A 256,051-nucleotide genomic window follows, 5' to 3' on the forward strand; every position below is an offset into this window, starting at 1 on the left:
CCATGGTGTAGAAGAAAACTCAGCCTATTGCTGACAGAGAGCTCTCAATGTCCACACTCTTTAAAAAAAATTTTTTTTTATTGATTTTAGAGAGAAAGGGGGAGGGAGAGAGAGAAACATCAATGATAAAGATTGTTGATTGCCTGTGTCCTGCATGTCCCCTACTGGGGATCGAGCCCGCAACCTGGGCATATGCCCTTGACCAGAATTGAACCCACGACCCCTCAGTCCACAGGCTGAAGCTCTAGCCACTGAGCCAAACCAGCTAGGGCTGGAGGCTCTCCACTTTCATCTGCCTCCACTGGTGATTTTAATTTTGATCATCTGGTGAAGTTATTGTATGACATTACAATACAAAAATGGCAATTTCATGATTCCTAACATATCACCTTTATTAACGTTTTATGTGTGTAACCTGACCCCCCTGACACTATGTTTCTTCCATTAATTAAGTGTAGATCTTAATCATTTCTCTCTCATGACTATCATTGGGAGAGTTAAATAAGGTAATGTATGTAACATCTGGTCCATGAAAAGCAGTCCATAAACATAAGCTATTATTATTGTAACCAGGCAGTAGTAAAGGAACCTTGGTTTTGATCTTCCTCTCAGACCCTCCCAATTACAAGCAAAACCAGGACGGAGACAAAGTGGTCGGAGTGCAGGCAAATGGAAAATGGGAAACGCCTCCCACCCCACAGGTGTGCTATGAAGTTTAATGGCATGATGTAAAAGTGCCGGGCCAGCCTGGCCAGGGTGGCTCTGTGGTTGAGCGTGGACCTATGAACCAGGAGGTCACGGGTTGGACTCCCAGTCAGGACACATGCCTAGGCACATGCAGGAGGCCGCCCAACAATGCTTCTCTCTCTCATCATTGATGCTTTTCTCTTTCTCCCCCTCTCCTTTCCTCTCTGAAATCAATAAAAAATAAAATAAAGTGCCTGGACATAGATAGGTTCTCAAAAACTCATGACTGATTCATAACCTGTTGTATGAGGAAAACAGAAATACCTGCCAGACTTAAAAATCTAACATAATGTGGGCTCATTCTCAGGCAGTAGCGAGGTATGGGAAAATAGAGTTAGAGCCAGGACTTGAGAATCGTCACCCTTTAGCAGTTGTGTGATTCTGGGCAGACTAGAGAAACCCTCGGAGCTTCCATTTTATCGTTTTGGGGACAAAAATCACACCCCTTGGGATTTTCCTGTTAATTAATCATGCGTAGCAGTACTGGGCTTCTCCATGGACACCTCCTGAACGAAGGACGAGTGGCTAAAGCCTTCCGCTGTAAGGCTGCCAGGCACCAAGTGCTTCCCAGCCTAGCGCAACACTGTAGCGCCCACGCCCAGGCCGGCCGCACCCCGCAGGCGCCGCCCCAGCAGCTGTCCCCCCTCCTCCCTCCCCCGTCCCCGCCCCCGTCCCCCACTCCCACCCGTCCGGGCCGCAAGCTCCTCCCCCCGGCGGCCGCGTCTACCCGGGAGACGGCCCGGGAGACGGCCCGGCACCTGGCAGACGCGCGGCGGCGGGGGAGGCAGGAGGCGACCCTCGGGCGTGGCGGGAAGGGGCGTGGGCGCACAGATGGGAGCAACTGAGAAGGGCGGCAAGAAGAGCCGGAGGCTGTTTTCCTCTCTGCGGCCGTGGAAGGCTACCCGGCGGCTGTGGAGGACGCGCTCGGCTCCCAAGGCGGCGCAGGGTGAGTGTGGGCGCGGCCGGGGAACCTGTTACTGTGCGCGGCCGGCGCCGGCCACCCAGCGCCGCAACTCGGGCCGAGTTCTCCGACCCCGGACCTGCGGGCGGGGGCGGCGCGGCCAGGAGGTCCGGCCGGGCGATCCTGCACCTCGACCCTCGGCCGCGGGAACGAGACCAGTCCCCGAGCTCACCCGGGGCCGGTCGACCAAGCGCAGGGTCCAGTCTCGCACTGTCCCCGCTCCCTCTGCACCTCTCGGCCCCATAGGCGTCTCTCGTAGGCCCCGGTGTTTGCAGTATATTGCCCGCAAAAGTCGCGGGCTGTGTATTTGGCGCTGGATCGAAGGAATCAGGGTGCTTCGGGGACACAATCTTAGGTTTGCATCCGCCGCCCCGCCTCCTCCCGCAGGCACCTGCATTGCAGTGCCCGTTGGGGGTATGAATCTGGACCCAATGCTACCTTCAAGGTCCTTCCCCATCAGACCCTCCCGTTCCCAACCTGTCTGGTGTGACTCCTTGTTATCTCCTAAGCTCTAGCCATGATAAACTATTTCCCAGACACATTCCACCCTGTTCTCATGAGGGCCTTAACTCTCATTTATTCAGTCACTGATTCACTCCATTCATTCATTCCACAATTTTTATCCTGCCCCCGCTGTGTGCCAGGGCCTGAGTGAACCAGAGAGGCAAGGCCCCAGCTCATGGAACTACTTTTAGAGGGGGAAAGGGACATTGCACATATAAAACAGGTAAAAATCTCCCCGTCAGCTGGGAGAGGAGGAAAGGAAATGGCAGGTGGATAGGGAAGAGCTCTCTCTCTGAGGCAATGGAAGTCGAGACCTGAAGTCTTATTAGGAGCTACTCCAGCTTGAAGCCCGCGAGAGCAGTCCAGCCAGAGGGAATAACTGGTGGAAAGGTCCCTGTGTGCCCAGGGAAAGTGAGGGAACAGGGCCTGGATCAGGGTCTAGGGAGGCCATGATGAGGCGTTTGGAAGATATTAATGTATTCTCTGCAGGGACATGACATGAGCTGCTGGTTCACTGCCTCCTTTCTATCTGCAATGGCCCATTCCTACCCATCTGTCAAGACTAACCCGGGAAGCCTTTCCTGGGGTTCTTGCCACCTGTAACCCCTCTTTTATCATCTCATCACCCATCGGACATGTGTTGCTGTTCATCTGGTGTTATAGATTACACGTGACAGGTTCCCCTCGGTTTCATCTCTGCATTCCGCTCTAGGCTAGCTGAGGGTTTGGAACTTTGTAGATACCTGTTTGCGTGTGTGTTTACGTATGTGTCCTATCTTGTCCTTTTCATCTGTTTCCATCATCTCAGGATTCTTTTTCTGAGACACCCACATGCCTTGATTTCTAAAATGGCCGATCTGAACCAGGGCAGAGGCTAGATTGCACCAGAGCCCTGTCGGTGCTGTAGTTGTCACCCTCTCACCCCTCGGGTTGTTTTGAGGATGAAATCAATTAATGAGTTAATAAATGTAAAGTGCTGACATAGTAAGCATTCTACAAATAAATTTGACAAAGAGCAGAAATGATTATCTTTCGGATATTTATTGCATTAGAAACAAGCTTTTCTGTTGTTGGTAGTTGGGGTGGGGGAGGGGCTTGGCACTGTCCTCTTGTGGCTTTCAAAGGATTGTGATTACTTTCGTTAATACAGCAATTAAGCTCCTTGCCCACTGGCATCCAGAACTGTTGCTGAAAATTAGTAGGGCTGAAGGCTAACCACGTGTTTCTTTAGCTTGCCTGAGTAGTTGAATGAATTGGGAATTGCAGCAAGTATTCCTTGAGTGATAATCACATTCCTAGTGTTATTCCAGGTGTGTGTGAATATTTTCAGAAGAGGAATAAATGGATATCGCCGCTGTGCTAAATTAAGTTACAATAAGTTTCCTAGTTTTATAATTAAAAAAATATTTTTCATTGATTTCAGAGAGGAAGGGAAAGGGAGAGAGAAAGAGAAACATCAATGATGCGAGAGAATCATTGATCGGCTGCCTCCTGTACGCCTCCTACTGGGGATGGAGCCCGAAACCTAGGCATGTGCCCTAGACCGAAATCAAACCCGGGACCCTTCAGTCCACAAGCTGATGCTCTATCCACTGAGCCAAACCAGCTAGAGCAGTTTCATAATTTTTTAAGGAGAAAATGGACAAGTTTCCATTTATTTTATTTTTTAAAATATACTTTTTTATTGATTTCAGAGAGGAAGGGAGAGGGAGAGATAGAAACATCAATGATGAGAGAGAATCACTGATGGGCCGCCTCCTGCACATCCCCTACTGGGGATCAAGTCCGCAACTCAGGCATGTGCCCTTGACTGGAATTGAATCCGGGACCCTTCAGTCCGCAGGCAGGTGCTCTATCCACTGAGCCAAACCAGCCAGGACCTAGATTTATAATTTTTAAAACTAGTTCTGTACTGTATATGCAGCCAACCTCTCCTCTCTTCCTGTGTTCCTCTCCTAGAGTTTGCCCATTGCCATGCTTTACCTCCCTTTCCTGCATTAGGATCTTGGCTGCTCACTACATTTCTCTACGTCCCCATCTCCTGTACAGCCTGGAGATGAGGTCATTATAATGTCTATGTGTTTAGATGTTGATAACACCCCTGGAAGGAGGGAGGGAAGATGATTTATTTTCCCATTTACAGATGAGAACGATGAAACAAAAGATAGAATGACATGCAGGAGGTTATGTGACTGGTGAGTGGCAGACTCAAGCATGGGTACCCATACAGCATCCTTTCTGCCGCATCTCCAACATCTATACTCATGGAAGGGAGAAGTAAAATTAATAAATATCACCCAGCTGGTGTCATTCAGCGGTTGAGTGTTGACCTATGAATCAGGAGGTCACAGTTCAATTCCCAGTCAGGGCACATGCCCGGGTTGTGGACTCAGTCCCTAGTGTGGTGCGTGCGGGAGGCAGCCAATCAACGATTCTCTCTTATCATTGATGTTTCTATCTTCCTATCCCTTTCCCTTCCTCTCTGAAATCAGTAAAAATATATTTTTAAAAAATTAATAAATATCATGCAATGAAGGAAATCCACATTCCAATTTCATTTGATTTTCTTAAAAGGTAGCCTGAATTTATCATGAGGATGTCACCATCACTTTGGGCATCTAGAATCACATGCTTTAGCATCAGACAGACTATGCTTTGAATCTGCCACTAATAAGTGACATATTAATAAGGTGTGTGATCTTGGGCAGGGTGCTAAATCTTTCTAAATCTAAAACTCCTTTATGTATCATATGTAAACGAAGGGTGCTAATGCCTATGTCATGTTACTGTGATGATTAAATGAGTTTATGTATATAAAATGCCCTGTTCATAGTGGCTCACAAGGTGGTGGTTATTTTTATTAATATTACTTCAGATCTTCCCCCATATGATCATATCCCAAATATGTTCAGCTGTTGGGCTGGAAAGTTCAATGGGCTATGGGAAAAAACCATGGCTAGAAGTTCCACTGGGGCAGCTATCCCTTCTGGACTAACGAGAAGGCCTTCCATACCACCATTCCTCTTTCCCACTTTTTTTTTTTTTCCCCCCAGAAGGCTGCAGTTCTGTGAGAAGTAACATACCTTTTGGGGACTCTTGACATCTTTTCAGCCTAACGCTGTCCTGAACCAGAGCAGACATTCAATTCATAAGTTTGTAATGAATGAATCCTCTAGGGCAGTGGTTCTCAACCTTTCTAATGCCGCGACCCTTTATACAGTTCCTCATGTTGTGGTGACCCCCAATCATAAAATTATTTTCGTTGCTACTTCATAACTGTAATTTTGCTACTGTTATGAATCGTAGTGTAAATATCTGTGTTTTCCGGTGGTCTTAGGCGACCCTGCTAGCGGTTCTCAACCTGTGGGTCGCGACCCACAGGTTGAGAACCGCTGCTGTCTCCTGCACACCTCCCAATGGGGATGTGCCCTCAACCAAGGTACATGCCCTTGCCTGGAATCGAACCTGGGACACTTCAGTCCACAGGCCGACGCTCTATCCACTGAGCAAAACTGGCCAGGGCTATTTGAACTAATTTACTTCCCTCCAGTAGTGTATAAGAGTCCTGATTCCCTGCTTCCTTGTTAATACTGAGTACTTTCCAACTTCTCAGTGCTTGCCAATTTGATGGGTGTGAAATGGTACTGCATGGTTTTATATTGAATTTCCTTGATGAATAATGAAGCTGAAGATTTTTCACATCGGCCTTGTGTGATCCTCTCTGAAATGCCTGCTCATATCTTTTCGTATTTTTTTTCCCCCTTTGGTAGTTTGTCTTTTCCTTACCCACTTATAGGAATTCTTTCAATAGTCTGGATACTAATCATTTACTGGCTTATATTAAAAACTTAAAAATACATCTAACAATGCAAGTGGTTCTAAATGGGAATGTGAGCAAACTGTGCCCAGTAGAAATTTACTCCCCATATGCTTCCATCCTTTCCAGAAAAACGTATTTTAGTCAAATATCGAAGCTTTTAGGTAATAGAAAAGGGAGCAAGCAGCTGGTGGAAGAATTTTGTGAGCAGGAGATTTGCCCAGCCCTCGAAGCCATGGTGTAAAATGGGTCCTGAGATCCTTCAGTTAGAAATTACCTCCTCCAAACCCTGCTGGGGGAAGAGCCCTTTCCTGAGCTGTGATATTCTCTGGGAAGAAACAGATTGGAACTGGAGTCAGTCTCTGTCAGCAATAATGCTTTCCAGGACAAGTTAGTTGGAGATGACAGACTACTTGCCAGGTGATCTGTGGTTTGGTCCCTCACTGCCATTTTTCTGACCATATGTCTCTAAAAACAGATCACATTGAATGGAAATAATGGTCACTACCTAGTGATATTGGAAAGATCAAATGAGATCATAAATGTGAAAGGCTATGTAAATACGTGGTATATTTTCTAGGCTCTTGAAGTAACTGGCACTGCCAGAGTGGGAAAACCTTGTTGAACTATATAATCTTTAGGCCCCATCCCTTCTCCTAGCACCTGTTCACCATTCTGGTGCATGACCATAGAGCAGTAGTTTTCCCAGTGTGGTCTCTGAGCCAGCCTCATCTACATCACCAGGAATTGGTTAGAAATGCAAATTATTGGCCCCACCCTAAGAGCTACTGAATCAGAAACGTTGCCAGTGGGGCCCAGCAATCTGTTCCAAGGAGCCCTGCAGTAATTCTGACCTGTGCTGAAGTTGGAGAACCACTGGCCTGGTGGGATGTGCCACGGCTTTAAAGTCACCAGGTGTGGGTTTTAAATCTTAACTCTCCCATTTGCCGCTTGTGACCTGAGCAAGTCACTAGACCCCTGTTGAGCTTCCCAGCTCTCATCAATAAAAGGAAGTGGTATCACCCTCCTGGGATTGCGGTGAGAAAGAAACGACAGGAAGAATCCCAGATCTGCTACTTGTTAGCTGTATGTCCTTTGGCAAGTTTCCTTGCCTCTTTTTTCTCATCTAAAAAGATGGAATGGCAAGAGTTAACATTTATGCACCGCCTACTATGTAACAGCCATTGCTGGCTTATATGTCCAAACAATTTAAAAAATATATCTAACTGTGCACTGTCCTAAACCAGTGCATATTTTTAATTTTATTTAATTTTTGCAATAACCCTGTTTTACAATCTCTCTTTTACAAATGAGAAAACCAAAGCACAGGGAGGTTAAGTAATGTTTTCTTTTCTCTTTTTAATGTACTTTTATTGATTTTAGAGAGAAAGGGAGAGAGGAGAGGGAGAGAGAGATGAAATCTAATTGATGAGAGAAAATCATCGATTGGCTGCCTCCTGCAGTGCCCACCCTGGGGATCAAGCCCACAGCCCAGACATGTGCCCTGACCGGGAATCGAACCATGACCTCCTGGTTCATAGGTCAATGCTCAACCATTGAGCCACGCTTGCGGGCTAAGTAACATTTTCAGAGTTACACAAAAGTTACACAACTAGTGAGCTGGAATTCAAACCCAGGCAGTGTGCTGTGAAAGTCCTTGCCTTAAAGATAATAGTTGGAAATAATCAGTTCTCAGTTCATGTGTGATGATGGCGATAAGAAGATTGCCTGAAGCACAGTAGGCACTTCATAGATTAACTCCCTTCCCCTTGCCTTGTGGCCTGGCTTCACGATAGCTTGCTGAGCTTTCCTGGTAGTTGTGCAGCCCTCTTCTGCCCTGACTCTGCTTACAAACCGCCACCCACCAGTGGGCCATTTTTCTCTCCCGCCTCTTTCATGGTCACTTGGATGCTCCGAGCAAACCAAACAGGGGCTTGGCTTGATGGAAGACGACCGAATAAGGTGGTTCAGGTGAAGCTACCCTCCTGTCACCCCACCCTATGTGTTCTGGGAATGAATGACCAAGCTAGGAGAGGCTCCAGGCAAGTGGAAGCTCATTAGGTCTGTCTAATTTGGGACGCAACCTCCAAATTTCTTTTGCTCTCAAATATGTAAAAGCTTTTTTTTTTCTTTTTGCTCAGTTTTTCTTCAAATTAAAATGTACAACTGGAAAGTTTAACTCACAATATTACAGCAGTGTTTTGTTTTTTTTCTTTCAAAAAAATTTTTTGGGGGGGCTGGGACAATAAAAAGCTTGTTCTCTTTCAATTCAGGCCCCACTGATTGTTCTTAAAAATTCCCTTTGGTTTTGCTCTCAAGATGGCCTCCCCTGCTGGGCATGACTCACCAGCCTAGTGACTCAGAAGTGGCATCTAACAAGACCAGGACTGTGCAGAGCGGTGAGGGGACTTGGTGGCCAGTGGAACGCACCTGGAGCTTCCCCTAAACCCGGTCCATGAGATGGAGCACCATTTTCATTAATGCATGTTTATAATGGCCATTGGCACCTGTTTATTTGAAGTATGAGGTCTGCCAGAGACATTGCTTTGTTCTGGAAAGCTCCAATGCTCTAGTCCATCCTTGTCCCTCAGCTGGATGTGGCCTGAGGGTTACTGTGGGGGCATGACAAAGCTTTTGAGAATTTACCTGACCTGGCTTGGAATGGCCACAGAATCAGGAGGTCTGTAAATATTGGGTCAGGAGGAAAAGTAAAGGTTCTTTTTATTTGAAGAGATCTTCAAACCTCTTTCAACTTAATTTTTAAAATAAACTATCAATTAAGGATGGATAGAGAGATGGACAGATATGCAATAAAGAAAATATAGCAAAATGTACTTGAAGATGCAGTTCACGGTGCAATTCTTCCAACTCCACCCGCCACCCCCCACCCCCACCCCCGCCTCCCCAATCCTCACCCAAGGATATGCTTATAGATAGGGAGAAGAGGGAGGGAGGGAGGGAGAGAGAGAAACAGAAACACTGATCAGTTGCCTTCATACACTCTCTGACTGGGGATCAAACCCATAACCCAGGAATGTGCCCTGAACCAGGAATTGAACCAGCAGCCTTTCCGTGCATGGGATGGGAGCCACTCCGACTGGGATCTTCCAACCTTTTTATGTTTGAAACTTTTCAAAATGCAATGTTGTGTAAAATGCGCCACACTCAAAAAAAAAAAAAAATTACTTCCTCTTTAATATAAATAGCCACCCTTCTCACACTTTCTGACTCCCCAGCCTTAGTCTTTTTCCCTGGGAAACCTGCTTGAGGCTGGGGTGAGGCTGGCAGCGGGGGAGCTACTCCTTTATGTCAAAGACTTTATATTATTCCTGATTTGTAATTCTCACAATAGCACCGGCTAGTTATTATTTTCTGCATTTTATGAGGAAACTGAGATGCAGAGGGGTAAACTTGATCCAGGTCACAAGGTCCTAATATTAGTCTTAGAGCATTTATGGAGCCCTTACTTTATGTGTCAGGCTGTGTGTTATGTACTTTACTTGCATTAACTCGTTTGAGCCTCACTCAAGCCTAGGAGGTAGGTACCGTTATTACTTCATCAGAAAATAGAGACTTAGAGAGGTGCAAGAACATGTCTCAGCTTACTCTGGGGGCCAGTAAGTGGCAGAACCCATGTTTGAATCAAGTCTCTTCTGCTTTAGAGCCCCTGCCTCCCTGCTCAGGCCCAGGCCTTGGCATTCCTCTTCCTCGTTCCGTAAATCAGCATACCTTCTGGAACCCTCTTGCCCTGAGACCACAGCTCTTTGAGGACAGAGAATGTTTTGTTCAGCACTGTGTTGTTCCCAGTGTTCAGAGCAGTGCCTGGCACAGTGAATATTTATTGTGTGAGAGGGTGAATGAATGGTGGCTTCTCACCACCTACTTCTTCCCTAACCCTCTCAGCCTCTAAGGGTGGTCCTGCTAGGCATGTTTAGGCTGTGCTGGACTTGGTCCTTGGAGATAGAGATGCCTGTTCCTTTGACGTGATTTATGGGCCAACATGGCTCATTTGGTAGCAACAAGGAATTTTAATGAAGGTAGATTTTCTTCATTGGTCTTAGGTTGTCAGAGGTGCAGAAAGGTATTACCCACTGCGAAGTAGAGAGGGGAGCAAAAATTAAATACTTATAATTTCCCCCAAATTTCAGGGAGTCCTTAAATTGTGGCAGCTAGAAACCAACTCCAAAAACCAGTGCCCATGATAGTTTTCATTCTATAGCTATATTTAATATAGTAATGAACTAGTGAACACTAGCAATTAGTTCTTATAAGTGTGCCCAAGCATGTTGATAATTGTATATTATATTTATATAGTGCTTAGTTACAAAGTATCACATCTGTTTTCCCTTTTGATCTTCTGAACAGCCTGGTACATACAGAGGCAGGCATGATTAGCCCCACATTGCAGATGAGGAAGTTAGTGCCAGAGAGGCTAAGCCACCTGCCCTACCCCAGTTAATAGTGGTAGAGATAGGCCTTCAACATTCTTGCCTTAACTCCTACTCCAGCAAGTTTTCCATGTCAGTATTGTATTTAACCCAGCAATTTCTGGGGGGTGAGAGCAATAGGTAGGTATATTTCTTTTTGTTGCCCATCATCCAACTTAGTGAGGCCCTCAATTGGGTCAGTTAATCTTTTTGGATATCAGTTTACCAATCTGTATAATGGGGAATAAACAGCACCCATCAGTGAGTACACTGGGAGCAGAGGAGTTTATGAGGATTCCAAACTCAAAAAACAATTTCAGAGTGAAGATGTTTGGAAGGGACCATAATGATCCTAACCAGTTTTTAATAAAAGAAGTTAAATATCAACTCCACTGGCCACTTTATAAAAAATGCCACCTCTGCTCCCTCATAACCATGCTTCATTTTTCTCCATATTATTAATTGACATTCATTGTATGTTTAAATTGGCTTGTTCATTGTCTGTTTGAGTCCTCCCACCAGGGTATAATAGCCATGAGAGCAAGGACTTGGTCTGTTTTTTTGTATTCCTGGGTTCCTAACCAGTAGACTAGTGCCTGCGCAAATACCATTTGGTAGGAAGGTAGAGAGGGGAAAAGGGAGGGAAGGAAGGAGGGAAGGAAGGAAGGAAGGAAGGAAGGAAGGAAGGAAGGAAGGAAGGAAGGAAGGAATCTTAGCTGTGTAATGATTGAAAGTAAGCTTGAATTGGATGATTGAAAGATTCACTCAAAACTTCCTTGTCCTCTAACAGAGGGGACACATGATCTGGTTTCCTCATGTCTGGCTCAGTGACTCAGTGGCTTAAAACCAATCACTAAAGCCTCCTTGAGTATCAACTTACCTCAGGGTGAAGTGGGTTCAGTAACCCGTGTCCATGCAGCATTCACAGGTCACTGTATTGTACTGTATGCTTCTATTGTAATATCTGTGAGCAGCTTGAGGACAGAGCCTGGTCCACAGAGAGGTAAAAGAAATGTTTATTGAATGAATGATTATGTAAGAGGAAACATGGTACAGGGGTCTTAATCCCCCTCCAGAGTTAAGATCTCTATTTGAAAATAAGCCCAGTGCATGGCACAGACCTTCCCCCTTGAACTTGAACCACATCTCTCCAGAGACAAGGAGGTGCTAAACAGCTGGTTCCCTAACCTCAGGGAAGGAAGGCATGCCTAGGCTCCAGATCCAATTCCATGCCATGTTTTGGAAGTTGTGTTTACGTCTGCCTTCATCTCTATCCTTTCCGCTCCAGCATAAGCAAAATTATAACCCTGCACACTGACTTGCATGCAGTTATCAGAGCCCCGTACTCCCCGTTGAGGGACTTCGCCCCTGAGACCGCTGACTGTCTGTGAATGACAAATCGAAAGTCAGGGTTGGAGAATCAGCCGGACTTTCCTGCCCATTTGCAGCAGAGGGAGGAAGGAGAGGATGAAAGATTCTGAAAATAAAGGTAAGGGCCCAACTGCAGAGGGGAGTCAAAAAGATGCTAGAGATGCGATTGCCCTCCACGGACCTGTTTAGTGTGTATTAAGGACTAGTTTAGCATTACTGTGCATATATCATTTTAACAGTCCTAGTTACATAATAAACATGACTTTTTAAAAAGACTGGCTTCAAAAAAATATACAAAAATTAAAGTGACTGGCTTTTGGTTTCTAAATAGTGTGTCATTTAATTTTCCATTTTTGTGCGACTAAAAACCATATTTTTGCATTCTTCATTTCATCCTAGCCGAGGAACACATTTCCATTTCACAGATTTCCTTATGTCAGCTATCAGGGTTTTGGTAATTTTATATTGGGAGTGTTCCCAATAGTTAATGGGTAGGTTTTCAATGCATTATTGGAGTTGGAATATCTGATATACTTTGAACTTACATAGTTTGGGTTCTCAAGAAAAGCGATGACTGAGGATCCCTTATTGAACATTAATCTTTTTAGGAGCACCCAATGGGGCGCTTTCCCTGACCTTCAGAACTGTTTACCTTGAAGAGAGAAATTCGGATGCAAACTCCCCCCATTCCGCCAGCCTCCACCCCCTAGATCCTCGGTATGTTAACACCCCCCCCCCCCACCCTCTGTCACTTTAATTCCCAGGGAGGTTTGATGGAGGAGAGAAACGGTTTTAAATTCTGAGGCTGCTTAAAATTTCTGCCGCAGTTGGGGGAGGAGCGATAGACCCCAAGGTCTCAGGAGGCTCCCGTGCTTTCTGATCCTGTTTCCAGGACGGACCCCCCCCCCCCTCCCTGCCGCGCCCCCCTTTCTGCTGCTCTTTGGTCCAGCTCCTGGTGCGGGTGCCAGAGGCAGGCGCAGGGGCCACGGGCTCCCGGTAGCTCTGGGGTGGCCGCTGGGCAGAGGACGCCATCTCTGCGAGTCGGTGCCCTGCCGCTGCTTCCTGAGCGCTAATTTTAGGGTTTGCCTGCTTCTCCACCCCCCCTCCCTACTTCCCCCCTCCCGCCGCCCTCGCACGCTTTCGCGATTTTGCGATTCTCTCCCCGGAGCCACTGCGCATCCATTTGCACCAGACTGTGCCTTCTGCGTTAGGAGACCGGGCACTTTGCCCTTGGGGACCAGGCTTGGGTGGCAGGTGGAGGCTGGCACGCGGCTACTGGCGGCCAAGCCAAGTGAAGTTATTTGGGTGATCCGTGCAGCGCCTCCTTCCTGTGCGCAGGGCCTCGGGCTTGGCCTCGGCCTCTGGCCTCCTGACCAGTCCCCAGCCACTGTCTATGGCTAGTTATAAGATTTCAAATTAAAAATAAGGAAAACAAACACACAAACACACACCATGAACAGTCTGATGTCAGTGGGGAGTCTGGTATTTTAAGCTACCAAGCTGTTTGTAATGCAGGCTCTTAGCCACCCCACTGTCAGTCCTCGAGGCTGGGGTAGCTGCTGTTGGTAGTAGTAACATCTAGTAGTCTCTGGATCATTCATATCCACGTATTGATCCATGTGGTTGAGATGTTAAAATTTTAATGAAGCAGCCCTAGCAGAGAAGAAAACAGCTATGCATGGGCCTGGTAAAGAAGGCCTACCCACTGCTGTTTTAAGCCAGCCTCTGACAGACAAAACCTGTGTGTAAGAAGTATTTTTAATGAACTCAAGAAGAACGTCGGCTTTTCCTGTGTTGTTTTCAGTGGCTGGAGAAAGGGTTACTAGAAAGAAAAAAATTGTTTATATGCCATGTCACGCTAGGCCAGTGGCATGGTTTCGAAAAAATTAAGGCTGTGTGCATTGGAGGCTGAGGTTGTGGTTAATAGTCACCATGGTTTGGAATTGAAACACTCCCCGTTTCCCAGTGTAACAGCATGTTTTCAGTTTCCAATTCCAGCTGCTTTTTTGAAGCGAGTTGGTATTTAGAACTTTTGTTTCACTTTGTTTGGAAAAGAGCCTTTGGTTGGGAGTCAGAATAGTTAGGTTTCTGGCTTGTTCGGCCGCAGAGTCATTCATGACCTAGGACTTTGTTTTTTTGTATCTCAGTTTCCTTATTTCAAAAATGGAGAAATGTTAGACCAGATCACTGTTCTTCAGATTGTGGGCAGTCAGAAAGCCATTTAGTGAGCCTCAAGCAACATTTAAAAAGATGAATTGGATAGAAAATGGTAAAAACCATTGCACATGGTAAGGGTAAATACTGTTTCTGGAAACTTCTGTTTTAGATATTTACGTTTGTTTTGGTATGTAAGTATGGGCTATATTGATGTCAGGTTCTATTTCCCACTCTGAATCCTCACTGAGTCAAAAGGAGAAACACTGAAATAAACCATAGCTTCTTTAATTTGGTTTGCAAGGAAGTCTGTGAAATGCAATTGTATATGCATGTCCTTTATTGCTTATATATGAGAATATTTATAGTTTTCTTCAGATTTTCAAAGGGTGCATAAGCCCTCAAACAAGTTATAAATTATTATATTTTTTCCAAACCTCTTCCTAGCTAATTTCTTAGAGATGAAAGAATCCTTTCATGCTGGGAGGTGGTTAAGTGTTGACAGAGACCAGCTGAGAGTGTGATGTGGTGTGTGTGTGTATGTATGTGTGTGTGCATGTTGAAGAGAGGGTGTGATCATGCTAACCATACCATGAGAACTCTGTAGGTTTGCAAAGAATCAGTTGGAGATCTGAATATGAAACACAAATATACTAAAAATTAGAGTCTTTGTGCTGAAAAGTACTACAGAAAAACTATTAAAATGTTGTGAATTTTTCAGAAGTTAACTCTCCTTGCAAAGACCAAAAAAGAAAGAGAGGTAACATTTAAAGGGTTGACAGAGGCAAAAAAATTCTCAGGATGTTGGTAGGAGAAACTGAATTTTTATAAGCTACCATCACATGACTAGTGTTCAGTAAATGTTAAATTGTATTTTAATAAATGTCATTCTGTCCTATTTTTGGTATATGTTGTCTTAAGACAGTTTGGTGAGGCTGTCTTTTTTATTTTTTTAAAGAAGAATTTTCTTTTTTTAAATACATTTTTATTGATTTCAGAGAGGAAGGGAGAGGGAGAGAGGGATAAAAATATCAGTGATGAGAGAGAATCATTGATTGGCTGCCTCCTGCATGCGCTCTACTGGGGATTGAGCCTGCAACCCTGGGCATATGCCCTAACTGGTAATCGAACCATGACCTCCTGGTTCATAGGTCAATGCTCAACTACTGAGCCACACTGACTGGGCTGAGGCTGTCTTATACAAGAGACATTGTGTAACATTTACCCAGCATATCTCAAAATGCTTTTTAAGCCAGAAAAAAAAAATGTATAAGGCAACTAAGAAGAAAATAGTTGAATGAGTTACTAAGCAGGTATTGGCAAACATTACAGCTAGTTATAATAACCATAGCTCCTCTTTAATTAACAACTAGTACATGAAAAGCTGTCTGCAAAAAGCTTTACATATTGTCACAACATTGATAGGTAGGGGGTATTTTATATGTAAAAAAAAAATGGATTAAGAATTTTGTACAGGGATACAGCTAGTAAGTAGCAGAGTCAGAATTCAAACCCAGGTCATTTTATCTCCCAAACCATTCATTCACATGGTAGACAAGGCTTGAGAATAAGTAGCATGGCGACTTGCAGAACTTTTAATAAAATTTTCAACATCATTTATTATTAGAATTAATTTACTTATTATAAAAGGGAAATGTGAACCTTAGAGAATGATAGCTTTTGACTAATTTTCTAAATTGTGTTTATTTGCAAAGACATCTTAAGTCCAGCTCCAAATTTTTCTTTTATTTAGTAAGTTTTCTGAGTATTTTATACAACAAGGTTTTAGAAACAGATATGAAAAGATAGGAGTGGAGAATTTGAAAATTTGGGTGGAATTTTTTTTTTTCTACAATATTTCAGGACAAATAGTTCTTTCAATTTTTCTGTTGTTTTTCTATATTTTATCTCAAAATAACAAATGACATTTTGTAAGCAAATGAAATTATGTATAGGATATTTTAATGTGGTAAAACTAGGGTTAGAGCATTAGTCTATGCTAGTGATTCCTGAAATAATCTGATTTTTTTAAATTGAACTTTATTAGAGTCTGTTTGAAAGTTTGAATATGGTCAGATCCAGACTTTTAGGCCCTAAATATTAAAAAAATTCTGGTGTTCATACCCAAGTCTTTAATTCAAAATAAAATAAGTATAAGGAAGTCCAAAAACATTGTGTGTGTTTTTAACCATCACATCTACTTTGACACTTTTAGAGAACTCAGATTCTTTCCAGGATTTTTTTGTTATTGCTTCTTATGACTGTGTGGGTTGAGGAAGTGATATTTTGGCTGGGATGATCTGTGAAATGGCTGTGTGATTTTCTTTTGGTTTCACAGCTAGTATGTGATAAAGTTGGTTTTACAGCCTGGGTAAGTCTGGTGGTTCTCAAATGGGCATGGTACTACTTCCCGTGGGAAACTGGAAATATGCATTCACTGGGCAGACACCAGAAATGTTTGATGTACTGGAATGTTCCAGATTATTCTGTCTCATGACAAATTATTTAATGTTTGTGCAACTTTCAAGTGTTTTGCTGAAGAGGTAAGTGAAAGCCTTCTATAATTTTCTGAGCTTAGAATGTCAGTTGGTTTTACATACATTGAAATTACCAGGATTAAAAATGCTGTGTAAATCGAGGAAAGATGATACTTAATTTTGTTCAGAACATCACTTACCCAAAGTGACACCACTTGCATTTGACACTACATTACAACACACCTGTCTCATTCAATGTACATACAAGTGCATATATGTGACTCCTTTATTATGTTCCCTGATATAATCCTGCTTGATTATTTACATATTGAAATGCATATTGTTTTATTATAAACTAGTGGCCCGGTGCACAGATTAGTGCACATTGAAAGGAAATTAATTAGAAGAAATATTTTAATATCGCTATTCTCCCTTTCTCCATAACAGAAGTGTCAACCAAATTCACAATCAACAATGACAGATCAAAACACATGCGTGCAATTGGCACCAGCTAGAACTTTCTATGTATTGTGCATGCGCGAGTCAATGTTTATTTTTAAATTGCCAGTGCACGTCACATGTACTGGCTGGTCGGTCGGTTGGACTGTCAGATGGATGTATGGTTGGTCACTTACTTTTATAGAAATAGATAACTTGTCTTTCACTTCTCTTTTATATTATAGTTGGTACATTATATACCTTATTTTTTCAAATTTTGTGTTAGGTAGATTATTTTATCTTTTTTTTTTTTTTAAATATATTTTATTGATTTTTTACAGAGAGGAAGAGAGGAAGGGAGAGGGATAGAGAGTTAGAAACATCGATGAGAGAGAAACATCGATCAGCTGCCTCTTGCACGCCCCCTACTGGGGATGTGCCCGCAACCAAGGTACATGCCCTTGACCGGAATCGAACCTGGGACCCTTGAGTCCGCAGGCCGACGCTCTATCCACTGAGCCAAACCGGTTTTGGCAGATTATTTTATCTTTGAGTTTCATTTTGAGATACTAAACAGGGAACTACAAAATATGTATTATATTTATGTATATTTGTGTTACTTGGAGTTTATAAAATGACTTTATTTTGGCCTCCTTAACACATTGCGGACCAGTAGTTTTATTGCTAGCTTCACCCAGTGTCCAGATAAGTTTCTATTGAATGAGTACAAAAAACATTTTACATAAATGTTAAAGGCACACTTTAAAATTAAATACTCATTGCATTTTGAAGTTGTTTATTACATGTTCTTACAAGCTAATATCTTTTTAAAGTATGATACTTTGTAAAACACTGTGTAATATGAAGTGAGAATTCCGTGATCCGTCTGCAATGTGTTAATGTTAAAAAAAATTTGACCCAACATTAAAACTTTTTGAGATTATATACTCAATTATATATTTAACTAGAGGCCCAGTACATAAAATTTGTGCATGGGTGGGTGGCGTGGGGGGGTGGGGTGGTGTGTGTCCCTCAGGGCAGCCTGCACCCTCTCCAATCTGGGACACCTCGAGGGATGTCTCTCTCACAGTTCAGGACTGCTGCCTCCCAACCGCTCACCTGCCTGCCTGCCTGATTGCCCCTAACCACTTCTGCCTGCCAGCCTGATCACCCTCTCACCACTCCCCTGCCAGCCTGATCGACGCCTAACTGCTTCCCTGCTGGCCTGATTGCCTCTAACAGCCCTCCCCTGCCGCCTGGTCACCCCTAACTTCCCTCCCCTGCAGGCCTGGTGGCCCCTAACTTCCCTCCCCTGCAGGCCTGGTCACCCCCAACTACCCTCCCCTGGTGGCCCAGTAACCCCTAACTGCCGTCCCTTGCCGGCCTGGTCACCCCCAACTGCCCTCCCCTGCAGGCCTGGTCGCCCCTAACTGTCCTCCCCTGCAGGCCTGGTCCCCCCCAACTGCCCTCCCCCACAGGCCTGGTGCCCCCCAACTTCCCTCCCCTGCAGGCCTGGTGCCCCCACTCTGCCCTCCCCTGCAGGCCTGGTTGCCCCCAACTGCCCTCCCCTGCTGGCCCGGTCACCCCTAACTGCCCTCCTCTGCCGACCTGGTTGCCCCTAACTGCTCTCCCCTGCTGGCCTGGTCCCCCCCAACTGCCCTCCCCTGCAGGCCTGGGTCCCCCCAACTGCCCTTCCCTGCCAGCCTGGTTGCCCCCAACTGCCCTCCCCTGCAGGCCTGGTCACCCCTAACTGCCCTTCTCTCTTGGCCCGGTCACCCCTAACTGCCCTCCCCTGCTGGCCTGATTACCCACAACTGCCTTCCCCTGCTGGCCATCTTGTGGTGGCCATCTTGTGTCCACATGGGGGCAGCCATCTTTGACCACATGGGGGTGGCCATCTTGTATTGGAGTGACAGTCAATTTGCATATTACTCTTTTATTAGATAGGATAGAGGCCCAGTGCATGAAATTCGTGCATGAGTAGGGTCCCTAGACCTGGCTGGTGATCAGGGCCGATCGGGGCCTTCCGGCTGCCGGCCAGGGCCTCCCTTCCCTGGCTGCCAGCTGGGGCCTTCCTTCATTCCGCACCACCCCTTGGTGGTCAGTGCACGTCATAGCGAGTTGTCAAATTCCCATTCTCCTGGTCGAACTCCTGAGGGGACAATTTGCATATTAGGGTTTTATATATATAGATAGTTCATTTAAAAATATTTAGACTTTTTTATAGCAATGAGATTGAGCTGAGCACCATCTACCCTCTTTTAAAAAAATATTTATTGTAGAAGGCATTACATATGTCTCCCCTTTCCCCGCATTGATCCCTTCTAGCCCCCGCTACCCTGTCCCAGGCTTTCACCACTCTATTGTCTGTCCATGGGCTATGCTTATATGCATACAAGTTCTTTGGTTGATCTCCTCCCACCCACCCACCCCTGCCTTCCCTCTGAGATTCAACAGTCTGTTCCATGTTTCTATGTCTCTGGATCTATTTTGTTCATCAGTTTATTTTGTTCATTAGATTCCACATAAGAGTGAGATCATGCTATACTTGTCTTTCTCTGACTGGCTTAATTCGCTTAGCATAATACTCTGCAGGTCCCTCCATGCTGTCTCAAAGGGTAAGAGATCCTTCTTTTTTACTTCTGCATAGTATGCCATGGTGTAAATGTACCACAGCTTTTAAAAAATATATATATTTTTATTGATTTCAGAGAGGAAGGGAGAGGGAGAGAGAGATAGAAACATCAATGATGAGAGAGAGACTCATTGATTGGCTGCCTCCTGCACGTCCCACACCAGAGATCGAGCCCAAAACCTGGGCATGTGTCCTGACGGGGAATCGAACAGTGACCTGCTGGTTCATAGGTCGACACTCAACCACTGTCCTACTCCAGCCAGGTTGTACCACAGCATTTTATCCACTCATCTACTGATGGGCACTTGGGCTGTTTTCAGATCTTAGCTATTGTAAATTGCACTGCTATGAACATAGGGGTGCATACATTCTTTCTGATTGGCATTTTGGATCTCTTAGGATATATTCCTAGAAGTGGGATCATGGGATCAAATGACAGTTCCATATTTAATTTTTTTGAGGAAACTCCATACTGTTTTCTATAATGGCTGCACCAATCTGCATTCCCACCAGCAGTATACTCAGGTTCCCTTTTCTCCACATCCTCGCCAGCACTTGTCATTTGTTGACTTGTTGATGGTAACCATTCTGACAAGTATGAGGTGATACCTAATTGTCTTTTTCATTTTCATCTCTCTGATGATCAGTGACTTTGAGCATTTTTTTTTCATATGTCTTTTGGCCATCTGTATGTCCATTTTGGAGAAGTGTCTATTTAGGTCCTTTGCCCATTTTTTGATTGTATTGTTTATCTTCCTTTTGTTAAGTTGTATGAGTTCCTTATATATTTTGGATATTAATCTTTTATCAGATGTATCATTGCCGAATATCTTCTCCCATACAGTGGGATCTCTTTTCATGTTGTTAATGGTTTCTTTTGCTGTGCAGAAGCTTTTTATTTTTATGTAGTCCCATTTGTTTATTTTCTCCTTAGTTTCCTTTGCCCTAGGACAGTGGTCGGCAAACTGCGGCTCGCGAGCCACATACGGCTCGCAAGCCGCAGTTTGCCGCTCTGTTGGCTAATGAGTTTGCCAACCACTGGGATAGGGGCTTAATCACAAGGAACAACAACAGCCTGTAATTATTGGAATCGAGAGTCTAGGTCAGTGGTCGGCAAACTCAGTCAACAGAGCCGCAGTTTGCCGACCACTGCCCTAGGAGATGTATCCGTAAACTTGTGGCTATGAGAGATGTCTGAGATTTTGCTGCCTATGGCTTCTGCTAGGATTTTTATGGTTTCACAACTTATATTTAAGTCCTTTATCAATATTAAGTTTATTCTCATGTATGGTATAGTTTCATTTTTTTGCACATATCTGTCCACTTTTCCTAGCATCATTTATTGAAGAGACTGTCTTGACTCCATTGTATGCTCTTGCCTCCTTTGTCAAATATTAGTTGAGTATAATGTCTTGGGTAGATTTCTGGGGTCTCTGTTCTGTTCCATTGGTCTATATGTCTGTTCTTGTGCCAGTACCAGGCAGTTTTGAGAACAGTGGCTTTGTAGTATAGCTTGATATCTGGTATTGTGATTTCTCCAACTTTGTTCTTCTTCCTCAAAATTGCTGCAGCTATTCAGGGTCTTTTTGATTCCATGTAAATTTTTGGAGTATTTGTTCTATATCTGTGAAATATGCCATTAGTGTTTTCATAGGGATTGCATTGCCTTGGGTAGTGTGGACATTTTAATGATGTTAATTCTACCAACCCACAAGCAGAGTATATTCTTCCACTTGTTTATATTTTCCTCTATCTCTTTTTTCAACATCCTGTAGTTTTCTTAATACAAGTCTTTTACCTCCTTGGTTAAGTTTATTCTAAGTATCTTAATTTTTTGTTGCAATGGTAAATGGGATTGTTTGTTTAGTTTATCTTTCTGAGAATTCATTATTGGTGTATAAAGATTTCTGGGTGTTAATTTTGTATCCTGCTACATTGCCAAATTCAGTTACTAAATCTAGTAGTTTTTGGTGGAGTCTTTAGGGTTTTCTATGTACAATATCATGCCATCTGTGAGTAATGAGAGTTTTACTTCCTCCTTTCCAATTTGGATGCCTTTTATGTTTTCTTCTTGTCTGATCGCTGTGGCTAGGACTTCCAGTACTATGTCGAGTAAGAGTGGTGAAAGCACAACCCTGTCTTGTTCCTGTTCTTAGGGGAAATGGTTTTAGTTTTTGCCCATAGGGTATGATGTTCGCTGTACGTTTGTCATATATGGCCTTTATCATGTTGAGATAGGCTCCCTCTATTCCCACTTTGCTGAGTGTTTTTATCAAAAATGGGTGTTGGATTTTGTCGAATGCTTTTTCTGCATCTATTGATATGATCATGTGATTTTTTAAAAATACATTTTTATTGATTTCTGAGAGGAAGGGAAAGGGAGAGAGAGATAGAAACATCAATGATGAGAGAGAATCATTGATCGGCTGCCTCTTGCATGCCCCTCACTGGGGATTGAGCCCACAACCCAGGCATAGGCCCTTGACTGGAATCCAACCCAGGACCCTTCAATCAGCAGACTGACGCTCTATCCACTGAGCAAAACCAGCTAGGGTTGATCATGTGATTTTTGTCTTTCACTTTGTAAATGTGATGTATCACATTTATTGATCTGTGAATATTGTACCAGCCTTGCATCCCTGGAATAAACCCCACTTGGTCATGGTGTATGATCTTTTTAATATATTGCTGAGTCTGATTTGCTCAAATTTTGTTGAGGATTTTAGCATCTATGTTTATCAGTAATATTGGCTTGTAACTCTCTTTTCTTTTCTTTTTTTTTTTAGTTCTCTTTCTTTGCAATGTTTTTATCTAGTTTTGGAATTAGAATAATGCTGACCTCATAAAAAGAGCTTAGAAGTGTTTCTTCCTCTTAGATTTTTTGGAATAGTTTGAGGAGGATAGGCGTTAGTTGTCCTTTGAGGTAAAACTCCCCTGTGTACCTCTGTAGACCAGTGCTTTTGTTTTCTGGGGGTTATTTGATTACTGCTTCTATTTCATAATTTGTTATTGGCCTATGCAGGTTTTCTGATTCAGTTTTGGAAGATTGTATTTTTTTAGGAATTGTCTATTTCATCCACATTGTCCAGCTTATTGGCATATAGTTGTTCATAGTATTGTTTTACAATCCTTTGTATTTCTGTTGAATTCTCACATCGATGTTTCTCTCTCTCTCCCTCTCCCTTCCCGTCTCTCTAAAAATCAATTTAAAATATTAAAAATTAAATTAATTAAAAATGTGGACTATATTAAAAAATAATATCAGCAGAGCAAAACACCAAGATACCAATGACATTTTCAACATATTATAAATAATAAAGGGTATGTACAGTTGATTTCTAGTTACTGTTTCTTGCTTAGTCAAAGCTTGTCTGTATCTTCTTTTCCCATATTTTCTCTGAAATGATTACACATTTTTGTTGCTTTGTTCCAGAAAATATGGACTTTTTCATTTTCGTGAGTCTGACCCTACATTCAAATGTTTAATACTTTTGTTTTTTTAATAATTTGGAATTGTCAACTCTCACCTTCCAAGTTTAATGCAATTCTAAAATTTATAAAATAACTTGAATGATTAAGTTACAAAACATTCCATAAAATTTGTTACCATAGCTTTCACCCAGCCTTTTACCATAGCTGTGTAGGTATTTTTTCAACATCCTTCCCAGGATCTAGGGTTATGTATAGGTGCTGCTGGTCTCACTCATGGGCTTCATGTCACACTGCCCATATCCTTAGTCTCTCGAATCCAAGGTCAGTTAATTCACTCATTCATCTCATTTTTTTTTTGCACAGCAGACTCTCCTTCCTTCTCAAATATACACTAAGATAGTTGTAGGAGTTAGGTTAGGGCAATAAATAGCTCTATTCAAATGTGACCTAAAACTGAAGGGTGACCAGGTGATTGGTGCCTTACCCATATGTGGGAATGTTTTCCATGTTACCCCAAATTTTGTATTAGAATTAATACAAACAAAAAGCACTTACTTTTCAGTCTTTTCAGATGTGTCTCTCTACTCCAATGCTGGTTTTTTAGGCACATTCAGTTTGTGAAAATTCATTGAGCTGAACACATGATTTGATCTACACTTTGTATGTCTATTACACTTCTGTAGACATTTTTAAAAGAACTAACATGCTATTGTTAAAAAAAAAAAATGAAAAAGTGCCAAGGACAAAAAAGCTTGGGAACCACTGATCAGGTTCAGCTTCCAATCCCAGAATGATTAGGGATGAGGAAACTGAAGCTTGGAATGGGAAAACTTACTTGAGAGTTGGAGGAGCGTCTCATATAATAGGGACTGACACTCAGGCCCCTGACTCTAGTTCTGTCTTACTTTTCTTACCTTTCAGAAAGGGGATGAGGAAAAATCCAGCGCGCGCTAACAGTGGAGCTGGGTAACATTCGCAGAACCCCAGATGCATCCTTCATGAGTCATCACTTAACTTTCCTATTCTTTTTTGCCATCTTCAACCTCTTCTCTGGTCATTTAAAAACAGACACTTTTGTCTCATGAGAACTTGGGGATGGTTATTTTATGACCTAAGAATTATTTGACTACATATGCTTAGGAAAAAAAGGTAATTAATGCCTGTGAAATCTAACAGGAGCCCCGCACAAAGTAGTTTGTTTCCCTTTCTAAGCCATTTTTAGTTTGGTGCTGTGTGGTTTAAATTTAGAATACTTTTTCCAAACTGGGGGTGGGGGTGTTGGTGCAGAGAATGAACTCAGCTGTGACTCCCGCTGCTGCGAGTTAAGTGGTAAAATCTGGAAACCAGTGTTAAAGGAGAGGACTCTCAAGAGAAGGGGGATGCAGGAGAGCAGACTTACCTTAATTGGAGTGGTGGGGGCAGTAAGGAGAAAGAAACAGTGGGAGATATCTCCTCTTTTCCTCCTGCTTCTATGGGGCTTGGCCTATTGAGGATGTGATGAGGGTATTTTGTACACACACACACACACACACACACACACACACACACACACAGAGAGAGAGAGAGAGAGAGAGAGAGAGAGAGAGAGAGAGAGAGACACGCACACACACACAATTACACACACATATAACTTGGCTTGGAATTGATAGTGCATCATTCTTGTCATCCTGGATTTTTTTTACTTCCTCAAAGGCTGGATTTTGAGTTCTCAACATTCTGTTCCTTCCACCTGAGTATATTTCCCCTCCTCTTTGACTCAGTTCTACTCTTTCAAATAGCAGCTTCTTCTTGAAGGCTTTCTCTGACTCCAGTTCCCCTCCCTGTGTTCTGCTTTATAACACCTAGCATAGTGCTTGACACGTACTAGGTACTCAATATATTGTAATTTAAAAGTACATGTTTCCCAAAAGGAAATTATGAAAATTCAAAAAGCACAAGAAAAACTGTAAGAACCTTCTATCATTCCATCCCTTAGAGATAACTGCTGTTAAAGCGTGAGTGTATCCCCTTTCTCTGTTATCTTTATATATTCATATATGTGCTTTACTTTGTTGAGATCATATTTTTCAGTTAACATGACTGCCAACTTTCTACATTTTTAGTGTCTGAAAAATACTACAAAATTTATAATATTTTATAACAATAACATGGCCTTCAGTTATTAAAAGGAGATTTAGATACTGGCACTTTTAACAACTCAAACTCTACTTAACAGGAAAATATGTTATTTATTTAGGAGGCTAATTCAAGTTTCAGAGTAAGTCAATGATATAGTGGATAGAGCACACATTGATCTTCCTTCCTTCCCTCCTTCCTTCTTTCCTAAGCTTCCTTGTTTATTTTGGTGGATTGGAGATTTATTTTAGATTTTTAAAGAAAATGAGGCATCCCGGTAGAATGAAAAATCCATTGTTCTAAAAGTTAAGACATCTGAAATTTTCCTACTTGCAACCCAGACGTTGAATCACCTTGAGTCAATCATTTCCCACTGCACTATGCCTATCACAAAGTCGATGCCCAGGATATTTTTATGGAATCATTTAATGCACCCTGTATCCCCAGCAACTTGGGGGATCAGTGAACGTGTGCTACATGAAACTGACTTACTGTGTGTGTATTATTCTCTCACAGAACCAGAACATGATTTTCATTTGTTAGTTAGTATTCTGCATTTGTCATTTGAATAGCAAAATTCCAAGTTATATAGAAGAGTGGTCATCTGGTTTTGTTTGCTTTTTGTGACCATCTGTAGATCACTTCTTAAGGTTGAAAAGCTCATAGACCATCTTTTTCATCTTGTTTGATAAATGTCAAAAACTACAGCAGAACGGATTAGAGGAATGTGTTGGGCTTGATGTAACTCTGGTGAGGTGATGCATATAAATTTAAAATAGATATAGAAAGTAGGTTATTAATACATTTAAGAAACAAGCTGCAGGGACTTCCAGTCAAGATGGCGATGTAGGTAAATGCAGTACTCACATCCATCTTTCTTGAATAGAAAACCAACACTACTATGCTCCACTCTTGCCGGCAAAGATTTAAAGGTTATAGAAAAGCTCTAACATTATCTGAATAGTGAGGAGCTTAAAACATACTTACCACACTTGGGCAGTTTGTTCCTGTAATTTGTGATCTAACACTTTCTTTTGAGAACTTCCCCATCTAATTTTTCACCAACACGTGGTTCCCTATACTCTGTACCACATGGGCATGGTGATTTCAGAGCCAAAGGTGAAAGTGTCATGTTCTGTTATTCATAAACACTATTTGGCCCAAAGGAAATAATCTTTAAAATGATGATCCATAATTCTTTCAGAAAAATGACTTGCAGTGTATAAATTGTCTACTAAGATAAAAAAGTGAACATTTTCAAACTAAAATGATTTCAAAAGGTTGTAAGTCTGTGTGTTTTCCTTAACCCAGTAGAAGTGGTTTTATTTGCATAGGAAAATAGTTACTGCTATTTATAGTTACTGACAACTTTATTGGCTGGATTCATATTAAACAGTGTGATGGAATACTAAGAGCTCTGATATGGACTGGTCAGTCCTTTGTATATAGTTGTAGCTCTGTGGCCTTATGCAGTTACAAATGCAATGGTTAACCTTCGTTGGGTGCTAAACAGTATACAGAGCAGTTTCCCATATGTCTTTCATGGACTCTTCCAAGTGGCAGTAGTCATTCATTTAATAAGTATTTATCAGGCATGGAGTTAGGTACCAAACATGGCCCACAATCTGATGTGGGAAGTCATACATGTAACGGGAAATTTCAGTGTAATGCGTTGTAAGTTTATGTTCAAATATGTACAACGTTCTATGGGACCACATGAAATCATATCTAACTTGGTTTTGAGAACTTTGATGGTTTCTTGGGGAAGTGCTATCTATGCAGGGATCTGAAGGGCAAGCAGGAATTGGCCAGGCAGGAGATCACAAAGAAGCCCTATAGACTTTAAGGCAGCATGGGGAAAGGGGAAAAGTGGAGAGGGCTGAGTAGAGGGATACATCTGGTCTTAGAATGTAAAAGGTCCATTACGTCAAGTACCTCAGACTGAGGGTGAAGGAAACCCTCGAATGGTTTTAAGCTGCTGAGTCACGTAATTGGATCTGCAGTTTTGAAAGCTCAAATGTGAATCAGTTTGCTCACTTCTCTGTCTTAATTTTCTTATTTCTAAATTGAAAGGGTTAGTCTACCCTTTACAATTCCTTCCAACTTTTTTTTTTTTTTTAAATATATTTTATTGATATTTTACAGAGAGGAAGGGAGAGGGATAGAGAGCTAGAAACATCGATGAGAGAGAAACATCGATCAGCTGCCTCCTGCACACCTCCCACTGGGGATGTGCCCGCAACCAAGGTACATGCCCTTGACCGGAATCGAACCCGGGACCCTTCAGTCCACAGGCCGACGCTCTATCCACTGAGCCAAACCGGTTTCGGCTCCTTCCAACTTTAATATTCCAGAAATTTCTTGTATTTTGGAAAAACTCAATTCCAGATTGATTTCTAGATTTCCTGGGTAGCAAGGCCTAAGATCACAACTAGTGCTTGAAGAGGTGAGTTTGTGGGGCTGGGGAGGGGTTTGCTGAGTGTGGGGACAGGAAGTTGAATGGACTGATACGTCATTTCCACTGGGAAATAAGAAAACTGACAGTCTCATCAAAGGCCCCTGGTGGATAGCTTTAGCTTCTCAGCAGACAGATTAATGTCACCTTGTCCTGCTTCTAGTATAGAGAAAATACAGTAGGCATTTTACAAACATTAAAGTGCTATATACTGAGATATTTACTGATGAAATGATACAAAATCTAGAATTTGCTTAAAAGTAGTTAGGTGTCTATATATGTAAAACATGATTGGCCATGACATGGTAATTGTTGATACTGAATGATGGGTACAAAGGATCCATTATATGATTTTCTGTATTCTGTATATGTTTGAAAATTTCCACAATAGAAAGTAAAAGGAAAAACAACAACAACACAACAACACACAGTACAATAAGATGCCCAACCTATCACTCACACTTCCTCATTTACTTTCAGCACAAAAGACAAGTCATACTCTCTCATTTGGCCATATTGAAGTAAATAGACTCAGAATCACTATGGCATAAGTGTTGACACTTTGCTTTAAGTTCTGGATCAACTTTGATGGCTTAAAATGTCCCAGACTGCACTGAGATTATTTGGGCAGACCAAAAAAGGTACACTCCAAGGAAAGGGCAACTCTTCTAGCGAGTTCACTGACGACATGGTCAGGGTTCTGCAGCTCTGGGTGGCTCTGGCCAGGAGGGCAGTATCTCGGTAGCAGAGTGAGGTGAAGAGATCACTGGATTTGGATTTATGCACAGTAGACTCAGCTACGTATCAAAGGACAATGACAAGACAACAAAGGTCAAGTTCACTGAACATTATGTGGCAGGCACTGTGCTAAACTCTTTATGTGTTTTATATCATGCAATTCTAACAGCTGCCCACAGATGCTACTATTTTACAGATGAGGAAACTGAGGCATAGAGAAGTTAACTAATTTGTCCATGAACACATAGACTTTATGTTGTTCCCAGCAAATGTTGTGGTAAATAAATAAAATCCATGGGTTAGCTTGTAGTTTGTATCCTAGTTAGGTTAGGTTTGGGTGCACATAACAACAACAACAACAACAAAGCAAAATAAAAATCACCTAAAACAAAATAGTTTGCTTCTCTCTCACCTTTAAGAAGTCTAGAAATAATCAGTATAGAGCTGCCATAGTTCTCTAGGGATCAGGGGTCTTCTATCCTATTGCTTCATTGTCAAAAGTCCTCCATTTCAAGGTCATCTCATGGTCCAAGACACCTGTTGGAGCTCCATGTTTTACCAGAAGGAAGAGAAAAGGAATGGAAGAAGTGCACACCAGCCGTCCTCCCTTTTGAGGATGCACACTTATCATTTCTACTTATACTAGTAGTCTAGTGACCACAACGTAGTCCCATGCGCATACCTAGCAGATTATAGAAAACTTGTATGTGACAGGTCCAAGACATGAAAGAAGACAGAGAAATATACTCTTTATACTGTATGACCTTGTGCCCAGCTAAAGATCAGGGGTTCTATTAGCATTGAAGACGGAAAGGGACATTGGGGATCACTGACAATCACTGCTTAGCCCATGCTTAGCTGTATTTCAGAGCCCCGGTCTCCATAGGTATGACATGGCCATGGTAATCCTTCTCAAAAGACCTTTCACATTTAGATGAGAAACCTAGGCTCTTAATTTAGTGGTCAGGAAATTTTGGTTCTTTCTCTGCTGTTAGATGTAGTCAAGTGGGCAGCCGTGGGTTGGTGTCTTAGAAACTGCCTGAAGATTCAGCACCCCAAGAATTGGCTCTGTATGCATTTGGGGTTGACCACTGCCTTCCTCATCATCATTGTAGAGGATTTGCCACATACTCCAGGGTTCAGAACCTTTAGGCACAAAAGAATTACATTTTAAGGATCTTGAGCGTAAAATCTTACATAATGAGCTCAGGGCCAAACATGGGAGTAGCTAGGATTTAGGAAAACATTCACGTCAGTGTAGATTTGCTTCTGACTTTGGAAAACTGTTCACCGTGCAAAAATTTTGAGTCTTGTTTTCCCCAGGATTGATTGCACTTGAGCACAGAGCTAGCTTAGTCCGTTGGTGTCTGTCTATTTGAGAAACTGAAGTTTCCCTGCTTATAAGATGACATATGAAAGGGACAGGCGCTTCCATGAGTTACTCTTGAAATGGTAATGTAGGTGTAACGTTGTTATACCACGAGCCTGTCCTTGAAACGTCAGGCTCTTGATCCCAGTAGGGGTCATGCAGGGGGCAGCCAATCAATGTTTCACTCTCAAGTCGATGTTTCTCTCACCCTTCCCCTCTCTCTAAAAATCAGTAAAAATATTTTTTAAAAAATAAGATGAAATGGATGATTTCTTAGATGTGATGAAATACAGTATTTGAGTAGGGCTTTAGCGTTTATCATATGCTTTCATGTACCTTATTTCATTTGATTCTTCCTATGAGGGAGGCAAAGTAGTCTCCCCAACTTTATATAGAGAAAATGAGGCTGATAAACAGATTATAGAAAACTTACATGTGGCAGGTCCAGAACTTAAACATAGTTGTACTTTCCCCCGCAAAGCTAGTGGTTTTCCACAATGCCTCGATGTCTTCTTAATTTGCATACACACATATTTATACACATACATGTGCAAACACAGAGGCCAAGCTTATTTTTTTAAAGCTAGAAACTTGCTTTTAATGAAAATAAAGATTTTTTTTCCTACTAGAGATTTAAAATGAGGCCAAAGAGTAGCAAAGTATCAATTTTCAGGAGCACAACATACAAATTCCTCTAGCCCAGATGGTTACAAATGAGCCTGCCTATTGGGAAGCCATATTAATTGAAAACTTCCACGTTTCACTGAGCAGAACCCATAGCAAAGCAAGGGTAGTTCCCACAAGGTGTCCAAACCATTTTTCACTGGCCACACTTAGGACACATACCAGGGATGACCGAGGCATCCCCGACTTTCACTTTGACCACCAGAACCACCTCTTCCGTCTGGTGCAGTGGCCAGAGCATGGACAGAAAGACTGGAGTTTGAATCCTAAGTGATTGGTATCTGTGTGAGCTTGGGCAAGTTACTCAGCCTCTCCATTTTGCCTCAAAATAAGGATAATATCTGTGCAGAGTTGTTGGGAAGGTGATAGTTAAAGTAGTTAAGGTACCTGGCAAATGGTAAGTAACCAATAGCAGTTGTTTTTATTATTATTAGAGCTTCAAGGAAGCACAGGTTTGGGGGAATTGTCCCCCCAACCCCAGGGAATTATCTTAAAAAATATATCCTGCCTGGAAAAATGTGTCCTATTTTTCTGGGAAACTTAGCACTCCCATCAGGCACTCAGAACAGACAACCTCATTCCTCAGGAATATTGTAGGAATAATTGGGATTTTCTTCTATCAAGCATCAGCTCACTCAGTTTTTCCTAGCATACTTCCTTGTCTCTCATTGTACTGCTCGATGTCAGCAATTTTCAACGTTCTTCATCTCCTGGCACATATAAGCGAATTACTGAAATTCTGTAGCACACCAAACAATTTATGTTTTGCCGATCTGACAAAAAAAAAGGTATAATTTTGATTGATTTACAAAAATAATAATAATTACCTACCTTTTTGCTCCAAAGTAACCTTTTTAAAAAAATCATGTGCCTCTACGAGTAGATCAGGATTTCTGGTACCAAGAATTAACCAATCAGACACAATTTTGTATGCAATGTGACCAATAAGATGCAGTTCTATTATAGGACCTATCTATTTATGGTTCAAGACAGGGCATTCACACCAGACAGGTATTGTTGTTTTGGCGGTTGTCACTTTTTTATTTGACAGTCTAAGGGAAAAGAGGTCAGTGCCCCTGACTAAGCAGTCAGGTATTGCTTGTTGTAAAAATTCTGGCGGCACACTGGTTGGAAATCACTGCTCTATGTGTAACTCTTGTCAGCTGTCACTGTGTATGTGTGTGTTCTATAGAAAAACTTGGATTAACTGGGACTTAGCTACTGGAACAGTTAAAATGGTCATGTTTTTCCCTCTGGGCTCCATTTGAAGGAGAAAGAGTAAAATGACAAGTAAAGTTTTAAGAAGGATAGGAAAATCGTGTGATTTAACACCTTCCATTTCATTGCTAAGAGGAAGAGAGTAATTATTAAGGCCACTCTGCTGATTAATCATAGAGGCAGGAGAGGATTCCCAGCCTATTGCTCTTTCATTTGGACTGTGGCCTAGAGATGTGGCTTTTGGCACTTGTCTTGGTGGTGTTACTCCTCTGGCTGTGGCCACTACACTATGCAAGGGCTGACTGATGATGGGAATGAGCAGGACAGACTGGGTATCATACATTGGGAAGTGGTGATGAAATGTGGACTCAAACTGAAGCCTATCTACCTTCCGGGAAGGCATCTAAATTAAAAAAAAATTTTTTTAAAAAGTACAGGACAAACAAAACATGTCTGAGGGCCAGTTGGAGTACCTTGCTTTTAGTTTCAGTACATTGTACCAACTATATCCACAGGCCTTATTCAATAAGGAGATCATCTGAATTATGGACCTGAGGCATGTTGCCAAAGAAAGTTTCAATGCTATTCATTGATTTATATGAGCTAAAGCAGAAAATTGAAGAAGTGCATTTTAGAAACCTAATCACAATACATTTTGCAGCAGAGAGAACACAGTACAAGCTCTGCCCGCATTTACTATCTGGTTAGTTAGAATTCTTTGTTGTCCAATTATCCAAGTGAATTCAGATGTCACAGTGGATAGGTCATTAAAAATTGTGAAAACTAGCCCTGGCTGGGGGGCTTAGTTGTTTGGAGCATCGTCCCATACATCAAAAGGTTGTGGGTTCTATTCCTTCTCAGGAATACCTAGGTTGTAGGTTTGATTCCCCCGTTGGAGCACATACAGAAGGCAACTGATCGATGTTTCTATATCTCTCTCTCTCTCTCCCCCTCCTCTCTCTCTAAAATCAATAAAAACATATCCTCAGGTGAGGATTAAAAAATTTGGGAAAACTAGGACCTCTCAGTACTGGAGGTTCTGTCATATATAGACATTCAAACATTTAATACTGGGACCCATAGTGAGAAATACATTTATGTCATTTTTGAGCAGAATCTCAATCTCTCTCTCCCTCTCTCTTTCCCTCTCTCTCTCTCTCTCTCTCTCTCTCTCTCACACACACCCCAGAAACCCAAAATAATATTTGAAGAAACAGTATCTTTTTTTTAAAATATTTTTTATTGATTTTTTACAGAGAGGAAGGAAGAGGGATAGAGAGTTAGAAACATCGATCAGCTGCCTCTTGCACACCCCCTACTGGGGATGTGCCCGCAACCAAGTTACATGCCCTTGACCGGAATCGAACCCGGGACCTTTCAGTCCGCAGGCCGACGCTCTATCCACTGAGCCAAACCGGTTTTGGCAAGAAACAGTATCTTTTACCATATGCCCAAACTGATGTTTTCCAACCTGTTCCATTTTTATTAAAATAATGGTCATGAATTGTCACGTTTATTTTATATCTACTAGTAGACCACAACATTTAGTTTTAAAAAAATCATGAGATGAGGTGATTGATGCTAATACATTTTTATTTGCTCATTAAATTTATTAATTCAAGAGATATTTACTCAATTTCTAATGAGTGTGAGGTGGACAGGGACAAAACATGGATTTTTGTCACCACGGAGTCCAAAATCTAATGGGAAAGACATGCATGAAAATGCCTAAAAACTCAAGGCAGAACAGTCACTTCACATTTTACATGACGCTTTTTTATTATTATACATCATAATGATAATAGGCAGGACAGAATTTAGCCTAATTTTACAGATAGGAAATTGTGTTTTTGAAAAAGTGACTTACCCATACAAAAATAATAGAACAACAGTGATAATAGCATTTGTTAAGCATTTACTATATTTAATTTTCACTACAACCTTACTTATGTGGTTCTTTTACACTCATTTTACAGAGGAGGAAAATGAGACAGGTTAAGTAACTTGCCCAAGGTCATAGAGTTAAGATTCTGGGGAACTAGGATTCAGTCCTAGGAAACATGGTTCCAGAACCTCAATCGTAACCAATGTATTATAGTTCCTGGAAATCAGAAAGCAAAGATCATAATCTCTAATAGGTTTTGTCATCTATTTGTTTTCTCCTACCCCCACCACAAAAGTAGTGTGACATCTGCTGTGATGAGAGCATTTTGGGGGTGCAGGAGATGGGGAGAAACAGAGCCCTGCCTTCTGAACATTCCTCAGTGTGGATAATCTTCACCACGTTAATGAAAGTGACTGAGTCAGCAATAAAAAGGCGGAGGGAAAGAACGCTCTCCCCCAAAGAGGGCATCTAATCCTTTGGCTCTGCCCCATTCGTGATGTGGTATTCTTGAGATAAGGTGAATTATGGAGCAATCTTGATATGGGAAAAACAAGAAAGTTTATCTCTAAATGTTCACCTTGGGTTTTACCAGTGCCATCTCCCTTCCTTAAGTGCAAGTTCCCATTCAGAATCACACAGAGAAGTTTCCATTAGTATCGTCCTGGAAACAGTAATATGTGCCTTTGTTGAGCTCCTCGCATTTGAGAAACTAGGGCTGTCAAACACTGAGGATAGAGCTGTGTCCAAGCCATATCAATAATAGTAATAATAGAGGATATTAATTACTTTATATGTGTTAGGTACTTTTATTACGCTCTGTTTTATAGTGTTGAGATTGGTATATATTCCAATGTCAACTAGTATACCCATACTAGTTTTCAGAATGTTGTAAATGAATCCACCTATTGTTTTTCCTGCCCTAATATGTTCTTTTAAAATTATCTATATTTTAAAAAATATGTTTTTTAATTGATTTTAGAGAGAGAGGAAGGGAGAGGGAAAGAGAGATACCCCATTGATGAGAGAGAAACATCTGTCATCTGCCTCCTGCATGCCCCGTACTGGGGATTGAGCCAGAAACCCGGGCATGTGCCCTGACCTGAGCATGGGACAATGCTAAGCCAACGAGCCAAACCAGCTGGTCTGATATGCTCATTATATCTCTAATTTTGTAGGGTTATTAAGAATTATTATAATTGACTTTGTTAATATTAAATTAAGAGTAAAGTTAAAAAAATAAAGTGGTCCTTGTAGCCCATTCATGTTTTTCCTTTAAATTTGCAAAGTGGGGAGATAGTTATTCAAAAATATGTTTCACCTAAATATATTCCAGCAATATGTCTGCAACTCTGAAAACAGTTCAGCAAAAATAACTGAGAGTGCTCTTTTTGAAAATAATAATTTTCACTTTTCAAAAATGATCTTCTCTAAATTCTCTTAATCCAGTGATTATAAATCCAGAATTTGTCAAGGCACATGATGAACTCTGGGTATTTATTCTCCCTGTGGATTAGTAATGAATTAAATGAGAAGGAAATGTGCAGAAAAAGATTATTTAATATATAATTGGAAAAGATTTATTTACCAGACTTTTCAGAGTATTCTGTCAAGTAACTAAAATAGCTCAATCTGACAGGCGTGAAAAATTGCAAGTATAAAATTTGTGTTTAAAATTTTATTACAATTTTAACCATCACCACTCAAGTTGTTTGATGTTGTCAATGAGCATTAACGGATTTGGGATTTAGGTCAGATCATACCTTCACCAGGTAATGCCATTAGGAAGGCAGCTGGTCAGGGGCTGGAGGATAAGACAGCATTTTAAAAAATTGAATTTATTTGGGTGACACTGATGAACAAAATTATACAGATTTTGGGTGCACAATTCTACTACACAATCTAGGCCTCTCTACTGATTCATCCTCTTCCTACAAGGATTTGTATTTGCGTGATCCTTGAACAGAAAACGTCTCCCAACCTGATTAATTTATTTTATGTAGACCTATGTAGAGCTCGAGCTTCCAGGAAACTCTTTGGATCCCAAGTGATTTGGACTGAAGTGTCTTGGAATGTATAGTTTGAGTTTGTGTCCTTAGGAGACCAAAATCATAATAGCCAGAGAAAGCCAGGAAAGGAGAGAAGGCAAACTAACTTTGTGTATGGATTTAAGAAAATTCTACACACATGTACCTTTTTTCTTGTTGTTTTGGTGATGAAACTCTGTCAGATGACTTTGGAAAAGCTTTTCACTTAGCATTCCAAATCCTAATAGGGAAAAGGTTCCTTTTTAATCAAGATTTTCACCTGGTCTTCTGAAATGACGAGAATGATGGATACTTCGGCAGTCTTATTAATTCAGGTGAAAGTGAACGTTTGGTAATTTCATTTTGAGAATTACAGTTATATCCAGGTTTTATAAGGCTCGAAACTTATACAATGTTGGGTTCCACTTGAAGAATAAAAATATGAAATTACAAATGTTAGATTAGGTACACAGTCTTGTAAGGGGCTTCGGCAAGAAAGGGGCCTTGTTGATCCTTAAGCTTCATTACCTTCATGATAAATTCTCCTCTAACAATGAGTGACTGCTTTCTCTGCCCAAAACTATGAAAGAAAAAAACGGGGAGGGGCTAGAAAATGGAAAGAAAATCCTTGTTTAGCTTGCTTCCCAGCTATCCCCTCAAGCCAGCTGAGTGGTTTGGTCCTTTCTCTAGGTCCCAAGATAAATGATGACAGATCTGAAATTGCACCGGATTCAACGGTGCGTCCCTTTCTTCTTCCCCAGTTTATTCCTTCAACAAATAGTTATTAAACAGTCACATACATTCACTAGGTGGAAGAGACCCCAGTTGCCTCCTAGCGTTAGCGTGAGAATGGCTAGCTCTTCCATCTCTCGCTTAGGGATCATTCCCATTATGTGAAATGTGCAAAAACATCGCTGTTTCTTTCTATCCTAGCAGACATATAGCCAGTTCATTTGAGTTACAAGTCAGCCCTCCAGGACGGTAACCCGTCCGGATGGCTTTGACTTGCCGAATCTTCCAGCAAATATAGGTTAAGTTATACGAAATGGGCGTGTCTGGATCTTACCAAGAAACCCCCTCATCCCCAAAGCTTACCAGTCAGAGGCACCCAGCCCCTTTCTTTAGCTCACACTCGAAAACACCCTCTACTCTGGTCGCAGTCGTCCCGCCCCCTCCCTGCCCGCCCCGTTTTCCGCCTTCAGCCCACCTCCCCGAGGATCTCCCCTCCCTTACTCCCTCTCTTGTCTTCCTTCCCGTGGGCCAGCCGCGCTTGCAGCTGCCCTACTGCGCGGGGCGACGCGGCGACACCTCTAGGGTTGCTTCCGGGCGGGCGCTCTCCAGCCAGAGGGTGGCTGGCCCGGAGCCTGGAGCTCGGCGGGGCCGGCGGCTCCGCGGTGGCGGCACCGAGGACGCGCGCGCCGCCCCCTCGCTCCCTCCCTCTCTCCTTCCCTCCCTCCCTTGCGCCGGGCGCCCAGAGCTGCGGTCTGCCCAGGGCGGTGGCTTCTTGCGCCCCGCACAGCTCCTCTACGGAGGCCGCTCCCTCTTTCCCTCCTCTTTGCGTCATGTCGGCCAGTTGATAATTTTTCTTTCTTTCTTCCTTAAAAAAAAAAATCTCTCCTTCAGTCCTTCCCACCTTCCACCTCTCCATTCGTCTCCCAGGTTGATTTCTTTCCTCTTCTCTGGGCTTGCCCATGAGCCTCCTCGGGAACTACCGGAAAAAGACCAGCAACGATGGTTATGAATCCTTGCAGCTGGTGGACAGTAACGGGGACTTAAGTGCCGGGAGCGGCGGGGGTGGCGCCAAGCAGAGAGTGAATGTCGGTGCAGCGGCGTGGAGTCCCACCCGGCAGCCTCTGGACCGCGCCAGCACCATGGACAGCTCAGGTAGCGCCGCGGGCGGGTGCGCTGCGGGGCTGAACTCCGCGGGCCCTCCAGACGCGGCCCAGTCCACTAGCCCGAGGCCCCCACCCCAGCCCTGGCCTGGGAGAGGCCCGGTGAAGGCCAAGGCATCTAATACCGCCGGGGTGTCGCGTCTCTAATTTCTCCAATCCAGGGAGCTAGGATATGTTAGATTGGCCTGGAGGCCCAGTGACCGTAGTGAGCGCCTCTTGATCTCGCTAGGCTGCTGAATTCACCTGCTGGGAGCGGGGAGAGGAAGGGTGAGCAGGGGAGGGGAAGGGGTGGCGCGAGGAGTGGCTGGGAAGGAGGGGGGAGAGGCAGCTTCCACTATCCTGCTAGGGGAGAGCGGGAGAGAGGAAGGAGCAAGCGCTTTGATTGTGTTCGCAGCCTGGGGACGGTATTTATTCCAGTTGTTCTGGTAGTGCTGATGTTATTTGCAATTGTGTAAAGCTCTAACCCCTCTCAATTCTGCTCTTTGCTAGGGTTGATGCTGTTTCTGGAGAAGTTTTTACCTGGGATCTAGAACCCTTTTACACAGCTTTCATGATTTGCACAATGAAAGTTTTTTTTTATGTTGTCTTTGAGCTTTTTTTTTTTTTTGGCGTTTGCATTGAGTGTATTGATATTTCATAAACCTTTACATGTAAGGAAAGTGGAAATGCTTCCAAACTTTGTATCTGGGCTTGCAACCATCTTCTATAAAGCAATTTAGCAAGTTGAATTTTGCTCTTGAAAATGCTCTTTTAGTGACTTCCATAGCAAAACAGTCCTTTAATATATCCATGTTGGACCAGTAGTAGTGTTCTAGTTGTTTTCTTACTTTTTCAAGGAACCAGGATACAAGGCGTGTTCACATAGAGATAATTTATAATTGAAGTGCTCAGTGGTTTCTTCTACATTGTTAACTTTAATACGGCACAACTGAGGACTCCAGAGGAAAGATTCATGTTGGGTTGTTTGGAAAGTAATGAAACTAAGCCGAGTTTAATTCCTGCACTTTGCAAACAAATGCTTACTTCTTTAATTGTGTACACTCGCTGGGCTACCATTTTCTTTCTCATCCCATAAATGGGATGAATATTGTTAAACACATGTTCAAGTGCCCTTGCCTGAAAATGAATTTTACCCATGCAAACTCTTACTGAAGTTAAGGTATTGGTGGGATGTTCTCTCAGGATCATTTTAAATTGAAGCTAAGATGGGACTGATGGTTTCAAGAGCTTTGGTATTGATGTTGTACATGGTTATTTGATTTATGTTTTTCCAAATCTGTGATATATCAAAATCCAAACCATCTTTAGACTAGATATTGTCTCATTTAAATCTTAAAGATTCATGTACTCCAAATGATACCACTGCAATCCTTTCTGGAACATAGTGGACATGTAAACAAATAACTGAAATGAAAATGAACAGTTTTCAAATGAGTATGGAGGAGCTGCACTTCAGGGAAATGAAAGAATTATGAAATTTTGTGTATTTAACTTTTATAAGGATTTTCATTTTTGGAATTGGAATTCTTTTTAAAGTATGTTACATTCTAGAATAAATTCAACATGTATTTCCTGAGCTTGTTATTTGCCAGGTACTGTACTAAGCACTTTGGGGAATTAGAGAGACACTTTTGGCCTCTAGGGGGCAGTAACTCAAACACACAGGCCCCTATGGTAAGTCCTGTTTCTTTGAAGATTATCTTTTTCAATAAATCAGAGTTTTTCAATAAGTTTAAAGAAGAATGAATTGCCTTGATAAGCTATTATAATGGGAAAGCATTTTATTAATAATATTGTTATCTCTAAAACACTATTATTTGGAATTGATTCTTCAGCTTAATCAAATTAGCACTATGTGAAGAAGTTGCAGGGATTCACACTCCCCCCCCCCCTCCCCCAGTTAGGGGAATGCTGTGGCTTTGTTGTGGCAGTACTCTGTATTTAATGACTATTTTGGTGCATATTTGCAATTGAGAATGTAATTTAGGCGGATGCTGTTTGGTTTGGATGAGGGATTGAGCCCAGAAAATGGGGTTTCTCTCAGTGGGTAGCATGTTTCATTTACTAGTGCAACTATATCTGTCTTGTCTAATCATAGTCCTTTCTTCTAAGATCCTCAATGAGTGGCTTTGTGCAGTGTAAATGTATCCATTTGTTTAAGATATTTAATTAAAGTCATAGATCATTTCTAAAGTAGCAGTACTCCGCCCATTCATTCAACTGATTGTGCTGTGACATGCTGCATAAGATAGGTGGTTCATAGGGCTTTTGCTCTAACAGAAATGTTTATGAATGGAGAAAATGTGTCGAGGTCCCTCTTTTCAGTTTATCACCTACTCATTCTTTAGAACTTGGCTTCAGTATCCTTAAACCCTATAGCAGCGGTCGCCAACCTTTCAGACCTCACTGACCACCTGTGGTCCGTGGACCACCAGTTGGTGAATGCTGCCCTATAGGTTGCATGAGAGGGCCATCCTCCATGCTCCTCCAGCAGCCTATACATCCCTATCACAGCTGTCATCACACTGAGTTGTCTGCCGGGCCTGTCTCTAAGTGAAGTACAGAGCCAAGCTGGGTTTTATTCACCTTTGCATTCTTGTTACTGCTTGGTATTTATTAGGAGCCTGATAAATACTGGTTGAGTGAATGAAAACATGAATAGATTTTGAATTTTTTAAAAGGGCATTTATAATGAAATATGTCCATCCAAACTAGAAATAATCTTACAGCTAGATTTGAACAGAAATGAGGCCAGACTTGAAATAAATTAAACTGTTGGCAAAAAGCTAGACCAAGTCAATAATGAGCATGTTTTATGTGCAAGGACACTAGAAGGGGGAGAAAGATGATGAATACATAGTCCCAGACCCCCAAGAGTTTTCTAATGTGGAAATGGTAAAGAAATTAGCTCTCCAAAAGACTGGGCTCTTTTGATGCTGTCTATTGTGTGATTCATCATCCAGATAATGTTTTTCAGCAGAAAAAAAGGAACACCAAAGATATACTTTTTTTTTATTTTTACAGACTAATAATAGGTGACTTTTATCTGTAGATCTGTATGTTTTTTCATCATTATCACGAAGTATGGCTCTTAGCTATTTTCAGGTTTAATAGTAAAACTTTTTTGTTTCATCTTTGGCTGTCTGTAGTTATATTGTAAGCTTTATGGTGACTTACTGCTTTTTATAACCTGTACACACCATCTTGAACCTCTTTAGGAAAAAATCTATAATTTCGAGGTGGATTGAAAAATACTGGAGTTTACATGGTACATTTTCTTGTTGGCAAACTTGTAATTCAGGAAAAAAACTAAATTGCAGTTGTTGCATATTAAACAACATCTCCTGAAATTTACTTGGAAGCTTTTGACAGAACACCTCAGTATCTGAGGAATAAGTCATCCATGGTCCAAAGAATTAGAAAATTTCATGGCATGTGTCAAGAATATGGCAATTTTTACTACCTTTAATTGCTTTACCTGACATGTATGGGCCATAGTCTAGATCAGGGGTGGGCAAACTTTTTGAGTCGAGGTCCACAATGGGTTCTTAAACTGGACCGGAGGGCCGGAACAAAAGCATGGATGGAGTGTTTGTGTGAACTAATATAAATTCAAAGTAAACATCATTACATAAAAGGGTACGGTCTTTTTTTTTTATTTCAATAGTTTTATTCATTTCAAACATTTTAACAAGAAGAATGTAAACACTAATTATTATAATTTGAAACTTCAAAAAATGGAGGAATCATAGCACAATAACATACCTTATATTGAAGATGGCAAAGGCAAAATAAAATTGCCTAACAAAGGAAAGGTACAAAAGCCTTTCAAATTAAACTTAAATATAATAAAATAATTTAAAACTAAAACAAATAGAAAAGAACAAAATGTGTAAACAGTAAATTAAACATTTTCTTTAGTGCAACTTCCAAATTATGCCCAGGACGTAGATGTAGATGGCAATGTAGACTGGGTTGAAAGGTTTTTGGTCTTTAAAACATCCACTTCAGTGGGAACAGTGTTGTTGGTCTCCTTTTTAGCTAATGCTCTGATACTGTGCTCTCCAGGGGCATGTCTCCCTACATCACCACGATAACGTGTCTACGCATTCCCAGGGTGATGTCGGGGGACGCGGGCATTACAAGGAGCCTCTGGAAGATTGAGAGGTTGTTCCTTCTACTGAATGGGCGGATATAAATCAGCCCACTTAGAAGAAGGAGCTGCGGCTTGTTTCCCGACGTTGCCATGTTAACACTGCTGCTGGTGAAGGAGCGGAGGGGAGAGCAAGAGAACCCTCCGCTCTTCGGGCCAGATCCGGCCCGCGGGCTGTAGTTTGCCCACGGCTGGTCTAGATCCAAAATATCATTTTATTTCAATAATGCATCAACACACAATTTTAAAAGGTACTAGGGATAGAAATTAAAATTCATCTGTGTGTAGTGTTAACAATGCAAATAACTGCACCCAGGAAGCAATCAGATGACTCATGGCCTTCTGTGCAGTGTTGGGATTGCATGAGCAGAAAATGACTGTTGGCGTGTTGCTCTATAGTCCTCTACCTGAGTTAGTTTGGCATATGTTATAAGCAACTTCCTGATGTTATGTTGTGAGAGAAATACCCATTAAAATTGGGTATATTTGGCAAACAATGGGGTGAATAAGTGGTGTAATAAGAGCCATATAAAATGCTATGGGGGTGCAGAAGAAGGAGCCATAGTTTCAACCAGGAGGACTAGGGAAGGCCACCATGGAATATGATGTTTAAGCCAGAAGTTAGTAGGTGTAGAAGGAAAGGAAGATTATTTCCGGCTGAGGGCTAAGGCACAGTGGCATCACATGTGTGATGTGGTGAGAGAAACTGCATTTAGGCCTAGAGGCTGGAGCTCATATAGATGGGAAGTTCTATGGTGGGTGGCACTGGGAAGAGAGATTGAATCCAGATCAGGGCGAGCCTGCTGAGGAGGTTGGCCTTCATTCTGTAGTCAGTGGGAGGGCACCGAAGATTTGGGAGCAGGCGTGAGGCAGGGCCAATGTATCCAACAGGCATAGTGTCACAATAATCTTAAGGCCCATGAAAATGTTTTAATTTTAATTTCTTTTAAATACTAGAATTTTATACATGCTGAGAACCACTGTGGTCTACACTCCCAGGCCCCCAAAGAAATTAGCTCACCAAATTGGCTCTTTTGATGCTCTCTATTGTGGGATTCGTCATCCAGATAAAGTTGCTCTTGACTACCATGTGGAATACTTTTCATTGAAAAGCAGTAAATGACAGTAAAGCCCTATCAAAACGTGCCCCGTGATGATGCTAACTAGAATACAAAGAGATTAGCTTTCAACCGCTGTTCTCAGAAGAGACAAGCTAAAGTTCTTATCATCTGCAGTAGGGAGAGGAAATGAGAGAATGAAATAAATATTTGATGCACGTTTATTTGTAATAATCTCTATATAGCTAATAGATGGAAAAAGTTTTTTTTTTCTTTTTCATTTTAATGTAGCAACAGAGGGCTGACTGAAAAATATTGGTTTTTGTTATTCTTGCAATAATGGGGCTCTTCATATTATGAAATTGACATCTTTTTACCTATTTATAGCATTATGGCAGGGTTTACTGTGCTTAATCTCCCTGGACCCTTTATTGGCCAAGACAGCAAACTATATTGTAGTTGGCTCGTCTCTAAAATTAAACTTGCATACATTAGGGATAACAATTATGAGACACAAATGCTTCCCCTCCCCTGGTGAAAAAAATAAATAAAAAACACCAGAATTTAAAAAATGAATATAACAGTTAGGAATTATTATTCTTTATACAAATGCAGTCAAAATATATAATTTTCTAATGAGAGAATGGGCACTCAAGGAAAAAGTGCCTAGGGCCCACAGAAGTCTTACTGCAGCTCCAGGAAGAAGAATGGAATGTGTGAATTCTGGAGACAATTTGCAGGTGTAAAAGTTGAATCCCATCTGTGGTTCCCAGCTGTGTCCCGTTTCCCTGGGAAGCTGGTGGAAAACACAGATTCCTGGGCCCAGGAATTTCTGATTTAGATAGGAGGAGGGACTGTCCTGCCTGGAGGACCGGGAGAACAACTGAGAAATAATGAGCGCCCACACCAGGGCAGTTCTCGTAGGGCTGTGGGAGAAAGAGGCAGCTCTGGAAAGCATTACACAGGAGAATGGACAGACTGACAACTGACAGGTCATGGGGTGGGAGGTATAGGGGAAGCTGGCGGCATCTAGCCTGGATGGCAAGAGAGGAGGGAATATTTCCAGTCTTGGCCAGAAAGGGAAAATGTGACCAACTGGTTTCCTACGCTGCAAAATGTACCAGGAGCCCCTTGTGGAGGAGCTGAATGCACACTGTCAGCTTGGCACGAGGTTTCAGCAGGCTTTCAGCCTTTGGTTGGCTGCCCATGAGGCTGTGCAGCTCTTGCGGGGAGTGCTGTGGAGAGGCAGGAGCAGGATCTGTGTTTGCCTGGAGGAGGGGTCAGGTAATCAGTGGAAATGCTAGAATGGAAGCTCTATGGTACTGGGCTGAGTCCAGGCCCAAGGCCGGAGGCTAGGATGGTGTAGGGTAGCCAGCCTGCCCTTACGTCCGTTCTTCCTGGGCGGGCCTCTGGTTCCTTGTCTGGTGACGGGGGCTCAGGAAGAAAGCTCAAACAGCAATGAAATTTGGAAGATGATTATTGATGCAGGAATTTTTGGTTTCTATGGAAACAAACAAATGCCTGGCAAAAACCCTGACCCCAGGATTGCCTTGAATTCGCATTTGGCCACTTGAGCATTGCAACAAAAATCTTAGCAGGTTAACAGTCCTCATTTTTCCCTGCCCCTTAATTCTTCTTTCACCGCCTCCCTCTTCCGTAGTCCCCCTTCCTTCTCTTTCTCCTTCCCCTTCATCTTGACTGTCTCGTCCCTCTCTCCTCTGTTCCTGCTGCTCTTCTGTTCTCTCTCCTCCTGCCCTTTCCTGTGTGGGTCTTCTCCCCTTCTCTCCTGCCAGTGAGTCAGCATATTTGGAAGACTTGGAGCCATAAGGTGTGTGGATGACTATAGTTTTGGGGGTTGTGTGTGGGTGTGTGTATGACTTAGATCCCAGCTTGCTGCATGTGGCCTGGGGTGTCACTTTCCAATTTAGGTAACTGTATCTGACCTACCTAAAATTTCACTTACTGTTTCAATTAGCAGAATGTTCCACACAGTAGCTTGGTGATGAGAGGTTTCATAAGCCTCCATCCCAGAGGCAGCTGCATTTCTTTCAGATGAAGGAAATAATATTGCTTGCGAATTCATAACAAGGCAATGCAAAATAATAGCTCGCCACTTTCCCCTCCCTGTCTCTCCAACCTCACCCCTGCAGGTCTTTGCCTTCCTCTCCCCTGTTGCTGAAGCCTAGATAAATCGCTCTATTCTCAACCCTTCCAAGTCCAATTTTTGGATGCTGCTGAGCAATGGGGTTATTAGGGAATCATGAGTCAGAAACCCAGATATAAGCTCTGGCTTTATCATTTACAAAATGAGACTTTGGGCAGGTAATTCAAGTGAGAAAAATCATACTGACCCTGCCTGTTTTGCGGGCAAGGTGAAATGTGAGAATGTAGATGAAAGCACTTTGCAGTGAATGACTCTACTCTTTCACTTCATAAATGTCTCCCGACTGCCTACTATGCGTTGGCTCTGTTCTAGGCACAGGGATACAGTGGAGGATGATACAGATGAGGCCTCAGCACTTGTGAGCTTATATTATCGTGTAGAAGATATACCATAAACCAGGAAACCAAGATAAAGGATATATGGAATGTTAAATGCTATGAGGGACTGGAGTGACGTGACAGTAACTCGGGGAGCTGGTGGGAGGAGAGGGGCCTATTCTACAGACCCTGATCAGGAAAGCTTTTCTGAGGAGGTCACATTTGAACTGACACCTAAAAAAAGTAAAAACAAAAAACAAAAAACAGAAACAGACAGGAAAAGAATAAAAAAAAACAAAATAATGAGAGGGAGAAAGCTTTGCAGAACGTAGTAGGTAAGTGGTGGGACTGACATTTAGTGAGCCAGGAGGGAATTACTGCAGAGGAAGTCCAAGTTGTGTTAACAGACCATTTAGGCTGCTTGCACCTCGAAAGAATCGGACGTGGCTTTCTAGGGATCCAGATTGGATTTATGTGGCACAGATGCGATCAGCAACTGGACTGCTCAACATTAATGGTCAGCCTTTATTTTCTTCTTTTCAAGATCAAGTGAACTAACATTTTCACAGCATCTTATTTTTGGCAACATGCTTTTTGATACTCTATAAATATAGAGTATCAACATGCTTTTTGATAATCTATATTTAGTTGTTACGATTATCCAGTGAAGTAGGGGGCATTCACAAAATGTTTTAGAGGTGAGAAGCTCTGTTAAGTTCAATGAGCTGATATACAGCCAAGCCAGCAGATGGCCCGGTCTTCTGACATATTGGAGAGTGACAGAGACAGCAAAGGAGGAGACTTGAGATCTTACACCCTGTGGCCAAGATGGATCAGGTCTTTTAGGAGGAGACTCGTGGGCGGGACAGAACAGGAAAAATTGGGTTTTAACTGCTGGGGAAATTAGCTTAGGTTGCCTCAAAAGGGAATAGCAGGATTTCACTTATTGGTCTTAATTCCCCTAACAGGGTAGGAGCTGGCTTTGTCTCCCAGTGAGTGCCAGGAAAGCGCTGTCTCCATTATGCCTCTTACTGGTACACAGAACCCGGGAGCCTTTCACACACTGTCTTGTTTTGTGAGCATTTGCAGTCGTAACAGAAAACCATTCTCTTTCACCCGCTGCTTTGTTTTCAAGCCCTTGCGTGAGACCTGGGCTTCTTGTATCTGAAGAACCAAAACCAAACCAAAACAAAACCCTGTTTTTGCTCATAGCAGTGATACATGTTTACGAAAAAAATTTTAAAACAGAACAAAATTCAGAGAGTGAAATAAAAATGAAAATAAAAATCCATTTCCTTTCCCCCCAGCTTTTAGTAAAAAAAAAAAAAAATACTTTCTAGCTATAATTAGCATTAATAGTTTCTTGGATACTTACAGAGTTTTCTATGCCTAGGCAAGCTTATACACAACCACATAGACATAAGCAGATTCCTGCACACCACACATGCATATAGATACACATTCATATACAATGCATACCTGTATGTCCTGGAATCCTGTACATACTGTTATTTCACTTGTTTTTTATTTAACTCTATGTCTTGGATAACTTTCTACAATTGCACTGTCCCAGTTCCTTTATTGATAGGCAGTAAATATCTTTGAGCATCTATTTTGGTAGGCTGTTTTTAGAAGTGGAATTGCTAGGAGAAAGAGCATATGTACTTCATATTATGATAGATCTTGCCAGATCGCTGTCTTAGACTCTGTACCAACTTAAGTTCCTACTCACAGTGTGTGAGACTACTTGTTTCTCACATCCTTGTCAAAGTTGAGTATTATCAAACTTACTTATTTTTGGAAGTCTCATAAGTGAGAATAGTGATAATGGTTCATTTAAAAGTGGTATCAAGTCCAGCAGGCATGGCTCAGGGGTTGAGCATCAACCTATGAACCAGGAGGTCACAGTTCAATTCCCGGTCTGGGCATGTGCCCAGGTTGCAGGCTTGATCCCCTGCTAGTAGTTGTTCTAAATTCAAGTTTTGATGTCACTGACCAGTTTTGTAACCTTGGGCAAGTCATTTTACCCCATGAGCCCCTAAGTAAGACAGATAATGCCTTCCTCATCATATTGTTAGGGAAATCAAAGGGGACAAAGTATAGAAAAGTGCCCAGTGCATTCCCTGACCTATAGTAGATGCTTGATAAACGTTGGCTGTATCAGGAGGTTGAAGCTAAGTGAGGACGTGTTGGGAATATTTTATTATCCTGAAGTTGTTTCTTCAAAGTGGATCATTTTGCTGCCTTCATTTTACCAGGTTCAGAGCATTTTCTTTGTTATATTCATTCTGGGATTGTTCATAAGCTTTAAGAACAATTTGTGGTCACCCTGTAGTCCTCATAACTATGTAGGCTATTTATCACCAGTCAGCAGGCTTGTTACATTATGGGGTGCTCAAGATAGTCCAGTTAAGGGGAATTTTGAGGGTGCAGGATGAAACCTAGGAACTTTCCAAGGATGAAGGAACCTAGAATTTATGTTCTAAGCATGATTAGGCATTGCTTGCTTTTTCTCTATCTTTATTTATCCCTCGCCCTCCCCCGCCGCACCCGCCAGTATTGCTGCAAAAGCTAGTCCATGTAAAGTAGTGGTTCTCAATGAGGGACTATTTTATGCTCCCCTCTCCAACATTTGGCAATGTCTGGAGACATATTTGGTTGTCACAATTGGATGTTACTGGCATCTAGTGGATAGAGGCCAGGGTGCTGCTAAAAAGCCTACAGTGCATCAGCTCTACACAATAAAGAATTATCTGGCTCAAAATGTCAACAGTGTGAAGGTTGAGAAATCCTGATATAAAAGGAATGAATGTATTGATTATGAGTTGAAGATAGCAAATATGGTGAAGTAGGGGTCCAGGCCCATCAAGCTGATGATACTGGCCAGTGCTACCAATTAAACCATATCTAAGAGAAATTTCTTCCTGGCTCCATGAAGGTCCTTTGTTTTTCAGGGAGATGGTGTGGAAAAGGACTAAGTTGTAAATTGATTCTGTTAGGTTGAGTTATTACCTGGAGGCAGCCAAAGTCCTAGGAAGTTCAAGTATATGTCTCAGTTTCCATGGAATCCAAGATAGACTTTCTCCCCCCCCCTCCCCCCAAGATAGACTTTCTTTGTTCATTCAAGCATTTATTCATTCAGCAAGCACCACTAAGTGACAACCAGGACCAGTGCAGTGCTATGAGATAAAAATAAAAAGAAACTAAAGCCATGGTCTCCACCCCAGAGGAACTTAGAAGACAGTATTATTGTGGTTAATGACTCAGATCTGGATCTGTGTTTCCTGGCCTCAAATCCTGCCTCTGCCACTTTCCTCATTTTAGGGTAAGGTAAAGAATATCTATCTCACATGATTATTGGGATGATTAAAACATTGACATAGCCCTGGCTGGTGTGGCTCAGTTGGTTGGAATGTCATCCAGTGCACTGAAAGAATATGGGTTCAATTTCCAATCAGGGCACTTACCTAGATTGTGGGTTCAATCCTCGGATGGAGCATGTACAGGACGCAGCCAATAGAGGTTTCTCTTTCACATCGATATTTCTCTCTCTTTCTCTTTCTCTTTCTCTTTCTCTTCCTCTTCCTCTTCCTCTTCCTCTTCCTCTTCCTCTTCCTCTTCCTCTCTCTGTTTTTCCATCCCTCCCTCTCCCTTTCTTTCTCTAAAATCAATAAGTTGCTTGGCTGATGAGGCTCCTTGGTTGAGCATTGACCCATGAACCAAGAGATCCCTGGTTTGATTCCTGGTCAGGGCACATGCCCGGGTTGTGGGCTTGATTCCTAGTAGGGATCATGTGAGAAGCAGCCAATCAATATTTTTCTCTCATCAATGTTTCTATCTTGCTCTCTCTCCATTCCTCTCTCAAAAATCAATAGAACATGTTTAAAAAAATAAAATCAGTAAGCATGCCCTTGGGTAAGGATTTAAAAAAGTGTTGACATGGAGTATTTAGAGGAGTGTCTAGCTCAATAAAACTTTAGTTGTCTTTGTTATTTTTATATCACTATTATTACTGGGATCGTGGAGCCTTATGAATTATCTGGTTTAGGGCTTTCAAATTTGATTAGTACTAGATTCCTTTTCTCAATAAACATTTATTCAGACTGACAATATGTGAAATACATGAAAACAGCAACTTTGGTTAAAATAAGATAGGAGGTCTTAGGACCACTCACCTCTCTAAGGTTTCTTGTGCATAGCTGCAGAACCTGGGGCTGTGTGGGATCCAGTTTGACAACCACTGATTTCATCCAGTCCTTTGCTCACAGATAATCAATACATAAGAGAGAGGACGTGATTTAAAGGGTGGATAAGGCAAGTACATGAATGGCTCTGATGTGCCTATGCCAAACACAGAAATGATTCTAAATGAGGGAGTTCAGAGAAAACAGAGACAAGCTCTTCTTTGGTTAAGTCATATTTAGGGCTGCTTGAAGGATGGGTAGGATTTGAGCATTTCAGATAAAGTTGGAAAGAGTATTTTTGGAGGAAGAAATAGAATGATAAAGGGGTGGAAGAAAAAACATTGGAGTCTTTATCTTTAGTCTTTATCTTAGTGAATTATCTTTGGTTGCAAGTCATAAAGGTCAACTTCAAAACATCTTAATTGAAAACCAAAGAGAGGGAGTTATAAAGTTACAGGGTACCAGGGTCAGAATGTGGAGCCTGGCCTTAGTGGGGCTGGAACTCCAGAGCTGAGAGCCTCCTGGCAGGCCACCCTCTGTAGTGCTCCATGGTTTTTGTTTTGCTCTCCTATGCATTTGCTCTATCCTTGAGTCTCTCTCTGTAAATCAGCTTTCTTGTCTTCTCTGTGTCTCTGGCTTCCCCGAAGTTCCCAGGCTTACATGTCACTAATTCAAGTGATCAGTCATCACCGTTCATCCATCTCTGAATACCAAACTCTAAATTCTAGAAGGAGAGAATTCCATTGTCTCAATAAATGTTATTGGGCACCTCTCATCCAGTGGCTATAGTCAGAGTAGGGGATGTGAGGGGCCTGTCTTGCCCTGTTAATGTGGTTGGTAAAGCGCAGTACAAAGTTGAAAAAGGAGCAGACTGACCCTCAAGTTGCTCGTTTACCATTAGTAGAGACAGGCATTTATGTTTCAGTAACAAAGTATGGGGCAGATAAAATGGGTGAGAAGTAAGTTAGTGGGTTGATGAAGGCGTCTCTGAAGAGGGACACTAGTGCTGGATTGTAAATGTAGGCAAGATTTCCTCAGGTGAGGAAGGCAATGAGGAAAGACATTCCTAACAGGAGCTGACTAGAAAGGTGGAAGAACATTGGATGTTTGAGTCACTGTGAGCAGCTGAGTACCTATACGTGCCAGAAACTTCAGTCATTCATCCAGATGACATATATTTATTGAGGATCTACTAGGAGAGGGGTATGTTTATGAATGAAGAAACAAAATTAAAATAGTTCAATTACTTCCCCAATGTCACAGAGGATGGAAATATGAACCATATCTAAAATGCTTCAGTCTTAAAACATTTTTTATCTATAGTTTCTCCATTTATGATTTTTCTACTTGATTCTTTATGGTCAAAAATGGCTTAGAGCAAGGTTGGTGGTGGTTTTTAATTAGCTAATGAAATGGTGCATTGTTCTTACTCCCCAAAGTGAGAATAGGCACACAGTTTCCATAATTATAAAATGATTTATATGTGGGTGTATGTTTTATGGGGATTGTTTGGTCAGATGATTTATAAGATCCTCTCTAACTTTAACATTTTAGAGGCCTGCTCTCTTTCATCTCAATAATGTCAGCAACTAATTTATTTTAAAATACATTTTTTATTGACTTCAGAGAGGAAGGGAGAGAAACATCAATGATGAGAGAGAATCATTGGTTGGCTGCCTCCTGCACGCCCCCCCCACAGTGGGGGTCGAGCCTGCAACCCAGGCCTGTGCCCTAACCAGGAATCAAACCGTGACCTCCTTATTCATAGATTGACACTCAACCACTGAGCCACACTGTCCAGGCAGCAACTAGTTTATTGTATAATTTACTTATTTTTTAAAAAAAATATGTTTTCATTGATTTGAGAGAGAGAGAGAGAGAGAGAGAGAGAGAGGAGAGGTTTTATGGTTCTCCTCAAACACAGCAGCAGCTGGAGCTCTCTCCCTACTCTTCATCGCCAACACCTCTGTCTCAGTAATTACTTTCTTTGGAAAACTTTTATCTGCCCTTTAAATCTGGGTCAGCCGCTGCTGCTTTGGGCTCTGATTATACTCTGTATTTTCTTCATTGTGCACTTTTCTCATCTTATCTTTGCTCACAGATAATCAATACATATTAGATGGGCAGATAAGCCCGATGAGTCCTTTTCCAGTTTCTGATGAGCCTCCAACTGCCAGCTCTTTTCCTTCTCCCTCTTTTTGAGTAGCACTTCACAGTGTTCATGTGGCCAGCCTAATTTATTTCGGCTGTTCCACTGCTTGCCTGGTCCCCAGATTCCAGCCCTCTACCTGCTGGTGCTGATGCCAGGATGACTGACTCTGATCTTCTGAGCTCTTCACAATTTTCTCTTTTCCTTCTCCATTTCTGAAGCTAATATGTTGATAATGACTACGGTTGGCGGCTACGAGCCTAGCACTGTGCTATGTACTTGACATATATTATCTCCTTTAATACAATATATCTCAAGTTATGTTTTACTATCCTGGTTTTTAAAATGAGGAAATGGAGACTCAAAAAAAGGTGAATGACATGTAGCCAAGTAAGTGACAGAACTGCCTTGAAATCCAGGACTGAATACTGACTGGTGTGTATGAAGGAGCTGAGTCTGTTTTAACTCCATGGTCCTCCCAAAACTCAGCACTTCCTCTAGGAACCTGTCTAGCTTCTGACTGAACGCTTCTAGTCAGGAACTCTGGACTTTGGAGGCAGATGTCCCAGTTATATTTTGGGACAAGAAACATCACAAGAAGTCGTCTTTGATGTTCAGTGGAAATCCTCCTTCACGCTCTCAGTGCTAGATCTAGCTGGGTTGTAGCTCTGTCCTGTGGTGCAACATACACTCCTCTGAATCTAGAGCTCCCTCATGCTATAGCTAGAAGGGATTTTAATGATTTTCTGGTCTGATCTATTACGGATGAGGAAACTAGAGTGCAGAGAGATGAGCCCTGTTCAACTTACTACCCTTGAGTTACTTGAAACCTAATCCTATTGCTCTGGCTTACCTTTCTCCTTCTAGCTCTTACAGTCTTTCCTCAGGAGATGGGTTTTTACGATCTTTCATTGCCTTCGTCGTTCTCCCATGGACACCCGCCAGCTGGCCACTGGCCCTCTTCTTTCTGAAGCTGATCTCAATATTCCAAATTTAGGTTGATTACCTGGAGTCCTAGAAAGGATATTTAATTCTGCAAGTAATTATGGTAACCTACTGTGTGCCAAGGTCTACCACATTCTGCCTTTCTTTTTCCTTTCTCCACATTGTCCACAATACTTATAAGGCTGTTAGTTTGGCTGCATGTTAACAAAGGCCATTAAAATTATGGCTTAAACAGATGACAACTTATTTCTTGCTTATATAAAAGCCTGATCTGAATGGCAGCTTTAATCTATAAAATGACTAGCTCCCAGGTTCCTTCTATCTTGTTGCTTTACACTCCTTAGGGCGTTACTCTCTTTTTTTGTTATCTAAGATGGCCAACCAACACATTTGTTTCCCAGCATACCTCTTTCCTCTAAGCAACACACTGGAATTTCCACTCTCACTTCCATTGGTCAGAACTTAATCACATGGTTAGAGCTTTGATGAAGGGAATCCTGGGAAATGTAGTCTTTTATTCTGGGAGACCACATGACCAGCTAGAAACTATTCCTAAGGAAGAAGGGCAGAATGGATATTGGTTTGAAAAATAGTAGTCTCTGCTGCACTCCTCCTTGTATTTCAGCTCTAGGAAAGCAGGCCCTGGGTTGGTGCTCTAGAGCCAGTGGCCTCCCAGGCTTATAAAGTTTCATTCCTAGGAAAGATGGCAAAACAGGACCTCCCTCTGAAGTCAAGAGAAATTCTCAGAACTTCATGCAAGACTGAAATTCAGAATCTTTGGTGAGGGGGTCAAAATGGTAAAAATAGCTGTCATGTATTTGGGACTTACTATTTATTTGCCATACATGTGTTAAATACTTAATATGCATTATCTTATTTAATTCTCAGAAGAATCCTAGGAGATAAGTACTATTATTAATCCCCAATTTTTCGGTTTTTAAATATATTTTATTGATTTCAGAGAGGATGGGAGAGGGAGAAAGATAGAAACATCAATGGTGATAAAGAATCACTGATTTACTGCCTCCTGCACGCCCCATACTGGGGCTCAAGCCCACAACCCAGGTATGTACCCTGACCGGGAATGGAACCATGACCTCCTGGTTCACGCTCAACTACTGAGCTATGCTGGCTGGGCATTAATCCCCAGTTTTACAGATCCGGTTTTCCAGAGAGATGAATAACTTGCACATGGTCACATGGCAAATACATGAGGACATTGCCACCCACTCATCCTGGTGCCCTGGGGGCTTGAGATCATTGCCCTCGTCACTCTGATGCCATACAAGTCAGAGTTGCTCATAAACCCTTCATAAAGTCCTCTCACGTCATGTAATAATCATAACTTGAGCAGGAAGTGTTGTTGTCAGTAGGTTACAAGCCCCACGTTGAAGGGCTGTAACTTACACCCTGTTTGCTAAGTTTGAGCTCAGGTCAGAAAAAAGATATGGTGACGAAGCTGGCAAAGGCTGTTGCCCCTGTGCTACCTCTTGCTGTCAGGGTGCTCCTTGAGATATTTCCTTTGCCATGAGGAAACTGAGGCACAGAGATGTCAAAGGACTTATTATATGTGGTGGAGTTGGAATTCGGCTCTACATCTGTGATGCCAAACTGGAAATCTTAATTTGCCCACTGCCTCATGTCCATTATTTTCCTGGGCCTGAACTCTGTCTCCTCATGCTCTGGAGTCTCCCAGGATATCCTGGTGCCAGACCCATGTTTGCCGGCCTTGCTGTGCCTGGTTAGGGATCACAGACCGTTCTCGGCCCCAATTTAATGAGTGCCTTGCTTTTTAACATTTGTTTTTCGTCTTCTAAGTGTGGTGAATGGGTCATTCATACAAATACTACCCATGAGGCATTCTATGAGGTAACCATGCCTCTATGGTCAAGTCTCTTTTCCAACTCCAAAGCAGGGTATGTTCATCACAGGAGGGGCACTCGAACCCTGGCTGTTTCAGAATAACAAGATATTTAGCAACTTGTGGAGTGGTGGTGGGGGCTGCTTTAGCGCTGGTGGGCGGGGACACCTTTCCGAATGGGTAGCAGCATTTAGAGCAGGATATTTGGGAGAATGTGAAGGAATCAATCATGCAGAGAGCCAGGAAGAGGTTCTTAATTTAACAAAAGCAAATGCCCTGAATGGGAAAAATGGAAGAGTCAGGAAATGAAATTAATATTGTTAGGTTGCCAAAGGAGGAACACACAAGGCCAGAGTAGTGAGGGATTACGAATTTATTTGATCGTGCGCACACCAGGTGGCTGAGCCTGGATGGCTCCAGCACCCAGTGATGAAAGTCTGAGGCTTTTAAAGGACTTTTGGCGGGCTTTTTTTCTGGGCGGAGACTTGTTTATGCATACCCGGAAGGGAGATTACGGAATGTGGTCACCACAAGTGAAATGTGGTCTCAGCGAAGGGAATATCCATAGTGAAATGACCTGAAAGCCAGTTCCTGGGGGAGGGGTATTGATTCAATTGTTCAATCAAACCTATAACATACCATGTTTGAGCTTTATATATGGTAGTTCGTTTGTTACCGGAGGGGAGACAGAGCTCATTGTGAGTGGTGCTCCCCTCCCCCACCTAATGGAGAATTAGTGGCCATTTTTTTGGACAAGCCTCAGTAATGCTGGGGTAATATCTTCCTGCTTGTCAATTCTCCCTTGCTAAGGTGTATTTGGAAGAATGAGCAACAAGTTCTTTGATGAATCATTGTTCTCTTTCACTTCACTAAACTCACCTTTGAAAATAGTCACATTGACAATGTTCCTTTCAGAATTCTTTTTAAAAAATATTTTTTATTGATTTTTAGAGAGGAAGGGAGAGGGAGAGAGATCTAGATCTTACTCAGGGGTGAGAGTGAAACATCGATTGATTGCTCTCCTGCACATCCCCTACTGGGGATCGAGCTGTAACCTGGGCATGTGTCCTAACCAGGAATCAACTATCATCAACCTTTTGGGGCATGGGACAATGCCTAACTAACTGAGCCACACTGGCCAGGGCCAGAATTCTTTTGAGATCTCCTAGGGGCTTTGAGGCTAAGAAAGGAACAATATTTTTGATATTAGCAGTTGTTTATAAGAATATTTAGCTTACCTTTTCCTCTTATATGCAGTCAAAGCACTTGAAGGGTTGGAAATCAGATGATTCTATTAGTCTCAAACCTGGAATCGATAGAAAATTGGAGGACACTCAAAGACTGTTCTCTTGGCAGAGAGGCTGAGATGCTCTGAAAACAATGGCAGATTCTTTTATTTATAGTCGCTGGAGCCCCACAGATGTGCATCAACTGGCAGCAGTCCATCAATCACCAGCAGATTTGCACATGGTTCCAGTTTGGGCACTGGGGTTCTCAATCTGATTTTAATTCAGCTCTTCATTTTAAGGCTTATAACATACATACCAAGATGTTACTATTTTTCTAAAGCAAGCACAAAGGACACAGTCCAGTAATTAATTGTGGTAATTTGATAGTACTAGTACATTCTGGGCTTATTTACTTGCCCAGGCTCACCAGAGGAACTTTTGATGTACTTCCAATAACAACAAAAACAACAGCTTGGTAAACTAAACGGTTCTTAGGTGAAGTTCTAGGAAGAGTTTTATCTTCAAATTGCATTGCTCTTCGGCATTGGCCGTAAGCACAAACCATCAGTGCCTCACTTTTAGTTTACATCACATCATTTTACTTCACCTTTATAGCTGCCTTAGGAGATGAGTTTAATTATCTTCATTTTATGGCTGCTGAGACCAAGGCTCAAGAGGGCTAAGTGACTTGCCCAGGGTTACAACATAGCTAGCAGGGGACAGAATCAGGACTCCAACCCAGCTGCTGTTGTACTTATACTTTTAACTCCTGAAAAAACAGAGTAGTTTTAAAATTTAAAAAGCGTCACTGCCATCTTTACAACAGTGTCTTAGGGAGATTTCCTCCATGAGTCTTGTTTAAACATTTTAAGGAGAGAATTGCAAATTCTGTTCCAGACTAACCCTAATAATCCTATCTAATAAAGATGGAATATGCTAATTGACCATCATGCCCTCACAAAGATGGCAGTGCCCACAGCCAATAAGGAGGGACTATGCTAGTTGACTGCCACACCCTCAAAGATGGCAGTTCCCACAGCCACAAGATGGTGGTGCCAAGTCCCCTCAGCCCTGCCGGGGTGGCAGGTGCACGGCACAGCTGTGCCCGCCCCAAGGCGGGTCCGGCCGCTCTACGCGCCTGCCTCCAGAGTCCCTCAGTCCCCTCAGCCCCTCAGCCACCCAGGGCTGGTCCGAGGCCCAGGCAAGCCTCGGATGGTGGCTGCCCAGCTGCCCAGGGCCGGCCTGAGGCACAGGCAAGCCTCAGGTGGCAGCTGCCCAGCCGCCCAGGGCTGCCTGATGCTCAGGTAATCAGGGCCGGCTGAGGCTTGGGCTACCGACAGTGGCAGCAGCAGAGGTGTGATGGGGGCGTTGCCTTCTCCTGATCACCAGGTCGCCTCCCACCCCTGAGGGCTCCCAGACTGTGAGAGAGGGCAGGCTGTGCTGAGGGACCCTCCCTTCCAGTGCATGAATTTTCATGCACTGGGCCTCTAGTGGTTTCTTTTCTTTTTTTTTTTTTTTTTTTTTACTAAAGGCTCTTCAAAGATATGTTTCTTTTTTTTCTTTTTTTTTCTTTTAATTTTTTTTTAATTGTTTGAAGTATTACAAATAGTAGTACATATGTCTCATTTTTTTTCCCCATTGACCTCCCCCCAGCCTCCCCTTCCCCCCAGTACATGCCTTTACCTGCGCCCCGCCCCCCAGTGTCTTTTATCCATTGGTTATGCTTATATGCATGCGCACAAGTCCTTCAGTTGATCTCTTACAGCCCCCCCCCCCCAAAAACTTCCTCTGCCTTCCCGCTGTAGCCCGACAGTCTGTTCAATGCTTCTTTGCTTCTGTATCTATTTTTCCCCCTTTTCTTTCCTTTAAAGAATCTTGCCTCTGCAGACTAGGAATAAACATATAATTACAAAAAATGTTTGAGTCCCAATTTCAATGTCTAACAGTTCTGAGTCCCCGTTTCAATGTCAAACAGTTCCTTATGTGTACATGTCAGCAATGATATCTGGATGGTGGGCACATGGTGGCAATGCAGGTCCGACCCTCTCTGGTTTGGTCCTAGGCAACCTGCTGCGTCGCACAGCTTCTGACTGCTAGTGTGGCAAGGCGTCGTCAGCGTCTCCCATCTCTGGACTGTTTCTCCTCTTGTCTTCCTGGTTGGAGCAAACCTGTCAATTCCTCTCTGTTGCAGGAATCCACATGGTCTTGGAGTTGTTTTCTGAAAATATACAAACATATTCTCGACCAAAAGTTAATAAAGGAATCTTTTCTATATAATTGATTTGGGATCCTTTTTATTTTTGCCCAAACGATTTTCCTTTGTCTTATTTAGACACCATGTGTGTTTTTCATGGGTGTTTTGCTGTTGTCATTACAAATAAAAATTAATCTTGTAAAGTAAAAATTTTCTAGATGTAATTTACTTATAGGATATTTTTCCTTACATGATATTACCCTACTATCCCCCCTTTTTTGATTAATGGAGGCTTTTGTAAATTTTATAATGCAGTCTTGATAACTTTAAATTTTAATTTTTTGCACAAAAATATGGCTGCTTTAGTTTCATTGCATGTTCAGGAATTTTACCATGAGATGAACTACCAATAGAAATTTTAGTTAACACTTTAGGAACAACTTTTTGTCCAGTACAATTAAATTTTCTTGAATATTCACTTATTTGAATTAGCCTATTTAATTTAATCTGAAAACTTGATTATTATTTTACTGTCAAATTTAATACTCTACCATCAATCTTAGTTTACCCTGTAAATATTAGTGGAAAGGATTATTTGCATTCTTGAGTAGGCCCTGAGCATTCCTGGTGCTAGGCTGGATTTAGATATAGGGCAGCTGCTGTCAGCCAAGTCTCTGTCTGTTACCTGGGTCCCAATCTGAGCTGGGCCAAGTCACTGTCTGTCACCTGTGTCCCGATCTGAGCTGGGCGTGGGAAGCAAAGCAGCCATGGGAGCAGGAGACCTCCCTCAGACTGGGCGAGGGTTCAGGCCCCTGTAAGGTTGGGAGGGTGGGGGTCTGTGCCCCACCTCTGATGATCCCCAAGTTGTCTCCTGATGGCCCCTCTGCGACTGTGCCTGTCTTAGGTTGTTCCTTCCCTGAGGAATCTTACCCGTCTCTGGCTAACCAGTCATCCTCCGGGGCCAAGCAGGGTGATGTGAGGTTCAGTTCTGTCTCCTTGGGAGCCTATGCCCCCGTGGCCTCCACGCCCAGCACCTGCCTTGGGATCCCCTGGCCTGCTGGTGGGGCCCCAGAACTGATCACATATCTCGGGGAACTCAGGTTTCTTCTCCAGGGAGGGCCCAGCTCACACAATTGGGCGAGAGACAGATCCATGGTACCAGCCACCACGAGGCTTCAAGCTCAACATGAAAAGAAAGCTCAGGCAACAGCTGAGGGCAATTGGATTGTGAGAAGAGGGTCCCTCTTGGCACAAAAGGCAAGAGGGGCCAATATAGAATGCTCAGGTGCCTTCCCAGCGCCTTAATTCCTTCTGAAAGGGATTAAGTCCTTTCATGTCCTCTTTATTTTATTTTATTTTATTTTATTTTATTTTATTTTATTTTATTTTATTTTATTTTATTATTTTTTTTAAATTGCTGTCAAACATTCCAAGAATTAGTTTGTAAGTTTGTTTGGGATAATTGTACAATATGCTGTTGTAAAATATCTAAAATTATAATGGCATTGTAGAATAATATCATGTAAGGATATTCTTTGCTCTAGGCCATGGCAATTCAATTTCAAACTGGCTGACAATTTCTTTTTGTAACTTTATATAAACTTTGTCAGGGAGGCAAAAACACAAATTATTCCCCCATAACCCCCACCCCCCACCCCCTTGTTGTCTGTGTCCATTGATTAGGCTCATATGCATGCACACAAGTCCCTTGGTTGATCTCTCCCCCTTACCCCCACCCTCCCCTACCTTCCCTGAGGTATGACGTGCTGTTCGACGTTTCTCAGTCTCTGGATCTGTTCTTGTTCATCAGTCTATGCCGTTCATTATATTCCACAAATGAGTGAGATCATGTGATATTTATCTTTCTCTGCCTGGCTTATTTCACTTAACATAATACTCTCCATCTCCATCCATGTTGTTGCAAATGCTAGGAACTCCTTCTTTTTTACCGCAGCATAGTATTCCATTGTGTAGATGTACCACAGTTTTTTAATCCACTCATCTGCTGATGGGCATTTAGGCTGTTTCCAAATCTTACCTATGGTGAATTGTGCTGCTATGAACATTGGGGTGCATATATCCTTTCTATTCGTGTTTCTAGTTTCTTGGGATGTATTCCTAGAAGTGGGATCACTGGGTCAAATGGGAGTTCCATTTTTAGTTTTTTGAGGAAACTCCATACTGTTCTCCACAGTGGCTGCACCAGTCTGCATTCCCACCAGCAGTGCACGAGGGTTCCTTTTTCTCCACATCCTCGCCAGCACTTGTCATTTGTTGATTTGTTGATAATAGCCATTCTGACAGGTGTGAGATGGTACTGCATTGTTGTTTTGATTTGCATCTCTCTGATGATTAGTGACTTTGAGCAGGTTTTCATATGTCTCTTGGCCTTCCTTCTGTCTTCTTTCGAAAAGTGTCTATTTAGATCAGATGCCCATTTTTTGATTGGGTTGTTTATCTTCTTTTTGTTAAGCTGCATGAGTTCCCTATAAATGTTGGAGATTAAACCCTTATCGTTGATATCATTGGCAAATATGTTCTCCCATGCAGTGGGCTTTCTTGTTGTTTTATTGATGGTTTCCTTCGCTGTGCAAAAGCTTTTTATTTTGATGTAGTCCCATTTGTTTATTTTCTCTTTAGTTTCCATTGCCCTAGGGGCAGTATCAGTGAAGAAGTTCCTTCGGCATATGTCTGAGATTTTTCTGCCTGTGGATTCCTCTAGTATTTTTATGGTTTCCCGTCTTATGTTTAAGTCCTTTATCCATTTTGAGTTTATTTTTGTGTATGGTGTAAGTTGGTGATCTAGCTTCATTTTTTTGCATGTATCTGTCCAATTTTCCCAACACCATTTGTTGAAGAGACTGTCTTGACTCCATTATATGTTCGTGCCTCCTTTGTCAAATATTAATTGAGCATAGTGATTTGGGTCAATTTCTGGGATCTCTATTCTATTCCATTGATCTATATGTCTGTTCTTGTGCCAGTACCAGGCTGTTTTAAGAACAGTGGCTTTGTAATACAGCTTGATGTCCGGTATTGAGATCCCACCTACTTTGTTCTTCTTTCTCAGGATTGCTGCAGCTATTCGGGGCCTTTTTTTATTCCAGAGAAATTTTTGGAAAGTTCGTTCTAGGTCTGTGAAATATGTCACTGGTATTTTAATGGGAAGTGCATTGAATTTATAGATTGCTTTGGGTAGTATGGACATTTTGATGATGTTGATTCTACCAATCCATGAACATGGTATGTTCTTCCATCTGTTTATGTCTTCCTCTATCTCTTTTTTCAGTGTCGTGTAGTTTTCCACGTATAGGTCTTTTACATCCTCGGTTAAGTTTATTCCTAGGTATCTTAATTTTTTTGGTGCGATGGTAAATGGGATTGCTTTTTTAGTCTCTCTTTCTGTAAGTTCACTATTGGTGTATAGAAATGCCATAGATTTCTTGGCATTAATTTTGTATCCTGCTACATTGCCAAATTCATTTATTAAGTCTAGTAATTTTTTGATGGAGTCTTTAGGGTTTTCTATGTACAGTATCATGTCATCTGCGAATAAGGACAGCTTTACTTCTTCTTTTCCAATTTGGATGCCTTTTATTTCTTCTTCTTGTCTGATCGCAATGGCTAGTACTTCCAGCACTATATTGAACAGGAGTGGTGAGAGTGGGCATCCCTGTCTTGTTCTGTTGTTAGGGGAAATGGTTTTAGTTTTTGCCCATTGAGTATGATGTTGGCTGTGGGTTTGTCATATATAGCTTTTATTATGTTCAGGTATGATCCTTCTATTCCCACCTTGCTGAGAGTTTTTATCAAGAAAGGGTGTTGGATTTTGTCAAATGCTTTTTCTGCATCAATTGATATGACTATGTGGTTTTTATCTCTCAATTTGTTTATGTGATGTATCACGTTTATTGATTTGCGAATATTGTACCATCCTTGCATCCCCGGGATAAATCCTACTTGGTCATGGTGTATGATCTTTCTGATGTACTGCTGGATTCGATTTGCAAGAATTTTGTTGAGGATTTTGGCATCTATATTCATGAGGGATATTGGCCTATAATTCTCTTTCATTGTGTTATCTTTATCTGGTTTTGGTATTAGGGTGATGCTGGCTTCATAGAAGGAGCTTGGAAGTGTTCCTTCCTCTTGAATTTTCTGGAATAGTCTAAGGAGGATAGGTTTTAGTTCTTCCTTGAATGTTTGGTAAAACTCCCCTGTGAAGCCATCTGGCCCCGGGCTTTTGTTTCCTGGAAGCTTTTTGATGACTGCTTCAATTTCTTCCATAGTTACTGGCATATTGAACTGTTTAGATTCTTCCTGATTGAGTTTTGGAAGGTTATATTTTCCTAGGAATATGTCCATTTCCTCCAGGTTGTCCAGTTTGTTGGAGTAGAGTTGTTCATAGTATTTTTTAACAATCCTTTGTATTTCGGTGGGGTCTGTTGTTATTTCTCCTCTTTCATTTCTGGTTTTGTTTATTTGGGTCCTGTCTCTTTGCTTCTTGGTGAGCCTGGCGAGAGGTTCATCAATCTTGTTTATCCTTTCAAAGAACCAGCTCTTGGTTTTGTTGATCTTTTGTATTGTTTTTTTTGGTCTCAATGTCATTTATCTCCGCTCTGATCTTTATTATGTCCTTCCTTCTGCTCACTGTGGGCTTTTCTTGTTGCTCTCTTTCTAATTCTTTGAGTTGTTGAGTTAGATCATTTATTAGCATTTTTTCTTGTTTTTTGAGGTAGGCTTGTAGAGCTATAAACTTCCCTCTCAGGACTGCTTTCATTGTGCCCCATAGCAATTGCATTGTTTTGTTTTTATTGTCATTAGTCTCCAGGATGTTTTTAATTTCTTCTTTAATCTCGTTGATCACCCAATCATTGTTTAATAGCATGCTATTCAGCTTCCAAGTGTTTGAATTTTTTGGAATGTTTTTATTATAGTTTATTTCTAATATTATGCCATTGTGGTCTGAGAAAATGCTTGATATGACTTCAATATTTTTGAATTTGGGGAGACTTTGCTTGTGACCCAGTATGTGGTGTATTTTTGAAAATGTCCCATGTGCACTTGAGAAGAACGTATATTCCGTGGCTTTGGGGTGAAATGCTCTGAAGATGTCAGTTAGGTCCATTTGATCTAGTGCGTCATTTAGAATTGCTGTTTCTTTGCTGATTTTTTGTCTAGATGATTTATCCAGTGACGTCAGTGGTGTATTAAAGTCTCCTACTATGATTGTATTGTTGTCGATCTCTCCCTTGATACCTTCTAGGAGTTCTTTTATGTATTTGGGTGCTCCTGCATTGGGTGCATATATGTTTACCAGAGTTATATCTTCTTATTGAATTGCTCCCTTTAGTATTATGTAGTGGCCTTCCTTATCTCTTGTTATGGCCTTTACTTTGAGGTCTATTTTATCAGAGATAAGTATCGCAACCCCAGCTTTTTTCTCATTTCCATTTGCCTGAAAAATGTTTTTCCATCCCTTCACTCTCAGTCTGTGTGAATCCTTTGCTTTGAGGTGGGTCTCTTGTATACAGCAAATATATGGGTCATGTTTTCTTATCCATTCAGCTACCCTATGTCTTTTGTTTGGTGCATTTAATCCATTTACGTTTAATGTTATTATTGACAAGTACATGTTTGTTGTCATATTTTTCCTTAGTGTTTGTATTTCTTTTTGCCTTTCTCTTTCTTCTTTTTACAGCAGTCCCTTTAGCATCTCCTGCATTGCTGGCTTGGTAGTGATAAACTCTCTTAGCCCTTTTTTGTCTGTGAAGCTCCTGATTCCACCTTCAATTTTGAATGATAGCCTTGCTGGGTATAGTATTCTTGGATTCAAACCCTTGCTTTGCATCACTTTGTATATTTCATTCCATTCCCTTCTGGCCTGGTGTGTTTCTGTTGAGAAATCAGTTGATATTCTAATAGGAGAGCCCTTGTAGGTAACTTTCTGTCTCTCTCTGGCAGCCTTTAAGATTCTTACTTTGTCGTTAGTGTTCGCCAGTTTAATTATGATGTGTCTTGGAGTCAGTCTTTTGGGGTTCAACCTGTTTGGGACTCTATGTACTTCTTGGACTTGCATAGTTTTTTTCTTGCCAATATCAGGGAAGTTTTCTGTCATTATTTCTTCAAACAAGTTTTCTATTCCTTGCTTCTCTTCCTCTCCTTCTGGTATCCCTATTATTCTAATGTTGTTTCGTTTTGTGTTGTCCCAAAGCTCCCTTAGGGTCTCCTCTTGCTTTTTAAGTCTTCTTTCCAGTTGCTGCTGTGTTTGTGTGTTTTTTCCTACCTTGTCTTCTAATTCACTGATGCGGTCCTCAGCCTCTTCTAGTCTACTGTTTAAGCCTTCCAATGTGTTTTTTATTGCAGCTATGTCATTCTTCATCTCTTCTTGGTTTCTTTTCATGTTGGTGACATTCTCATTCAGCTCCTTATAGTTCTCATTGAGTTGTGTGTATTTGTCATCCATCCGTTTAAACATCCTTATAACCATTACTCTGAATTCTTTCTCTGTTAAGCTACTAGCCTCAATTTCATTTAACTCCCTCTCTGGTGATTCCTCTTTTTCTTTCCTTTGGGAGTTGCTTTTTTGTCTCCCCATGTTTTCCTGTAATGTTTTAATTGTAGATCCAATTGCTTTGCTACCCAGGTTCTTTTGGTGATGGTGCTACTGGTGTAATCTCTCAGCTCTCCTGGGCTTGGTAATCTAGTGTAGCTCCCTACTTGAGCTATTTGTGTTCTCTTGATGTAGGCCTGCGAGCTTGAGAGGCACAACTGCGGTGTCTAGAAGTCAGCAGCCGTGAAGGGGAGTATCCCAATTTTTGCTGTCTTGCACCCTTAATTGAAATCACGTGTGCCCAGTGGGGACTCACAGTGGCACCAAGGAACTGTCTGTCGGGGTGATGTGGCTCAGGGAGCCTGCACTCTGGAAAGGTGTGACTGTGATGCCCAGAGTTCTGTAGTTATGGGGTGGGCAGACTCAGCTTTCACTGCTGCACCTGTGGTGGATAGGCCCTTACTCCCAGTGGCGGCTCACAGGAGCACCCACGGTTAAGTTTGCCAGTGAGGCACACTGAAGCACTCTCAAGGTGTCTGGCAGTGTAGCCGTGTAATTGAGGTGCTTAACTTCTACAGATTTCTCTTTTAGGGCAGATCCTATGGCCTCAGGGAGTATTGAGATTCCATGGTGTTAATCAGTGTGGGATCTGGGTGTGGCTATATTGGTTGCCTGGAGACTGGAGGGAGGGGCTATCTCTCAGGAGAAAGTGGCGACAGGGCCTAGATATGACTCAGCACCAGACTCGCTTCCACCTCTCCTGGACCATCCGCTGCCTATTCCACAATCCCACTCCCTCTTCTGCACCTCAACTACAGGTAAGCGACTGTATCCTAAGGGTCCTAGGAACCAGGTTCAGTGGAGAAAGGCGCAGGCCTCAGCGCAAGGAGGGACCGCGTCTCTGCAAGTTCCTTTCTGCCGGCACTGCGCTGTCGGGCAGCTCTTTAGGGCTGCCTTAGAGCTCAGATCCCAAATCCAGACTCCAAGGTCTAAAATCCCCTACCTCCCGCAGTCCTGTGGACCCTTTTTTTTTTTTTTTTTTTCAGTCAGACGCTTTGCCTGTCCTCAGGGACGCGGCTTGGCGCTGTGTAGTTTCACCTTGACCTGGGCTCAGAGGTACAGCAGATTCTACTGCCTAGATCTTTGACTTTACCTTTATCGGGGGGATCTCTGCCCTTCCCCGCTGCAAACTGTCTCACCAGCTGCGCCTCCTTCACTAATTCAGGCTGGATTCCACTCGTTTCAGCTGCTCCCTCTATCTGCTCCGGGACAAGGCTCAGGACATGTCCGTCTATTCTGCCTCCATTTTTCTCCTCCCTCTAGTGGTTTCTATAATGTCCCTGAGTCCAGAATTCCTCAAGACTATTTGATGTTCCTCCAAGCTTTACACTTTAATATTACCTTGTGTTTGGTTATATCATATTGAGCGCAGAGCCTAGAGAGTCATTATTAAGGATTTGTATGTTGTTTGCATGACCTTTTTAAAGATGAAGCATAGATAGTGCAGTAAGTATGAAAAACAGTATGGAGGTTCCTCAAAAGGTTAAAAATAGAGCTACCATATGACCCAGCAATTCTACTTCCAAAGCATTAATTCGAAAAGATATAAGTACCCCTGTGTTCACTGCAGTATTATCTACCTAATAAAAGAGTAACATGCTAATTGACGGTACCTTCATGGCACCCACCAGCCAATCAGGAGTGATTATGCAAATTAACCCAACAAAGATGGTGGGTTAATTTGCATACACAGGTGCCAAGCAGCCGGAGGTGCTCCGCACCACCCCAGCTGTTCCGGGCCTCTGGGCAGCGTGGGAAGGCAGAAAGTCGGCTCTGGGCCAGAGTGGAAAGGCAGCTCTGGCCAGAGCGAAGGCGGTGCTGGCATCCAGGGGAAGGAAGGCCCATTCTTGCACGAATTTTCGTGCATCGGTCCTCTAGTTTACAATAACCAAGATATGGAAGCAACCTAAATGTCCGTTGATAGATGAATGGATAAGATAATGTGGTACATACATACAATGGACTAGTACTCAGCCATAGAAAAGAATGAAATCTTACCATTTGCAACAACTGAGATAGACCTAGAGGGTATTATGTTAAGTGAAATAAATCAAGTCAGACAGAGTAAGACATACAATGTGACTTCACTTGTTTGTGGAATTTGAAAAACAAAACAAATGAACAGACAAAAAAGAAACAAACTCATAGACACTGAGAACATATTGATGGTTGCCAGATGGGAAGGGGCCAGATGGGTGAAAAAATTAGAAATACAAATTCCCAGTTACAGAAATAGTCACGGGAATGTAAAGGACAGCATAGGGAATATAATCAATAATGTTGTAATTATGTTATGGTGTCAGATGGGGTAGCAGACTTATGGGGTAATCACTTCATAAATTATATAGATGTGTAATCACTATATTGTACACCTGAAACTAATACATACTATGGAATATAAACTCTAATTGAAAAATAAAATTTAAAAAGAAGCATAGATATGAATAGAAATAAATTAAAAAAATCTCTTTCGCAAAGTAACCCCGTCTTCGGCCATGTCCATATCTGATCCACTCATTATAAGAAGTTTTCTTGAAGATATGTTTCTAATCTCTTGGACTAGATAACTGAGGACAAGATGGCAGTTTTGTTGTTAGGTTAATTTAACAATCCCTGCTTTGGGAGAGGGCCGTGGCAAAACTGCAGCAAAATAAACAGGAGACTCCCGAGTGAGATTGTATGTGAAAGATTTTCCGGGCAGACACAGACACTGCAAGTGTAAGATGTAATCATGTTTGACACAAGAACCAGGAGAACATAAACTACAAAAAACCCTTAAGCCTGACAGCCCCTGGCTAGGTGGTAAATAGTGTGAGGTCTTTTAGAATGGCCTTTCTTAAGACAAGGCACAGAATGCAGCACAATGGAACACTGGCAGAACTGCTGCTGCAGAAAAGACAACCAAAGTCCTGGAGGCAGCCTCAGAAACCTGGGAACCTAGGAAAGCACGTGCAAGGCTCCAGAAAAAAGCAAGAGCTTGGGCTGTAGGGAGACCACGTGGTTCCCTGGGACTGGAGCCAAGAGCTGAAGACAGGGAGGCACACAGGAGGTGAGAATGCAGAAGCAACTCCCAGGGAGTTCAAGGCTTTTTAAACCCTGTTACCTGGAGTCACTGAAAGTTTCTAAGGAGGGGAGAAATCAGATTAAATGTGCATTTTAACAACATCCCTTTGGGGAGGACTAGAAGGGCTCTAGGCTAGCAGTAAGGAGATGATCAATTTGCAGGGCAGTTAGGAGGCTGCAGATGCAAGTGGCCTGAACTAAGAGACCAGCCAGCCGTGGGTGTGTGGAAAGGGGGAGTGGATTTGGCATTTGCTTATAAAAATAGTGGGAGGAGACAAGGTTACGCTCACATTTTTTTGTATCACCCATTCCTACCCCATTATCTCCTGTGCCATAAAACCTTTGTTACTAGTAGGGCAACAGATTCTTTCCTAATAACCAATTCTTTCTTTCCTGCCAACGCAAGTTGCTAATGCCCTTGGGGCATTATTACTCAAAGAACCTTGAGGGCAAATGATTGCCTTTTTGTGTGTGTATGTTCATATCTCTTTATACAGGGACATTGTATTCCAACCCAGAAAGAAACAACTGTCTTAAGTGACTAATAAGAAAGATAGTGGTTCAGCTTCTTTAATTGGAAGGTGATAGATCTTCTAACATACATACCATATAAATACTAAAAACATCTGTTTCTTTTAATATGATAGTGAAAGTGGTAAGAATGGCTCAACCGGTGTGGCTCAGTAATTGTAGACCAGTGAACTAGGAGGTCACGATTGGATTCTTAGTCAGGGCTCATGCTTGGGTTGTGGGCTCAATCCCCAGTAGGGGTGGTGCAGGAGGCAGCCAACCAATAATTCTCACTCATCATTGATGTTTCTATCTCTGTCTCCCTCTCCCTTCCTCTCTCTGAAATCAAAACATATTTTTTAAAAAATGGTAAGAATGACTATAACTAAAATGTGCTGGCCTGTTCTATGTAGCTTGAGGCTCTCCATCACTTACAAGGTAGAATTTGAGTGTCTTAAAGAGGCATATAAGCATTCCATAATGTGGTTCCTATCTACCCCACCACTCTTTGCTCAATATTCTGTGAAGTATTGCTGATAAGTTTATGGTTCAGAATTTAAGGTCAAAATCAACAATATTTATTGAGCCAGAAACTTTGGGAAAAAAACAGTGCCCCAAACAAACAATATCTATTCTATCATGGAGCTCCTTTTCTAGTAAGTGGAGACAGAAAAAAAATTAGTTTTAAAAAAATACCATGAAGAAAAATAAACCAGAATAAGGAGGTTCAGGGGTGGGGGTGGGGGGTGGATACACTACTTTATATAGGGTGATCTGGAAAGCCTCTCTGAAAAGAAAACATTTAAGCAGACTTGCAGGAAGTCTGAAAGAAAGCAAGCCATGTGGCTATCTGGGGGAAGAGTGAGGTAGTAAGTGACAAGGTTTTGGGGCCGATATATATTGAATAGAGTTGTGATGAGGCTGCAGTCAGAGACAGGGAAGGAGAGGTGGGAGATAAGGCCAAAGAGGTATACAGAGCTCAATCAACCCTTGAAGAGCCTTGTAGGCTGTAATAAGAACTTGGATTTTTACTCTAAGTGGGATGGGAAGCCATTGGAAGATTTTAGGCAGAAGAGTAACATCATTTGCCTTATTTCTTAAAAGAATACCATTGTTGCTCTCTAACAGACTGCAGGGAGGCCAGGGTGGAGGTGAAGATACCAGTTACGAGGATACTGCAGTAATTCAGGTGAGAAATGATGGTGACTTAAATCTATGGTTGGAAGCACTGTAGGCAGTGAGAAAAGGTGGAGTGTATCTATATGTATGTGTATATATAAAATATATGCATTACTAAAGGCCCGATGCACGAAATTCATGCAAGGTTAGGCCCTCGCAGCCCTGGCTTTATCTGGAAGGTCGTCCGGAATGTCATCCAGATGGTCGTTCCGCTGTTCAGCTGTTTGGTCGATTTGCATATTACGCTTTTATTATCATAGATATACTAGAGGCCCAGTGCATGGGTTCATGCACCGGTGGGGTCCCTTGGCCTCGGGAATCAGTGGACCTCCGTGCCGCTGCAGCCTGGCCTTACCCACCAGCTCATGGAGCTCCAGCCCCCTGTCCGTGTCAATCCCGCACAGCACGAAGTAGTGTGGGGAGCAGCAGGCGGCTGGGGAGGAGCCCGAGCCTGGGCTGGGCACTGCGCCACTCCCACTCATCCCTGCCCTACTGTGCCTGCCACCACCACTGCTCGGCACGCAGGGGGAATGTCCGCGGGAGAGGCTTGCACTGCTGCAGCAGCTGCACTTGCCAGCCGTGAGCCCGGCATTTGGTGCCCGTCTATCAGCTGAGCAGCACTCCTGCTGTGGGAGCACACTGACCACCGGGGGGTAGCTCCTGAGTTGAGTGTCTGCCCCCTGGTGGTCAGTGTGTATCATAGCTACTGGCTGGTCGTCCAGTCGCTTAGGTTTTTATATATATAGATTATCTATACCAGTGGTTGGCAAACTGCGGCTCACGAGCCACATGCGGCTCGTGAGCCGCGGTTTGCCGCTCTGTTGACTAATGAGTTTGCCGACCACTGGGATAGGGGCTTAATCACAAGGAACAACAACAGCCTGTAATTATTGGAATCGAGGGTCCAGGTCAGTGGTCGGCAAACTCATTAGTCAACAGAGCGGCAAACCGTGGCTCGCGAGCCACATGTGTCTCGGGAGCCGCAGTTTGCCGACCACTGATCTACACTAACAAAAGAGAAAGATGCAAATTGACCATACCTCCGCTACGCCTACCAGCCAATCAGGAGTGAGTATGCAAATTAACCCAACAAAGATGGAGGGTTAATTTGCATACTTGGGCACCCAGCAGCCTGGGTCCTGAAAACATCCTCGGGACCTAGGTCGCTCTGAGCCTGTAGGCCCCTGCATAGGCCCTGAGCTGCCAGGGTCCCAGAATGCCCCCGGCCACTCCTGGCCTACGGGCCTTGGCGCTGATCTGCCGGGGGTGGGGCAGCAGAGGCTTGAGCAGGGCTGGAGTGGAGCCCGGGGGGCCCTGCCCAAGCTGTGGCACAGGCTTGATTGGATTTGGGGGGCCCTGCCCAAGCCATGGCAGAGGCTTGAGCAGGGCCTAAGTGGAGCTGGGGGGGCCCTGCCCAAGCTGCAGTGGAAGCTTGAGTGGGGTGGGCGGTGGGGGTCCTGCTGAAGCCTCTGCGTGTGAGCTGCAGAGGAAACACCTTTCCTGACCGCTCATTGGCTAAGCTCCCTGTACGCCACTGGTAATGTTCTTGGTAACTTGGGTAATAAGAATCCAAAAAGGTGATCTAGTATTTTTCCACCTCACTCCTGGAGAAAAAAAACGAAGGTTTGCTGCTGGAGGGGCTAAGAAATGTCATATCCTGCCCTAGCCGGTTTGGCTCAGTGGATAATGCCTCAGCCTGCCGACCACAGGGTCTGGGTTCGATTCTGATCAAGGGCATGTACCTAGGTTGCAGGCTTCTCCCTGGCCAGGGCCCAGGTCAGGGCTCATGCAAGAGGCAACCAATCAAAGTGTTCCTCTCACTTTGATGTTTCTCTCTGTCTTTCCCTCTCTCTCCCACATTCTCTAAAAATCAATGGAAACATATCCTCAGGTGAGGATAAAAAAAAAAAAAAAAAAGAAAGAAATGTCATATCCTATGAAAGAGACATCTTGAAAATGCCTAAAGAAAGTTGTCATTTTTTTTTTAATTTTTTTTTAAAAATATATTTTATTGATTTTTTACAGAGAGGAAGGGAGAGGGATAGAGAGTTAGAAACATCGATGAGAGAGAAACATCGATCAGCTGCCTCCTGCACACCCCCCACTGGGGATGTGCCCGCAACCAAGGTACATGCCCTTGACCGGAATCAAACCTGGGACCCTTCAGTCCGCAGGCCGACGCTCTGTCCATTGAGCCAAACCGGTTTCGGCAAGTTGTCATTTTTTTATGGTGAAGGGACTGGAGCCCCTGTTGATGAAAACACCTTGGTGGCTGCAGCGGCTGGCAGTGGCTGCAGCAGTGGGGTGATGGGGCTGGCGCCTTCCCCTGATCAGCCTGGTTGCCTCCCGCAGAGGGAGGCCAGACTGCGGCTTAGGACATCCCCTAAGGGCTCCCAGTCTGTGAGAGGGGGCAGGCTGGGCTGAGGGACCACCCCCCCCACCGCCCCAGTGCATGAATTTCGTGCACCGGGCCCCTAGTGGTATATATGTATATAACATGTAAATATATAATAGTTTTCTAATTTGAAATATATATGTAAAAATAGGAAGGGGGGACAGCACAAGTACAAAACAGAAACCTATGTCCCTGTCACCAAGATTTAATAGTTATCTACTCATGACCAATCACATTTCATCTATACCTGCCCTTGCCCCTCTGGATTATTGTGAGGTAATCCCAGCTATAATATAACTCCATTCTTAAATATTTTAATGTGTCTCTAAAATATAAAGGTTTCTTTTAAAAGCATTATCACAACATCCTCATCACATCTAGAATATAATAGTAATTCCTTAATATCATCCAATATCCACTCTATTCAAATTTTCCTAATTCTTTCACGTGGGCGTCTTAATTTTTCTTATTACAGTTTGTTTGAACAAGGATCCAAATAATGTTTTCATTCTCTTTATCTTCTAAAGTTTCCCTTTCATCTCTTTTTTGTCCCCTTGCAATATCTTTATTGGAAAATCAGATTATTTGCACCGTAAATTTCCCCCAACATCTGGATTTTGCTTTTCCCTGTGGTGGCACTGAGCCTATTTCTGTTAGATCTAGAGCCTTGATCAGGTTTAGTTTCAGATTAGATTTTTGTAAGACCACCTCATCAGTTGTGTTTTGCATTTCCATTGGGGATACATAATGCATGATTCTGCTTTTGTGATCACTGCCTAATTTCATTACTCTATTGGGAGTTGCAAGGGCAGGAAAAGACTTGGCTCTTTCTCTTTATCAGTTTTCAAAACAAGCACACAAGCAAACAAACACTGATTGCCTGCTCTTCTCCAAGGGTGGCTAATGAAGTTTTTCTCTGTTTTCCTCTTTCTCTTGTTATTATGACCTTACGTTTGTAAACATGTCGTTATGTTGCAGTCGTTATGTTACTGATGCTCCTCTGGACCTCTCTTTGGCCAGTGGGAGCCTCTTAGGTTAGCATCTGCATCCCTTGGACGCACCGCAGCAGTCATTGACTCTTTGCTTTCTGGTGCCACACACCAGGCTCATCTGGTACATGTTCTACCCCAACGTGAGAATCAGCGGGTTTCAGTGGTGTTTCAAGATCACAATCTTGGTGTGACGGGTACTCCCTGCTATGGTGTGGTCTTTGTGTCTAGCCCTTTTCAGTGGATAGAGTTAGAAACAAGTTTGTTGTTTTTTTTTAAGATGAAATACTTCATGGATTCATAATGATTATTCCACCTCATATTCAGGAACATGTGGGTTTTTTTTAAAACTTAACTTCTTCAGTTTAGGTTTCTCTTATGTCTTAACTCCTTTCTCCCATGCCAAGAATCCCGGTTCTCAATTGCACCAATATAATTACTGGTTTGCTTTATGCCATAATACACAGTCATAGAAGAATAACACCAACACTACCACCCTCCCATGTGCTGTTAACAGTTTAAGGTCGTAATAAGGTTGGTTGTTTCTTTGTGTGCGTTTTTGTTTTTGGACTGGATATATATCTCTTTAAGACAGTGACTTTGTGTCTTAAAGTCACTTGAGATAGTTTCTCTGTGTGACTACATCATCAATTTGATACGGAGTTGGTTTTGTTTGCCTCTCAGTTTGTAGGGGTTGCTTTTCAATTTGTGTTTGTTATTATGCAGAGTATTTACATAGTTCCACATTCAGATCTGTAAAATAAGTTGTATTCAAAGAAAGCCATCTTCTATCCCTGCCCCCTCGGCCTCATAGGTAGTTTTAGGAATACATGTGTATTTTATATACACATATACACACACTCATTATATATATGTTTTTATGTTTTCCCCCATGCCCCTCCACCTGTCTCAGATAAGCAGGAGTTCACACACATTTTGGATACTGGATAAAATTTGAAGGTAGTATAGTCAGTATTTTCCAAAACCGAATGTGAGATATGAGAATAGGGTCAAGGTCGATACCCTGGGGAATGGCTTAATCAGCAGATAGAATGGAATAACCTGGCCCTGAATGCCCTTCGCTCATCTGTCTTCATTAGCCTCACTTCTCCTTGCAGACTCTGTTCAGTTTTCCTTGCCCTCAGGTGCTCTTCGCGGGGTCCCAGTGCTATCCTATATGTGATAACATTGCCCTTCCCACATGGTTAAACTCTTTTTGTTTATGTTTGATCATTAGACTATGAGCGGCTTGAGGGCTGGGATTGTGCTTGCTTCTGATTTCCTACCACCTCGCACAAAGCCATTTACTGAGTAGCAATTCAACATGCCTGTGAATAAATTACTAGACCAGGCACAACAGTAGGTTCTTTTACAGGCATTTATCTCTGATCTTCAGCATAACCCCCACAAGGTAGATGTTGTTAGCCCATTTTACAGATAAAGAAACTGAGGCACAGGAAGGTTTAGGCAGCTTGTCTAAAGAAACAGCTAGTGAATTGCTGAGCTGGAGTTTGGACCCAGGTCTGTCTGATGTCAAAGGCACACAGCCCCAGCTGTTCTCTAGGTATATTCATTCAACAAGTCATGTGGGAAACTTTCCGAGTTGCCTTTGTTAACTGTGTGACCTCAGCAAGTAAGGTAGCCTCTCTCTCTCTGTTTCCCCATCTACAAAATATAAGATAGTGATAATGCGTACCTCACAGGGTTGTAAAGCATTTGGAACAATGCTTGGTACATAATAGGCACCCAAATGTTAGCTGATTTTAGTTAGTTTGCTATTATTACAGCAGAATACTAGGATACTCTAACCATCAGTGTGTCCACAAGTCTGTGCTCTGCACTGTGTATGTAGTCTTGTCTAACCCACCCAGCTTGCCTTCTCGAACTGTACTTTGAGTTAAAAAGGCAAGATGCACCCCAGTGTGGCTCAGTAGACAGAGCATCAGCCTACGGACTGAAGGGTCCTGGGTTCTATTCCGGTTAAGGGCATGTACCTCAGTTGCAGGCTCATTCCCTGGCATGTGTGGGAGGCAACCAATTGATGTGTCTCCTCACATCAATGTTTCTCTCTCTGTCTCTCCCCTCCCCTTCCTCTTTCTCTAAAAATCAATGGAAAAATAACCTCGAATGAGGATTATCATCATCAACAGCAAAAACTCAAAAAGGCAAGATGCAGATGTTTAAAAGTTATAAAAATGGGCAACCAGTGAATGGGGAGTGGTCATTCAGATGGAGAGTAAGGCCACGTTCAGTGAAAGAGGACAGAAGGAGTTTGCAGCTGACCAACCTGTTATATAACGCCCTCACCGGGGCTTCCCAGACAGAAACAGAAGCCTTGAGGTGACTGACTGTTTTTGCTCGACTGATACTGCCCTGAGTGGCCGTTAAAATGTCCTATCCAGCCCTAACTGGTTTGGCTCAGTAGATAGAGTGTCAGCCTGTGGACTAAAGGGTCCCAGGTTCGATTCCGGTCAAGGGCATGTACCTGGGTTGCGGGCACATCCCCAGTAGGGGGCGTGCAGGAGGCAGCTGATCGATGTCTCTCTCTCATCGATGTTTCTAACTTTCTATCCCTCTCTCTTCCTCTCTGTAAAAAATCAATAAAATATATTTTAAAAAAAAATGTCCTATCCAATTCGGTGGGGCTCCTCCCCACACCTTGCCCTGTAGCAAATGCATACATCACAGTGTAACTCACGTCTTATAGAGTCTGTGAACCATGAGTCACCCCCTGTTAAAGGACCTTGGAGAGTAGCTCATTCCACCTCCTCATTTTGCAGAAGAGATTTTGCCCAGAGAGGGAAAGCCATGTGCTTCAGGGCACACAGGGATTTGGAACATAAACTTCTTTGGTTAGATCATGCAAATTCCCAAATGCTAGGACTTAAACCTGGGAGGCAGTGGGTGCCAGAGTGGAAGTGCACGGGGAAGGGGGCTGATGGCTCCACCTACTGCTGTCCCCATTGTCCTTGGCAAATCCAGGCTCCCGCTCCTATGAAAAGCACAGTGACAGTGGCTGCTGAGGGAAGATTTGGGTGCCCCCAGGACATAGCCTTTTCTGCTGCCTGATTTATAGTGAGTGAAGTCTGTGAGAGGTCCACCCACCCATGCGCTGTTGGTGATCACACTGAGACCTCTGCTCTCCTTTAAACGGGAAATGGAGAACATGGTAGTGATGGATTTAGAGCCAGGCAGACCTGCTTTACGTTCTGACCTGCTATTTGTTGGATGTGTGACCTTTCTAGAATTAGTTAACTTTCATGGGCCTCAGTTTCCTCCTCTGTAAAATGGGCATAGTAATAGCCAATAGGTTGTTGTAAGGATTAAATAGGATAGCATACGTGAAGCCCGACAGATAAAAAGTGCTCAGTAAATGGTCCCTGCTCTCTCTCCCTCTCTCCCACCCCCGGACCACCTTCATTTAAGATCTCTTATTCTCAGTGAGGAAGTGCGACATAGGTTGTGTTGTTACACTTCCTTGTTTACCAGAAGCTCCTGAGGGGGGCGATGAAAGATGCAGACTTCGGGCCTCACCCTCAGGTATGCTAATTCAGAAAAACTTTGGAACTCTGCCTTTTTAAACAGCGCCCCCCCCCCCCCAAGCAATTTTGATCCAGTGGTCTGGCACCCCTGCCTTCTGGAGTCAGGCCTGGCATTTAATCCTGGAACCCCTTATTCCCACTGCTTGCCAGCCTTCTTCGTTGGGCAGTTACGGTACCTCTCTGGGACTCATTCTGGCACCTGTAAAGCGGAACCACCTTAGCCTTTGCTGCAGGGTCCGCGTAAGGATGAAACGGAGCCGTGTGTGCGAAGCATCTCGCTTGGGCCTGCCATGCAGGGAGCCCAGAGAAAATTATCTTCCCCTGGCGCTGCCACAATTGCTTGTCCAGTTATGCTACACACAGACCCCTTGCTCGAGGGGTCATGTGTGGCCTGAGGTCAGATACCAAAGGGCTGGATCTCCCTTTTCCATCTGCATAAGCCAACTGAGACCCCGTTTCCTCCTTTTAAAGAAGGAAACCAGACCTTTAAAATGCACTTGCCAAACGGCTCTGATACCATTCTTTGGGTTTTGCAGAGGACACATTACTCATGATGGAAGGCCACCTGCCTTCAGCCTCTCACGTTGGCCCTCCTTTACCAAGACCCTTTTTGTGGTTGTGTCCATCTTTGAAATTACAGAGCCTGTGAGCTCTGGTCATGTTATTTGGATCTAACAGGCAAGAAGGGAGCATGGACCGTGCTAATGATTTACTGGCTCTGTCAGCCGTGGCCTTCTCAAAGAAGGCTGTGATCCTCGGCTTGTCAGCACTAATGTGCTTTATCTCTTAAAGGGACCTGACAAAGGGCAGGTCTGCAAAGTCTGCAGAATGGTTTTCTGGGGAAAGATGGAGAGCATATCCACAGGTTGGTTCTTTGAGCTCTTGTCCCCTCTCCTCTCTTGTGTGTTGCCACCATCGCTGAAATGCTTATGCCCGTGGCTGGTGAGCATGAGAATCAAAGTCGGAGCAGCAGCTGCTGACCCTGATGTTCTGCTCGAGCCTGTAGGTGGGTGGGTGGCCCTGGGCAGCGAGAAGAGACGAATTTAAGAAAGAACACCTTTAAATATTTATGTATATACTGACATAACATTATGTAAATTTAACGTGTACAGCCTGTTGACTTGATACATTTATATATTGTGATACGATTGCCATGATAGCAGTAGCACCTCTAGCACATCACATAATTATAATTTCTTTTTTGTGTGTGATTTGAATAATAAAGATCTAGTTTCTCGGGAAGGTTTATTATATACAAGTGTGATTATTATCATTGTTGTTGTCTATAATCACTATGTTGTACATTAGATCTCTAGGACTTATTTACCACTCATTGCAGGTTTGTGGCCTTAAATATCTCTCCTATCCCCTGACCCTCCAGGTCCTGGTCATCACCATTTTACTCTCTGGTTTGTATGAGTTTGGCTTTTTTAGATTCCACATCTGAGTAAAGAGCACCTTAAGCTGCTGCTCCCTTTGTGTGACTAATTCCACACGAGGGACCATGAGCACAGCGCGGCCTTGGTTTTCCTTTGCTGCCTGTGGCAGTCTTAGAAGGTCGTTTTCTTTCATTTGTGCCTTCCCAGCAACTGATGGTGAGCAGTTTTTCTCTCCTTAGTGTCTGGCCTTAAAAGTGTACTTAGATCATATACAGAGCAGATACCAGACCAGGATCTGGCTTCTCTAGTCTCCAGCAGTGCTTTCTGATTTGACTGTTTCTCTTTATGATGGAGGCTTTTAATGTGTGTGTGTGTGTGTGTGTGTGTGTGTGTGTGTGTGTGTGTGTGTAGCAGCAAAATATCATGAGAAGAACATGGGCTTTGGTGTGAGACAGACCCGGGGGAGAGCCCTGGCCGTGTGGCCGTATTTGTGTCTTGGGTCCTCTGTTTGCTCATCTGAGGAAAGGGGATACTAGAACTTACTCGGCAACATAACTGTGAGGATTAAATGAGATAATGGGTATAAAGCTCCTTGTCTCAGTTCCCAATAATGAGAAGGTGATTAATATATGATAATGATAGCTACTGCCATTTCATCTTGCAGCATTTCAATGCAATTGTAATTGGGTTAAGGCTGAGATGGAACTTGTGCTTTTTGGACACATTTAATTCAGTTCAATTCAGTGTCCTGGGAGGTGTTCTGCTTGGTGCTTGGAACAGATATGGTGTAAACTGAGCGCTGTGTCTGTTCTCACTAAGCTCTTCTTGCTCATTCCCAATGAATTTTGTCTTGTTGCCGCTTCCAACAAAAGCATTGTGACACCCCTCCCCATAATCCTAAATAATTCTGTGTTCTCCTTTGAAGGTTAGTTTGACCTTCAAGCCTTTTGGGATTTGAGGACCACTGAGCCTAGTATCCTCCCCTCCCTCTGTAACACACAACACATGCTCTGCATCCTCCCAGCTCCCAGAGGAAACTGCATGCCCTCCCGGTTCCAGTACTCACTGTAGTCGGTGCCTTAGACACATTACTCACCAGCTCAGGGCTGGGAGAGGAGTCGTGCCTGTAAACGTTTGTCCTAAGAGAAGATGGACCCCCACAGACCAGACTGCAGGAAGCAGAAGAGATGTGGAATCTGTGCCTGCCAAGTGCCTAGCAGAGGCAGAAGCGGCCCTGAACTCAGGGAGGCCCTGGGTGGACAGTGATCGGTCTGTGCCCTATCTGGTGCCATTTCTGCAGCTTGCAGAAGAGAAGCCACACAGCTCTTTGCTGTTTGCCTTCCCCTCCAGGCTCCTTATAATAGTGGGTGTGGTGAAGAGGGAATAATGGTAAGGCTACTTTTTAAAATGAATCTGTTTCATTTTTAATAAACAGGCTACAAGTGTGTAATTTTTTACATCTGGCTAATGGGATGAGATTTTCCTCAAAACAGATCCTGGTATCTGCTCTTGCTGTTGCTGCAAAAGGTTCCCGTCCTTGTGCTGGTGGAAGGTTTAAGGTGATATGCTTTCATCCTTGAGTGTTTTTATTCTTTTTTTAAAAAAATCTTTATTGTTGAAAGTATTACATAGGTTTTCCTTTTTCCCTATTAACCTCTTCCAGCCCACTCCCATCCCCCCACCCAGGCCCTCACCAACCCATTGTCTGTGTCCACAGGTTTTGCATATATACATACAAGTTAATTGGCTGATCTCTTCCCCCCACCTTCCCCTGCCTTCCCTCTGAGTTTCAACAGTCTGTTCAAGGCTACTTGTTATTGAACATTTCATATATATATATATATATATATATATATACACACACATACACACACACACACACATATATATATACACATACATACACATATGTATATGTTTGTATAAATATATAATATTTTTGTTTTAGCATATTGTACATAGAAATATTATATATATATTTTAAAACTGAGGTTCAGAGAGGTTACCTAGAACCCTTGAGCATGTAGGAGACAGGGAAGATCTGAAATGGGGGTGATAGACTCTCCAAAGCATGACTTCAAACTCTTCTGATGGCTGGAAGTAGTATGCCAGGAAGTAGTAATCAATTATCTGACTCCTCAGCAACAGCTAATGTTGGCTTCATTGTCATTGGTGCATTTCAGTTTTTCCTGCAGGTGAAGAAACAGGCCTCAGAAAATGTAACCCAGCTGGCAGTGTTCTGCCCAGGATTCAATTAAGTCCATGATTTCCAATTAATGGGCCCTCATGCTCAGATTGAGTTCATAACATTAATCTTGCTTTATTTTAGGATTGCCACTGTCATGATTTATAGCCAGTCTTGTCAGAATTACTGGGGCATAATTAAGCCAGAGAGACAGCCAGAGCAGGCAGTTAACATGGGAGCCAAAGAGGGACTCCCTTTCTTTGCCTGCCTCAGGCAGCACTGTGAGGGCTTCCCTCTGAGACCATTTCCTGGATGTCTCATCTCTGTTCAGTTCCAGTCCCCATAGGACAGTGGTTGGCAAACCGTGGCTCGCGAGCCACGTGCGGCTCGAGAGCCGCGGTTTGCCACTCTGTTGACTAATGCGTTTGCCGACCACTGGGATAAAGCATATCCAGACAAGGAGAGGATTTGAGAGTCCCAGTTGGTGATCCATTGTGAGCAATGTTCTGGTTAATTCAGTGACACCACAGCCACCTCCGCCTCAAGTGACCACTTGCTAAGCTGTGACTGTAACAGACAGTATGCTCTCGCAGATGGTGCAGTGAATCTTTGTGATGAATCTATGAGGAAGTAGCAGAGGCTTGCTCTTTGCGTAAGGTTCTACAGCCGTGGGCAAACTACGGCCCGCAGGCCGGATCTGGCTGTTCTATCCGGTTCTCTTGCTCTCCCCTCTGCTCCTTTACTTTGAATTTATATTAGTTCACACAAACACTCCATCCATGCTTTTGTTCCGGCCCTCCGGTCCAGTTTAAGAACCCATTGTGGCCCTCGAGTCAAAAAGTTTGCCCACCCCTGTTCTAGACTGTGATGGGCTTTTCTCAGAATCAGTGGGAGGACGTGGCAGCTCCTAGGTGCAGTCCTTCCCTTCGTGTCTGTTTCTTTCCTTTTCTCATGGTTGTTTTTCCCGTAGACTCCCCTTCACTTTTCCATTTAGGAGGAAGAAGATGGGCATGCATAGGCAAATACTACTTATGATTGCCTGTCATTATCTCATTGAAACCTCTTCACAGACATGGAATGAAGATGTTATCTGCCCCCATTTTACAGTGGAGGAAGCTGAGGCTCAGAAAGATTACACTGTTACAAAGGTAGTAAGGAAGAAGGTCAGGGTCACAAATCCAGGTCTGCTTATTTGCAAAGCCTCTCTTCTTGCTGTTACCAAAAGCTCCTTCTCTTTTCCTGGTTCTCTAGGAGTGTTTATTGTTGAATTGAGACTCTTTGGCACAAGTAACACATGGAGAGTCATTTTCTGAGTGTGGGGGTTGCTGAATCAACCATTCTGCTCCCCAGCAGCTAAGGGTGTGCCCTTGAGATTTTGCGGAGGCTCCCATGTCTCGCCCACCCAACCCCCATCACTGACTTTGATTGAATTTTCTCAGTGTTTGGTTTTCCCACTGGAGAGGGTAGTGGTCAGACCTCTATGAGAATGTTTCCACCAGTCAGCCCACACCAGACTTTGTCCTTTTTGAGATCATTGGAACAGACAAGTTGCAGGTTCTCTCTGCATTCGGTAGCAGCTTTTCCTCCAAATGCTGAGGAGTTTTTCAGTGTTTTTTTTTTGTTTTGTTTGTTTTGCTTTTTTTTTTTGTTTGTTTGTTTGTTTGTCCCAGGATTCACCTTCAGAATGTTTCTGCATTCCCCATTTATTTAGCATTTACATGTGTCCTTGCTGAGTTTGCTTCGCCTCATTGAGCATTTTTATGCTTGGCACTGCGTATTCACAGACTGCCTGTCAGAGGTTCCTACGAATACATTTATCTGAGGCTGAAGGTACTGCCTTGAAATTTCCTTCAGGTGCCCTCTGATGGAACTCTGGCTTTTGAAATATGCCCTTAAGTGTGTGCTCTCCCTGGGAAATTCCACTTCTCTGAGGCATTATTAATAGGCTCTGAGAATAGCTTCCTGGAAATCTGTTGATGACCATTTTTTGTCATTTGTTATGTTAGTGTGACAACCAAACCCCACAGCAGTTATACTGAGAGCAGGCAAATGTTCTTACTCTTTAGCTTGACCCTCAATCATTCTGGGACCTGAGAACCACTCACCTTCCCAGTCTCACCTCCCTTTCTCTCTAACACACTCTCTACCTCCTCCCAGTACCCTGAGGAGAGAGCATGAAATCCAAGCTCCAGCACGGTGTCTTAGACAATTCCTGAGCCTCCTCCTTCCTCATCAGTTTATGAACAGTAATGGTCATCTCTCAGTACTCTAGCATAGTCCCTAGTACAGTTCTAACTGGTGCTCAGGCATGGTCCTTTTCCTTTCTATGCCTGTCCTTGACTTGGTGGTCTGGTCCCCCCACCACCACCCCCCAGCTTGAAATGCTCTGTAGCCCATTTCTACCCAAACTGCAATTCAAATGGCACCTCTTCCATAAAGCTTTTCTCTTTTCTACATCCAGCCATCTGCATCCCTCTTCTCAAGCTGGAAATAAGCTCCTCTGAATTGTCCACTTTATAGGCATGCATATATATATATATATAACACTTGGTGAGTCTGCACAAAGGAAATCAGTTAATAGTTATTTTGCAGCTCTATGAGAGAGAGATATATTAGAGGAAAAATATTAATGACTTGGAAAACACTTTTCAGTATTAAGTGGGAAAAATGGCAGGTACAAAACTGGATATAATATGATCTTATTCCTGTGTTTGTATTTGCAGAACACAGTGTATATCTGTGCACATTGTCAACCGATGGTCGCTGGCGCAATTCAACACCAACAGGAATCCCCAATTTGGTGTGTAGTGAAGAAGGAAACTTTATTCAGTCAAAACAGCTCAATTGTGATACCCAATGGCTGTGAAAACAGCACGTCTCTCTCGGGCTAGACAGCTGTGCTCTGCGCCATGCCTGTCTGCTCCACTCTGCTCCAGTGAGACATCTTCCATGTTTCAGCTCAGCCAGGGAAACACAGTCTTCAGTGGAAAGGGAAAGTGCTCTCTTAGAGTTGGAGGGGAGCTGGCTTATATAGACAGAAGTCCCTGCCCCTGATCCCTGATTGGTCTGTCCTCATGCAAATGAGAGCTCTAAATCCTTGCAATTTGATTGGCCCAAAAGGCCTTGTCCAGATTGGTCAGGATAGAGCTGTTTGGTTGGATGTAGAAAGCCTCGGTCCTACTGGTTGAAATAGGTTTCCAGGAACTCCATTATAAGGGCTGGCTCAGATGGTAGAAACACAGAGCAGGAATGCAGTTCAGTGCAGGCTTCTCCCTGAAATGCAGTTTGCATGAGAGGCTCCTGCTAGGCTCTTTTTTTTTTTTTTTTTTTTTTTTGAGCCCAACTAGCCACCAGAAGCCCTCCTTAGTATGTGTCTTCTTTCTCAGGGTTCTCAATGTACAGAAAAACACAGAACTAAAAATGCAAGGATATACAGTTCTCTAACATGTTAACAGTGGTTACCCTTGTTTGTTCTTGCTTTGTTTTCCTTTCTGTTTAAATCCCCTCTCCTTGGTTTTGGTGAATCTCAGGTGCAGAGAAGTGAGTTACTCATACTGCCTTGTGGTCTTTACACTGCACAAGGCCACTCTCTGGTTGGATTTTCTTTTTTTCTCCCTTCATTCCCAATCCCAACCTCTTTTCTAAGTCTTTTGCTTTTTTTCTAGAATGATCTTGACTTATATCCTTAGATGTGCCCAGATTTTTTCCATATTGAATATGAATATACTGTGTATATTACAACATATAACAAAATATGACATAACAAAAATAATGTTATATGTACATTGTAAGTCTAAATGAAAGCCTTTTTAAAAGAAGAAATCAGAATTCCTCTCTCTGTATGGTATCGCCTTTCATTCTCTTCCCCTCATCTCACAATCTCTCTCTCTCTCTCTCTCTTTCTCTCTCTCTCTCTCACACACACACACACACACACACACACACACACACACACACACGCAGACTTCTTGACCAATTGCACTTCCAGTTAAAAAAATCACAGTATTCTTTATTACATATTTGTTGATCCCTCCCTTGAGTTCTGTGATATATGGCTATGGATGGAGTTTTCACTCTGACTTGTCCCAAGTAAGCAAACACAGTTCCTACTTCTTAGCACAGTACAGAACTTTGCAGAGGATGGCCATGTCAAGGTAAATAGTCCTATAGCAGTGGTTGGCAAACTCATTAGTCAACAGAGCGGCAAACCGCGGGGCTCACGAGAGGCGGTTTGCCGACCACTGCCCTACAGGACAAAGGGTAGCATTTTGTGGTGGCTCATGTATTTGTCTTATCTTCTCCCAGTCTGGGCCCTATTCAAGGAAATGACAAGAGGAACACAGGCTGTAGAGTTTAAGAGGGCTGCGCGTACATGAGTGCGCGTGTGCGTGTGTGTGTGTGTGTGTGTGTGTGTGTGTGCGCGCGTGCATGTGAGTGTACCCATACACATATACACTGAGTGGCCAGATTATTATGATCTCTGAACGCATAATAATCTGGCCACTCAGTGTGTGTGTGTGTGTGTGTGTGTGTGTGTGTGTGTGTATATATATATATATATATATATATATATATATATATATATATATATATATATATTAGAGGCCTGGTGCATGAATTCGTGCATGGGTGGGGTCCGGCCAAACTGGCCAGAGGGAGGGGACATGGGCGGTTGGCCGGCCTGCCTGCTGGTGGAACTCCTGGTCAAGGGGACAATTTGCATAGTAGCCTTTTATTATATAGGATATACACTGAGTGGCCAGATTATTATGCATTAAGAGATCATAATAATCTGGCCACTCAGTGTATGTCAGAACTTATCAACTGTTTACATTTTAAATATGTGCCATTTAGTTTATGTCAATTTTATATATGTCAATAAAGCTGTTTTTAAAAAATGCATTAATCATAGCAATAGTTGGGGAAAATAATTTTATTTTCCTGATGTGTCCATTCGAGGCATGTATATTTCTAATACCTGTTGAGTGTTGAAATGTTACAGATGTGGGTTGCTTCCTTTCATGGCTCGAGCAGGACTTCCATTGCTGTGCCTGTGTGTACCTGACCGTGCCTGATGAAATGAAAAATGCGTGGGATCACACTTAGCTGTATCCTAGCTAAGTGATCCTGCAGGAATGAATCTGCCTCTGAGACACAGCTTCCTTATCTAAAAAGATAAGAGCAAAAGTATCTTTGAGTTTTATTGTGTGGAGTACTGTACATTCTTGCATAGTTCTTAGCATGTAGTAAGGCTCCTTTGGTGTATGTGTAGCATATGTGTGTGTTATGTGTAGTATATAGTACATGTACATTGACGCTGATCTTGTCAACAACAAAATCTGTCTACAACAGTTGTTTCTCCTTGGAGAGTAACGATTGGATCTTTCTCTAAGAAGTCTGCTTGCAGTGGCAGCTCCAGAATTTCTGTCTAGAAGGACTAAGAGAAGACAGTCTTGTTGGAAGGAGATGGGGTTGAGAAACATTTCTTAGAGCTTAATTGCATAACAGATAGTGTTTTTCTAGAATTCTGTGTGTACCTGAGGATTATTTGGGAGGACTCTTATTGTTCTCTTGACTACTCCTTGAGGCCTCTGTTCTCTCCCCTCTCCTTATAAAATGGAACTGAAATGTTGGAAAGAAGATTTTTGCTTGATTTTGTTTCTTTGTGGCCATGGAGCTGCTAAGCAGTTCTCAGATAGTACAAAATTAGACCCTCAACAACTAAGCATTGTGACATGTGGGAGTCCCACTGAGGAAACGGAAGCTTTGGTGAACTTGAGTAACAGTCATGGCAGAATGAGATTGGACCTGTGTGTGGCTGAACCTGAAGCCTCTGCCCTTAACCACCTCCCCATCCTGCCTTCTTTCACCAGGGACTTTGTTTCTCATGCCCCCATTCTCCCCACCTCACTTTGCACCTCCATCCTAGGATTCAGAAGAGTCTGACATATTGGAATAACATGTGAATGGGTCTGTCTGCCCCCCACCAGCCCCAGCGTCTCTGGGTCTTTAATAACAGGGACCATGTTTCATGCTTCTTCACACCCCTCTAAAGTCTTAACCTGGCACACAGTGAGCATTCAGTGTATGTGAAACTGGGCTGCTATAAAATGCAAGAATCAGAGAAGATGGCAGGGATGGCCAGGTAGACCAAGCAGGTCAACCTTGGCAGAGACCTGGTCTTTGCCTAATTGGCAAATATAACCAAATGCTTTCAATGTCTCCTCACATGTCTCAGAATTTCTCATTGCAGCCCTGTATCTTCTAGCACCCACGAGCATGCCTGCTTAAGAGATGGGGATTTCATGAAACTCAACAAGAGTTTTATTGTACAGAAGACTAATATTTGACAAGAAGACCAGAGGGAAATTTTTATTTTTGGACAGATAAGAAGAACTAATTAAGTAACTGTTACTAGCTTCTCTTCCCCCAAAGGATCTAAGATGTGAAAAAAAAAAAAAAAAGAAAGAAAGGAAGGAAGAACTAGAAATGCAATCAAACTGAAGACCTCATTGAGAATTTTAGAACTGAGGAGAGTTGGGGAATCATCTAATTCACTCCCTATTGTTTTATTCTTTGAGACCCTGAGTCTGTGATTCTTCCATAGCCACATAGTTGGGTTGCTCCTCCCATCCAAGTCATGAAAAGTGGATGTAGAAATATTGTACATACTGATTTGATGGTATCAGGAGTGATAATAAAATGTTTTATAACTGGTACAATAATGTAAATTAATATATAAATATATAATGTAAAGTACAGTCCCCTTTTATTCTCTGAACAATATACACACACACGTAACTGTTTACCAGGTGTTAATATTTATAGCACAATTTACTCTAATTTCCAATTTTTGGGACATTTAGCTAAGTGACTCCCATTTCCAAGACTTGGTTTGACATAGGGAATGGCATCGGATCCTTCAATTAACTTCCCCGTTAAATTGATGATCACTAATGCTCTGGCACCTCGTTCCAGCTGAAGAGCTGAGTGTGCTGTTGACCAGTCAGGGCTGTGGTGCACTGGATGCCAGTGCTTACTCCGTGGTTTGGACCCTCAACGCCTGAATCATTGGCACCGCCTGCTCTGGGGCCTGTGCCTGCCAGTGCCGAGCTCCTCTGGAGCTGTTGGTGGATGATTGGTGGATGATACATATACTCAGGTCTCTGCCCCCTGGGTCTGTTAGCAGCTGCCATACCTGTCCTGTTAGGACCGCAGCTGTGCAATGTCATCAAGTGGCTTGTAGTTTAACAGCTCACACGACACGACAAATAATCCAGAAATACACTGAGTGGCCAGATTATTATGATCTCTGAACACATAATAATCTGGCCACTCAGTGTGTGTGTGTGTGTGTGTGTGTGTGTGTGTGTGTGTGTGTGTGTATGTGTATTAGAGGCCCGGTGCATGAATTTGTGCATGGGTGTGGTCCGGCCAGCCTGGCCAAGGGGAGGGGACATGGGCGGTTGGCTGGCCTGCCTGCTGGTCGAACTCCTGGTCGAGGGGACAATTTGCATATTAGCCTTTTAGGATATACACTGAGTGGCCAGATTATTATGCGTTCAGAGGTCATAATAATCTGGCCACTCATTGTATTTCAGCATTTGAAAGTCTAGTTCCATGGAACTTGAATATTAGTCGTGCAAATAACACATACCATACCACTTCACTTCGAGATGGCAAGGGGCAACGCCAGAGCGATAAGAGGTTCCCCTCTGTTCAGTGTCTGTGATGCTGAACTATCAAAAGTGAAGAGTTCGTGAGAGCCGTATTGGAGGCTCCACAAGAGATTCTGTCCTTGTACACATCTCTAATTAGGCTTTGTCAACCCTGACATTTAACAGCATGGCCTTTCTTTTTTTTCTTTTGCTGAGGCTGCCTAGCTTTGCTGGAGACAGCATGTTTCATGGTTGTCTTCTTTCCATCCCCAGAGCCAGCCGCCTGGCAGCTATCATTCCCTAAGTGCTGACAGCACCCCAGGCACTGTGCTAAGGTTTTACCGAATCCTCACCACAGTCCTTCTATGAAGGCTTCCATTTTACAGCTAAGGATAAATCATAATTTGGATCAGTTAACTTGTCTAGGCCAGTGGTCGGCAAACCACGGCTCTCGAGCCACATGCGGCTCTTTGGCCCCTTGAGTATGGCTCTTCCACAAAATACCACGGCCTGAAGAAGTGGCATTAGAAGAAGTTTAAGTTTAAAAAATTTGGCTCTCAAAAGAAATTTCAATTGTTGTACTGTTGATATTTGGCTCTGTTGACTAATGAGTTTGCCGACCACTGGTCTAGGCTGTACATCCAGCTAGTAGCAAACGTTGAAGCCAAACCAGTTCTGGCTGATGGAACGCGCATCTTCCGACTGGGGCAGCTTTGTTTCATGACCTTTTGTTTGGCGTAGGGAGTGTTGATTTTTCTCACTTGCTTTTATTTTTTCCGTGAAATTGTTATTTCTAGTTGGATTCCTGGGTAGTCTGTGGTAGGCAGTCAATCGAATGACTCATTTGCATGTGAGCTGAATTTCTAAGAATTCAAATGAAAATTCCTGATTGTGTTAGAAAATCACACGACTTTAAAACCACATTCACATTCATGGTCTCATTTGATCCTTTTGATGCCCTGAGACATGTAGGGAAATTTTTGTTCTTAATTTGTTCCAATGTATGAAGGGAGAAGAGGCTTCAGAGGAGTAAAATACCATGCTTAAGGTCACAGTTTCTAGGTGGAAACTAAGTCTCCACTGTAAGATCCTCTACCCCCAAGTCCATCCTCTTTTCTCTAAGCTTCCCAGAAGTATGATGAATGGGGAATGAGGTTTAAACTGTCTTTGACTCCGGAAGCCGAGACATTGGGTTTTTCTACGGTATATCTCGTTGGGATCCCCAGGCGATCCATCTCTCTAATTGTGGGAAACCAGGAGATGACAAATCTCTTAGACACAAGGAGGATGAATCCTTCTGTGGTGATGACCCTGGTTCTTGCACCCTTGCTAAGTGTTGTGGAGAAGAAACAGCATTTTTCCAGGACAGGGACTAACGGTGCATCTCTGCAAGGTCCCCTTAGTTTTGGGAATTTCTGTCCTGCAATTGCCAACTTTGTAGAAGGCAGGAAGAAGGACACTTGTAACACTGTGTCACTTAAATAACCACAGAGGAAAATGCCCCATAGGTGAAAAGGAGCATGAACAGGAACCGATCATCGGATTTTCAGTCATCCCTTAAACAGGCTGATCCTGAACACTGTGGAATAATGATAATAACTTACAGGTACTAGAATTGGATGGCAGTGACTTTCCAGAAATGGGAAAGGTGATGCTCTGTGGAAGTGTCTCTGTGGAGGCCCAGAGAACCCACTGAGGAAGGTTGATGTCCTGAGAACCTTAATCATTGCCAAGAGTTCTTTTCCATCTCAAATATTTTTCTTTTATAAAAATGAGGTTATACTGTACATAGTTTATATTCTGCTTATTTTTACCTAGCCCTTTGTCACGAGTGTCTGTACCCTTCTAAATAGTGACTTGGTAGCTAATTATGTAGAAGAATACATCAGTTATAGTCTCTTGCCTCTATGACCAATACCTCAATAAACAACACCTCAATGGACATATTTTTTTTGCTAAATATTTGCATATGATCCTTTTCTTTTTTTGACAGTACTTTATGGAGGAGCATCTCTTCCTAGGGGTTACCAAGTAGAATAGTGTGCAGCCAAAGGTGTCCTGGGCACTTACTGTATGAGCAGTGGAGAGTATATGTGGGGAATCACCACTATGCATTATGGACTCTGCAGGGCAAGGCCTTTGTCAGCATTTTCCTGCTCTCTCAGTACTTCTCATGGGGTTTTACCTGCGACTGACAGTCATATGTTTATGAAAAGTAGGCCACACTTAACTTTTTCTATATTTTTAGTTACATTAACGAAATTAAGATCAGCCTTAACATTTGTGCCGGTCTTCTTAAAAATATACTTTGTTCTGGCCCAGCTGGGTGTGGCTCAGCGATTGAGCGTTGACCCAGGAACCAAGAGGTCACTGTTTTAATTCCTGGTCAGGGCATATGCCTGGGGTGTGGGGTGTGCAGGAGGCAGCTGATCAATGATTCTCTCTCATCATTGATGTTTCTATCTCTCCCTCTCCCTCCCTGAAATCAATATAAATATATATTTATATTGATTTCAGGGAGGAAGGGAGAGGGAGAGATGTGTGTGTGTGTGTGTGTGTGTGTGTGTGTGTATGTGCGTGTGTATATATATATATATATATACACACACATACACACACACACACACACACACTAGTATATATATATTCTGTTCCAAAGAACTATCAAATCACCTCAAGTCACTTTTGGAATGAAGCTTGATTTAAAGAAATGAGAAATGAGCAAACAGCTAGCTAATAGTCCAGGGAGAAGCAGATTCTCTCTCAGGAGAATCAGATTTTATGTCAGCGTACAAGTGAAAACTAATCAGGTTATACAGAGGTGAGCTCCCATGACTTGGGAGGGATTGGATGCTGCTTGTAGTCTCGTCACCATTAGGAATCCCGACAGCTTATTACACCCTTAGAAATGATGGGGAGGGCAGGACTGCACCCTCTGATGCTTCTCTTTGGATAGTGCCATCATGCTTTCACAATTCTGTCCTCGTCACTCCCACTGTCTGACGCCCTCAAATCCTGAGTCCCCTTTATTAAGCCCCAGGTGTGTGCCTCCCCCGGTGCCATTTTAGCCAAAGCATTTAGCAACATGGCAGAGGTGGCGAGCTCTGAACTCCCAAGAATGGAAGTCTTTTCAACCATCTAGTGCAGGGATTAGAAAATGTCTTCTGGCCTGGCTGATGTGGCTCAGTCATTGAATATCTGTGAGCCAGGAGGTCATGGTTCGATTCCCAGTCAGGGCACATGCCCAGGTGTGGGCTCAATTCCCAGTAGGGGGCATGCAGGAGGCAGCCAATCAGTGATTCTCTTTCATCATTGATGTGTCTATCTCTCTCTCCCTCTCCCTTCCTCTCTGAAATCAATAAAATATATTAAAAGATTTAAAAAAAGAAAAGAAAAAGAGAATGTCTTCTGTAAAGGCCCATAAATAGTAAATACTATAGGTTAGGGGGCCATACGGTCTCTGTCACAACTATGTCACTCTGCCATCGTAGCCGCAGACAATAAAAGGTGTGAGTTTGGCTCTGTTCTCAGAAAACTTTACTTACAGACACTACCATTTGACCTTCGTATTGTTTTCACTCTATCAAACCTATTCTTTGGACTTTTTTCACTCATTTAAAAGTGAAAAAGCCATTCTTATTTAAAAAGACAGTGGGCTGGATTTTGCCCAGGAGCTAGCTATAGTTTGTCAGCTCCTGATCTATCGTTATTGGGGGCTTTTTTTGCATCACTTTCTGACTGTACCATTTCCTCTGTGGTGTGTCGTTTTTGACACCTCTCTGCCCTTTATCTCAGTGAGCTGAGGCTCAGCTATCCTTTGCAGAATCTGTGCTTCTGGCCTTCATGTAGCTCAGCAGGGAGAGCCAGAATCCCTACCCAAAAGGACCGTGAGGACAAGATCAGATCATGCCCCTCTTCTCTTTTTTGTGTCCTGGCTAGTTTGACATATAATTTGGGAATATGAAAGTCACAGATGTACTCTGACCGGTAAGTCTGGTTTCTGCAGGATTCCAGTGAACAGAGCATGCTTCCTGAATGATGGTGAGAGTCAGATTTTATATAATTGAGGTTATTTATATCTTTTAATAGGTTGGTGCCATGGGGTTCTTTTCCAGCACGAAACTGAGAGTCAGAGAGAGGTCTGGATAATAAATTCAGCGTCATCTCTTAGAACAATAATATATCAGAAGGGTATCCAGGCTGGAGTGTTCGCTTGTGATGGAAACAGGGGAATTGTAAACATTTTATACTGCTCTATTCTTGCTAAATTTAAAATGAAAGTCTGATACAGATTTTTTTACGTGGAGTGTGTTTAAAGGGAGATAATGTGCCCTGTATTATTGGGGAACAGAACCCAGAACATTCTCAGCTTTGTAGCTTTGGCGGTGGTCTGTGGAGCCACCCAGCAAACCAGTTCCTGGCCTTTATTCATGGCCATGAAGCAGTGGGGGCGACAGAGGCTCAGGCACCTACAGAAAGAGCTGGTATAGTTGGTCTGACAGCTGCAGTGATTTATGAGAGTGCTTGTTAAGGACCATCTGCTGCTGAGAGCCACCAAAGGAAAGGCACGCAGGAGGAGATCAAGGAATGGGAGGTGGAGGGCTTGTATAAGGCAGGTAAGGATCATCTTAATTACAGCTGTTAGAATTGTGAGTTGATAGGGAACTGTAGAATAGTGCGAGATGGTACAAGCAGCACAGGCTTTGGATTTGCACACAGACCTGGCTCTACGTTAGGTGAGTTGTGTCCCTTCTTTTGAGCTTTCATTTGTTCATCTATAAAACTGGTATAGTAGCCCTAGATGGTTTGGCTCAGTGGATAGAGCATCGGCCTGCAGACTGAAGGGTCCCAGGTTCAATTCTGGTCAAGGGCACATGCTGAGTTGCGGGCTAGATCCCTCGTGGGGGTTGTGCAGGAGGCAGCCAAACAATGATTCTCTCTCATTGATGTTTCTATCTCTCCCTCTCCCTTCCTATCTGAAATAAATAAATAAAAATATTTTTAAAAAATGAAATGGGTATAATAAACACTCTCTCCCTCTCCTGTGTGAAACTGTACTAACATAAAAGTCCAAGTGGAGTTCCTGGTGCCTAGGGGAGCTCAGAAAGTGGTAGACATTATTAATGTTTGTCCATATGTTCGTTTAATTCGCTGATTCATCAGCATTAGTTGTCCTTTGTGATTTCAAATAGAGACTCCTTTTCAAATAGATGACTGAGGCAGCAGTAGCTCATGTGATCAGAATGGAAGTTTAAAACAGTCAACATGTATTTATAGGTATATGTATGAGCATCTAAATGGCACACAGGAGTGCAGTAGGTACCTCAAGTATGATTTAATATACAGCCACCTGGCCAATAAATACAATAAAATAGACATCACCTCACTCACTAGTAATTGGGGAAATAACAGAATAAGACTGAAATGAGATCTTGCTTCACACTCACCAGATTTGTGAAAATTTTAAAGTCTGACAATATCAAGTGTTAAGGAGAATATAAAGTGAGGGACCTCACCCTAACCAGTTTGGCTCAGTGGATAGAGTGTCGGCCTGTGGACTCAAGAGTCCCAGGTTTGATTCCAGTCAAGGGCATGTACCTTGGTTGTGGGCACATCCCCAGTAGGGGGTGTGCAGGAGGCAGCTGATTGATGTTTCTCTCTCATCGATGTTTCTAACTCTCTCTCCCTCTCCCTACCTTTCTGTAAAAAATCAATAAAATATATTTTTTAAAAAAGAATCACTTAAAAAAAAATAGAGTGAGGGACCTCATACACACTACTAGTAGGAGTTTAAACTGACATGACTACTTTGGAAAATGATGTGTCAATGTCTAGAAATTTGAAGATGTGCATATCCTATCTACTAACAAATTTTATTAGGTATAACCAAAAGAGAATCTCCCACATGTAGTTAAGTCGATGTGTTTATAACTGCATTGTTTTAGCAAACAACCTTGTTATCCATCTTAGTGGGAAACCTTGGTGTCCAACCTTAGTGGGTAATAGATGCATTCTTTAAGGAGCTAAAATTACATGTGGTACCAGCATAGGTGAATTTTATATAATGGTGGGTGAAAAACATGAAGTTGCACACAGAAAACCATTCATATATGGCTTGAAATTGTGGAGAAAAATATTAATATATTGCAAATGTTTACCTACATCTATAATAATAAAAGGGTAATATGCCAATTAGATTGGACGTCCTTCCGGACAACCTTCCAGACGAAGGTGGGGCTGTGAGGGAAATCTGGGTCCCAGGTGCCAGAGGGAAGCTGGTGCTGGCAGCCTGGGGAAGGAAGGCCTACTCTTGCACGAATTTCGTGCATTAGGCCTCTACTATATAATAAAAGTCTAAAGAAATTATTTGGCCCTAGCTGGTTTGGCTCAGTGGATAGAGCGTCAGTCTAAAGGGTCCCCAGTTCGATTATGGTCAAGGACACATGCCCGGGGTTATGGGCTTGATTCCCAGTGTGGGGCATGCAGGAGGCAGCCAATCAGTGATTCTCTCTCATCATTGATGTTTCTCTCCCTTCCTCTCCCTTCCTCTCTGAAATCAATTTTAAAAAATTTAAAAAAGAAATTATTTGGAATGATAAATATTAAATTCAGGGTAGTATTAAGAGAAAAATGAGGGATGTGGTTAGAAAGGTTGCCTGGGGCTCAAATCCCAACCTGCCATTGACTTACTAGCTGTATATCCTTAGACAAGTTTCTGATCTATAAAATGGAATAATATTACCTACCTGATAGGTATGCTATGGATTAAATGAATGAGTACAGGTAAAATACTTAGAATAATACCTAGTAGATAGTAAGTGCTACGTAAGTTTCAGTGCATAATAGTAGTATAGCTAAAGTCTATTACCCCTAGGTATATTAGGAACTATGCTAATAGTTTCTGTGCACTCATTGAACTGTCTCCTATGAAATAGGCATACCTGTGCTATCTAGTAGATAGGGGCTAGGGATGCTGCTAAACATCTTATAATGCACAGGACAGTCCCCCTCCCTGGCAAAGAAGTATTTGACTCCCAATGTCGATAGTGCCAAGGCTGAGAAACTCTAAGCTAACTCCAGGGAGCCAGCAAGTACAGTTTTAAGAAGCTGGAAGGGATGAGAACCCGAAATACTTGACAAATAACCCTAATGACCATCATCATCCTTGCAAGTGCCCTACGTTGGGCTGCCAGTTGAAAGTGTCCCCCCAACGTCCCGCGTGGTTCAAGGTTCAGGTTCAGGGTTCGGGCTCTGAAGGAGGCCTCACGCAAATGAAAGAGACTAGAAAATATTAATTTGGAAATATTGGGGGCCAGGTGGGAGCCCAACTCAAGGGGAAGGACTCCACCCTGCTCTGGCCTTGCTATCCCTTTTATTAAGACTATGGGATACATCCATAGCCTTTAGGCAGGCAATTCCAATAATAGCCAATCACCAAGAATTTACATAAAACTAAAAGGTGGAAGTTGCTTTAGCTATCATTGTCTCAACTAAACAGTGGGTGGTTGGCTCTGACCTTTCAGAGCTTCAAGGTTGACCAGCCTTCCGGGTTCCTTGTCCACACCTCTCTGCTAGTGAGGACAATGGGCAGCTTCTAACACATCCTCAGGCCTAAAAGCTGTCAGAAGGGCCCTTCAGAAGGTATTTTTCCATGATGGAGGTGAACTATTACTTTGAGGGATAGCCATGCGATGGCTCTTCTAACGCAGCCAACTCCATCAAAGGGCAGAGGAGACCCCCCGGACTCACTTATAAGCTGCCCGCTGCTCTTCCTTGGCCAGGTCTCTGAAGCAGCAATCTGTGAAAGACATATAATGCTGACCACATCTATAATTTCAAGTTTTCCAGTATCCACATTAAAAAAGTTAAAAGGAACAAATGAAATTAATTTACTAGTAGAACCTATTTAATTCCATGTATCCAAAATACTATCATTTCAACATGTAGTATTGAGATCTTTTACTCCCTCCCCCCTCACTGTCTTTGAAATTTGGTGTGTATTTTATGTTTGGACTAGCCACATTGCAAGTGCTCAGTTGGCACATGTGACTAGTGCTTCCAGTTCTGGTTGTGTTGCTCTGGAAGGTTCTGTTCCTGGGACTTAGTGAAGGACTTGCCTTGGTCCCTGAAGACCAGCAGCACTGCTGTAACCCAGAGTCATCAGTAAGCTGAGAGCAGGATGTGACTTCCAGGAATTCCTGCCCCAGACTGCTGAAGGTGGTCTGCATATGTTCCAGGATCAAAGAGGGGTTGGTTTTCTGTGTGGTCTGTGCCGTCATCTCCTTTTCTGTTTCTCATTGGCAGGTGCCTCGTCCCCAGACATGGAGCCCAGCTATGGGGGAGGCCTCTTTGACATGGTGAAAGGAGGTGCAGGCAGGCTCTTCAGTAACCTAAAGGATAACCTGAAAGACACCCTTAAAGACACATCTTCCAGAGTTATACAATCTGTTACCAGGTATGTGTGTTCTTCCTGGTTGAGTTAATGGACCTTTGTGGCCCCAAAGGATCTGTTTTCCTGCCAACTACTTGTCTGGCTCAAAGACTGGCAGTTTTGTGATGTCATTTTATGGGATCTGATTGACTGAGCAGTGTCACCAGAGCCATAAAGTGGAGTCCTTCAGAAGCTACAAGCACAGGCTGGGAGGCCTCAGCTCACTGGTACATGAGAGCACAGGGGGTTGTCATCCCTGGCCTTCGAACCCAACATCCTGAGTTCTAATGCATTATCTGCTCTTGTTAACCATGTGACCTAAGGCAACTTCATTAGCCTCTCTGAGCTTTACTTTTATACCCTGGTAGGATTTGTGCCCTTGGGTGTTTGAGAATTAAATGAGGTAATCATGTCTATGCAATCTGAATAAACAATAGTCATGTATTGCAATCAAAACAGAATTTTGTTTTTGTATCTTAATAGTCAGTTAGAATTTATTTACTGGGAGAAGTTTTCTATTCTTTCACTGTATGACAACTTCTACAAGCAAACCATATGAACTTTTTTTATTAGTCTTAGTTATTAGAAAGTTTTAGGGGCACTTTAAGTTACAGTGTGCAGTTTTAAATCGGAAATTCAAATGTCAAGGCCAGTCTTGGCCAGTTTGGCTCAGTGGATAGAGCATCATCCTGTGGACTGAAGGGTCCTGGGTTCGATTCCATACCCTGGTTGCAGGCTCGATCCCTAGCCCCGGGCACGTGTGGGGGGCAACCAAGCGATTGATATTACTCTCTCTCTGTCCCTCCCTCTCCTGTCCACACTCTCTAAAAGTCAATGGAAAAATATTATCAGATGAGGATTAACAGATTCAGATGTTAAGTCCAATTATTGATCAACATTTTAATCTTTGTTCAAAGGTAAAACTTCTCCTTTCCCTCCAGTCCTCAGCCAGGGCCTGGTAGGCAGAAAAAGGATGTCCTTTGTTATTTCTCCATCACTTCCTCCCCTGACACCTATGGGTGATACTTCCCTGTAGGCAGAGAGCCTGGAACAATGATTGTTAATACATAAGCATGTTTTTTAGTGGATTCTGTTCATAAATGGCATCAGTTTGTAAAGACTATGGGTGTGCACAGGTTGGAGCAGTACATTTAAGCTACTGAGGGTGTGGACTATCTTTTCTTAACAATGCTCCCTTGTTGGAGGGAAGGTTTGAGGGACGTCAGAATAGGCCGGTTAGCGGGAAGTGTCCCCGGTGTTAGCGGGAAGTGTCCCCGATGATGATGCGAAAGTGATTGAGAGAGAGCAATCATGGCATATGTAGATCATTTTAACGAGTGCCCTTCCTTGTCTTGCTTTTAGCTACACGAAGGGAGATTTAGACTTCACTTATGTTACCTCCAGAATTATTGGTAAGTTTCTCATGTGCATTTACTGCTCAGACTCAGCTTTCAGTTGCTGCTCATCACCACAACCGAGCGGTTTAACCCGTCTTCTTTCTGTGTGACCCTCCAGTGATGTCCTTTCCTCTGGACAACGTTGACATAGGATTCAGGAATCAGGTTGATGACATTCGGAGCTTTTTGGATTCCAGACATCTTGACCACTACACGGTGTACAATCTGTCGCCCAAGTCCTATCGAACTGCCAAGTTTCACAGCAGGGTAAGGAATTTTCGCTCTGGATCACATGGTTGAAGACATAACAGAGTATTTCTCCTCTTAAGAGCTATCCTCAAAGCCTTTGCCCTTGGCACATGAAGCTGAAAAACTATACACTGTGCACATTTCTAGCCACAAAATATTTATTAGGCTTTAATGATATATTCTGAAGATTTTTTTGGGGTGAAGATATTTGTTTATCTGTCGATGAAATACCATCTAAGTTGGGGCCTCACACCAGTTGTGGTTGGTTGCTCAATTGTTAGGCTGCATTGCTGTGAGGCTCAGTTGGAGCTTGAACTGCTATATATAGCATTTGGCTACCTTTACACTACAACACTCATCATGCCTGTACCTGTCCTTATAGCTACCTGGGCATCGCGATGAGGCAGTATAGCTAGACCAGTACAGACATACTAGTATTAATGGGAATAGCCTTCTGACATTCAGTAAAATTGTTTCTTTCAGAAGTGAAGCTAGCAGATAAATAGCCTACATTGTAGGTTTGGTAATCCTATTACTAATATTAATAGTAGTGAGTGCAGCAGCCAACACTTACAGAGTGTGTACACTGCTCTGGGGACTTGACATGCAGTATTTCATTAAATTCTCTCAGCAGCCCTCTGAAGTAGATGGAGAAACTGAGGCACAAAGAGGTAAGGTAACTTGCTGAAGACCACACCATTAGTACTGACACTGTTGCTTGGGAAAGCTGGATTGTCCTCTAAAGGAGCTTTTGCAAATAGACTGAGAAATATTCCTAGTTCAGGAGCTATGAGAGCTGGCTTGGGTTTGAATCTAATATCAAGCCTGGTATTCCTGGTTGCTGAATTCTTTTTGTTTTAAATTACATTTATTGGGATAACATCATAACTTTATATAAGTTTCAAGTGTACAGTCCTAGAATACATCATCTGTATATTGCATTGTGTGTGCAGCACCCAAAGTCTGGTCTCCTTCTGTCCCTGAATTCTTGATTAACCACCAAGATAAGGCTTTTTCTCTCTCAAGAACATCTTCAAATATTTTGACTTAGCCTTTAGATATGATTGTTTCTGTAACTACATTTGGGTCTCGTGATAAATAGGAAGGGTTTCTATACATTGGAACCTTTAAAAGTGAAACTTGATTTCTAATATTTAAGATGGCAGCTGATGGTCTATGCTGTGTATCTAGCACCTCAGCTTTGATGCCAGAACACACTGTGCTCCAAGTTTCAGTTGCCATCGATCGTGTCTGGGCCTCCGTTTCCAGAGCTGAGGTTGCTCTGCATGCTTCCTAAGATTCCTGCCCCCATGTTCAATATGAAAAGGGAGGGTTTTGTCTTCTCAGAGTGTTCCCCAAATAGCAAGCGGTAACCCAGCGGTTCTCAAACTTTAGTGTACATCAGAGTCACCTGGAGGGCTTGGTAAACACCCAGGCCCAGCACTGCCGATTCAGCAGGACAGGGGTGCAGGGAGAATCTGCATCGCTAACAACTTCCTGGTGCTACTCCTCTGGTGCCATGGGGACCACTCTGAGAAGCGCTAATGAAACCACTCTGAAGTGGTTTGTTCTAAACTGGCATTCTTTAATGGAGAGTTTAAGTGCAGCTCCTTCAAATTCTCTAAACTTAACTGCTCTTCCCACTCTTATTCCATCTATTACCTAATGCAGAGCAAGTGATGTCAAACAAGATGCGGGTAGATATTCTGTTTCTAACTCAGACGCAAATCTTTTGAATTGATTTTCTTTTTCTTGTTTGGAAACAAAGTCAGTGCCATCATTTTTAAAACCAAGGGACTGTGGAACATCCTGCACAATATTTCATAGAAATTTTATTTGACCTGAAAAGATTTGTGATAGTCTGGAACATTTTCCTTCTGAAAGTAAATAAAGACATAATATCATTATAGAAGCATTCGTGCATATGAAGATGTCTCTTTGGGTAGTATTTATAAAAGCAGTCACTATAAAGATATTTAAAGAAAGCTATCTATTAGCATAACTACATATTTTGTGACCAATCTTAATAGTCTTACCAAAGGAACCGGGAATTAATTACACATTGACTTAAAACTGCCATAGGTTGCTAGCTCTCACTTGCCTTAAAAGGGCAAGAAGCATGTTTATTTGATTTGATACCTAGAATAGTGCCTGGAATGGCTAAACATTTCTCAGACAAATGAATGTGTCAAGGACTGTTAAACACATAGATATAAAATAAATATTTGGTTCTTGTTCCCAAGGCATGTAAGCCTAGTTGGAGAGAGAACCCAAGACGTTCTAAAGACAACTGCAAATAATATGTACAGTACCTACTGAGGGATATTAGCGAAGGGAGACAGCAGTGAGAGCTGGACCTTGAAGCATGAGTAAGTCTTGTATAGGTGAAAGGTGTTGTGTTATTTCTATTTTTTAAAAAATATTTTTATTGACTTCAGAGAAGAAGAGAGAGATAGAAACATCAACAATCAGAGAGAATCATTGATCAGCTGCCTCCTGCACATCCCCTACTGGGGGTCAAGCCTGCAACCCAGGAATGTGCCTTTTACCAGAATCAAACCTGGGACCCTTCAGTTCGCAGGCCAACACTCTAGCCACTAAGCCAAACCAGCTAGGGCTGGTGTTATTTCTTTTCCATGCAAATTGTAGAATGTGTCTTACAAGGTTCTTCATGATCTGGCCTCTGCCTGACTCTCTGGCTTCATCTTTCACTGTTCTTATGCCCAGAAAACCCAGACTCCAACCAGGGAGCACACACACTGTCTCTGTATGAGCTGCTCTCTCTCCCTAAAAAGCCATCCATTGTCACACTGCCCCCACCCCTTCCTTGTTTACCTAACTTCACTAAGAGGAGGATTTCCACAAAGCTTTCCCAACTCTTTCTCCCTAAAACACAGGAATGCATGGCACCTTAGCTCTTTGCAGATAGTCCCAGAACTTTGCCGAATAGATCTAGACCCTCTGGCGAAGCTCCTGCAAGCTTCAGTTGCATATCAGGGAGACAGTCCCAAAACCTTGGTCTATTCATCTTAGCTCTGTTTCTAATGTGGCTTTTTTCAAGCTCCTAGTTCTTTCTCTTTTCAGTACTAACACTATGGATTAGTTTGCATCTCATTGTTGCATTACTTAGAAAAGTTCTCTTACTTCTCATCTTCTAATCCATGAAGACTGAAACCATTTCCTCCTCCTTTCAAGTCAGTGGAGGGCTAGGTCTTCAGTTAAATATTATTTTAATAAGTGCATATGGCAGAGTGTTCCATAAATAGCCAGTGTTGGAAAAGACAAAAAAGGAGACTGGTTTTGTTTATAGACTCACAGGAGTCCTGCTCTGTCTTTATTTCCTAACTCAGTTACTTTACATTTGTATTATGTGATACTAGAGGCCCGGTGCACAAAATTTGTGCACGGGGTGGTGGGGGAGGTTGTGTCCCTCAGCCCAGCCTGCACCCTCTCCAATCTGGGACCCCTCGAGGGATGTCCGACTGCCCGTTTAGGCCCGATCCTACCATAGGATTAGGCCCGATCCTACCAGAGGATCGGGCTTAAATGGATAGTTGGACATCCCTCTCACAATCCAGGACTGCTGGCTCCCAACTTTTTGCCTGCCTGCCTTCCTGATTGACCCCTAACTGCTTCTGCCTGCCAGCCTGATCACCCCCTAATCACTCCCCTGCCAGCCTGATTGATGCTTAACTGCTCCCCTGCCAGCCTGTTTGCCCCTAACTGCCCTCCCTGCAGGCCTAGTCACCCCTAACTGCCCTCCCCTGCAGGCATGGGTCCCCCCCAAATGCCCTTCCCTGCAGGCCCAGTTGCCCCCAACTTCCCTCCTCTGCCAGTCTGGTCACCCCTAACTGCCCTCCCCTGCAGACTTGATTGCCCTCAACTGCCCTTCCTTGCAGGCCTGGTCCCTCCCAACTGCTCTCCCCTGCTGGCCATCTTGTGGCAGCCATCTTGTGTCCACATGGGGGCAGCCATCTTGTGTGTTGGAGTGATGGTCAATTTGCATATTACTCTTTTATTAGATAGGATAGAGGCCTGGTGCATGGGTGGGGGCCGGCTGGTTTGCCCTGAGAAGTGTCCCGGATCAGGGTGGGGGTTTCCTTGGGGCGTGTGGCGGCCTGGGTGAGGGGCCTGTGGTGGTTTGCAGGCCGGCCATGCCTCCCAGCGACCCAAGCGGAGGCCCTGGTATCTGGGATTTATTTATCTTCTATAATTGAAACTTTGTAGCCTTGAGCGGCAGCCAGGGCTGGCCAGGAAGCTTGGTTTCCTCCATCGCCGGGGGCAACTCAAGCCTCCTGCACTCTCCAGCTCCATGGCTGCCACCATTTTTGTTGGGATTTATTTATTGTCTATAATTAAAACTTTGTAGCCTTGAGCGGAGGCCAGGGCTGGCCAGAGTGGGCAGGAAGCTTGGCTTCCTCCATTGCTGGGGAAACGCAATCCTCCTGCTCGCTCCGTGGCCACAGCCATCTTGATTGGGGTTTTTTTTGCATACTCGCTCTTGATTGGCTGGTGGGCGTGGCTTGTGGGCATAGTGGAGGTGCAGTCAATTTGCATGTTTCTCTTTTATTAGTGTAGATGTGCTTGGGGATACGGGTAGTAGTGGCAAAGACAAGCTGTTTCTAAGCTATTGTCAATAAATGGAAAATGGGATGAATGGCCACCAAATCTAGCCTGGCTTTAAAGTTCTAAAATCTAACTAATGCATTTCAATGCCTCTCTGAGCTTCTTTCTCCCTCTGCAGGAAGGAAGGTGTGCTGTTGGTAGCATAGAAACAAGAACCCCATTGGCTGGCCGGTGTGCTCAGCGGTTGAGCGTCAACCCATGAACCAGGATGGTTCGATTCCCCATCAGGGCACATGCCTGGTCATGGGCTTGATCCCTAGTAAAGTGGCGGTGGGGGGAGCGGTGTAGGAGGCAGCCAATCAGTGATTCTCTCTCCTTTCCTCTATGAAATCAATTTTTATATAAAAGAACCCCAGCTGGTTCTTTTAGACCAGGGGTGGGCAAACTTTTTGACTCGAGGGCCACAATGGGTTCTTAAACTGGACCGGAGGGCCGGAACAAAAGCATGGATGGAGTGTTTGTGTGAACTAACATAAATTCAAAGTAAAGGAGCGGAGGGGAGAGCAAGAGAACCGGATAGAACAGCCGGATCCGGCCCGCGGGCCGTAGTTTGCCCACGGCTGTTTTAGACTCTCCCTTCATGTTGACTTTCTCCAATTCTTGTAGGATTTCTTCCTTTTGGGGAATGACTTGATTTTTTGAAAATATATTATCAACTTGGGCTTCTTTAAGAGATCATGATTGTTTGCAGGTGAACCCCTTTTTCCTTTTTTCCTTCCAGAGTTCACCAAAGCTCCCCAGTGTTTCTGCTTTGGTTTGCTGGTTGGTGAGGGGGGTCAGCTATAGAGCAGTGACGCCTCATCTTTCCTGCTGCCACCATGCATCAGTGTAAGGACGGGGAGTAAAGGGATAGAAAGAAATCCCTGGCCTGGGAGCCAGAGGGCTGTGGATCCCCACTTCGTAGCTCTGTCAACTTCGGTGACTTGAATGTCTTAACCATAGTAAAATGTGGCCATTACATGAAACCCCACAAACGTACAATGGGATTGTAATAAATATCCGTTAGACAGTGTGGTATAATAGAAAGCTCCCAAATTTACTGCTTTTATAACATACACAAATTTAAACTTCAGAAATGTCCCTAGGTTCCTATCTCAGCTGTTCCTCTTCCTGGGCAAGTTACTTTACCGCACTTGAGACTCAGTGTTCTCCTCTGTAAAATGGGGATGACAATAAGAATACCTGTCTCACTAATACTTAGGGCATGTTCTCTAAGGTTTGCTTAAGAAGGAAGTCTGACAGCAGCACCTGCTGTAGAGTAAGCATTCAGTAAGTGGTAGCCATGATTAGCACAGGTAATAATAAAATGCCGCAAAAAACGATCGACTGAAATACCTCTGTCCTCCAAAAATGGTTTCAGATTCTCAAAACACTTGATATGGCTCTTCAGTCTGATTTTCCGTAGCACCTTGTGCTCTAAATGCTTAGCAAATTGGATGCTTGCGCCGTCTTATCTTGTGCTTGGGGCGACAGACAGATGAACATTGAATGGCATCCAGCCTGGGTTCTGTTTTGGCCTCTTTCCCCACTGGGTGACATCATGGCAGCCTTGTAATCCATATGGCGTGTTCTGGTGCCCTGCAGCTCCGGGAGGTGGTCAAAGGGACTGGAGACGGCACAGTGAAGTGTCACCTGCCCTAAGACAGTGGTGCTTACTGCATGAAACTGTGAACCTGAGAGAGAGAGAGGGAGGGAGAGAGGGAGGGAGAGAAAGAGAGAAAGGAAAAAATAGCTTATAGTGACTGAATTCCTTTTTAGAATGTTTAGGGTTTGTTTATGCCTTTATGTTTTTTCCCCTTTAGACAGAACACATGCTTTAAAAAATTCTAATTGTATGTTTGCCTAATGATGTACAATTATATATTAAGTAAATATGTAATTATAGAGCACTTTAAATTAATATTATTTACTTGATTGATTTAATTGTTCTGGAGCTGTTAGCCTATTGTGCTAAGAACAATTTGGCAACTTTTAGCTGAGACTCATTATAGATAGTAATAGTGTTTATATGGGTGACATATAGTTTCTAAAAGGTTTAAAAGTATTATTGGGGAGTCCTAGCTGGTTCTGCTCAGTGGATAGAGCATCGGCCTGCAGACTGAAGGGTCCTGGTGTTGATTCCGGTCAAGAGCACATGCCCAGGTTGTGGGCTCGATCTCCAGTGGAGGCCGTGCAGGAGGCAGCCAATCAATGATTCTCTCTCATCATTAATGTTTCTCTCTCTCTCTCCCTCTCCCTGCCTCTCTGAAATCAATAAAAAAATTGCCTACACTTTTATATAGTTATGATCTAAAAAAAAACAACCCACAAAATTGATTCACCTGTTTCTTCTCCCAAATATTTCACATGTAGACCAATCTTATAAGAAGAGATTGCCAAATGGGGTTCATTCTTTTACTCATTCATTCATTCAGTAAATACTTACTGAGCACCTGCCATTCAACTAGCACACCCACACTGGATTCTGGTTATAAAAATGAATTGGTGATGGTCTCTCTTCTTATGGAGCTTAGTGTCTGGAGGGGAGACAGACATAAACAATTTGAATACAGCTTGACAATAAGGTGGCATTTACTGTGTTTACCTCCTTGTGCTACAAAATTCTCACAACAATCTTGTAATGCCCATTTATACTTTGTACAGAAGAGAATGGAGGCTTGGAGAGGTTAGTAACTTGCTTAAGTTAATTAGGTAGTAAGTGGTAAGGACAAAGTGGAAAGCCAGCCTGTGGGCTTACCCATGTCGCTGTACTGATAAGAGCTGAAATAGATGAAAATGGACAAGGGCCTGGGTACAAAGCAGACTAAGTTGACTAAACATTTCTGCCTGTGGGTGTCTTATAGACACTGTCAGGGACAAGGGAGCACTTCAGCTTGGGTTTTGAAGGATGAATAGGGACTTAAGAGGGAAGAAGAATATTGCAGACAGGAAGCCGCTTGTACAAATGTACATTTTGTAATGCCTCTGATGGCAAAAATTTATCTTCCCCATTATTTTTTTAATCAGTATATCATCTCCACCCCCGAAAAGACATCAGTGGGGAATCGCTTTGGGGGATAAAAAAAAAATGGGCCAGAAACAGCCCTGAATAATGTTGAGTAAAAGGAACGTGTTGCGGAGTTTAAGCCAACAAAAGCCCAATACTGGGTGACCCTGCATTGTTTGGTAGCTATGTCAAGCATTTCAACCACTTTGTTTAATAAACCACATCTGTCATTCCTAAAGGTATAGAAAAGTGGTTAACGAGAAAGGTTCCTCATAATCATCTTGTAGAAAAAAGTTACAAATTAACCAAAAAGAACGGGCTTTCTTGGCAGCCCCCGAGAGCAAAACATCATGTGTGGTTATTATCTGGTTACCAAAAAAGGACAAACCAAACAGATTGCTCCTACGTCCCTTGCTCCACTGTTAAATATTACGAGTTTGAGACATTTGGCTTTTCTTAGGCCAGTGGTATTAGTGTTGTAGAGCACTTTCTGATGACAGCATCCACACAAAACCTGCTCTTTCTCCAGAATTCCCGACATCAGCAAATGGCACCTGCTCCCATTCTTTTATCCAGCCATTCACGCTGGAAGCCTGGAGTCATCCCTGACTCTCTCCCATCTCTCTTTTAAGTACACCCCTCCTCACTCATGCACTGCCACCATGGGATCCCTCAACTACTCTTGTGTATAGGTATTCCACTTCCTCTTTACTCCTTAATCCCTCAAGTTTTTTGTACCCTGCTACTACTCATCTAGGCCTAAACCCCCACCATCCCTTCCTTAGACTTCTCAGCAGCCTCCTCACTGATCTCTCTGACTACTCTCATGTAATTCATACCCATTACTAATACTGGATCCTGAGGGTTCTTTGGAAAATGCAGATCTGAGTGTCACTCTCTTACTTTACCCAGCTCCTAACAAGGCCTGACCCCCTTCAGTTTACACTCTCACCATACAGGGTTCATTCAATTTCCCCCCTCCCCACGCCCCCCCCCCAAAAAACATTTTTGGCTCTGTCTGACCTCAGGGCTTTGAACTGGCAGTTACCTGATACAATATCAGTAATAGCTACATTTATTGATCACGTTGTGTGTATCATATGCTGAGCTAAGCCCTTGAAATACATTCTCATGTAGTTCCCACAACCCTGTCAGGTAGGTAGGTAGGTATCCTTTACCACATTTCACAAAGAAAGGCTCAAAGAGGTCACAAAGGTTGCCCAAGTCTAAGCTTCTCTTTATTATTTATTAAATTAGTGAATACCTAATCAGTTGAGGGTGATGTCTAGTATTTTGAGGGAAACAATAATCTCAACTGCAGCAATACAATGATTTACAGTCAGAAAACCAAGTTGCAGTTCTGGCACTGACCAGCAGCATAATTTTAGACAAGACAACCTCTGAGAGTGAGTTTTCTCATCTGCAAAATGGGGATCATATCAATGCCTGTCTTAAATGATTGTTGATTAGATTAGAATAGAGCCAAGCAAAACACAGTCGGGGCTCTATGACTGTTTCAATTACAATTGACATGCAATGGGATGTGTTAAATCAGTGGTTCTCAACCTTTCTAATGCCGCAACCCTTTAACACAATTCCTCATGTTGTGGTGACCCCCAACCATAAAATTATTTTTGTTGGTACTTCATAACTGTAATTTTGCTAATCGTAATGTAAATATCTGTGTTTTCCGATGGTCTTAGGCGACCCTGCTAGCTGTTCTCAACCTGTGGGTCCGCTGCTGTAGAGCCTAAGACCATTGGAAAACACAGATATTTACATTACGATTCATAACAGTAGCAAAATTACAGTTATGAAGTAGCAACAAAAATAATTTTATGGTTGGGGTCACCACAACATGAGGAACTGTATTAAAGGGTCGTGGCATTAGAAAGGTTGAGAACCACTGTGTTAAATGAATATGTGTGTTAGATGAACACAAATGTTGGAGGTTGGCCCCATGGTGTTGTGAGTCCCTTCATTAAGAGAGGAAGAAATAAGAGCCCTGAACAAGGTTTGGCTCACTTTCATGTGCTCATGAGAGCTGGTATAAAATAGTCCAGGATTTATAAGATAAACCTATAATTAAACAGCTAGTAGTCAGGTAAAAACATTTTATACTTAACAGACATTAAATTTAGAGCTTTGTGCAGTGGGTAATATTATAGCCAATGAGGTATATCTGAGACATAATTATTGTTAATTGAAATAATAATTTGGGTAATCTTACAGAATACAAGTAAAATCCAAATATATAGTTTAAGTGATCTCGCTGAATTTAAAATGTATTTTAAAATGTGTTTTCATACCCTTACGGAAACAGAATTTTTTATGAAAAAATTGCTGGATTAAGTACCTCTTCTTCCATTCTCAGTTGTTCCTGAGGATAGAGTATCACTCCAGGAAGCAGTTGTTTGGCGTCCTACCTGTTGGAGAGGAAGTCACGAAGGGAATTCATTTCCTTTTACTGTGTTCCCTTAGGTTTCAGAATGCAGTTGGCCCATTAGGCAAGCCCCCAGTCTGCACAACCTCTTTGCTGTGTGTCGGAATATGTATAACTGGCTACTGCAGAATCCCAAAAACGTCTGTGTTGTCCACTGCTTGGTGAGTAACCTTTATTGTTGTCATTGTCTGTAGTTATTTGGTATAGTTTGGTCAAATACAGCTTGCCCTATGCAGACTGATGAGCAGGTAACATTTAAGTTGAATTATTATTTATTGAGATCCTACTTAGGAATTTGGTGATCTGAGGTATAATACAAAAATAAAGAACAACCTTACTATTCTTGCCTTAAAATTTGAGTATTAGTGGGAGAGGCAGACATGTACACAGTCCGCATCATTCAGAGCCTCTAGAATGTGCCAAGTATTACAAAAGAGGTAGAAGCAAGAGCTATGGTTGTACAGGTAAAAATGTCATTGACCTTGTGTGAGTAAAGTTGCCATAAGCACATTGGAATATTTATTTTTTCTTACTCTTTTAAAATAATTAAAAAAATTTTTCAATTAGAGTTGACATGCAATATTATATTAGTTTCAGATATGGGACATAGTGATTAGAGATTTATATAACTTACATAGTGATCACCCTGATAGGTCTAATACCCATCTGACACCATACATAGTCATTGCAATATTATTGACTGTATTCCTTGTGCTTTCCTTACTTTTTGTGTTTGAATAAAAATGAAATAAAATGACACCTATGCTCTTGTAAGTAGTCACAGAAAATATTGACTGTGTTTTATGGCTTTGCTGACCACTGACGTTATACAGTCCATTTTTCTAAACCTTTTTTTTTTCCAGAGGCCTCGTACCTATTGTTTAAAACTCAACTTCCAATAAAGTCTTTTTGAGTATTTTCACAATATGGACATTTCCACTATATATCTAAGTGCTTCTGTGGCATTTAATGCATTGCATCATCATATTGGTGAGCTCCCACTCAACCATGAGTACCTTACAGGAAAGAACTGTGTCTTTCTTTGCACCCCAGATCTGAAGGATTTTGAATAAATGGCTGACAATATAAGCAAATGAACACACAAATGGAATCTGAGCATAAATATTGGAAATATTCATTGCTTCTGTACTCTTCAGGGTCTATATATTTTTACTATGATCTTACTTAATGATTCTCCCTTTTATTCTTGAAAGCCAGTTGGCTAATAGGGAAAAAAGCAGAACACTTTTTCTTCTTTCCACTTCAAATACTTAACTTTTAATATAAAAACTAATAAAAATTTTTAAAAGACCAGCATGGCAAATAAAAGAAGGGACCCATATCTAAGCACCTAGAGCATATTAAAAGAGTGTCTGGAGGACTAAATCCTAAAAAGAATTAAGATTGAGAAAAGTGTATTTTTTAAAGAAAAATGTCCTTGGAATAAGGACAACAATAAATGCTTGAGGCACATGGTATAATCTTATCTTAACTCCTTTATGCTGTTCCTTTATCAGCAAACAAATGTCAAGCAAGAAAGGGTATAGCAGTAATTAAGACAAAGCTGATAGGTAGTGAGATAGTAAAAGAGCCTCACAATACTGAACAATATCCACTCTCTAGACTTAAATTATGGGACAGAATGCCGAAAGCACAGGGAAAGCAATTATGGATCCGTTATGTAATATGAGGAAACTAGAAGAGGTGCCAGGCAAGCAAGGAGAGATTGCTTCTAAAAGACAGAAGAGGTTAATCATGGAAAGTTAAATCTGGTGAGGCTGATGGCAATTCAGGCAACATTTTCATATAAATTTTTCACACATATTTTTGCACAGATGATTTTTACCTCTTAGAAAAACACCAAAAAGTTTTCCGGGGTCTTTCTCAGCATCTGCTAGGGTTCAGGAATCTGGGAAAGGGGCTGTGCCTAAATGAATGAAGAGGCTAGAGAAGAAATATGAATTTGGAAGACATGGGGGAAAGCCAGACGGAAACTTAGTTCTAGTTACCAAGTTCTCCAAATGTCCGGACCCCTAGCTTTTTATTAACACATTTTGCCCTAAAGCCGTGGTCCGCAACTGCGGCTCGCGAGCCACATACAGCTCTTTGGCCCCTTGAGTGTGGCTTTTCCACAAAATACCACGGCCTGGGTGAGTCTATTCTGAATAAGTGGCGTTAGAAGAAGTTTAAGTTTAAAAAATTTGGCTCTCAAAAGAAATTTCAATTGTTGTACTGCTGATATTTGGCTCTGTTGACTGAGTTTGCCGACCACTGCCCTAAAGCAAAGCAGATATACATATCAAAGGTAAGGTTTGGTAAACAGTAAAAGATTATCAAGTTGGGGGAACTGCCCTCAGCTGTCTGGAAGCAGGCAATAATAATAACACACAATAATGTGTGTTCAGACCTGCTGAAGCCCCAAGTTCCATCATCAACCTTTTGATGAACTTCTTGCATTTATGACCTGCTGGAATTAGCCTCCAGCAAGTTATTCATTATGAACACACATATCAAACCACCTGAACATTTTTCAAAAAGACTACTACATTTGTAGAGACAGTTTATTGGATTTCTGCAAGATATTTACCAGTTTCTTGTAATCAAGGTGGAGAAACTTGGACAAGGTTGTTATATATTTAGTGAAATCATGGTTGAATATCTGCTTCCAAAGGTAGATGGCTAATGGATCTGCAGCTTCCCAAGGTTGCATTCAGTTCCCCTTTTAATTAACTTTTATTGGTTTCAGAGAGGAAGGTTGAGGGCGAGAAAGATAGAAACATCAATGATGAGAGAGAATCATTGATCAGCTGCCTCCTGCACCCCCCTCACTGGGGATCAAGCCTGCAAACCAGGCATGTGTCCTGACCGGGAATTGAACTGGAGATCCCTAGATTCATAGATTGATGTTCAACCAATGAGTCACATCTGCCAGGCTTAATTAACATTTTTATGTCAATATAGAGTTCAACCTTATCAATTTTCTCAGAATGGGAGATTCACATAATGAATCTGGATTTAAAATGTTTTTGGAGATTGATCATTTAACAAACTATGTGAAGTTAAACACAGGATAAATGTAGTATTTTTAAAAAATATATACTTGTATTGATTTCAGAGAGGAAGGGAGAGGGAGAGAGAGATAGAAACATCAATGATGAGAGAGAATCATTGATTGGCTGCCTCCTGCATGCCCCCTACTGGGGATAGAGCCCGCAACCCATAGCCCTAGCCGGTTTGGCTCAGTGGATAGAACATGGGCCTGCGGACTGAAGGGTCCTGGGTTCAATTTTGGTCAAGGGCCAGGTTGCAGGTTCAATCCCAGTGGAGGCAGCCGATCAGTGTTTCTCTGTCATCATTGATGTTTCTCTCTTTCTCACTTTCTCTTCCTCTCAGAAATCAATAAAAATATATTTAAAAAAGAAAAAGAAGAAAAGTGCCAATTAAAAGGAAATGCCTTTAAAAAATAAAATATTAAACATATTTGTCTATTGAAACAAATTAAAAAGAACTAGGAGTTTTAGTAGATAGAAAGTTCAATCAGAGTTTATGATGTGACTTAGCCTGCATTTAAACTATCTTGGCCTGGGGTTATGTTAATAAAAGCATAGTATCCGAACTAAGGAAGATGATGTTTCCTCTCTAGTTTGCTTAGAACACATATCATAGTATGCATTTCACATCTGGGCAGCACACTTAAGGTTGTTTTAAATCATGAACAGAGACAATAGGATGGTGACGGCCTGGGGTGGAGAGGTAGGGGCTGGGAGGAAGGAGGTAAAGGGGGGTGGAATGAGGGACATATGTAATACTGTCAACAACAACAATATATATACACACACGTGCACTCTGGAGTCTTGTTCAGAGGAAGTACACCAAATAATGATGTCTCTTTAAATGGAATATCAGCCTGGCTGGTGTGGCTCAGGGGTTGAGCGTTGACCTATGAACCAAGAGGTCACAGTTTGATTCCCTGTCAGGGCACATGCCTGGATTGCATGCTCGATCTCTAATGTGGGGTGTGCAGGAGGAAGCCAATCTGATTCTTTCTCCATTGATGTTTCTATCTCTCTCTCCTCTTCCTTCCTCTCTGAAATCAATAAAAATATATGTTTAAACAGAATATCAAATAAGGAAGAATTGAAGAGATTGTGTATTAGGGTTCTCCAGGCAAACAGAACCAATGGGATGAATATATATGTATATGTATATGTATATGTATATGTATATGTATATGTATATATACACGTATATATGGAGAAAGAGAAATACATATATGAAATTTATTATAGGAATTGGCTCATGTGGTTATGAAGGACGAGAAGTCCCACAGTCTGCCCTCTGCAAGCTGGAGAAGCAGGAAGGCCAATAGTATAATTAGTCTGTGTCTGAAGGCCTCATAACTAAGGGGGCTGCTTGTGTGAGTCCAGGAGTCTGAAGGTCCCCAAACCAGAAGCTCCGATGCCTAAGGGCAGGGGAAGATGGAGGTCCCAACTCAAAAAGAGAGAGAGAATTTGCCCTTCCTTCACTTTTTGTTCTGTTGGGCCCTCAACAGATTGGATGATGACCCCTCCCTTTTGATGAGGGCAGATCTCTTTACTGAATCTATTGATTCAAATGCTGACCTCTTCCAGGAACACCCTCATAGACACACCCAGAAATAATGTTTTTCCAGCTTCCTGGGCTCCCTTAGTCTGGCCAAGTTGACACATAAAATGAACCATCACAGACTGGGTGTGATGGAAAATAGAAGCATGGATAGAAAGGGAGGGTATTTCAGATATGTGAAGGCTGTCATGGGGGAAAGAAGTCAGCTAACTTTGGATCTTCCCAGAAGGAAGAATGAGGATTATTGAGTGGCATAGACTTCAACTCAGCATATTCAGTATAAGGAAAACTTTGTAAACTGCACTGGCCTACTTCAAGTTGCAGGAAGCTACCTGTCACAGTGTTCTAGGTTGAAGATGTTGGCCACCATCTGTCAAGAGTATTAATATATGTAGGGTGTCCCCCCAAAAAAATTATACACACTTTGAATAATTATAAAGGCAGTATTTATTGAAATACATTTCATTTTCAAAATTGAGCAATCAGCTGTTACAGTGTATATATATTTTTGGGGGACACCGTGTACATTCCTCCATCGAATGAAGGTGAATCAGGTGAAGCTTCTTTTATATGATTTTATAGGAATCTAGGAATATATATTGTCCCCCAAAAATGTAAACACACTTAACAGCTGATAGTTCAATTGATGTTTCTTTCTTTTCAGATTTAACCCATTGGAATGAATAATTATTCAAAGTGTGTATGCATTTTTTTGGAGACCTTGTACATAGCATATTCCAAAATGCAGTATTACCTAATCTGTGAATGTACCTCCAGCCCTAAACCAAAAGACTTCAACTGTTAGTTCTAATGCCACAATTCCAAGGTTACTTTGAAGATCAGATTATTTTCCAGTAAATATATGCCAATCAAATTTATATTGCTAGCTTTCTCAGGTTAGTAGAGAGCCAATTTTATCCTGAGAATAAGTCTCTCCTTTTGGCTTTGTGATTTAAGTAGCTGGGACTGAGTTTGCTTTTCAAGTAAATAATTTTGAACTGACTGGCATGCCCAGTTAAAAGGGTTTCTCTCCTCTCTTCCTTCCCCACCTCCAACTCTTCTTTCTTTTAATTTTTAAAAAATATGTTTTTATTGATTTTTTAGAGAGGAAGGGAGAAGGGAGAGAGAGAGAGAAACATCAATGTGAGAGAAACATCGATCAACTGCCTCCTACACGTCCCCCACCAGGGATCAAGCCCCCAACCCTGGCATGTGTCCTGACCTGTAATTGAACCAGCGACCTCTTGGTCACTGAGCCACACTGGCCTGGCCCAACTCCTTTCTTTTAATGGCAAGTACAGCCAGTCTCAGTGGTGAGTGGCTGATTGGACCACGTTTATGACAAGTTTATGCATTTTCTTTGTCAGGATGGACGGGCAGCATCGTCAATTCTGGTTGGTGCTATGTTCATTTTCTGTAATCTCTACTCAACTCCTGGCCCAGCTGTTCGATTGTTATATGCAAAGCGACCTGGAATCGGACTCTCGCCATCCCACAGGAGGTAAAGTAAGCTTAGATGTAGGGTAGGCGCAGACATACTCAAATTGGTGCCATGTACTTTAAAAACACACACACACACACAAACCTGTTTAGATAATTGACTTATCTTCTCTTTAGTCACAGTTTCATCCTTTCTCTTATTTAAATTGCACCTCCTTGCCTTTCTTTTGGATCAAAAGTGCTTCTGATGATAAAATTCTACAAATTTTTCAATGCCAGCCTTTAACTGATCAATCTAATCTGCTAGGTCAAATAGGAATAGATGTTCAAATATTGAGCCAGTATCAAGCTCCCATAACCTTTTGCATTTAATAAATACCCCTTCATCAGTTCTCTGGGGAAAGTACAGCAGTGTCACTAGATAAAAGCCTTCCTGCCTTATTGGTTGCATTCTCTTTAGCTAGTTATGTTAAAGAAATGAGCATAGTAAATTTTTATTATAAGTTAGTAATTTGCAAAAATAAACATCTTAGCAAAGATCAGTGGTTTCTTTCTTCTGGTGTGGTGGGCACCAACAGAATGTAAATCTTCTGTTTTAGATACCTGGGCTACATGTGTGACCTCCTAGCAGACAAACCCTACAGGCCTCACTTCAAGTCTCTCACGATTAAGTCAATCACTGTCAGTCCAGTCCCCTTTTTTAACAAACAGAGAAACGGATGTCGCCCGTACTGTGACGTGCTGATTGGAGAAACCAAAATATATACAACCTGCGCAGATTTTGAACGGATGAAGTAAGTCATATTATTTCAATTTTTGTGAACTGCTCTATTCTTCTGTACATTGAATCATATTCTGCCTGTGAGGACTATGTCATTGTGAAATGACTGAATTTTTTTTTTTAAATATATTTTTATTGATTTTTTACAGAGAGGAAAGGAGAGGGGGATAGAGAGCCAGAAACATCGATGAGAGAGAAACATCGATCAGCTGCCTCCTGAACATCCCCTACTGGGGATGTGGCCGCAACCAAGGTACATGCCCTTGACCGGAATCGAACCTGGGACCTTTCGGTCCGCAGGCCAATGCTCTATCCACTGAGCCAAACCGGTTAGGGCGAAATGACCGAAATTTTTAAAAAAAGTGTATCATAGGTGGTAACCATAGAAAAGCACATAAATCAAGGATGGCATAGACCCCTTTTAAATGGTGATACAATCTAAGGGATTAACAAGAGCTGTAATGAGTGTTCAGACACTGCTATGGGACAGAGGACCTGGATGTTTTAAAAAGGATGAACTTGATGAGATTTGGTGAGCATAAAGGAAGTATCAGGGAAGAATGGGGTTTCTAGGTGAACAGCGAGGTAGGTGGTAATGTAATTAAAGACATTATAGAATCTAAAAGAGCAGCTGCCAGTGGGAGGTGGTAGGGGGTGTGGAGAGAAGGGAGTGGATGGTAACATGAAATGAAATTATTTTGGAATAGACTGAATTTGTGGATTGGTATCCAAGACCCTCACAGAGCATTTCATTGCTATTTCTGTACTGATCTCTGTTGGACTTTTCATTCCTTCTACCTCTGTTTTTACCATTAACTTAAAGTTATGTAGAGGCAGATATGCCAGGGCTAGATTTATGTGAAGAAATGAAACCTGTGTAGTAGAGATGGCGATTATTTATCTAGAAGTCCAAATGGGATGGAGAGGCAGTGGCATCAGATCAATGCCATCCAACCATGAAGGACCAGTTTGCAACCAGGTAGCACAGGCTGTGCTTCTACTTTGCTCGAGACTGGAAATGGTTCCTGGGTCCAGACCTGGACAAACAGGTCCCTTGGCGAGAGCCATGGAGGTCTATACCTGTGCATTTATACCAAATTGGACTCTTTCATGTATGTTGTTGTCTCTGTTTAAAGAGAATACCGTGTCCAAGATGGGAAAATCTTCATTCCCTTGAGCATCACTGTGCAAGGAGATGTGGTCGTTTCCATGTATCACTTGAGGTCAACCATCGGGAGTCGGCTACAGGCCAAGGTATGGTTTTAGGGCATAAGCTCCTTGGAGCATTCAGTGGGAGTATTTCAGTCTTTCTTCTACATCACTTTGGGCTTGAGTGTCTTATGGTATTAGAATCAGAAGGAACCATTAAAGATTGGTGATGCCCATCTCCCCCATTTTACAGGGAAGGGAACTGAGGCTCAGAGAGATTATGACTTGCCCAGATGACTTTGCTAGAAGGTAGTAACCCTAGAACTTCTAGCTAACCTTGCTCTTTAGAAGCTTGTGCCTTTTTTACAGTGTCCCATTTGGATCAGCATGCAGGGGGCTATTTCTATTAAGGAAGTGGGATTAAGTAATTACATATTTTTTCAGTTTTCTTATTGCAATAAAATTCACCCTTTTAAAGTGTACAATGCAGTTGCTTTTAGTATTTTCAAAGGGTTGTACAACCACCAGTACTGTCTAAATCCAGAACATTTTTATTTCCCCCAAAGGAAACCCTATACTATTAGCAGTCACTGCCCATTCCCCTTCCTCCAACCCCTAGGCCATCATTATTCTACTTTTGGTCTCCATGGATTTGTCTATTTTGGGCATTTCATATAAATAGAATCATAGAACATAAGGTCTTTTGTGACTGGCTCTTTTCACTAAGCATAATGCTTTCGAAGTTCATTTATGTTGTAGCATGTATTAGTACTTCATTCCTTTTTATTTATTCACTTATTTTAAAATCTTTATTGTTGAAAGTATTACATATGTCCTCTTTTTTCTCCCATTGACCCCTTATTGCCCGCCCCCGCACCCTACCCCAAGCCACCACCACCCTATTGTCTGTGTCCATGTGTTATGCATATATGCATACAAGTTCTTTGGTTATCTCTTCCCACCCACCCAAGTACTTCATTCCTTTATATGTCCAAATAATATTCCATTATATGACTATACTGCCTTTTATTAATCTCTTCATCAGTTGGTGGGCATTCAGGTGATTGCCACTTTTTGGATATTACTACAAGTAATTGCATTTTTAATTCATCAAATATTTGCTAAGTGCATGCTCTGTACCAGTCACTGCCTAGGAGTTTAGGACTGAGAAGAATAAGACTGTGTCCCTGCCTTTAGAAAACTTAGCCTAGCAGGGGAAATTCACACATGTACAAATGTCCACTGCCATATTAGGGGTTGCATTAGATGCTATAATGGGAGCAGTTTGTTTAGCTAGTGGTGGCCCAGAAAGGCTACAGAGGGGCTATGACCATTCAAGGTAGGCTGTGAAGGTTGAGTTTATCAGGTTGGAGCAGAGGTATATTGGATGGAAAGAGTGGAATGAGTCAAAGCATAGCCGTGTGCAATAACGTGGGACATTCGCAGATGAGGAAATGGCTTGCCTGGACAGAACTCATGGAGAGGAGAGGCTAGAAATAAAGCTAGGCCTGTTCCAAATGGGGAGGTCATTTAATATTCATAATGAATAAAGGTTCAGACTTAGAAACAGTTGGAGGTGCATGGCTCCTCAAAATATAACCTTTTGATCTGATTCCCTTTCTACTGATTGATTGAAATGTGCTTCTCTCATGTATCTTTAGGTGACCAACACTCAAATATTCCAGCTTCAGTTTCATACTGGATTCATACCACTGGAAACCACAGTTTTAAAGTTCACCAAGTGAGTGCTGCTTGGGCCGAAACACCTTTTCAATTCACGCAGCTGTGAAATGCTGGGAGCCAGTTGCTCAAGGCTCATTCGTGCTGTGCTGCAGGGCCCCTGAAGCTGCTGCAGGACTGTTAAGTGTAGCTTAGCAACACAGAGAGGCTGGCGTTGTTTTTCTGTGTTTCTTTTACTTTTTCAAAAAATGTTTTTATTGATTTGAGAGAGAGAGAGAGAGACATTGATGTGAAAGAGTGCCCCTTGCATGCCCTCTACTAATCGAGCCCGTAACCTGAGCATGTGCCCACACCGGAAATCAAACTGGTGACCTCTTGGTGCATGGGATGATGCTCAACCAACTGAACCACACTGGCCAGGCCAAGGCTGGTGTTTTGATTTGTCTTGAACACAAATTGTTCAAGAGACTTCAAATAGGAAGGCCTCAGATTCCAAGTGAAGGAACAAGGGGGAACAAGAGAGGGCACAAAATATCAATGCTGTGGTCCTTTGCATCTGTGTGTCCTTTTGTGTTTTTCAACAGAGTTGGCAGTGTCATCAGTAGTATGATATGAGTGATAGCCCTTCAGACTGGATACCAGATCACAGCATTGAAGCAAAGTCCAAGGAGACCCCCTTGCGCCAGACATTAACCCTTAGTTGCTGTATTAAAGTGTGGTCTAGAGAGCTCAGGGTGGTGGCCAATGCTGGGTCGGGGTAGGGATAGGCATTCAAGAGCTCAGGGTGGTGGCCTTGAGCCTGTTTCACTATTTTAATAACTGATTTGGCCATGCTGGTGCATACTGGCTGTATGTATCACCCCTGCCTTCTGGAATGCTTTCACATGTAGTAGTATCCAAGTTCTTTGAGTAGGCATTATTCTCCTCTTTTCTCTAGAGGAGGAAATTGAGGCTCAGACCAGTAAAGTAGTTTATCTGGTTAATGATTGTGTTTTCTCTAGAAATCAGTCTCAGGGTTAACTGAGGAGTCAACCTCCAATGGTTTTTGTGCTGAACATTGTACTGGTTCCGTTTGTTTTTCACTGATCTTATTATTTTACTTCCCTATTTAGGCCTGAGTTGGATGCATGTGATGTACCAGAAAAATATCCTCAACTATTTCAGGTGACTCTGGATGTAGAACTACAGCCCCAAGACAAAGTGGTCGACTTAACCCCACCCTGGGAACATTATTGCACAAAGGATGTCAATCCCAGCATCCTCTTCTCTTCTCACCAGGAGCATCAAGATACTCTGGTCTTAGGAGGTATTAGTCACCTGATGGCTTTGTTTTCAGCATGAAGGCTGGGTGTTGGTGTTATTTATCACATTGTTTTATTTCCTGTGTTTTATTGATTCTGTGTGGCCTTTTGTCTTGCAGGACAGGCTCCAATAGATATCCCTCCAGACAACCCCAGGCATTTTGGGCAAGGTGGCTTCTTTTCCACTCTCTGTTGGCAAGGTACTTGCAAGCATTTCTTTAAACTTACACAGTTAGGTGATTGTCACATGGTACTTTTGTAAAGGTGATGCGTTCTCCAAGCAGCCTAAAGTAAAGCAGCACTTAGAAATTATCCACGTTCCTTCTTATTTGACACTCTCTTGGCTCATGCCTTTTTTTAGGTCAGGCAACTTCCCTCCTTTGAAGTCCATAAATGCTTAGACTGATGCAAAAGCTATTTTAAGCCGAATGCTACCTTTTTCTCTCGATGCAGTATTTTGGATCACATTTTTCCTGGGTTTACAAATAAGCATGATCTTTTTTAGGATCTCCCTTTACTCTGCTGGCACACAAATTAACTCTATCTCCTGCCCTCAGCTAATATTCTAAAAATATAAAATTTGGCATTGCCCCAGAGGGATCTAACCATTAGCGGGGTAGAATTGAGCCTCCCTGGTGCAGGGAAGGCAACCATTTTGCCCATACTTGCTACTTGCTGTAACAACCATGGCAGAAATCGGGCTCCGCCACAGTATCGTTTTCTGCTGAACCTGGAGATGTCTCAGAATCTTTCTAACATAATACTTCAAATTACTGCCATCAGTAGATTGACATTCTAATCGATACCCATCTGCCATCCTGTTACCAGCTGGGGTTCTTGGGTTCCCCAGGATGGAAATAAAAAGGAACCACCTGAGATATTCCTAAATGTTATTGGACTTGCACCAGGTGTGAGGGAGATAGCACAGGAGCACAGGGTTCCCAACTGGCACTGCAAGTGGCTTTGTTGGGTTGTTTTTAATAGGAGGTGGATAAAGTGGGCATGCATAAAAGTTGGGCAAGGCATGATTTTTTTCTATGTCAGGGCCCAACCACTTCTTTTTTTTTTTTTTAATAAATCTTTATTGTTCAGATTATTACAGGTGTTCCTCTTTTTTTTTCCCCCATAGCTCCCCTCCCCCTGATTCCCCATCCCACCCCATGCCCTTACCCCCCGCCACTGTCTTCATCCATAGGTGTAAGATTTTTGTCCAATCTCTTCCTGCACCCCTCACACCCCCTCCCCGCTGAGAATTGTCAGTCTACTCCCTTTCTATGTCCCTGATTCTATTATATTCATCAGTCCATTCTGTTCATCAGATTTTTTATTCACTTGATTTTTAGATTCACTTGTTGGTAGGTATGTATTTGTTGTCATTTTGTTGTTCATAATTTTTATCTTTACCTTTTTCTTCTTCTTCCTCTTCTTAAAGAATACCCTTCAGCATTTCATGTAATCCTGGTTTGGTGGTGATGAACTCCTTTAGCTTTTTCTTGTCTGTGAAGCTCTTTATCTGACCTTCAATTCTGAATGATAGCTTTGCTGGGTAGAGTAATCTTGGTTGTAGGTTCTTGCTGTTCATCACTTTGAATATTTCTTGCCACTCCCTTCTGGCCTGCATAGTTTCTGTTGAGAAATCAGCTGACAGTCATATGGGTACTCCCTTGTAGGTAACTAACTGTTTTTCTCTTGCTGCTTTCAAGATTTTCTCTTTGTCTTTTGCACTTGGCATTTTAATTATGATGTGTCTTGGTGTGGTCCTCTTTGGATTCCTCTTGTTTGGGGTTCTCTGCGTTTCCTGGACTTGTAAGTCTATTTCTTTCACCAGGTAGGGAAAGTTTTCTGTCATTATTTCTTCTAATAGGTTTTCAATATTTTGCTCTCTCTCTTCTTCTGGCACCCCAAAAATTCAGATGTTGGTATGCTTAAAGTTGTCCCAGAGGCTCCTTACACTATCTTCATATTTTTGGATTCTTTTTTCTTTTTGTTTTTCTGGTTGGGTGTTTTTTGCTTCCTCATATTTCAGATCTTTGGTTTGATTCTTGGGGTTCTTTGATCTACAGTTGAATTTCTGCATATTCTTTATTTCAGACAGTGTATGCTTAATTTCTGACTGGTTCTTTTCCATTTTTTTTGGCATTCTCATTAAGGTCCTTGAAGGTCTCATCAAGTTTCTCAGCGGTTTTTAGAAGATTCTTGAGTAACCTTATAAATGTGGTTTTGAACTCTATGTCCAGTAGTTTGCTTTCCTCCATGTCTTTCATTCGTGACATGTTTTTTTGTCTCCGCATTTTGCTGCTTCCCTGTGTTGATGGAGTGGTTTTCTGTGGTAGGTGACCAGTGGTTTAGCCTATCACCTGAGGTGGACACTCTTGGTGCACCCCTTTGTGGGCTGAGTGCAAAGTCTTGGTGTAGTTAAACCTTGATTGCTGTTGGTACACTGGGAGGAACTGACCTCCAGGCCAATTGGCTGTGAGGACCCGCTGTGTCTATAATGGAAGAACTGCTGTGCTGGAGACACGCGTATAGTGCAGGACTTGTTTCAGTGGGGCTTTGGTGCTCACTGAGTCTGCCTCTTGAATGTGTCACTTATGGATGTGAGGAGTTGAAATCTGGTGTCTCACACTGACCACTAGGTACACTGGCTTCTGGATCTCCAATGGGGTGCAGGTCAGCTACTGTCTGAGGCCACCCAGCAGGAGCTACAGCGAGAACTACAGTTTTTCTCCTCCTTGCTTGGGGTTTGGAGGTTTTGGAGCTGTCTGACCAGAGCTGCAGTTTGTTAGGTTAAGCTGCGATAGGGCAGGCCATTTATATGCAAAAGCCTCTGTGTGGAGCTTGGGTGGGTTTGTAGATTGTGCGGGGCGGGGTCTCAGAGAGTCACTAGGCTAGGGCGTGGCAAACAGCACTGGCTGCCAGTCAACCATCTCTGTGTCTTCGTGTTTCCAAGTCCCCGTGTCCCACGCCCCAGCGCAGTAAACAATGATTGATTACTGCACGCACCTCTGCAAGAAAGCCACCCTCACTTTCCGATGGCAGACAGTCCAGCTTCTCCCCGTAGGAGTTTGGGTCCCCCACGTCTCCCCAGAAACTGGAGTTTGGAGTAATCGGGAGCTTGTCTCCCTTTGGGTTGAAAAAAGCAGCGCACCCAGTCACCCGCCGCCAGCCCGATTCACGCGCCTCCGTACCTCAGCTTTTCAGCGCTTGTGCATATCTCAATGCTCTTTTCTCTTTCCTTCTAGTTGTAGAACTTTCACTCAGCCAGCTTTCCTGTGGTTCTGGGTGATAGATGTTTTGTCTTTTAGTTGTAGTTTTGAAATTGTTGTGCGAGGCAGCAGTTTAGGTGTTTACCTATGCCGCTATCTTGGTTCCTCTCCCAACCACTTCTTCATTCCTTTGGGTTGCTTAGCAGCAATCTGCTCCTTACGGCAAGAAGGTGGTGTCACTCACTACAGCCACCCTAGGAAGGTTATACAGTGGTCAGATCTTAATTGCGCATGTGGAACAGGGGTTTCCATATCTGCAAGGAAGTGGAGGGATGGTTGCATTTATGTGGTTATTTTATACGGTGTTCCTTCTGGCTATCTGGCATTCCTTTGGCTCCAGGCCCAAGTCCCTATGCTGTCTCAGTCCTTGGTTTAGGGTTTGCTGAAATTAACTGCAATAATGACTCCTTTTATGAAATAGGTAGGAAACTGGCTTTGGCAATAGTCTACTTATAATTTTCTTGATGGACTCTCCTCAGCTGGCTGTGTGAACATAAGACATTTTTCCCATTGCCTACACAGAATTTCCCGTGTTTGGTGAAAAAAAATTGTTCATAGAATTCCTTTGAATTGAAAGGCTTATATTCAGAAATAGGACCAATAACATTTTAAAAAATGGAAAATTCGGGAAATCTAGACAGCAGGTAGATGTCCGAGCTCCCTCTTGGTTCCCCCATATCTTATTTTTCACACAAGGGCTTTCAATAAAACTCCATATTTACCTCTTTCCTGCTATTTTAGTAAGTAATTTAGAAATCATTCCTGTTAGGCTCTGAAATAGGTTTTTAGTACAAATGCACAATTTCTTTTCCTGACTTTGCAGAGCCAGGTGTGTTTAGGAATGCAGACTTTTTTGGATTTTAGTGAGGTGATATGGTACATACATTGCATATGACTTAGCATTCCCAGGGGCATTCTGACAACAACTTGTAATCAAACGTACTAACACTTCTGCAGTGAAACATATAAAGAATAACCCTGAGTGAAATAAATGGAGATTATAAATACTTTCACATCAGGTTTGGTCATATTTTTCTACCAACTTAGTTTGCACCAAACTTAGGATAAACCTTTCCCTTTTCATAGCTTTCTGCATTTTGGAATTGGGGATAAGGGATGTGCATCTACTTAATTTGAATGTGGATCTATCTATCTGACATTAAATGATAAAGTTCCATAGGAGGAGCTGTCTCAAGGAGGGCCGGAAAGTCACTCACCAGCATCTCTATTCCTTCCCCGGAAGATGCCTCTTTCCTGCTGCCTATTTTATGCTGAAAGTACCTTTCAGGTTGGTGTAAGGACCATCCTAAGCAGAGCCATTCCCTCTATTCCTTCATTAGGTGTGTGGTTCCCTTCTGCTCCAGACTGGGGGAGAAAGGCCTTGCTTTCGGCTGCAGGCCGCAGGGCAAAGTAAAAAACAGAGAGAGGAGTCAGCAAAGAAATAGGAGCTAATTTTTTTTTTTTCAAAGCACCTAGCATAGTGCCTGGAAGATAATAACAATGATAACAACAATAATACTTATGATTAATAAGAAATGCTATATACACTTATGTATTACTTTCTGTTGATCTGAGCACTTCCTATATGTATATCATGTCATGTGATTCTCACAGCAGCCATGTGAGTTAGGTAGTATTTATTACCCCCATTTTGCTGAGAGGGAAACTAAGGCACTCAGAAGTAAAGCAACTCTCTGAGTGTCACAGAGCCAGTACGTAGTGGCACTGGGATTCAGATCCCGGTTATCTGGCTCCAGAGTTTCTGCTCTTCACCCCAGTGCTATACTGGACTCTTAGATGTTCAACAAGTAATAATTGAATATAGTGTGAAGTACATCAGGTTTTCCATTGTTTGCTCCAGAGCTGTTCCTTCTCTCTTTCTGGAGTGCATATTAATTATAAAAAACCAACAAGGTCAGCAATGCTGTGGCCAGTAGCTAACCATTTGTTGTCATCCTGGCCTTTCTTAGATCAGAAATCAGAGAAATCGTTCTGTGAGGAGGACCACGCTGCCCTCGTGAATCAGGAAAGTGAGCAGTCAGATGATGAACTTCTGACCCTTTCCAGTCCCCATGGCAATGCCAACGATGACAAGCACCATGAAACCAAAAAGCCCAGCAAAAAGCAGCAGGAGCCTGCTGCCCCTCCTCCCCCCGAGGACGTGGACCTTCTGGGCTTGGAAGGGTCTACAGTGAGTAAGAACTTCTCCTCACCAGTGGCTCCTCCCACCAATTCTGATCTGCTCAGTGACCTGTTTGGGGCTGCAGGTGCGGCCGGCCCTGCCCAGGCTGGACAGTCCGGGGTGGAAGATGTGTTTCATCCAAGTGGACCTGCATCTGCCCAATCAACACCACGCCGGTCTGCCACCTCCACCACCGCGTCTCCAACCCTACGAGTGGGAGAAGGTAAATTTTTCCATGCTGCACTGTACAGTTTCAAAATCTAACCTTTGGGCCAAGCAGGTAGAGTTGAACCTTCCTAATAAGCTAGACTTTTCTGGTCTCCCTGAAAGTTCCCCAGAAGTTTTTATATTTATTTAAATGGGGAACACAAGAGGAAATCAAAGGTAAGAAAGGATAAGAGTGAATATTTGGGCTTCTCACCCCTACTTTAATTTTTTTAGGGCTTTAATACCTGAGCGTGGAGATGTAGATTGATAATGACTGTGGGGTATTTACTATTTGCCAAACATGGAATTTACCACTAAACATTGATTCAATTCTTATAAAAACCCAGTAAGTAGATGCTGTTATTATCTCTGCTTCATAGTTGAGGAAATAGAGGCTTAGAGTCAGATTAGTAGCATACCATTTTTTTATACAGTTAGTAATGGATCGGGCCAGGGTCCAAAATTAGGCCATTTGACTCCAGAGCTTCCCCTCAGTTTTTCCTGTAATGCCTTCCTGGAATTGTAGTTTTCTGAATACACTTTGGCGACGCAGAGAAGTACTTGGCTACTTCAAGGCATATTTGAGGGACTCATGCCTGCAGCACAGCTGACTGTAGCAGAGCTGTTGGAGCCAGGTAAGGAGCTGGAGCCCCATGTGGCTCAGGTAGCTTCACCTTGCTCATTGCTGCAGACTCCACCCTTCCGGTGACTGGACATCCACAATGTTTTGACATTTGCAAGACAGTGTAGTTGATTAAGCGGGGGTCCTTTATAGCTAAGAACCATCTGCCCCTTGTTACCAAGATAACATCCCATTAGGAAGAGTAAAGGGAAATGTCTGGACATTCCAGGCACATGGTAACCTGTGGGAACTTTCTTTCCCAAGCTTATCCTTCACTTCTCAGAAGGCCTTGGGCAGGTGTTGATTCATGGCAGTTCAGCAGGAGGCTTTCTTTATAAGAGTGAGCCTCAGAATCATAGAATGTAGGGGTTAGGGCTCAAGTTCCTACATGTTATGGGTAGAGCCAGGATGTGAGGTGCCCTGAATTTCAGGATATTTCCTCTATACTTCACTCCCTTCTATCCAGTTCTTACTCACCGAAGTGAATAAAAGTTCTATCAGGAAATAAGAAATTCCCAAAGATCCTTAAGACGGTGCATCTTGTGTGACTTTTGATGATTTAATCCACCATACTCCTATGCAGATAGTTCTGTCCCATTGTCAGAAATAGAAGGGCCTTCTGACACATTAGATAAATCTGTGCCTCAGGTTGCAGACAATGAAATTGAGGCCTGTGTATACTGATTGACTTGTTCAAGGATACAGAGCTGATTGGTGGCAAACCCAGATCTAGAACGCAAGTATTCTGTCTCCTAAGAGGAAGTAGAAAGAACACAGTCCAGAGTTAAAGGCCTGGATTTGACTCCCAGGACTGATACTTAACCATCTGTGTAACCTTATTAATAAAACCTTAATTTTCTTGGTTGTATAGGGGGTTAATATTTACCTATCAGCATTGTTGTAAAGACTAAATTTTGAGCTCTTGTAGTGTTGGGAAGTTCAATTTTAGTGAGTGGAGAATGCCTCTAATTTAACATAAGTTGCCATTAAAAGGGTACCAAGTAATAGAAGTTTTTAGCATCCTACACTAGTTGGCATTAAACTTAGATGTAGAGGAATTAACTCAGTGTCCTCTTACAGTTATGCTATAAATCTGGTGTTCTCACTTTAGAAGAGATAAAGTTTAGTGAGTATTAAATGATAAGGGATATACATTGTGTAACAGAGTGCCTGACAGATGCTTGATTTACTGGTGCTACACAAGGTTAATTCATTGCCCAGCAGATTATAGGAGAACATTGTGGCACTGAAGTCATAGCTGAACACATCAAACCATATATCCTGCCTGGGCTTTAAGAGTGGGATTTATTCGTTAACGTGTTTGATTCTAGTTGTCTGTTCCTAAAGAGGTCAGTTTCACTCCAGGAAGCAATTAATTCACTAGTGTGAGACTTACAGAATAGGAAGTAACATCTTAATATAAGGCGCTAAAGGGAATTTTATTCCTTGTCCAATAATGAGATATTAAAGGGCAATTACATACATGCAGCTCTGCATGGTTTTAATCACATTCATTTTACATCTTGAGAAATGTGAGATGCCTTTGGGAAATTCCTGGAATTTGGAGTCAGAAGATTTGAGCCTGAATGCCAGCCCTATTATTTACTTGATATTGGGCTTTCTCTAAACCTCAGTTTCCTTGTCTATATAATGAAAATAACACCACTTCTGTCTGGTAGAAGACAGAGGTATTGAGGATCAGCTGAGGTATTCTTTCTGAAGGGCAATGTGAATCCTAAGAAATTATACAATATTAGTGTTGTTTCATTGTTGCTGGAAACATCAGCTGCCCACTTTGTTCTAGTCCTCTTAGTTCATTCACAAACTTTTGTTAGCCCGGGGGGACATTTAAGGATAGGATGGGCATGTGGAATAGCCCAGGAGGCAGGAATCATCCTGATGTTTCAAGTATTTGGCCTAGGGCCTGGAAATAGTGATAACTCTTCAATATTTATTGAATGAATGAACTCATAGGACAACACATTTCTCTTTTATTTTCTAGGTGCCACCTTTGACCCATTTGGAGCACCTTCTAAACCATCAGGTCCAGACTTGCTGGGTTCTTTCCTGAACACATCCAGTGCTTCCAGTGACCCCTTTCTTCAGCCTACGAGAAGTCCTTCACCTACATTGATTGGTAAGAAGTATTTCATATTGTGAATAGATTTCCACACAATACCCATAGGTACTTAGTTTTAAAAGCATCATGTAGGTGTTTGGGGGGTGGGGTGAGGCGAAGCTACATAATGCATCTCTCTCTTTTGGATATTAACAATTCATATTACCATATTAAAAGCTCTGGGTGTCTTATCATAAACAAGCCTGTTTAACTTTGTTTTACTCAGCTTTTCTAAAACTTATTTGACTGTGGAATTCTTTTTTTGTATTAGAGCTATATGCATAGAATTATGATACCATTGATTGTAGGGTATTTATTTTATGTACTGATAAGAAAGAAAACAATGCTATTACTTTTAGTTGATTGGAAGATGCATCCTAGTTGAAGACATCTTTGAAATGTGGAAAAATATGAGTCAAGTAATAAAATGTGATATGAGCATTCCACAAAATCAGTATGCTACAGAACAAAGTTTAGAATACAGCACCCTGATGAGTTAGAGCTATTCTATCTAATACGAAGTGGCTATTGAGCACTTGGTATGTGGTTAGTCTATTTGAAATGTGCTCTAAGTATAAATAACATCCCAGATTTCAAAACTCAATACAAAATAAGAATGTAAAATATCTCATTAGTATTTTATATTGATCACTTGTTAATATTTTTAATACATTAGGTTAAATAAAATATATTTCTAAAATTAATTTAACCAATGTCTTTTTACTTTTTTTAATGTGACAACTAGAAAATTTAAAATTACATCTGGCAGGGTAGTTCAGTTGGTTAGAACGTTTTCCCTATATGCAAGGTTGCTGATTCGATCTCCGGTCACATACAAGAAGCAACCAATGAATGCATAAATAAATGGAACAACAAATCAGTGTTTTTTCTCTCTCTTTCTCCTTCTCTCTCTCTATCTAAATAAATCAATTAAAAAAAGAATATTTAAAATTACATAAGCAGCCCACATTATATATTTACTAAAGGCCCAATGCACAAAATCTGTGCAAGAGTAGGCCTTCCTTCCCCCGGCTGACAGCACCGGCTTCCCTCTGGCACATGGGACCCGGGCTTCCCTCGCAGCCCCGGCTTCATCAGGAAGGTCGTCCTGTCTGATTAGCATATTACACTTTTATTATTATAGATTATTTTAGAGACTTAGGTTGTGTGGAAAGAACAGTGATCACATCCATTTGTAAGTGCAAAACAGATTAAAACAGGAGCTCTTCAATGAAGGACAAATGGCTTTGAGCTAGAGAATTGTATCTCATTCTTGATGTTGAAGGCTATTGTACATTATTGGCTTCAACCTAGAAAACGATGTATTGTTCAAGGCACCCTGGGCTTGTCTGGAGAATGCAGTCCAATCATCAGCTTAACTTCATGGAAGTTAGGCCAATGCAAAAGGAAGATGAGTTATGCAACACAGGTCAGACTATAACTTGACTGAAATAGGAATCAGTTTAAGAATAACCTTTATGGGTGATTTCCAATTAGTCTTAAATCTCAAACTATTTGAGGTGGGTCCACATGGACAAGAAATGCACCTCTCACCCTTGTGTAGTGCCCACCTAAGAGAATCTCTTGATTGGAAGTTGGCTTCCCTGGGGAGAAAGATGCAGGGATGGAGGTCAAAGCTGTTGTTTTTGCTCACTTACTTAAAATGTAAGTCACATCATTGCTCAAAATAGCTCCCTGTTTCACTTAGCATGGCAGCCAAAGTCCTCCTCAAAATGGCCTACATAGGCCCTATGTGTTCTAGCACCCCAGTGACCTCATTTTCTATTCTCCCCTTCTTGCTCTCTTCATTCCAGCCACACTGGCCTACTTGCTGTTGCTCTGGCTGTCCCCTCATCCCCAGACATCACATGGCTAACTCCTTCACCTCTTTTGATCTTTGCTCAACTGTCACCTTCTCAATGGAGTCTACTCTGACTGCTCCGTTTCACATCCCCACTCATCCCCCCTGCCCTTACTACAGTTTCCTTTCCATGGTACTTATCAACTTCTTTATATTTAATAGTGTACTTAGATGTTATGTCTATCTCTCCCACCAAGGCAGGGATTTTTGTTTGTTTGCTCATTAATGCTTCCCTAGCATTTAGAAGAATTATTGGCACACAGTGGGTGATTTCTATCTGTCTTTCTATCGAATATGTAAATATAAAATGAATTAACTCATTTTTTCCTATCTATGCTTCTTTGATGCATCATGCTAGAATTAGTAAGGTTATATATTTTCCTGATTTTGATACTTTGAATTTATTATTTTCACCTTTTATGTCCCATGGGTGTGGATGTTTATACTTCAGCAAGGCAGTTCTGGATCTGGTTCTCTGTTTCTTTTGAGCTGGTTAGAACATGTTATTACCCAATGTAGGCCAGGTAGGACCCCTTTGTTCTGTAGCCATTTTTGTCTGTGCCTTGCCAGTGAGTGAAAGAATTTTACACTCTCCTTGCTTGGAAATCAATGATCATTCCATTGGTAGTAGATCATTTGCATATTCTTGGTATAGGATAACATATATGTGAGACTCAGATGTTAGACTGGGCGGTCAGAATTGCTCATCTCTAGAATTCCCTACCTCAGCAAAAGGCACCTATTCCCATTCTTTTACCCAGCCATTCAAACTGGAAACCTGGAGTCATTTTCCTGATTTCTACAAGGCACCACCAATCTCTTCTGAAAATCAAGAAATGTTACCTTTGAGCTCTACAAATGTTTATTGAACTTCTGCTCTAAAGAGAATAAGCACTAGAGCATAGTGTTAGAAGAAAAAATAAACAAATAACTGTAATGAAAGGCAAGATGGAGAATAAAAGTATTAGGTAATTACCTTTAAATTTATATATTTCCATCTCCAACAGATTTTAAGTTTATTGAAAATAGGCAATGTGTCTCTTAGTTCTCTGTTCCCTGGCATGGTGCCTTGCAAATGGATTTTTGGGTTTGATTAGTAATAAGGTTGAAGTTCTGACACCCAGGTCTACATCCTAGTTGGATGTAACACTAAGATCAGTGTGTAAAGGAAGTCAGACAGCAAGGATTGGCAAAGTGGTCTAATTTCCACCTCAGTTTTCAGGGATTACTGTGGAATAAGAATAGAAAGGAAAGAACTGTAATTGCTGGTAATGGCATAATCTTTTTAACTTAGTGATGGGAAGGTAGAAGACATCTTGTTTTATACTAAGAAAACAAGAAAATATAAGGCTTTGTAATGCTAATCTTGGTGATTTCATGATTCTTTTGGTGGTGGTGATGGTGGTGGTGGTGGTGGTGGTGTGGTCATGGTGGTGAAGGTGGGTATGTATTAAATCCAACTTGCAATATTTAGCATTTGCATTTTGCTCACTGATTTTATGGACAGAACTTAGAGGTGCCTTAGAAAGTCTTACGACATCCTGTTTCTTATTTGGATTTTATAGATTCAGAAAAAACTTAGTACCAATGTGTATACATTGTATCCACATGATTCTCTTTAGATAAACATTTTTAAATTCTACATTTGGAATTTTGACAGGTGCTAGGGGGTCTATTTTGAGTGGGGGCTGTAAGGAGTTTGTTTTGAGTGACAATAGATACACCTCTAACATGAGCATGGTGGATGGCATATAGTCACTGCCTAATATGTGCTCTGAAAGACTGATCATTCTCAATTCATGTCACAGCAAAGAAGAAAACAAAAGATCAGTTCTAAATTGATCATGTCTCTCATACACTTGTTCATGCCAACTTAAGACAAATTGAGGTCACCAACTTTCGGATAACTATAGAAGTGGGACACACATTGATGAATCAGGTAGTTCCTGCCTTCAAGGAACTCACAATTTAGTGAAGACAGAATATGCACAGTTATATTTCAAAGTGTGTGGTGGATATGGAGGTAAAAATTGAGCCAAAGAAGGAACAGAGATAAACAATATCCTAAAAAAATGTAATATACACACACTTTGGCTGCTATTATTAATTCCAATGGTATTAATGAAAAACAAAAACAAAAACAAAAACAAAAACCACAACACATCAGTTGAGCTATCAACAGTTAAACTGTGTATACATTTTTTGGGGATATTTATATGGCTTTTACCAACCCTCGTGTAAGTCACCAAGGAGGAATGCACAAATTATCAAGTGCTGTAAAATGTGTTGAGAACTCAGGATCCCTTGGGACCTTGGGAGGCCATTCAGATCTCATGGACGGCATAGCACTTTCCTGTGTGAACTTGGGAAAGCAGGTTCTGAGCTGCCATTTCCTAATTATTTTTTTTCTCCTAATTTTTAGCTTCGAGTACACCTGCTGTGAATATTCAGCCAGATGTTTCAGGAGGTTGGGACTGGCAGACTAAACCAGGTAAAGGTCAGCAGGCTATTCATACGCATATGTAACCAATTGCTAAAGCATGACTGTTCACCCAGAATGAAGTGAGTACTTGCAGAGTATTATAGCCCACCTGTGTAATTTGTGTTGGTCTTTCCTAAAGACTTACATTCTTGTGGAACTTTCCCATTGCATTTGATGACATGGTAGTGCTGTGTATCTATCACACGTTATTTTACTTGTCTCATTTGCTGAATGTCTGTTTTGACGCTAGAATTTGGCAGATCTGGGTATATATCTAACTCTGCCGCTTAGAAGTTCTTGTTTTTTTTGTTTGTTTGTTTTTGTTTTACAAGTCTGAATCTCTATTTTGTTATCTGTAAAGTGGGATCCATAATTCTTGTCCCACATAGTTGTATAGTTTAAGTGAAATAACTTATTTGAAAATTTCTAGTGTAGAGTACCTGCTAAATAATTTGGATGGTCTTCCTTCTTCACAAAGGACTTGTTTCAGGGCTGTATTTGTCTGTGACAAATAAGTTGTCTTTCTCATGGCTAGATGGTGTTTATTGAGAGCCAACTTGTGTGATTGCATTCACAGCACTGTGCAAGTCACACACACACACACACACACACACACACACACACACACACCACAATGTGCTTATCATGGCAACTTTCTGAAGCAGTTCCTGTTTCTTAACAAATGAGAAAATGTTGAAACTCAGAGAAGTTAAACAATGTGCGCAAGGTCACTCATTCATTAAATAGCAGAGACAGAATTCAGATCTAGGCCTGACTACAAATCTCATAGAAAAAACGAAGGCAGGTGACAGGGAAGGTAAACACTGGACATAATAGTTCACAGGTGTGGTCAGGAAACAACATATATGCCTTTTTTGTGCCCTGTCCCTGCTCCAGGAAACTATTCACTTAAGTTCAGAAAAACAAGGTCTACCAACGTCTAACATTTCCAAATCCTGTCCTAATTTACCCTTAGAGACAAAATTCAGAATTTAGCCTTAGACAACTAACTAATTCAATTACCTTATTTCCTTTTCAGGAGGTTTTGGAATGGGAAGCAAGTCAGCTGCCACCAGCCCAACCGGATCCTCACATGGAACTCCCACCCATCAAAACAAACCCCAGACTCTGGATCCTTTTGCTGACCTTGGGACACTAGGTATAAACTTAACAGGTTAAGAAATTTACTTATGGCTACAAAACCTCAAATCTAAATCCTTAGTGTTATAATAAGCTGGTACCTAAAATGTTGTATATTCTTTTTTTTTTTTTAATATATTTTATTGATATTTTACAGAGAGGAAGGGAGAGGGATAGAGAGCTAGAAACATCGATGAGAGAGAAACATCGGATCAGCTGCCTCCTGCACACCTCCCACTGGGGATGTGCCCTCAACCAAGGTACATGCCCTTGACCGGAATCGAACCCGGGACCCTTCAGTCCGCAGGCCGACGCTCTATCCACTGAGCCAAACCGGTTTCGGCAGGTACATGCCCTTGACCGGAATCGAACCTGGGACCTTTCAGTCCGCAGGCCGACGCTCTATCCACTGAGCCAAACCGGTTTCGGCTATGTTGTATATTCTTAAGGATATACACTTTAAACCCGAGATTGGCTTAACACACACACACACACACACACACACACACACACACACACACACACACACACACACACACACACACACTAGGCTTTAAGTAGTCAGCCACTAACTAACCCCTATTTCCATTTTGGATTAGTAGGATGAGTAAAGTTAGAGTTTCTAGGAGCATCTGACAACAGAGTTTGCAGTAAAAGTAGCAGTGTAGGGGAACATGAGAGGTGAGACTGGTCAGGTAGATTTGAGCCCCCCTGGGACCAGCTGTACATAGGTCTTCTTGTGATGTTACCAGTGAGGTCCTTACACTGGTACGTACCCCTCTTTTTGCCATCAACTACATGCAAAAAATAGACTCTCTGTATAGTATTTTCAAAGTGGTTTTCATCATATGCTCATTGTTATTAGAGGATAAGTGTTACATGAGCAAGTAATTTCGGGAGCACTGGGTTCAGTGGACTTTGATCACTGCAGAAACTTCTGAGAATAAACGGTCATAGTGATGCTTCCCAAAAGGTATACAGTTTGCAGTATTCTCAAACTATTTCACCAAGAAAGCATTTTTGGCAGGAGTAGTTCATTGGATGTTCTGAAGCCTTGTCTCCCTCCCTTTTCCTTCCTCCTCTGGGCAGTGCAGAGCTGTTAAACAAGGGTGGATGGGCCCTGACAGGAAGGTTTAAATTAGCCAGGTGGATAGTTCAGGTTCTCAGAAAGCCCTAGGGCCGTGGTCGGCAAACTGCAGCTCTCGAGCCACATGCGGCTCTTTGGCTCCTTGAGTGTGGCTCTTCCACAAAATATCACGGCCTGGGAGAGTCTATTTTGAAGAAGTGGCATTAGAAGAAGTTTAAGTTTAAAAAATTTGCTCTCAAAAGAAATTTCAATCGTTGTACTGTTGATATTTGGCTCTGTTGACTAATGAGTTTACTGACCACTGCCCTAGGGTATTTAGAGCCAAATTATCTGCAGGGAATGAGAGCATGCTACCATTTTGATAGTAATTGGATCAGATTCTTGACCTTTCCTTATACATGTTTTAGAATTCTTTTAAGAACTCTCAAAATTATTTTCCCTTCTTTGTATCCTAAGGTAAGCTTAACATTTTTAAATAACAACATTGGATGAAATTCTACCTCAAATCAAACATCATTGGCTGTTCATTTTCTTCCGTTTATTCATTTCACAACTATTTAGTAAGTGTCTTCAATATGCCAATACTGTTTTAATAAAAACCAACCAACTAAAAACAACAACAACAACAAAATTTCTGTTTTCTAAAGCTTATATTCTAGAAAAGTAAATAAATAGTAAGTGAATAAATATACAATATAATAACTGTTTGCTGAGGGATTTACTATGTGCCAGGCACTCTTTTAAGTGCTTTACATATATAAATTTATTTAATCTTCCCAATAATCTTTTGAAGTAGAGGCTATTACCAGTATAATCCTCCTTTTGTAGATGAAGAGTGACCATTATAAGAGGTTCTTTTTTAAATCCAACATTATGTCTTGATTTAGCTCTCATGTCCTTTTAGGCACTGTTAATCTGGAATCATTCCTAAACCTTTCTCTGCCTTTTATGACATTGAAACTTGAAGGGCACAGGCCAATTAAGCAAGTCTCAATTTGTTAACTTTAATCACTTGCTTAAGGTGATGTCTGCTAGTTTCCTTCATTATAAAATTATAATTTTCCTCTTTGTAATTAATGAGTAATCTGGGGGAGATAATTTGAGGATATCCTATTTAAGATAATCCTATTAGAGAAGATTATGTTCTCCATCTGACTTTTACCCACTGATTTTAGCATTTATTAATGATTCTTGCCTGAAGTAGTCATTGCTATGATACTTGCAAAATTGTGATTTTTCTGATTCTTTCTTTCTACATTTATTAATTGGCATTTTACTGTAAAGAAAAAAAATCTTTTCTTTTTCCTCTCTCTCTTTCTCCCTTTCTCCCTCCCTCCCCTCACATCAGAATGGACTAATGGATTTTTTCATTCAGTGGGTTATCATTCATTACTGTCATTATTTCCTTTAATGTTCACATTGTCCCAGATTTGATTTGTTAAAGTCCCTTTGCTCTGGCTTCTATGACCTTTTCACTAGATTCCATGAGCACCTACTTTCTTTATAGTACAACAAGATGTTCCAGGCTTGTCCTGACCTTTTTATACCCTAGTTCTGGAATCAGTCATTCTCCAAAGTATCTTCACTCCCTTTCATGGGGAATGGTATTTAGAAATCAAAATCTGTACACTAAGTATGTTCACTGGTACTGAAGTGGGTGTCATTCTCTACCTTTCAGGAGATATAGGAGATGAAAGAGTATGCATATATAGAATTCCATCCAGTTCCACAGGATTCTTTCTTGCCTTCCCCTAATGTATATGTTTATCTTATTTTTCCCTGGATCAAAATATTAATAGTCAGACAACAAAAATAGTTTTGAATAGCTACACACATATCACTGTAAAAAAAATCTACTAGGAGGAGTTCAAGAGTTCTCTGCCAATTTTAAAATGCAGTAATTTTTACAACTGCTGGAGAAATTGGTCTCCCAAATTTCTCCCTTTTTCTAGTCACATAACTTAGGAAAGTTAAGTAACTTTCCTAAAGCCACACACTGAACAAGTGTATGAGCAAGGGTTATAAGCAAGAATTTTTGACTCCTAGATAATAACTTTAGAGTAAAAATTATAATTTCAAATTATATACCTGCAAGTTATTTATTTATTTATTTTTGTTAATCTTCACCCATGGATAATTTTTCCCATGGATTTTTTTTTTTTTTTAAAGAGAGAGTGCAAGTGAGAGAGGAGACAGAAAGAAACATTGATGTGAGAGAAACACATCGATTGGTTGCCTCCCGCACATGCCCTGACTGGGGCCAGGGATGGAGCTTGCAACTGTGGTATGTGCCCTTGATCAGAATCGAATCTGTGACCCTTCCTTCCTTCAGCCAAAGCTCTAATCACTGAGAAAGCTGGCTAGAACTATACCTGCAATTTAGAAAATACAAAAAACAGTGTTCTTCTCTTTAAGGTATTTGCCCATTTAACAATTCTGATACAAACGCCTATACCTTAGTTCAGTGGTTCTCAACCTTTCTAATGCTGCGACCCTTTAATACAGTTCCTCATGTTGTGGTAACCCCCAACCATAAAATTATTTTCATTGCTACTTCATAACTGTAATTTTGCTACTGTTATGAATCGTAATGTAAATATCTGTGTTTTCCGATGGTCTTAGGTGACCCTGCTAGCTGCTGTAGAGCCTAAGACCATCGGAAAACACAGATTACAGTTATGAAGTAGCAACGAAAATAATTTTATGGTTGGGGGTCACCACATCATGAGGAACTGTATTAAAGGGTTGTGGCATTAGAAAGGTTGAGAACCACTGCCTTAGTTCCTCACTTAGATATTTTTATTTAATTGATCTGGCTGTGGTTTGGGAATAAGGAGTTTAAAAAGCTCCCCAGGTGATTCTAATGCACAACTAAGGCTGTTAACCATGCTTTAGCTTTTAATGAGGATAGCAGTGGCCTCTGGGTTTTGCTGCTTCGTTGTATTTCTTTGAGTTCTTTGCTTCAGTAGCATTAAGACTTAGAATTGTTGAACATGGGTAGAAATATTCTGGAAGGGTAGACATTAGAAAGTCCTACCCTGTTGATAAGCCCCTGGAGAGCAGGGTCAACATCAGCCTTTCTACCATTGTATCTGTAGCCTGGCATGTAGAAGATGTTCAACAGTGTTTCAGAAATGAATGTATAAATGACAATGTTATGGGAATATGGAAGGTTTTTAAAATTTTTTTTAGGCTTGTCCATATTTACTGAATTTCATGTATACACACACACACACACACACACACACACACACACTCACACTCACACTCTAGAGGCTTGGTGCATGAATTCGTACACGGGTGGGATCCCTGGGCCTGGCCAGTGATCTGGGCAATCGGGGCTGTCTCGCCCAGTCCCGATGGAGGCTGATGGGGGCCGGCTGGCCAGGGGGGAGGGACTGCAGGAGGTTGGCTGGCCCTGATCAGGTTGATGGGGGTTGGCTGGCAGGGGGAGGGACCACTGGAGGTTGACCAGCTGCAGGAGGTTGGCTGTGGGAGCGCACTGACCACCAGGGGGCAGCTCCTGCATTGAGCATCTTCTCCCTGGTGGTCAGTGAACGTCATACTGGTCGTCATGTCATAATGGTCGCTTAGGCTTTTATAGAAGATAGTAAGCATCCCTGAAATACAAAATGAAATCTCAGTGTAGAATGAATACCCGGCCTAAGGTGTGTATTATGTTGATGTCCTGTGGGCAGGTGGGCCCAAGGGCTCATGAAGAGATGCTTCATGCTCTGCATTACAGTCTGAGAGGGGCCAATACCAAGCTTCAGAGTATATGCCCTGTCATGACCTAGTATTTATTGAGCCCTTATCATGTACTAGTGTGTGCTCACTATTGCTGGGCATATGCACTTCCATTGTGTCTTTACAGTGTACCTGTGATGTATATGTAATTCTGCTTTTACAGATGAGGAGGTCTGAGGCTAAAAGAGGTGAAGTTTTTCTTGGAGCTTCAGAAGTGAAAGGATTCTCTATATATTGTTTTTGGCTCTGTTCCCAGTGCCAGATCTGGCACATAGTAGATGCTTAAAAAACACTGATGAATGAATATATGAATGAATGAATAAATGCATGCAAGATTGAATGGGTGAATGAGAGACAGAGCTGAGACTCCAACTCAAATTGACTCCAGGTCCAGTGACCATAATACAATATTCCCAGTAGGGAAAGAAGGAGGAATCCCAGATCATAATAGAGGGAAAACGTCTATAGAAAGAAGAAAGAGTAAAAAAAAAGGGATGACTTGTAGTGAAAAGCTCAGAAATTTGGGGAGGATTTAGGGATTTGGGTGCAGCTAATAAGTGTGACATTTGGAGGTGGGATGTGTGTGATCAATTCCCAACCCCATTAACCACCTGTGTGATTACGAGTACATTAGTAAACCTTTTTGAGGCTTGATTTCCTCATCTTTAATGCGGGACAAATGATACTACCTATCTCCTAAGAGTGTTGTGTAGACCGAAGGCAATAATATACGTAAGCATATTTTGTAAACTCTAAAGAGCTCTTAGTTATTTTATTGTCATTGTTACTTTGGGTTTGGTGCATGAAAGGGTCCCAAGAGATCACAACTACAACTGGCAGTTTCTCATTTTACCTCTTTAAACACAAGCCACAACTGGTCTTTCTATTTTAGAAACAGCCCAGCATGTATTCAGTGAATACTTTTAAGTTAGGGGATTATGGAATCAGGATTCTACTTAAATTCCTGGCACATAATAATATCATGTTTAAAAGGTTGAATAAGATCCTTTGTCTTGTTCAAAGTTGGCTATGTTTATTCTCCTGCAATGAAATCCAAGTAGTGTGAAATTGACACCTACTTGTGAAATTTCAAAACATATTTGTTTACTCTTGAGCATTCACCACGCTTGCACTTATAACAAACAATGATAAATCCTGATCACCCTAAGTTTAAATAGCACCTTAATGAGTGAACATATTTTGTTTTATTTCCTGTTCTTATTATTTGGTAATTTTCAGTTCAGTCAAGAAATAGAATCTGCTTTGAAGATGGGATGGAGGAGAGGGAAGGCACAGTGGGAAGAGCCAGGGTTCTTCTGGCTTGGAGTCAAAGGCTTGGATTCAAATCCCTGTTCTGTCGCTTGCTAGCTGTGTGACGCTGAGAAAATCAGTTAACTGCTCTGAGCAGTTTGTTCACCTAAAGAAAAGATGGGGCTGTTAATACATACCTAAAAATGTCATTGTGGGGATTAAAGGAAATATATACCTGCGTTTTTTTAAGTATTAGGAAGGTTAATAGTGCTGTTAGTCAAAGCAATTTCCACTAACGCTATTGCAAACAATAACTCAGGACACAAGAATTAAAGGCTACTCAAAACAGCGTTACCTTATTTCTTCCCCTCTTTTTTCCTATAGGTAGTTCTTCATTTGCCAGCAAACCCACCACACCAACTGGACTGGGTGGGGGATTTCCACCTCTCAGCTCACCACAGAAAGCTTCTCCCCAACCTATGGCTGGAGGGTGGCAGCAGGGAAGTGGCTACAACTGGCAGCAGACACAGTCTAAGCCACAGCCCAGCATGCCGCACTCCTCTCCCCAGAACCGGCCCAACTACAACGTGAGCTTCTCAGCCATGCCTGGGGTCCAGAATGAACGTGGGAAAGGATCCACTAATTTGGGTAAGGATGATGGTATGGAGCCTGGCCGTAGCGTGGCCTGTGTTATCGTACTACCTGCATGTATGTATGTCCTAAGAAGGAGACAGAAAACAATTCCAATGGTTTCTGAGGCAATCATACAGTTGTAGAGACACAACATGACCCCTGCCTCCAATTCTGTGCCTAGAGTACCTGGGTTTACCATGCTCTGAACGCTTTATCATTTTATGACTGTTGCTTCACTGTATTTCTCCCCACACTGAGACCAGATGTGTCTATGTTTACCATGTTATCACTAGCTCATAGCATAATGCTTGGCACACCATAGCCACTAAATCAGGGGTGGGGAACCTTTTTTCTGCCAAGGGCCATTTGGATATTTATAACACCATTCATAGGCCATACAAAATTATCAACCTAAAAATTAGCCTGCTATATTTGGTCAAACATTTAATTAACTCACCCCTAATACCTTGGCATGGCCAGACCAAATGATTTCAAGGGCCTTATATGGCATGTGGGCCAGACATTCCCCACCCTGCACTAAATGAATATTGAATGAATGAGTGGAGGGGTGGGTGGATCTTGAAGCTGTCATTCCTTTGAAAGAAGGGGTAGAAGAAGAAGATTGGGAACGTTTTAAGCACTGTGTTCACATTTGCCCTTGGGCCCTGGTTAGAGTGTATCTGTCTTAGACACTGAGTCTTATGCTGCATAAGCGGATGTTCCTGAGGCCATTGGGTTTCCTGTGATGGTTTTCCCTCTCTTCTGAGAAGAAAGTGAAAAGAACACAATATGGGTCAACAACTAAGGCTCTCAGATACTCTGGGTGGGTTTTTATTTTTATTTTTAACTTTTGAATGGGATTATTGATAAGTAAAAACATTTTGCATAGCAGGGGTGGTTAAACTTGAGTTTGTTAAGGCCTGGTATGATACATTTTGCATTCCAGTTGACCTGATCATACCCAGGAATGAAATGTTTAGGGACATGTTGAGGAAACAGGCCTTTCCCTCTATGGAATCCATAGAGAGAAATTCTACTTTTCCTAGTAGCAGTAACTAACAATTATTTAGTACTTACTTACATTGTGTCAATTGCCATTTTAAACAGTTTTCATGGATTATTTCATATAATCTTCAAAACTAACCCTATGTTGTAGGTGAGGAATCTGTGACAGAGCTCGATAAAGTAATTTCCTAAATTCATACAACTTGTAAGTGACAGAGCTAAGATTTGGTCCCAAGTGATTTGGCCCCAGAAAGTCTGCTCTTAACTGCCACACTCTACTGGTCATGATGTAGGTGGCTTCTCACAACACTAACATGATAGGGACTCTTTTATTGGGAACAGGTAACATCACGTTTGTTCTTTGGTGAGCGGTGGATATTCTTTGGACAATTCCATGAGTCTTGTGGCTTCCTTCCCGTTTTTATTTTGAGTAGATGTGTGGTGAGTGTCTTCACCAGCAAATATTTATGGAGCATCTTCAGTGTAGAAAACACTGTGGATACAGTAGTGAACAGGACAGGCAAAATCCCTAGTCTCAGTGTGTACATGTGTGAATGTGTGTATAGAGGGCCTTACAGGATAGAGATGGCAAATGGGTTTCAATTCAGATACCAACTTTGGTTGCTGCGCATTAATGGCATCGATGGCATGGACTGCTGTGTTTTGGTCCTGTTGTTTTTTTTAAATAAATATATTTTTATTGATTTCAGAGAGGAAGGGAGAGGGAGAGAGAGATAGAAACATCAATGATTACAGAGAATCATTGATCGGCTGCCTCCTGCAAGCTCCCTACTGAGGATCGAATCTGCAACCTGGGCATGTGCCCTTGTCCGGAATCAAACCCAGGACCCTTCAGGCTACAGGCCGATGCTCATCCACTGAGTCAAACCTGCTAGGGCTCTGTTTTGTTTTAATTTAACAAATATTTAATAGCCAGGTACTGTTCTAAGCACTTTAAAATGCTAACATCAATTCTCACACAACCCTATGAGGTAAGTACTACAGACTGTGCAGATGAGGTAAGGCATGGAGATGATAAGTAACTTGTCTCAAGGTAACAGTGCTAAAGTAGCAGAGCTGGAATTCAGACCCCAGGGAGTCTGTCTCCAGAGTCTCTGCACCACCAGCTAGGCTGCCTCTCCAAACAGAATGAGAACGATTGAGGCCACCACCAGACTTGGAGAAAAAGACCACTATGATGGACTAAAACTGTCAGCTGGTTATAGGAGGGAAAGTGGTGGCATGCATGGATTTCAAGCACCAAGACCCAGACTTCGTGCCATCATAGATACTAACGAGTTGTATGACTGGGAGAGAGCGTGGGGGAGAATCAATATTACCCTCATCTATACATAGATGGTACAGTGGAAACAGAATTATGGAATTGGATTTAGTCTAATGATCTAGCCTCAAGTCCTAGCTTTGCCATGGACATGGTATATGATTCTGGAAAAAATCTCTTCAGTTCCCTAGACTTCATTTTCCTCATCTATAAAATGAGCATGGAAGTCTTATATTCTACCCACAGGGTAAATGTGAGTATTAAGGAGATTTATGCATGTGAAAGCAACTTGAAGATTCTAAGTGTTAGGAGACAATGGTCTGATACTTTGTTTAAGGGTAAAAAGTATAATGATTTTTTAAAAAAAATTATATTGCAGAAGGGAAACAAAAAGCAGCTGACTTTGAAGACCTACTTTCTGGTCAAGGTTTCAATGCACACAAAGACAAAAAGGGGCCTCGAACAATAGCTGAGATGAGAAAGGAAGAAATGGCTAAGGAAATGGATCCTGAGAAATTAAAGGTGAGTCCCTGGCCCAGTGTGATTATCCTGTATGACAAGGTTGTGTGTGTGTAGCTATCCGGTTCCTAGTCCCCACCTTCCATAGTGCTTTCCTCCACTTTTAACCAGAGCAGTTCTGCTTTTATCTGTTTTCCGATTCTGGAAGTCGAAGAAGATTTAACTTGGAGAAAAAGAATGTTTCTCCATTTTTTTTTTTAAAGTTTGAAAACCAGCTCTTCTAACTGCTTTATTTCACAGATGAGGAAACAGATGATAGTTCATAGATGAGGATGTTGTGTGGACAAGGGGACCCAGGTTGGCTTGGAAAGAAAAGAGTGGTTATGTTGATGAGTTGTGTGAGGTAGTGGAAGAGCTTATAAACATCCAGAGAATAGGAATGCCCTTCATAGAGGGAGAGGTCCAGTTCCTATGTGACAAAATATTACATATGCTGCCACTGCAACAAACTGGAAGATGAGGGTCCGATCTGTTACTGCTTCAAAGGACTAATACAGCCAGTCAATCATTTGGAAAAATATAACACATTTGCAGACAGATTTGAACATTAGTTGAAGATGTATATTTAGATTCTAGGATACATTTTTAAGTACAGCAGAAAATCCTTTGTTTGTATTTGCTTTTCTCTTCACATAACATCACAGAAGCTTTATGTTCCTTCCAAAAAGTTTGTGCTTCATCTTGATAACTTTTGTTCATTAGGCAAACTGACAATTTTCTGTAAAAGAAAGTCCTGTCTGTCTGTTAAACCACGCTTGGTTTTATAGTTGGTACAGGGTATTTAGTCATTTAGGAGAGTCGCCATCATTAACCTTGACTAAACCATTCATTCAATGAAAAATGTGCTCTGAGCTCCTGCCATGTGCTCAGTGCTGAGGCATTGTTACAAACCCACTAAATTAATCACCCCATTTGTTCAAAATATGAATATCCAAGCTATGAATAGTTTGAATGAATGTTTAAATGGATGAATTCATTTGACAAACCTTTTAAAAATATATATTTTTATTGATTTCAGAGAGGAAAAGAGAGGGAGAGTGATAGAATCATCAATGATGAGAGAGAATCATTGACCAGCTGCCTCCTGCATGCCCCACACTGGAGATTGAGCCCTCAACCTGGGCATGTGCCCTGATGGGAATCGAATCATGACCTCCTGGTTCATAGGTTGATGCTCAACCAGCTGGGCTTAACAAACCTTTTTGAGCTCTATTCTGTGCCAGGAGAGTTATTTGGTTTCTGAGAAACAGTGTTATGTAAGAAATAGTACCTTTCCTCAAACAGCTCTGCCTCATGGTAGGGAAGGACAAACACACAGACAATTGCAATGAAGTGTGGCACATCCTATCTAATAAAATAGTAATATGCAAATTGACCGTCGCTCCAAGACACAAGATGGCCACCCCCATGTGGTCAAAGATGGCCACCACAAGATGGTTGGCAGGGGAGGGCAGTTGTGGGCAGTTGGGGGTGACCAGGCTGGCAGAGGAGGGCAGTTGGGGGAGGCCAGGCCAGCAAGAGAGGGCAGTTGGGGGGGACCCAGGCCTACAGGGGAGGGCAGTTGGGGGGACCAGGCCTGCGGGGGAGGGCAGTTGCGGGGGGGACCAGGGCTGCAGGGGAGGGCAGTTCGGGGGGGCAGGCCTGCAGGGGAGAGCAGTTGGGGGGAACCAGGCCTGCAGGGGAGGGCAGTTGGGGGGGACTGGGCCAGCAGAGGAGAGCAGTTGGGAAGGGACCAGGCCTGCAGGGGAGGACAGTTAGGGGCGACCAGACTGGCAGGGGAGGGCAGTTAGGGATGACCAGGCCAGCAGGGGAGGGCAGTTAGGGGCAATCGGGCCGGCCGGGGAGCAGTTAGGTGTCGATCAGGCTGTCAGTGGAGTGGTTAGGGGGTGATCAAGCTGGCAGGCAGAAGCGGTCAGGGGCAATCAGGCAGATGCAGGTGAGTGGTTGGGAGCCAGAAGTCCTGGATTGTGAGAGGGATGTCTGACTGCCCGTTTAGGCCCGATCCCAGTGGGATCGGGCCTAAACGGGCAGTCGGACATCCTTCAAGGGGTCCCAGATTGGAGAGGGTGTATGCTGGGCTGAGGGACATCCACCCCCCGTGCACGAATTTCGTGCATCGGGCCTCTAGTCTACAATAATAAAAGGGTAATATGCTAATTAGACCAGATATCCATCTGGATGTCCTTCTGGACAAAGCCACAGTGGCAGGGGCTGAGGCAGAGGTGGTTAGGGGTGACCAGGCTGGAAGGGGAGGGAAGTTAGGGGTGACCAGGCAGCAGGCAGAGGCGGTTAGGAGTGATTAGGCCAGCAGGCAGAGGCAGTTAGGGGTGATCAGGCAGGCAGGGGAGCAGTTAGGGGCATAAGACAGGCAGGCAGATTGGGTTCAGGGTGATCAGGCAGGCAGGCAGGTGAGCGGTTAGGAGCCAGGGGTCCTGGATTGCGAGAGGGATGTTCGACTGCTGGTTTAGGCCAGATCCCGCAGGGGTTGGGCCTAAACTGGCAGTCGGACATCTCCTGTGGGGTCCCGGATTGGAGAAGGTACAGGCCAGGCTGAGGGAGTCCCCCATGCACGAATTTCGTGCCCCAGGCCTCTAGTATTATGATAAAAACATATTTAAGGAAGTAGCCTGGAGAAATTCTTTCTTTTTTTAAGGGGCATTTATTTTACCGTATATTAGTATGCCAGATACTGTACCAGACAGAATTGGATAGCAGAGACCAAAATAGACATGGTGTATGTCCCCATGGAGTGTATACTTTAGGAATGAATAATTCACTCTGGGGTGGGGCAGAGCGGACGGAATTCAGACTCTCAAAGGGGAACAGTATGAAATTCCTCAGCAGGCTTTTGAAAGATGATGAAGAGTTAACCAAAAAAAAAGAAGGCAGGAAGTGGAGGTGGAAAAGCTTTCCAGGTAGAAGAAGTAGCATGGAGTACGCAGGGGGCCTCAGGTACTTTGATGTTGCAGGAGCAGGAGGGATTCCTGAGAGTCCCAATAGAGACCTTCTGAATTTCTTAATTCCCCTGCATTTACAGATTCTGGAATGGATTGAAGGCAAAGAGAGAAATATCAGAGCACTTCTCTCCACGATGCACACTGTGCTGTGGGCTGGGGAGACCAAGTGGAAGCCAGTCAGCATGGCAGACCTGGTAACGCCAGAGCAGGTGAAGAAGGTGTACAGGCGGGCTGTGCTGGTGGTGCATCCAGACAAAGTGAGCATAACCTACCCTATTGTATTGCCTGTTTGCTCCTCATTTCATTAGTTTATAAACATGCATTAAAACAGCATACCTTCTTTTTTTAAAACATTGCTTTTATTAATTTGAGAGAGGAAGGGAGAGTGAGAGAGAGAAACATCAAGGATGAGAGAGAATCATTGACCGGCTGCCTCCTGCACACCCACACTGGAGCCCGAGCCCATAACCCGGGTATATGCCTGACCAGAATTGAACCATGACCTCCTGGTTCATGGGTTGATGCACAACCACTGAGCAACACCAGCTGGGCAAAACATCATACTTTCAATTTGCTGGTTATTAGGCCATTTATATGATAAAATAAAGTTCACGGGCTAAAATCCAGTATTTAAGCAAACTTTATAAAGTGGATAAATAAAATCACACTACATATTACAAACAATGGAATGGGGGCTTTCCTTAGAGAGGAATAGGATTCACCAGTGACTGATTTTTGGATCTCCAAGAATTTAGCTACATTTAGAAACGGGAAAATGGGAGTTTAGAAATACAATGAATTGGAGACAGGTTGTCATAATCCTTTGTCATTTGGTAGATAATTCTGAAAAACTTCTAGAGAATAGAGAAAAATCTTTTGCTGCCCAGTAAGTTCTCTGTTATCTACTCATTGATCTACCATATCTGAATTTCTAGGGAGAAGGGATACTGTGGAGGTCGTAGTAATTAGGGTCACATAGATTGGGCTGTAAGAGGAGAAATGGCTTCATAGAAAACATTTCAGTAACATAGAGCCAACATATTAGCAGTGAAATTTAATATAAATAAAATTCTGGTCTGTGGTATCTAATGTGTGTTTTGTTTTTTCTATAGGCTACTGGGCAACCCTATGAACAATATGCAAAGATGATTTTCATGGAGCTCAATGATGCCTGGTCTGAATTTGAAAATCAAGGCCCAAAGCCCTTGTATTAATTTATGAGCTCTTCCATCTCTGCTGCAGACCTGTGCTAATGCTTAGTGTATGTCACAGTTCTGAGGTTTTCAAAGATGAACCAAAAACTCCAGTAACATGTATCCAGTACTAAACTGTTAAATTACTCGTGAATTACTTCCTCATTGATAAGGAATGTGGATGTTTGTTTTCTCAAGTCCCCACCATAAAAGGTCCAAAGCAGGAGAGGACTTTTTAGTCAGCTGACCTTGCAGAGTTACAACATTCCAGCCTGCCCTTTGAGGAGCCTACTCAGCATATTGTGGGGAAATGGAAAACAGAGGCCACCAGAAGCATAACACCCATCTCATTGTCTGGGAATAGATTAATGAGCAGAAGTTATGATAACAGGATTACATGAAGGATTTTAACTAATGGTTTTTAGATTTTCTTGGAAAGATATAATTCGAGCAACGGCTTTAGACTCCAGGAATTCAACCACTGAATTTTTTGTTGTTGTTTTTTTAATGGACATTTACTATGGTCTTTAACATAACACTCTATACTTTTGGTCAAGAGGACTAACAGATGCAAGTGAACTTGAATTGTGGGAAGTGATTATACTACAATCCAGTGATGACCACAAACTCTTAAAATTAGAGAAAATGTTGGATAAAGAAAATAGGGACTCTGTAAAAATTTTTAATCCCTGGTCAGAAAGGTAGGCTGCTACCTTCCTTTCCCTTTAGAAAACTGGTTGCTTAATGAAAAAAGTCTTAATACCATAACAACAACTCAACCTGATTTGAAAGAAACTTATGATTTTGCCATTAGGCTTAATGCTCTTCCTTTTGCTTAGCCAAGAACATGTTCTTAGCTTGTCGTAAAGCAGTTTGGCACATTCACAAGTTATCAGGACTGATCTCGAGAGGGGACTGAATGTCCTCTAGGTTTGTGAGTGGTTGTGGTGGGAGAGTAGAAGACAACACTGAACACTAGTAACCTGACAGGTACAGTTGCAGTGAGGAAGCTGGGCTGACCTTCAGACCCAGTCAGATGGCTTGTCAAGATTTTTAGGTTCCTCTCCCCAGTTGGTAAACTGAATTCCTTGTATTATCAGTGGGGTGTTGTTTTAAAAGTTGTTGGAGATCCACAGGAACAGCATTCACACAGGGACATCTGTGAAAGCAAAGCAAGAATGAAACCTTTACAGACTTTAAATGGGTTGGATTTCAGTTCACTGTTTTGGCTGTTTGTGGTTTTAAGAGGTAAGCAGTTGTTATCCTGTGACTGTAGTAGATCTCTTTGATGCACACGTACACAGTGAGCATAGTATACGTATGCAAAGCAGATGGGCAGAAAGATTCCATGCTAATATTGTGAAAAGCTTTCAAAAATTGTTTTCCAAGACAATCATTTTTTTTTCTATTTTAATTTTCTTGTGGCAAACTGTACCAGAGAAGCAGCATGTCAAAATGCTTATGTTCCAAATTAGAAAAAAGAAAAAAAAATGCTTTATGTTCCATGTAGAACTCTTTTTTTCCTTTTTTTTTTGTTAAAAAGATTTGTTTTCTATTTTACTTTTTACTGACAATGTGAAACTCGCAAAAAATGTTCTTTTTAAATATACAGCTATAAACTGTTCAAGGTAACCATAACAAACTAGGTGTTATTTATTAACATATTATAAAATAATGTTTGATCCAGTATGTGCTTGTCTTATTTAAAATTGGAATGTGAGACATGTTGCTGTGACTTGGTTTTTTTCTCATTCACATTTGTAGATATTGTGTGAACTACAGTATATAATGATAATAATTAAAAGGATATGTGAATGCCACGTACATTTTGAAATGATAGAACTATATTAACTTTGTATCATGTTTGGATAATTCATCACTGTTCACAGTTTAAAACATCATTAAACATTATGTATTTAGCAATGAGAAGGAATCTTACCTAACTTAATTTTGGGTCCCCCATCTCTTTTCCAAATACGTTATAACTCTGGACCCCTATTTATCTTAAAACCCTTAACATATGCAGACCAACAGGTTTTTGCATTCCTTTTAAATATCTGGTTGTGACAGAGCTTCTTGTTGGTCAAATTCGCCGTTTCATTCATTCATATTTATTGTAATATATTTTTGTTTTGTAAATATGTTACACACAAAATGTGATTGGTTTAAAATATTTGTAATGTATATTAAAAGGCTCAAAAATATTTGTAGAAATCTGTTATTTTTGCACTCGTAGGAATATAATGACAAGCTTGAATTATACCTCCTGACATGATTTACATTTTTAAAAAGTTATGGGCAAAGAATATGGAAAGCATAGAACACATTTGTACCAAAATATAATCTGACAGGATTTCTGCATTTATACTCTAACCACCCCAACTGCCACCCTTGCCCCATGGCACACACAGTTTGATCATGCTACGTGAATACTGTTTCAAAAAGAATCAGCATAGAAATCCTGGTCTCCTAGCTAGAATATTGATGGGTTTCAAAGCTTCATTTGCATGCTAAAGCAGTGGGATTGATCCTGGGAGTTTTAATAAGTATATCTTCCATCTATGAGGAGACATGGGAGGAGCGAGGAAAATAAACTAAACAGGTAATTAAACATGTGTTGAGACTATAGTATGCTCAGTATACAGTTTTGAAAAAGTAAACCGTCAGGAATCTGAAAGGTGGTGGGGGTGAGCATTTGTGCTTCTCAAGTAGCCAGGGAAACCCTGGGTTCCCATGAAACTCTTTATCTTTAAGTTTTGTTGAAAATTAAGCAAAAGCAATCGAAGAGGGACAGGGCTCTGCAAAATGACCCTCTGAGTTGGGCTCAGGCCCTAACAGGGGTGGGCAAACTTTTTGACTCGAGGGCCACAATGGGTTCTTAAACTGGACGGGAGCGCCGGAACAAAAGCATGATGGAGTGTTTGTGTGAACTAATATAAATTCAAAGTAAAGGAGCGGAGGGGAGAGCAAGAGAACGGGATAGAACAGCCGGATCCGGCCCGCGGGCCGTAGTTTGCCCACGGCTGCCTAGGAGATAGATCACGGTGCAAGGTGGGGGTGACTGAGCTAGTGGCTTTGCAGGATGGCCCAGGATGTGGATCAGGAGGCAGGCGCCCAGCTCCGTGAGCTGGGGGAGGAGCTATGCGAGATGGGGGCGGTGTTACGGGCGTAATGGGGCGGGGCTCTGTGTGTCTGTGTGGTGGGGGTGGGCTCGACCCGCGGTACCGCCCCTGGCCGGGCGTGGGCGGGGCTGTGGCTGGAAACCGGAAGCAGCCGCGGCCCCAGCTCGGGAGACATGGCGGGCATTAAAGGTACATCTGCGGCCGTGGCCGTGGCCGTGGCTCGCCGCTCCTGTTTAAACTTGGAGCTGTGCTTTCAGCGCGTGGGCGGGGAGTGGCCTCCCCTAGACCCGCCGCGCACCCCGCCTCTCCGGGTGGCAATGCGCGCGCCCATCCCCTTCGCGTCTTGGGTTGCGGGTGGAGGGTGTGTGGGGAACCGCAGCCCTGTTTTATTTTGCTAGGCCCCTGGCCGAGCCCTCGCGGGGAGCGGTGCCCGTCTGGGGGACCCGGCCCGCCCGGAGCATCCCCTCCCGGCTCCTCCTCAGCTCCTCGGAAGGTCCCCCCACACCCCGCACCGCCGAGTTTTTAACGAGGTTCCCACTTCCTGACTTGTCCACCCGGACGCCCCTTCTCTTTCTTCCTGCCGCTCCGCGAGCCTTTGTCTGCAGTGTTCTCGGCTTTGGGACACCTAATCCTCCTGTTCCTTGATGATTTTTTCCAGTGAGGCCGAGTCCACTGCAGGCGGGTGTTCATGGAAAGCACCCAGAAATGCTGCCTTTCTCGTAATCGTGGAGAGCAAATTAGGTGGAATTTTATCGTTACTTTCATCTTTGGACAGACAAGAAAGGGGTGTTTGTGCAGTATGTGTTTTTGAATGGTGCGGTTGATAAAACGGGGGTACCAAGAACACCGTTTCCCTTATCTGTATGCCTCCAGAGGACTGGGGGATGCCAACGTTGGGAGAGGTTATTGGAAGGTTTCCTGTTATTTGGGGAGGAAACCATTAGATTTGTAATCTTTTGAATAGAGGGCATAACTTGTTTCTTTCCTGTTTCCTTTAAAATGTGTACCCAAAGATCTCCCCACCTGCTGTAAACTTGTATACAACATATTTGCACGCATGGGTATGTTCACTATGAAATTTATCTGAGCGTGTGAGCTATTGGCAGCAGACAAATTTTATCATTATTTCTGGGTGACCTTATATTCGACATCAGTTTAGTAAACATGATTTATTTGGACAGTGACCCCTGGGTAATACAGCCATTTGAAGCCAGCGCAGAAAACAGTTGACCAAGGTAGTATCTTTATTGCACTGTTTAGTCATGCCCAGAAACTATCAAATAATAATGTTTATGTGTGAATGTGTTAGAAATGGTGAAGGAAGCTAGGTTTTGAAATGGAAAAGGATTAAGGGAAGGAAGCTTTTGTAGTTAACTCAGGGATTACTGTGTGCCTGAGACTTGGGATAAAAAGATACATGGGAAATTGTTGGGCAAGGGAGTTGGAAATAGTTACTATTTTCCTAGCTAAGGCATGCTCAGATACAGTGGGAGCACAAAGATGGTGTTGTGGTTGAATCATGTCTCTCAAATAGATATGTTCTGACTCCCCAGGACTTGTCAAGGTGACTTTTTTTGGAAATAGGGTCTTTGCACATGTGATCAAGTTAAGTTAATATTGGATTTGATTGGGCCCTCACCCAAGGACTGTTGTTCTTGTAAGAGAAGTTTGGACGTAGAGACATGTAGGGACACCATAGAAAGATACCATATGAAGTTGAAGGCAGAAAGAAGAGTAAGGCAGCTGCAAGCCAAGGAGCATCAAAGATTGCCTGAAGCCACTGGGACATGGACACCATGAAGGACACCGACGCCTTCCTGACACCATGAAGCCTCCAGAACTGGAGGAAATAAATTTCTATTGTTCTGAGCCACTCAGCTGGTACATTGTTAATAGCAGCCCTAGTAACTAGTACAGATGGGATCGCTTGACCCTGCTTTGGGGATGAGGAGGACCATTTCTACAGAAGAGGCAATCCTTGAATGGAAGCGAAAAGGATCAGTAAGGCTTCACCTGGCAAAGGCTCCAGTGAGGATAGAGTTTATTCCAAGTGGAGAGAACAGCATGTGACACAGATCAGAGGGCATGAAAGAGCACACCTGTTCTCTTCACCAGGAGCTTCATCTGTGTTATTATGACTGGATCTTACTGGGAGAGTGAGGCAGTCACGGATCAGACCACGCTGATCCTCAAGTGCCAGAACAACGTGTCGGCTATGAAAGCAACTGTGAAGGGGTGACACCAGCTTTGTATATTTGAGAGCTCACTGTCTGCTGTGTGGAGGGTGGATTGGAAGAGATGATTAGAGCTAGGCATGGGATGATAAGGGCCTGCTCTAGGGCAGTAGCAGAGGGTTCAAGAGAAGCAAGCTGCTATGAAGCGGGTGGCTTAAACAAAAATTTACTTTCTTAGTTCTGGAGTTTGGGAAGTCCAAGGTCAAGATGCCAGCTGATTTGATGTGAGGGCCTGCTTCCTGGTTTATAGATAGCTATCTTCTTGCTGATTCCTCACCTGGTGGAAGGGGTAAGGGAGCTTTCTGGAGTCGCTTCTGAGGGCACTAATCCCATTGATGAGGGCTCTGCACTTGTGGGCTGATCCCCTCCCAAAGGCCTCGCCTCCCAATACCATCACACTAGGCCTTAGGATTTAACATGAGTTTTGAGGGTTGAGGGGCTGGCATACAAGCTTTTAGTCTATAGGAGTGAGGTCTGGGAGATTGAGTCACCTTGATTTGCTGTTTTTCTAGAGGACAGAGTACAATGATGGTGTTGGTGTTTCAAGATAGAACCTTCAAAGGGAAGAAATGTGTGTGTTGGGGGAGGGAGTGGGGATGTTCAGTTTTTCACATCTTGAATTTGAGGTCCTTGTTGGCTACTCAGATGGAGAAGACAAGATTGGAGTTGGAGGTGCAGCATTTATGTGGCCAGACCCTTGCAGAGCTGGGGAGCTTTGGGTGGAACGCTTCATCTCAACAAGAGTATAGAGTGAAAAAAGATGAAGTTGGAATCCTGGTCAGCTCCAACTTTAAGAGGCAGAGAGGATGCAATTTCTGGGGGGGAAAAAAAAAGGACTAAAAAGAATCAACCAGGGATATACAGTTGTGAACCTTGAGGGATTGATGTCACAGACCAGAAAGAAGAGGTCTGCAGTCCCTAGCTTTGAAAACTGTCCTGGAGAAGGAAGCAGTACAGATAGATGGTCAGGCACAGGGAGGGGACAAAGCCAACTAGGAAGAGATTCTCCTTAATGAGACAATACATAAAAACTTACTTTTGTACATTTTTCTTTAAAAAGTGACATCTACTAAATGGAAAAATATACAAATTAAAATTATTCTTTCCTTGTCCTCTAATACCTACCTACTTCTAGGTGTTTCTTAAAAGCACTTTGGCATCTTCCTATAAAACTTGCCCTCCAAATCTCTTAATGTAACAGTAAGCAATGAGAATGTTGGTTAGTTTAACCAGTGACTGATTTTGAGTGTTAGGTATTTTTTTCAGAAGGATATTTGGATAATATAATGTCCTATGCTTCTGATATATGCCATTTCAAAGAACATTGCTAAAATGAGCTGATACCTACATCAATCAACATTTACTTATTGAATCCCTCCTTTTGCCAAGCACTTTACATAGATTATCTCATTTAATTACTTTAAGGTCCCTAATTAGGTGGTACCATTATTACTATTTTACAGGTGAGAAATCTGATTTAGAGAAATTTAGCTTCTACACAACGTCACACAACCAGTTGTTGGCAGAGAAGATTTGAACAAATGTTGGTGACTTAGAGCTCAAGATTTTTTAACTCGTTAGCAGCATAAGGACAGATGTGTTCCTTTCCCCTCAGAGATTAGTGTCCTATAGATGCCAGGAATAAATATTTTATTTGGTAGTTGAGAATAATTTTCTATGAAGACAATCTCCAAATACTTAAAGTACTAAGCTTTGGGGAGGCAAAAATGATCAAAGTGTATATATTTCAGAGAAGAAGGTTTGTATATAATTTAAGGAAAGAAGGTTTTCAACGTTTAGAAACTGTCAGAATGAAATGTCCTGCCTCAGGTGCTAGTGAGTTTCCTTTCACTGGAGTTGTACAGACTGGCTGGCTGCCCTTTCCTGACAGATATAGAGGGAATTAATACAGTAGATAGAGGTTGGGTACTGGAAATTCTTGAGACCTTTCTCCACCGAATGATTTAAAAATGGTGGGCATAGGCGATGATACGCTAGTCGAATGTCACATCAACTAATGAAATAAGTAAATTGCTACATTTGCTTAAATTGTGGACTTAATTTTCTTAATTAAAATTTTTTTATTGAGATATATTCGCATACCACAAAATTAACCTTTTTAAAATGTTAAATTCTGTGTGTGTTTTTTTAAAAAAATATATTCACAACCAGCACTACTATCTAATTCCAAAACATGTCATCACCCCCAAGAGACATTCTGTACCCAATGTAGTCACTTCTCATTCCTTCCCTACCACACCAGCACCTGGCAACCGCTGACCTGGAAGCTGTAACGCTTGGCTTTGTCTTCCACAGCTCTTGTGTTATTGTCCTTCAGTGGGGCTATTGGACTGACTTTTCTTATGCTGGGATGTGCCTTAGAGGATTATGGGTAAGTTATTTAAAAAAAAAAAAACTATTCTTTTTGTGTCTTTGTCACTATTTTGTGTGTATGTGTGTATGTGTCATGAGTGTTAGGGAGTTTGGTCAATTTAACACCAAACTCCAACCAGTGAGTTAGTGAAGCCCAAATTATGAACCCAATCCCTTCATGGGTCAGTTGTACTTGTGCAGAGAAAAGCTTTTTTTAAAATTGATATATTCATTTAATAAGCACTTACTGAATACCTTCTCTGGATCAGCTGGGAATGCAAGAATGAAGAGACAGTGCCCTAGCTGGTTTGGTTCAGTAGATAGAGCGTTGGCCTGCAGACTGAAGGGTCCCGGGTTCAATTCCGATGAAGGGCACATGGCCGGGTTGCGAGCTCAATCCCCAGTATGTGCAGGAAGCAGCCAATCAATGATTCTCTCTCATCATTGATGTTTCTATCTCTCCCTCTCCCTTCCTCTCTGAAATCAATAAAAATATATTAAAAAAAAAAAAATGAGGAGACATAGTCCTGTCCTCAAGGAGCTTACATTGAGTGAGAGACAGGTAAACTATCCAGTTAGTAATACAGCTGTAGTGGAGATATGGGAAAAGTACAGTGAGAGCTTTGAGAAAGTGCATCAGAGTATCAGAGTTTCCCCGGGACAGTTAGGGAGGGCTGTACAGAAGTTGTCTTTTAGCCGAGACTTGGTGGATAAATGAGAGTTTGTCAGGCGGAGTTGGGAGGGAACATTTGATAAATTTCTTTATTCACAAGTGTTGGTTGAGTGCTTGCTGTTTGTTTTCCAGCTGCTGTTATGGGAACTGGGGATTAAGAAATAAGAAAACAAGAGTCCTGCTCTGTTGGAGTCTGTATTTCAGAGTGCAAGACAGACGATAAACAGATTTTAAAATATGCATGCTGCCCTGGCTGGTGTGGATCAGTTGGTTGAGCATTGTCCCATGCACCGAGAGGTTGCTGATTTGATTTCTGGTCAGGCATATGCCTGGGTTGTGGGCTCAATCCCCAGTAGGAGGGTGAAGGAGGAAGCCAATTGATGGTTCTCATCAATAAAAAAATATTTAAAATAAAGTAAAATACACATGCTATCAGAGGTAGAAGTGTTAGGAAGAATAAAGGGTAAAGGACACAGGGGTTGGTGGTTATTGTATTGAAATGGTGGACCATTGGGGATGGGGCAATATAACCATGAGATGTGAATTGAGACCAAATTTTTCCATAAGTGAAGATCAGGTAAATGGAAGTTAGGTCTTATGAGCCTTCATTACAAAAAATACTCTGGATCATTTCTATCCTGTGAACTATCATGATCCAAGTTTTGCTGTCTGTTTCATTTTTCTGTATTTTTCATTTAGTATAACATGTATATAGCTATAAAAGAGTATTATCATATACATCTTCAGTAATCATAAGCAGTTGGACTATTAGCAAAACCCAAAGAACAAGTATCTATACTAATAAAAAGAGAAATACGCAAATTGACCATAACCCCGCAACGCCCACCAGCCAATCAGGAGTGAGTATGCAAATTAACCCAACAAAGACGGGTTAATTTGCATACACAGGCGCAGAGCAAAGACTGAAGGCTCTGGCCTGAGCGAAGACTGACGACGACTGAAGACCGAAGAGGCTTGGCTTCGCTGCGGCTGGAGTGAAAGCCTGGGTCCCAGGTGCCAGAGGAAGAACAGTGCCGGCAACCAGGGGAAGGAAGGCCTATTGCACGAATCTTTGTGCAATGGGCCTTTAGTATTATTGTAACACTAGAGGCCCAGTGTACGAAATTTGTGCATGGAGGGGGGGTGTCCCTCAGCCCAGCCTGCACCCTCTCCAATCTGGGACATCCCTCTCACAATCCAGGACTGCTGGCTCCCAACTGCTCGCCTGCCTGCCTTCCTGATTGCCTCTAACCGCTTCTGCCTGCCAGCCTGATCACCCCCTAACCACTCCCCTGCCAGCCTGATTAATGTCTAACTGCTCCCCTGCCAGCCTGTTTGCCCCCAACTTCCCTCCTCTGCTGGCCTGGACAACCCTAACTGCCCTCCCCTGCAGGCTTGATCACCCCCAACTGCCCTCCCTTGTAGGCCTGGTCCCTCCCAACTGCCCTCCCCTGCTGGCCTGATCGCTCACAACTGCCCTCCCTTGCAGGCCAGGTCCCTCCCAACTGCCCTCCCCTGCTGGCCTTCTTGTGGTGGCCATCTTGTGTCCACATGGGGGTAGGATCTTTGACCACATGGGGGCAGCCATCTTGTGTGTTGGAGTAATGGTCAGTCTGCATATTACTCTTTTATTAGATAGGATAGAGGCCTGGTGCATGGGAGGGGGCCGGCTGGTTTGCCCTGAAGGGTGTCCCGGATCAGGGAGGGGGTTCCCGTGGGGTGGCCTGGGCGAGGGGCCTGTGATGGTTTGCAGGCTGGACAAGCCCCCCGGTGACCCAAGCGGAGGCCCTGGTATCTGGGATTTATTTATCTTCTACAACTGAAACTTTGTAGCCTGGAGCAGAGCCAAGCCTTCTGCTCGCTCTGTGGCAGCAGCCATTTTTGTTGGGATTTATTTATCTTCTATCATTGAAACTTTGTAGCCTTAAGCGGAGGCCAAAGCAGGCCAGGGCTCCAGAAGCTTGGCTTCCTCCATAGCTGGGGGCAACCCTAGCCTCCTGCTCTCTCCAGTTCCGTGGCTGCTGCCATTTTTTTGGGATTTATTTATCTTCTATAATTGAAACTTTGTAGTCTTAAGTGGAGGCCTGGGCTGGTCAGGGTGTGCGGAAAGCTTGGCTTCCTCCATTGCCGGGGAAACCCAAGCCTCCCTCCTGCTCTCTCCATGGCTGCAGCCATCTTGGTTGGGTTAATTTGCATACTTGCTCCTGATTGGCTGGTGGGCGTGGCTTGTGGGTATAGCGGAGTGATGGTTAATTTTGCATATTACTCTTTTATTAGATTAGATAGGATATCATTAGCATACAGGTAAAAACAAACTGTTTTCTGAGTTTAGCATTGATCTGGAGATATACAGACACAGGCCTTGTCAGTGTTTTGGGATAGCTGTCTATCTTTGATATCAGTGGCTTCTAATTCTAGAGGAGTCTCTGATGTCTGTTGTAGGCGGAGGCAAGTATCAGAGATGGGTAGATGTCTTTTCGTGGTTAGGTGCTGATAAGGTCCCTTCCAGTGAGGTTGGAAAGTGAGTTTTATTTGATGTCCTTTCCAGTAAACAAAATCTCTTAGTGGTAGTTAATGATTCTTAGTCTTTGTCTTCTGGTTGCTTCCTGGGAAAGGAAGCCGTTACCTATTTGGCATTGTCTGGTAGTGACTTTATCAAACCTTGACAATAGTGTAAGCTGTCTCCTTTCAATAATGTCAGCTCATAAGTTCCTTCATCTAATCTTAAGTCCAGCTTGAATGCACTATGAGGCATGAAGGAATGTACAAATACTGGAAAAAATGGTGTTTGCCAGGGAGCCTCAAAGAACCAAGTAGCTATCTTGGGTTTCCCATATCCCCAACTATTCATTTTACTTACAGCCATTTTTCACCCTGGTAGCATACCCTAGAAGTCTTTCATCACTTATTTTACAGTGCTTCCCATGCAATTTAACATAAAAAAACAGTCCTGATTAGTTTAAAACGTCCCTGTTGTAAGAAGAGAGAACAGATCTTTTTGAGTTGTTCCAGGGTTCATTTTGGAGCACAGTAAAGTTATTCCTACATATGTTGAGATTTTAACCCTTAAAACCTTAATTTCCAATGAAATCTAAGAAGTCAAATTTATGAAGACATTTTATAAACTCTAGAAACATTTCATAGATGTAAAAGTCAATTATTAACATGGACTTATTTTTACAAAACCCTGGATAAAACATAATATAACTATTATATTTAAAATATCAACTCAAAAGACATGTCTGTTCTACTTAAACCAACAAACTTAAACTAGCTTTTATTTACTAAGGGTTAATCTTAGATCATGTGAACTTACAAAGCATTTGAGTTAGTTTCTATATTTCTGAGAATTTCAAAATACCCAATCACAAGTGCTTGCCTTTAAATTAATTTTAATAATACCATCCGGAGGTAGAAAATTATCTCACATTTTCAGTGTTTACATGTAGACACAAACAGACACAAACAGAGACCTTTGGCGATGAGAAAAACTCACTAATGTGTAAAAAAGCAGTTGGACCCAAATTTTGTTTTGAGGCATTTATAATTTATATTGTTGATGTAAGAAATGTCTAAATCTATGGAGAACTTTTATAAGCCTTTATTTAAGCCAAAACTGACAATTGCTGGAAAGCAAGATCTCAAATGCTCGGAAGAATAATAGTTTTTGCAGTTTCTTTTATGCATTTGTCATTAAGGAGGGAATGCAAGGAAGATTAGCTGAAGTTGGGAGAAAACAAGGTACAGTTAACAAGATTATGTGCTCTCTTGAGGGAAGCTATGCTTATTTCAAATGTGTATTAACCTGTATGCACAGAAAAATAGACAGGGCTTGCTTAAGGCAAAGATAAATCTTTCACTAAAGAAGTTATATGCTGCCCAGCCAGTGTGGTAAGTGGTTGAACGTCGACTCATGAACGAGGAGGTCATAGTTTGATTCCTAGTCAGGGCACATGCCAGGGTTGTGAGCTTGATCCCCAGTGGGGGTCGTGCAGGAGGTTGCAGATCAATGATTCTCTCATCATTGATGTTTCTATCTCTTATCTTCCTCCTGCTTCCTCTCTGAAATCAATAAAAAACAAACAAACTGTATTTGAAAAAAAATAAAGTTATATGCCTGGAGCGTGACTACCCACCACTTAAGATTTTATGATCAGATCTTCCTGTGAGATTATTTTTCATCACTGAACTTGTATATACCCCCCTTTTTTTTGTCCACAACGGCTTCCTGTAAATGGGAACATAGATTTTCTTTAGAAAACTTATTGTATTCTAAGAAGAATTAAGAGCTCATTGCTGTGGGTATGTCAGGAAGCAGCTGGGTCTAGTCCAGTCCTTTTTTCCAATCTGTGTCTGTTTCCTCACTTGTCCAATAATGGCTTTGAGCTAGAAAATTTCTAAAAAACCTAACAATATCGTTTGGTGATTCTTTTTTAAAAAGAAAAGTTTTCATTGATTTCAGAGTGGAAGGAAGAGGGAGAGAGGGAATCATTGATTGGCTGCCTCTTGCTGGCCCCCCCCTGGGAATCGAGCCTGCAACCCAGGCTTGTACTCTGGCCTGGTATCAAACCATGACCTCCTGATTCATGGGTCAGTGCTCAACCACTGAGCCAATCTGGCTGGGCTGTTAGGTGATTCTTGAAATATACTGTATTTCATTTGAAATAATATCAACTTTGAAACAGTAGAATGTCTTAACTGTAACTTTTCTTTTTGCATTTCTCCTGGGTCCAACCAACAGTGTTTATTGGCCCTTGTTCGTCCTGATATTTCACGCCATCTCTCCCATTCCTCATTTCATTGCCAAAAGAGCAACGTATGACTCTGATGCAACAAGCAGTGCCTGTCGGGAACTGGCATATTTTTTCACTACTGGAATTGTTGTTTCTGCCTTTGGATTTCCTGTTATTCTTGCTCGTGTGGCTGTGGTGAGTTTTGTTCTCTATTGTTTGGCCCAGTTGTTACTGAGTTTACGTCAAAGGCCTATGTCTGGACCACGATTTCATTTTCATTGCTTAGACTTAATAGTCAAAGGCATATTTTCAGTTAATCTAGTCTACATTTTAGAACTACCTAACAATATCTTAGCCATATTTGCATAATGCTTTCTTAGTTTCTCTTATAACTTTTAGCCAGGCCAAATGACTTCTTGCTTTTTCTACTTTAAGCTATTATCTGGAATTGTTCTTAAGTCCTTGCCTTTTATCTTAATGGCATTCCATAGAGACTACAATAACAATACTTTTCTAGTTTCAAATTGAACATATAAATGAGTCCTGATCACCCAATTTAAATGTGTGTGGAGTGGGAGTTTCCCCCACACCTCCAACGAGCAATTCTCTAATACCAGCTGGGTGTCCAACGATTCATCTCGATTCTGACACTGTCTATCCAGAAATAGTACAGTATTAGATCCCACGTGTTAAGGGTTTAGTCCCACAAGACTGCCCTCTGTTTCAGTTGCCAATCAAAAGTTCAGGTTGTCCCTTGTGCTTCTGACTGCTTAGTTATAGATCAGAGGTCCCCATGACCCTTATCTTCTGTTTAATTGATTTGTTCACAGAATTCAGGAAACCCATTTACTCACTGTGTTACTAGTTTAATTATAAAAAGAACAGCCTGATGGGAGAGCTGCATAGAGGAGTTTCCAGAATGTGTCACTATGCCCCAATCACCAGCCTGGAAGTTCTCCAAATACTTTCATTTTGGGTTTTTATGGAGGCTTTATAACATAGGCATGATCAGTCAAATCATTGGCCACTAGTGATTGAATCAATCTCCAGTCCCCCTTTCCCTTCCCCAAAGGTCAAGGGAGAGTGGGACTAAAAGTTTTGTCCCTCTAAGCACATGCTTGGCCTTTCTAGCAACCAGCTCCCATCCCTTGGTACTTTATAAAAGTCACCATCCTATATAACAAAAGCCTAAGATGCTAAGTGTCCGGTCGTCTGTTCAACCAATCAAAGTGTAATATGCTAATGATATGCTAAGGCTGCTCAACTGCTCACTATGAGGCAGGGCAGACAGTCAACTGGTCAACCAGTCACTATGACATGCACTGACCATAGGGGGCAGATGCTCCTATTGGTAGGTTAGCTTGCTGCTGGGGTCCAGCAGATCGGGACTGAGCAAGATGGGCTGGATATGCTCTGGAGCCCTCCTACAGGCCCTCCCCAGCTGGCCAACCTCCTGTGTCCCTCCCAGGCCCTGATTGTGCACCAGTGGGGTCCCTTGGCCTGGCCTGCACTCTCTTGAAATCTGGAACTCCTTGGGGAATGTGGTTTCGGCCCGATCCTGCAGGCCAGGCCAAGGGACCCTACTGGTGCAGGAATTTGTGACCGGGCCGCTAGTATTAACATAATAAAAGTCACCTTTATCACTGTTATCACTTAGGAAATTCCAGGTGTTTTAGGACTATGTTCCAGAAAGGAGAAGATCAAATATATCCTATCTAATAAAGAGGGGATATGCCAATTGACCCTCATGCCGTCACCAAGATGGTAGCACCCACAGCCAATAAGGAGGGAATATGTTAATTGACTGCCCTGCCCTCAAAGATGGTGGCGCCCAGTCCCCTCAGCCCTGCCTGCCTCCAGAGTCCCCCAGTCCCCTTGCCCCCTAGCCGCCCAGGGCCAGCCCGAAGCACAGGCAAGCCTTGGATGGTGGCTGGCTGCCCAAGGCTCAGGTAACCAGGGCCGGCCAAGGCTTGCGCTGCCAACAGTGCCAGCAGCAGAGATGTGATGGGGGCATCGCCTTCCCCTGATCACTGGGTCACCTCCCAGACTGTGAGAGGGGGCAGGCTGGGCTGAGGGACCCTCCCCCTCCAGTGCATGAATTTTCATGCACTGGCCCTCTAGTAGTATTATAAAACACAGTACCACAATATCATATTAAATTCTTCAATAGGATCATGGACACAATTCTCAAGTCAACATAGTAGGTATATGTTGAGGGACAACTAACTATATAGCTATTAGAAAATAGAGTGAATATAGAACACATTGTGGGTATATTTATTCTATTCTTCGACATTCACTGTCTTTTATACTCTTTATTTTTTTATTTTTTTAAATGGTGATGTTTTATACTCTTTATTTTTATTCCCCCAATTACATACTGTTTCAGTTTCATGAAACTTATTGGGACATTGAATATCAGATATGTACAAGTCTTATTTATTCATTTAGTAAATATTTTTGTAACATCTGCTATTTGTCAGACACCAGGAATAAGAGCCAGATGCTGTCTCTGTTCCCAAAGAACACAGAAACTAGCCTGATGGATAAGCTTATAATAAATGCACTGTGTGGTAATTAAAACAGTATCAGAATGCCTTGAGAGCACTCAGAGAAATACTAACTGGCATTTGATGTGGTTTTTGGTAAATTGGGTTTTGATTAAAGTAGGGAAGGCTGTTAAATGGAATGGCATCCAACTGTGAAAATGCAATTAATATGTAGAATAAAGAGCAGTACTCCAATATGATGGAGCAAAAAGGAGTAATTGAGATTGAGGTTAGAAAGGTTGGTGAAGCCTGATCAGGAAGGGTTTTGAATGTCCTACCAGTTTGAACTCTTATCTAGATAACAGAGAAGCATCAATGGTGTTTGAATGCAAGATTGTCATGACCTTATTCTTTTTATACCTCGGACTAAGTACTTCTTAAATTTGGCTCTAAAGATTTTTATTTTTACCTTTCATTACCACATCATGTTATATGAAGCAACTTCCATTGATGTTTTCTATTGGTTAAATTAAAACAAAAAATGCCCACTAGAGGGAACTCTCATCCCCAACTGTACCTCTGTAAAATCATCTGCCTTGCTGGAAAGCTGCTTTCATTTGCCTGCAGATTATTTTAAAAAATCTTTTCTTGCCTAGAAAAGAAACAAATCCATAATTCTCTAATTCCTGTTTTCGTGAAAGAAGGCAATGTGTATAGAACTTTCAGTACCCAATGTTGCAATTGGACCTTTTATAATATGCTGCATGTATTTTACTTAAGGCCATCATTGTCTACTGAAAGCAAGTAAAGAAATATGCCTAATGGAGAAAATGTTACGGATGATACTAGACTTAATTAACAAGCATCATGAAGTAATTAGACTAATTATTGAATAGTTCACTGTCTCCTGCCTGTTACATTAAGCCTTTTAGCAGTTTTATGCAATATTTCATTGAATTTTTCTAATGCAGAAAATAACAGATTTGCAAAGAATGTAATATGATGAAAGTAAATATTTAATCCTTTTTTCTTGTGTTTCAGATCAAATGGGGAGCGTGTGGCCTTGTGCTGGCAGGCAATGCAGTCATTTTCCTTACAATTCAAGGTTTTTTCTTAGTATTTGGAAGAGGAGATGATTTTAGCTGGGAGCAGTGGTAGCACTATATTCTGATAAAACACATTTAATTTCTTATAATTCATACTATATGTGTGTGCACATGTGGCCTTTTGCTATGAAATTCAATATGCTGTTTTTTTATACTTTTATATCATTTTCACTTTAAGGAGGACTATATGAGAAAGAGATTTGTTTTATTACCAGCAAATAGACCACTCCATGTACTCAAGTTGAATTATGTTACTTCGCTGTTCATATAGTCATGGTGCTCTCAGAAAGTGTATTAACACAATCTTGTAGCCAGCTGCTCACATATGCAATGCACCTACACCTTTTGCCTGGGGATGTGCTTGGATAGGAGCAGGTCTCAGTTCTGCTCAGGATTTCAAGATACACTTGTGACTCAGAGAGACAGAGGTGGCTCCCTCTTTGTGTGGTAGACCCGTGCTTCTCAGAGTGTGGTCCATAGACCAAGAGCATCGGCATCTCCTAGGCACTTACTACAAAATGCATTGGGTCTAGGGTGGGGCCTCAGATTCTTCATAGTAAGAATTCTTACTATGAAGAATCTGAGGCCCCACCCTAGACCCAATGCATTTTGATGTGACCCCCAAGTGAATTGGGTGAGAAGCGCTGTCATAGAGGACTAAGTATCATACAGAGTTTCCTTTACTTCCCCTTGCTGAACCCCTTAACCTCTCTGGGTGTTAACTGCTGGTTTATGAAAATTGTTTCACTTGCCCACATGTTGAGGCCTAGTTCAGACTCTCTTTGGTATTTGTGAAATGTCCTCACCTATAATGTATAGGCTGTTCCTCAAATTTATGAAGTGTTCTCAGGAACCAGTCCCTGCTTTAAGTTTCCCTTTATTATCTGACACTTCTGTCCCATTCCTTCCTGTGCTGCTCCTCCTCCCCTCCCAAACACACACTATCAGCAGTTCTGATTGGTCCTTGCTTCTTCATGGCTCTGGTCCCTCCTTTCTATAGAGACATGGAACCAGGTAAGCAAGCAGAGGGTGAGCTGCTTAATTTTCCTTACATGCTGGTGTACTTACTGTCCTTTATGCCCTGTAGGACTTTTTATATAGATAGTAATACTTTAGGACACTTTTAAATGAATCATGAGGAATACATGTCATGCTGGATCCTATAATCACAGTTTTTCTAGCTCAACTTGATGTCCAAGAGAAAGGGAAATATGGGAATTAGAACCACTTAATCAGAATAGTCAAAGCAGTGATTTTAGAGTATTGTTAATGTGTGATAATTGATGTACATTCAAAACACTGACCCTTTAAGTTTGTAATCTAAGTAATTAGCATATCCCTTCATATTCTGGAATCATACTGAGACCAGAAGAAGATAAAAATGATCCCAAAAAGGACAGTATGCAAAGTTACAGTTTGACCTTGTGCATGATTTTATGTTTCCAGTGTACATATAGAATTGTTGAAGTTATTATTTCCAATATTTATATTAGAAAAATTATATAGACACTTTATAATTTTAACCAGCATTTTTTAATAACACTTGCACTTATTGTATTGTAATAAATTTCACTTTAAACACAAAAGAAAAGTTTACTTTAAAAGTCTTTTTTTCTGGTGTAGCCTTACTTAAAAGACAACAAAAATGTGAGAATTTATTGGTGTTCTGAAATGGACAGTTTTGAGTGATAATCTGCCCTGTAATAGAATAAGAGTTAAGATTCCATTTTGAATGTCTAGTTGGCTAATAATAGCTTTTCCTAAGGTGGAAATAGTGTTTAATTTATGTTACCTTTTGCAAAAAAATGTCTTTGTTGCTTGCACAATAATCCAGGTAGCCTTAATGTGTAGCCTTAAAGCATTGCCTCTTGATTGGATTTCCAGAATATAAAGTACTTGCTTATAGAATATTTGTAGCTATTCCCTAATAATGTAATGGTTTGTCGAAGTGGTAGATTATTAGATTTGCTCTATTGTCTGAAAACAGAGACATTCCATATCTTTTCCTAAGAACAAGGTCTTCCATTTTTGCAACCCTTTCCATCCCCTAATGCCGTTAGGGCCCAGGTATACTCCTGTGAGGTTTGCTGGCCTCCTTTCCTGGGTCAGGGCCCTTCTCCTAGCCTTCTCTACCTCCTGGGGTTCTTCATATTCCAAAACCATCCACCTTCCTACTACCAATCAGTTTTCTTAGTATACCTGATATCATGTGGTGATCAGGCTGATATGTGGTAATCAGAAGAAAACAATCAGATCAAACTCCTTTGCAAGAAAGAATGAATGACTTGGGATCATCCTCCCCTCATCTGAAACTCACCAATACCTGCATGGTGCAGTTGCTACACAATACTGTAGCTGCATTTTTTACAAGGTCATGCCTCAGAACCCAATGCCTTTCACAGACAATGACAATGCTTCAAAGTAAAGTGGAAAAGCATCCCAACAATTTATAGAAGGGTAATAATGTTTTGGGGGTAGGGGCAACCCTGTCACATCTCACCCCTTCCTTCCTCAGGGTGAATTCTCAGCTGGTCCTACTTTCCATAGTTGTTTCTTTTACACCACTTATAAACCCACATATTTTATTTTATTGATTTTAGAGAGAAGAAGGAAGGGTGAGAGAGAGAAACATCTATTGGTTGCCTCATGCATGCTCCCCCACCAGGGATCGAACCCACGACCTGGGAATCAAACCACCACCCTTGGGTGCACACGATAATGCTCCAACCAACTGAGCCACACTGGCTAAGCCTCAGATTTTTCTTATCATCTCCTCTTAGGTACTTTACCTCTGCGGTATCTTCTTCATGAAGAGTCTTCCCGAGTGTAGCTGAAATGTTTCATTACATGAATAACATTCCTTATACTCTCAGGGAAATGCTTAGATGTCACAAAAATGTGCTTTTTTCAAAGTTTGTAAAATTAACATTTTGCACCGTAATTTAACCGAAATATTTATGAGGATGCTAGCATTTTCCAAGCATAGTAATTAGTTCACAACTGAGAAATATTTCTGTAGATGAATATAAGTTGTGCAATTAAATCTTGACATTCTGCCTCATGAAGTACCTTATTTGCAAAAATTCCGGTGTGTAATAGCTCACGACTTAATGGAGGAGAGCAGTAATACATGTGGCCCCAAACATAATGTGAAAAACCCCAAGACTGCTTTAGAATACTTTATTATATATGTATGATGAGGACGATTACTTTTTAAATAAAACTTGTCATTTATACTTAAAAAAGGCTTGTATGTACATTATTAAACTAAGATGTTTGTGTTTTGCTTTGGGATACATTATATTTAGAAAAGAGACCAGCAGATTTATTTTCCCATTGTTTTTGTTTGGGTAATCTTCATGTGAATTCGACTAGTTTTGAGCCTATATTTACTGTAGTTGAAGCGAAGCAGTCCAGGAATGTGTGCTAACTGGACGGAATCCAGTCCCTAATTATAGCTTTGCTGTGGCTAATACTCCCGGGTGGAGTTGGGTGTGGGGGACATGGTTAATCAAGAGTTTGCTGCATTGGAAAAGGGAGACAGACTCAACACTTAAAATAAGTTCTGTACCTGTCCTGAAGAGTCTTCTTGTGCACTACAGAAAAGCACTGATGTAAAATACTACTTAAGAAATAGATGTCCTTAGGCACTAAACATGGGGAAGACCTGATGTGTTGCAGGTGGATTAGGCAGCTAGATTAGGAGAGACTCAGTTAGATATTTCTTTGTGTTGCCCAACCAAGCGTAAAGTTAAATTTTTATAGAAATTTGATAATACCATCATAACTGGAAAATGCCCATAAGAAGGAACAGTTCCTAAGGAGATGTCTCATCAAAGGCTTGTACTTACGCATTTTCATTTATCTGGATGAATCTAGAATCTGGGGCTGACAGTGAATGTGTCTGGAGAAAGCATGTACCTAACTATTATTTAAAAAGAGCATCCGGCCCTAGCTGGTTTGGCTCAGTGGATAGAGCATCAGCCTGTGGACCAAAGGGTCCCGGGTTCGATACCGGTCAAGGGCACATACCTTGGTTGCAGGCTCTTCCCAGGCAGGGGCGCATGCAGGAGGCAACCAGTTGATGTGTTTTTCTCACATTGATGTTTCTCTCTGTCTTTCCCTCTGTCTTCCACTCTTCCTAAAAACAAACAAACAAAAAATCGATGGAAAAATATCCTTGGGTGAGGATTAACCAAAAAAGTAAAAATAGCATCTGTTTTATATACACATAAAATTTGGGGGGAAGGAGGGTATCAGCTAAATGTGAATAAAGAAGACTTGTTCAGTAATTATAACTGGGAAGTTATTTTGTTCTTTGTGCAAAGTAAATTTTTTAAGTTTTATCCTCTTTGTTTTTTGCAGAATTAGAAAACAAATGTCTTTTTTTTTTTTTAAGTACTAAAGTTGATGAAGAATTTACATTTCAAGCCTCTCCCCACATTTTTAAAAAGTAGAAAATAAATTTCAATTCCTTTTAGTTTCCCTGTAGTCACCAGGCACAATTAATAGAGGACCATTTGAAATAATTATTAATTTTTATATTGGGCATATAGACACAGTGGCCCTAATCTTAAGATTGCTTATTTGGAGAACATACTTAAAGACTTTGCACAGTGTCTCTTCCCTGTTGATTATCTCATGTCAAAATTGGATAATTATAGCTGTTTTATACACTTCCAAATTAATTACTAGATATCATTAAATCAAAACTTGTATATTCAATTTTTGTTCTTATAATAACTAAATAAAACCATTACTTTATTACTAGTTTTGGAGAAGACGTTTTATCTTGGTTATGGAAATTTTACAAATTCCTTTGTCCCAAACCCATTTCTAAAGTTGGTTTATTAGAATGTGCTGTGTGTTCTTATCCCAAAGATTCTCAACCAGACAGTTTGGGAATTGGATTGTTCCTCTTTCTCTGAGAATGTGCAAACTTTCCTGGTCACATTTGGATTTTCCTACTCTTTTAAAACTAATTGTAGTGAGATTTGTTATGGCTGCTGCTTATTTATAAACTCCCCTTCAGTTATTGAAGAAAACTGTGTCACAGTTTTTCTTTTTGCTTCTTTTCAATTTAAGATTAAAGAATCATATTCTGTTCATTATTTTCATGCCCAGCACTAAGATAATTTCTTTTTTCATGAGTTCTATATAAGCCCTCTCTTAACTCTTCTCCCTTCTTTTGTTATTTGTCGCCCATAACCTTTGCTTGTCTTTAAAAATAGGAACTGTAGCCCTGACCGGTTTGGCTCAGTGGATAGAGCGTCAGCCTGAGGACTGAAGGGTCCCAGGTTCAATTCCAGTCAAGGGCATGTACCTTGGTTGCGGGCACATCCCCAGTGGGGGGTGTGCAGGAGGCAGCTGATTGATGTTTCTAACTCTCTGGCCTTCTCCCTTCCTCTCAGTAAAAAATCAATAAAATATATTTTAATAAATTAAAAAAAATAGGAACTGTATATGACCTGATTTCTCTTGTGTTTGGAAAAAAAATCTATCTGCAAATGTCTGAAGCTCTTGGAAAAATAAAAAGAAAACCGTTCAACTGAAGCAAAGGAAAGAAAGAAGATAAACCTTTCACTTTAAAGATAGACGTGTTGGGAGTGACCTGCCCAGTTAGGAATTTATGATCAGATCACCTGTGAGGCTACTTTTCATAGGACCCTTTTTATATTCACATATTACTCTCTAGCCCAGGTTTCTATAAACCCCAGAGTTGTATATCCTGCTGGCAGTGTAAACTCACCACTTGGATGCTTAATAGGCATCTCAAACTTGGCTTGTCCAAAATCAAACTCCTGACACACCCTATCAGTTTCAGAACTCATTATTGCACATCCCACATGCAATCCATCAGGAAATCATTTTGCTTCTACTTTCAAAATGTATCCAGAATCAAAATACTTCTCATACCTTCACTACTTCTATTGGTTCAAGACACAGTGTGTCCTGTTTGGAGTATTGAACTAGCCTAACTTGTTTCCCTGCTTTGACCTTTTCCTCCTTCAGACTAGTCTCAAGGCAGCAATCAGTGAGCCTGTAAAATGTAAATCAGATCATGTCAGTCCTCTGCTCCAATGGCTTCCCATCTCATTTCAATAAAAAGAAGGTAAACAACACATTTTTTAATGGATAAAAGATACAAATAGGCATGTTTCCAAAGATGTACAAGTGGCCAATAAGCACACAAAGAGATATTCAACATTATTAGACGTTATGGAAATGCAAATCAAAACCACTGTGAGAAATCACTTCACAACCCCTAGGATGGCTAGAATAGAAAAGACAGACAATAAGTATTGAAAGGATGTGAAAAATTGGAGCCCTCATAAGTTGCTGGTGGGGATGCAAAATGCTGTAGCCACTATAGAAGAGTTTGGCAATTCCTCAAAATGTTCAATATTGAGTTAACCATGTGACCCACAAATTCTATTCCTAAGTGTATACCCAATAGAGATAAAAGCATACTAGTACATCACACAAAAACTTGCAAATGAGTGTTCATAGCAGCATTATTCATAATAACAAAAAAGTGGAAACATCCCAAATGTCCATCAATTGATAAATGAATAATGTGGTCTATCCACACAATGGAATATTTTTAGCCATAGAAAGAGAAGAAGTACTGATACATGCTACAACATGCGTGAACCTTGAAAACATTGTAGCAGGGTGTGTGGCAGGGAAAGCCAGTCACAAAAGCCCACGTATTGCCTAATATCACTTATCTGAAGTGTCCAGAATAATCAATTCCCTAGAAAGAGTATGTATGTAGTTTCCAGGGGAGGGAAAGAGAAGTGAGAAATGACTGCTAATGAGCACAGGGTTTCTTTTTGGGATGATGAAAATGTTCTGGAATTAATGGCTCTTTAAATATACTAAAAGTCATTGGACACTTTAAAAGGGTGAATTGTATAGTATGTTAATTTCATGTCAATAAAAAACCCAGCCTGGCCAGCGTGGCTCAGTGGTTGAGCATTGACCTATGAACTGGGAGGTCATGGTTTGATTCCTGGTCAGGTTTGAGGGTTTGATTCCTGGTCAGGGTTGTGGGGGCATGCAGGAGGCAGCCGATCAAATGATTCTCTCTCATCATTGATGTTTCTATCTCTCCCTCTCCATTCTTCTCTGTGTTCAACAAAAAACAAACAACCTCCCCCCCAAAAAAAACAAAAACAAAAAGTCAAACCAAAATAAAGTAGAAACAACCCAAACGACTAATTAACTCATAAGTGTTCTGCAAATTTATCAGTGATGTAACTGTTCTAAATTGATGGTGGTAATATTTGTAGAACTCTGTGACTGTCCTAAAAACCATTGAATTGTATGCTTTAAATGGGTGAATTTTATGGTATGTTGATTTATATCGCAATAAATCTGCAAGCATAATGAATGAATGAATGCACTACAAAAAATATATATATATCAGTTATTCCAGGCTTTGTGGAACAATATCTTCAGGAATCCAGCCAATATCAAAATAATAAAAATTATAAAGGTTTTTTAAATTTTACCAATATTGCCATTTTTCTAGATTTCATAGTATTCGTCTTATTTATTAGATTTTTTTAAATTTTGAAAATGTTTAATTTATTTAAAAATAGTTATTTTTTTAAAGGAAGACCCCAAAATTACATGTGTCAGACTCCACAAAATCTAAGACTATCCCTGACCATAGCAGTGATCGACACAGATAAAATCACTTGCCATATAGAGTTTATATTTCAATGAGAGAAGAGAAATAAAAACTGGATAAAAAATAAAATAATATTATATGTCAACTGTAATTGAAAAGTAAAGTGAAACACATGTTATGATAGGTGGCATGGGGGAAAAATATAATAGGGAAGGGGATAAATAGTATGTGGGCCTTGTAACTTTGGATAGATCAGCCATATAGGCCTCACTGTGAAGAAGCCAGTTGAGTTCAGACTCAAAAGAGGTGAGAAAGAGCTATGTGGATTTCTGAGGTAAACATCAATCTTTGTGAATACCCTTTAAGATGCTAATGTGTGTGTGTATATATATATATATATATATATATATATATATATATATATGTATAAAATCAGATATTAGACTAGCAAAAGATAATCCTATGATTTTAAACTTTGTTTATGTAATTTTCTACCTACAGAATTTTCCGAGTTTTGTGTAGTCCAATGTGTTAATTTCTACCTCCACCTACGCCCCCCAACCCCCCAATTTGAATTTGTGTGTGTTCTTAGAAAGGTCTTCTCTATTCTAAGAGAAGAAAAATATATTCTCCTAGAGTATATACAGGTTCATTAAAAATACATTTATCTCTAATCCACCTAGAATTTACTTTGGTAAATGATATCAGGCAAGAATATTTGGCCAGTGTGGGTGTGCCTCATCCAATTCTTGGTGGCTTGAAGATATCTCTTGATATCTTCAGCCAGGTATCACAGGAAGCTACTAAGTTGGTTAAATAATTTGTTTAATTTCAAATATCACCTTTAACATATAGTAAACATTTATATTCATATAGTTTGTTTCTGGGTTTTCTCTTGTGTTCTTTTTGATTTATATGTTCCTGAGCTGGTACCACATTTTTTTTTTTTTTTAATGTGTAGCTTCATAATAGGCTTTAAATTTGATAGAATAAGTCTGTACTAATTTTTCTTCTTTTTTATTAAAAAATATTTCTACTAGCTTTGGCTTTTATAGCTTAAGAAATAAAAGGTATAAATGAAACAGTTCTTAATCTAGGAAGTATTATTATGAGCTAGATGGTCACTGATAAAGGAGAGAGGGTTGAGTTGGAGAGTAAGTCAAGTGACCCTCATAGATGGATGTGGCAGTAGCTGCTGGTTCCTGAATTTTAGTGACTGTTAACTTTGAGGACTAATTAAGGCAATGTCAGAAAAATTTTTGGTTTTATTTTTATATTTTTTAAAGACTTTTTTTTTTTTAATTACCCGAAATTATCCTCATGCAGGTTGGGAACTGCTGATAATAGTCAAGTCTTAGGGGCTTTTTTATTCTAAGCCAAACCTGTACAATTACAAATCCCATTGTTTTTTAGATAAATCAAGTAATTATGCAGGTGCTCAAAAGCTTTTAGAGAACTATTGAATCTCATGTATATCTGGGCCACATTAGCAATTAGAAGTGTTTCATTTCACATGCTTTATCAGGTGAAATTGATTTCCATTTGGATTTCTTTTTTTGGAGTGAGAAATATTTTAGTCAGGTCAAATACAGCTAGCACATAGTGGGAACTCTGAATATGAAATGACAATTTAAATCCTGGCTGGATTTCTCAGTTGGTTAGAGCACCGCCTTATACACCAAGTTTGCGGGTTCGGTCCCCAGTCAGGGCAAATATAAGAATCAACCAATGAATGCATAAGTGGAACAACAAATCCATGTCTCTCTCTGTCTTTGTCTCTGTCTCTCTCTCTCTTTTAAAAAATGGTAACTTAATTGATACAGAGTTTCTTAGAGAAGGGTTAGTGTAGTAAGATTTAAATAGCTTTAGCTAAAAGTAAGTTTATTTTGTTTAAAGAGATTCCATTGTGACCTATATTTTAGCCTCTGCTTCTTAATCCTTGGCAATTTAAGGCTATGTGGTGTCTTACTAAAAGTGTCTTTAATTGATTTTCAAGTTTGTCTCTTCAACACAATGAGAAATTCTCAAGTTCTTCCTTAGCAGCTTGTTTGGGTGTGACACAACTCTTACCAACATGTAAGCTGATAACTGAATCTATTAACTCACAGGTAGACTGGTATATTTATATACTTCGTTGTGCTATCTTGATAATATTTTTAAATGCATATTCTTTTGACTTCAGCACTGTTTTAAAAATGGAATATTTGGGTTCATTTCTGATAAATTGTAAAAAGCTTCTACAATTTCTTTTCCTTCTCCTCTACACTAACCTGTGGATGTATGTCTTCCTGAACAGTCAGAAAAGTGATTCTGCTGTCTTAAGTGTGAATCATAGTCTAGAAATTCGAGTACAACCATTATCTCCTGTGATGTGTAAGTTGACTGGCCATGGGGTGCTCAGATATTTGATTAAACATTATTCTGGGTGTGTTTATGAGAGTGTTTCTGGACATGATTAATATTCTAATTGGTAGACTAGAGAAAAGCAGATTGCCCTTCCCAGTGTGGGCATGCCTCATCCAATTCTTGATGGCCTGAACAGAATAAAAAGGGTGGCAGAACAAGGGAGAATTCTCCCCATCCTCCCTCACTACACCCCACCCCCATTACACACACAGAGAGCTGGAGTTGGACTGAAACATACTATGAACTCTCCTGATTCTCAGACTTTTGCCTCTTCTTTATCTCCAGTTTGCTAATTGCAAGCTTTGGGACTTCTCAACCTCCATATTAACATCAGTCAATTCCTTACAAATCTCTTTACCTATCTCTATATTTCTATCTCTATTGGTTCTGTTTCTCTGGAGAACCCAGACTAATATATCTAATTTACTTATTTTTCTTATATAAATTTCTACTCTATGCCTCCCACCTCATTGGACTGAGGGAAAACTCAACTCCAGTTTTCTGGAGTTGGAACCAACAACAACACAGAAAACTCAGACCTTAAGCCAATGAGCAAGTTTCCTGTTTCACCCACTGTTGATCCTTACCCATCCTCAGTCTCTGCTGACTCACTACCTCCAATTATACAAGCTCTTTAGGACCAATGGTTTCTGCACTTTGGGGACCACCATTGGTGTAAAGGCTTCTGATGAGGCTTAAAACTATAAAGCTTCTTTCCCTTTTAGGTCTGGCCAACTTCCCAGAGTGCTGCCAGGGAATAAGGTGTGGATCATCCCTGCCTATGGGATCTTCAGATATACATGCCAGAATGACTTGAATTAAATATTATTAAAAGGTCAGCTCTCTCTACACTGATCTATAGATTCAATATAATCCCAATCAAAATCCCAGAAATATTTTTGGCAGAAATTAATACCCATTTCCAGACTTATTCTAAAGTTGTACATTAGTTTAGACAATGTGATATTGGAGAAAAGACACATATATACATCAATGGAAGAACATTAAGGGTTCAGAAATAGATCCACACATATGTGGTCAAATGATTTTTTATTTTAAATAAAGAAGCTGAGGAGACATAGCAATGAACAGGAAAAATTCTTTGACATCATGGAGCTTACCTTCAAATGGGCAAGACAAATAATTCTTTAAAGAAAAAAAATTTGAGTAATAAAATTTGATCATAGTGAATGCTATCTATACTAATTAAAGGGTAATATGCTAATTAGACCGGGAGACCTTCTGGGAGACCCCCTGGACATTCTTTCAGACCATGGTAGCGGGGCCAAGGCAGAGGCAGTTAGGGGTGATCAGGCAGGCCGGGGGGGACAGTTGGAGGCGAGCAGGCAGGTGAAGGGGGCAGTTGGGGGCGAGCAGGCAGGCAGGGGGGGAATTTGGGGGCAATCAGGCCAGCAGGCAGAGTGCTTAGGGGTGATCAGGCAGGCAGGCAGGTGAGTGGTTAGGAGCCAGTGGTCCTGGATTGCAAGAGGGATGTCCAACTGCCAGTTAAACCGGCAGTTGGCATCCCCTGAGGGGTCCCAGATTGGAGAGGGTGCAGGCTGGGCTGAGGGACATTGCCCCCCCTCCACCTGTGCACGAATTTCGTGCACTGGGCCACTGGTGAAGAAATAAATCAGAATACAGGCATAGAGAATGGCTTGCAGGAACGGTTACTTAAATAGAATGGATAGAGATGATGGTTGACAAGAGATTTGAGTAATAAGAAGGAACAAGCATGAAAATGGGACCTATTTTTAGGGTGCAATTATGTTGTTTTTTGCTTATTGTTATTTATTCATTTTTCCAATAAGTTTTTGTTGTGCACCTACTGTGTGCTAGATATTATTTTAGGAGCTGGTGATATAGAAGTGAATGAAACAGACTCCCTCCCACCAAAAATACCCCCCCAAAACCCCAAACAACCTGCCCCCATATAACTTACTTTTTGTAGGGAAGCAAAGAATAAACTACATAAATAAGTATAATCTATGGTATCCTAAGGCAAAAAAAAAAAAAATAGAAAGGAAGGGATAGAGATAACATGTGTGAGTGTACATAGGCAGGTGATCATAGTTTCCATTTACGTCATAGTGGCTTACTTAGAAGATGGCATTTGAAGGAAGTAAAGATGTATGCAGTTTTGGGAGGTGGCAATGGGAAAGATGATCCAAGAAGAGGAACAAGCAGGTGCAAAGATCTTGAGGTGGAACACACCTGGTGGCTAGCAAGGAGCACACAGGGGGAGAATGGAGGGAGATAGCGTGCATAGGGTGTAGACAGATCTAATGGGCCTTATGTATAGGGTATTATAAAGACTTCAACTTTTGCTTAGAGATGTGAAGCCCCTAGACTAGGGCCGAGGGATCTGAGCAAGAATAGCACGAAATGACTTAACTCTTAATGGGAGTCCTTTAATTGTGTTTTAATTAAAACTACTTTATACAGAAAAGAGAGGAAAAAATAATTTTGCCTTTCCAAATTAACTGTGTTTGTCTTTGAAAGGAGGAAAAAAGAGACCAAGAAACCACAGAGAACATAAATAAATGCATTTTGTTCAGGGACATCCGGCTGAAGCAATAAGGGTGACTCACCATCGCAGGACATTTCTTTCTCCCCTGCCAACTCAAGTTCATTTTGTTTTGTAACTGTAAGGTGGAAAAAATTGTTCCCAAATATATGGTGGAATTGGGACACTGAGGTAGTGATCCTTTGCTTATATGGTAGCACTTTTCTACCTCCAAGGATTTGGAATGCTGACTTGAAAAAAATTATTATGTGGAAAATATTGCTTAAAAATTTCATGAAATTCTTAGCAGCACTCTTTATTTTATTTTATTTTTTTTGGTTTATTTATTTATTTATTTATTTATTTATTTATTCATTTATTTATTTTTTGAAGTATTACAAATAGTAGTACATATGTCTCCTTTTTTTTTCCCCATTGACCTCCCCCCAGCCTCCCCTACCCCCCAGTACATGCCTTTACCTGTTCCCCCCCCCACATTGTCTTATATCCATTGGTTATGCTTATATGCATGCGTACAAGTCCTTCGGTTGATCTCTTGCAGCCCCACCACAACCTTCCCTGCCTTCCCGCTGTAGTTTGACAGTCTGTTCAATGCTTCTTTGCCTCTGTATCTATTTTTTCCCCATTTCTTACTTTAAAAAATCTTGCCTCTGCAGACTAGAAATAAGCATATAATAACAAAAAATGTTTGAGTCCCAATTTCAATGTCCAACAGTTCTGAGTCCCCGTTTCAATGTCAAACAGTTCCTTAAGTGTACATGTCAGCAATGATATCTGGATGGTGGGCACATGGTGGCAATGCAGGTCCGACCCTCTCTGGTTTGGTCCTAGGCAACCTGCTGCAATGCACAGCTGCTGACTGCTAGCGTGGCAAGCGTCTAGCATCTCTGGACTGTTTCTCCTCTTGTCTTCGTGGTTGGAGCAGACCTGTCAATTCCTCTCTGTTGCAGGAATCCACATGGTCTTGGAGTTGTTTTCTGAAAATATACAAACATATTCTCAACCAAAAGTTAATAAAGGAAGCTTTTCTATATAATTGATTTGGGATCCTTTTTATTTTTGCCCAAATGATTTTCCTTTGTCTTATTTAGACACCATGTGTGTTTTTCATGGGTGTCTTGCTGTTAGCATTACAAATGAAAATTAATTTTGTAAAGTAAAAATTTTCTAGATGTAATTTACTTATAGGATATTTTTCCTTACATGATATTACCCTACTATCCCCCCTTTTTTTTGATTAATGGAGGCTTTTGTAAATTTTATAATGCAGTCTTGATAACTTTAAATTTTAATTTTTTTGCCCAAAAATATGACTGCTTTAGGTTCATTGCATGTTTAGGAATTTTACCATGAGATGAACTACCAATAGAAATTTTAGTTACCACATTAGGAACAGCTTTTTGTCCAGTACAATTACATTTTCTTGAATATTCACTTATTTCAATTAGCCTATTTAAATTAATCTGAAAACTTGGTTATTATTTTACTGTCAAATTTAATACTCTACCAACAATCTTAGTTTACCCTGTAAATATTAGTGGAAAGGATTATTTGCATTCTTGAGTAGGCCCTGAGCATTCCTGGTGCTAGGCTGGATTTAGATATAGGGCAGCTGCTGTCAGCCAAGTCTCTGTCTGTTACCTGGGTCCCAATCTGAGCTGGGCCAAGTCACTGTCTGTCACCTGTGTCCCAATCTGAGCTGGGCGTGGGAAGCAAAGCAGCCATGAGGGCAGGAGACCTCCCTCAGAAGGGGTGAGGGTTCAGGCCCCTGCAAGGTTGGGGGGGTGAGGGTCTGTGCCCCACCTCTGTTGACCCCCAAGTTCTCTCCTGATGGCCCCTCTGCGACTGTGCCTGTCTTAGGTTGTTCCTTCCCTGAGGAATCTTACCCGTCTCTGGCTAACCAGTCATCCTCCGGGGCCAAGCAGGGTGATGTGAGGTTCAGTTCTGTCTCCTTGGTAGCCTATGCCCCTGTGGCCTCCACGCCCAGCACCTGCCTTGGGATCCCCTGGCCTGCTGGTGGGGCCCCAGCACTGATCACATATCTCAGGGAACTCAGGTTTCTTCTCCAGGGAGAGCCCAGCTCACACGATTGGGCGAGAGACAGATCCATGGTACCAGCCACCACGAGGCTTCAAGCTCAGCATGAACAGAAAGCTCAGGCAACAGCTGAGGGCAATTGGATTGTGAGAAGAGGGTCCCTCTTGGCACAAAAGGCAAGAGGGGCCAATATAGAATGCTCAAGTGCCCTCCCAGTGCCTTAATTCCTTCAGAAAGGGATTAAATCCTTTCATGTCCTTTTTTTTTAATTGCTGCCAAACATTCCAAGAATTAGTTTGTAAGTTTGTTTGGGATAATTGTACAATATGCTGTTGTAAAATATCTAAAATTATAATGACATTGTAGAATAATATCATGTAAGGATATTCTTTGCTCTAGGCCATGGCAATTCAATTTCAAACTGGCTGTCAATTTCTTTTTGTAACTTTATATAAACTTTGTCAGGGAGGCAAAAACACAAATTACTTACTTTAGTTCAAGAGGCCAAATATATTGACTTTCAATTACAATCCTTACGACTTTTGAAGGAAACTTCCTTTGTTTCCTTCCAAAATAATTTTCGGGCTACAGAGAGTTTCATTTAAAAATCTTTGTCACATGAAACAATTTCTCTTAAGGTTATGGTGACTACTAGAATGGATTAGATTTAATATTTTATGTTTTTATAATTAAAAAATTTTTTTTAAATTTTTATTTTTTACATATGTGTCCTTATTCCCCCATAACCCTCCACCCCCCACGTATGCCCCTCCCCCTTGTTGTCTGTGTCCATTGATTAGGCTCATATACATGCACACAAGTCCCTTGGTTGATCTCTCCACCTTACCCCCACCCTCCCCTACCTTCCCTGAGGTTTGATGTGCTGATCGACATTTCTGTCTCTGGATCTGTTCTTGTACATCAGTCTATGCCGTTCATTATATTCCACAAATGAGTGAGATCATGTGATATTTATCTTTCTCTGCCTGGCTTATTTCACTTAACATAATACTCTCCATCTCCATCCATGTTGTTGCAAATGGTAGGAACTCCTTCTTTTTTAGCGCAGCGTAGTATTCCATTGTATAGATATACCACAGTTTTTTAATCCACTCATCTGCTGATGGGCATTTAGGCTGTTTCCAAATCTTAGCTATGGTGAATTGTGCTGCTATGAACATAGGGGTGCATATGTCCTTTCTAATTGGTGTTTCTAGTTTCTTGGGATACATTCCTAGAAGTGGGATCACTGGGTCAAATGGGAGTTCCATTTTTATTTTTTTGAGGAAACTCCATACTGTTCTCCACAGTGGCTGCACCAGTCTGCAATTTCACCAGCAGTGCAAAAGAGTTCCTTTTTCTCTGCATCCTTGCCAACACTTGTCGTTTGTTGATTTGTTGATGACAGCCATTCTGACAGGTGTAAGATGGTACCGCATTGTTGTTTTGATTTGCATCTCTCTGATGATTAGTGACTTTGAGCAGGTTTTCATATGTCTCTTGGCCTTCCTTCTGTCTTCTTTCGAAAAGTGTCTATTTAGATCAGTTGCACATTTTTTGATTGGGTTGTTTATCTTCTTTTTGTTAAGTTGTATAAGCTGCCTGTAGATGTTGGAGATTAAACCCTTATCGTTGATATCACTGGCAAATATGTTCTCCCATGCAGTGGGCTTTCTTGTTGTTTTATTGATGGTTTCCTTTGCTGTGCAAAAGCTTTTTATTTTTATGTAGTCCCATTTGTTTATTTTCTCTTTAGTTTCCATTGCCCTAGGGGCAGTATCAGTGAAGAAGTTCCTTCAGCATATGTCTGAGATTTTTCTGCTTGTGGATTCCTCTAGTATTTTTATGGTTTCCCATCTTATGTTTAAGTCCTTTATCCATTTTGAGTTTATTTTTGTGTATGGTGTAAGTTGGTGATCTAGCTTCATTTTTTTGCATGTATCTGTCCAATTTTCCCAACACCATTTGTTGAAGAGACTGTCTTGACTCCATTGTATGTTCATGCCTCCTTTGTCAAATATTAATTGAGCATAGTGATTTGGGTCAATTTCTGGGATCTCTATTCTATTCCATTGATCTATATGTCTGTTCTTGTGCCAGTACCAGGCTGTTTTAAGAACAGTGGCTTTGTAATACAGCTTGATATCTGGTATTGAGATCCCACCTACTTTGTTCTTCTTTCTCAGGATTGCTGCAGCTATTCGAGGTCTTTTTTTATTCCAGATAAATTTTTGGAAAGTTCCTTCCAGGTCTGTGAAATATGTCGTTGGTATTTTAATGGGAAGTGCATTGAATTTATAGATTGCTTTGGGTAGTACGGACATTTTGATGATGTTGATTCTACCAATCCGTGAACATGGTATGTTCTTCCATCTGTTTATGTCTTCCTCTAGCTCTTTTTTCAGTGTCGTGTATTTTTCCACGTATAGGTCTTTTACCTCCTTAGTTAAGTTTATTCCTAGGTATCTTAATTTTTTTGGTGCGATGGTAAATGGGATTGTTTTTTTAGTCTCTCTTTCTCTAAGTTCATTATTGGTGTATAGAAATGCCATAGTTTTCTTGGCATTAATTTTGTATCCTGCTACATTGCCGAATTCTTTATTAAGTCTAGTAATTTTTTGATGGAGTCTTTAGGGTTTTCTCTGTACAGTATCATGTCATCTGCGAATAAGGACAGCTTTACTTCTTCTTTTCCAATTTGGATGCCTTTTATTTCTTCTTCTTGTCTGATCGCAATGGCTAGTACTTCCAGCACTATGTTGAACAGGAGTGGTGAGAGTGGGCATCCCTGTCTTGTTCCTGTTCTTAGGGGAAATGGTTTTAGTTTTTGCCCATTGAGTATGATGTTGGCTGTGGGTTTCTCATATATGGCTTTTATTATGTTCAGGTATGATCCTTCTATTCCCACCTTGCTGAGAGTTTTTATCAAGAAAGGGTGTTGGATTTTGTCAAATGCTTTTTCTGCATCAATTGATATGACTATGTGGTTTTTATCTCTCAATTTGTTTATGTGATGTATCATGTTTATTGATTTGTGAATATTGTACCATCCTTGCATTCCTGGGATAAACCCTACTTGGTCAGGGTGTATGATCTTTCTGATGTACTGCTGGATTCGATTTGCTAGAATTTTGTTGAGGATTTTGGCATCTATATTCATGAGGGATATTGGCCTGTAATTCTCTTTCATTGTGTTATCTTTATCTGGTTTTGGTATTAGGGTGATGCTGGCTTCATAGAAAAAGTTTGGAAGTGTTCCTTCCTCTTGAATTTTCTGGAATAGTCTGAGGAGGATAGGTTTTAGTTCTTCCTTGAATGTTTGGTAAAACTCCCCCATGAAGCTGTCTGGCCCCGGGCTTTTGTTTGCTGGAAGGTTTTTGATGACTGCTTCAATTTCTTCCATAGTTATCAGCCTATTGAGATTTTTAGAATCTTCCTGAGTGAGTTTTGGAAGGTTGTATTTTTCTAGGAATGTGTCCATTTCTTCTAGGTTGTGTAGTTTGTTAGGATAGAGTTGTTCATAGTATTTTTTAACAATCCTTTGTATTTCTGTAGGGTCTGTTGTTATTTCACCTCTTTCATTTCTGATTTTGTTTATTTGGGTCCTCTCTCTTTGCTTCTTGGTGAGCCTGGCTAGAGGTTCATCAATCTTGTTTATCCTTTCGAAGAATCAGCTCTGGTTTTGTTGATCTTTTGTATTTTTTTTTGGTCTCTATGTCATTCATTTCTGCTCTGATCTTTATTATGTCCTTCCTTCTGCTCACTGTGGGCTTTTCTTGTTGCTCTCTTTCTAATTCTCTGAGTTGTTGAGTTAGATGATTTATTACCATTTTTTCTTATTTTTTGAGGTAGGCCTGTAGAGCTATAAACTTCCCTCTCAGGACTGCTTTCATTGTGTCCCATAGCATTTGCATTGTTGTGTTTTTATTGTCATTAGTCTCCAGGATGTTTTTAATTTCTTCTTTGATCTCGTTGATCACCCAATCATTGTTTAATAGCATGCTATTCAGCTTCCAAGTGTTTGAATTTTTTGGAATGTTTTTATTATAGTTTATTTCTAATATTATGCCATTGTGGTCTGAGAAAATGCTTGATATGATTTCAATCTTTTTGAATTTGGGGAGACTTTGCTTGTGACCCAATATGTGGTCTATTTTTGAAAATGTCCCATGTGCACTTGAGAAGAACGTATATTCCGTGGCTTTGGGGTGAAATGCTCTGGAGATGTCAGTTAGGTCCATTTGATCTAGTGCGTCATTTAGAATTGCTGTTTCTTTGCTGATTTTTTGTCTAGAGGATTTATCCAGTGATGTCAGTGGTGTATTAAAGTCTCCTACTATGATTGTATTGTTGTCGATCTCTCCCTTGATATCTTCCAGGAGTTTTTTTTAATGTATTTGGGTGCTCCTGCATTGGGTGCATATATGTTTACCAGAGTTATATCTTCTTGTTGAATTGCTCCCTTTAGTATTATGTAGTGGCCTTCCTTATCTCTTGTTATGGCCTTTACTTTGAGGTCTATTTTATCAGATATAAGTATCACAACCCCAGCTTTTTTCTTATTTCCATTTGCCTGAAAAATGTTTTTCCATCCCTTCACTCTCAGTCTGTGTGAATCCTTGCTCTGAGGTGGGTCTCTTGTAGACAGCAAATATATGGGTCATGTTTTCTTATCCATTCAGCTACCGTATGTCTTTTTATTGGTGCATTTAATCCATTTACGTTTAATGTTATTATTGACAAATACATATTTGTTGTCATATTTTTCCTTAGTGTTTGTATTTCTTTTTGCCTTTCTCTTTCTTCTTTTTACAGCAGTCCCTTTAGCATTTCTTGCATTGCTGGCTTGGTAGTGATAAACTCTCTTAGCGCTTTTTTGTCTGTGAAGCTCCTGATTCCACCTTCAATTTTGAATGATAGCCTTGCTGGGTATTGTATTCTTGGATTCAGACCCTTGCTTTGCATCACTTTATATTTCATTCCATTCCCTTCTGGCCTGGTGTGTTTATGTTGAGAAATCAGTTGATATTCTAATAGGAAATCCCTTGTAGGTAACTTTCTGTTTCTCTCTGGCAGCCTTTAAATTCTTACTTTGTCGTTAGTGTTCGCCAATTTAATTATGATGTGTCTTGGTGTCGGTCTTTTGGGGTTCAACTTGTTTCGGACTCTATGTACTTCTTGGACTTGCATAGTTTTTTTCTTGCCAATTTCAGGGAAGTTTTCTGTCATTATTTCTTCAAACAAGTTTTCTATTCCTTGCTTCTCTTCCTCTCCTTCTGGTAGCCCTATTATTCTAATATTGTTTTGTTTTGCATTGTCCCACAGCTCCCTTAGGCTCTCCTCTTGCTTTTTAAGTCTTCTTTCCAGTTGCTGCTGTGTTTTTTCCTACCTTGTCTTCTAATTCGCTGATGCAGTCCTCAGCCTCTTCTAGTCTACTGTTTAAGCCTTCCAGTGTGTTCTTTTTACAGCTATGTCGTTCTTCATCTCCTCTTGGTTTCTTTTCATGTTGGTGACATTCTCATTCAGCTCCTTATAGTTCTTATTGAGTTGTATGTATTTGTCATTGAGTTGTGTGTATTTGTCATCCATCCGTTTAAACATCCTTATAACCATTACTCTGAATTCTTTCTCTGTTAAGCTGCTAGCCTCAATTTCATTTAACTCCCTTTCTGGTGATTCCTCTTTTTCTTTCCTTTGGGGATTGCTTTTTTGTCTCCCCATGTTTTCCTGTAATGTTTTAATTGTAGATCCAATTGCTTTGCTACCCAGTTTCTTTTGGTGATGGTGCTACTGGTGTAATCTCTCAGTTCTCCTGGGCTTGGTAATTTAGTGTAGCTCCCTACTTGAAGTATTTGGGTTCTCTTGATGTAGGCCTGCGAGCTTGAGAGGCACAACTGCGGTGTCTAGAAGTCAGCAGCCGTGAAGGGGAGTATCCCAATTTTTGCTCTCTTGCACCTTTAATTGAAATCACGCGTGCCCAGTGGGGACTCACAGTGGCACCAAGGAACTGTCTGTCGGTGTGATGTGGCTCAGGGGGCCTGCACTCTGGAATGGTGTGACTGTGATGCCCAGAGTTCTATAGTTATGGGGTGGTCAGACTCAGCTTTCGCTGCTGCACCTGTGGTGGATAGGCACTTACTCCCAGTGGTGCTTCACAGGAGCACCCATGGTAAGTTTGTCAGCAAGGCACACTGAAGCACTCTGAAGGGCCCTGTCAGTGTAGCCGTGTAATTGAAGTGCCTAGCTTCTAAAGATTTATCTTTAGGGCAGATCCTATGGCCTCAGGGAGTATTCAGATTCCATGGTGTATTCAGGATGGAATCTGGGTGTGGCTATATTGGTTGCCTGGAGACTGGAGGGAGGGGCTATCTCTCAGGAGAAAATGACAACAGGGGCTTAGATGTGACTCAGCACCAGACTCGCTTCCACCTCTCCTGGACCGACTGCTGCCTACTCTCCCCAGATTCCACAACTCCACCCCTTCTTCTGCACCTCAGCCACAGGTAAGTGTCTGTATCTGAAAGGTCCTACGAACTAGGTTCAGTGGAGAAAGGCGCAGGCCCCAGCGTGAGGAGGGACCATGTCTCTGCAAGTTCCTCTCTTGCCGGCACTGCGCGGTCCGGCAGCTCTTCAGGGCTGCCTCTGAGCTCAGATCCAAAATCCAGACTCCAAGGTCTAAAATCCCCTACCTCCCGCAGTCCCGTTGACCCTTTTTTTTTTTCAGTCAGACGCTTTGCCTGTCCTCAGGGACGCGGCTTGACGCCATGTAGTTTCTCCCTGACCTTCTGGCAAAGAGGTCCGGCAGATTCTACTGCCTAGATCTTTGATTTTACCTTTATCGAGGGGGATCTCTGCCCATTTGGGCTGCAAACTGTCTCACCAGCTGCGCCTCCTTCGCCAATTCGGGCTGGATTCCACTCGTTTCAGCTGCTCCCTCTATTTGCTCCGGGACAAGGCTCAGGACACGTCTGTCTATTCCGCCACCATTTTGTCAAAATTCAGCAGCACTCTTTATAAGAGCTCAAATCCAAATGTGTATCAACAGTACCATGGATAAGTAAATTGTGGATATTTAATGTGACAGCAAGAAGACTATATGATCAATAAACTCATGCAAAGGTCAGAATGAATCTCATAAACATAATTTAGAGTGATCCAAATAGGTACATATCAAATGATTCCATTTATAGATTCATTTGATATATATTTCATTTACAGACAGCACAAAACCAGATAAAATGAACCCATGCTATATACTCTGGGGGCTGTGGTTACAGTAGGAGAGCATGAGGGGCTCTTGGAATCCTGAAATGTTTAGTTTCTTGAGCTAGTGATGGTTACAGAGCAGTTTTAAATTTGCGAAAGTTTATTAAGTTGTATACCTACAATATACACACTTACAATTTTCTATGTACGTGTAAAGGAAACCTAACTTGTGTGTTTCCTCTGTCAATGTAGAAAGAACATCCAAACCTGTAAAGATTTTTTTTTTTCATTTTAAAATGTGTTTTTTAAGAAAATTTTTTTATAAGAGTTTGAGACAAAACTGACAATTGCCAGGAAGCAAGATCTCAAATGCTTGGGTGAATGACGGTTTGCATTTCTTTTTTCTTTCTTTTTTTTTTTTTGGTTAATTCTCACAGGAGGATATTTTTTCTATTGGTTTTTAGAGACTCTCGAAAGGGGGAGAGAGAGAGAGAGAGAGAGAGAGAGAGAGAGAGAGAGAGAATCATCCTATTGGTGTCCTTGACCAGAAATCAAACCTGAGACCCTTCAGTGGGAGGGCCAGTGCTCTAACCATTGAGCAAACACACCAGCCAGGTTTTCAGTTTCTTTTATGCATTTGAAATTAAGGAGGGAGTGTAAGGAAGATTACAAGAAGGTGGAAGAAAGCAAAGTGGAGATTGGATTACAGGACAGTTACAATTATGTACTCTTAAAGGTGGTTACATTTTAGGAGGAGGGGTCTGAACAAAGGCATTTCAAAGGTGTGTTCATCTAGATCAGTGGTTCTCAACCTTCCTAATGCTGCGACCCTTTAATACAGTTCCTCATGTTGTGGTGACCCCCAACCATAAAATTATTCTCGTTGCTACTTCATAACTGTAATTTTGCTACTGTTATGAATCATAATGTAAATATCTGATATGCAAGATGTCTTAGGTGACCCCTGTGAAAGGGTCGTTTGACCCCCAAAGGGGTCACAACCCACAGGTTGAAAACCGCTGATCTAGATGCACAGAAACAATGATCAGGCTTACTTAAGGTAAAGATAAGCCCTTTACTAAAAAGGTTACATGCTGGGGCGAGACTACCCACTATGACCTGCCCAGTTAGGAATTTATGATTTATTACAGCACCCCTCTCTCAGCCACAAAATCCACCCTCCTTCTGTGCAGCATAGGTTAAAAGCCCTTTACCCAGCTACAGAGATGGTAAACATTGCCCCTGGCTGTATTTACTGTGTTTTCCTTTCTAAATCTAAGCCAACAGTAAATAACTTAATAAAGATGAACTCAGAATTGAAATTCGCTGTGTAAAAAGAATGTCATTTGTTTAGAGAGAGGTTAATATGCTGCATGTGGGGCAAAGTTGCAGCTGATTGTCACTCTTCCTTTTGTCTGTTTACTCCCATGTGTCCAATCCAGTGTGAGTAAGGCAACACTGGGAGCTGGCTGTAATTTTATCTTCCTTCTGGAAGTCCTTTATAATGTGAAGATAATGAATAGAGCTGTGGTTAAACTCATTACCAGGAGCAGTCAATATTTGTTTTCCTGTGGAGCTTTTGGTGATTACATTAACGGAACAGAGAATTTTCTTGAACTGCAAATCTGTCAATATATTAGCAATTTTAAGGTTAGAAGTCTCTAAGCAGTAAAGATGTTGAATTTTGTGTTATTTTTAAAGTGCCATCTCTGCAAAAGAACAAGAAAATTTCAACTTAAAATATAAGACTAAATAAATTGCTCAATTACATGTTTTAAATTAATTTGCTAACTCTCACAGGTGAAACTTTCTTAACACTGTAAGTACATAAAGTATCAAATATGAAAATTTAATACAAAAACACGAATACTATGGGGTTGATTCTCTTCAACATTACTAAGCTTAATTTTAAGTCCTTTTGAGGATAACGTTGTTTTTCAACTTTAAAAAAATGTCATGTCCAGTAATATGGGGAGATATTATTTAACCAAATAAGACTGCATAATGACCGGAGATATTAGCCGAGGTGCTGACTATATTATTGTCTGGGGCACCAATGAATCTTTTGTTTGGTTACGTATTTCGGAACAAGTTTTCTAGGTTGAATGGTGTGTGTGTGTTTAACTTTGTTTTTCAAAGTGGCTGTACCATTCTGGATTCCCATGAGCAATGTATGAGTCCAGTTCTGCATCCTCACTAGTACAAGGAATCACCAGCTTTTAAATGTCAGCATTTCTAACAGGCATGTAGTGGTATCTCCTTGTGGTTTTAATATGCATTTCCCTAATGCCTAATGATGTTGAGAATTTTTTTATGTACTTGTCATCTTTATATCTTTATTTAAGTGTCTATACATATGTCTGGCCCATTTCTTCATTAAGTTGTTTGATTTCTTAATATTGAATTTGGAAAGTGCTTATCTATATCCTTGATGCACTGCTTTATCATTTGTGTGGTTTACAAATATTTTATCTGGCCTATGGCTTGTCTTTTTATTTTCTTAACAGCACTTTTGGAAGAGTAGAAGTTTTAAGTGGCAATAAAGTTTAGTTTATCAATTTTCTTCTTTGATGGATCATGATTTTGGTCATCTTAGAAGCCTGCCTAACCGAAAGTCGTGGGTTTTTCTCAAGGTGACCATAGTTGTTAGAGATTACTTCCAAGGCAAAGAGAAAATTTTATTAGGCAAGGTTAAGCATATCAAGCATCTTTTCATGTGCTTATCAAGCACTTGTGTATTTTCTTTAGAAAGAATCCTATTTAGATCCAGGCTCATTTTAAAATTGGTTTGTCTTTTTATCATTAAGTTATGAGGTGTTTGCTTGTTTGTTTTTTACTATGTCCTAAACAGAGTCTATTATCAGATAAATGCTTTGCAAATATTTTCTCCTATTCTGTGTGTTGGTGTTGTCTTTTCATTTTCTCGATGATGTCTTTGAAAGTGAAAAGTTTTAAAATTTGAAGTCCAATTGATCTATTTTCTTTTGCTTTTAAAATTATAGATTTAATTTCTTTAATAGATTGAGGACTGAGCAATCTCTTTCATTTTGAGTGAGTTTTGCCAGTTTGTATCTTTCTTTTTCATATTTATATATATTTTTATTGATTTTAGAAAGGAAGAGAAAGGGAGAGAGAGATAGGAACATCAATGGTGAGAGAGAATCATTGATCAGCTGTCTCTTGCACACCCCACACTGGGGATTGAGCCCACAATCTAGGCATTTGCCCTGACCAAGAATCTAACTGTGACCTCCTGGTTTATAGGTCGATGCTCAACCACTGAGCCATTCTGGCCAGGCCAGTTTGTATCTTTCAAAAGCTTTTTCATTTCATCTAAATTGTAAAGTTTATGGGATTGGAATTGTTTGTAGGATCTTTTTATTATTGTTTAATAACTATAGCATGTATAGTGATATCCTCTATTTTATTCCTTTTCTCTAGGTCAGTCTGTTTAGAGGTTTATCAAGTTTTTTATTTTTTGACTTAAACTTATTTAATAGGGGATTTCCTTTTGCTTCCATATATAGTTCTTTATTTTAGATATCCCATGTTTTTTGTTCAGTATTGAATAATAGAACATAATCTAAATCCATAGATACAGGAACTACTATTCATATAGTTTCAAAGCTGAAGTTGATGGTACATTTGTACCTAATCTGAGTGGCTCTCAACAGCATGGGTTTTAAATTCTCACAAGCAGTAGTTCTCGGATATGCCTGGGTGTAGTGTACTACTAAGTTCCTGATATTAAGCTTTTGATTGCTGAGGCATCTATCTTGAAAGATATCCATCTCAAATAAACATATTGCCAGCTGAACACAGCTACCAGCCAAACAACCAGATAAGGCACCAGGCTGGTTATACCTCAGAGGCATTTGAAAAAGAGGATTACTCTGGCATTTCAAAGGTGCATTACCTAGAAGCATAAGCACAATGGACAGGGCTGGCTTAAGGCAAGATAAACCTTTTACTAAAGAAGTTATAGGCTTAGGGCATGACTAACCATCATGACCTGCCCAGTTAAGAATATATAATTAGTTCACCCCCGTAAGAATTACTTTCTCTAGGACCCCCTTTTCATCCACAATAGGTAGGTGTTTTCCCCCATTCTAGCTTCTTTCAATATTTTCTTTTTGTCTTTGTTTTTCTACAGTTTAGATATGATATGCCTACATGTAGATTTATTAGTATTTATCCTGCTTTGTATTCTCTGAGCTCCCTGGATCTTTGATTTGGTGTCTGACATTAATTTTGGAAAATTCTCAGCCAATATTTCTTTAAATATTTCTTCTGTTCCTTTTTCCCTCTCTTCTCCTTTTGCGATTCCCATTAAACCTACGTTTCACCTTCAATAAGTATCTCACAGTTCTTCTTCTCCCTCCCTACCCCCTTCAGTCTTTTTCTCTTTGCTTTTCAATTTGGGAAGTTTCTATTGACATATCTTCAAGGTTACTGATTCTTTCCTCAGCTGTGTTCAGTCTACTGATAAGTTCATCAAAGGCATTCTTCATTTCTGTTAGTCAGATATAATTAATCAGATAAAAGTACTGGTGTAAATATAGTGGGAAGTTTTGTGTTTATCTGGTTAGGAGGTCAGCATGTATACCTGTCTCTTCCCCAGGGGGTAGAAATATTTTTTCTTCCATTCCCCCAGCTCTAATAGATCTTCACCTGTGTTCCAAGGGCAACGGATTGTTATCCCCAGTATGTGACTGGGGCCTCCTGAATGGTGAATTTAATTTTGCTAAGATGCTGGCAAGTAGAAAACAACCAGTTGTATTGCTGGTAATCTTCACTGGGATGCCAACTGGGATTGTACTGACATTTTCTAGGAAGTTGACTTCTGAGAGTTACTCTCTGCGGTGCTGGCAAGACTTGCTAGGAAGTCACCTGTAGGCAGTTGCTGGAACTCATTTGGAGGCTGCCCTGTGGGTAGGTGGCCAAACTTACTAGGAAATCACTCTTTGGAATGCCAGCAAAACTCACTGAGAAGTACCCTATGCCTATCTAACTTGCTACTGGTAGTTGTGTGTAGCAGTAACAAAACAAAACAAAACAAAACACACTTGAAGTGCCTTTCTGCACTTCTTCCTGCAATGTCCCTCCACTGCCCTCTATTGGCAAAGCTTAATATAGTGCAACTAGCAAAGGAAAGTATTCACAGGATCTACATTACAACAATGGGCAAAGTTGATATTACAACTCAGGGCAAAGAAGGATGAACTTGGAGCTGAAAGGCAATAACTTGATAACTATCACAACTTCCTATTGCACATAGAATATATTAGAATTCTTTACCACGGTCCACAAGCCCCTGCAATGATCTACCCTCTACCTATTTCTTCACCCTTATTGTCATGATACTCTGCCTACTTTACATGGCTCCAGCTGTCCTCTCTGTTATTTGAACACGTCAAGCTCTTCTTACCTTAGAGCCCTTGCCTTTGTTAAACCCAATGCTTGGAACAATCTCCCCTCAGACCTTTGTGTAACTAGCTCTCTATTCAGATTTGAGCCTTTGTTAAATACCACCTCCTCATTTGGTTTTCCTTGACCACATAATCTGAAATAGAGCTCAAATGTCTCCAATGCCTTCTGCTGTTTTTTTGTTTGGTATCTCCATAGTACTTACCACTGTTATCTTTTTTCACTTTTTACTACATTCCTTTGTCCCTGACCACATAATATAAGCCAAATGAGAGAGGACCCTGATCCATGTTACACACCACCAACAGGAGTGCCAGGCATGCAGTAAGTGCACAAAAAATAGTTGGTGAGTGATTGAATGGCCTTTCATAGCTGAAGACACTGAGCCTCAGAGAGATAAAGTGACTTCCCCAAGAACACATTCAACAAGAGCCAGAGCTTTGCCTGTGTCATGTAAAGCATGGAGTTACTTAGTGGGCCCTGGTCTATGGCAACATCAGTCTGTGAGAATAAATATGTGAGCTGCTGCTTCTTCTTTTTTAATCCTCTCTTGAGGATATTTTTCCATTGATTTTTAGAGAGAGTGGAAGAGAGAGGGAAAGACAGAGAGAAATATCTATGTGAGAGAAACACATTGATTGGTTGGTTGCCTCCTGCATGTGCCCCAAACCAGGGCCTGGGCAGGGGAGGAGCCTGCCACCGAGGTATACGCCCTTGACCAGAAATGAACCCTGGGACCCTTGGGTCAGCAGGCCAACACTCTATCCACTGAGCTAAACTGGCTAGGGCTGTGAGCTGCTTTTTGAAAGTTTGGGACAATATAGAGGAGAACTGGAGGGTATCCATGGTGAGTAAATGTTGAGAGAACATCACAGAATGTTTTTAGGGGGCTGGAAAATTGGAGTAAGGATTCATGATGAGGATACTTTATTGGGTTAGAAAGTTAGGCTGGAGCTAGATTATGATGGGCCTGGGCATTTGGACCTGACTGTTCACAACAGATGACTAGTCTTCAGGTTCTCTTAAAGAAACATAGGGAAGAAATCAGGAGCTCTCCTGAGAAATTTGGCATTAACTCATGGACTTACCAGCCAGAAAGAATGAGGCAGAGTAAATTAATGTACTGAGTCTAGTTAGAATAATTGGTTCAGGTGAGAGTGACCATTAGGAACAATTAGCCAAAGAGTATGTGTGTGTTTGCCCTTGTGTAGTTCTATGGTACATAATAACCTTTCTAACTGGGCTAGGCTGACTTATCTGGGACCCATCAAAATCAGCTCCCATGGGCACCCCAACTTTATATCAGTAAGCAAACACTGTATTCATTCTCATTCTCATTCCTCTCTTAGACCCCAAGGATTATTGCTCTGAGCCAGCGTTGCTGAAATGGAGAGACCCATGCATGACCTGTGCACTGAGCACACAGCAGTGATATTTGTTATGAGATTAGGTCAGAGCTAGCCAGAAAGTCTTCTTAAGTGTGTCATGCAGTCAACAAAATGAAAAAGGTTTATTTGGTGCTTGGCAAGGTGGAATTTTCCCCTCTCTGTCTGGCTGTCCCTTTTTACCCTCCCTCAGGCATCCTTTCCCCTAAATTCTAGTCCATAATTTTTATTTGTAACTCTTCAAATTCCACTGAGCCACTAGATGAGCATATATCTCTTTAAACAATAGCAATATATTTCAACCTCTTGTTGTTCTAATGCTGGCATTTTAATAGCCCAAGAGAGACTGAAATAACTACTCCCACCTCACTGCCATTACCAAGGAGATCACGTATAATTTCCGTGATTTATGGTAAGTCCCTCGTGGTGAAAGCACAAAAGCCAGAGACCAAAAAAAAACCTGGCAGTTACATATTTGAAATAGGATATTGCTTATGATTGGCTGGTTCTTTCTAACAATAAATTAAAGTTGGTGTTTTGTTGCTTACATCTATTAGTTCTAATTCTGCCCAGAGAGGCAACTCAGAGCAGCTCTAATCTCATTTCTATGATATGAAAGAGCATATATTAATAATAGCAACTAGCCTAGCCAGTGTGGCTCAGTGATTGAGTGTTAACCTATGAATCAGGAAGTCATGGTTCGATTCCTGCTCAGGGCATATGCCTGGGTTGCAGGTTTGATCCCCAGTGTGGGGTGTGCAGGAGGCAGCCAATCAATGATTCTCTCTCATCATTGATGTTTCTATATCTCTCTCCTTCTTCCTTCTCTGAAATATATATATATATATATATATATATATATATATATATATATTAAAAAAATAGCAACTATTAGCAACCTTGATGATGTTGTAAATGAATAGTGTAAATCCCAAGGAAGGGCCCTTTCCAATCTTTTGCTCACTTCCTAAATAAGCAAATAGAGGGAAATTTCTGATTCTAGTCATGATGGTGTACCACTGATAATCCAAAGTTGCTTATGACTTTACAATTAATATTTTTTAAATATATTTTTATTGATCTCAGAGAGGAAGGGAGAGGGAGGGAGAGATAGAAACATCAATGATGAGAGAGAATCATTGATCAGCTGCCTCCTGCATGCCCCCTACTGGAGATCCAGCCTGCAACCCAGGCATGTGCCCTGACCAGAAATCCAACCATGATCTCCTGGTTCATAGGTCGACACTCAACCACTGAGCCATGCTGGCTGGGCTGCAATTAATATTTATAATGAAAACTCCTATGACTGTGTGATAGGATTTAAACTCTATGTGAAAACTTAAATAATGACTATTCTTGATATTTAATTGAGTGTTTTCTCTATCCAAGCAATAGGATTGGGAGAAGGGTCTTACCCTTATTTCAAAAATGCTAATTTTTTGGGGTAATAATTAATTAATTTAAAATACTTATAAAGGACTATTTGAGAATTCAGAAACCCAAGCACAAGAAGGATTTGATTCAGTGCTCTCCACCTGAAGATGGAGGGAGCCATGTGGCAAGGAATGTGGGCAGCTCTAGGAGCCAAGAGTGGTTCCCAGCTGACAGTCATCTGGGAGAGGCAGACCTCGGGCCTACAATCAAGAGGATCTGAATTCCACCAACAACAGAAACAAGCTGGAAAGCAAATATTTCACCAGGGCCTCCAGACAACACCTTAATTTTAACCTTGCAATACCCTGAGCAGAGAATCCAACCATGCTGTGACAGACTTCTGACCTACAGAACTGTGAGCTACTAAAGGGGTATTGTTTGAAGCCACTGAGTTTGTGGTCATCTGTTAGGCAGACATAGAAAACTAATGTGCTGTGCTTAAAAGTGTGTAGAGAAACTGATGCATTAATTTATTGCCAGTTGGCATATAAATAGATATAATCTCTATGGAGGGCAAATTAGCAATATCTATGAAAATTAGTTGTTTATCCGTTTGACCCAGGAACTCCACATTCAAGGATTAATTCTACAGATATATTCACTTGTGTGCAAGATGATCTCTAAACAGTATACATTGCAGCATTGTTTTGTTTTCTAGTATACCTCAACACATAGGTGTGCTAAGTGTTGAGGTATACTAGAAAACCTAAATATCTATCAATAGTATTCTAGCCAAATATGTGAGGGTGTGGCCCCCAGAATGAGGCAACTCCAAAAGACTAATACAGAAAGAGCTCCAGGAATTTTTATTTTTGTAAAAATGTAAGGTTTAGGTAATATATAGAATATTACTATTTATGTGGGACCAAAAAATATATAATCAGATGTTAGTAGATGCACAGAATATTTCTGGAAGAGACACAAGAAACTGGTCCCAAAGGTTGCCTTTAGGGAGGGAACCACCGGATGACTAGAGGACAGAAGAAGGAGGAAGACTGTTGTCTTTGGAGAACAAAGGACGTGTATGTGTTATTTGTTCAGAAAGTGAGTACAAACAAAAGGACACAATTAGCTCTGCCCTTGTGTGTACTTGAAGAGAATAAAACTATACTTCTTTAAAGGAAGGGAAGAGCCTGGTTAGTGTGGTGCAGTGGTTGAGCCTTGACCCATGAACCAGGAAGTCACGGTTTGATTTCTGGTCAGGGCACATGCCCGGGTTGTGGACTTCATCCCCAGTGTGGGGAGTGCAGAAGGCAGCTGATCAATGATTTTCACTCATAATTGATGTTTCTCTCTCTCCCTTCCTCTCTGAAATCAATAAAACAATATATTGAAGGGGGAAAAAAAAGACTATTTGAAATTAAGTATGGTAAATAAAGGGGATGATTAAAACACCTGATAATCGTTTGGGGACAAAAAAATAGGGTATGAGTAAAAATGGAGACAGTCTTCCTTAACGTGGTTCAAAACAGCTTCTGAAAGCAATTCACTCAGAGGAGCTCCAAATGTGTTTTAATAAATGGCAATAAAGAAGACAGTACTCATGATGATTGGTAATCAAGAAATCCTGGATTAAAGAGCTACTTGTTTTATAATCAAATTTTCCCTGCTGCTATAAAAGTTTCTATTTGTGTATTGTTTTGATCACCCTTAATTTACCTCGATGCAAACAGAAGCATACTTTAGGCAAGATCCATTATTACTCAATGATTGTTTATTGAGCACCTTGTCTGTGCCAGGCACTCAGGGTAAGATGGACAACAGGTGGACTTGGTCCCTGACCTAACAGATCTACGGTAAGAATGGGGTAATGAGTTCAGAGTATGAAAAAACAAAAAGCAAATCTTTGAGGCAAACTGATTGGAAACCACTAATATTGGTTAAATATGCCCACATTTTGAGTTGAATTTTTACTTTTTCCAAAACATTATCTTGACAACATTATAGTCCCAGGGAGTATTAGGAAATGAAATTGTGGCAGGCCTCGTGCCTTTATAATGTTTACATTGCCTATGACCTTTGCGCGTGAATGTTTTTGCCCACTTGGCCAGTTGAAAAGTGACCCAGTTGTCCTGCTATTCCGAAAGACCTTTGAAAGAATCTTTGATGGACAAACAGAATCATGCCTTCAAGAAGGATCTACTTACAAACAAAATTCTACAGTGTTATACTTTTAAGCAAGAAATGTAAACCAAAGTTGAAAAAAAAAAGCAGTAGTAAGGAAACGAGTTGAACTTTTAACTTTTAGAGGAAACTTCCCATATTAGGAATTTAACATTGAGATTTTTTTGCTTTGATTTAATGATGTAAAAAGCTAGACTGCACTAGTTCATTCAACAACTATTTATTGAGCATCTACCATATGCCAAACACTGTGCTATGTGTTGAGGTATACTAGAAAACAAGATGGAACTGATATGTTATACTTTAATACATAACTACAAATTTTGAGGAAATAATGGGAGAAAAATGGAAGAGTTCTATGAAAGCATAGGACATAGAAACCAAATGCAAAGTAGACAGAAAAGGCTCCATGGAGAAGTGATACCTGTAAGCAGAGACCTAAAGGATGAGGAGAAAATGGTCTCCTCAAGAGTGAGGGGAAGAGAGTCCCAGGCAGTAGGAGCAACATGGGGGACAGAATATATTTTGACTTTAATAAATTTCATATTGTGAAAAATTTCCAAAGTCCAAAATAGAAACTCAGCATCCCATGATATTAGAAAACCTCACCACTTCATTTTAGACTGTAACTTCAAAGAGGTAGATTTCATCTCTCTGGCTTGTAAACAAAATGCCCCAAACACTTCCCCAATGTTTGAGGTCAGTTTGCAATTGCTCTTTTTCGTTTTCCCAAATGAACTTGCAGACTTTAGTAACATAGTAAAACATTTTTTTTTCTGCCTTTGTAAATAAATACACTACTATGAACTCTGATTCAAAAGATCAAACAAAGAGCAACGTGGGCTTTCAAAACATCATGTATTAAGAGGTATTACGAAACATTCATTTAAAAAAAGAAATAAAATCAATTCACCAATGGCATGCTAGTGTGAGGTAGCAACTCAGACCAGCAACTGCAATTCTTAAACAGGGCTGTTATTTGGGAGAAAGGGCAAAGGTGTGCAGTGGTAAAAAAATGTAACATGGGGTCATGCAGTTATTCCATTTCCCTTCTCTTCAACTAACTCGGTTCTTCTGGGTCATGTAGCAGTGGTATGATTGATGCCAAAGTCACCTACTTAACAATATGAAGAGTGCCCACCAGGCTGGGATTGCAAATAGTCCTTTACCTTATCAGACTTCTGGAAAGGGTGTGCCCTCGAGCCCAGTGGGGAGTGGGTAAGATGGTGATGGTGGCGCTGTGCACCCTCACCTCACTGCTACGGCTCAGAACATGGGTCCCACTGGTCCGTCAGCACCGGATGGAAGGAAGCACATGTTCTTATTCCGAATCTCAACTTTAAAATATTTTAATCCCATGACTCCTCTAGTGCAGTGTAATATATAAATTGACTAAATGCCCCAAGGGATGGAAGGTCAGTCTCTCCTGAGGCTGCTAATTCTCTTTCTGACAGCTGTCATTTTTAAAGGCTCTTGCTCATATTGAGGTAAGGTCCATTTTCCTTTAACTTACACAAAAAGCAGAAATAACACTATCTCTTGAGCACTTTTATGTTCCTGAGCCATGCCAAGGAGCTTCCCAGGCATTGTTTCTAGTGCTCCCAACAACAGTGCCAGGAAAGGATCGCTGTATGCATTTAAGGGGCAAGGAAACTGAGGTACTGTCACACAGCTAAGGGGCTGGATCCAGTCTGGCTGAATATGATGCCTAGGCCTCTTCCTCAACACCATGCATAATTCTTCTCTCAAATTAGTGTATATGAAGGAATTTCTTAAATTTTTTCCTCTCAGTTTCCTCATATCTCATATGACATGCTTTTAAATGCTCTCAAGATAAATTGTGACTATATCTTTACAAGAGGTATATATAGTTGAATATAAAAGTTATTGATCCCCAGAAAACTTCATACAATATTCCATTTGAGATGTGAGCATCGCAAAGAGACTTCCTTGAGTCTTTTATTTTTTTTTATTTTTTATTTTTTGTTAAAGCAGAAATTTATTAAAATCCATTCATATAGTGTTTTCCAGACAAAAAAATGTACAGAGTCCTCAACATCAGGCAATGAACTCTATTCTCAGAAGTGTTTTGCAAGAAGATCAAATTCTTGCCCTCCCTCCAAAAAGATTCCTCCGTTTCTACTCCTGTAAATGATGCATTACATCACGTCCCCAGAACAATCCCAAAACCTCTGCAGAGAGTGAAGAAAACCTTCTCCAGAATGCAAAGCTTCCTCACAGAGGTGTAGTGCAAGAGATACACAAATAGCGGCCGTTCAGCGGAGTGTGCGCACACCTGGCGGGCTGGCCATGGGAGAGCTTCAGGGCGCAGCTGGGCGGGCCTAGCTGCGTAGTGTGGCCAGCCGCGACTGCATGGCCTCGAGCACCTCCTCCTCCTCCTCCTCCTCCTCCTCTGAGGCGGCCGTGGCTCCTGGAGGTTCAGGCTCTGGAAGGGCATCAGTCACTTTACTAGGTGCTTTGCCCAAGGCCCCTGCTGTAATTTCAAACAAAATTTTGTCAATTTCCATTTCTGCTGCTTCTACCATTTCTTCCTGGTCTTCCATACTTTCAAAGGTGTCCTCCAACATCTTTTCTATGATCCCTGCCTTCATCATCTCTTTGGACAGCTCCCGCATGGTGGCCTGGATTTCTGGGATCTTCACAAGAGTCTGCATGGCCTTCATCACTTCTGTGCTCTTCTGCAGGGAACCAGCCACTCGCAAAACCGCCAGCTGGTTCTTCATCCCCATGAGCACAGAGTTCATGTGAGCTTTGGATGCATAGAGCTTGCTTACAGCCTTCCTTGACCTGATCATTTCCTTGGCCAGGACCACACAGACGTCTTTCTGACCCTTCTTGGCAGCGTCTTTCACAGATCGTTTCACTTTTTCTTCTTCTCTTTGAATATCTCTTATTTGCCTGTCAACAACTCTCATTTCCTTTCTTATCTTCAATGACCACTCATTGACCAGCTCTTTGGGCGGCTTCTCCTGGGTTTTTCCAAACAGCCCCATGGCTTATTGAACTCGTCTTGCCCCTTCCGGCTTTTCGTTCCCTGCGCCCAGGCCTTGAGTCTTTTATTAATGGCATTTGTTTTTAAGCAACAACAGTAGCTTAATTAGTTAAGACATGGACTTAGGTTTGAACACTGACAAGCTGTTGAACTCTGGGCATTTTACTTCCAAAATAATTAGTTTTCTTACCTATAACATGTGGATGATGATGATGATGATAATGCCTACTTTTGAGAATTGTTGTGAGACTGGACATAATATATATAAAGAACTTAGTACAGTGTTGAGCACTATGCTCAATAAATTGTAATTATTATTACCATCATCATCATCATTTCTATATTGCAATAAGCCAAAATCTCTGTGATTGTTGACAAGTTACATTTCCCCTTTACCATGTTTGTAAATTTGAATTTTTTTAGATGTAAGGAAAAAAAAATCTATGTTAAATTTCATCATGGTTAAATTCCAACCAAGAGTTCCAACTTGAATCTTGCTTCTGTCATTTGGTGTATTAGTAATCCTCAGTTTTGTGTTACCTGAAAATTGGTAAAAACATTTTCAGTTGGTAAAAGTGATTGCATGGAGAAATTTATGTTTGTTCCCATTTAGTTAATTTACTAGTACACTGTTTTGTTTGTTGCCATTTATTTACTTGCACTATTCTCAGGATTTTGTGCATGTTCAATAGCTACATACAGAATTCTCTTCATTCTATTCTGTTTGTATCATTCTCTTATTATATCCCCTAGTGATTCCTTGAGCTTTAAGCTGCCTTTGACCTATGACTCTGTACATCTCCTAGTACTGACATAGCTGAATCTATTAACTAACTTTTAGAATGGAAACCGGACACCTGGGGCTTACCACTAGCCTTTTCATCTATGCACTTTAACTTTGCTGCAGCTCCATTTTTATACTCATTCAACTGAGCAAATATTTGCCCTTCCTTTCAGTGCTACATTAAAGATGAATTAAAAAATAATTATAACACAACTTTTTAGTTTGATGTAGTCCCCAAATTAAAAATGAATGATGGGATTACATCACACTAAAACAATTCTGCATAGCCCGGTTGACCTGGCTCAGTGGTTGAGCATTGACCTATGAACCAGGAGGTCACAGTTTGATTCCTGGTTAGGGCACATGTACAGTGGTGGGCTCGATCCCTGGTGCAGAAGACAGCCAACCAATGATTTTCTCTCATCACTGATGTTTCTATCTCTCTCTCCCTCTTCCTTCCTCTCTGAAATTAATTAAAAAGTATTTTTTTTTTAAAAAAGCTTCTGCACAGCAGAAGAAAGCATTGACAAAGTGAAAAAACCTATGGAATGGGAAAAGATATTTGCTAACCATATATCTGATAAGGGGTTAATATCCAAAATATATAAAAGGACTCCTACAATTCAATAGCAATAAACCAAAAAACCCAATTTAAAATATGGTCAAAATACTTGAATAGACATTTCTCCAAAGAAGATAGTACACAAAAAGCAAACAGGTACATGAAAAGATGTTAAAAAAAGAAAATATGTTCAACATCGCTAGTAATTAAGGAAATGCAAATTAAAACCGCCAAGAGATATCACTTCACACCTGTTAAAATGGCCAAAATAAAAAAGACAAGAATAACAAATGCTGGCACGGATGTGAAGAAAATGAAACTCTCATGTACTGATGGTGGAATTGTAAATTGGCACAGCCATATGGAAAAAGAGTATGGAGAATTCTAAAAAAGTTGAAAATAGAACTACCATATGATCCAGCAATTCCACTTCTGGGAATATATCCAAAGGAAATAAAAACACTAACTGAAAAAAGATATCTGCACGCCATATTCATAGCAGCATTATTTACAATAGCCAAGTCATGGAAATGACCTAGGTGTCCATGGTGGATGAATAGATATTCACTCAGCCATAAACAACAAGGAAATCCTACTATTGATGACAGCATGGAAGAACCTCGATGGCATTATACTAAGTAAAATAAGACAGAGAAAGACAACTACCATATTATCTCACTTATATGTGGCATCTAAATAAGAAACCTCAAACCTCATTAAAAAAATAAAGAGAACAGCCCAGCTGGTGTGGCTAGAAGAGATAATTATAAAAGAATATTGTATTCTTTAAAAAATGACAGCATATCATTTATAGAGAAGTTCCTCATCTAGTAATTATCTAGTTAGCTAAACAACTACTAGTAAACGTTAAGAAGAGAAGTCTGTGAGCAGCAATGTAGCAGCAATGACTACCCGTTTGTCACCTGCATTTTACTCATAGACCCAAACTCATTTAAAACCTCAGTATACACATATGTCTGGCAAGTTTGATTCTTTCATTTCCTTGTTCACAGCCAAATAGAGGAGGTAGGTAAATTGATAGTAGAAAGGTAGGTAAATTGAAAGAATCCAAGAAGGCAAATTGAAAATTGCAAGAAACAAATAATTATTTTTTTAAAATAGAGAGACTAAAGAATTATAAAAATTAGAAACTCAAAAAGTACAGAAGTATGTGACCATTAAGTAAAGGGGAAAAGTAGCCTTGAATAGCTGAGTAGAATATCACTGGATTATAACTTCGAACTGTAATTGACCAGCTTTCATTCTGCTCTCCTTTCGAAAGCAGTACTGTGATTTTTCTTTGGGAAACTGCTCTTAAGTTGTACTCAGTTCCACTGGAACCATCACATGAAGTGTAACTTTCCTCTCCCAGACAAGGTTGAGGCATATGGTCCAAATCAGGTTAGTCACTTTCTTGTAGGAATTTGGATGTTGAACATAGTGACACAAACCTTTTGAGGCTGCTTCATCCTGGTGGTACCCTGAATAGATATTCAATTTTTTTCTTTTACATAGACCTTTGGGATTGCCTGGTCTCTGACCTTTTCAAGACTGGTTGTCCAATTTTCCTTTAACTTGGGGGACTTCTCTAAAACACTCTAATAAAATACTTTGTTTGCTTAAGTTAACCAAAGGTGTTTGGGGCTGCCACAACTTGTGATCCATAACTGGCACAGGCTCAATAAATGAAAGGCTTACTCCATCTCCCCCCATACCAGTATTTTAAAGCATATATTTTAATATGTTTTTATTGATTTTAAAGAGAGAGGAAGGGAGAGGGATAGAGAGAACCCATGAGAAAGAAACATCGAGCTCCTGTCTCCTGCACGCACCCCCCACCCCCACTGGGGATCAAGTCCAAAACCTTGGCATGTGCCCTGACTAGGAATTGAACCTGTGATGGCTTGGTTCATGGGTCAATGCTTAACCACTTCACCACACTGGAGGGGCAAGCCAAAAATAAAAAATAATTCCATCCACCTTTGTTAAAATAAAATTTAAATTTTTTAGCATTAAACCTATATTTCCAACTTAAAGAATTTACTAGTTTCCTAACCACACCAGATAAATGAATTGTTATTGCCTACAAGCCCAACAAATGATAACATTTTATTTTTATAGCTTTAGTGTGTCTTGGCTTCTTTTCTCAGCATGGCTCTGGTTAGCATCTTATTAAAATGACGACTGATGTTGTAGAAATTGCTTGAGGACACATCTCAATTGGACGCCTTTTACTTGTGGTCACAATACTTTGAATGTGCAACAAATATCTGCATCTCTTTTGTGTAATGTGCTGTGCTGAGTTCTGGGGTAAAGCAGTGAACAAGATGGTCACAGTCCCAGCACACATGGAGCTTGTAGTCTAACAGTCTAGTAAGTGGACATGGAATGGAAAGAAGAGTTGCCTTTGCTCATGATGAGCTCATTCCCCATCATTTTTTTCCAGCCATATCCTTTGCCTGGAAAATCCAATGTCTGACTTTTATTTTTTTCTTTATTGATTAAGGTATTACATATGTGTTGGAAAAGAAGACTTAAAACTGTCATTATTCTCAGATGACATGATACTGGACATAGAAAACCCTAAAGACTCCATCAAAAAATTATTAGATGTAATAAATGAATTTGGCAATGTAGCAGGATACAAAATTAAAGCCAAGAAATCTATGGCATTTTTATACACCATTAGTGAACTTACAGAAAGAGAGATTTAAAAAAATCTCACTTACCATCACACCAAAAAAATTAAGATACCTAGGAATAAACTTAACTAAGGATATAAAAGACCTGTACTCGGAAAACAACAGGACACTGAAAAAAGAGATAGAGGAAGACATAAACAGATGGAAGAACATACCGTGTTCATGGATTGGTAGAATCAACATCATGAAAATGTCCATAATACCCAAAGCAATCTATAGATTCAATGCACTCCCCATTAAAATACCAATGGCATATTTCACAGACCTAGAACGAACTCTCCAAAATTCATTTGAAATAAAAAAAAAGGTCCCGAATTGCTGCAGCAATCCTGAGAAAGAAGAACAAAGTAGGAAGGGTCTCAATACCAGATATCAAGCTATATTACAAAGCCACTGTTCTCAAAACTGCCTGGTACTGGCACAAGAACAGACATATAGACAAGAGAACCCAGAAATCGACCCAAACCACTATGCTCAATTAATATTTGACAAAGGAGGCAAGAGCATTCAATGGAGTCAAGACAGTCTCTTCAATAAATGGTGTTGGGAAAATTGGACAGATACATGCAAAAAAATGAAACTAGACAACAGACTTACACCATACACAAAAATAAACTCAAAATGGATAAAGGACTTAAACATAAGACAGGAATCCATAAGCAGCAAAATCTCAGACATATGCCGAAGCAATATCTTTGCCAGTACAGCTTCTAGGGCAAAAAAAACTAAAGAGAAAATAAACAATGTCTGACTTTTATCTAAATCCTTTACCTATCTTTTACCAATATCCCTTTTCTTTTTTCAAGGTCCAGATCAAATAGCTTTTGTTTATTAAGCCTTTCACAATCAAAACAACAGTAATGGTAGCTAAACATTTATTGAGCAGAAATGCTAACCTCTTCATTGGAATTATTATTATTATTATTTTTTAATTTATTTATTTTTTTTAAATAAATCTTTATTCAGATTATTACAATTATTTCTCCTTTTTCCCCCCATAGCTCCCCTCCACCCATTTCCCACCCCACCTTCTGCCCTTACCTCCCCCCACTGTCCTCATCCATAGGTGTATGATTTTTGTCCATTCTCTTCATGAACCCTCCATACCCCTTTCCCCCTGAGAATTATCAGTCCACTCCCTTTCTATGCCCCTGATTCTATTATATTCACCAGATTATTCTGTTCCTCAGGTTTTTAATTCACTTGATTTTTAGGTTCACTTGTTGATAGATATGTATTTGTTGTTCATAATTTTTCTCTTTACTTTTTTCTTCTTCCTCTTCTTTAAGAATACCTTTCAGCATTTCATATAATACTGGTTTGGTGGTGATGAACTCCTTCAGCTTTTTCTTATCTGTGAAGCTCTTTATCTGCCCTTCAATTCTGAATGATAGCTTTGCTGGGTAGAGTAATCTTGGTTGTAGGTTCTTGCTATTCATCACATTGAAAATTTCTTGCCACTCCCGTCTGGCCTGCATAGTTTCTGTTGAGAAGTCAGCTGACAGTCGTATGGGTGCTCCCTTGTAGGTAATTAACTGTTTTTCTCTTGCTGCTTTTAATATTCTCTCTTTGTCTTTTGCTCTTGGCATTTTAATGATGATGTGTCTTGGTGTGGTCCTCTTTGGATTCCTTTTGTTTGGGGTTCTGTGGGCTTCCTGGACTTGTAAGTCTATTTCTTTCACCAGGTGGGGGAAGTTTTCTGTCATTATTTCTTCAAATAGGTTTTCAGTATCTTGCTCTCTCTCTTCTTCTGGCACCCCCATAATTCTGATGTTGGTACGCTTGAAGTTGTCCCAGAGTCTTCTTACATTATCTTCAACTTTTTGGATTTTTTTTTTTGCTTTTTGCTTTTTCGGTTGAGTGTTTTTTGCTTCTTTGTATTTCAATTCTTTGACTTGATTCTTGTGTTCCTCTATTCTGTTGTTGGGTCTCTGTATAATATTTTTTATTTCAGTCAGTGTATGTTTAATTTCTAGTTGGTCCTTTTTCATATCTTCGAGGGTCTCGTTATATTTATCGGCCTTTTCTAGGATATTCTTAAAAAGTCTTATAACCGTGGTTTTTTTTTTTTTTTTTTTTTTTTTTTTTTTTTTTTAATATATTTTATTGATTTTTTACAGAGAGGAAGGAAGAGTGATAGATAGTCAGAAACACCGATGAGAGAGAAACATCGATCAGCTGCCTCTTGCACACCTCCTACTGGGGATGTGCCCGCAACCAAGTTACATGCCCTTGACCGGAATCGAACCTGGGACCTTTCAGTCCGCAGGCTGACGCTCTATCCACTGAGCCAAACCGGTTTTGGCATAACCGTGGTTTTGAATTCTATATCCAGTCGTTTGTTTTCCTCCATTTCTTTCGTTTGTGATCTGATTCTTTGACCCCGCATTTTCACTGATTCCCTGAGTTGGTAAGGTAGATATTTGTGCTAGGTTTCCAATATGGCCCAGTGGGTCTGCTTCCCCAGTTAACCTGAGGTGGACACTCTTGGTGCACCCCTTTGTGGACTGTGTGTACAGCCTTGTTGTAATTAAGTCTTGATTGTTGTTGGTATCACTGGGAAGAATTGACCTCCGGGCCAGTTGGCTGTAAGGATCAGCTGTGTCTATGCTGGGAGAAGTTCGGTGCTGGAGACAGCCTTATAGGATTAGACTTGCCAAATTGCAATAGCCTCTGTGCTCAGCTTGGATGGGGTGGAGTCTCAGTCTTGGCTTCCTGTCAGCCTTGCCCTTGCGCACATGTGTGCTTTCAGTCCTCCGCCTTCCCCAGCTCGAGTCTCCGCCTGAGAGTCCAGACTCCCCCCACAAGAGCGTGGGTCCCCAGGGGCTCGCCTGGAACTGGGGTTCACTGCAGTCAGAACTGGGGCTCAGTGCAGTCAGAATCCTCTGACTCCCTTCCACTAGGGAAAGCCTGTGGCAACTTCCGCAGCCTTTGTGCGCACTGGCATGCGCGCGCGTGTGCACTTTCAGTCCTCCACCTTCCCTGGCTCAAGTCTCCGCCCGAGAGTCCAGACTCCCCCCACAAGAGCGTGGGTCCCCAGGGGCTCGCCTGGAACTGGGGTTCACTGCAGTCAGAACTGGGGCTCAGTGCAGTCAGGATCCTCTGACTCCCTTCCACTAGGGAAAGCCTGTGGCAACCTCCGCAGCCTTTGTGCGCACTGGCCCGCGTGCGCCTTCAGACTTCTGCCTTTCCCAGCTCGAGTCTCCGCCCGAGAGTCCAGACTCCCCCCGTAAGAGCGTGGGTCCCCAGGGGTTCGCCCGGAACTGGGGTTCAGTGCAGTCAGAACTGGGGTTCAGTGCGGTCGGAGGCTTCCTTCCCCCTTCCGCCAGAGAAAGTCAGCCAGGCTCTCAGCCGCCCTTCCTCTCTGCGCGCACAAAGACCCTTTGCCGTACCTCCAATTCTCTGTGAGCTTTTCTCTTTCCTTCTAGTTGTAGAATTTTCACTCAGCCAGCTTTCCTGTGGTTCTGGATGGTGTCCGTTCTGTCTTTTAGTTGTAGTTTTGAAATTGTTGTGCGAGGCAGCAGTTTAGGTGTTTACCTATGCCGCCATCTTGGTTTCTCCCTCTTCATTGGAATTACATCATTTATTTCTTACAATGCACTATGAAGTAGTTAGATTCTTTAATCTAATTGATGGGACTTTCGGGAAGATTTAAAATATATGTAACTTGAAATATTGAATTAAATATGACAAGGACTATTGGGATCTTTTTGACCAGAGAATCTAAAATATAATGTGGGAAGGGAATAATTTTATATCTCACTGTGCATCAGAATTGTTCAGGGGGGCTTTTAAAAAATAGAGATGACTGAATACATTCTCAAAAATTCCAATTAATTAAAAACACAAGCATGCACGTATAGAATGTAATACACACAAAAAATGACCCCAAATCATAAATAGAATCACAAATAGGCCCTGGCCAGGTAGCTCAGTTGGTTGGAGCATCCTACCAATGTGCCAAGGTGGAAGGTTCAATCCCTGGTCAGGGCATACGCAGGAGTCAACCAATGAATATATTGGTAAGTGGAACAACAAATCCATTTCTCTCTCTCAAAAAATTAATTAAATTAAAAAATAATTACAAATAGCACTTTGTGAGTTCAGTCTTTTTTGTAGCTATAAACTTTTAATCATATTATTAGAATAAATGTCATTTTTTCATTGAGATAGTTCCCTGACCACTTCATTTAAAACTATACCTGACTTCCATTCCCTGTTTCCATTATTGTTTAAATTTTCTCCATAGAATTTCACCTTTTACTTATTAAAAATTACATCTTAACTAATCAAGTAATTTTTAATTAATTTATTTTTCTCCCTCAGATAAACTTTTCTTCCTGCCTTGCCCTATCAACACTCACTAGACTATCAGCTCCAAAAGGGCCTGCTTTGTTTACTGCCGTGTCTATAGCTCTTAGAAGACTGTGTGACACAAACGGATGGCTTAATACCTCTTTGCTGAATGATGAATAAATATGAATGAAATTACCAAAGTGCCCTTCAGAAATACTATACTGTTCCCACGCCTACAAGAAGTGTAATTCAGTGTTCGTGACAGAGAAATATATATAAATTTTAAATTTTAATTCTTTATTGTTTAAAGTATTACATAAGTTTCCCTTTTCTCCCATTGACCACTCCCTGCTCACCCCCACCCCCCCCAGCACATGCCCTGACCCCTCCACCCCCGAGTCTGTGTCTATTGGTTATGCTCATATGCATGCATACAAGTCCTTTGGTTGATCTCTTACCCCCTCACCCCCCACCTTCTCTCTTAGATTGGACAGTCTGTTCGATGCTTCTATAGCTCTGGTTCTATTTTTGTTTATCAGTTTATGTTGTCCATTATATTCCAAAATGAGGGAGATCATGTGATATTTATCTTTCTCTGACTGGCTTATTTCGCTTAGCATAATGTTCTCCAGGTCCATCCATGCTGTTGCAAATGTTAAAAGTTCCTTCTTTTTTATAGCGGCATAGTATTCCATTGTATAGATGTACCACAGGTTTTTAATCCTCTCATCTACCGATGGGCACTTAGGCTGTTTCCAAATCTTAGCTGTTGTAAATTGTGCTGCTATGAACATAGGGGTGCATATATCCTTTCTGACTGGTGTTTCTGTTTTCTTGGGATATATTCCTAGAAGTGGGATCACTGGGTCAAATGAAAGTTCCATTTTTAATTTTTTGAGGAAACACCATATTGTTCTCCACAGTGGTTGCACCAGTCTGCATTCCCACCAGCAGTGCAGGAGGGTTCCTTTTTCTCTGCATCCTCACCAGCACTTGTCGTTTGTTGATTTGTTGATGATAGCCATTCTGACAGGTGTGAGATGGTACCTCATTATCATTTTGATTTGCATCTCTCCGATGATTAGTGACTTTGAGCATATTTTCATATGTCTCATGGCCTTCTATATGTCCTCTTTCAAAAAGTGTCTATTTAAATCCTTTGCACATTTTTTAATTAGATTGTTTATCTTCCTTTTGTTAAATTGTATGAGTTCCCTATAATTTTGGAGATTAAGCCCTTATCAGAAATAAATTGGCAAATATGTTCTCACATGCAGTGGGCTTTCTTGTTGTTTTGTTGATGGTTTCTTTCGCTGTGCAGAAGCTTTTTATTTTGATGTAGTCCCATTTGTTTATTTTCTCCTTAGTTTCCATTGCCCTAGGAGCTGCATTGGTAAAGATATTGTTACAACATATGTCTGGTATTTTGCTGCCTATGGCTTCTTCTAGGATTTTTATGGTTTCCTGTCTTACATTTAAGTGCTTTATCCATTTTGAGTTTATTTTTGTGTATGGTATAAGTTGGTGGTCTAGTTTCATTTTTTTGCATGTATCTGTCCAATTTTCCCAACACCATTTATTGAAGAGACTGTCTTGACTCCATTGTATGCTCTTGCCTCCTTTGTCAAATATTAATTGAGCATAATGGTTTGGGTCGATATCTGGATTCTCTGTTCTGTTCTCTTGGTCTATATGTCTGTTCTTGTGCCAGTACCAGGCAGTTTTGAGAACAGTGGCTTTGTAGTATAGCTTGATGTCTGGTGTTGTGATCTCTCCAACTTCGTTCTTCTTTCTCAAGATTGCTGCAGCTATTCAGGGTCTTTTTTTTATTTTAGATGAATTTTTTGAGAGTTTGTTCTAGGTCTTTGTAGTATGCCATTGGTATTTTAATGGGGAGTGCATTGAATCTATAGATTGCTTTGGGTAGTATAGACATTTTCATGATGTTGATTCTACCAAACCATGGACACAGTGTATTCTTCCATTTGTTTATGTCTTCCTCTATCTCTTTTTTCAGTGTCCTATAATTTTCTGAGTACAGGTCCCTTTCCTCTGTGGTTAATTTATTGCTAGGTATCTTATTTTCTTTGTTGCAGTGGTAAATGGGATTGTTTTTGTAGGTTATCTTTCTGTGAGTTCTTTATTGGTGTATAAAACAGCCATAGATTTCTGGGTGTAAATTTTGTATCCTGCTATATTGCCGAATTCATTCATTAGTTCTAGTAGTTTTTGATGGTGTCTTTAAGGTTTTCTATGTACAAATCATGTCATCTGCGAATAATGACAATTTTACTTCTTTTTCAATTTGGATTCCTTTTATTTCCTCTTCTTGTCTGATCACTATGGCTAGCACTTCTGGTACTACGTCGAACAGGAGTGGTGAAAGTGGGCATCCTTGTCTTGTTCCTATTCTTAGGGGAAATGGTTTTAGTTTTTTCCCATTGAGTATGATGTTGGCTGTAGGTTTGTCATATAAGGCTTTTATTATGTTGAGGTATGATCCCTCTAATACAGCCGTGGGCAAACTACAGCCCGCAGGCCAGATCCGGCCCGTTTGGCTGTTCTATCCGGCCCATGGAGCCGAAAGAGCGGAGGGTTCTCTTGCTCTCCCCTCCGCTCCTTCACCAGCAGCAGTGTTAACATGGCAACGTCGGGAAACATGGCCGCAGCTCCTTCTTCTGAGTGGGCGGATTTATATCCGCCCATTCAGTAGAAGGAACAACCTCTCAATCTTCCAGAGGCTCCTCGTAATGCCCAAGGACGCATCCCCTGACATCACCCTGGGAATGCGTAGACACGTTATCGTGGTGATGTAGGGAGACATGCCCCTGGAGAGCACAGTATCAGAGCATTAGCTAAAAAGGAGACCAACAACACTGTTCCCACTGAAGTTTATTTTTTAAAGAGCAAAAACTTTTCAACCCAGTCTACATTGCCATCTACATCTACGTCCCGGGCATAAATTGGAAGTTGCACTAAAGAAAATGTTTAATTTACTGTTTACGCATTTTGTTCTTTTCTATTTGTTTTAGTTTTAAATTATTTTATTATATTTAAGTTTAATTTGAAAGGCTTTTGTACCTTTCCTTTGTTAGGCAATTTTATTTTGCCTTTGCCATCTTCAATATAAGGTATGTTATTGTGCTATGATTCCTCCATTTTTTGAAGTTTCAAATTATAATAATTAGTGTTTACATTCTTCTTGTTAAGATGTTTGAAATGAATAAAACTATTGAAATAAAAAAAAAGACCGTACCCTTTTATGTAATGATGTTTACTTTGAATTTATATTAGTTCACACAAACACTCCATCCATGCTTTTGTTCCGGCCCTCCGGTCCAGTTTAAGAACCCATTGTGGACCTCGAGTCAAAAAGTTTGCCCACCCCTGCTCTAATCCCACTTTGCTGAGAGTTTTTATCAGGAAAGGGCGTTGGATTTTGTCAAATGCATTTTCTGCATCAATTGATGTGATTATGTGATTTTTGTCTCTCAACTTGTTTATGTGATATATCATGTTTATTGATTTGCAGGTATTGTACCAGCCTTGAATCCCTGGAATAAATCACACTTGGTCATGGTGTATGATCTTTCTAATGTAATGCTGGATCTGATTTGCTAGAATTTTACTGAGGATTTTAGCATCTATGTTCATCGGGGATATTGGCCTGTAATTCTCTTTCTTTGTGGTCTTTTTATCTGGTTTTGGGATTAGGGTAATGCTGGCTTCATAGAAAGAGCTTGGAAGTGTGACTTCCTCTTGAATTTTTTGGAATAGTCTGAGGAGGATAGGTTTTAGTTCTTCCTTGAATGTTTGGTAAAACTCCCCTGTGAAGCCATCTGGCCCCGGGCTTTTGTTTGCTGAAAGTTTTTTGATGACTACTTCAATTTTCTCCTTAGTTATTGGCCTGTTGATATTTTTTGATTCTTCTTGATTGAGTTTTAGAAGGTTGTATTTTTCTCGGAATATATCCATTTCCTCTAGGTTGTTTAGTTTGTTGGAGGAGAGTTGTTCAAAGTATTTTTTTTATAATCCTCTGTATTTCTGTGGGGTCTATTGTTATTTTGCCTCTTTCATTTCTGATTTTGTTTATTTGGGTCCTCTCTCTTTGCTTCTGGGTGAGCCTGGCTAGAGGTTCATCAATCTTGTTTATCCTTTCAAAGAACCAACTCTTAGTTTCATTGATCTTTTGTAATTTTTTTTTGGTCTCTATGTCATTTATTTCTGCTTTGACCTTTATTATCTCATTTCTTCTGCTCATGCTGGGCTTTTCTTGTTGCTCTCTTTCTAATTCTTTTAGTTGTTGAGTTAGATAATTTATTACCAGTTTTTCTTGTTGTTTTGTTTTGTTTTTGAGGTAGGCCTGTAGAGCTATAAACTTCCCTCTCAGGACTGCTTTCACCATGTCCCAAAGATTTTGGATTGTTGTGTTTTCATTGTCATTCATTTCCAGGATGTTTTTAATTTCTTCCTTGATCTCATTGGTAACCCAATCATTGTTTAATAGCATCCTATTCAGACTCCAAGTGTTTGAATTTTTTGATTTTTTTTATTATAGTTGATTTCTAATATTATGTCATTGGGGTCTGAGAAGATGCTTGATATGATTTCAATCTTCTTGAATTTGGAGAGACTTTTTCTATGACCCAAAATGTGGTCTATCTTTGAAAATGTCCCTTGTGCACTTGAGAATAATGTATATTCTGTAGCTTTGGGGCGAAATGTTCTGAAGATGTCAATGAAGTCCATCTGATCTAGTGAGTCATTTAGGATTGCTGTTTCTTTGCTGATTTTTTGTTTTGAGGATTTATCCAGTGATGTCAGTGGGGTATTAATGTCCCCTACTATGATTGTATCACTGTCGATTTCTCCCTTGATATCTTCCAGAAGTTTTATTATGTATTTGGGTGCTCCTACATTGGGTGCATATATGTTTACCAGAGTTATATCCTCTTGTTGTGTTGATCCCATTAGTATTATGAAGTGGCCTTCCTTATCTCTTGTTATGGCCTTCACTCCGAGGTCTATATTGTCAGATATAAGTATTGCTACCCCAGCTTTTTTTTTCATTTCCATTTGTCTGGAAGATATTTTTCCATCCCTTCACTTTTAGTCTGTGTGAGTCTCTTGTTCTGAGGTGGGTCTCTTGTAGACAGCATATATATATGGGTCATGTTTTCTTATTCATTTAGCCACTCAATGTCTTTTGATTGGAGCATTTAGGTCATTTATGTTTAAAGTTATTATTGATAGGTACTTGTTTGTAGCCATTTCTATTTTTTGGTGCCTGTGTTCCTTCTTCCATTTTTTTTCTTCTTTTAATGACAGTCCCTTTAGCATTTCTTGCATTGCTGGCTTGGTAGAAACTTAATAAACACCCTTAGCCTTTTTTTTTTTTTTTTTTTTTGTCTGTGAAGCTCCTGATTTCCCCATCAATTTTGAATGAAAGCCTTGCTGGATAGAGTACTCTTGGATTCAGTTCATTGCTTTGCATTACTTTGCATACTTCCTTCCATTCCTTTCTGGCCTGGTGTGTTACTGTTGAGAAATCATTCAATAATCTAATGGGAGCTCCCTTGTAAGTAACTTCTGTCTCTCTCTTGAACCCTTTAAGATTCTCTCTTTGTTGTTAACATTTGCCATTGTACTAGGTGTACTAGTTAATAAGGTGGATTTTTTTCAATAGGATGGAGTTACACATATGTTGATATATATGCAATTTGATATGTATGCTATTTTGTTGTATTGACAACAAGCTTCAAAACTTCATATGTCAAATTTGCTGAAGGTGTTAACGTCATAGATATTTTTACACTTAAAAATGTCGAATTTCATGTCCAAAAAAGAGCATTTGTGGGAAGTTATAATTCATTACTTTATTTTGAAGAAAAGTGCTGCTGAATACTTCGGGAAGCTTATGGTGAATATGCTCCATCTCAAGATACTTGTGAATGCTGGTTTAAACTCTTTAAAAGTGATGATTTTGATGTGAAAGACAAAGAACGTCCAGGTCAACTGAAAAAGTTTGAAGACCAACAATTACAAGCATTATTGAAGATGCTTGTCAAACTCAAAAACAACTTGCAGAAAGATTAAACATTGCTCAGCAAACACTTCCTGATTGTTTACAAGCAATGGGAAAGATTTTAAAGGAAGAAAAATGAGTGCCACATCAACTGAACAAAAGACAAATGGAAAACCAAAAAGTCATCAGTAAAATGTTGCTTCAACGGCATGAAAGAAAGTCTTTTTTTGCATCGAATTATGACTGGCAATGAAAATTGGATTTATTTTGAGAATCCCAAATGCACAAAATCATGGGTTGATCCAGGTCAACCATCAACATCGACTGCAAGGCCAAATTGTTTCAGAAAGAGGACAATGCTCTGCGTTTGGTGGGATCAGGAAGGTCTGGTGTATTATGAGCTTCTAAAACCAGGTGAAACCATTAATACTGATCACTACTGACAGCAAATAATCAATTTGAACCACGCTTTGATCGTGAAATGACCAAAATGTTCCAGAAGACATGGCAAAGTAATTTTGCTTCATGATGACACACCATCACACACTTCAAAACCAGTTAAAAGATCTTTCCTGGGAAGTATTAACCCACCCGCTGTATTCACCAGACCTTGCTCCTTCAGATCACCACTTGTTCTGATCGATAGCACATGCACTTTATGAGCAGCATTTCAAAACATATGAAGAAGTGGAAAATTGGGTCTCTGAATGGTTTGCCTCAAAAAAAGAAAAGTTCTATTGGGACAGTATCCACAAATTACCTGAAAGATGGGGAAATGTGTAGCTAGCGATGGACATTACTTTGAATAAAGCACCTTTGATGTTTCTCTTGAAATTATCGTGTTTTCTTTGATTACTAAATCCGCATTATTAACTGGTACAACTAGTAATTATGATATGTCTTGGTGTTGGTCTTTGGGGTTTATCTTGTTTGGGACTCTCTGTGCTTGTGTGACTTTTTTCCCCCAAAGCAGGGGTTTTCTGACATTATTTCTTCAAATAGATTTTCTAATCCTTGTTCCTCTTCTTGTCGTTCTGGCACCCCTATTACACATATGTTACTTTGTTTCATGTTTTCCCAAAGCTCCCTCAGGTTCTCCTCCTGTCTTTTGATTTTTTTTTTCCAATTGCAGTTCAGATTAGGTGTGTTTTGCTTCCCTGTCTTCTAATTTGCTAATTCAGTCCTCCACTTCTCCTAGTCTACTGTTGAAAGCTTCCATATTGTTATTTATTGTAGCTCTATCACTCTATTTCCTCCTGATTCTTACATAGGTTGTTGATTTTCTCACCCATCCATTTTATGAATGGTATGACCCTTATTCTGAATTATTTTTCTGACATATTGCATGCCTCCATTTCATTTAATTCCTTTTCTGGGGATTTCTCCTGTTCTTTCCTTTGGGGGTTGTTCTTCTGTCTCCCCATTTTTGCTTTCACCAAAGGATTTAGGTGTCAAGTCACACAGGTCCTGTGGCTGCAGCAGTGGGCTTGGTGGTGGGTTGCATGCTTGCAGAGGGCAGCTGCTCCTTGGGCAGTTGCGGGACAGCTGCTCCTCATGTAGTCACAGGGCAGTGACTGATCGCCAGGCGGCCACTCCTTGCATTGTCACGGAACAGCTGCTCCTTGCCCAATTGCGGGTGGCAGCTGCTCCTTTGGGGGTCATGGGGCTGCTGCTCCTCACGCGGGTGCAGGTGGTGGCTGCTCCTTGGGAGGTGATTGTAGGGCGGCTGCTCCTTGTGTGGTTGCAGGCAGTGGCTTCTCCTTTGGTGGTCATGGGCATTGGCATCGGCTGCTCGTATGGCTGCTGGAGCAGTCATTGTGCCTGGGGCTGCTGCGTGAGGCTCAGCTGTTCTCATGCTAGGTCACTGAGCCCAGGGCTACTGTGTAAGGCTTGGCTATTCGTGTGCATGCATGTGTCTGGCTGGGGGGAGGGGAGTGCCCTCCAGAATTCACAGGAGCCTTCAGCTGGGGAGGCTGGAGTCCTGGTGTCTGTGGTTCAGCAGCTGAGGCAGCAGGTCCCTGGCCGGAGTGGCTGTAGGATCCTGGGTGGTATCTGAGAGCACCCTGGGTGGAGGTGAGGCTGGGCTCCCAGTCATAGCAGCTCTTCCCTTCAAGATGGCGTGGCCTCTGTGGCAGAGCTGGCACTCCGGGACAGATTACAGCAGCAGCAGAGGCTGCCTGGCTATGCGAGCCCGGTCTGCCAGCTCCTGAAGGTCCTGTGAGGTCTAGCTGTCACACACACACACACACACACACCACACATCCATGCACACCCCTTTTGCTCCCCCCCTCACTCACACTCTCTCCCTCACTGCCATCCTGGCAGCTGCCATCTTGGAATCCCCCAACAGATGTGTCCAGAAAAATATTTTTGATGAGTAGGACCCTGAATGCTACCTAGGTTGTTTGTGGAGGGCACTGGGAGTTAGGAGCCTTGCAACACTAAAAGTTCCTAGGGCCATTTGGCTAACACCAGATGCTACACATGAAAGCAGTGCCATACTGAAGAGACAAGCTGCCCTCAAACAGGTTCAATAGGAAGTTTTAAAAACATACCCTGCCCTGCCTGTGTGGTTCTGTAGTTGGAGCATTGGCCTGTACACCAAAGGGTCACAGGTTCGATGCCCAGTCAAAGGCATGTAGCTGGGTTGCAGATTCAATCTTAAGCCCTGGTTGGGGATTTGAGAAGCAACCAATTGATGTGTCTCTCTCACATGGATGTTTCTCTCTCTTCCCCCTCTCTCCCTCCCTTCCACTCTTTCTAAAAATCAATGGAAAAAAATATCCTTGGGTGAGGATTGCAAAAAAAACACCCACAACACAAAACAAACAAACAAACAAATACCAGGCCCAGCTACTCGTTTTAGAACTTAAGCACATAACTTGTCAATATTAGAAATTCTGGGACTTGTTCAGAGCTATGGCCTAGTTCCTCTAGTTCACATCTTTCTACCACCGAGATTGCCTAATTTTTGAACTTTTTCATAGCTGAGTATTGCTTTCAGTGCTATTTAGTCATTTCCCACAACTCTCTATACCTTTAGAGTAGCTTTTAAAGTTACTTGGGCCATTTAGGGTAGAGGACATTGGATGACTATTTTTGTGCAACTAAATAAATAGAAGGCTTCTTGATATTATTGATGTTCAAAACAAGCAACCCACATTCATATTATTCAACTGGAGATTGCTTTGAAGTCATTCTTTAATTACAGAATTTCCAAGTCAGAAAGTATATTTAAAAATAGAAATTTAGAACTACTGATAAATACACAGAACAGCACAGCAGGCTTTTTATAAAAATTATGAGGGTAGCAAAGTTGAGTGGAAAAGCACCAAAGTTAGGATCTGGGTTCCATTAATAGCCCCAGGAAATGGGGGTGCTCATCTGTACTCCCAAGCTTTATTATGTGAATCACAATGAAAACTGTAAAAAAAAAATCTATAAAGCTGTAATAATTTTCTTAAATATTGGAGAATGACAGTAGGTTGGTAGATAAGGGGCTTTTGAAAGATTCTAGATATGTATTAGTACATTACACGTATATACATGAATATGGCCAATAATTACATAATTTGTGTTCAAAATAAATAGTATTTCTACAAATCAATAAGAGAGAGACAGACAAAACCATGAAAATTTACTCAAGCTCATTAGTCATCTTAAAAATGCAAATTAAAACCACAATGAAATACCATTTCAGAAAGATGCCAGGCAGAAAGGATGTTAACTTGAAATGAGTTATATTTAGTAGTTAGAAACCACTGGGGTTAAAACTCTTGGTTTAAAATTGCTTGAGTTGAAATTTCAGCTGTGCCACGTGCTGTTTGACTTGGACAACTTACCTCCTCTAAGTCTCAATTTTCTTATCTATAAAATAGGGAAGAATAATGAGAAAATACATAGAAAGCAATGGGCACGTTGCCTGGCATGCTGATTGTTATGTAAATTTTATAACTAGTGTATATTGCGTGCTCACTACGGGCCAGGCATTGCACTGGGCTAAACATCTTACGTGTTTTATTATCTCTCTTAATCATGTGTGTTGTGATTATACCCTCTGTACAAGTAAGGAAAGAGACATAGGGTTGAGGGGTCAGGACCCAAAGCTAGGTCTGTTGGGCTCCGAAGTCTGCATGTAAAACTCTTGGCTTTATTGCCTCCAGCCTTTGCCATAGAGAGTATTGCCTCCACGATGGATACAGATGATCTTGAAGGTCACTTACATAAATCCTTTATCTCTATCACACACAGACACACACACTTAGACCAGCCTATTTCCCTTTCTGGTTAGAAGTTGTGTCATTTTTCAGTATTTTTTTCTGGAAACAGATTAGCAGCAACAGATCCTATAGTGCTCCTATTACCAATTTGTACAGTCAGCCTACAACATCACTTATAAAAATGTTCTTTTGGAGCCACTGTGGGTTTCTGAACATTTCTGCAATGTTATCTGTACAGAGAGTACATGTGGGAAGAATGAAGATGGGGAATACAGTAATTAAGCCTGTTAGGAAGCTCTCTCTCTGAGGTATACTGGAGGCTCAGATGTAGATATTATGTTTCTAAACTCCATTCTCTGAAGCTCTATTTTGAAATTTAGAATTAAAAGGGATTTTAGTAACAGTATATTAAGCAACTACTATATGTGACTGTACTTTTTATAGTTTCATTATTTGCCTGTCAGTTGTCGCTTTTTGCCTCTAATAATCTTCCTTTTTTATTTGCTTCTTATTAGCAGTGGAATACAAAACAAATGGGTTACCAAATGCCAAGCTCATGAGCAATAATGAGTAAAAATAAAAGTTCATAAGCTCTGAGTGTGGGCCTATGCAGGGATGATGCAGTGCCCAAAGTACATCGTGTTTACTATATCTATTATGGGTACAAAGAGAACATTTTGCCAACTTTTTCTTTTCCTCTGAGGTTCTGAATTTTGAAGGTATAGTAAATAAATATTGGATAACTGGTGGTTTTATACATACATATACACACATATTTTATATACATGTTTATATATCTACATAATATTTCTACCTGCAATAGTGAGGAAAATTTGATTATATTTAAATAAATAAAATTGGTTACATTTACAGACCAACAGATGTACTTGGGACTTTTTATCTTCAACTAGAGGCCTGGTACATGAAAATTCGTGCACTCAGGGGGGTCCCTCAGCCCGGCCTGCACCCGTTCACAATCCGGGACCCCTCGGGTAGGGTCCCTGAGATCAGGGTCTATTTGGGCTTTCCTTCCTCCTGCTGTGGGCAGCTGGCCCCATCCCCGCAGCTGCCACTGATTGACATCTGTGCAGCGCTGCCCCCCTCCTCCTGCCACTGGTGGCCTCCCTCTATAGGCAGCAAGCGTGGGGTGTGATGGCTTGGCTGGCCTGGGCCTCCTTCTTTCTTTGCTGGGGGATGGGGCCAGCCCGGCAAGGGGCTATCTGCCTACCTGATCGCCCCTAACCACTGAACTGCCTACCTGATCGCCTCTAACCACTTGCCTGCTTACCTGATCACCCCTAACTGCTAGTCTGCCTGCCTGATCACCCCTAACTACTCTGCTTGCCTGCCTGATTGCCTCTAACTGCTTGCTTGGGGGTGGGGCCAGCCCTGAGAGGGGCTGTGGTTGTTCTGGTTTCTGGTGTTCTGGTCATTTTGCTTATGGTGGCTGGCCTTTTATTATATAGGATTGTACATCTTAAACGTTTTGACCATTCATTGGGCCTTTTAATGCATGTCTTCCATTCCATTCTTCAACCAAATCAACCAACATTTAAACACCCGTTTCCAAGCTGTTTTTTTTTTTTTTTTTTTTTGCAATCCCGATTTCAGTGGGACCCTAGCCCTCATCACTTGTGGATTCAGTTTTAGGGGTGAGAGAGAACATAAGAAAGAAGACACATTTTAAAAATAGTTTAAATGCCAATGCAATAGCCAAGTTCATACTTGGTCTATCCTGCATTTTCACCAGCAATAAGAACAGTATGGCACTAAGAAAAGGGATTTGCATCCTGGCTCTGCTACCTGTCAACCAGTACAACCTTTCTGCAATTCTTCTTTGTATCTGAAATGAGGTTAATACTACCAACTTATAGGAATTGCTGTGAGGGTTAAAATACTTACTGCCTATAAACTATTTAGCATAGTGCCTGGCAACAGGTACTGTTCAACAGGTACTAGCTTTTATTGTTATTTTTATTACTGTGAGATTCTGCTGTCCATGCCTCCAAAAAGAAATACAGAAAACAACATGCAAGGTAGAGGACTGAGAGAAACATTTGATAAGAGTGTAGTCCAAGTTCTGGTAGGCCTGCTGTTGTTTTAAAAATCTTAAGAATTTGTCAGTGGTAACACAATATATTTTAAGGTCTGTCTTGGGGATAACATGAATTTTCCTATGAAGACTATGCCAGGCTTCTTTTTCTGTGAGAACAAATCCCACTGTGCTTCTAGAATTTCTGTTTTCTTGGTTGAGTTTGTTTTCCCTAATGTACTGTGGGTTTTCTCAACTTTCCCCCTCTCAGTCCTAGTAGTTTCCATCTGGGCTGTGGCACAAGTGGTATTTAGAGGAAGGAGACACGAGAAATGGCCGCTGTTCACATTGAACACTGTGCTTTAAGACCCCTGGATAATTCTACAATAAGTTCCATCCCTTCTTAGACATTTTATGGAACATAGCCTCCTGTGTTTTTTTAATCTTTGGGTCTACAAAGTTCTAACTAGCCAACTCTATGCCCTTGCAAGCCGAAGTGTTTGTATTTTGGTCTTCACTCTCTTGGGTGACTTATGGAAGTATCTTCAACCTCCTTCCTGAATGAATTTCCTCAGACTTAAGCTAGGCAATAAAAAAGGACTGTGACAATATTTCAGAAATGTAAATAACTGATCGAGTTTATGGAACACTGGACCAAACTTACTGGGAGGCTGAGGAGTCTAGATGCCTGTTGATTGTTAATAATAGGATAGCCCAGCTGGTGTGGCTCAGTGGTTGAGCATTGACCTATGAACCAGGAGTCACAGTTTGATTCTCAGTCAGGGCACATGGCCAGGTGGCAGGCTTGATTCCCAGTGTGGGGCGTGCAGGAGACAGCTGATCAATGATTCTCTCTCATCATTGATATTTCTACCTTTCTCTCTCCCTCTCCCTTCTTCTCTGAAATAAAAGAATAAAAGTATGTGTGTGTGTGTGTGTGTGTGTGTATATATGTATATATATATATATATATATATATATATATATATATATATATATAAAATGACCACAAAGCTATGATTTCAAGATAAAAAACTATTGATTGAGCAATATGCTATCATACATATTGCTGTATAATTTGCTTCCATCACCTTGCCTCAAATAAGTCCTTGTTGCTGGCAGCGAGATTGGCTCAGTCTTAAAATTTTGTGGCTGCTAGTTCAGATGTGAAGTCATATACTTTCATGTTTGTCATATATTTAAAATCTCTTCATGGTAAAAGGCAATTATTTTCATGTATACACAGAATGTATCAGGAGGTTCAAAGAACTCCAATGCTCCATCCCAGCTAACAGGTTTGTGTCTGTTTGTACTTAGATTGCAACATTTAGAGACTTTTCTCAAAATAAAAATCTCATATACTCATGTTACTCTGAAGAAAGACATGAGATTTTTTTTTAGTAAATATCTCACTAAGTAACTCACTAATGCTAAGTAACGAATTATTGAGCTAAGCAAATACCATGCTTTTCTGTGCTATAATTAAAATTTTCAGAGAGGTGTTTCAGATTTACCAATGTGATTCACTGTCTGCATGTGTCTGCCAGGAAAGAGCTTCTTTCTCCTGGGTTTGACTGCTCAGGGGAACCTCAGGAGATCTCTGGTGTGAAGTACAAGCATCCTGTGTAACAAGTAGCCAGATATGACAGTGGGAAGTACCAGTATGTAGATCATCTTGCTTATTTTGCTCTCCATCAGGGCAGAGATGGAAGCGCTATGAGCTGGGAACATTGAGTTTCCTTTTACCAGTATCCTTGCTTTAAAACGGCATCTGTTAGGAGCACTTAAAGTCTAACGGATTGCTTATGAAATTGTGAGATAAGCTATAGGGCAGCATTTCTGTTTAATTAGCTTTCTTTCTTTTTGTATTTTGGGCTGAGAAAAACAAAGTGGAACCCAAGCTCTTCATTCACTGAAGCATCAAGGTTGCTTAGAATCCTTTTGGGTAGCTAAGAACACCTATGGCCTTCCCAAAAAGTCTATCTAGGTAATTTGTGAATTCAATTTCTTGTCAATTATAATCTACTTATTATTCACCTTTCTGTACTGTGGATAATTTTCTAAGCTCAACCATATTTTATACTGCTAATGAGAAAGATTCACAGTAAAAAAAAATTATTTTCTATGCACAGGTGGGGGTGGGAGACTCATTATCTTCTCTTTCCACATCCAAAGCACCAAGGTTCCAGGATTCCTCCCTTTCTAATCTATTATTAAATCATGTTGATTTTCTCTTATTTTTTTTCCCTCTTTGTTCCCCTTTATATCATTGTCATTATCTTAGCCCAGGCCCTATTATTTCATTTTTTTTTATTAAATGTTCCTTTATTATGAAACACTGATTCATTCAACAAACATTTATTATTCCCTCCTCTGTACTAGGCATTAGAAGCTGGGAATTTACACTCTACTAGTAATATTTAATAAGTTATAATAGTCAAGATGAAAGTTTATGTTGGGTACAATCTTACCTGAGTCACTGCAAAAGTCTTTACTTATTTATTTATTTAAAAAATATTTTTATTGATTTCAGAGAAGAAGGGAGAGGGAGATGGAAACATCAATGATGAGAGAGAATCATTGATTGGCTGCCTCCTGCACACCCCGCATGGAGGATTAAGCCTACAACCTGGGCATGTGCCCTGTTGGGGAATCGAAAAGTGGCCTCCTGGTTCATATGTCGATGCTCAACCACTGAGCCACGCCAGTGGGGCACAAATGCCTTTAAATAGGTTTTATATATTCTCTCTCCCTACATCATATTAAAAATACTATTGCTAATTTAATGATGTTTAATGTTTCATTCTGGCTTCTTTCGAGGGTGATCTCACATTATTTTCTTATTTTTCAGCATTTTAGATAGTTCATCTGCTGGTGTGTTACTGTGATACCTGGCCTTTCCTAGCTTCAGTGGCTATGTTGTTCTTTTCACGCAGAAATACCCTTTGCTTCCACCTCCCATACGACAAAATCTGCTCATGTTTGAAAAATCACTTTAACGGTCACTTTCTCCAGGGTTTTCCTGATCTCTCTCCTCCCCTCTTTGGCAGATCCTTAGCATTTGTTCTTCAGTATTAGCCCTTACTATCCAGCTGTCCAGACGCTGTCCCCACTCATTCTGAATTGCTTGCCTAACCACCTAGAAAGGGAGCTACAGATGCCCAAAGCAGTTGTTGGCATCTGTAGCTACAATAGTTTTATTTATTTATTTATTTATTTATTTATTTATTTGTTTGTTTGTTTATTTATTTATTTATTTATTTATTTCTGCTATGCTCTTGGACTCTGCCAATTCTTCTTGGACTCTGTCAGTTCTTTGCCTATCTCTGTCCTCTGCTCTCTACACAAATTCTATTTTTTTTGGGGGGGGGGGTATTTCTACTTGTTCTCTTAGCACTGGATAATTTATTCTCCATAGTAGATTTACACTAATATGCGCGAGTGTGTGTGTGTGTGTGTGTTTGCGTACGCGTGTGTGTTTCTAACATGGGTATTCTTGGGTATAGTCTTGCTTTTGCTGCATTCTCTTCAGAATCTAGTCTTTCCTGGGGCAGAATCAATGCTAACCTTCCCCTCTCTATTCTTCTGAGGCAGGGATGAGGGTTTACACAACAATGAAAGTGTCTAATGATCAAGTTCTCAGAACAAATCCCGTCATTATGGGGTGCATGATTGTAGCATGATACCATTTTCCTGAAAATGTATTTTAACATTTCTTGCATCTCCAGTTCTGCTGAGATGAATTCATTCCATTTTGTTTGTTTAAACTCTTTATTTCTCTTTCACTTTGAAGATTAATTCCATAGGATATAGAACTTTAGGTTCTTGATTATTTTATATTAATATTTTCTTGGTTGCATGGTTTTTGATTAAAAGTTCTTTGTGATTCTTATCCTTGTTTCTTTATAGATAAATTCTCCCCCCCCCACAGCTTTTTTTTCAAAATTTTATCTTTGGTTTTGATGGTTTGCAGTTTCAATATGATATGCCTAATTTTTTTTAATTCATGCTGCTTGGTAGTCTCTGAACTTCCTGGATTTGTGGCTTGATGTCTTTCATTAATTTGGGAAATTTTTCATCCTTTATTACTTCAAATATTTCTTCTGCTCCATTATCACTTTCTTCTCCTTCTGTCATTATAATTGTACATATATTGCCTTTTAGAAATTACCCCACAGATCTTAGATGTTCTATTTTTCATTTTTTTAATTCTTTGAATTTCTGTTTAAGGAGTTTCTCTTGACCTTGTCAATGTAAGAAATGGCCAGACCTGTAAGAATTTTTATAAGTTTATTTGAGCTAAGCTGACAATTGTCGGGAAGCAAAATTCCAACGGATTGAGGAAGTGCTCCAGAGAATGGCAGTTTTGTACCTTATTTTATAAATTACAATCAAAAGAGGAGGCATAAAGAAGGTTACATGAAATTCATTAGTGGTAGATCAGGAAGGTGGGAGAAGGCAAAGTGGAAGACTGTGATTTTCTAGGGCAGGGACCCTATCTGTTTTGTTCACTGCTAAATGTCCATCCATGGGCCAGATCTTGGCTAAGAGAAAGTGCTCAATACTCTCATTGTATGATATAGTGAATTTTGGGCAAGGCACTTAATGTATAAGATCTTCTGTTTCCACATCTGTTAAAGTAGGAAGAAAAGTCTCACTTTACTTTCTTTATTATCTATATGAAAGTATTTTAATATTTAAAACAAGCAAGCACATGCAAAATTAGTTCTTTTATACAAAGGCCTGAATCAAACCACTTAGATTTGAAAGGGAACATCCAGCCCACTCTCACTTTCTGTTGCATTCCTGTCAAATAGTTATTCAGCTTCTGCTTGAGTAGTCCCAGTGACTGGCAACCCAGTATGTTTTAGTGAGCTTATTGTCAGATACTTTGAGAGTAGTGATATATGAGATGCAGTCCTAGGACCAATAGCATCAGTACAACCTGGGATCCTATTAGAAATGAAGAATCCCAGGTTCCATGCAGGACCTTAAGAATCTATATTCCACAGGATCCCTGCAGTGCTTCATAATATACACATTACAATGTATAAGTGTTTTTAAAATATATTTTTATTGATTTCAGAGAGGAAGAGAGAGGGAGAGAGAGAGAGAAACATCAATGATGAGAATCATTGATCAGCTGCCTCCTGGACGCCCCACACTGGGGACCAAGCCCGCAACCCAGGCCTGTGCCCTGACCAGGAATCAAACCGTGACTTCCTGGTTCTTAGGTCAATGCTCAACTGAGCCACACTGGCCAGGCTAAAAAATTTAAAAGTTTTTAAAATTTATTTGAAAGCTTATTCTTTATAGTATCCATTCATTAGTCTTAATTTGGTTTCTTGCAACTTGATGTAAGTCTAGTCTGTTCAAATATTTGACGGTAGAATCCAGTTGTTCATTTGCTGAACTCTTCTTAGACTGCTCCAGGCTGAAGCCCTTCCTGTCCTGAGATTTTCCATAGTACCTTTATCTCTTAGGGTTGTTTTAACAAGAGGGGAGAAGGGTTGGGGGACTAGGTGAAAAAGGTGAAGGGATTGAGAAGTACAGATCAGTAGTTACAAAATAGTTATGGCGATGTAAAGTACAGCATCGGTAATATAGTCACTAATATTGTAATGCCTACATATGGTGTCAGGTGGGTACTGGGTATATCGAGGGGAACACTTTGTAAAATATATGATTGTCTAACAACTTTGCTGAAACTACACCTGAAACTCATACAAAGTAATATCGACTGTCAACTGTAATTGAAGAGAAAGAATATCAATCTGTAACTGAAGGATTTATGAAAGGAAAGGTTACCTCATCCTTTTGCCCTTGTGATCAGCAGAAGGGAATAAAAGAACATTTGAATTGATTGTTTATACACTCAAGCCTTAGAACATATAAACAGGAAGAAACCACTTATTGCACACTTACTGACTATTTCCTACAGATTGTGGCATTTTCCTACATTTGCTATCTTCTCAGAAACAGTTCTCTAAACTCAGTCTTCTCTTTTCCCAACTAAAACATCCTGTTCATTCAATTTCTCTTGCGTGGCAGGATTAGAATATGAACTTTTTTAGACATGGGAAAAAGTCTTAGGTTTTTGGTTTTGTTTGTTTTTAATTTCAAGTTAGATCAGTGCTTACCTCATAATATGCTCTTAGTAAATATATTTTTTAAAGCACAAAAAGGCAAAAAGGGGGAAAAAAAGAAAGGAAAAACAACATATTTTTTTTTGAATACACAAATGAACTAACAGAGTGGGGAAACATGGTTGCAAGACCTTGGTTGCCATTATTTGAAAACACATTAGTCTTTGGTGTGCTACTGTGCTGCCAAAATGTGGCATCATGAACTGGGCAGAATATTCCATATATTGTATGACTATTATAGAGCCTTGGTATTATTAATTGCCCTAATTTAGACTTTTTTTTAATGAACTCAGCTGAAACATGACAAAAGAGTATAATGAGTCCCATCATTATGATTACCTGTGTTTAGAAAGACAAAATAGACCTCCACAGAGTTGCTTTAGCTTATCAACAAGGTGTAATTTTTTATTTTTATTTCTTTTAGAGAGAGTGGGAGGGAGGGGGAGAGACAGAAATGTAGACGTGAGAGAGACACATCAATTGGCTGCCTCCTGTACGCGCTCCGACCAGGGCCTAGGTATGTGCCCTTGACCAGAATTGAACGTGGGACTCTTCTATCTGCTGACCAATGCTCTTTCCACTGAGCCAAACTGGCTAGGGCAGCAAAGGTGTAATTTGTTTTAAATGGCATTTTCAGAGTGTTTTCGTTTTGAACCTGAGGGGCTTTCTAAGTTAGGACGGCCCTTCTGGCTAAATAAATGCTGAGGTCTTTTCTCCTCACCACCTTTCCATCATTCTTTGCTTTCTGATTCCTCCAATTATATCTGCAGCCATTTCCCTCACCTGAAATTACTTTTTCTCTAAGTAAGTATTACCAGGAAGAAGACCGTGAGGATAGTAGAAAATGCAGAGTAGGTGGATAAAAAAGATGATGGTAAAATATGACATTTTATGGTGTTGGATATGATAATGGGTAGAAACAGAGGAATGGGAAGAACAGACTGGCTCCTTTGCCATGGCAACAATAAGTGCATTTATTATATAAACAGAAGGAGGGGAAAAGCAATTATTTGTTCCCTGTGCTTTTCTTTCCTAATCCTCCAGTTCAGGGGTCCTCAAACTACGGCCCGCGGGCCACATGCGGCCCGCTGAGGACATTTATCCGGCCCGCCGGGTGCTGCTGCCTGTCCTGCTTAGCAGCCGACTCGTCCCGGGCCCGCAGTGCGCATAGGAATTTGTTCATAGTTTTTTTTTTTTAAACTATAGTCCGGCCCTCCAACGGTCTGAGGGACAGTGAACTGGCCCCCTGTTTAAAAAGTTTGAGGACCCCTGCTCCAGTTCTTCTGTTTTTAGTTTAAATTCTCAAAAAAATGGCAGCCAATTACCTTGCATGACATTGATCATTTCCTTAAAATGCTCAAGATACGCAAGTGTACACTTGAGTTCACAATATGTTACTAATTAAAAATAAATAAATCAAGGATTTCTTTAAAAGTTCATCAAAGAATAGCTTGTGTCCTATCTCATCAAGCGCAGAAAAGTGCCCTCTTTAAAACATTGTATCTTTATTTTGATAAACTTACAAGCAATAATCAAGGTACCATGTACCATTTTCATTCCAATTCAGTGTCATTAAAAAATAGTCTGACTCATTCATGTATGTCTCAAGGGTAAATGGCCATCAGTAAGGGTCTGACAGAGAAACACTAAGTGATTCTATTTCAAAAGGAAAGCCAATGTGCAGTGAGTAGCAGCACTTCATAATTCAAAAGGATACTTTTCTTTATTATGTCAAAATGCACCTGATGTCCTCTGGTTCCAGTGGGGAAAAGAAAGCTATTAAATGCTTCTGATAGTGAAACACTGTATTGTAGGAGATAGGAAAGATTGGGGGGAATATATGGCAAACCAGCTGCAAGCCAAGAATACAGTGAGTTTCCCCAAAAGAATCGCTGTGTTTTCACAATATTCTTCCCATTTTGGAGGGGTTAGTAAAGTGTGGTGTCATTTAATAACTTTTCCAAATAATCCAAAATTTCAATATTTAGCTGTAGGATGGATTGGGGTAATTTAATGAGTGAAGAGCCTAAAAATATACCAAATGTCTAGGTATAAATATTGGCTTCACTATTTGTTGCCTCTGATCAGTCTACACATATACAATTAGGATAACAAATTCTACTACAGAGAGATGTTGTCAGGTTTAGTGCAGTGACATAGAAGGCAGCAACTTGGGGACCTGGCATATGGTAGAGCTTAAAAAATAGGAATACATTTCCATTCTCACTGTCACTTCAGTTCAGATCTTTAGAATCTTTCCTTTGGACATTTTAATAGTTTCTGTTTTCTATAGTTTCCCAATGTTTTTCCATTTTGCTTACCTACCAGTATTTAAACAGTATCTTCCACACAGTCTTCCTAACTTAATATTGTAGCATGTTCCATTTTCTAGAGAAGAACTTTTTTTAAAAAAAAATATATTTTTATTGACTTCAGAGAGATAGGGAGAGGGAGAGAGAGAAACATTAATGATGAGAGAGAATCATTGATTGGCTGCCTCCTGCACGCCCCCTACTGAGGACCAAGCCCACAACCCGAGCATGTGCCCTTGACTGGAGTTGAACCCAGGACCCTTCAGGCCAACACTCTATCCACTGAGCCAAACCAGCTAGGGCGAGAAGAACTTTTTTAAAAAATATGTCTTTATGAGAGAGAGAGAGAGAGAGAGAGAGAGAGAGAGAGAGAGAGAGAGAGAGAAACATCATTGATTGGCTGCTGCCTGCACAACCCTCACTGGGGATCAAGCCCACAACCCATGCATATGCCCTGACTAGGAATCGAACCAGTGACCTCTTGGTTCATGGGTTGACGTTCAACCACTGAGCCACACTGGCCTGGCTAGAGAAGAACTTTTTATCATAGTATTAAAGGACATCCATGATCTGACCCCAAAAACATTTTCTTATAAAGATCTTGTTTACTGTTGGCCATTTCCTCAACATGTCCTGATTTTTCTCCCTTCATAATTTCATCCAATGCCCCCCGTAACTATAATACTTCTCATTTCTGCATATTGAAATCCTATTTATACTTTATTTCCCAGCTTCAGTGACATGCTCTCCATGAAATCTTCCTTAATCCTTTAGACAAAAGTGATCTCTCTACTTCTGTAACTGCCTAAGAATTCCTTATAATATTAATAATAAATGCCATACATTTATATAATGCTAAACTCAAAGATACATTACAATTTAGATATTATCTAACCTGTCAAGAGTAGTTATTTGACATTACAAATAACTCTCCATCCATTTTCTCCCTCTGACTTTTGAAATACTAGATTTCTTACTCCCTGCCTGGCTTCCCTTTCTCAGTCTTCTCAGTGGGTATATTAGTTTTCCAGGGCTACCTTAAAAATGTATGACAAACTGGAGGGCTTAAAACAACTTAAATGTATTGCTTCAAAAACCTGTACACGAAAGTTTCTAGTAGCTTTATTCATCATCAGCAAAATCTGGAAACAACTAAGGTGAATAGATAGTCCATCCGTGGCACATACATACAATGAAATATTATTTATAAGTAAAAAAAAAAAAAAAGGAAATGACACAAAAAAAACCCAACACCCACAAACTATCAAGACACAAAATATATGGATGAATGGTAAATGTATATTTCTGGGTGAAAAAAGACAGTCTGAAAAGGCTATCTACTATTGTATGACTATCTACTATCTACTAATGTGTTAATAGGACATTCTAGAAAGGTAAAACGATAGAGACAATAAATAGATCAGTCATTTCTGGAGTCAGGACAGGGGGAAGGTTGAAAAGGTGAAACACCGAGGATAATGATGGTTGACTCCTTCTGTATGAAACTAATGTACAGGTACCTGACAGTATGCGTTTGTTGAAACCCATCGAACTCTACTGCACAAAGAGTAAGTTTTAATGTATGCGAATGAAAAAAATCATTTAAGAGGTCAAGGGATTTCAGGGTGGAATACATAATGTGACAAACCAGTCCAACTATGTTACAAACTAGAGGCCTGATGCACGAAGATTCGTGCAAGAATGGGCCTTCCTTCCCCTGGCTGCCGGCAGCGCCTTTGCTCTGGCCGGAGCCACCTCCCACGCTGCCCAGAGGCCCGGAATGGCTCAGGTGGTGCCGATGCCATGGCGATGATGCAAGTGTCCTGCCCCACCCCCAGCTGCTCAGCGCCTATGTAGGCAAATTAACCTGCCATCTTTGTTGGGTTAATTTGCATACTCACTCCTGATTGGCTGGTGGGCATCACGAAGGTATGGTCAATTCGCATGTTACTCTTTTATTAGGTAGATGTGTGACTAGAAACCTCACTGCAAGAATTAGGGGGAAAGTTGGCTCACCAAAATAGCTGGCAATGAGTGAAGACTGTAAGACTAAAGGAAAAAGGAATTGTATATAAACATTGCATTCTAGTTGATAAAGTCTTCCATGGGGGAACAGACTAACAATTCTGAAACCACTGTATATTTATACTGGAATTAAATGATTAAGTAAATGCAGGTCAGATAGTGGGAGCCAGGTTTCTCACTGTTGAAGTAGGAGTTTATATCTAAGCAAGCAGAGGAGGCAGGCATGATCCCTATGGTTATGGATTACGTTTGGAGACAACAGTATGAATTCATGCTTGCCCTGCTATAGATACAGATATTTACATATTGTAATATTTATAGATATGTGTATGGACAGGGATTAGTTATATGAACTTCTTTTGCTCTGTCAGCTGAAAGGGCTTAGAAGCAAGAACACATCTAGCACCCTTATATTATTCTTCAATAAAAGGAACCAGGAATCCTTGGAGAAAATGGCTGATTATATAGTAAACATACGAGATGAGCCTGGAGCATCTTATAGTGATAGAAAGTATGAAAGTGATAAAAAAAACTTACCTACAATGATGGGGCATGTCAAAAGCAGGTGAGCCAATAGAGGGAGCTTCTAATAGCCAAAGATGGAGCAATTTGAGCAAAAAAAAATGTTTCACTAGAATATAATACAGAATATAAAATAAACATCTGTAAATCCATACTGACATAAATAAATGATTGAATAACTAAACGGTTATGAAAGAATAGACTAATCTTCCATGCAGAAGAATTCCAAATAATTTGTGTGGCCCTTCATTCTCAAGGAAGTGGAGTGTGACTCCCCATACCTTAAATGTGGGCTGCACATAGAGACTTCCTTCCAAAGAATACAATATGGAAGGGTTGAAAAAAGAATAATTTTACAGGGGAGAAACTTGATGAATACTACTTCAGCCAGGAGATGAATAGTGATATCATGTTGATAGTACGTACATAGTATGATATGATGTGATGAGAATAGCATTCTACCTCTGTGGTCTTCCTCCCCAGATAACATATAACCGTAAATGATCATGAGAAAAACAGACCCCAATTGAAGGTTGTAGAAAATTCTTGACCAGTACTTTTCAATACAATCAAGACCACCAGAAACAAAAAATTATAAGAAATTATCACAGCCAAGGGGAATCTAAGGAGACAGGCTGACTAACTATGATGTGGTATCCTGGATGGAATCCTTTGAACAAAAAATGGACATAAGGTAAAAACTAATGACATTTTAATAAAGTGTGGGCTGTATTCAAAATTTTTGTATCAATATTGGTTCATTGATTGTGACCAATGCACCATACTAATGTAAGATGTTAATTGATAGGGGATTCTGGGTATGAGGTACATGGGAATTCTTTTTTTTTCTTTTTATTAAATTTATTGGGGTAACATTGGTTAATAAGATTTTATAGGCTTCAAGTATACAATTCTATCATGCATCATCTGTATATTGTATTGTTGTGTGCCCACCACCCAAAGTCAAATTATCTTCCATATATTTGACCCCATTTATCTTTTAAGACCCCCCACTACTCCCTTCCCTCTGGTAACCACAATGCTGTTGTCTGTGTCTATGAATTCTTATTTGTTTGTTTTTCTTGTTCATTTGTAGCTTTAAGTTTTATATTCCACATATGAGTAAAATCATATATATAACTTTAAATCTAAAACTTCTAAAATAAAAAGTGCATCAAAAAATTCCTATGCTGCCTAGCTGGCATGGTTCAGTGGTTGAGCATTGATCTTTGAACCAAGAGGTCACAGTTTCATTCCTGGTCAGGGCACATGCCTGGGTTGGGGGCTCGATCCCCAGAGTTTGGGGCATGCAGAAGGCAGTCAATCAATGATTCTTTCTCATCATTGATGTTTCTCTCTCTCTCCCCCTCTCATTTCCTCCCCCTCTCCTCTTCCTCTCCCTTCATCTCTGAAATCAATATAACATATTTAAAAAATTCCTATGCCAAGTTCCTCATAGCAAATACATCAGAATATCTGGAGTGTAAGCTAAGCATCATTACTTTTTTTAAAAGAACCCAGAAAATATCAATGTGCAGCAAAATTTGAGAACCTCTGGTATAGAAGCCCTGAGGCATGGAGGCTGTTATATTCTGGCATTCTTTACTTCACTCTCAATGTTCCAAACAAAATGAAACCGTTGAGTGTTGCTTCCATTTTATACCTATGTGAAGTTGAATTTTTAATGAGTGTGATAAAAATAAAGCACTGGAACAAGTTGCCCATTTGAGCACCACTTGATGTAACACTATTGAGTATTGAGCCACTGACAAGTATTTCAAGTCTGCAATTGAAATGAAAAAGACATTCACATGCACACCCTTTTCTTTGTCTGGTCCCAGTCCCCCCACCAGAATATATCAATGTATTCTAGTGAACCCCGACCCTGGATTCATTTTTTTTACCCTTTTTGACCTGTTTTGTGCTCTAGGAGGCTGACTCCATGGACTGCAACACCCTGGCCCCTGGCCCTCTGGTTTCCAGTGGGTTCAGCCAGGATGGAAGAGATAGGTAGGGTATTTTTAGCACCACTCTTTATCCTCCTCACTCTGGTCTGCCAGTGGCCGTGTTTGTCCCAACTCCAACTCCCACTTGGCTCTGACATTGTTCCCTTTCCTCACCATGTTAGGCCCAGGAGAAGCAATGGCTTTGGCTGTGGCTAGTCTTTGGTAACTCACCATCCCTTGTTGGATTTTTAAAATGTTTGCCTGTACCTCTATGAATAGTCTATTCATTGAAATATTTTTAGTTTAACACTTTGAGGAAGTCATCTGTTGCCTGTCAGAATTCTGCCTGATACAGTATATAGTTGCCTACTCTCTGTTCTTAGGAATAATACTCCACCCTTTTATTTTAACTTGAGAAAATGTCCTGCCTGCCTTTTTGGCTTTAAAAATATCCTCTATTTTGTGAAATGATGCTGAAAGTAGAGAACACTATTTTCCCTAAACCCTTACTTGGCAAAAGAATAAGTTGGCAAACCTATGCTGGTTCACCACACATTTTTAAAATTTCATTTTTGAAATCCAGAGTCTGGGAACCATTGATCTAAATGAGTCTCTGACTTTGAAATATTAAGGGAATTCAACTATAATTTATTTTACCACAAGAATCTTACAAATTTGGTGAAAGTTGCCATTGTGAAAGTTGTCATGGCAGGCACTCAAGTTACCAGGATTCAGTTGTTTGTATAACTTATTTCTCATTCCTGGTAAAGAGAGCAATAGTATCAGGGGAAAATAGGAGAAACTATAAAAATTGAAGTGGTTATTTCTGCATCTTTCAATATTACATTTCATGGAGAGCTGATGGGGAAGGGACAGAAGAAGAGGATATGAGTGCATCTGAAAGTTTTAGCAAGATGTTGAAATCACTCGACTATGAAGTGTGGATGGTTGGTGATAGTGACTTAGAACTTCTTTGTTCCAGAAATGTCTGTATTTGCACTTTTTCAAGTATTTTTAATTATGAATGATTACAGAAGCTCATTTATGGATGACTTCATTACTGAGCAACACGCATTGAGCATATGTGTTTATCGATGTTTGAAATTGAATATGTTTCATAATGTCAAATACAGCCAATCTATAATTGAAATAAAAATTTAAAGTACCCTATGCTTGGGCAGGGTAGGGAACTTAGGGTATATATTTAGCCTGGTTCAATCTCCTTTACTTTAAAATTCTTCTTTGTTGAAAATGTAATATCCTTTTTTGTTGTATCATATTACATTTAATTTTGAATGCAAAGGCATTAACACATGATTGGTTTTTAGTTTTCATCTGTTTAAAGCATTATTTTGTTGTTTTTGTTCTCATGACTTTCCCTGCTCTGCATTTAGCTTAAGAAAATACACCAAGCAATCTTTTAAAATTTATTGTTTCCTTTTAGACACTTTTATTTTTTATTTTATTATTATTTTTTTAAAATATATTTCATTGCTTTTTTACAGAGAGAAAGGGAGAGGGATAGAGAGTTAGAAACATCGATGAGAGAGAAACATCGATCAGCTGCCTCCTGCACACCTCCTATTGGGGATGTGCCCGCAACCAAGGTACATGCCCTTGACTGGAATCGAACCCAGGACCCTTCAGTCCGCAGGCCAACGCTCTATCCACTGAGCCAAACCATCTAGGGCTTAGACATTTTTAAATGGAACTTTAGAAGGGCTGAATAGCTTAGTCCCTAAGTAGAGGGATTTTTTTTTATTTTTTTTACAGTTATAATCCAAACACAAGCTATTGTCTACATAGCATGGAAGAAGAATTGGTTAACTCAAGGATTTTCTTCCCCTTTACATTTCTATTACTGAAACAAATTAATGGGAACTTTAAACACTGATTTCCTCCTCTGTCTGGTGGTGGAAGCCAATCGATGGAAAACCTGGGAATGATCAGTAGCCATGTTTCCCACTACATGGAGAACGTTAGTAAGAAGGAATGAAGCCCGCTTATATTAGGAAGCAGAGATAAGAGATGGAGAAGATTATTGGTATTTTTGGGGTTCCTGAAGACCAACTGTATGTCTGCTCTTATTATTTGGCTATTTAAATCTTCCTGATTCCATGAAATAAAAATTCTCCTTTTTAGCTACGCTATTAGTAGGGTAGCTATGTGTATTGAATTAACGTAAGTAAAAAGAGGAAATTGAGGAAATATCCTGAGGTAGCTTCCAGAATTAAAGGACGAGTTGACCAGCTAAGCGTCAGGGAGGCAGGAACAGGCATTCTAGGAGGCACTCAGAGCCTAGGGTCAGAAGTTAAGTACCATCAGGACTCACCTGACACTCATGTGTTCTCTGTGGAGAAATATTTTGATATATTGCCTGCTATGTTTCCCCCCAGTACTTCCATTTAGTCAACCCATAATCCTCTTCCATTCATGGGCATTTTTTTATCCATTGCCACAAAAGAAGATGTTATGGCAGACTGTGTTTCGAGTCTCAAAAATGCAGACCAGAAGTGAATTTAGGCTCTGAAGACCAGCAGGGCCATCCCAAGTTAGGGGGGGAAGAAGAAAGGCACGGGGAAAGCAAAGAGAGCTACATTGGTGTACCATTAAAAAAAGAGGCTCTGCCTACAGATGACTCTGTCATTACACAAAAAACAGTGGGCATTTATGTTTATTGGTATTTTTGTTGTTGTTGTTGTTGTTAATCCTCACCGAAAGATAGTTTTTCCATTGATTTTTAGATAGAGTGCAAGGGAGGTGGAGAGACAGAAAGAGAGAAACATGGATGTGAGACACATCGATTGATTGCCTCCCACGGGTGCCCCAACCAGGGCCAGGGATTGAGCCTGCAACCTACGTATGTGCCCTTGACAGGAATCAAACCTAGGACCCTTCAGTCTGTGGGCTGACACTCTATCCACTGAGCCATACAGGCTAGGGATAAAAAGGCCTTCTTTAGGAAGAAAGAGGAGGAGGAGGAGGGAGACTAGGAGGAAGTGGAGGAGGAGAAGGAGGGAAGAGAAACAGTTATAAAGAATAAAATGGCAATAAATACATACCTATCAATAGTTACTTTAAATGTAGATGGTTTAAATGCTTCAATCAAAGGACATAGGGAAGCTGAATGAATCCAAAAACAAGGCCCATGTACAGCTCGGCCAGCATGGCTCAGTGGTTGAGCATCAAACTATGAGCCAGGAGGTCTCAGTTTGATTGCTGGTCAGGGCACATGCCTGAGTTGAGGGCTCGATCCCCATTGGGGGGCATGCAGGAGGCAGCTGATCAATGATTCTCATCATTGATGTTTCTATGTCTCTCTCCCTCTCCCTTTCTCTCTAAAATCAATAATAACCCTATATAATAAAAAGCTAATATGCAAATTGTCCTCTCAGGAGTTCAACCAACTAGGAGTTCGACCGCTCGCTGTGACATGCGCTGACCACCAGGGGGCGGTGCAGAATAAAGAAAGGCCCCAACCAGCAGCTGGCAGCCGGGGAAGGAAGGTCCCATTGATTGGCCCTGATCACTGGCCAGGCCTAGGGACCCTACTGGCGCAGAATTTTGTGCACCTGGCCTCTAGTAATAATAATAATAAAAGACCCAGGTATATGCTTTCTACAAGAGATTCACGCTGAACGAAAGATACATAGACTAAAAGTAAAGGGATGGAAAAAAAACATTTCATGTAAATGGAAATAAACTTTATCATAGGTATGTGTGGGGAAAAACCATAGTATATATATATATAGGATTTGGTACTATCCACAGTTTCAGGCATCCTCTGGGGTCTTGGAATGTATCCGCGCAGATAAAAGGGGACTACTGTACAACCAATCTATAACTGAAACAAAAATTTATTTAAAAGTGTTTGTAGAACATTACTCAATGCATTTCAGAAAAGAATTAGGGGTGAGTAAAGGGAGTCATTGAACCTGAAGTAACCTTTGGCATGGACCCATGCAAATCAACACCTGCAAAATAGACAGGATGAGGAGTCGGATGACAAATTCAACAGATGACCAAAGGTCAAAACCGTTGCTTATCCTGGGCCCTGCCTACCTTCCTTCCCCACTGTCCTCTGCTTGGAAGTTAGAAGTGAACTCAAGGAAAACAAATAGGAACCCAAGTCCATTGAGGTTTAGTTTATTCTACTGTTGGTAAAATAGGATCTTAGTGAAAAAATTAAGTTCAGTTGCATAAAAATTGTTGTACTTTCTGAACACCTGCTTATATGGCCTGAAATTCAAATGCTGTCTTCTCCCGCAGACTAGGTTTTTTCTATGTGGCAGAAAACCTGGCTGCTGGCAGCTCACAACCACATATACTCACCATCTGAGGAGGAAAAGCTCTTCACCCCTCTTTGTCTTCCACCTCTTAGTCCCCCACCCCAGATCCTGTTTGCAAAGCTTCATAGAACATTCAAAATCATTCTGTATTAATTTCAGAGGTACAGCAAAGTAATTAGAAAATCATACACTTTACAGAGTAGTTCACCCACTGCTTCGAGTGCCAAACCTGACCTCATACTTTTACCTCAGTATTATTGGCTATATTTCCTCAAAGGACAATCTTGACTGGCCTTCTTCTATTCATGTTCCCACCCCACTGACCAATTATAGTCTGTAGTGTGAGATGTTATGATAGATCCTGCTTGGACCACGTGCTGTGTGGCCTCTGAAGACAGGATGCTGTAACTTGCAGCACCCTCCCCACCCCGATTCATGGACTTGAAGTTGCAGAAGTAGTTTCTCTGCCAAAAACAAACAAACAAACAAACACTTAATCTTTTCATTATAAATTTGTGAACTGTACAGAGCTTAACTCTGAGTCTTGGTTAATAGGCCAGTGAATAGAGCTGGTGCTTTTTGCTCTCAAATCCCATTATACTACTGCAAAGAACAAAGTGCTTTGTGCTATGTGAAAATTGATTTATATTATGTGTGTACCAATCATCAGGATTATCAGAAATGTTGGCCACTTTCCTTTAAGTTTCAGAGGGACTTAAATCTGAAATGCATTTCTATGAAAACTTCATTTAGCTGCATAATTCTGAAATAATTCTAGCCAATTATTTATAGTAGTCTTTTTTTGTTGTTGTAAATAAACAATTCAATTGACTTGCCTTTCAACTCTAAACAGCCTTATGATCACAGTTTAAATAGCTGCTGTGAGTCTCATTGCCATTATGTAGCTTTTCAGACAGTCAGACTAATACATGCTTTCCATATCTATGCCAGTAGCATGCTAAAGGGCAAGAAAAGATGTCCCAACAAATTAGGAACCTAAATGCTTGTACACAGCAGTAACTGGGCTGCTTTAAGGATTATGGTACATATAGTGTTTCATAGAATACATATGTAACATATATTCTATGAAAATTTAAAATTAAAATAAAAATCTCTCTTTGGTATGTGAATTTTAAATAATACTGTAGGTAAATAATCATTGTAAAGTATTTATAAAATAAAACACTCTTGTTTTTGTTTTTCTTAATTATACAAATGGAAAATCACAAGATATGCCTTTTATACTTTTGTCTAATGCATATTAACTGAGTAGTTTCTACATCTAAGATACTGTGATAAAAAGTAGATAAGACACAACTTTTGCCTTCAGGGCATTTACATAGATAGTAGTGGCCCAGTGCATGAAATTCATGCACATTAAAAAGGAATTAATTAGAGGAAGTATTTTAATATTGCTATTTGCCCTTTCTCTATAATAGAAGTGTCAGAGATGAAGGACAATTAGTAAAATGTATATGAAAATAGTATATGAATTTATTAATAAATAAACAATAACAGCATCATGTCCCTGGCCTGTGCCGGGCGGGGGATGCAGCCTCACGAAACCCGGCAGGCAGTGGGCGCGGGACGCAGCCTCATGTCCCCAGGCCTCAGCACACATGCAGCCCTGTCCACCCGCACCTGCCACACAAGCAGCCACCTGCTGATCAGTCGTTACGGTGTGAGGGCGTCACGACCATTTGCATATTACCCTTTTATTAGTATAGACTAGAGGCCCGGTGCACGAAATTCGTGCATGGGTGGGGGTCCCTCAGCCCAGCCTACCCATCTCCAATCCGGGACTCCTCAGTGGATGTCCAACTGCCTCTCGCAACCCGGGACCGCTGGCTCCTAACTGCTTGCCTGCCTGCCTGCCTGATCACCCCTAACCACCTCTGCCTGCCTGCCTGATCACCCCTAACTGCTCCCCTACTGGCTTGATTACCCCTAACTGCTCCCCTGCTAGCATGATCACCCTTAACTGCCTCTGCCTCGCCCTGCACCCAGGACCCAGGATTCCCTCCTCTGGCTGGTCACAGGCAACCTGGATCCGGGCTTCTCTCTCTCTGGCCGGCCACAGGCACCCAGGATCTGGGCCGGCTTTGCCCGGGCCAGCTGAAGCCACAGGGGACCGTGTGTGGGCGGCTTTGCCTGGGCCGCAGCTGCAGGCACCTGGGACTGCAGGGTGGGTAGCTTGTCCCTCTCCTGGGCCGCAGCCACAGCCGCAGCCGCTGGTGCCTGGGACTGCAGGGCAGGCAGCTTGTCCCTCTCCCAGGCTGCAGGTGCAGGCGCTGGGACCATGGGGCGGGTGGCTTGTCCCTCTCCCGGGCTGCAGGTGCAGCCGCTGGCACCCAGGACTATGAGGCAGGCAGCTTGTCCCTCTCCAAGGCCACAGCCCCAGCTGCTGGTGCCCGGGACCACGGGGCAGGTGGCTTGTCCCTCTCCTGGGCTGCAGGTGCAGCCGCTGGCACCCAGGACCGTCAGGCAGGCAGCTTGTCCCTCTCCAAGGCCACAGCCCCAGCTGCTGGTGCCCGGGACAACGGGGCAGGTGGCTTGTCCCTCTCCCGGGCTGCAGGTGCAGCCACTGGCACATGGGACTACAGTGTGGGCAGCTTATCCCTCTCCTGGGCTGCAGCCTGGCTGGTTCCCATTCCTCTCTCGTGAGCTCATTTGTGCCTGGCTGGTTCCCATTCCTCTCTCGTGAGCTCATTTGTGCCTGGCTGGTCCCCATTCCTCTCTCCCCAGTGTTGAGTATCTGAGCCATTAACGGGGTGACAGTGTGAGGGCATGATGACCATTTGCATATTAGCTCTTTATTATATAGTATATGCACAACTAACCATTAGATGAACCAGAAAACATTTTATGACCCAGCCAGTATGGCTCAGTGGCCATAAACCAAGAGGTGGCCAGGGCACATGCCTGGTAGGGAGCATGCAGGAGGCAGCCAGTTGATGATTCTCTCTCATCATTGATGTTTCTATCTCTCTCTCTCTCCTTTCCTCTCTCTCTCTAACAAGCATGTCAAATTCCTGGCCCATGGGCCGCATGTGGCCCACAACAAATATATTCTTTTTATTGTTTAAAGTATTACATATAGTATTACATATGTCTCCTTTTTCCCCCCTTGACCTCCCCCTGGCCAACCCCTCCCCCTACCCCACTCATGCCCTCACCCCCCTAGTATCTGTGTCCATTGGTTATGCTTATATGCATGTATACAAGTCCTTAGGTTGATCTCTTACCTCCACTCCAACCCCTCCCCTGCCTTCCCACTGAAGTTTGACAGTCTATTTGATGCTTCTTTGTCTCTGTATTTATTTTTGTTCATCAGTTTATATTGTTCATTACATTCCACAAATGATTGAGATCATTTGATATTTATCTTTCTCTGACTGGCTTATTTCACTTAGCATAATGCTCTCCAGGTCAGGTCCATCCATGTTGTGAATGGTAAGAGTTCTTTTTTTTTTTTTTTTTACAGCAGCATAGTATTCCATTATGTAGATGTACCACAGCTTTTTAATCCACTCATCTGCTGATGGGCACTTAGGCTGTTTCCAAATTTCAGCTATTGTAAATTGCACTGCTATGAACATAGGGGTGCATATATTCTTTCTGATGGATGTTTCTGAGTTCTTGGGATATATTCCTAGAAGTGGGATCACTGGGTCAAATGGGAGTTCCATTTTTAGTTTTTTGAGGAAACTCCATACTGTTCTCCACACTGGCTACACCAGTCTGCATTCCCACCAGCAGTGCATGAGGGTTCCTTTTTCTCCACATCCTCGCCAACACTTGTCGTTTGTTGATGATAGCCATTCTGACAGGTGTGAGATGGTATCGCATAGTTTCTGTTGAGAAATCAGCTGACAATTGTATGGGTGCTCCCTTGTAGGTAATTAACTGTTTTTCTCTTGCTGCTTTTAATATTCTCTCTTTGTCTTTTGCTCTTGGCATTTTAATTATGATGTGTCTTGGTGTGGTCCTCTTTGGATTCCTTTTGTTTGGGGTTCTGTGCGCTTCCTGGACTTGTAAGTCTATTTCTTTCACCACGTGGGGGAAGTTTTCTGTCATTATTTCTTCAAATAGGTTTTCAGTATCTTGCTTTCTCTCTTTTTCTGGCACCCCCATAATTCTGATGTTGGTATGCTTGAGGTTGTCCCAGAGGCTCCTTACACTATCTTCAAATTTTTGGATTCTTTTTTCTTTTTGCTTTTCTGGCTGAGTGTTTTTTGCTTCTTTGTATTTCAACTTTTTGACTTGATTCTTGTGGTCTTCTAGTCTGCTGTTAGGTCTCTGTATAATATTTTTTATTTCAGTCAGTGTATGTTTAATTTCTAGTTGGTCCTTTTTCATATCCTCAAGGGTCTTGCTAAATTTATCGGCCTTTTCTAGGAAATACTTGAAAAATCTTATAACCATGGTTTTGAACTCTATATCCAGTCGTTTGTTTTCCTCCATTTCTTTCATTTGTTTTTTTGTTTCTTTGTCTCTGCATTTTCGTTGCTTCCCTGAGTTGGTAGAGTAGCTTTGTGTGCTAGGTGTCCTATAGGGCCCAGTGGCTCAGCCTCCCCAGTTACCTGAGGTGGACACTCTTGGTGCACCCCTTTGTGGACTGTGTGTACAGCCTTGTTGTAGTTAAGTCTTGATTGTTGTTGGTATCACAGGGAGGAATTGACCTGCAGGCCAGTTGGCTGTGAGGATCAGCTGTGTCTATGCTGGGAACACTTCTGTGCTGGAGACACTCTTATGAGACAAGACTTGCAAAATTGCAGAAGCCTCTGTGCTCAGCTTGGATGGGGTGGAGTTTCAGGGAGGAGCACACAGCCTTGGTTTCCCATCAGCCCTGCCCTATAAGGCCCCAGGTTTTAATGTCCCTCGGTAATCGTTGCAAGCACCTCTGAGAGAAAGCCGCCCTCGAGTTTCGCCCGCTTCCAGACAGTCCAGTTTCTCCCTGGAGTTGGGGTTCCCAGAAACTTGCCTGGAACTGGAGTTCAGTGCAGTCGGGAGCTTCTGTCTCCCTCCCGCTTTAGAAAGCCAGCCCCGCACTCAGCCTCCCATGCATTCAGCGGTCAGTCTTCTCTGCACGTGCGTGCCTCCAGACCTCTGCCTTTTGCAGCTCCCGAGTCTCAGTGTGCTTTCTCTTTTCCTGACAGTCCAGATCCCGAATGAGTCTGGTTTCCCAGTGTCTCGCCCAGGACTGGAGTTCAATGCAGTCAGGAGCTTCCTTCTCCCTCCCACTTTAGAAAGCCAGCTGCGCACTCAGCCGCCCGTGCACACAGCCGCCCGTCCTCTCCACGTGCGAGTCTCCATACCTCAGCCTTTTGCAGCTCCTCTGAGTCTCAATGTGCTTTCCTCTTTTCTTCTAGTTGTAGAATTTCCACTCAGCCAGCTTTCCTGTGGTTCTGGATGGTGTCGGTTTTGTCTTTTAGTTGTAGTTTTGATATTGTTGTGTGAGGCAGCAGTTTAGGTGTTTACCTATGCTGCCATCTTGGTTTCTCTCTCTTTTTCAAAAAAATATGTTTTTTACTGCCTGTCTGGTTTGGCTCAGTGGCTGAGCATTATCCCATGCACCTAAGGAGATGATACTCTAAAAAAAAAAAGTTTTTATTGATTTCAGAGAGTGGAAGGGAGAGGGAGAGAGAGAGAGAAACATCAGTGATGAGAGAGAATCATTGATCTGCTGCCTCCTCCATGTTCCCTACTGGGGATGGAGACCACAACCTGGGTGTGTGCTCTGCCCAGGAATCAAACTGGGGAACCTCTAGGAGCATGGGATGATGCTCAACCATCGATCCACACCGGCCAGGACTAAAGTGTTTTTCTTTCATTGCTTTTTAACTATTTTATTTAACTGTGAATTTCTAAAACCTTTAGAAAAAAATTGAATTGTATTTTAGGAGTACTGTTTATGTTTAATGTAGAAAATTGATTTTAGGCTTTTATTAAATCAGCTTTTACATGATCTCCTCTAAACTTTCCACTGTTAAACTTATTTCTAGTGTAGTCAGTGGCACTGGCTACCATTTACTCAATCAAATAAGTTGACTTGCTAATTTTCTGCAAATGGTATGTCAAATGACCTCATAGTTTAAACACACTTACATAAAAGACTTTCTCTTCTAATGTTTACTTTTATTTCAGAATCCATTACTTAATTAAACAGCATATTATTTTTTTAAAATCTTCACCTGAAGATATGTTTTATTGTTTTTTTTTTGGGGGGGGGGTGAGAGAGACAGACAGACAGACAGACACAGAGAGAGAGAAGTGTGAGAGAAAGAGAGAGATGAGAGAGAAACATTGAACAGTTGCTTCCCCTATGCACCCTGACAGGGGATTGAACTGGCAACCTATGTATGTGTTCTGATTGGGAATCGAAGGCACAACTTTTTGGTGTACTGGATGATGCTTCAACCAACTGAGTTACCCAGCTGGGGCAAAGAGTATATTCTTTATACAACTAATACAATTCAGTACAATTCTATATAATAAAAGCCTAATATGCTAAGTGTCCGGTTGACCGGTCAGCCGTTCAAGAAATCAAAGCGTAATATGCTGATGATATGCTAAGGCCACTCAACCACTCACTATGATGTGCACTGACCACCAGGGGTAGGTTAGCTTGCTGTTGGGTTCCAGCTGATCAGGACTGAGCAAGATGGGCTGGACATCCAGCCCTAGAGCCTTCCCGTGGTCCCTCTCTAGCTGGCCAACCTCCTGCATCCCTCCCTGGCCACGATCATGCACCAGTGGGGGCCCTTGGCTGGCTTGCACCCTCTCACAATTCGGGACCCCTCAGGGGATGTTGGAGAGCTGGTTTCAGTCCGATCTCACAGGCCAGGCTGAGGGACCCCACTGGTTCACAATTTTGTGCACCAGGCCTCTAGTTAAATATAAGAAGGCATTTACTCAAATCCAAGAATATAATTGAAGAATATTTATTGTAATTAATTGTATTGATGTATTATTTTTTACCATAGCACCTTTCAAGTTGTTTTTTAAAATCTTTATTGTTGAAAGTATTACATAGGTCCTCATTTTTCCTCTATTAACCTCTTCCAGCTTGCTCCCATCACTGCCCCTACCCCTCATCCCCCCCCCCCCAGGCCCTCACCACCCCATTGTCTGTGTCCACTGGTTATGCATATATGCATACAAGTTCATTGGTTGATCTCTTACCGCCCACCTTCCCCTGCCTTTCCTCTGAGATTCAACAGTCTGTTCTTGCTTCTATGTCTCTGGGTCTATATTTGATCAGCAGTTTATTTGATTCATTAGATTCCACATATGGCACCTTTTAAGTTTGCAAATACAACTCTTTTATTATTAGATCCAAATGACTTTGTATCCATTTCACAAACCCTTATCACATATTTTGAGATTTCATTTTTGCTACTCCATCACTCTCTTCCCTTTCAAAGGCAAGAATAAATCAGAGCAATAATAGCAACATAAAAATTACAAAATAAAGACCAAACTTTGTGGTGTGCTTTAGATCATGATAGCCAAATTACTCTCATGAAATTTTACCATTTGGGTAACCTCCCATTGTTTTTAGACACTAAGAGGTAATGTCTTTTCACTGATGATTCCTGAAGAGTATTGGTGCCCTGGACTTAAAGTATTCACACATGATCAACCTAGAAGTTGCAGCTGAGCATGCACATCATAAACTGTCAAATTACTTAGTGACTCTTTGTTAACTGACCTGGTTGAAATAAAAGCCTGTGTATGTATATTTAGATAACAATCTGTATCACTTAATTTTCCTGTTTCAGGTTTACTGACTTACCCCACTCTCTTGAATATAAGATGTGTGTGTGTGTGTGTGTGTGTGTGTGTGTGTGTGTGTTTGTGTGTGAGTGTGCACGCGCCCCTTATTTATTTATTATTTATTTATTTATTTATTTATTTATTTCAATGGAGAACAGATGAGGGCAAACTAAGTAAAGCAATCATCACCTTTGGATGGAAAAAATTGTTCATGCTCTGTAAATGGTGAATCAACTCCACCGTGAATAATAGGTAACATTTTTACCATATAATTTGTTGTTTACTACCCAAAACTTCTTCATATAAACTCTCTAAAGTTGCATCTCCAAGTCATAGATTCTTTGATGTGGTGGAGGCCTTAATTACCATAATTCTAGTCGAACCCCTCTATCACTCAATGCCATCCTGTAATATCCCTAGTGAACAGTCCTTTAGTCTCTGTTTAAAAATACAGTGACGGAGAGCCATTGTCTTACCAGGTAGACAACTTCATGTCTAATGGCTGTGAGAGCTAGAAAGTTATTCCTCTGATTTGGTTCACATCTGGCTACCTATGCTTTCCACTTGCTGAGTTCAGTTTGGTTTACAGGAACTATATAGAAAAATCTACCACAATCTTCGTTTTTTAATATATATTTTTATTGACTTCAGAAAGAAAGGGAGAGGGAGAGAGAGATAGAAACATAAATAATGAGAGAGAATCATTGATTGGCTGCCTCCTGCATGCCTCACACTAGGGATCAAGGCCACAACCCGTGCATATGCCTTGACTGGGAATTGAACCATGACCTCCTGGTTCATAGGTGGGAGCTCAACTACTTAGCCACAGCAGCCGGGCTATTGCAATCTTCTTTATGATTGTCTTCACAGTGTTTGAAGTAAATTATCATTCTTGCCTTCCTCTGAAAGCTAGTTTTTTCAAATTTCATTTGGCATGCCTATTACAGTACAGATTTCTGTTTCCTTACATCCAGAGGCTTTTATTCATTGGACCTATGGTGGACCCCCAGGAATTTGTTTGTTTTTGTAGTTTGAGTTGTGGTTGTAGCTCTGTAGTTTCATCAGCCTGTTTTCTGTATGTAGAATTTTGGGGGTCCAGTGGCTTCCTTCTAGTTTGTACTCTATCCCTTTACTTCAAAGCTTACAGTGTTTCTGTTGCTATAAAATTCTCAAGAACCTTGTAGATGTCCTGTGTATATTAAAAGAATTCACTCCTGAAGAAATGAGGCTTGCCTATAGATCTTCCCTAGATAATCCCATTCCTCTATTTTGGGGCTCTGAGGAGATCTATGAGTTACATACTTAATCTCTTCAAAGAGCATTTTTTTTTAAATAAATCTTTATTCAGATTATTACAATTATTTCTCCTTTTTCCCCCCATAGCTCCCCTCCACCCCTTTCCCACCCCACCTTCTGCCCTTACCTCCCCCCCACTGTCCTCATCCATAGGTGTATGATTTTTGTCCATTCTCTTCATGAACCCCCCATACCCCTTTCCCCCTGAGAATTATCAGTCCATTCCCTTTCTATGCCCCTGATTCTATTATATTCACCAGATTATTCTGCTCCTCAGGTTTTTAATTCACTTGATTTTTAGGTTCGCTTGTTGATAGAGATGTATTTGTTGTTCATAATTTTTCTCTTTACTTTTTTCTTCTTCCTCTTCTTTAAGAATACCTTTCAGCATTTCATATAATACTGGTTTGGTGGTGATGAACTCCTTCAGCTTTTTCTTATCTGTGAAGCTCTTTATCTGCCCTTCAATTCTGAATGATAGCTTTGCTGGGTAGAGTAATCTTGGTTGTAGGTTCTTGCTATTCATCACACTGAAAATTTCTTGCCACTCCCGTCTGGCCTGCATAGTTTCTGTTGAGAAGTCAGCTGACAGTCGTATGGGTGCTCCCTTGTAGGTAATTAACTGTTTTTCTCTTGCTGCTTTTAATATTCTCTCTTTGTCTTTTGCTCTTGGCATTTTAATTATGATGTGTCTTGGTGTGGTCCTCTTTGGATTCCTTTTGTTTGGGGTTCTGTGGGCTTCCTGGACTTGTAAGTCTATTTCTTTCACCAGGTGGGGGAAGTTTTCGGTCATTATTTCTTCAAATAGGTTTTCAGTATCTTGCTCTCTCTCTTCTTCTGGCACCCCCATAATTCTGATGTTGGTACGCTTGAAGTTGTCCCAGAGTCTTCTTACATTATCTTCAACTTTTTGGATTTTTTTTTTTTGCTTTTTGCTTTTTCGGTTGAGTTTTTTTTGCTTCTTTGTATTTCAATTCTTTGACTTGATTCTTGTGTTCCTCTATTCTGTTTCTGGGTCTCTGTATAATATTTTTTATTTCAGTCAGTGTATGTTTAATTTCTAGTTGGTCCTTTTTCATATCTTCGAGGGTCTCGTTATATTTATCGGCCTTTTCTAGGATATTCTTAAAAAGTCTTATAACGGTGGTTTTGAATTCTATATCCAGTCGTTTGTTTTCCTCCATTTCTTTCATTTGTGATCTGATTCTTTGACCCCGCATTTTCACTGATTCCCTGAGTTGGTAAGGTAGATATTTGTGCTAGGTTTCCAATATGGCCCAGTGGGTCTGCTTCCCCAGTTAACCTGAGGTGGACACTCTTGGTGCACCCCTTTGTGGACTGTGTGTACAGCCTTGTTGTAATTAAGTCTTTATTGTTGTTGGTATCACTGGGAAGAATTGACCTCCGGGTCAGTTGGCTGTAAGGATCAGCTGTGTCTATGCTGGGAGAAGCCCGGTGCTGGAGACAGCCCTATAGGATTAGACTTGCCAAATTGCAATAGCCTCTGTGCTCAGCTTGGATGGGGTGGAGCCTCAGTCTTGGCTTCCTGTCAGCCCCGCCCCTGCGCGCACGTGCGCTTTCAGTCCTCCGCCTTCCCCAGCTCGAGTCTCCGCCTGAGAGTCCAGACTCCCCCCACAAGAGCGTGGGTCCCCAGGGGCTCGCCTGGAACCGGGGTTCACTGCAGTCAGAATTGGGGCACAGTGCCGTCAGGAGCCTCTGACTCCCCTCCACCAGGGAAAGCCCGCGGCAACCTCCGCAGCCCTTGTGTGCACCGGCGCGGCGCGCTTTCAGTCCTCTGTCTTCCCCGGCTCCCGAGTCTCCGCCCGAGAGTCCAGACTCCCCCCACAAGAGCGTGGGTCCCCAGGGGCTCGCCTGGAACTGGGGTTCACTGCAGTCAGAACTGGGGCTCAGTGCAGTCAGAATCCTCTGACTCCCCTCCACTAGGGAAAGCCTGTGGCAACCCCCGCAGCCTTTGTGCGCACCGGCGCTCGCGCGCGTGTGCACTTTCAGTCCTCCGCCTTCCCCGGCTCCCGAGTCTTCGCCCGAGAGTCCAGACTCCCCCCACAAGAGCGTGGGTCCCCAGGGGCTCGCCCGGAACTGGGGTTCAGTGCAGTCAGAACTGGGGTTCAGTGCGGTCGGAGGCTTCCTTCCCCCTTCCGCCAGAGGAAGTCAGCCAGGCTCTCAGCCGCCCTTCCTCTCTGCGCGCACAAAGACCCTTTGCCGTACCTCCAATTCTCTGTGAGCTTTTCTCCTTCCTTCTAGTTGTAGAATTTTCACTCAGCCTGCTTTCCTGTTGTTCTGGATGGTGTCCGTTCTGTCTTTTAGTTGTAGTTTTGAAATTGTTGTGCAAGGCAGCAGTTTAGGTGTTTACCTATGCCGCCATCTTGGTTTCTCCCAAAAGGTATTCTGCGTGTCGCGGCGAGGAAGGCGCGTTTGGTACTCCCGCCTGGACTGCCCGCTGCCCCACGCCTCAGCCCGCTGAGTCCACCGAGCACTGTGTCCAAAGAGCATTTTTTTATGTGTGCGTGTGACTGAACACTCTGATGTTTTAGTCTTTCTGAAGTATTAACAAAAGACTGACCAGCTATATTCTTGGTTTTTTCTTTACAGCATGCTTTTTTGGCAATGAATCTCTTAATTCCTGCTTCTTTTGGAAACTGGATAAGCTGAGAACTTCCCAAAATCATTAAGTCCTGGTTCCTTTGTGTTTAAGAATTCTTTCCTTAATTTATCACTCTCTCCTTGCATTTTACTCTGGGCAATAGGAAACCAGGATGTATCTTCAACACTTTGCTTGGAAATCTCCTCAATTTTACATCCAATTTCATTGTATACGAGTTCTGTTTTCTACATAACTGCAGGACACAATTCTACTAAGCTTTCTGTCACTATGTAAAAAAGAACTTCCTCAAATATACATGTTCCTCACTTACTTCTCAATCCTCACCACCAGACACTTGAATGTCCATATTTCTACCACCAGTCTGTTCATGATGATTTAGGTATTCTATAAGGTGATGTGTGTTTCTTTACCATGCTCCCCACCTCCTCCTGTGTCCTCATTCACAGAGTTGTTAATGCCCATATTTTCATTAATAATCTGTTTAAGACCAGATAGGCTTTTTTCCATCATGTTCCTCAAAATTCTTCCAGTTTCTATCTGTTGCCAATTCTAAAGCCATCCCCGCATTTTTTGTTGTTGTTTTTTGTTACAGCAACACCATATTTCCACTTACCAAAATCTGTTAGGGTTCTATCACAGAAGCACAACCAGTAAGAGATATAGTGAGATATTTATTGTAAGGCTTATGTGATCAGAGGGACTGGTCCCAGCAGCATTGATATCACTGGAGAGCTTATTAGAAATGCAGACTCCAGGGCCCTCCACCAGCACTCCTGAATCACATCTTTGCTTTAAATATCCCTAGTTTGATTTAGTTGCACACTGAAGTTTGAGATGCCCTGGTCTACTGTGATTGCCTAGTTTCTTCTGTTACCCAGGCTCTTCGCTTACTTTTTATGCCATACTTCATATATGTAGGATGTGCTTTTCTTCTTAAAATCTGAAAACATAATTCTTTTTTTTTTTTAATATTTTATTGATTTTTTACAGAGAGGAAAGGAGAGGGATAGAGAGTTAGAAACATCGATGAGAGAGGAACATCGATCAGCTGCCTCCTGCACACCTCCCACTGGGGACGTGTCCGCAACCAAGGTACATGCCCTTGACCGGAATCGAACCTGGGACCCTTCAGTCCGCAGGCCGATGCTCTATCCACTGAGCCAAACCGGTTAGGGCTGAAAACATAATTCTTGAGTCTAAAAGTTTTCAACATTTCATTGTGAGTAGAGGTGAAAATCTAAATGACCTTCAAAGTTCTTCCTACTAGACTTCTGTGTATTTTTCTAGGCACACTTTTCTGAACATATCCTGGACTCTGATTACACTACTTGTAGTTCCCTAAGGTACCGTGCATTTTCCTCTCCGTGTCTTTCTTTCTACACTGTTCCCCTGCATGAAGTGTCCGACAATGACCTAGTTGAATTATGGGAATCCTTGCTTGACTCATGGATATAAAGGACCCATGCCATTTATCTTGGTAATTGTGTCTGATATGTAGTAGCTACTGATTATCTAAATGATCAAACTATGACTAACCAATATGGTTTCTAGAAATGTTGTGAAGAATAAATGAGATAATAATAAGCAAACATACTAGAATACTAGGTAAAAAGTACTATTTTGGTACTTTTTATGAGAAGGCATTGTCTCATTACTTTCATGACATTTCAGATAGGTTATTATTATTATCATCTCCATTTTACAACAAAGGCTGAGACAGAAAGATAGTAGGAATTAGTTGAAAGTCTCATAGGTGTGCATAAAAACTCAGCAATATGGCCACCAATGCATATAAAAGCATTTTGCAAAGTCCTTTACAAATGTCTATTTTAAAGATTTGTGTAATAATTAGACAAATAATCAATAGTTATAATTATCAATTCATTTTAAAAGATTTTCCAGAAAACATTTAGAATACCATAGACAGGGTGAAGTGCTAATTGTTTGAATTAAATTATATTCAAACAGCACTGACCAGTGTGGCTCAGTGGATAGAGCATCGGCCTGCGGTCTGAAGGGTCCCAGGTTCGATCCCGGTCAAGGGCATGTGCCTTGGTTGCGGGCACATCCCCAGTAGGAGGTGTGCAGGAGGCAGTTGATCGATGTTTCTCTCTCATTGATGTTTCTAACTCTCTATCCCTTCCCTTCCTCTGTGTAAAAAAATCAATAAAATATATTTTTAAAAAAATAAAAATAAATAAATTATATTCAAACAAACTTTTTTAAAGTCAATTGTAGTGGATATCTATGCTTTTTTTTTTTTTCACTTTCCCCTTAGTAAGATCACCCTAATTTTATTTGGGTGTACCACTTTTCCCTTGCTCTAAGTTATTTGGTTAGGGTGAGATCAGCTCTCTTTCCATTTCCTGTTTCCTTGGAATGCACAGGTGAGTCACACCTGAACAGTTACCACATTCCAACTCATTGGCCAGCACCACTGGTTCACGAATGGGCTCATGACCCAAGTAAGTCAATAAATAGGAGATTTGGTTTTGTAGTTGTTAACATATTAGTTGATTGTTTAAAATTCTAAGAGTGGAAGAGTGAGAAGGAAAGTCAAATAGGGAAGAAGTGAACCAGGAGAGAGTAGAGTCATTAAAATCATTGTTAAGAAGTGATATGCTATCAAACTGACATCCAAAAAGACTGTAGCAGCCTACATTACATATAATAAAAAATGCCTATTTCTAAAAAAAGTTATTATAAAGAGTTTCAAGAAGTGCTGTATCAATATTATGAAATTAATAGTTCAATAAGATTTATTTTTTTGAGACTAATAATTAAAATACTTGGACAAAATATTTTTTAAGTAACTGTGCTTTCAGTCATGATTGATTGTTCTTAGCAGGATCTGTATAAGTGTAAATAGGCATCTTATTGATTTTTTTAAGAAAGAGAAGATAGGTGATCTTATTATTTTCTTTTTTTAAATCAAAGGTTTCCTTTTAGTGATTTTTCCCTCACTCAAGAAAATAGTGAATTAGAGTGTTAATCTGTTTTGCTCTAGTAAACCCTATCTTCTTATTTTAGAGATGTTTTTCAATGTGGTAATAATTAATTGCCTAGCTAATTGGTAGTGATTTATTTTTACTCATCTATTCATTCAACAACACTTTATCAGGCTTCGGATATGCAGCAGGCCCTGTGCCAGAGGGAATGAGATTCAATGGTTTCCCATAGTCTAGAATTTAAATTCCATGAAATCTCCTGGCTCAGAGCCTGGTGCTTATTAGACATGCTTACTGGATCATATTATCAGAAGTCTGTACATATGGATATGGAGTGTATTTCTCTATTAATCTATAATAATAAAAGCTTAATATGCTAATTAGTCTGGAAGACCTTCCAGACAAAGCTGCCGTGGCGTGGGCTGAGGCAGAGGCAGTTAGGGGTGATCAGGCAGGTAGGCAGAGTGGTCAGGGGCGATCAGGCAGGCAGGCAGGCAAGCAGTTAGGGGCGATCAGGTGAGTGGTTAGGAGCCAGTGGTCCCAGATTGCAAGAGGGATGTCCGACTGCCAGTATAGGCCCAATTCCTCTGGATTGGGCCCAAACTGGCAGTCGGACATTCCCCGAGGGGTCCCGGATTGCAAGAGGGTGCAGGCCAGGCTGAGGCCCCCCCCCCACCCCCCCGCACAGATTTCATGCACTGGGCCTCTAGTTTAACAATAGTAGCTTCTGAGAATCCAGATTTGGCTTTCAAGTATTGCCTGTGAATTGAAGGGTTGGGCCTCTGTAATTCTTTTCCTTTTGGCAGTTATTCCTCATAATTTCCAGGCTTAATGATACTTATATTTAGTAGTTCACAATTAAATAATTAATTATACTTAGTGTCAATACAATTTTGAATAATGATGCTGGAATGACACCCTGATACCACAATAGACAATGATTTTGGTCTCTATTAGTTTACTGATGTAGTGGGTTGAATGGTAGCTTTTCTCTAAAATATGTCCACATCCTAAACTCTAGAACCTGTTAATGGGACTGTATAAAAGCATATACTATATAAAGACATGAGTTTATTTCTGGGTTCTCTATTCTGTTCCATTGATCTATATGCCTCTTTCTATGCCATTACTACTAGTTTGATTACTATTACCTTATAGTATAGTTTAAAGATTCTTCCAATTTTATACTTCTTTCTCAAGATTACTGTGGGTATTCAGGGTCTTTTGTGATCCCACATAAATTTTTGTTCTAGTTCTGTGAAATATGCCATTGGTATCTTGATAGGAATCACATTGAATCTATAGATTGCCTTGGGTAGTATGGACATTTTAATGACATTGGTTCTTTCTATCTACGAACATGGTACAGTATATGCTTCCACTTATTTGTATCTTCTTCAGTTTCTTATCCTTGTTAAATTTATTCCTAGGTATTTTGATGCACTTGTAATGGGATTCTTTTCTTGGTTTCCCTTTCTGGTAGTTCATTAGTGGTGTATAGAAATGCAACTGATTTATGAATATTTATTTTGTATCCTGCCACTTTACTGAATTCATTTTATCAGTTCTAGTAGTTTTTTGGCATAATCTTTAGGTTTCTCTATATACAGTATCATGTCATCTGCAAATAATGACAGTTTTATTTCTTTCTTTCTAATTTTAAATCCTTTTATTTCTTCTTCCTATCTGGTTGCTGTGGCTATGACTTCCAGTAGTATGTTGAATAAGAGTGGTGAAAGTTGACATCCCTGTTGAATAAGAGTGGTGAAAGTTTTTCCTGATCTAAGGGAAATGCTTTCAGCTTTTGCCCATTAATTATGATGTTGGATGTGAGTTTATCATACATGGCCTTTATTATGTTGAGGTATGTTCCTTCTATTCGCACTTTGTTGAGAGTTTTTATCATAAATGGGTGCTGGATTTTATCAAATGCTTTTTCTTCATATGTTAATATGATCATGTGGTTTTATCCTTCTTTTGTTTCTGTGGAGTATCATGTTCATTGATTTGTGGCTATTGTACCAACCTTGTATCCCTGAAATAAACCCCACTGATCATGGTATATGACCTATTTTAGAGTTATTAATATAAAATATATATTTGTTCAGTAATGGGTATAAAAATTTGTTATCTCTGGTGTAGCTCTTGAAAATGTGGGTGTGTTTGCCAATGAAAGAACCTGTTTCTAGAAGTTATGAAATGTGTTTTGCCAATCTAAAGAATGATAATAGCTTACTTTATAGTTGTCACTAAAAAAATTAAGGTTTCTAAAAGTTAAGAATTATGGTTTTGTGAATAGAAGGTATAAAGTATGAAGATACTTTTTGAAGGCAAAGGAAGAACATGAGTTGTTCTAAAGCTGGTTATTTCTGAACTAGAGGCCCAGTGCATGGATTTGTGCATGGGTGGGGTCCCTCAGTCTGGCTTGCGCTCTCTCACAATCTGGAACCCCTCAGGGGTTCTGGCCTGTGGGGATCAGGCCGAAACTGGCAGTCCAACATCCCCCAAGGGATGTAGAAGTGCACAAAGTGGCAGGCAGCCGGAAAGGGGCCTGAGCTGGGGCCAGGTGCCACTCCTGTTCATCCGGGCCCTGCTGCACCTGCCACTGCCACCACTTGGTAGCGCTGCAGTGGAGGTGGGAGAGGCTCACGCTGCAGCAGCTACGCTCACCAGCTGTGAGCTGGGCTTGCACTGACCACCAGGGGGCAGCTCCTGCATTGAGCGTCTGCCCCTGGTAGTCAGTGTGCGTCATAGTGACCGGTCAACCGGTCGTTCGGTTGCTTAAGCTTTTATATATATATAGATGGGTAAGAAGGTTTGTGAAAGTTTGTAGAAGGTTTGGGAAGAGGAATCTTGAAAGGAAATTATATAGGTAAGCTGAATAATTTATTTAATTAAGTATATAAGTTTAAGAATCCAAAGTAAGATAATACATTATTGGAATTCAATTCTTTTATAATTTGTTAAAAACAACAATAAGGATTTTCCTCTTACTTGCCAGATAGAAGGAGACTTATTTTTAAGAGCAATTTGGTAAATTATATATTTGTCTCCATACCTGATCCCTCCAGAATGTAGAAACTCTTAATGAGTATTATTATTTCCATGGCAATATGTTTGTTTGCATAAATTAAATGAGAATCTGATTTTTTTATAATAAGACACAAAACTGGCTTCCAATTATGGTTTTATTAGCCAAGACCTTGATTGAAATGTCATGTTTGAGAGAGACATGCCTAGTCTCTGGATGTCACCAAAATGGTTTAAGGCAGTGGTCGGCAAACTCATAGTCAACAGAGCCAAATATCAACAGTACAACTATTGAAATTTCTTTTGAGAGCCAAATTTTTTAAACTTAAACTTTGTCTAATGCCACTTCTTCAAAACAGACTCGCCCAGGCCGTGGTATTTTGTGGAAGAGCCACACTCAAGGGGCCAAAGAGCCGCATGTGGCTCGAAAGATGCAGTTTGCCTACCACGGATTTAAGGGATTAAGATAGACTTTGAAACCAAATAAAGCCCCTTGCAGAAATGGCCTGGTACCTTGCTTATTCACATGGCTCATGGCAGTCTTTCCAGGTAAGGAGCAAAGTTTGCCTTCCTGGAAGATTGCAAGAAAAGCCCTCAACATCTTTTTTGTGACCTGTAGAACTTGAGGAATTCACCCAAATCTATAGGTGTTGCAGGCAAAGCCTGATGCTGGACAATGTTTTCTAGGATCATTAGTTACTCCTTTATCAGTCAACCCAGGAAATGAGACCCGCCACTGGACTAGCTTGCTTGAGCTATTCACTCAAGAAGCTCTAGATCTTCTAGGATACCTCTCTGACAGGGACAAGTATTGCTTTGGTTATACCATCCTGCCATGGTGGGATGTGGTAGTCCACTGTCATATTTTATGTAACCTGTCTAAAACATTAATAATTACAGCCAATGAAACTGCTGTTTCACTTGCCAATCTGCAAAAATCTGTACACTTGTTAACAAAAGTCATATTAGGTAATAGAATAACATTAGATTATATTTTTGCTGATGCATCTTGAGGCTTCTCCTCTTGATCAAACTAGAAAACATATCCCACAATAGGTTTTGGCATTTCATGCCAAATTAATATCCTAAGGCTCTGCTACCAATTAGTTAGGGGGAAAAAAAGAGAGAAACTTCCATAGAAATGGAAGAAAAATTAATAGTGGGGAGTTGTAACCCACCCCTCTATTCTTTTAATATTGTTTCTGTTAAAAGTTGTTTTGTAAAAGATGTATTGTTAACTAATATGTAACCCGTGGGTAAGTGGCATATTTGTGTAAGAGTTCCAGGAACTAGCTTTAGGTGAGGAGGCTGACTACAGCAACTGTTCTGGCTCTGGAAGACTTGATTCTCAACCATAAAAACCGGACCTCTGCTTGATCAGTTTTGAGAAAATCATTGGAATGGACTATGCTGACTTAGAGAAATTTCAACCTCCTTTCTCCTGATTTCTTTGTTCTGCTCTTCCTCTTCCTCCTAATAAAAACCTCTCCTCCACTGAGATGTTAAGATGTTTTTTGGGGATGGAAGTCCACCATTTTCTCAGGCTGCGAGCACCTGAATAAACCCTCTTTCCTTGCACTAGCACCTCCCTCTTGAGAATTGGCTTTCGATTTGGCAGGCAGTCAAACCTGAGTTCATTGTCAGGACCTTACTTAAAAATAAAGGTCTTTGCAGATGTAATTAAGCAAGAATATTGAGTTGAGATCATCCTGGATTATCTGGATGGTCCCTAAATCCAATGACAAGTGTACTTATAAGAGACAGAGGAGAAGAAGACAGACACAGAGGAGAAGACCATGTGAAGATGGAATCAATGATCGGAGAGATGCAACAACAAGTTAATGAATTCCCAGAGTTACCAGAAGCTGAATGAGGCAAGAAAGAATTCTCCTGAGAGCTGTGGGAGGGAGTGTAAACCTAATGACACACTGACTTTGGACTTCTGGCGTCCAAAACAGTGAGAGAATACATTTCTGGTGTTTTAAACATTACGTTTGTGATCATTTGTTAAGGCAGGTCTAAGACACTAACATGCTGTTTTATACCAATTATCTCCTTAAGGATTCTGCTATGTTGTTTAATTTGAATAATAATTCAGGAAAGTCAGTATCTCTACTCCAATTCTTGTCTCCACCCACTGGAGACATTATCTGTTTTTGTGAGGTTTGATGAAAACTGAAAGATTAGTGCTTTTGGGTTATTTTTGCCTATCACAGATGGCCCAGAAAGTCCATTCAGTGCGCAAATATGAAATTTCAGAATAAAGTAGCCTCAACAAGTAGTCTGGAGATTCAAATGCTCTCCAGGAAAGTGACACTGGTCCTGGAAGGATATTTCTATGGGGGAAAAGGACCATTAACAAAATTGGCAAAGTGACTGGGTTAGGGAGACAGGACAGCTGGCTTTTGGCCTTATCTATCTCTGGGCTGCTTTCTCTCTGTGCTTCTGATGCCTCTTCCTGTGAGGGTGTTAGGCAAGTTCATGTCTAGAAACCTTTTAAAATTAACTATCCAACCAACCTAGAGTATGTCCACTCCACTTAATTCATTCTTCCTCACCCTGAATTATCCATCACAATTGATAGTTACAAGAATACTTGCTTGTCTGTCTGACACAACCCCAAGTTCAAGGAACATAATAATTGCACCTAGCATATTGTCTGGCACACAGCACCTCTTCATTTAATAAACAAATCCATGGGTGAACATTTTGAGTGGAGAGCAAGAAAATGTCTACTATTTACTTTGAGGTCGGAATCAGACTGTTCAAGGATGCTTTTTTTTTTCTATATCAAAAGCCATTAAATTTCAAGATAAAGATAAGTGGACATTTAGT

At 41.2% G+C, this 256,051-nt stretch overlaps 3 protein-coding genes across 9 annotated transcripts; 2 read left to right on the forward strand and 1 right to left on the reverse strand.

Moving 5' to 3' along the window:
• The first annotated feature begins 1,459 nt into the window (after positions 1-1,459).
• DNAJC6 (DnaJ heat shock protein family (Hsp40) member C6) lies at positions 1,460-147,680 on the forward strand. Of its 4 annotated transcripts, none has more exons than XM_080654563.1 (19): positions 1,460-1,693; positions 95,415-95,565; positions 96,904-96,953; positions 97,057-97,205; positions 107,281-107,403; positions 113,215-113,348; positions 113,887-114,081; positions 115,205-115,322; positions 116,879-116,958; positions 118,010-118,203; positions 118,318-118,398; positions 123,435-123,869; positions 126,478-126,612; positions 130,878-130,946; positions 131,977-132,096; positions 138,547-138,810; positions 141,462-141,604; positions 144,639-144,815; positions 145,671-147,680. In XM_080654563.1, the coding sequence occupies exons 1-19, from the start codon at positions 1,579-1,581 to the stop codon at positions 145,770-145,772; spliced, it is 2,835 nt and encodes a 944-aa protein (XP_080510689.1). In that variant the 5' UTR covers positions 1,460-1,578; the 3' UTR covers positions 145,773-147,680. The 4 variants fall into 4 exon arrangements, with proteins under 4 accessions (XP_080510689.1, XP_080510690.1, XP_080510688.1 ...); XM_080654564.1 differs by lacking the exon at positions 1,460-1,693 and adding an exon at positions 11,691-11,945; XM_080654562.1 differs by lacking the exon at positions 1,460-1,693 and adding an exon at positions 36,928-37,335.
• Positions 147,681-148,999: 1,319 nt separating this feature from the next.
• Positions 149,000-164,063, forward strand: LEPROT (leptin receptor overlapping transcript). Of its 3 annotated transcripts, none has more exons than XR_013960005.1 (5): positions 149,000-149,062; positions 153,424-153,499; positions 158,895-159,081; positions 162,417-162,808; positions 163,079-164,057. XR_013960005.1 is itself a non-coding variant. In XM_080657537.1 (4 exons), exons 1-4 carry the CDS (start codon positions 149,047-149,049, stop codon positions 162,531-162,533), a joined length of 396 nt encoding a protein of 131 aa, XP_080513663.1. In that variant the 5' UTR covers positions 149,010-149,046; the 3' UTR covers positions 162,534-162,985. The 3 variants fall into 3 exon arrangements, 1 of the variants encoding a protein (XP_080513663.1); XR_013960006.1 differs by having other exon boundaries at positions 149,010-149,062; positions 162,417-162,713; positions 163,079-164,063; XM_080657537.1 differs by lacking the exon at positions 163,079-164,057 and having other exon boundaries at positions 149,010-149,062; positions 162,417-162,985.
• A 32,877-nt stretch (positions 164,064-196,940) lies between these two features.
• LOC308241452 (charged multivesicular body protein 3-like) lies at positions 196,941-197,727 on the reverse strand. Of its 2 annotated transcripts, XM_080654880.1 has the most exons (2): positions 197,636-197,727; positions 196,941-197,574 (listed from the first exon to the last, which is right to left on the reverse strand). In XM_080654880.1, exon 2 carries the CDS (start codon positions 197,480-197,482, stop codon positions 197,009-197,011), a length of 474 nt encoding a protein of 157 aa, XP_080511006.1. In that variant the 5' UTR covers positions 197,483-197,574; positions 197,636-197,727; the 3' UTR covers positions 196,941-197,008. The 2 variants fall into 2 exon arrangements, with proteins under 2 accessions (XP_080511006.1, XP_080511005.1); XM_080654879.1 differs by having other exon boundaries at positions 196,941-197,727.
• Positions 197,728-256,051: the final 58,324 nt, after the last annotated feature.

This window comes from Plecotus auritus, assembly GCF_963455305.1.
Source record: "Plecotus auritus genome assembly, chromosome: 2".
NCBI classification, from domain to species: Eukaryota; Metazoa; Chordata; class Mammalia; order Chiroptera; family Vespertilionidae; genus Plecotus; species Plecotus auritus.

What these genes read in the sequence shown, in the direction of transcription:
- DNAJC6 (XM_080654562.1), top strand. Translation starts at nt 37,143, where the DNA reads ATGAGCCTCCTCGGGAACTACCGGAAAAAGACCAGCAACGATGGTTAT. An exon ending in GCAGATTTTGAACGGATGAA is followed by an intron (nt 114,082 to 115,204) that starts GTAAGTCATATT and finishes CTCTGTTTAAAG; the next exon opens with AGAATACCGTGTCCAAGATG. An exon ending in AGATACTCTGGTCTTAGGAG is followed by an intron (nt 118,204 to 118,317) that starts GTATTAGTCACC and finishes TTTGTCTTGCAG; the next exon opens with GACAGGCTCCAATAGATATC.
- LEPROT (XM_080657537.1), top strand. An exon ending in TGTGCCTTAGAGGATTATGG is followed by an intron (nt 153,500 to 158,894) that starts GTAAGTTATTTA and finishes TCCAACCAACAG; the next exon opens with TGTTTATTGGCCCTTGTTCG. An exon ending in TTCTTGCTCGTGTGGCTGTG is followed by an intron (nt 159,082 to 162,416) that starts GTGAGTTTTGTT and finishes CTTGTGTTTCAG; the next exon opens with ATCAAATGGGGAGCGTGTGG.
- LOC308241452 (XM_080654879.1), bottom strand. Translation starts at nt 197,680, where the DNA reads ATGGGGCTGTTTGGAAAAACCCAGGAGAAGCCGCCCAAAGAGCTGGTC.